General features: G+C 56.2%; 3 protein-coding genes across 6 annotated transcripts; all 3 read left to right on the top strand.

Moving 5' to 3' along the window:
• The first annotated feature begins 17,011 nt into the window (after nucleotides 1-17,011).
• Nucleotides 17,012-83,351, top strand: apoc2 (apolipoprotein C-II). 4 transcript variants are annotated; one of them, XM_086003985.1, is made up of 6 exons: nucleotides 17,097-17,118; nucleotides 22,770-22,863; nucleotides 70,687-70,785; nucleotides 72,550-72,623; nucleotides 75,484-75,628; nucleotides 83,023-83,351. In XM_086003985.1, exons 4-6 carry the CDS (start codon nucleotides 72,569-72,571, stop codon nucleotides 83,099-83,101), a joined length of 279 nt encoding a protein of 92 aa, XP_085860111.1. In that variant the 5' UTR covers nucleotides 17,097-17,118; nucleotides 22,770-22,863; nucleotides 70,687-70,785; nucleotides 72,550-72,568; the 3' UTR covers nucleotides 83,102-83,351. The 4 variants fall into 4 exon arrangements, with proteins under 4 accessions (XP_085860114.1, XP_085860111.1, XP_085860113.1 ...); XM_086003988.1 differs by lacking the exon at nucleotides 22,770-22,863 and having other exon boundaries at nucleotides 17,012-17,118; XM_086003987.1 differs by lacking the exons at nucleotides 17,097-17,118; nucleotides 22,770-22,863 and adding an exon at nucleotides 36,848-36,878.
• Nucleotides 83,352-87,549: 4,198 nt separating this feature from the next.
• On the top strand, nucleotides 87,550-152,334 carry LOC147109995 (serine protease 1-like). Its single transcript, XM_086003989.1, has 5 exons — nucleotides 87,550-87,783; nucleotides 95,873-96,032; nucleotides 113,439-113,698; nucleotides 149,248-149,384; nucleotides 152,088-152,334. The coding sequence occupies exons 1-5, from the start codon at nucleotides 87,729-87,731 to the stop codon at nucleotides 152,235-152,237; spliced, it is 762 nt and encodes a 253-aa protein (XP_085860115.1). The 5' UTR covers nucleotides 87,550-87,728; the 3' UTR covers nucleotides 152,238-152,334.
• A 39,060-nt stretch (nucleotides 152,335-191,394) lies between these two features.
• Nucleotides 191,395-212,608, top strand: LOC147109996 (anionic trypsin-2-like). Its single transcript, XM_086002452.1, has 4 exons — nucleotides 191,395-191,429; nucleotides 191,573-191,832; nucleotides 194,349-194,485; nucleotides 212,411-212,608. The coding sequence occupies exons 1-4, from the start codon at nucleotides 191,395-191,397 to the stop codon at nucleotides 212,558-212,560; spliced, it is 582 nt and encodes a 193-aa protein (XP_085858578.1). The 3' UTR covers nucleotides 212,561-212,608.
• The last annotated feature ends 70,148 nt before the right edge of the window (nucleotides 212,609-282,756 follow it).

Raw genomic sequence — 282,756 nt, forward strand, 5'->3', positions numbered from 1 at the left:
TACAACTCTCCCTATCTCTGTAATCTCCTCCAGCCCCTACAGCCCTCCCTATCTCTGTAGCCTCCTCCAGCCCCTACAACCCTCCCTATCTCTGTAACCTCCTCCAGCCCCTACAACCCTCCCTATCTCTGTAACATCCTCCAGCCTCTACAACCCTCCCTATCTCTGTAACCTCCTCTAGCCCCTACAACCCTCCCTATCTCTGTAACCTCCTCCAGCCCCTACAACCCTCCCTATCTCTGTAATCTCCTCCAGCCCCACAACCCCCACGAGATCCCTGCGCTCCTCCAATTCCGGCCTCTTGAGCATCGCCCGATTTCCATCGCTCCACCATTGGCGGCCGTGCCTTGAGCCGCCTGGGCCCCCGAGCTCTTGAATTTTTTTTTGTTCCTGGGATGTGGGCGTCGCTGGCAAGGCCAGCATTTATTGCTCATCCCTAATTGCCCTTGGGAAGGTGGTGGTGAGCCGCCTTCTTGAACCGCTGCAGTCCGTGTGGTGAAGGTGCTCCCACAGTGCTGTTAGGGAGGGAGTGCCAGGATTTTGACCCAGCGACGATGAAGGAACGGCCGATATATTTCGAAGTCAGGATGGTGTATGACTTGGAGGGGAACTTGGAGGTGATGGTGTTCCCATGCGCCTGCTGCCCTTGTCATTCTAGGTGGAAGAGGTCACGGGTTTGGGAGGTGCTGCCGAAGAAGCCTTGGCGAGTTGCTGCAGTGCAACTTGTAGATGGTACACACTGCAGCCACGGTGCGCCGGTGGTGGAGGGAGTGAATGTTTAAGGTGGTGGATGGGGTGCCCATCAAGCGGGCTGTTTTGTCCTGGATGGTGTCGAGCTTCTTGAGTGTTGTTGGAGCTGCACTCATCCAGGCAAGGGGAGAGTATTCCATCACACTCCTGACTTGTGCCTTGTAGATGGTGGAAAGGCTTTGGGGAGTCAGGAGGTGAGACACTCGCCACAGAATACCCAGCCTCTGACCTGCTCTTGTTGCCACAGTATTTATATGGCTGGTCCAGTTAAGGTCCAGTTAAAATTCCCTCCCTAAACCTCACCCCCTCTCTCTCCTCCTTTAAGGCGCTACTTAAAACTGACCTCTTTGACCCAGCTCATCTGTCCTTATGTGGCTCAGGGACAAACGTTGTCTGATTGACCCTCCAGTGTTGCGCCCTGTGACGGTTTACTACGTTAAAGGCGCTATATGAATGCAAGTTGTTGTTGTTGAACTTAGCAACGTTCTAAGCAAATGGGACATATACAGAGTTTCCCACCCAACTGGAAAACTCCAGGCCTACTTAGGGAAGGAACATCAGAGGTCCGTTCCCTAGCCTGAGGAAAGAGGATGGGCTGGATTTTCATTGAGAAGTCAGCTAGGAGGCGGGACTACAACTTTCGGGGTTGTAGTCCCGCCTCCATCGAGTTCTAGCCAACCCACGTGATTTTAACTTGATTGACCTTGTTGAGCCCGCCCAGCGGGTTCAGCAGGCCAAGTAAGGGCCACCCGGCAACAGGTGACATCACAGATTGATATTTCAACTGTCAAGAGCTTTTGACAGATGAAATATCAGCGTTTCACAGCTGTTTGAAGCTGTCAAGCGCTGACAATCTGTACTCCAAGTTAATTCCTCCCTCTCAGTTCGATAATAGGATACAAGTGATTAGTTCGATGATAGGATACCAGTGAACCTTGTTAGTCCTCAGTGATTCAATTAGTCCCAGTCAGGACACGAGATGAACTTTGTTCCAACCATGCATAAGCGTGGCATGTCTCACTGTGCAGTGATTCAATTAGTCCCAGTCAGCGAATTTGTTGTTTGTGTCTTTTCTAGCAAAATCTTGTCCAGCAATCTTGTCCAGCAAAATTTTATTCTAACACACCACATATGACAATGAAGTCGAAGATTGGACTACATATGTCGAACGAATAGAGGTGTACTGCAAGGCAAATGAGGTGTCAGATGACAAGAAAGCGTCGGTATTGTTGAATTTAATGGGTGCAAAGACGTATGGTTTATTGCGAAATCTAGTAACCCCAACGAAGCCAATGGAAAAGAGTTTTGAAGACATAGTAACGATACTAAAGGAACATTTAAACCCCACACCGCTGCTGATAGCAGAAAGATTCAAGTTTCACAAACGGAACCAGCATAAGGATGAAAGCAATGCTGATTATTTAACAGAACTGCGCAAACTATCGAAACACTGCCAGTTTGGAGCGGGACTGGCAAATACCTTAAGGGACAAGTTTGTGTGTGGGCTTCAAAGTGAAGGAACCCAGAAACGGCATTTATCTGAAAAGGACCTTACGCTGGAAAAGGCTTTCAGCATTGCGGTATCATATGAAGCAGCAGCACGGGGCGCTGCAGAGATACAACAGAGACCGCAAGAATATGGCACAAACGAAATGTCATATGGAACAGAGAAGTGCTAACGCTGCGGCAGAACAACACACGACCAGAATGATTACTGGTGCAAAGACAAAGTGTGCAGACAGTGTGGAAAAGTAGGACACATAGCACGAGTCTGCAGGTCGGGAAAGAAAACCAGCAATAAGAAACCTACCAAAGGAAAGTACCAGAAGGCACACAAGATGACGGAGAATAGTTCAGTCGAACAAAAGAGTGATAACGACTCCGAAAGCAGGGAACTGAGTTGTCTGAAACTACATAATGTGATCACAACGGAGGATCACTGAACCATTTGGATCACTCTCAAGATAGCAGGAGTCCAGGTAAAGATGGAATTGGACACAGGATCAGCCCTAACAGTCATAAACCGATGGGACTACGAGCGGCTATTCTCACACATACCCTTGAGAGACACAAAAATTATTTTGAAGATGTACACGGGGCAAAAAGTCTACCCCAAAGGAAAAATAAGGGTGACCGTTATATATAACGGGAAGGAAATACCAAAACTAGACCTGTACGTATTGCAAGATGGAGGGCCACCATAACTGGGACGTGAATGGATCTGGAAAATACAACTGGATTGGCATTCCATACAGGCACTGACTGTGGCTGACAAAAAGGATGACGACGTCACACCTGGGCGGCTGTCAAAGATCCTAACTAACGCGAAAAAAGTGTTCCAGCAAGGACTCGGAACACTAAAAGGCATGACAGCGATGATTAAAATTGAAGAAAACGCAAGCCCAAAATTTTTTAAGGCCAGACCGGTACCTTATGCGATCCGCCCAGCCGTCGAAGCAGAGCTGGAGAGCCTGGAACCTTCAGGTGTACTGTCCAAGGTAGACTGGAGTGAGTTGGCTACACCCATCGTCCCTGTGATGAAAAAGTCATTAAGCAGCACGCCTGGGGAACCAAGGACGGTTCGCATCTGTGGGGACTTTAAGGTAACAGTGAACCCGATCCATCACACCGTACAATATCCACTTCCGCGGATTGAAGATATTTTCGCCTCGCTATCTGGAGGGAAAAGCTTCACTAAGGTTGCTCTGGCCCAGGCGTATCTGCAAATGGAGGTAGAAGAAGCATCAAAAAAATACCTCACAATCAACACCCATAAAGGTCTCTACCAGTACAACCGGCTGGTATTCGGGGTAGCATCAGCTCCGGCTATTTGGCAGAGGGCAATGGAACAAGTCCTGCAAGGGATCCCAGGGATCCAGTGTTATTTGGACGACATCCTGGTCACGGGCGAAAATGACAGTGATCACCTTGCCAACCTGGAGCAGGTGCTCACTAGATTGCAGGAATATGGGCTCTGAGCTAACCGCCCCAAATGCGAGTTTTTTAGAAAACAAATCTCGTGTTGCGGCCACGTTATCGATAAAGAGGGGTTACATAAGTCCCCAGAGAAGATTGAGGCAGTAGTCAAGGCTCCAGCACTGGAAAATGTGTCACAACTGAGGTCGTTCCTCGGGCTGGTAAACTACTACCATAAGCTCTTGCCAAATTTGTCTATAATACTACACCCACTGAACACCCTGCTGCAAACTGGGGTGACATGGAAGTGGAGTGACGAATGTAGACGAGCTTTCCAGAAGAGCAAAACACTAATCACATCAAAAGAGGTATTGGCCCATTACAACCCAGCATTACCAATTCGGTTGGCATGTGATGCGTCACCCTACGGCATTGGAGCAGTGCTGTCGCACAAATTCTCGGACGGCTCAGAGAGGCCAATAGCTTTTGCGTCACGATCACTAACCTCAGCCGAGCGTAACTACGCCCAGATTGACAGGGAGGCCCTCAGCCTAGTGTGGGGAGTGAAAAAGTTCAATCACTATCTGCACGGGCAGAAATTCACCTTGCTGACTGATCAGCAGCCTCTTGTCTCCATTTTTAATCCGAAGAAGGGCGTTCCGGTGATGACTGCACAACGACTACAAAGATGGTCACTTTTTCTAGGGGCGCACCACTATGAGATTGAATATAAGGGCACGAAACAGCATGGAAATGCTGATGGGCTATCACGCCTGCCACTGCCTACTGCGGAGGAAGCACCAGCAGTGGATCCTGTCGAAATATTCCATTCGACTATAGTTGAATACCTACCAGTAACTAACGCTTGTATTGAAAAGGAAACCCGAAATGACCCGACACTGTCTCGGGTATATGATTTGACGGTGAAGGGATGGCCAGCACATGGCGACTCACTGTTGCCAGCATTCTCGACAAGGAGAGAACAGCTGTCAGTGTGCCGGGGGACCTTGATGTGTGGATCCCGAGTGGTAATTCCACCCAAGTTAAGGGAGAGAGTGCTCAATGAGCTTCATGAGGGTCATCTGGGAGGGATAAAAATGAAAAGCCTAGCCAGGGCTTATGTGTGGTGGCCGGGAATCGATAAACAAATCGAGGACCTGACCAAGAGCTGCTCAGGATGCCAGAAAGCCCAAAATGCACCACCACAGGCCCCTCTACACCCATGGGAGTGGCCCTCATCTCCATGGCAACGGGTGCATATTGATTTTGCTTGTCCATTCATGGACTCAATGTTTTTAATAGCCGTGGATGCGCACTCGAAATGGCCTGAGGTCATCAAAATGTCCTCCACCACCACGGAGAAAACTATTGCAGTCCTACGGACCATTTTTGCCAGGAATGGCTTGCCAGAACAGATTTGCTCCGACAACGGACCACAGTTTGTGTCCGAAGAGTTCCGGAGCTTCTTTAAAAAGAATGGGGTAAGGCATTACACATCCGCCCCGTATCATCCAGCCACAAATGGATTGGCTGAGAGGTTCGTACAAACCTTTAAGAAGGCAATAAAGGATATGTACAATGACAACATTCCGCTGCAGCACAAGGTGGACAATTTCCTGTTCGCCTACCGGAATGCGACACATGCAGTCACCAACCAGGCCCCAGCCATGATGTTCTTTAACCGAAGGTTAAGATCTCGCCTGGATTTGCTCAGACCAAACGTACGAAGAGATGTTGAGAGTAAGCAATTCCAGCACATCCATGAGAAGCCAACAAGGAGCTTCAATGTAGGACAACCAGTCTTGGCCTGCGACTACCGAACAGAAAAATGGCAGCCAGGAACGATATGCACACACGGCAGGGCTCACTAATGTACACAGTGGACGTTGGGGAGAGCATCGTGAGACGCCATGCTGACCAGATCCTAGAGTCACAGGAACAAGTCAACCCCATGCCTCGCCCATACGTACCTGGTGATGAACCCAACGTACAGGTAGCATCTACCCCAGAAACAGTAGCATCGGAAGCTGATGAACCAACCGACGACAGGGGGCCAGAATCGCCTCCGCACCAAGAGCAAGACACTCGGGAAAGGCACTATCCAGAAAGGATTAGGAAGCCTCCCCAAAGACTGAATTTATAAATAGACTATTTTCAGCTAATGTTGCATGTTAAAAGTGTAAATTGTAATTAGTTTGATATTTAATTGTTAAATGAGTGTTATGGTATTGTTAATCTAAAAGGGGAGGAATTGTAATGTCTGTACCTTTAAGGGGGGGAACTACTTTTTAAAGCTCATGTATACTGTAGTACCGGCAGTGACCACACCTGTATATAACGCTGAGTAGTAATCTGTACAGATCAGTTGCAGTCTGAGCCACGTTGAGTAAACACCTGTTGTACCATTCTCCGCAGTCTGTGTCTCATTATACACTGACGTAACAGTGTTGATGGGGTGAGATGAAGAGGGGTGGGAGGAGGCTGGTGTTAATGGGGTGAGATGAAGAGGGTTGGGAGGAGGTTGGTGTTGATGGGGTGAGATGAAGAGGGGTGGGAGGAGGCTGCTGTTGATGGGGTGAGATGAAGAGGGTGGGAGGAGGCTGGTGATGAAGGGGTGAGATGAAGAGGGGTGGGCGGGGGCTGGTGTTGACGGGGTGAGATGAAGAGGGGTGGGAGGAGGCTGGTGTTGATGGGGTGAGATGAAGAGGGGTGGGAAGAGGCTGGTGTTGATGGGGTGAGATGAAGAGGGGTGGGAGGAGGCTGATGTTGACGGGGTGAGATGAAGAGGGGTGGGAGGAGGCTGGTGTTGACGGGGTGAGATGAAGAGGGGTGGGAGGAGGCTGGTGTTGACGGGGTGAGATGAAGAGGGGTGAGAGGAGGCTGGTGTTGATGGGGTGAGATGAAGAGGGGTGGGAGGAGGCTGGTGTTGATGGGGTGAGATGAAGAGGGATGGGAGGAGACTGGTGTTGATGGGGTGAGATGAAGAGGGGTGAGAGGAGGCTGTTGTGGATGGGGTGAGATGAAGAGGGGTGGGAGGAGGCTGGTGTTGATGGGGTGAGATGAACAGGGGTGGGAGGAGGCTGGTGTTGATGGGGTGAGATGAAGAGGGGTGGGAGGAGGCTGGTGTTGATGGGTGAGATGATGAGGGGTGGGAGGAGGCTGGTGTTGATGGGATGAGATGAAGAGGGGTGGGAGGAGGCTGGTGTTGATGGGGTGAGATGAAGAGGGGTGGGAGAATGCTGGTGTTGATGGGGTGAGATGAAGAGTGGTGGGAGGGGGCTGGTGTTGATGGGGTGAGATGAAGAGGGGTGGGAGGAGGCTGGTGTTGATGGGCTGAGATGAAGAGGGGTGGGAGGAGGCTGGTGTTGATGGGGTGAGATGAAGAGGGGTGGGAGGAGGCTGCTGTTGATGGGGTGAGATGAAGAGGGGTGGGAGGAGGCTGGTGTTGATGGGGTGAGATGAAGAGGGGTGGGAGGAGGCTGGTGTTGATAGGTGAGATGAAGAGGGGTGGGAGGAGGCTGGTGTTGATGGGTGAGATGAAGAGGGGTGGGAGGAGGCTGGTGTTGATGGGGTGAGATGAAGAGGGGTGTGAGGAGGCTGGTGTCGATGGGGTGAGATGAAGAGGGGTTCGAGGAGGCTGGTGTTGATGGGATGAGATGAAGAGGGGTGGGAGGAGGCTGGTGTTGATGGGGTGAGATGAAGAGGGGTGGGAGGAGGCTGGTGTTGAGGGGGTGAGTTGAAGAGGGGTGGGAGGAGGCTGGTTTTGATGGGGTGAGATGAAGACGGGTGGGAGGCGGCTGGTGTTGATGGGGTGAGATGAAGAGGGGTGGGAGGAGGCTGGTGTTGATGGGGTGAGATGAAGAGGGGTGGGAGGAGGCTGGTGTTGATGGGGTGAGATGAAGAGGGGTGGGAGGAGGCTGGTGTTGATGGTGTGAGATGAAGAGGGGTGGGAGGAGGCTGGTGTTGATGGGGTGAGATGAAGAGGTGTGGGAGGAGACTCGTGTTGATGGAGTGCGATGAAGTGGGGTGGATGGAGGCTGGTGTTGATGGGGTGAGATGAAGAGGCGTGGGAGGAGGCTGGTGTGGAGCATAAACACCGGGACAGACCAGTTGGATCAATTGGCCTCTTTCTGTATCGTAAATACGTGGTAATGCTGTGTATTTATATCACTGACTGAAGGTTTGTTTTCATGAACTCCACAACCCTTGGGAAATGCAAACAGAGGCAGAGATAGGCAGCTGCTGAAAGCCTTTGCAAAGGAATGTGTTTGACCTGTGAAAACATTCCCTTTCAATAACATTTCTCCGATGACAAGATCCCTGTATCTGTTCGGCTGCACACACTGTGTGATACTGGGGGTGGGTTGCGGGCCATTCATTAACCATGGCGCGATTCCCAGTCCCCTTTGGGAAGGCTTGGAAAGGTTCCAAACTTGGCCTCAGAGAGTTAGCGTGCAGGTACAGCAAGCAATTAGGAAGGCAAATGGCATGTTGGCCTTTATTGCAAAGTGGGTTGGAGCACAAGGATAAGGAAGTCTTGCTACAACTGTACAGGGTGAGTCCACACCTGGAGTACTGTGCACAGTTCTGGTCTCCTTATCTGAGGAAGGATAGACTTGCCTTGGAGGTGGTGCAACGAAGGTTCACGAGATTGATTCCTGGGATGAGAGGACTGTCCTATGAGGAGAGATTGTGTAGAATGGGCCGATACTCTCTGGAGTTTAGAAGAATGAGAGGTGATCTCATTGAAACATACAAGATTCTGAGGGGGATTGACAGGGTCGATGCTGAGAGGATGTCTCCCCCTGGCTGGAGAGTCTAGAACCAGGGGTCACAGTCTCAGGATAAGGGGTCGGCCATTTAAGACTGAGATGAGGAGGTATTTCTTCACTCCGAGGGTGGTGAATCCTTGGAATTCTCTGCCCCAGAGGGCTGTGGAGGCTCAGTCGTTGAGTATATTCAAGGTTGAGGTCGATAGATTTTTGGACTCTAGGGGAATCAAGGGATATGGGGATCGGGCAGGAAAGTGGAGTTGAGGTCGATGATCAACCATGATCCTATTGAATGGCAGAGCAGGCTCGAGGGGCCGTATGGCCTACTCCTGCTATTAGTTCTTATGTTCTTATGTACAAAAGGTTAAAAGATGTCACCCCATGAATGCTGAAAGCACTTGGGCCAAGATTCTCTCTCCATTATCTAATGGTAAATGAGGGGACTTCAGTTACCTTCAGTATATCCTTCCTCAGATAAGGAGACCAAAACTGTGCACAGTACTCCAGGTGTGGTCTTACCAAGGCCCTGTACAATTGTAGCAAGGCTTCCTTACTCTTATACTCCAAACCCTTGCAATAAAGGCCAACATGCCATTTGCCTTCCTTATTGCTTGCTGTACCTGCATGCCAGCTTTCTGTGTTTCTTGCACGAGGACACCCAAATCTCTCTCAACACCAACATTTGAAAGTTTCTCACCATTTGAGAGGCTGGAGTAGCTGGAGTTGTTCTCCTTGGAGCAGGGAAGGTTAAGAGGAAATTTAATAGAGGTGTTCAAAATCATGAACAACAACAACAACTTGTATTTATATGGCGCCTGTAACGTAGTAAAACGTCCCAGGGTGCTAAACAGGAGCGTTATAAAACAAAAACTTGACACCGATCCACATAAGGAGATATTAGGGCAATGACCAAAAACTTGGTCAAAGAGGCTGCTTTTAAGGAACGTCTTAAAGGAGGGGCCGTATGGCCGACTCCTGCTCCTAATTCTTATGTTCTTATGTTCTAGGTCAGGATGGTGTGTGACTTGGAGGGGAACTTGGAGGTGGTGCTGTTCCCATGCGCCTGCTGCCCTTGTCCTTCTAGGTGGAAGAGGTGGCGGGTTTGGGAGGTGCTGCTGAAGAAGCCTTGGTGAGTTGCTGCAGTGCATCTTGTCGATGGTACACACTGCAGCCACGGTGCGCCGGTGGTGGAGGGAGTGAATGTTTAAGGTGGTGGATGGGGTGCTGATCAAGCGGGGCTGCTTTGTCCTGGATGGTGTCGAGCTTCTTGAGTGTTGTTGGAGCTGCACTCACCCAGGCAAGTGGAGAGTATTCCATCACACTCCTGACTCGTGCCTTGATTCCTTATTCTCCACTCTCTAAATTCCAGCCCTCTGTTGACAGAGAAAGTGTGACCAACGTGTGTGACAACAGGTAATAAGGTTTAGCAGACAGGAAGTGTGCAAGGCTTGTCTTTAATGATATATCAATTCACTTCAGTTCTGGTCTCCACTTCCCTTGTTGGGGACAGTTTCCCGAGGAGCGGCTAGCCGCCATTACTTGGCCGCCATAGTCTCGGCGATCCAGGAGGTATAGTTGCAGACCTTGGTGTACACTCGGTCTTGAACGCTCCAATTCACCCCCAGCCTCAACAGCTTTTTGGGGGGAGAGTTCCAGATTTCCACCACCCTTTGTGTGAAGAAGTGCTTCCTGACATCACCCCTGAACGGCCTGGCTCTAATGTTAAGATTCTGCCCCCTTGTTCTGGACTCCCCCCACCAGAGGAAAGAGTTTCTCTCTCTCTATGCTTTACTCTCTGTGTGGATGTTGCGATGTACAATTGTATTCTGTAGCATGATGTCAATTGCCTAACTTGGCTGCAGTTTGTATTCACAGAAGTTAATTGTCATGAATTAAAGTCAATTTTGTGATTGGCAGGAATCCACAACGCTCACAGCCCAGACGACCAAATGCTTTTGTTGAAACAGCATTGAAAGGAAAACTAATTAACACTGAGTAGGAAGAGCGAGAGATCGCTTGCCAAAGTCTGAGCTGTGTCCCATTGTCGCGCCTGTGATAATTAGAACCTAGCGGCCCAATGTTAACCCCTCGCGCCGGAGGAAAACGGGGGCCCAGCGGAGGGTTAAAATCGGAGAAGGGGCGCCGCTCACCACCTTCGCCTCTCGCTCGCGCTCTTGCACCTTTTTAGCTGGCGGTTCCGCACTCACAACCACAACCCCGATCATAAGAAATAGGAGCAGGAGTCGGCCATTCGGCCCCTCGAGCCTGCTCCACCATTCAGTATGACCATGGCTGATCTCGGGCTCAACTCCACTTCGCTGCCCGCTCCCCATAACCCTTGACTCCCTTATCGCTCAAAAATCTGTCTATCTCCACCTTAAATATATTCAATGACCCAGCCTCCGCGGCTCTCTGGGGCAGAGAATTCCATAGATTCACCGCCCTCTGAGCGAAGAAATTCCTCCTCATTTCAGTTCTAAATCAGTTCTAAAAGGGCGACCCTTTAATCTGAAACTGTGCCCCGAGTTCTAGATTCCCCCACGAGGGGAAACATCCTCTCTGCATCGACCCTGTCGAGCCCCCTTAGAATCTTCTTTCAATAAGATCCCCTCTCATTCTTCTAAACTCCAATGAGTATCGGCCCAACCTGCTCAACCTTTCCTCATAAGACAACCCCCTCATCTCCTGGAAGCAACCTCGTGAACCTTCTCTGAACTGCCTCCAATGCAAGTATATCCCTCCTTAAATAAGGAGACTAAAACTGTGCGCAGTACTCCAGGTGTGGTCTCACCAATACCCTGTAAAATCGAGCCTCAGCTCTTCCGCTGCTGAAACCCTCATCCATGCCTTTATTACATCTAGACTTGACGATTCGAACACACTCCTGGCCGGCCTCCTCAGCCAGTGCCATTTACACTTCATCTAGAGCCATCTCTTGTCTCTTAACTTCTCCCATTACCGTCTCCTTTCCCCTCGCACCATCATCCCTTTTGTCATTGAATCTCTCCTGCCTTCCACCCTATCACAGCCCTTCCCTTTTGTTCTTTCCTCCCCTCCCCCCTTTCCCGGCCCCTACACTTGCTTAAAACCTGTTCCATCTCCAGCTTTTTCCAGTTCTGACGAAGGGTCACAGACCTGAAACGTTAACTCTGTTTCTCTCTCCACAGATGCTGCCTGACCTGCTGAGTATTTCCAGCATTTTCTGTTTTTATTTCACATTTTCCGAGCTCATCCAAAACTCTGCTGCCCCGTGTCCTAACTCGTACCGAGTCCCGTTCATCCATCACCTTCCTGTTGCTCGCTGACCTACACGGGTTCCCGGTCCGGCAACGCCTCGATTTAAAAATTCTTATCCTGGTTTTCAAATCCCTCCTCGCCCTCCTCCCTATCTCTGTAACCTCCTCCAGCCCCTACAACCCTCCCTATCTCTGTAACCTCCTCCAGCCCCTACAACCCTCCCTATCTCTGTAACCTCCTCCAGCCCCTACAACCCTCCCTATCTCTGTAACTAGCTTCAGCCCCTACAACCCTCCCTATCTCTGTAACCTCCTCCAGCCCCGACAACCCTCCCTATCTCTGTAATCTCCTCCAGCCCCTACAACACTCCCTATCTCTGTAACCTCCTCCAGCCCCTACACTCCTCCTTATCTCTGTAACCTCCTCCAGCCCCTACAACCCTCCCTATCTCTGTAACCTCCTCCAGCCCCTACAACCCTCCCTATCTCTGTAACCATCTTCAGCCCCTACAACCCTCCCTATCTCTGTAACCTCCTCCAGCCCCTACAACCCTCCCTATCTCTGTAACTATCTTCAGCCCCTACAACCCTCCCTATCTCTGTAACCTCCTCCAGCCCCTACAACCCTCCCTATCTCTGTAATCTCCTCCAGCCCCTACAACACTCCCTATCTCTGTAACCTCCTCCAGCCCCTACACCCCTCCTTATCTCTGTAACCTCCTCCAGCCCCTACAACCCTCCCTGTCTCTGTAACCTCCTCCAGCCCCTACAACCCTCCCTATCTCTGTAACCTCCTCCAGCCCCTACAACCCTCCCTATCTCTGTAACCATCTTCAGCCCCTACAACCCTCCCTATCTCTGTAAACCTCCTCCAGCCCCTACAACCCTCCCTATCTCTGTAACTATCTTCAGCCCCTACAACCCTCCCTATCTCTGTAACCTCCTCCAGCACCTACAACCCTCCCTATCTCTGTAATCTCCTCCAGCCCCTACAACGCTCCCTATCTCTGTAACCTCCTCCAGCCCCTACACCCCTCCTTATCTCTGTAACCTCCTCCAGCCCCTACAACCCTCCCTGTCTCTGTAACCTCCTCCAGCCCCTACAACCCTCCCTATCTCTGTAACCTCCTCCAGCCCCTACAACCCTCCCTATCTCTGTAATCTCCTCCAGCCCCTACACACCTCCCTATCTCTGTAACCTCCTCCAGCCCCTACAACCCTCCCTATCTCTGTAACCTCCTCTAGCCCCCTACAACCCTTCCTATCTCTGTAACCTCCTCCAGCCCCTACAACTCTCCCTATCTCTGTAATCTCCTCCAGCCCCTACAGCCCTCCCTATCTCTGTAACCTCCTCCAGCCTCTACAACCCTCCCTATCTCTGTAACCTCCTCTAGCCCCTACAACCCTCCCTATCTCTGTAACCTCCTCCAGCCCCTACAACCCTCCCTTTCTCTGTAACCTCCTCTAGCCCTTACAACCCTCCCTATCTCTGTAACCTCCTCCAGCCTCTACAACCCTCCCTATCTCTGTAACCTCCTCTAGCCCCTACAACCCTCCCTATCTCTGTAACCTCCTCCAGCCCCTACAACCCTCCCTATCTCTGTAACCTCCTCCAGCCCCTACAACCCTCCCTATCTCTGTAACCTCCTCCAGCCCCCTACAACCCTCCCTATCTCTGTAACCTCCTCCAGCCCCTACAACCCTCCCTATCTCTGTAACCTCCTCCAGCCCCTACAACCCTCCCTATCTCTGTAACCTCCTCTAGCCCCTACAACCCTCCCTATCTCTGTAACCTCCTCCAGCCCCTACAACCCTCCCTATCTCTGTAACCTCCTCCAGCCCCTACAACCCTCCCTATCTCTGTAATCTCCTCCAGCCCCTACAACCCTCCCTATCTCTGTGATCTCCTCCAGCCCCTACAACCCTCCCTATCTCTGTAACCTCCTCTAGCCCCTACAACCCTCCCTATCTCTGTAACCTCCTCCAGCCCCTACAACCCTCCCTATCTCTGTAACCTCCTCCAGCCCCTACAACCCTCCCTATCTCTGTAACCTCCTCCAGCCCCTACAACCCTCCCTATCTCTGTAACCTCCTCCAGCCCCTACAACCCTCCCTATCTCTGTAATCTCCTCCAGCCCCACAACCCCCACGAGATCCCTGCGTTCCTCCAATTCCGGCCTCTTGAGCATCGCCCGATTTCCATCGCTCCACCATTGGCGGCCGTGCCTTGAGCCGCCTGGGCCCCCGAGCTCTGGAATTTTTTTTTGTTCCTGGGATGTGGGCGTCGCTGGCAAGGCCAGCATTTATTGCTCATCCCTAATTGCCCTTGGGAAGGTGGTGGTGAGCCGCCTTCTTGAACCGCTGCAGTCCGTGTGGTGAAGGTGCTCCCACAGTGCTGTTAGGGAGGGAGTGCCAGGATTTTGACCCAGCGACGATGAAGGAACGGCCGATATATTTCGAAGTCAGGATGGTGTATGACTTGGAGGGGAACTTGGAGGTGATGGTGTTCCCATGCACCTGCTGCCCTTGTCATTCTAGGTGGAAGAGGTCACGGGTTTGGGAGGTGCTGCCGAAGAAGCCTTGCCGAGTTGCTGCAGTGCATCTTGTAGATGGTACACACTGCAGCCACGGTGCGCCGGTGGTGGAGGGAGTGAATGTTTAAGGTGGTGGATGGGGTGCCCATCAAGCGGGCTGCTTTGTCCTGGATGGTGTCGAGCTTCTTGAGTGTTGTTGGAGCTGCACTCATCCAGGCAAGTGGAGAGTATTCCATCACACTCCTGACTTGTGCCTTGTAGATGGTGGAAAGGCTTTGGGGAGTCAGGAGGTGAGACACTCGCCACAGAATACCCAGCCTCTGACCTGCTCTTGTTGCCACAATATTTATATGGCTGGTCCAGTTAAGGTCCAGTTAAAATTCCCTCCCTAAACCTCACCCCCTCTCTCTCCTCCTTTAAGGCGCTACTTAAAACTGACCTCTTTGACCCAGCTCATCTGTCCTTATGTGGCTCAGGGACAAACGTTGTCTGATTGACCCTCCAGTGATGCGCCCTGGGACGGTTTACTACGTTAAAGGCGCTATATAAATGCAAGTTGTTGTTGTTGAACTTAGCAACGTTCTAAGCAAATGGGACATATACAGAGTTTCCCACCCAACTGGAAAACTCCGGGCCTACTTAGGGAAGGAACATCAGAGGTCCGTTCCCTAGCCTGAGGAAAGAGGATGGGCTGGATTTTCATTGAGAAGTCAGCTAGGAGGCGGGACTACAACTTTCGGGGTTGTAGTCCCGCCTCCATCGAGTTCTAGCCAACCCACGTGATTTTAACTTGATTGACCTTGTTGAGCCCGCCCAGCGGGTTCAGCAGGCCAAGTAAGGGCCACCCGGCAACAGGTGACATCACAGATTGATATTTCAACTGTCAAGAGCTTTTGACAGATGAAATATCAGCGTTTCACAGCTGTTTGAAGCTGTCAAGCGCTGACAATCTGTACTCCAAGTTAATTCCTCCCTCTCAGGATGATTTAGCGATCTCCCCAGAACAGACAGCTGGCGGCCATTCTGCTTTCTGTGCCGGTGAGATGAGGGACTCCCGAGACCTGAAGGAAGGAAGGCTGTAAAGGTAAGTAAAGGTTAGTAGAACTTCTTCAAACACTTTACACACACCAAACACACTTACCTCTGCACTCATGCACCCATCACTCACCTGAACACCGGACATCTCGACCCCTCCAAGCCCTTCATCCCGACGGCCCGCCTCGCTAACTTGGCGTGGTTTGGAGCTGTCGGGAATCCCACACTTCACCAATAAAAATAGGGATTAGGCTAAAAACTGCCCGTTAACTACCTGTTAACAGGCAGTTAATTGGCACTATTCCCCTTCCCTCCTCGGGGAGGCGGGTCCCAGTGCGGGGCGGGTATCCGCCTCCTGGGAAACTGGCATGGAGGCGGGTTGGGGGCGGGATGGGTTCGGGATCCCCGATTTCGGGATTTTAACCCCCCACACGCCTCTAATCCCGCCTCCACGGCCCAATGAAAATCCTGCCCGAAGACTTCGCCTCTGATGAAATCATTGCTGTTGGTCCCGTCTCTAAACCTTTACGGACAACCAGCCTAAAACTGGGTTAAAGTACTCCAACCGGCCGTGAAGAAAGAAGACTTCATCGGCCCCTATTGAATGGTTTGTACTCAACTGGGTGTTACATACATAAAGGAGAAGGGAGACTTGCTCTAGATTTCTGACTCTGCCTGTCTTTTGAAGCCCTGTTTTTCTAAACCTTTACAGACAGCTAGTCAATACCAGGTTAATATTCATTAAGTAACATCCTGCAACAGATTTAGAGATAGGGCGTGGCATGGAAACATTCGCTCTAAAAGTCCCCTTTATATTCTGGTACTAAAGCTGACTGTCCAAAAGCAGAGGATTTTCTACCTCGTCCGAGCGATGAGGGAAGATTGGATAGGCTGGGGTTGTTTTCTTTGGAACAGAGGAGGCTGAGGGGAGATTTAATTGAGGTGTATAAAATGATGAGGGGCTTAGATAGAGTGGATAGGAAGGACCGATTTCCCCCAGCAGAGAGGTCAATAACCAGGGGGCAGAGATTGAAAGTAATTGGTGGAAGGATTAGAGGGGAGTTGAGGAGAACTTTTTTCACCCAGAGGGTGATGGGGGTCTGGAACTCACTGCCTGAAAGGGTGGGAGAGGCAGAAACCCTCATCACATTTAAAAAGTTCTTGGATATGCCCTTGAAGTGCCGTAACCTACAGGGGCGTGGACCGAGAGCTGGAAAGTGGGATTAGACTGGATCGCTCATTGGGCCAGCACAGACACGGTGGGTCGAATGGCCTCCATCTGTGCTGTAAATTTCTGTGATTCTATGATGTTTAAACCGTAAAGAATTGATGCGATTGGGGAAAAAGGTAGAATATGCCTACTTGTGCTCTGCTTGACAATTCACTCAGGCTTTTATAGAGAGTTAGGCCTTTGTGGGCATTTGTGCTCTGCTTGACAATTCACTCAGGCTTTTTCAGAGAGCTAGGCCTCTGTGGGCATTTGTGCTCTGCTTGACAATTCACTCAGGCTTTTATCGAGAGTTAGGCCTTTGTGGGCATTTGTGCTCTGCTTGACAATTCACTCAGGCTTTTTCAGAGAGCTAGGCCTCTGTGGGCATTTGTGCTCTGCTTGACAATTCACTCAGGCTTTTTCAGAGAGCTAGGCCTCTGTGGGTAGAGAGTGTCCCTGAACCCGGGGTAACCTGTGTAGGGATTGCGCCATGGCAGTATTGTGTTGTCAAGGAGACCTTGGGGCGGCCTGTCACTCAACGGGGCTGGCCAGCCAGGGTCCTGTGTTAAAAGCTGCTCCCCACCTGCAAAGGCTGACTTGCCAAAGGGCAGATTGACGTTGTCATATTTAACGTTTAGCTGCTCAGTTGTACTCGGAGGATTTCGGTGAGTAGATCTCTCTTTTTTTGCTCTTTATGAAGCAGCATCCGCAATGCCCACTTTCCCCTTTCATCCCAAATTCTCCTTCTCGTCCCAACAGCTTCTAACTCTCTGTAAATCCCAGGTCACTCCGACACTTGAATCCAGCCCCCATGTCTGGGCATCTTTTCCACACACCCAGAGTACAGTCTCTCTCTCTGTCTGCCCCTCGCTCTCTGTCTGTCTCTCTCTCTCTCTCTGTCTCTCAGTCTCTCTGTCTTTCTCTCTCTCTGTCTGTCCCTTGCTCTCTGTCTGTCTGTCTCTCTCTCTCCCTCTCTGTCTCTCTGTGTGTCTCTCTCTCTCTGTCTCTCACTCTCTCTGTCACTCACTTTGTCTCTCTCCCTCTCTCTCTGTCTCTCTCTCTCTGTTTGTCTCTCCTTCTCTCTGTCTCTCTCTCTGTCTATCTTTCTCTGTGTCTCTCTCTCTGACTCTCTCTGTCCCTCTCTCTCTGTCTCTCTCTCTCTCTCTTTCTGTCTCTTTGTTTCTCACTGTCTCTCTCTCTCTGTCTCTATCTCTTTCTGTCTCTCTCTCTCTCTCTGTCTCTCTCTCTGTCTCTCTCTGTGTCTCTCTCTCTCTGTCTCTCTCTCTCCCTGTCTCTCTCTCTCTCCCTCTCTTTGTACCTCCTCTGTCTCTCTCTCTCTCTCTCTGTCTCGCTCTCGCTCTGTCTCTCTCTCTCTCTCTCTGTGTCTCCCTCTCCCTGTCTCTCTGTCTCTCTGTGTGTGTGTGTGTCTCTCTCTCTCTCTCTCTCTCTGTCTCTCTCTCTGTCTCTGTTTCTCTGTCTCTCTCTCTCCCTGTCTATCTCTTTCTCTCTCTGTCTCTCTCTCTCTCTAGAAATTGGTCGACACATCCCCTGTTTTTCAGGCATTACTTGGATTAAGGCTCCAGTAAGGGGGGGGGGGGGCTATGATGAGTGCTCAGACGGGGGTGCGCCACCTGCCATATTGGGTAAGGACGGTCCCCCACACCTGACGCCGGCTTTGGCCCTTTACAATTGCAAATAAGAGACCGGACGCCAGTGTAAGCTTTCCACTCCAATATTGGTTTGTCCTGAGGGAAACCGGGTCAAGGGATCAGCTGCAAGGCCCAGCCAAGGTGATGACCAGGAGGAGCAGGGAGGACCACCCATCCCCCGAATACCCACATCCCCGGACTCCCGATCTCCCCCGACCCCCGCTAGCCTGACCCCTGATCTCCCCGACCCCTGAATCACGACCCCTTACTCCCGACCTACCCGATCTCCCTGACACACAATCTCCCCACTCCCTGATCTCCCAACCCCGACCCCTGCTAGCCTGACCCCTGAACTCCTCCGACCCCTGATCTCACCAACCCCTGACACCCGACCTATTCTCCCATTAGTTCACAGGACCTCCCTCCGTCTCCCTTCCAGACTGTGGGGCTCCTCCCGTCCATTCGTCCATCCGTCCATCTATGTATGTCAACTTGGTGTCAAAGAGTGATTATCTATGTACTTAACAGACAGATAGATAGTGAGATATTGAGATAGATAGAGAGCTAGATAGAGAGAAAGGTAGATAGATACAGAGAGAGAGATAGATAGATAGATAGATAGATTCTCCCATTGAAGCCCATCCCTCCATTACACTAACTCTCCCATCGAAGCCCATCCCTACAGTACCATAACTCCCCCATCGAAGCCCATCCCTCCAGTACCCTAACTCCCCCATCGAAGCCCATCCCTCCAGTACCCTAACTCCCCCATCGAAGCCCATCCCACCAGTACACTAACTCTGCCATCAAAGCCCATCCCACCAGTACCCTAACTCTCCCATCGAAGCCCATCCCTCCAGTACCCTAACTCTCCCATCGAAGCCCATCCCTCCAGTACCCTAACTCCCCCATCGAAGCCCATCCCACCAGTACCCTAACTCTGCCATCAAAGCCCATCCCTCCAGTACCCTAACTCTCCCATCGAAGCCCATCCCTACAGTACCCTAACTCCCCCATCGAAGCCCATCCCTCCAGTACCCTAACTCTCCCATCGAAGCCCATTCCTCCAGTACCCTAACTCTCCCATCGAAGCCCATCCCTCCAGTACCCTAACTCTCCCATCGAAGCCCATCCTACCAGCAACCTAACTCTCCCATCGAAGCCCATCCCGCCAGTACCCTAACTCTCCCATCGAAGCCCATCCTCCAGTACCCTAAATCTCACATCGAAGCCCAGCCCTCCAGTACGCTAACTCTCCCACCGAAGCACATCCCTCCAGTACCGTAACTCTCCATCGAAGCCAATCCCTCCAGTGCCCTAACGCTCCCATCGAAGCCCAACCCTCCAGTACCCTAACTCTCCCATCGAAGCCCATCCCTCCAGTACCCTAACTCTCCCATCGAAGCCCATCCCTCCAGTACCCTAACTCTCCCATCGAAGCCCATCCCTCCAGTACCCTAACTCTCCCATCGAAGCCCATCCCTCCAGTACCCTAACTCTCCCATCGAAGCCCATCCCTCCAGTACCCTAACTCTCCCATCGAAGCCCATCCCTCCAGTACCCTAACTCTCCCGTCGAAGCTCATCCCTCCAGTACCCTAACTCTCCCTTCGAAGCACATCCCTCCAGTACCCTAACTCTCCCATCGAAGCCCATCCCTCTAGTACCCTAACTCTCCCTTCGAAGCCCATCCCTCCAGTACCCTAACTCCCCCATCGAAGCCCATCGCTCCAGTACTCTAACTTTCCCATCGAAGCCCATCCCTCCAGTACCCGAACTCACCCATCGAAGCCCATCCCTCCAGTAACCTAACGCTCCCATCGAAGCCCATCCCTCCAGTACCCTAACTCTCCCATCGAAGCCCATCCCTCCAGTAGCCTAACTCTCCCATCGAAGCCCATCCCTCCAGTAGCCTAACTCTCCCATCGAAGCCCATCCCTCTAGTACCCTAACTCTCCCATCGAAGCCCATCCCTCCAGTACCCTAACTCTCCCATTGAAACCCATCTCTCCAGTACCCTAACTCTCCCATCGAAGCCCATCCCTCCAGTACCCTAACTCTCCCATCGAAGCCCATCCCTCCAGTACCCTAACTCTCCCATCGAAGCCCATCCCTCCAGTACCCTAACTCTCCCATCGAAGCCCATCCCTCCAGTACCCTAACTCTCCCATCGAAGCCCATTCCTCCAGTACCCTAACTCTCCGATCGAAGCCCATTCCTCCAGTACATTAACTCTCCCATCGAAGCCCATCCCTCCTGTACCCTAACTCTCCCATCAAAGCCCATCCCTGCAGTACCCTAACTCTCCCATCGAAGCCCATCCCTCCAGTACCCTAACTCTCCCATCGAAGCCCATCCCTGCAGTACCCTAACTCTCTCATCGAAGCCCATCCCTCCAGTACCCTAACTCTCGCATCGAAGTCCATCCCTCCAGTACCCTAACTCTCCCATCGAAGCCCATCCCTCCAGTACCCTAACTCTCCCATCGAAGCCCATCCCTCCAGTAACCTAACTCTCTCATCGAAGCCCATCCCTCCAGTACCCTAACTCTCCCATCGAAGCCCATCCCTCCAGTACCCTAACTCTCCCATCGAAGCCCATTCCTCCAGTACCCTAAACCTCCCATCGAAGCCCATCCCTACAGTACCCTAACTCTCCCATCGAAGCCCATTCTTCCAGTACACTAACTCTCCCATCGAAGCCCATCCTACCAGTAACCTAACTCTCCCATCGAAGCCCATCCCTCCAGTACCCTAACTCTCCCATCGAAGCCCATCCTCCTGTACCCTAAATCTCACATCGAAGCCCAGGCCTCCAGTACGCTAACTCTCCCATCAAAGCACATCCCTCCAGTACCCTAACTCTCCATCGAAGCCCATCCCTCCAGTACCCTAACGCTCCCATCGAAGCCCAACCCTCCAGTACCCTAGCTCTCCCATCGAAGCCCATCCCTCCAGTACCCTAACTCTCCCATCGAAGCCCATCCCTCCAGTATCCTAACTCTCCCATCGAAGCCCATCCCTCCAGTACCCTAGCTCTCCCATCGAAGCCCATCCCTCCAGTACCCTAACACTCCCATCGAAGCCCATCCCTCCAGTAACCTAGCTCTCCCATCGAAACACAACCCCTCCGGTACCCTAAATCTCCCATCGAAGCCCATCCCTCCAGTACCCTAACTCTCCCATCGAAGCCCATCCCTCCAGTACCCTAACTCTCCCATCGAAGCTCATCCCTCCAGTACCCTAATTCTCCCTTCGAAGCCCAGCCCTCCAGTACCCTAACTCTCCCATCGAAGCCCATCCCTCTAGTACCCTAACTCTGCCTTCTAAGCCCATCCCTCCAGTACCCTAACTCGCCCATCGAAGCCCATCGCTCCAGTACTCTAACTTTCCCATCGAAGCCCATCCCTCCAGTACCCTAACTCACCCATCGAAGCCCATCCCTCCAGTACCCTAACTCTCTCATCGAAGCCCATACCTCCAGTACCCTAACTTCCCCATCGAAGCCCATCCCTCCAGTACCCTAACTCTCCCATCGAAGCCCATCCCTCCAGTACCCTAACTCTCTCATCGAAGCCCATCCCTCCAGTACCCTAACTCTCCCATTGAAGCCCATCCCTCCAGTACCCTAAATCTCCCATCGAAGCCCATGCCTACAGTACCCTAACTCTCCCATCGAAGCCCATCCCTCCAATACCCTAACTCTCCCATCGAAGCCCATCCCTCCAATACCCTAACTCTCCCATCGAAGCCCAACCCTCCAGTACCCTAACTCTCCTATCAAAGCCCATCCCTCCAGCACCCTAACTCTCCCATCGAAGCCCATTCCTCCAGTACCCTAACTCTCCTATCAAAGCCCATCCCTCCAGTACCCTAACTCTCCCATCGAAGCCCATCCCTCCAGCACCCTAACTCTCCCATCGAAGCCCATCCCTCCAGTACCCTAACTCTCCCATCGAAGCCCATCCCTCCAGTACCCTAATTCTCCCATCGAAGCCCATCCCTCCAGTACCCTAACTCTCCCATCGAAGCCCATTCCTCCAGTACCCTAACTCTCCTATCAAAGCCCGTCGATGCTGCCACGGTGTTTGCGTTTCTACCTGGCAGATTATTCCAAACAATTCTCACTCTCTAAGTGGAGATGTTCTTCCTGATCCAGCGGAAATGAGTGTACCTTTGCCCAATTTAACCGGCTCTGCTCCCCCTCCTGGTTCAGTTTGAGTACACTGGCTGACGTTCTCAGTAACATTTCAAAGAGTTGGACTTTAAGAACATAAGACCATAAGAAATAGGAGCAGGAGTCGGACCTCTGGCCCCTCGAGCCTGCTCTGCCATTCAATGAGATCATGGCTGATCTTCGACCTCATCTCCACTTTCCTGCACTATCCCCATATCCCTTGACTCCCTTATTGTTCAAAAATTTATCGATCTCCATCTTGAATATACTCAACGACTGAGCCTCCGGAGCCCAAAGATTCACCACCCTCTGAGTGAAGAAATTCCTCCTCATCTCAGTCCTAAATGGCCAACCCCTTATTCTGAGACTGTGGCCCCTGGTTCTAGACTCCCCAGCCCAGGGGGAAACATCCTCCCTGCATCTACCCTTTCAATCCCCTCGAATAATTTTATATGTTTCATTGAGATCACCTCTCACTCTTCTAAACTCTAGGGAATCTAGGCCTAGTCTACTCAATCTCTCCTCATAGGACAATCCCCCCATCCCAGGAACCAGTCTGGTGAACCTTCGTTGCACTCCCTCTAAGGCAAGTATATCCTTCCTTAGGTATGGAGACCAAAACTGTGCACAATGCTCCAGGTAATAACTAGTTTCATATAAAGGATTGAATTTCAGAAGAGGGATTCGAACCTCCGCATTCAGGGGAGACTGCGCACTGAACTGAATGGGAAGAAGGTGGGTAGGTGAGGTTGGAGATATGGGAAGAAGGTGGGGAGGTGGGGTTGAGGCATATTAGGAGAAGGTGGGTAGGTGGGGTTGGGGATATGGGGAGAAGGTGGGTAGGTGGGGTTGAGGGACATGGGGAGAAGGTGGGTAGGTGGGGTTGAGGGATATGGGGAGAAGGTGGGTAGGTGGGGTTGGGGAATATGGGGAGAAGGTGGGCAGGTGGGGTTGGGGATATGGGAGAAGGTGGGTAGGTGGGTAGGAGGGATATGGGGAGAAGGTGGGTAGGTGGGGTTGAGGAGTATGGGGAGAAGGTGGGTAGGTGGGGTTGGGGAATATGGGGAGAAGGTGGGTAGGTGGGGTTGGGGATATGGGAGAAGGTGGGTAGGTGGGTAGGAGGGATATGGGGAGAAGGTGGGTAGGTGGGGTTGAGGGATATGGGGAGAAAGTGGGTAGGTGGGGTTGAGGGATATGGGGAGAAGGTGGGTAGGTGGGTTTGGGGAATATGGGGAGAAGGTGGGTAGGTGGGGTTGACGGATATGAGGAGAAGGTGGGATTGAGGGATATGGGAGAAGGTGGGGGTTGAGGGATGATGGGGAGAAGGTGGGTAGGTGGGATTGAAGGATATGGGATGAAGGTGGGGTTGCGGGATAAGGGGAGAAGGTGGGGTTGAGGGATATGGGGAGAAGGTGGATAGTTGGTGTTGGGGGATATGGGAGAAGGTGGATAGATGGTGCTGAGGGATATGGGGAGAAGGTGGGGTTGGGGGATATGGGGAGAAGGTGGGGTTGGGGGATATGGGGAGAAGGTGGGGTTGGGGGATATGGGGAGAAGTTGGGGTTGGGGGATATGGGGAGAAGGTGGGGTTGGGGGATATGGGGAGAAGGTGGGGTTGGGGGATATGGGGAGAAGGTGGGGTTGGGGGATATGGGGAGAAGGTGGGGTTGGGGGATATGGGGAGAAGGTGGGGTTGGGGATATGGGGAGAAGGTGGGGTTGGGGGATATTGGGAGAAGGTGGGGTTGGGGGATATGGGGAGAAGGTTGGGTTGGGGGATATGGGGAGAAAGTGGGGTTGGGGGATATGGGGAGAAGGTGGGGTTGGGGGATATGGGGAGAAGGTGGGGTTGGGGGATATGGGGAGAAGGTGGGGTTGGGGGATATGGGGAGAAGGTGGTGTTGGGGGATATGGGGAGAAGGTGAGGTTTGGGGATATGGGGAGAAGGTGGGGTTGGGGGATATGGGGAGAAGGTGGGGTTTGGGGATATGGGGAGAAGGTGGGGTTGGGGGATATGGGGAGAAGGTGGGGTTGGGGGATATGGGGAGAAGGTGGGGTTGGGGGATATGGGGAGAAGGTGGGGTTGGGGATATGGGGAGAAGGTGGGGTTGGGGGATATGGGGAGAAGGTGGGGTTGGGGGATATGGGGAGAAGGTGGGGTTGGGGGATATGGGGAGAAGGTGGGGTTGGGGATATGGGGAGAAGGTGGGGTTGGGGGATATGGGGAGAAGGTGGGGTTGGGGGATATGGGGAGAAGGTGGGGTTGGGGGATATGGGGAGAAGGTGGGGTTGGGGATATGGGGAGAAGGTGGGGTTGGGGATATGGGGAGAAGGTGGGGTTGGGGGATATGGGGAGAAGGTGGGGTTGGGGGATATGGGGAGAAGGTGGGGTTGGGGGATATGGGGAGAAAGTGGGGTTGGGGGATATGGGGAGAAGGTGGGGTTGGTGGATATGGGGAGAAGGCGGGGTTGGGGGATATGGGGAGAAGGTGGCGTTGGGGGATATGGGGAGAAGGTGGGGTTGGGGGATATGGGGAGAAGGTGGGGTTGGGGATATGGAGAGAAGGTGGGGTTGGGGGATATGGGGAGAGGGTGGGGTTGGGGGATATGGGGAGAAGGTGGTGTTGGGGGATATGGGGAGAAGGTGAGGTTTGGGGATATGGGGAGAAGGTGGGGTTGAGGGATATGGGGAGAAGGTGGGGTTTGGGGATATGGGGAGAAGGTGGGGTTGGGGGATATGGGGACAAGGTGGGGTTGGGGGATATGGGGAGAAGGTGTGGTTGGGGGATATGGGGAGAAGGTGGGGTTGGGGATATGGGGAGAAGGTGGGGTTGGGGGATATGGGGAGAAGGTGGGGTTGGGGGATAAGGGGAGAAGGTGGGGTTGGGGGATATGGGGAGAAGGTGGGGTTGGGGATATGGGGAGAAGGTGGGTTTGGGGGATATGGGGAGAAGGTGGGGTTGGGGATATGGGGAGAAGGTGGGGTTGGGGGATATGGGGAGAAGGTGGGGTTGGGGGATTTGGGGAGAAGGTGGGGTTGGGGATATGGGGAGAAGGTGGGGTTGGGGGATATGGGGAGAAGGTGGGGTTGGGGGATATGGGGAGTAGGTGGGGTTGGGGGATATGGGGAGAAGGTGAGGTTTGGGGATATGGGGAGAAGGTGTGGTTGAGGGATATGGGGAGAAGGTGGGGTTGGGGGATATGGGGAGAAGGTGGGGTTGGGGGATATGGGGAGAAGGTGAGGTTTGGGGATATGGGGAGAAGGTGGGGTTGGGGGATATGGGGAGAATGTGGGGTTTGGGGATATGGGGAGAAGGTGGGGTTGGGGGATATGGGGAGAAGGTGGGGTTGGGGGATAAGGGGAGAAGGTGGGGTTGGGGGATATGGGGAGAAGGTGGGGTTGGGGGATATGGGGAGAAGGTGGGGTTGGGGATATGGGGAGAAGGTGGGGTTGGGGGATATGGGGAGAAGGTGGGGTTGGGGGATATGGGGAGAAGGTGGGGTTGGGGGATATGGGGAGAAGGTGAGGTTTGGGGATATGGGGAGAAGGTGTGGTTGAGGGATATGGGGAGAAGGTGGATAGTTGATGTTGGGGGATATGGGAGAAGGTGGATAGATGGTGTTGAGGGATATGGGGAGAAGGTGGGGTTGGGGGATATGGGGAGAAGGTGGGGTTGGGGGATATGGGGAGAAGGTGGGGTTGGGGGATATGGGGAGAAGTTGGGGTTGGGGGATATGGGGAGAAGGTGGGGTTGGGGGATATGGGGAGAAGGTGGGGTTGGGGGATATGGGGAGAAGGTGGGGTTGGGGGATATGGGGAGAAGGTTGGGTTGGGGGATATGGGGAGAAAGTGGGGTTGGGGGATATGGGGGGAAGGTGGGGTTGGGGGATATGGGGAGAAGGTGGGGTTGGGGGATATGGGGAGAAGGTGGGGTTGGGGGATATGGGGAGATGGTGGGGTTGGGGATATGGGGAGAAGGTGGGGTTGGGGGATATGGGGAGAAGGTGGGGTTGGGGGATATGGGGAGAAGGTGGGGTTGGGGGATATGGGGAGAAGGTGGGGTTGGGGGATATGGGGAGAAGGTGGGGTTGGGGATATGGGGAGAAGGTGGGGTTGGGGGATATGGGGAGAAGTTGGGGTTGGGGGATATGGGGAGAAGGTGGGGTTGGGGATATGGGGAGAAGGTGGGGTTGGGGGATATGGGGAGAAGGTGGGGTTGGGGGATATGGGGAGAAAGTGGGGTTGGGGGATATGGGGAGAAGGTGGGGTTGGGGGATATGGGGAGAAGGTGAGGTTGGGGGATATGGGGAGAAGGTGGCGTTGGGGGATATGGGGAGAAGGTGGGGTTGGGGGATATGGGGAGAAGGTGGGGTTGGGGATATGGGGAGAAGGTGGGGTTGGGGGATATGGGGAGAGGGTGGGGTTGGGGGATATGGGGAGAAGGTGGTGTTGGGGGATATGGGGAGAAGGTGAGGTTTGGGGATATGGGGAGAAGGTGGGGTTTGGGGATATGGGGAGAAGGTGGGGTTTGGGGATATGGGGAGAAGGTGGGGTTGGGGCATATGGGGAGAAGGTGGGGTTGGGTGATATGGGGAGAAGGTGGGGTTGGGGGATATGGGGAGAAGGTGGGGTTGGGGGATATGGGGAGAAGGTGGGGTTGGGGGATATGGGGAGAAGGTGGGGTTGGGGGATATGGGGAGAAGGTGGGGTTGGGGGATATGGGGAGAAGGTGGGGTTGGGGGATATGGGGAGAAGGTGGGGTTGGGGATATGGGGAGAAGGTGGGGTTGGGGGATATGGGGAGAAGGTGGGGTTGGGGGATATGGGGAGAAGGTGGGGTTGGGGGATATGGGGAGAAGGTGGGGTTGGGGATATGGGGAGATGGTGGGGTTGGGGATATGGGGAGAAGGTGGGGTTGGGGGATATGGGGAGAAGGTGGGGTTGGGGGATATGGGGAGAAGGTGGGGTTGGGGGATATGGGGAGAAAGTGGGGTTGGGGGATATGGGGAGAAGGTGGGGTTGGTGGATATGGGGAGAAGGTGGGGTTGGGGGATATGGGGAGAAGGTGGCGTTGGGGGATATGGGGAGAAGGTGGGGTTGGGGGATATGGGGAGAAGGTGGGGTTGGGGATATGGAGAGAAGGTGGGGTTGGGGGATATGGGGAGAGGGTGGGGTTGGGGGATATGGGGAGAAGGTGGTGTTGGGGGATATGGGGAGAAGGTGAGGTTTGGGGATATGGGGAGAAGGTGGGGTTGAGGGATATGGGGAGAAGGTGGGGTTTGGGGATATGGGGAGAAGGTGGGGTTGGGGGATATGGGGAGAAGGTGGGGTTGGGGGATATGGGGAGAAGGTGGGGTTGGGGGATATGGGGAGAAGGTGGGGTTGGGGATATGGGGAGAAGGTGGGGTTGGGGGATATGGGGAGAAGGTGGGGTTGGGGGATAAGGGGAGAAGGTGGGGTTGGGGGATATGGGGAGAAGGTGGGGTTGGGATATGGGGAGAAGGTGGGTTTGGGGGATAAGGGGAGAAGGTGGGGTTGGGGGATATGGGGAGAAGGTGGGGTTGGGGATATGGGGAGAAGGTGGGTTTGGGTGATATGGGGAGAAGGTGGGGTTGGGGATATGGGGAGAAGGTGGGGTTGGGGGATATAGGGAGAAGGTGGGGTTGGGGGATTTGGGGAGAAGGTGGGGTTGGGGATATGGGGAGAAGGTGGGGTTGGGGGATATGGGGAGAAGGTGGGGTTGGGGGATATGGGGAGAAGGTGGGGTTGGGGGATATGGGGAGAAGGTGAGGTTTGGGGATATGGGGAGAAGGTGTGGTTGAGGGATATGGGGAGAAGGTGGGGTTGGGGGATATGGGGAGAAGGTGGTGTTGGGGGATATGGGGAGAAGGTGAGGTTTGGGGATATGGGGAGAAGGTGGGGTTGGGGGATATGGGGAGAATGTGGGGTTTGGGGATATGGGGAGAAGGTGGGGTTGGGGGATATGGAGAGAAGGTGGGGTTGGGGGATAAGGGGAGAAGGTGGGTTGGGGGATATGGGGAGAAGGTGGGGTTGGGGGATATGGGGAGAAGGTGGGGTTGGGGATATGGGGAGAAGGTGGGGTTGGGGGATATGTGGGAGAAGGTGGGGTTGGGGGATATGGGGAGAAGGTGGGGTTGGGGGATATGGGGAGAAGGTGAGGTTTGGGGATATGGGGAGAAGGTGTGGTTGAGGGATATGGGGAGAAGGTGGATAGTTGGTGTTGGGGGATATGGGAGAAGGTGGATAGATGGTGTTGAGGGATATGGGGAGAAGGTGGGGTTGGGGGATATGGGGAGAAGGTGGGGTTGGGGGATATGGGGAGAAGTTGGGGTTGGGGGATATGGGGAGAAGGTGGGGTTGGGGATATGGGGAGAAGGTGGGGTTGGGGGATATGGGGAGAAGGTGGGGTTGGGGGATATGGGGAGAAAGTGGGGTTGGGGGATATGGGGAGAAGGTGGGGTTGGGGGATATGGGGAGAAGGTGAGGTTGGGGGATATGGGGAGAAGGTGGCGTTGGGGGATATGGGGAGAAGTTGGGGTTGGGGGATATGGGGAGAAGGTGGGGTTGGGGATATGGGGAGAAGGTGGGGTTGGGGGATATGGGGAGAGGGTGGGGTTGGGGGATATGGGGAGAAGGTGGTGTTGGGGGATATGGGGAGAAGGTGAGGTTTGGGGATATGGGAGAAGGTGGGGTTTGGGGATATGGGGAGAAGGTGGGGTTTGGGGATATGGGGAGAAGGTGGGGTTGGGGCATATGGGGAGAAGGTGGGGTTGGGTGATATGGGGAGAAGGTGGGGTTGGGGGATATGGGGAGAAGGTGGGGTTGGGGGATATGGGGAGAAGGTGGGGTTGGGGGATATGGGGAGAAGGTGGGGTTGGGGGATATGGGGAGAAGGTGGGGTTGGGGGATATGGGGAGAAGGTGGGGTTGGGGGATATGGGGAGAAGGTGGGGTTGGGGATATGGGGAGAAGGTGGGGTTGGGGGATATGGGGAGAAGGTGGGGTTGGGGGATATGGGGAGAAGGTGGGTTTGGGGGATATGGGGAGAAGGTGGGGTTGGGGATATGGGGAGATGGTGGGGTTGGGGATATGGGGAGAAGGTGGGGTTGGGGGATATGGGGAGAAGGTGGGGTTGGGGGATATGGGGAGAAGGTGGGGTTGGGGGATATGGGGAGAAAGTGGGGTTGGGGGATATGGGAGAAGGTGGGGTTGGTGGATATGGGGAGAAGGTGGTGTTGGGGGATATGGGGAGAAGGTGGCGTTGGGGGATATGGGGAGAAGGTGGGGTTGGGGGATATGGGGAGAAGGTGGGGTTGGGGATATGGAGAGAAGGTGGGGTTGGGGATATGGGGAGAAGGTGGCGTTGGGGGATATGGGGAGAAGGTGGGGTTGGGGATATGGGGAGAAGGTGGGTTGGGGATATGGAGAGAAGGTGGGGTTGGGGGATATGGGGAGAGGGTGGGGTTGGGGGATATGGGGAGAAGGTGGTGTTGGGGGATATGGGGAGAAGGTGAGGTTTGGGGATATGGGGAGAAGGTGGGGTTGAGGGATATGGGGAGAAGGTGGGGTTGGGGATATGGGGAGAAGGTGGGGTTGGGGGATATGGGGAGAAGGTGGGGTTGGGGGATATGGGGAGAAGGTGGGGTTGGGGGATATGGGGAGAAGGTGGGGTTGGGGATATGGGGAGAAGGTGGGGTTGGGGGATATGGGGAGAAGGTGGGGTTGGGGGATAAGGGGAGAAGGTGGGGTTGGGGGATATGGGGAGAAGGTGGGGTTGGGGATATGGGGAGAAGGTGGGTTTGGGGGATAAGGGGAGAAGGTGGGGTTTGGGGGATATGGGGAGAAGGTGGGTTGGGGATATGGGGAGAAGGTGGGTTTGGGGGATATGGGGAGAAGGTGGGTTGGGGATATGGGGAGAAGGTGGGGTTGGGGGATATGGGGAGAAGGTGGGGTTGGGGGATTTGGGGAGAAGGTGGGTTGGGGATATGGGAGAAGGTTGGGTTGGGGGGATATGGGAGAAGGTGGGTTGGGGATATGGGAGAAGGTGGGGTTGGGGGATATGGGGAGAAGGTGAGGTTTCGGGATATGGGGAGAAGGTGTGGTTGAGGATATGGGGAGAAGGTGGGGTTGGGGGATATGGGGAGAAGGTGGGGTTGGGGGATATGGGGAGAAGGTGAGGTTTGGGGATATGGGGAGAAGGTGGGGTTGGGGGATATGGGGAGAATGTGGGGTTTGGGGATATGGGGAGAAGGTGGGGTTGGGGGATATGGGGAGAAGGTGGGGTTGGGGATAAGGGGAGAAGGTGGGGTTGGGGATATGGGAGAAGGTGGGGTTGGGGGATATGGGGAGAAGGTGGGGTTGGGGATATGGGGAGAAGGGTGGGGTTGGGGGATATGGGAGAGGTGGGGTTGGGGGATATGGGGAGAGGTGGGGTTGGGGGATATGGGGAGAAGGTGAGGTTTGGTGATATGGGGAGAAGGTGTGGATGAGGGATATGGGGAGAAGGTGGATAGTTGGTGTTGGGGGATATGGGAGAAGGTGGATAGATGTGTTGAGGGATATGGGGAGAAGGTGTGGTTGGGGGATATGGGGAGAAGGTGGGGTTGGGGATATGGGGAGAAGGTGGGTTGGGGGTGGGAGAGTTGGGTGGGATATGGGGAGAAGGTGGGGTTGGGGGATATGGGAGAAGGTGGGGTTGGGGGATATGGGGAGAAGGTGGGTTGGGGATATGGGGAGAAGGTTGGTTGGGGGATATGGGGAGAAAGTGGGGTTGGGGGATATGGGGGGAAGGTGGGGTTGGGGATATGGGGAGAAGGTTGGGGTTGGGGGATATGGGGAGAAGGTGGGGTTGGGGGATATGGGGAGAAGGTGGGGTTGGGGATATGGGAGAAGGTGGGGTTGGGGGATATGGGGAGAAGGTGGGGTTGGGGGATATGGGGGGAGAAGGTGGGGGTTGGGGGATATGGGGAGAAGGTGGGGTTGGGGATATGGGAGAAGGTGGGGTTGGGGGATATGGGGAGAAGGTGGGGTTGGGGGATATGGGAGAAAGTGGGGTTGGGGGATATGGGGAGAAGTGGGGTTGGGGGATATGGGGAGAAGGTGAGGTTGGGGGATATGGGAGAAGGTGGCGTTGGGGGTTATGGGGAGAAGGGGGGTTGGGGGATATGGGGAGAAGGTGGGGTTGGGGATATGGGGAGAAGGTGGGGTTGGGGGATATGGGGAGAGGGTGGGGTTGGGGGATATGGGAGAAGGTGGTGTTGGGGGATATGGGGAGAAGGTGAGGTTTGGGGATATGGGAGAAGGTGGGGTTGGGGATATGGGGAGAAGGTGGGGTTTGGGGATATGGGGAGAAGGTGGGGTTGGGGATATGGGGAGAAGGTGGTGTTGGGGGATATGGGAAGAAGGTGGGGTTGGGGGATATGGGGAGAAGGTGGGGTTGGGGATATGGGGAGAAGGTGGGGTTGGGGGATATGGGGAGAAGGTGGGGTTGGGGGATATGGGGAGAAGGTGAGGCTTGGGGATATGGGGAGAAGGTGGGGTTGGGGGATATGGGGAGAATGTGGGGTTTGGGGATATGGGAGAAGGTGGGGTTGGGGGATATGGGGAGAAGGTGGGGTTGGGGGATAAGGGGAGAAGGTGGGGTTGGGGGATATGGGGAGAAGGTGGGGTTGGGGATATGGGGAGAAGGTGGGTTGGGGGATATGGGGAGAAGGTGGGGTTGGGGATATGGGGAGAAGGTGGTGGTTGGGGGATATGGGGAGAAGGTGGGGTTGGGGGATTTGGGGAGAAGGTGGGTTGGGATAGGGGGAGAAGGAGGGGTTGGGGGATCTGGGGAGAAGGTGGGGTTGGGGGATATGGGGAGAAGGTGGGTTTGGGGGAAATGGGAGAAGGTGAGTTTGGGATATGGGGAGAAGTGTGGTTAGGATATGGGGAGAAGGTGGGGTTGGGGGATATGGGGAGAAGGTGGGTAGGGTCTTAGGGGATATGGGGAGAAGGTGAGTTGGGGTATGGGGAGAAGGTGGGGTTGGGGGATATGGGGAGAATGTGGGGTTTGGGGATATGGGGAGCAGGTGGGGTTGGGGGATATGGGGAGAAGGTGGGTTGGGGGATAAGGGGAGAAGGTGGAGTTGGGGGATATGGGGAAGGTGGGTTGGGGATATGGGGAGAAGGTGGGTTGGGGATATGGGAGAAGGTGGGTTGGGGATATGGGGAGAAGGTGGGTTGTGGGATATGTGGAGAAGGTGGGTCGGGATATGGGGAGAAGGTGAAATTTGGGGATATGGGGAGAAGGTGTGGTTGAGGGATATGGGTAGAAGGTGGTTGGGGGATATGGGCAGAAGGTGGGGTTGGGGATATGGGGAGAAGGTGAGGTTTGGGAATATGGGAGAAGGTGAGGGTTGGTGATATGGAGGTGAATGTGGGGTTTGGGGATATGGGGAGAAGGTGGGGTTGGGCGATATGGGGAGAAGGTGGGGTTGGGGGATAAGGGGAGAAGGTGGGGTTGGGGATAATGGGGGAGAAGGTGGGGTTGGGGATATGGGGAGAAGGTGGGGTTGGGGATATGGGGAGAGGTGGGGTTGGGGGATATGGGGAGAAGGTGGGGTTGGGGGATATGGGGAGAGGGTGGGGGTGGGGATATGGGGAGAAAGTGGGGTTGGGGGATATGGGGAGAAGGTGGGGCTGGGGGATATGGGAGAAGGTGGGGTTGGGGATATGGGAGAAGGTGGGTTGGGGGTTGGGATATGGGGAGAAGGTGGGATTGGGGATATGGGGGAGAAGGTGGTGTTGGGGACTATGGGGAGAAGGTGGGGTTGGGGAATATGGGGAGAGGTGGGTTTGGGGGATATGGGGAGAAGGTGGGATTGGGGGTATGGGGAGAAGGTGGGGTTGGGGGATATGGGGAGAAGGTGGGGTTGGGGATATGGGGAGAAGGTGGGGTTGGGGGACATGGGGAGAAGGTGGGGTTGGGATATGGGGAGAAGGTGGGGTTGGGGGATATGGGGAGAGGGTGGGGTTGGGGGATATGGGAGAGAAGGTGGTGTTGGGGGATATGGGGAGAAGGTGAGGTTTGGGGATATGGGGAGAAGGTGGGGTTGGGGGATATGGGAGAAGGTGGGGTTGGGATATGGGGAGAAGGTGGGGTTGGGGGATATGGGGAGAAGGTGGGGTTGGGGGATATGGGGAGAAGGTGGGGTTGGGGGATATGGGGAGAAGGTGGGGTTGGGGATATGGGGAGAAGGTGGGTTTGGGGGATATGGGGAGAAGGTGGGGTTGGGGGATATGGGGAGAAGGTGAGGTTTGGGATATGGGGAGAAGGTGGGGTTGGGGGATATGGGGAGAATGTGGGGTTTGGGGATATGGGGAGAAGGTGGGCTTGGGGGATATGGGGAGAAGGTGGGGTTGGGGGATAAGGGGAGAAGGTGGGGTTGGGGGATATGGGAGAAGGTGGGGTTGGGGATATGGGGAGAAGGTGGGGTTGGGGGATATGGGGAGAAGGTGGGGTTGGGGATATGGGGAGAAGGTGGGGTTGGGGGATATGGGGAGAAGGTGGGGTTGGGGGATTTGGGGAGAAGGTGGGTTGGAATAGGGGGAGAAGGTGGGGTTGGGGATATGGGGAGAAGGTGGGGTTGGGGGATATGGGGAGAAGGTGGAGGTTTGGGGGATATGGGGAGAAGGTGAGGTTTGGGGATATGGGGAGAAGGTGTGGTTGAGGGATATGGGGAGAAGGTGGGGTTGGGGGATATGGGGAGAAGGTGGGGTTGGGGGATATGGAGAGGTGAGGTTTGGGGATATGGGGAGAAGGTGGGGTTGGGGGATATGGGGAGAATGTGGGGTTGGGATATGGGAGAAGGTGGGGTTGGGGGATATGGGAGAAGGTGGGTTGGGGATAAGGGAGAAGGTGGGGTTGGGGGATATGGGGAGAAGGTGGGTTGGGGATATGGGGAGAAGGTGGGTTGGGGATATGGGAGAGGGTGGGTTGGGGATATGGGGAGAAGGTGGGTTGGGGATATGGGAGAAGGTGGTGGTTAGGGGATATGGGGAGAAGGTGAAATTTGGGGATATGGGGAGAGGTGTGGTTGAGGATATGGGGAGAAGGTGGGGTTGGGGATATGGCAGAAGGGGTTGGGGATATGGGAGAAGGTGGTTTGGGGATATGGGGAGAAGGTGGGGTTGGGTGATATGGGGAGAATGTGGGGTTGGGGATATGGGGAGAAGGATGGGGTTGGGGGATATGGGGAGAAGGTGGGGTTGGGGATATGGGGAGAAGGTGGGGTTGGGGGATATGGGAGAAGGTGGGGTTGGGGATATGGGGAGAAGGTGGGGATGGGGGATATGGGGAGAAGGTGGGGTTGGGGATATGGGAGAAGGTGGGGTTGGGGATTTGGGGAGAGGGTGGGGGTGGGGATATGGGGAGAAAGTGGGGCTGGGGGATACGGGAGAAGGTGGGGCTGGGGATATGGGGAGAAGGTGGGGTTGGGGGATATGGGGAGAAGGTGGGGTTGGGGGATATGGGGAGAAGGTGGGATTGGGGGATATGGGGAGAAGGTGTGTTGGGGATATGGGGAGAAGGTGGGGTTGGGGAATATGGGGAGAAGGTGGGTTTGGGGGATCATGGGGAGAAGGTGGGATTGGGGGGTATGGGGAGAAGGTGGGGTTGGGGATAATGGAGAGATGGTGTACACAATACTCCAGGTATGGTCTCACCAAAGCTATATATAATTACAGCAAGACTTCCGCACTCTTGTACCGTGATCAGACTGTGCCAATTCACAGGGGTCGACCTCCCCAGGACGTCTCAATACCCCTCAATCGGCCCCCGTAACACTGGCAGACTGCAGGTTTACACCGATATCTGGAAAAGTCCTGGGGAAATCCACCGCCCAAGAAACTGATCAGACGGTCGATCGGGGCCATCTATTGGCCGATAACTCTATTGTCTGAATATATCTTCCATTTCACATCATGAATTAAGATATTGTGCAGCCGAGGTCACAAAATAGGACAGGATCATTAGGAGCATCAGCAACAAGAGGAGGCCATTCAGCCCCTCGAGCCATTCTATCAGATCATGGCTGATCTGTACCTCAACTCCAGTTACCCGCCTGTGCTCCATCACCCTCGATCCCCTTACCCAATAAGAATCTGCCTTGAGAGCTTCAATTGATCCCAGCATCCACAGCCATTTGGAGAGCTGAGAGTGCCTTAAAACCGACCTCTTTGACCACGCTTTTGGTCAGCTGTCCTAATATCTCCTTGTGGGGCTCGGTTTCATATTATTATCTGAACTCTCCTATCGAAGCCCCTCCAGTACCCTAACTCTCCTATCGAAGCCCCTCCAGTACCCTAACTCTCCCATCGAAGCCCTTCCCTCCAGTACCCTAACTCTCCCATCGAAGCCCATCCCTCCAGTACCCAAACTCTCCCATCGAAGCCCATCGCTCCAGTACCCTAACTCTCCCATCGAAGCCCATCCCTCCAGTACCCTAACTCTCCCATCGAAACCCATCCCTCCAGTACCCTAACTCTCCCATCGAAGCCCATTCCTCCAGTACCCTAACTCTCCCATCGAAGCCCATCCTCCAGTACCCGAAATCTCACATCGAAGCACATCCCTCCAGTACCCTAACTCCCCCATCGAAACGCATCCCTCCAGTCCCCTAACTCTCCCATCGAAGCCCATCCCTCCAGTACCCTAACTCTCCCATCGAAGCCCATCCCTCCAGTACCCTAACTCTCCCATTGAAGCCCATCCCTCCAGTACCCTAACTCTCCCATCGAAGCCCATCCCTCCAGTACCCTAACTCTCCCATTGAAGCCCATCCCTCCAGTACCCTAACTCTCCCATCGAAGCCCATTCCTCCAGTACCCTAACTCTCCTATCAAAGCCCATCGATGCTGCCACGGTGTTTGCGTTTCCACCTGGCAGATTATTCCAAACAATTCTCACTCTCTAAGTGGAGATGTTCTTCCTGATCCAGCGGAAATGAGTGTACCTTTGCCCAATTTAACCGGCTCTGCTCCCTCTCCTGGTTCAGTTTGAGTACACTGGCTGACGTTCTCAGTAACATTTCAAAGAGTTGGACTTTAAGAACATAAGACCATAAGAAATAGGAGCAGGAGTCGGACCTCTGGCCCTCGAGCCTGCTCTGCCATTCAATGAGATCATGGCTGATCTTCGACCTCATCTCCACTTTCCTGCACTATCCCCATATCCCTTGACTCCCTTATTGTTCAAAAATTTATCGATCTCCATCTTGAATATACTCAACAACTGAGCCTCCACAGCCCAAAGATTCACCGCCCTCTGAGTGAAGAAATTCCTCCTCATCTCAGTCCTAAATGGCCAACCCCTTATTCTGAGACTGTGACCCCTGGTTCTAGACTCCCCAGCCCAGGGGGAAACATCCCCCCTGCATCTACCCTATCATTCCCCTCGAATAATTTTATATATTTCATTGAGATCACCTCTCATTCTTCTAAACTCTATGGAATATAGGCCTAGTCTACTCAATCTCTCCTCATAGGGCAATCCCCCCATCCCAGGAACCAGTCTGGTGAACCTTCGTTGCAATCCCTCTAAGGCAAGTATATCCTTCCTTAGGTATGGAGACCAAAACTGTCCACAATACTCCAGGTAATAACTAGTTTCATATAAAGGATTGAATTTCAGAAGTGAGATTCGAACCTCCGCATTCAGGGGAGACTGCGCAGTGAACTGAATGGGAAGAAGGTGGGTAGGTGGGGTTGGGGATATGGGAAGATGGTGGGTAGGTGGGGTTGAGGGATATTAGGAGAAGGTGGGTAGGTGGGGTTGGGGATATGGGGAGAAGGTGGGTAGGTGGGGTTGAGGGACATGGGGAGAAGGTGGGTAGGTGGGGTTGAGGGAAATGGGGAGAAGGTGGGTAGGTGGGGTTGGGGATATGGGAGAAGGTGGGTAGGTGGGTAGGAGGGATCTGGGGAGAAGGTGGGTAGGTGGGGTTGGGGAATATGGGGAGAAGGTGGGTAGGTGGGGTTGGGGAATATGGGGAAAAGGTGGGTAGGTGGGGTTGGGGAATATGGGGAGAAGGTGGGTAGGTGGGGTTGGGGACATGGGAGAAGGTGGGTAGGTGGGTAGGAGGGATATGGGGAGAAGGTGGGTAGGTGGGGTTGAGGGATATGGGGAGAAAGTGGGTAGGTGGGTTTGGGGAATATGGGGAGAAGGTGGGTAGGTGGGGTTGGGGATATGAGGAGAAGGTGCGTAGGTGGGGTTGACGGATATGAGGAGAAGGTGGGATTGAGGGATATGGGAGAAGGTGGGGGTTGAGGGATATGGGGAGAAGGTGGGATGGTGGGATTGAGGGATAATGAGGAGAAGGTGGGTAGGTGGGATTGAAGGATATGGGATGAAGGTGGGGTTGCGGGATATGGGGAGAAGGTGGATAGTTGGTGTTGGGGGATATGGGAGAAGGTGGATGGTTGGTGTTGAGGGATATGGGGAGAAGGTGGGGTTGGGGGATATGGGGAGAAGGTGGATAGTTGGTGTTTCGGGGATATGGGAGGAGGTGGATAGTTGGTGTTGAGGGATATGGGGAGAAGGTGGGGTTGAGGGATATAGGGAGAAGGTGGGGTTGGGGGATATGGGGAGAAGGTGGATAGTTGGTGTTGGGGGATATGGGGAGAAGGTGGGGTTGGGGGATATGGGGAGAAGGTGGGGTTGGGGGATATGGGGAGAAGGTGGGGTTGGGGGATATGGGGAGAACGTGGGGTTGGGGGATATGGGGAGAAGGTGGGGTTGGGGGATATGGGGAGAAGGTGGGGTTGGGGATATGGGGAGAAGGTGCGGTTGGGGGATATGGGGAGAAGGTGGGGTTGGGGGATATGGGGAGAAGGTGGGGTTGGGGGATATGGGGAGAAGGTGGGGTTGGGGATATGGGGAGAAGGTGCGGTTGGGGGATATGGGGAGAAGGTGGGGTTGGGGGATATGGGGAGAAGGTGGGGTTGGGGGATATGGGGAGAAGGTGGGGTTGGGGATATGGGGAGAAGGCGGGGTTGGGGGATATGGGGAGAAGGTGGGGTTGGGGGATATGGTGAGAAGGTGGGGATGGGGGATATGGGGACAAGGTGAGGTTTGGGGATATGGGGAGAAGGTGGGGTTTGGGGATATGGGGAGAAGGTGGGGTTTGGGGATATGGGGAGAAGGTGGGGTTGGGGGATATGGGGAGAAGGTGGGGTGGGGGGATATGGGGAGAAGGTGGGGTTGGGGGATATGGGGAGAAGGTGGGGTTGGGGATATGGGAAGAAGGTGGGGTTGGGGAATATGGGGAGAAGGTGGGGTTGGGGATATGGGGTGAAGGTGGGGTTGGGGGATATGGGGGGAAGGTGGGGTTGGGGGATATGGGGAGAAGGTGGGGTTGGGGGATATGGGGAGAAGGTGGGGTTGGGGATATGGGGAGAAGGTAGGGTTGGGGGATATGGGGAGAAGGTGGGGTTGGGGGATATGGGGAGAAGGTGGGGTTGGGGGATATGGGGAGAAGGTGAGGTTTGGGGATATGGGGAGAAGGTGGGGTTGGGGGATATGGGGAGAAGGTGGGGTTGGGGGATATGGGGAGAAGGTGGGGTTGGGGGATATGGGGAGAAGGTGGGGTTGGGGGATATGGGGAGAAGGTGGGGTTGGGGGATATGGGGAGAAGGTGGGGTTGGGGGATATGGGGAGAAGGTGGGGTTGGGGGATAATGGAGAGATGGTGTACACAATACTCCAGGTATGGTCTCACCAAAGTTATATATAATTACAGCAAGACTTCCGCACTCTTGTACCGTGATCAGACTGTGCCAATTCACAGGGGTCGACCTCCCCAGGACGTCCCAATACCCCTCAATCGGCCCCCGTAACACTGGCAGACTGCAGGTTTACACCGATATCTGGAAAAGTCCTGGGGAAATCCACCGCCCAAGAAACTGATCAGACGGTCGATCGGGGCCATCTATTGGCCGATAACTCTATTGTCTGAATATATCTTCCATTTCACATCATGAATTAAGATATTGTGCAGCCGAGGCCACAAAATAGGATAGGATCATTAGGAACATCAGCAACAAGAGGAGGCCATTCAGCCCCTCGAGCCATTCTATCAGATCATGGCTGACCTGTACCTCAACTCCAGTTACCCTCCTGTGCTCCATAACCCTCGATCCCCTTACCCAATAAGAATCTGCCTTGAGAGCTTCAATTGACCCCAGCATCCACAGCCATTTGGAGAGCTGAGAGTGCCTAAAAACCGACCTCTTTGACCACGCTTTTGGTCAGCTGTCCTAATATCTCCTTGTTGTGCTCGGTTTCATATTATTATCTGAACTCTCCTATCGAAGCCCCTCCAGTACCCTAACTCGCCCATCGAAGTCCATCCCTCCAATAGCCTAACTCTCCCATCGAACCCATCCCTCCAGTACCCTAACTCTCCCATCGAAGCCCATCCCTCCAGTACCCTAACTCTCTCATCGAAGCCCATCCCTCCAGGACCCTAACTCTCCCATCGAAGCCCATCCCTCCAGTACCCTAACTCTCCCATCGAAGCCCATCCCTCCAGTACCCTAACTCTCCCATCGAAGCCCATCCCTCCAGTACCCTAACTCTCCCATCGAAGCCCATCCCTCCAGTACCCTAACTCTCCCATCGAAGCCCATCCCTCCAGTACCCTAACTCTCCCATCGAAGCCCATCCCTCCAGTACCCTAACTCTCCCATCGAAACCCATCCCTCCAGTACCCTAACTCTCTCATCGAAGCCCATTCCTCCAGTACCCTAACTCTCCCATCGAAGCCCATCCCTCCAGTACCCTAACTCTCCCATCGAAGCCCATCCCTCCAGTACCCTAACTCTCCCATCGAAGCCCATCCCTCCAATACCCTAACTCTCCCATCGAAGCCCATCCCTCCAATACCCTAACTCTCCCATCAAAGCCCATCCCTCCAGTACCCTAACTCTCCTATCAAAGCCCATCCCTCCAGCACCCTAACTCTCCCATCGAAGCCCATTCCTCCAGTACCCTAACTCTCCTATCAAAGCCCATTCCTCCAGTACCCTAAATCTCCCATCGAAGCCCATTCCTCCAGTACCCTAACTCTCCCATCGAAGCCCATCCCTCCAGTACCCTAACTCTCCCATCGAAGCCCATCCCTCCAGTACCCTAACTCTCCCATCAAAGCCCATTCCTCCAGTACCCGAACTCTCCGATCAAAGCCCATCGATTCTGCCACGGTGTTTGCGTTTCTACCTGGCAGATTATTCCAAACAATTCTCACTCTCTAAGTGGAGATGTTCTTCCTGATCCACCGGAAATGACTGTACCTTTGCCCAATTTAACCGGCTCTGCTCCCTCTCCTGGTTCAGTTTGAGTACACTGGCTGACGTTCTCAGTAACATTTCAAAGAGTTGGACTTTAAGAACATAAGACCATAAGAAATAAGAGCAGGAGTCGGCCCTCTGGCCCCTCGAGCCTGCTCCGCCATTCAATGAGATCATGGCTGATCTTCGACCTCATCTCCACTTTCCTGCACTATCCCCATATCCCTTGACTCCCTTATTGTTCAAAAATTTATCGACCTCCATCTTGAATATACTCAACGACTGAGCCTCCACAGCCCAAAGATTCACCGCCCTCTGAGTGAAGAAATTCCTCCTCATCTCAGTCCTAAATGGCCGACCCCTTATTCTGAGACTGTGACCCCTGGTTCTAGACTCCCCAGCCCAGGGGGAAACATCCCCCCTGCATCAACCCTATCAATCCCCTCGAATAATTTTATATGTTTCATTGAGATCACCTCTCATTCTTCTAAACTCTATGGAATATAGGCCTAGTCTACTCAATCTCTCCTCATAGCACAATCCCCCCCCATCCCAGGAACCAGTCTGGTGAACCTTCGTTGCACTCCCTCTAAGGCAAATATATCCTTCCTTAGGTATGGAGACCAAAACTGTGCACAATACTCCAGGTAATAACTAGTTTCATATAAAGGATTGAACTTCAGAAGTGAGATTCGAACCCCTGCATTCAGGGGAGACTGCGCACTGAACTGAATGGGAAGAAGGTGGGTAGGTGGGGTTGGGGATATGGGGAGAAGGTGGGTAGGTGGGGTTGAGGGACATGGGGAGAAGGTGGGTAGGTGGGGTTGGGGATATGGGAGAAGGTGGGTAGGTGGGGTTGAGGGATATGTGGAGAAGGTGGGTAGGTGGAGTTGGGGATATGGGAGAAGGTGGGTAGGTTGGTAGGAGGGATTTGGGGAGAAGGTGGGTAGGTGGGGTAGAGGGATATGGGGAGAAGGTGGGTAGGTGGGTAGGAGGGATATGGGGAGAAGGTGGGTAGGTGGGGTTGGGGATATGGGGAGAAGGTGGGTAGGTGGGGTTGGGGATATGGGCGAAGGTGGGTAGGTGGGGTTGGGGATATGGGGAGAAGGTGGGTAGGTGGGGATGGGGATATGGGCGAAGGTGGGTAGGTGGGGTTGGGGAATATGGGGAGAAGGTGGGTAGGTGGGGTTGGGGATATGGGAGAAGGTGGGTAGGTTGGTAGGAGGGATTTGGGGAGAAGGTGGGTAGGTGGGGTTGAGGGATATGGGGAGAAGGTGGGTAGGTGGGGTTGAGGGATATGGGGAGAAGGTGGGTCGGTGGTGTTGAGGGATATGGGGAGAATGTGGGGTTGGGGGATATGGGGAGAAGGTGGGGTTGGGGGATATGGGGAGAAGGTGGAGTTGAGGGATATGGGGAGAACGTGGATAGTTGGTGTTGGAGGATATGGGGAGAAGGTGGGGTTGGGGGATATGGGGAGAAGGTGGGGTTGGGGGATATGGGGAGAAGGTGGGGTTTGGGGTTATGGAGAGATGGTGGGGTTGGGGGATATGGGGAGAAGGTGGGGTTGGGGGATATGGGGAGAAGGTGGGGTTGGGGGATTTGGGGAGAAGGTGGGGTTGAGGGATATGGGGAGAAGGTGGGGTTGGGGGATATGGGGAGAAGGTGGACAGTTGGTGTTGGAGGATATGGGGAGACGGTGGGGTTGGGGGATATGGGGAGAAGGTGGGGTTGGGGGATATGGGGAGAAGGTGGGGTTGGGGGATATGGGGAGAAGGTGGGGTTGGGGGATATGGGGAGAAGGTGGGGTTGGGGGATATGGGGAGAAGGTGGGGTTGGGGGATATGGGGAGAAGGTGGGGTTGGGGATATGGGGAGTTGGTGGGGTTGGGGATATGGGGAGAAGGTGGGGTTGGGGGATATGGGGAGAAGGTGGGGTTGGGGGATATGGGGAGAAGGTGGGGTTGGGGGATATGGGGAGAAGGTGCGGTTGGGCTATGGGGAGAAGGTGGGGTTGGGGGATATGGGGAGAAGGTGGGGTTGGGGTATATGGGGAGAAGGTGGGGTTGGGGGATAATGGAGAGATGGTGCACACAATACTCCAGGTATGGTCTCACCAAAGTTATATATAATTACAGCAAGACTTCCGCACTCTTGTACCGTGATCAGACTGTGCCAATTCACAGGGGTCGACCTCCCCAGGACGTCCCAATACCCCTCAATCGGCCCCCGTAACACTGGCAGACTGCAGGTTTACACCGATATCTGGAAAAGTCCTGGGGAAATCCACCGAACAAGAAACTGATCAGACGGTCGATCGGGGCCATCTATTGGCCGATAACTGTATTGTCTGAATATATCTTCCATTTCACATCATGAATTAAGATATTGTGCAGCCGAGGTCACAAAATAGGACAGGATCATTAGGAACATCAGCAACAAGAGGAGGCCATTCAGCCCCTCGAGCCATTCTATCAGATCATGGCTGATCTGTACCTCAACTCCAGTTACCCGCCTGTGCTCCATAACCCTCGAACCCCTTACCCAATAAGAATCTGCCTTGAGAGCTTCAATTGACCCCAGCATCCACAGCCATTTGGAGAGCTGAGAGTGCCTTAAAACCGACCTCTTTGACCACGCTTTTGGTCAGCTGTCCTAATATCTCCTTGTGGGGCTCGGTTTCATATTGTTATCTGAACTCTCCTATCGAAGCCCCTCCAGTACCCTAACTCGCCCATCGAAGTCCATCCCTCCAATACCCTAACTCTCCCATCGAAGCCCATCACTCCAATACCATAACTCTCCCATCGAAGCCCATCCCTCCAGTACCCTAACTCTCCCATCGAAGCCCATCCCTCCAGTACCCTAACTCTCCCATCGAAGCCCATCCCTCCAGTACCCTAACTCTCCCATCGAAACCCATCCCTCCAGTACCCTAACTCTCTCATCGAAGCCCATTCCTCCAGTACCCTAACTCTCCCATCGAAGCCCATCCCTCCAGTACCCTAACTCTCCCATCGAAGCCCATCCCTCCAGTACCCTAACTCTCCCATCGAAGCCCATCCCTCCAATACCCTAACTCTCCCATCGAAGCCCATCCCTCCAATACCCTAACTCTCCCATCAAAGCCCATCCCTCCAGTACCCTAACTCTCCTATCAAAGCCCATCCCTCCAGCACCCTAACTCTCCCATCGAAGCCCATTCCTCCAGTACCCTAACTCTCCTATCAAAGCCCATTCCTCCAGTACCCTAAATCTCCCATCGAAGCCCATTCCTCCAGTACCCTAACTCTCCCATCGAAGCCCATCCCTCCAGTACCCTAACTCTCCCATCGAAGCCCATCCCTCCAGTACCCTAACTCTCCCATCAAAGCCCATTCCTCCAGTACCCGAACTCTCCGATCAAAGCCCATCGATTCTGCCACGGTGTTTGCGTTTCTACCTGGCAGATTATTCCAAACAATTCTCACTCTCTAAGTGGAGATGTTCTTCCTGATCCACCGGAAATGACTGTACCTTTGCCCAATTTAACCGGCTCTGCTCCCTCTCCTGGTTCAGTTTGAGTACACTGGCTGACGTTCTCAGTAACATTTCAAAGAGTTGGACTTTAAGAACATAAGACCATAAGAAATAGGAGCAGGAGTCGGCCCTCTGGCCCCTCGAGCCTGCTCCGCCATTCAATGAGATCATGGCTGATCTTCGACCTCATCTCCACTTTCCTGCACTATCCCCATATCCCTTGACTCCCTTATTGTTCAAAAATTTATCGACCTCCATCTTGAATATACTCAACGACTGAGCCTCCACAGCCCAAAGATTCACCGCCCTCTGAGTGAAGAAATTCCTCCTCATCTCAGTCCTAAATGGCCGACCCCTTATTCTGAGACTGTGACCCCTGGTTCTAGACTCCCCAGCCCAGGGGGAAACATCCCCCCTGCATCAACCCTATCAATCCCCTCGAATAATTTTATATGTTTCATTGAGATCACCTCTCATTCTTCTAAACTCTATGGAATATAGGCCTAGTCTACTCAATCTCTCCTCATAGCACAATCCCCCCCCATCCCAGGAACCAGTCTGGTGAACCTTCGTTGCACTCCCTCTAAGGCAAATATATCCTTCCTTAGGTATGGAGACCAAAACTGTGCACAATACTCCAGGTAATAACTAGTTTCATATAAAGGATTGAACTTCAGAAGTGAGATTCGAACCCCTGCATTCAGGGGAGACTGCGCACTGAACTGAATGGGAAGAAGGTGGGTAGGTGGGGTTGAGGGACATGGGGAGAAGGTGGGTAGGTGGGGTTGGGGATATGGGAGAAGGTGGGTAGGTGGGGTTGGGGATATGGGCGAAGGTGGGTAGGTGGGGTTGGGGAATATGGGGAGAAGGTGGGTAGGTGGAGTTGGGGATATGGGAGAAGGTGGGTAGGTTGGTAGGAGGGATTTGGGGAGAAGGTGGGTAGGTGGGGTTGAGGGATATGGGGAGAAGGTGGGTAGGTGGGTAGGAGGGATATGGGGAGAAGGTGGGTAGGTGGGGTTGGCGATATGGGGAGAAGGTGGGTAGGTGGGGTTGGGGATATGGGCGAAGGTGGGTAGGTGGGGTTGGGGAATATGGGGAGAAGGTGGGTAGGTGGGGTTGGGGATATGGGGAGAAGGTGGGTAGGTGGGGATGGGGATATGGGGAGAAGGTGGGTAGGTGGGGTTGGGGAATATGGGGAGAAGGTGGGTAGGTGGGGTTGGGGATATGGGAGAAGGTGGGTAGGTTGGTAGGAGGGATTTGGGGAGAAGGTGGGTAGGTGGGGTTGAGGGATATGGGGAGAAGGTGGGTAGGTGGGGTTGAGGGATATGGGGAGAAGGTGGGTCGGTGGTGTTGAGGGATATGGGGAGAATGTGGGGTTGGGGGATATGGGGAGAAGGTGGGGTTGGGGGATATGGGGAGAAGGTGGAGTTGAGGGATATGGGGAGAACGTGGATAGTTGGTGTTGGAGGATATGGGGAGAAGGTGGGGTTGGGGGATATGGGGAGAAGGTGGGGTTGGGGGATATGGGGAGAAGGTGGGGTTTGGGGTTATGGAGAGATGGTGGGGTTGGGGGATATGGGGAGAAGGTGGGGTTGGGGGATATGGGGAGAAGGTGGGGTTGGGGGATTTGGGGAGAAGGTGGGGTTGAGGGATATGGGGAGAAGGTGGGGTTGGGGGATATGGGGAGAAGGTGGACAGTTGGTGTTGGAGGATATGGGGAGACGGTGGGGTTGGGGGATATGGGGAGAAGGTGGGGTTGGGGGATATGGGGAGAAGGTGGGGTTGGGGGATATGGGGAGAAGGTGGGGTTGGGGGATATGGGGAGAAGGTGGGGTTGGGGGATATGGGGAGAAGGTGGGGTTGGGGGATATGGGGAGAAGGTGGGGTTGGGGATATGGGGAGTTGGTGGGGTTGGGGATATGGGGAGAAGGTGGGGTTGGGGGATATGGGGAGAAGGTGGGGTTGGGGGATATGGGGAGAAGGTGGGGTTGGGGGATATGGGGAGAAGGTGCGGTTGGGCTATGGGGAGAAGGTGGGGTTGGGGGATATGGGGAGAAGGTGGGGTTGGGGTATATGGGGAGAAGGTGGGGTTGGGGGATAATGGAGAGATGGTGCACACAATACTCCAGGTATGGTCTCACCAAAGTTATATATAATTACAGCAAGACTTCCGCACTCTTGTACCGTGATCAGACTGTGCCAATTCACAGGGGTCGACCTCCCCAGGACGTCCCAATACCCCTCAATCGGCCCCCGTAACACTGGCAGACTGCAGGTTTACACCGATATCTGGAAAAGTCCTGGGGAAATCCACCGAACAAGAAACTGATCAGACGGTCGATCGGGGCCATCTATTGGCCGATAACTGTATTGTCTGAATATATCTTCCATTTCACATCATGAATTAAGATATTGTGCAGCCGAGGTCACAAAATAGGACAGGATCATTAGGAACATCAGCAACAAGAGGAGGCCATTCAGCCCCTCGAGCCATTCTATCAGATCATGGCTGATCTGTACCTCAACTCCAGTTACCCGCCTGTGCTCCATAACCCTCGAACCCCTTACCCAATAAGAATCTGCCTTGAGAGCTTCAATTGACCCCAGCATCCACAGCCATTTGGAGAGCTGAGAGTGCCTTAAAACCGACCTCTTTGACCACGCTTTTGGTCAGCTGTCCTAATATCTCCTTGTGGGGCTCGGTTTCATATTGTTATCTGAACTCTCCTATCGAAGCCCCTCCAGTACCCTAACTCGCCCATCGAAGTCCATCCCTCCAATACCCTAACTCTCCCATCGAAGCCCATCACTCCAATACCATAACTCTCCCATCGAAGCCCATCCCTCCAGTACCCTAACTCTCCCATCAAAGCCCATCCCTCCAGTACCCTAACTCTCCCATCGAAGCCCATCCCACCAGTACCCTAACTCTCCCATCGAAGCCCATCTCTCCAGTACCCAGCTCTGCCATCGAAGCCCATCCCTCCATTACCCTAACACTCCCATCGAAGCCCATCCCTCCAGTACCCTAACTCTCCCATCGAAGCCCATCCCACCAGTACCCTAACTCTCCCATCGAAGCCCATCCCTCCAGTACCCTAACTCTCCCATCGAAGCCCATCCCACCAGTACCCTAACTCTCCCATCGAAGCCCATCTCTCCAGTACCCAGCTCTGCCATCGAAGCCCATCCCTCCATTACCCTAACTCTCCCATCGAAGCCCATCCCTCCAGTACCCTAACTCTCCCATCGAAGCCCATCCCTCCAGTACCCTAACTCTCCCATCGAAGCCCATCACTCCAGTACACCAACTCTCCCATCGAAGCCCATCCCTCCAGTACCATAACTCTCCCATCGAACCCCATCCCTCCAGTACCCTAACTCTCCCATCGAAGCCCATCCCTCCAGGACCCTAACTCTCCCATCAAACCCATCCCTCCAGTACCCTAACACTCCCATCGATCCCCATCCCTCCAGGACCCTAACTCTCCCATCGAAGCGCCTCCAATACCCTAACTATCCCATCGAAGCCCATGCCTCCAGTACCCTAACACTCCCATCGAACCCCATCCCTCCAGTACCCTAACTCTCTCATCGAAGCCCATCCCTCCAGTTCCCTGACTCTCCCATCGAAACCCATCCTTCCAGTACCCTAACTCCCCCATCGAAGCCGATCCCTCTAGTCCCCTAACTCTCCCATCGAAGCCCATCCCTCCAGTACCGTAACTCTTGCATCGAAGCCCATCCCTCCAGTACCTTAACACTCGCATCGAACCCCATCCCTCCAGTACCCTAACTCTCCCATCGAAACCCATCCTTCCAGTACCCTAACTCTCTCATTGAACCCCATCCCTCCAGCACCCTAACTCTCTCATCGAAGCCCATCCCTCCAGTAACCTAACTCTCTCATCGAAGCCCATCCCTCCGGTACCCTAACTCACCCATCGAAGCCCATTCCTCCAGTACCCTAACTCTTACATCGAAGCCCATCACTCCAGTACCCTAACTCTCCCATCGAAACACCTCCCTCTAATACCCTAACTCTCTCATCGTAGCCCATCCCTCCAGTACCCTAACTCTTCCATCGAAGCCCATCCCTCCAGTACCCTAATTCTCCCATCGAAGCCCATCACTCCAGTACCCTAACTCTCCCATCGACGCCCATCCCTCCAGTACCCTGACACTCCCATCGAAGCCCATCCCTCCAGCACCCTAACGCTCCGATCGAAGCACATCACTCCAGGACCCTAACTCTCCCATCGAAGCCCATCCTTCCAGTACCCTAACTCTCCCATCGAAGCCCATCCCTCCAATACCCTAACTCTCCCATTGACGCCCATCCCTCTAGTCCCCTAACACTCCCACCGAAGTCCATCACTCCAGTACCCTAACTCTCCCATCGAAGCCCATCTCTCCAGTACCATAACTCTCCCATCGATCCCCATCCCTCCAGTACCCTAACTCTCCCATCGAAGCCCATCTCTCCAGTACCCTAACTCTCCCATCGAAGCCCATCCCTCCAGTACCCTAACTCTCCCATCGAAGCCCATCTATCCAGTACCCTAACTCTCCCATCGAACCCCATCTCTCCAGTACCCATACTCTCCCATCGAAGCCCATCTCTCCAGTTCCCTAACTCTCCCATCGAAGCCCATCGCTCCAGTACCCTAACTCTCCCATCGAAGCCCATCCCTCCAGTTCCCTAACTCTCCCATCGAAGCCCAACCCTCCAGTTCCCTAACTCTGCCATCGAAGCCCATCCCTCCAGTACCCTAACTCTCCCATCGAAACCCGTCCCTCCAGTACCCTAACTCTCCCATCGAAGCCCATCCCTCCAGTTCCCAAACTCTCCCATCGAAGCCCATCCCTCCAGTACCCTAACTCTCCCATCGAAGCCGATCCCTCCAGTTCCCTAACCCTCCCATCGAAGCCCATCCCTCCAATAACCTAACTCTCACATCGAAGCCCATCCCTCCAGTACCCTAACACTCCCATCGAACCCCATCCCTCCAGTACCCTAACTCTCTCATCGAAGCCCATCCCTCCAGTTCCCTAACTCTCCCATCGAAACCCATCCTTCCAGTACCCTAACTCTCCCATGGAAGCCCATCACTCCAATACCCTAACTCTCCCATCGAAGCCCATCCCACCAGTACCCTAACTCTCACATCAAAGCCCATCCCCCCAGTACGCTAACACTCCCATCGAAGCCCCTCCCTCCAGCACCATAATGCTCCCATTGAAGCCAATCACTCCAGTACCCTAACTCTCCCATCGAAGCACATCCCTCCAATACCCTAACTCTCATATCATAGCCCATCCCTCCAGTACCCTAACTCTTCCATCGAAGCCCATCCCTCCAGTACCCTAATTCTCCCATCGAAGCCCATCCCTCCAGTACCCTAACACTCCCATTGAAGCCCATCCCTCTAGTACCCTAACACTCCCACCGAAGCCCATCCCTCCAGTACCCTAAATCTCCCATCGAAGCCCATCCCTCTTGTACCCTAACTCTCCCATCGAAGCCCATCCCACTAGCAGCCTAACTCTCCCATCGAAGCCCATCCCTCCAGTACTCTAACTCTCCCATCGAAGCCCATCCCTCCAGCACCCTAACTCTCCCATCGAAGCTCATCCCTCCAATACATTAACTCTCCCATCGAAGCCCATCCCTCCAGTGCCCTAACTGTCCCATTGAAGCCCAGCCCTCCAGTACCCTAACTCTCCCATCGAAGCCCATCCCTGCAGTACCATAACTCTTCCATCGAGGCCCATCCCTCTAGTCCCCTAACTCTTCCATCGAAGCCCATCCCTCCAGTTCCCTAACTCTCCCATCGAAGCCCAACCCTCCAGTTCCCTAACTCTGCCATCGAAGCCCATCCCTCCAGTACCCTAACTCTCCCATCGAAACCCGTCCCTCCAGTACCCTAACTCTCCCATCGAAGCCCATCCCTCCAGTTCCCAAACTCTCCCATCGAAGCCCATCCCTCCAGTACCCTAACTCTCCCATCGAAGCCGATCCCTCCAGTTCCCTAACCCTCCCATCGAAGCCCATCCCTCCAGTACCCTAACTCTCCCATCAAAGCCCATCCCTCCAGTACCCTAACACTCCCACCGATCCCCATCCCTCCAGTACCATAACTCTCCCATCGAAGCACCTCCAATAACCTAACTCTCACATCGAAGCCCATCCCTCCAGTACCCTAACACTCCCATCGAACCCCATCCCTCCAGTACCCTAACTCTCTCATCGAAGCCCATCCCTCCAGTTCCCTAACTCTCCCATCGAAACCCATCCTTCCAGTATCCTAACTCACCCATCGAAGCCCATCCCTCCAGTACCCTAACTCTTACATAGAAGCCCATCGCTCCAGTAGCCTGACGCTCCCATCGAAGCCCCTCCCTCCAGCACCCTAATGCTCCCATTGAAGCCAATCACTCCAGTACCCTAACTCTCCCATCGAAGCACATCCCTCCAATACCCTAACTCTCATATCATAGCCCATCCCTCCAGTACCCTAACTCTTCCATCGAAGCCCATCCCTCCAGTACCCTAATTCTCCCATCGAAGCCCATCCCTCCAGTACCCTAACACTCCCATTGAAGCCGATCCCTCTAGTACCCTAACACTCCCACCGAAGCCCATCCCTCCAGTACCCTAAATCTCCCATCAAAGCCCATCCCTCTTGTACCCTAACTCTCCCATCGAAGCCCATCCCACTAGCAGCCTAACTCTCCCATCGAAGCCCATCCCTCCAGTACTCTAACTCTCCCATCGAAGCCCATCCCTCCAGCACCCTAACTCTCCCATCGAAGCCCATCCCTCCAATACATTAACTCTCCCATCGAAGCCCATCCCTCCAGTGCCCTAACTGTCCCATTGAAGCCCAGCCCTCCAGTACCCTAACTCTCCCATCGAAGCCCATCCCTGCAGTACCATAACTCTTCCATCGAGGCCCATCCCTCTAGTCCCCTAACTCACTCATTGCTGCCGATCCCCCCAGTAGCCTAACTCTCTCATCGAAGCCCATCCCTCCAGGACCGTAACACTCCTTTCGAAGCCAATCCCTCCAGTACACTAAATCTCCCATCGAAGCCCACCCCTCTAGTACCCTAACTCTCCCATCAAAGCCCATCCCTCCAGCACCCTAACTCTCCCATCGAAGCCCATCCCTCCAGTACCCTAACTCTCCCATCGAAAATCATTCCTCCAGTACACTCACTCTCCCATCGAAGCCCATCCCTCCAGTACACTAAATCTCCCATCGAAGCCCATCGCTCCAGTACCCTAACTCTCCCATCGATCCCCATCCCTCCAGTACCCTAACTGTCCCATCGAAGCCCCTCCAATAACTTAACTCTCACATCGAAGCCCATCCCTCCAGTACCCTAACACTCCCATCGAACCCCATCCCTCCAGTACCCTAACTCTCTCATCGAAGCCCATCCCTCCAGTTCCCTAACTCTCCCATCGAAACCCATCCTTCCAGTACCTTAACTCTCCCATCGAAGCCGATCCCTCTAGTCCCCTAAATCTCCCATCGAAGCCCAGCCATCCAGTGCCCTAACTCTCTCATCGAAGCCCATCACTCCAAAACCCTAACACTCCCATCGAAGCCCATCCCTCCAGTACCCTAAATCTCCCATCGAATCACATCCCTCTAATACCCTAACTCTCCCATCGTAGCCCATCCCTGCAGTACCCTAACTCTTCCATCGAAGCCCATCCCTCCAGTACCCTAATTCTCCCATCGAAGCCCATCACTCCAGTACCCTAACTCTCCCATCAACGCCCATCCCTCCAGTACCCTGACACTCCCATCGAAGCCCATCCCTCCAGCACCCTAACGCTCCGATCGAAGCCCATCACTCCAGGTCCCTAACTCTCCCATCGAAGCCCATCCTTCCAGTACCCTAACTCTCCCATCGAAGCCCATCCCTCCAATACCCTAACTCTCCCATTGAAGCCCATCTCTCCAGTACCATAACTCTCGCATCGATCCCCATCCCTCCAGTACCCTAACTCTCCCATCGAAGCCCATCTCTCCAGTACCCTAACACTCCCATCGAAGCCCATCCCTCCAGCACCATAACTCTCCCATCGAAGCCCATCTCTCCAGTACCCTAACTCTCCCATCGAACCCCATCTCTCCAGTACCCATACTCTCCCATCGAAGCCCATCTCTCCAGTTCCCTAACTCTCCCATCGAAGCCCATCGCTCCAGTACCCTAACTCTCCCATCGAAGCCCATCCCTCCAGTTCCCTAACTCTCCCATCGAAGCCCAACCCTCCAGTTCCCTAACTCTGCCATCGAAGCCCATTCCTCCAGGACCCTAACTCTCCCATCGAAACCCGTCCCTCCAGTACCCTAACTCTCCCATCGAAGCCCATCCCTCCAGTTCCCAAACTCTCCCATCGAAGCCCATCCCTCCAGTACTCTAACTCTCCCATCGAAGCCGATCCCTCCAGTTCCCTAACCCTCCCATCGAAGCCCATCCCTCCAGTACCCTAACTCTCCCATCAAAGCCCATCCCTCCAGTACCCTAACACTCCCATCGATCCCCATCCCTCCAGTACCCTAACTCTCCCATCGAAGCACCTCCAATAACCTAACTCTCACATCGATGCCCATCCCTCCAGTACCCTAACACTCCCATCGAACCCCATCCCTCCAGCACCCTAACTCTCTCATCGAAGCCCATCCCTCCAGTTCCCTAACTCTCCCATCGAAACCCATCCTTCCAGTACCCTAACTCTCCCATGGAAGCCCATCACTCCAATACCCTGACTCTCCCATCGAAGCCCATCCCACCAGTACCCTAACTCTCACATCAAAGCCCATCCCCCCAGTACCCTAACTCTCCCATCGAAGCACATCCCTCCAATACCCTAACTCTCATATCATAGCCCATCCCTCCAGTCCCCTAACTCTTCCATCGAAGCCCATCCCTCCAGTACCCTAATTCTCCCATCGAAGCCCATCCATCCAGTACCCTAACACTCCCATTGAAGCCCATCCCTCTAGTACCCTAACACTCCCACCGAAGCCCATCCCTCCAGTACCCTAACACTCCCATTGAAGCCCATCCCTCCAGTACACTCACTCTCCCATCGAAGCCCATCCCTCCAGTACACTAAATCTCCCATCGAAGCCCATCGCTCCAGTACCCTAACTTTCCCATCGATCCCCATCCCTCCAGTACCCTAACTGTCCCATCGAAGCCCCTCCAATAACTTAACTCTCACATCGAAGCCCATCCCTCCAGTACCCTAACACTCCCATCGAACCCCATCCCTCCAGTACCCTAACTCTCTCATCGAAGCCCATCCCTCCAGTTCCCTAACTCTCCCATCGAAACCCATCCTTCCAGTACTTTAACTCTCCCATCGAAGCCGATCCCTCTAGTCCCCTAAATCTCCCATCGAAGCCCAGCCATCCAGTGCCCTAACTCTCTCATCGAAGCCCATCACTCCAATACCCTAACTCTCCAATCGAAGCCCATCCCTCCAGTACCCTAAATCTCCCATCGAAGCCCATCCCCCCAGTACGCTAACACTCCCATCGAACCCCATCCCTCCAGTACCCTAACTCTCCCATCGAAACACATCCTTCCAGTACCCTAACTCTCTCATTGAATCCCATCCCTCCAGCACCCTAACTCACTCATTGAAGCCCATCCCTCCAGTATCCTAACTCACCCATCGAAGCCCATCCCTCCAGTATCCTAACTCTTACATAGAAGCCCATCCCTCCAGTACCCTAACTCTCCCATCGAAGCCCATCACGCCAGTACCTTAACTCTCCCATCGAAGCCCATCACTCCAGTATCCTAACCCCCCTTCGAAGCCCATCCAGCCAGTACACTAACTCTTCCATCCAAGCCCATCCCTCCAGTACCCTAATTCTCCCATCGAAGCCCATCACTCCAGTACTCTAACTCTCCCATCGAAGCCCATCCCTCCAATACCCTAACTCTCCCATCGAATCCCATCCCTCCAGTACCCTAACTCTCCCATCGAAGCCCATCCCTCTAGCACCCTAACTCTCCCATCGAAGCCCATCCCTCCAGTACCCTAACTCTCCCATCGAAGCCCATCCCTCTAGCACCCTAACTCTCCCATCGAAGCCCATCCCACCAGTACTCTAACTCTCCCATCGAAGCCCATCCCTCCAGCACCCTAACTCTCCCATCGAAGCCCATCCTTCCAATACCCTAACTCTCCCATCGAAGTCCATCCCTCCAGTACCCTAACTGTCCCATTGAAGCCCAGCCCTCCAGTACCCTAACTCTCCCATCGAAGCCCATCCCTGCAGTACCCTAAATCTTCCATCGCAGCCCATCCCTCTAGTCCCCTAACTCACCCATTGCTGCCGATCCCTCCAGTACTCGAACTCTCTCATCGAAGCCCATCCCTCCAGTACCCTAACTCTCCCATCGAAGCCCATCCCTCCAGTACCCGAACTCTCCCATCGAAGCCCAACCCTCTAGTACCGTGACTCTCCAATCGAAGCTCATCCCTCCATCACCCTAACTCTCCCATAGAAGCCCATCCCTGCAGTACCTTAACTCTACCATGGAAACCCATTCCTCCAGTACCCTAACTCTCCCATCGAAGCCCATCCCTCCAGTACCCTAACTGTCCCATCGAAGCCCATCCCTCCAGTACCCTAACTCTCCCATCGAAGCCCATCACTCCAGTACCCTAACTCTCCCATCGAAGCCCATCCCTCCAGTACCCTAACTCTCCCATCGAAGCCCATCCCTCCAGTACCCTAACTCTCCCATCGAAGCCCATCCCTCCAGTACCCTAACTCTCCCATCGAAGCCCATCCCTCCAGTACCCTAACTCTCCCATCAAAGCCCATCACTCCAGTATCCTCACTCTCTCATTGAAGCCCATTCCTCCAGTACCCTAACTCTCTCATCGAAGTGCATCCCTCCAGTATCCTAACACACCCATCGAAGCCCATCCCTCCAGTATCCTAACTCTCCCCTCGAAGCCCATCGCTCCAGTACCCTAACTCTCCCATCGAAGCCCATCCCTCCAGTACCCTAACTCTCCCATCGAAGCCCATCCCTCCAGTACCCTTACTCTCCCATCGAAACTCATCCCTCCAGTACCCTAACTCTCCCATCGAAGCCCATCCCTCCAGTACCCTAACTCTCCCTTCGAAACCCATCCCTCCAGTACCCTAACTCTCCCATCGAAGCCCATCCCTCCAGTACCCTAACTCTCCCATCGAAGCCCATCCCTCCAGTACCCTAACTCTCCCATCGAAGCCCATCACTCCAGTACCCTAACTCTCTCATCGAAGCCCATTCCTCTAGTACCCTAACACTCCCATCGAAGCCCTAATTCCACTACCCTAACACTCCCATCGAAGCCCATGCCTCCAGTACCCTAACTCTCCCATCGAAGCCCATCCCTCCAGTACCCTAACTCTCCCATCAAAGCCCATCACTCCAGCACCCTAACTCTCCCATCGAAGCCCATCCCTCCAGTACGCCAACTCACCCATCGATGCCCATCCCTCCAGTACCCTAACTCACCCATCGAAGCCCATCCCTCCAGTACCCGAACTCTTACATAGAAGCCCATCGCTCCATTAGCCTGACACTCCCATCGAAGCCCCTCCCTCCAGCACCCTAATGCTCCCATTGAAGCCCATCACTCCAGTACCCTAACACTCCCATCGAAGCACATCCCTCCAATACCCTAACTCTCATATCGTAGCCCATCCCTCCAGTAACCTAACTCTTCCATCGAAGCCCATCCCTCCAGTACCCTAATTCTCGCATCGAAGCCCATCCCTCCAGTACCCTAACACTCCCATTGAAGCCCATCCCTCTAGTACCCTAACACTCCCACCGAAGCCCATCCCTCCAGTACCCTAACTCTCCCATCGAAGCCCATCCCTCTAGTACCCTAACACTCCCATCGAAGCCCATCCATCCAGTACCCTAACTCACCCATCGAAGCCCATCCCTCCAGCACCCTAACTCTCCCATCGAAGCCCATCCCTCCAATAAACTAACTCTCCCATCGGAGCCCATCCCTCCAGTGCCCTAACTGTCCCATTGAAGCCCAGCCCTCCAGTACCCTAACTCTCCCATTGAAGCCCATTCCTCCAGTACCCTAACTCTCCCATCGAAGCCCATCCCTGCAGTACCATAACTCTTCCATCGAAGCACATCCCTCTAGTCCCCTAACTCACTCATTGCTGCCGATCCACCCAGTACCCTAACTCTCTCAGCGAAGCCCATTCCTCCAGTACCCTAACACTCCTATCGAATCCCATCCCTCCAGTACCCTAACTCACCCATCGAAGCCCACACCTCTAGTACCCGAACTCTCCCATCAAAGCCCATCCCTCCAGCACCCTAACTCTCCCATCGAAGCCAATCCCTCCAGTACCCTAACTCTCCCATCGAAGCTCATTCCTCCAGTACACTCACTCTCCCATCGAAGCCCATCCCTCCAGTACACTAAATCTCCCATCGAAGCCCATCGCTCCAGTGCCCTAACTCTCCCATCGAAGCCCATCCCTCCAGTACCCTAACACTCCCATCTAAGCCCATCCCTCCAGTACCCTAAATCTCCATCGAAGCCCATCGCTCCAGTAGCCTAACTCTCCTATCGAAGCCCATCGTCCAGTACCTTAACACTCCCATCAAAGCCCATCCCTCCATTATCCTAACTCTCCAATCGAAGCCCATCCCTCCAGTACCCTAACTCTCCCATCGAAGCCCATCCCTCCAGTGCCCTAACTCTACCATCAAGCCCATCCCTCCAGTATCCTAGCTATCTCTTTGAAGCCCATCCCTCCAGTACCCTAGCTCTTCCATCGAAGCCCATCCCTCCAGTACCCTAACTCTCCCATCGAAGCCCATCCCTCTAGCACCCTAGCTCTCTCATCGAAGCACATCTCTCCAGCACCCTAAATCTCCCGTCGAAGCCCATCCCTCCAGTACCCTAACTCTCCCATCGAAGCCCATCTCTCCTGTACCATAACTCTCCCATCGAAGCCGATCGCTCCAGTACCCATCTCTCCCATTGAAGCCCATCTCTCCAGCAACCTAAATCTCCCGTCGAAGCCCATCCCTCCAGTACCCTAACTCTCCCATCGAACCCCATCTCTCCAGTACCCTAACTCTCCCATCGAACCGCATCCCTCCAGTACCCTAACTCTCCCATCGAAGCCCATCCCTCCAGTACCTAACTCTCCCATCGAAGCCCATCCCTCCAGTACCCTAACTCTCCCAGCGAAGCCCATCCCTCCAGTACCCTAACTCTCCCATTGAAGCCCATCCCTCCAGCTCACTAACAATCCCATCGAAGCCCATCCCTCCAGTACCCTAACACTCGCATCGAAGCCCATCCCTCGAGTACCCTAACTCTCCCATCGAAGCCCATCCCTCCAGCACCCTTACTCTCCCATCGAAGCCCATCTCTCCAGTACACGAACTCTCCCATCGAAGCCCATCCCTCCAGCACCCTCACTCTCCCATCGAAGCCCATCCCTCCAGTACCCTTACTCTCCCATCGAAGCCCATCCCGCCAGTACCCTAACTCTCCCATCGAAGCCCATCTCTCCAATACCCTAACTCTCCCATCGAAGCCCATCCCTCCAGTACCCTAACTCTCCCATCGAAACCCATCCCTCCAGTACCCTAACTCTCCCATCGAAGCCCATCACTCCAGTACCCTAACTCTCCCATCGAAGCCCATCCCTCCAGTACCCTAACTCTCCCATCGAAGCCCATCCCTCCAGTACCCTAACTCTCCCATCGAAGCCCATCCCTCCAATACCCTAACTCTCCCATCGAAGCCCATCCCTCCAGTACCCTAACTCTCCCATCAAAGCCCAACCCTCCAGTATCCTCACACTCTCATTGAAGCCCATTCCTCCAGTACCCTAACTCTCTCATCGAAGCCCATCCCTCCAGTATCCTAACACACCCATCGAAGCCCATCCCTCCAGTATCCTAACTCTCCCCTCGAAGTCCATCGCTCCAGTACCCTAACTCTCCCATCGAAACCCATCCCTCAAGTACCCTAACTCTCCCATCGAAGCCCATCCCTCCAGTACCCTAACTCTCCCATCGAAGCCCATCCCTCCAGTACCCTAACTCTCCCATCGAAGCCCATCACTCCAGTACACTAACTCTCTCATCGAAGCCCATTCCTCTAGTACCCTAACACTCCCATCGAAGCCCTAATTCCAATATCCTAACTCTCCCATCGAAGCCCATCCCTTCAGTACCCTAACTCTCCCATCGAAGCCATTCCCTCCAGTATCCTAACTCTCCCATCAAAGCCCATCACTCCAGCACACTAACTCTCCCATCGAAGCCAATTCCTCCAGTACGCTAACTCACCCATCGATGCCCATCCCTCCAGTACCCTAACACACCCATCGAAGCCCATCCCTCCAGTACCCTAACTCTTACATAGAAGCCCATCGCTCCAGTAGCCTGACACTCCCATCGAAGCCCCTCCCTACAGCACCCTAATGCTCCCATGAAGCCCATCACTCCAGTGCCCTAACTCTCCCATCGAAGCACATCCCTCCAATACCCTAACTCTCATATCGTAGCCCATCCCTCCAGTACTCTAACTCTTCCATCGAAACCCATCCCTCCAGTACCCTAATTCTCCCATCGAAGCCCATCCCTCTAGTACCCTAACACTCCCATCGAATCCCATCCATCCAGTACCCTAACTCACCCATCGAAGCCCATCCCTCCAGTACTCTGACTCTCCCATCGAAGCCCATCCATCCAGTACACTAAATCTCCCATCGAAGCCCATCGCTCCAGTACCGTAACTCACCCATCGAAGCCCATCCCTCCAGTACCCTAACACTCCCATCTAAGCCCATCCCTCCAGTACCCTAAATCTCCATCGAAGCCCATCGCTCCAGTAACCTAACTCTCCTATCGAAACCCATCGTCCAGTACCCTAACACTCCCATCAAACCCATCCCTCCATGATCCTAACTCTCCAATCGAAGCCCATCCCTCCAGTTCCCTAACTCTCCCATCGAAGCCCATCCCTCCAGTGCCCTAACTCTCCCATCAAGCCCATCCCTCCAGTATCCTAGCTATCCCATTGAAGCCCATCCCTCCAGTACCCTCGCTCTTCCATCGAAGCCCATTCCTTCAGGACCCTAACTCTCCCATCGAAGCCCATCCCTCCAGCACCCTAGCTCTCTCATCGAAGCCCATCTCTCCAGCACCCTAAATCTCCCGTCGAAGCCCATCCCTCCCCTACCCTAACTCTCCCATCGAAGCCCTTCTCTCCTGTACCCTAACTCTCCCATCGAAGCCCATCGCTCCAGTACCCGAACTCTCCCATCGAAGCCCATCTCTCCAGCAACCTAAATCTCCCGTCGAAGCCCAACCCTCCAGTACCCTAACTCTCCCATCGAAGCCCATCTCTCCAGTACCCTAACTCTCCCATCGAAGCCCATACCTCCAGTACCCTAACTCTCCCATCGAAGCCCATCCCTCCAGTACCCTAACTCTCCCATCGAAGCCCATCCCTCCAGTACCCTAACTCTCCCAGCGAAGCCCATCCCTCCAGTACCCTAACTCTCCCATTGAAGCCCATCCCTCCAGCACACTAACTCTCCCATCGAAGCCCATCCCCCAGTACCCTAACACTCGCATCGAAGCCCATCCCTCCAGTACCCTAACTCTCCCATCGAAGCCCATCCCTCCAGTACCCTAACTCTCCCATCGAAGCCCATCTCTCCAGTACACTAACTCTCCCATCGATGCCCATCCCTCCAGTACCCTAACTCTCCCATCGAAGTCAATCGCTCCAGTACCCTAACTCTCCCATCGAAGCCCATCCCGCCAGTACCCTAACTCTCCCATCGAAGCCCATCCCTCCAGTACCCTAACTCTCCCATCGAAGCCCATCTCTCCAGTACCCTAACTCTCCCATCGAAGCCCATCCCTCCAGTACCCTAACTCTCCCATCGAAACCCATCCCTCCAGTACCCTAACTCTCCCATGGAAGCCCATCACTCCAGTACCCTAACTCTCCCATCGAAGCCCATCCCTCCTGTACCCTAACTCTCCCATCGAAGCCCATCCCTCCAGTACCCTAACGCTCCCATCAAAGCCCATCCCTCCAGTACCCTAACTCTCCCATCGAAGCCCATCCCTCCAGTACCCTTACTCTCACATCGAAACTCATCCCTCCAGTACCCTAACTCTCCCATCGAAGCCCATCCCTCCAGTACCCTAACTCTCCCTTCGAAACCCATCCCTCCAGTACCCTAACACTCCCATCGAAGCCCATCCCTCCAGTACCCTGACTCTCCCATCGAAGCCCATCCCTCCAGTACCCTAACTCGCCCATCGAAGCCCATCACACCAGTACACTAACTCTCTCATCGAAGCCCATTCCTCTAGTACCCTAACACTCCCATCGAAGCCCTAATTCCAACACCCTAACTCTCCCATCGAAGCCCATCCCTCCAGTACGCTAACTCTCCCATCGAAGCCCATCCCTCCAGTACCCTAACTCTCCCATCGAAACTCATTCCTCCAGTACACTCACTCTCCCATCGAAGCCCATCCCTCCAGTACACTAAATCTCCCATCGAAGCCCATCGCTCCAGTACCGTAACTCACCCATCGAAGCCCATCCCTCCAGTACCCTAACACTCCCACCAAAGCCCATCCATCCAGTACCCTAAATCTCCATCGAAGCCCATCGCTCCAGTAACCTAACTCTCCTATCGAAGCCCATCGTCCAGTACCCTAAGACTCCCATCAAACCCATCCCTCCATTATCCTAACTCTCCAATCGAAGCCCATCCCTCCAGGACCCTAACTCTCCCATCGAAGCCCATCCCTCCAGTGCCCTAACTCTCCCATCAAGCCCATCCCTCCAGTATCCTAGCTATCCCATTGAAGCCCATCCCTCCAGTAGCCTCGCTCTTCCATCGAAGCCCATCCCTCCAGGACCCTAACTCTCCCATCGAAGCCCATCCCTCCAGCACCCTAGCTCTCTCATTGAAGCCCATCTCTCCAGCACCCTAAATCTCCCATCGAAGCCCATCCCTCCCCTACCCTAACTCTCCCATCGAAGCCCATCTCTCCTGTACCCTAACTCTCCCATTGAAGCCCATCGCTCCAGTACCCTAACTCTCCCATCGAAGCCCATCTCTCCAGCAACCTAAATCTCCGAGCGAAGCCCATCCCTCCAGTACCCTAACTCTCCCATCAAAGCCCATCTCTCCAGTACCCTAACTCTCCCATCGAAGCCCATCCCTCCAGTACCCTAACTCTCCCATCGAAGCCCATCCCTCCAGTACCCTAACTCTCCCATCGAAGCCCATCCCTCCAGTACCCTAACTCTCCGAGCGAAGCCCATCCCTCCAGTACCCTAACTCTCCCATTGAAGCTCATCCCTCCAGCACACTAACTCTCCCATCGAAGCCCATCCCCCAGTACCCTAACACTCGCATCGAAGCCCATCCCTCCAGTACCCTAACTCTCCCATCGAAGCCCATCCCTCCAGTTCCCTAACTCTCCCATCGAAGCCCATCCCTCCAGTACCCTAACTCTCCCATCGAAGCCCATCCCTCCAGTACCCTAACTCTCCCATCGAAGCCAATCCCTCCAGTACCCTAACTCTCCCATCGAAGCCCATCCCGCCAGTACCCGAACTCTCCCATCGAAGCCCATCCCTCCAGTACCCTAACTCTCCCATCGAAGCCCATCTCTCCAGTACCCTAACTCTCCCATCGAAGCCCATCCCTCCAGTACCCTAACTCTCCCATCGAAACCCATCCCTCCAGTACCCTAACTCTCCCATCGAAGCCCATCACTCCAGTACCCTAACTCTCCCATCGAAGCCCATCCCTCCAGTACCCTAACTCTCCCATCGAAGCCCATCCCTCCTGTACCCTAACTCTCCCATCGAAGCCCATCACTCCAGTACCCTAACTCTCCCATCGAAGCCCATCCCTCCAGTACCCTAAATCTCCCATCGAAGCCCTTCCCTCCAGTACCCTAACTCTCCCATCGAAGCCCATCCCTCCAGTACCCTAACTCTCCCATCGAAGCCCATCCCTCCAGCACCCTAACTCTCCCATCGAAGCCCATCCCTCCTGTACCCTAACTCTCCCATCGAAGCCCATCCCTCCAGCACCCTAACTCTCCCATCGAAGCCCATCCCTCCAATACCCTAACTCTCCCATCGAAGCCCATCCCTCCAGTACCCTAACGGTCCCATTGAAGCCCAGCCCTCCCGAACCCTAACTCTCCCATGGAAGCCCATTTCTCCAGTACCCTAACTCTCCCATCGAAGCCCATCCCTGCAGTACCCTAAATCTTCCATTGCAGCCCATCCCTCTAGTCCCCTAACTCACCCATTGCTGCCGAACCCTCCAGTACTCTAACTCTCTCATCGAAGCCCATCCCTCCAGTACCCTAACTCTCCCATCGAAGCCCATCCCTCCAGTACCCTAACTCTCCCATCGAAGCCCAACCCTCTAGTACCGTAACTCTCCCATCGAAGTTCATCCCTCCAGCACCCTAACTCTCCCATAGAAGCCCATCCCTCCAGTACCTTAACTCTCCCATCGAAACCCATTCCTCCAGTACCCTAACTCTCCCATCGAAGCCCATCCCTCCAGTACCCTAACTCTCCCATCGAATCCCATCCCTCTAGTACCCTAACTCTCCCATCGAAGCCCATCACCCCAGTACCCTAACTCTCCCATCGAAGCTCATCCCTCCAGTACCCTAACTCTCCCATCGAAGCCCATCCCTCCAGTACCCTAACTCTCCCATCGAAGCCCATCCCTCCAGTACCCTAACTCTCCCATCGAAGCCCATCCTTCCAGTACCCTAACTCTCCCATCAAAGCCCATCCCTCCAGTACCCTAACTCGCCCATCGAAGCCCATTCCTCCGGTACCCTAACTCTCTCATCGAAGCCCATCCCTCCAGTATCCTAACACACCCATCGAAGCCCATCCGTCCAGTATCCTAACTCTCCCCTTGAGGCCCATCGCTCCAGTACCCAAACTCTCCCATCGAAGCCCATCCCTCCAGTACCCTAACTCTCCCATCGAAGCCCATCCCTCCAGGACCCTAACTCTCCCATCGAAGCCCGTCACTCCAGTACCCTAACTCTCTCATCGAAGCCCATTCCTCTAGTACCCTAACACTCCCATCGAATCCCTAATTCGAATACCCTAACTCTCCCATCGAAGCCCATCCCTCCAGTACCCTAACTCTCCCATCGAAGCCCATCCCTCCAGTACCCTAACTCTCCCATCAAAGCCCATCACTCCAGCACCCTAACTCTCCCATCGAAGCCCATCCCTCCAGTACGCTAACTCACCCATCGATGCCCATCCCTCCAGTACCCTAACTCTCCCATCGAAGCCCATCCCTCCAGTACCCTAACTCTCCCATCGAATCCCATACCTCCAGTACCCTAACTCTCCCATCGTAGCCAATCCATCCAGTATCCTAACTCTCCCATCGAAGCCCATCCCTCCTGTACACTAACTCTCCCATTGAATCCCATCCCTCCAGTACCCTAACTCTCCATCGAAGCCCATCCCTCCAGTACCCTAACTCTCCCATCAAAGCCCATCCATCCAGTGCCCTAACTCTCCCATCAAAGCCCTTCGCTCCAGTACCCTAACTCTCCCATCGAAGCCCATCCCTCCAGTACCCTAACTCTCCCATCAAAACCCATCACTCCAGTACCCTAACTCTCCCATCAAAGCCCATCCCTCCAGTACCCTAACTCTCCCATCAAAGCCCATCCCTCCGGTACCCTAACTCTCCCATCGAAGCCCATCCCTCCAGTACCCTAACTCTCCCATCGAAGCCCATCGCTCCAGTACCCTAACTCTCCCATCGAAGCCCATCCCTCCAATACCCGAACTCTCCCATCGAAGCCCATCCCTCCAGTACCCTTACTCTCCCTTCGAAGCCCATCCCTCCAGTGCCCTAACTCTCCCATCGAAGCCCATCCCTCCAGTACCCTAACTCACCCATCGAAGCCCATCGCTCCAGTACCCTAACTCTCCCATTGAAGCCCATCCCTCCAGTACCCTAACTCTCCCATCGAAGCCCATCCCTCCAGTACCCTAACTCTCCCATCGAAGCCCAGCCCTCCAGTACCCTAACTCTCCCATTGAAGCCCATCCCTCCAGTGCCCTAACTCTCCCATCGAAGCCGATCCCTCCAGTACCCTAACTCTCCCATCGAAGACCATCACTCCAGTACCCTAACTCTCCCTTCGAAGCCCATCCCTCCAGTACCCCAACACTCCCATCGAAGCCCATCCCTCCAGTACCCTAACTCTCCCATCGAAGCCCATCTCTCCAGTACCCTAACTCTCCCATCGAAGCCCATCGCTCCAGTACCCTAACTCTCCCATCGAAGCCCATCCCTCCAGTGCCCTAACACTCCCATTGAAGCCCATCCCTCCAGTACCCTAACTCTCCCATCGAAGCTCATCGCTCCAGTACCCTAACTCTCCCATCGAAGCCCATCCCTCCAGTACCCTAACTCTGCCATCGAAGCCCATCGCTCCAGTACCCTAACTCTCCCATCGAAGCCCATCCCTCCAGTACCCTAACTCACCCTGCGAAGCCCATCCCTCCAGTGCCCTAACTCTCCCATCGAAGTCCATCCCTCCAGTACCCTAACTCTCCCATCGAAGCCCATCGCTCCAGTACCCTAGCTCACCCTTCGAAGCCCATCACTCCAGTACCCTAACTCTCCCATCGAAGCCCATCCCTCCAGTACCCTAACACTCCCATCGAAGCCCATCCCTCCAGTACCCTAACTCTCCCATCGAAGCCCATCCCTCCAGTACCCTAACTCTCCCATCGAAGCCCATCCCTGCAGTACCCTAAATCTTCCATCGCAGCCCATCCCTCTAGTCCCCTAACTCACCCATTGCTGCCGAACCCTCCAGTACTCTAACTCTCTCATCGAAGCCCATCCCTCCAGTACCCTAACTCTCCCATCGAAGCCCATCCCTCCAGTACCCTAACTCTCCCATCGAAGCCCAACCCTCTAGTACCGTAACTCTCCCATCGAAGTTCATCCCTCCAGCACCCTAACTCTCCCATAGAAGCCCATCCCTCCAGTACCTTAACTCTCCCATCGAAACCCATTCCTCCAGTACCCTAACTCTCCCATCGAAGCCCATCCCTCCAGTACCCTAACTCTCCCATCGAATCCCATCCCTCTAGTACCCTAACTCTCCCATCGAAGCCCATCACCCCAGTACCCTAACTCTCCCATCGAAGCCCATCCCTCCAGTACCCTAACTCTCCCATCGAAGCCCATCCCTCCAGTACCCTAACTCTCCCATCGAAGCCCATCCCTCCAGTACCCTAACTCTCCCATCGAAGCCCATCCTTCCAGTACCCTAACTCTCCCATCAAAGCCCATCCCTCCAGTACCCTAACTCGCCCATCGAAGCCCATTCCTCCGGTACCCTAACTCTCTCATCGAAGCCCATCCCTCCAGTATCCTAACACACCCATCGAAGCCCATCCCTCCAGTATCCTAACTCTCCCCTTGAGGCCCATCGCTCCAGTACCCAAACTCTCCCATCGAAGCCCATCCCTCCAGTACCCTAACTCTCCCATCGAAGCCCATCCCTCCAGGACCCTAACTCTCCCATCGAAGCCCATCACTCCAGTACCCTAACTCTCTCATCGAAGCCCATTCCTCTAGTACCCTAACACTCCCATCGAAGCCCTAATTCGAATACCCTAACTCTCCCATCGAAGCCCATCCCTCCAGTACCCTAACTCTCCCATCGAAGCCCATCCCTCCAGTACCCTAACACTCCCATCAAAGCCCATCACTCCAGCACCCTAACTCTCCCATCGAAGCCCATCCCTCCAGTACGCTAACTCACCCATCGATGCCCATCCCTCCAGTACCCTAACTCTCCCATCGAAGCCCATCCCTCCAGTACCCTAACTCTCCCATCGAATCCCATCCCTCCAGTACCCTAACTCTCCCATCGTAGCCAATCCATCCAGTACCCTAACTCTCCCATCGAAGCCCATCCCTCCTGTACACTAACTCTCCCATTGAATCCCATCCCTCCAGTACCCTAACTCTCCATCGAAGCCCATCCCTCCAGTACCCTAACTCTCCCATCAAAGCCCATCCATCCAGTGCCCTAACTCTCCCTTCAAAGCCCATCCCTCCAGTACCCTAACTCTCCCATCGAAGCCCATCCCTCCAGTACCCTAACTCTCCCATCAAAGCCCATCACTCCAGTACCCTAACTCTCCCATCAAAGCCCATCCCTCCAGTACCCTAACTCTCCCATCAAAGCCCATCCCTCCGGTACCCTAACTCTCCCATCGATGCCCATCCCTCCAGTACCCTAACGCTCCCATCGAAGCCCATCGCTCCAGTACCCTAACTCTCCCATCGAAGCCCATCCCTCCAATACCCGAACTCTCCCATCGAAGCCCATCCCTCCAGTACCCTTACTCTCCCTTCAAAGCCCATCCCTCCAGTGCCCTAACTCTCCCATCGAAGCCCATCCCTCCAGTACCCTAACTCACCCATCGAAGCCCATCGCTCCAGTACCCTAACTCTCCCATTGAAGCCCATCCCTCCAGTACCCTAACTCTCCCATCGAAGCCCAGCCCTCCAGTACCCTAACTCTCCCATTGAAGCCCATCCCTCCAGTACCCTAACTCTCCCATCGAAGCCCATCGCTCCAGTACCCTAACTCTCCCATCGAAGCCCATCGCTCCAGTACCCTAACTCACCCTTCAAAGCCCATCCCTCCAGTGCCCTAACTCTCCCATCGAAGCCGATCCCTCCAGTACCCTAACTCTCCCATCGAAGCCCATCACTCCAGTACCCTAACTCACCCTTCGAAGCCCATCCCTCCAGTACCCCAACACTCCCATCGAAGCCCATCCCTCCAGTACCCTAACTCTCCCATCGAAGCCCATCTCTCCAGTACCCTAACTCTCCCATCGAAGCCCATCGCTCCAGTACCCTAACTCTCCCATCGAAGCCCATCCCTCCAGTGCCCTAACACTCCCATTGAAGCCCATCCCTCCAGTACCCTAACTCTCCCATCGAAGCTCATCGCTCCAGTACCCTAACTCTCCCATCGAAGCCCATCCCTCCAGTACCCTAACTCTGCCATCGAAGCCCATCCCTCCAGTACCCTAACTCTCCCATCGAAGCCCATCCCTCCAGTACCCTAACTCACCCTGCGAAGCCCATCCCTCCAGTGCCCTAACTCTCCCATCGAAGTCCATCCCTCCAGTACCCTAACTCTCCCATCGAAGCCCATCGCTCCAGTACCCTAGCTCACCCTTCAAAGCCCATCACTCCAGTACCCTATCTCTCCCATCGAAGCCCATCCCTCCAGTACCCTAACTCTCCCATCGAAGCCCATCCCTCCAGTACCCTAACTCTCCCATCGAAGCCCATCCCTCCAGTACCCTAACTCTCCCATCGAAGCCCATCCCTCCAGTACCCTAACTCTCCCATCAAAGCCCATCCCTCCAGTACCCTAACTCTCTCATCGAAGCCCATTGCTCCAGTACCCTAACACACCCTTCGAAGCCCATCCCTCCAGTACCCTAACTCTCACATCGAAGCCCATCGCTCCAGTACCCTAACTCACCCTTCGAAGCCCATTACTCCAGTACCCTAACTCTCCCATCGAAGCCCATCCCTCCAGTACCCTAACTCTCTCATCGAAGCCCATTGCTCCAGTACCCTAACTCACCCTTCGAAGCCCATCCCTCCAGTACCCTAACTCTCCCATCGAAGCCCATCGCTCCAGTACCCTAACTCACCCTTCGAAGCCCATCCCTCCAGTACCCTAACTCTCCCATCGAAGCTCATCCCTCCAGTACCCTAACTCTCCCATCGAAGCCCATCCCTCCAGTACCCTAACTCACCCTTCGAAGCCCATCCCTCCAGTGCCCTCACTCTCCCATCGAAGCCCATTGCTCCAGTACCCTAACTCACCCTTCGAAGCCCATCCCTCCAGTACCCTAACTCTCCCATCGAAGCCCATCGCTCCAGTACCCTAACTCACCCTTCGAAGCCCATCCCTCCAGTACCCTAACTCTCCCATCGAAGCTCATCCCTCCAGTAACCTAACTCTCCCATCGAAGCCCATCCCTCCAGTACCCTAACTCACCCTTCGAAGCCCATCCCTCCAGTGCCCTCACTCTCCCATCGAAGCCCATCCCTCCAGTACCCTAACTCACCCATCGAAGCCCATCGCTCCAGTACCCTAACTCTCCCATCGAAGCCCATCCCTCCAGTACCCTAACTCTCTCATCGAAGCCCATTGCTCCAGTACCCTAACTCTCCCATCGAAGCCCATCCCTCCAGTACCCTAACTCTCCCATCGAAGCCCATCCCTCCAGTTCCCTAACTCTCCCATCGAAGCCCATCCCTCCAGTACCCTAACTCCCCCATCGAAGCCCATCCCTCCAATAACCTAACTCTCCCATCGATACCCATCCCTCCTGTACCCTAACTCCCCCATCGAAGCCCATCCCTCCAGTTCCCTAACTCTCCCATCGAAGCCCATCCCTCCAGTACCCTAACTCCCCCATCGAAGCCCATCCCTCCAGTACCCTAACTCTCCCATCGAAGCCCATCCCTCCAGTACCCTAACTCTCCCATCGAAGCCCATCCCTCCAGTACCCTAACTCTCCCTTCGAAGCCCATCCCTCCAGTACCCTAACTCCCCCATCGAAGCCCATCCCTCCAGTTCCCTAACTCTCCCATCGAAGCCCATCCCTCCAGTACCCTAACTCTCCCATCGAAGCCCATCCCTCCAGTACCCTAACTCTCTCAGCGAAGCCCATCCCTCCAGTACCCTAACTCTCCCATCGAAGCCCATCCCTCCAGTACCCTAACTCTCCCATCAAAGCCCATCCCTCCAGTACCCTAACTCTCTCATCGAAGCCCATTGTTCCAGTACCCTAACTCACCCTTCAAAGCCCATCCCTCCAGTACCCTAACTCTCACATCGAAGCCCATCGCTCCAGTACCCTAACTCACCCTTCGAAGCCCATCACTCCAGTACCCTAACTCTCCCATCGAAGCCCATCCCTCCAGTACCCTAACTCTCTCATCGAAGCCCATTGCTCCAGTACCCTAACTCACCCTTCGAAGCCCATCCCTCCAGTACCCTAACTCTCCTATCGAAGCCCATCGCTCCAGTACCCTAACTCACCCTTCGAAGCCCATCCCTCCAGTACCCTAACTCTCCCATTGAAGCTCATCCCTCCAGTACCCTAACTCTCCCATCGAAGCCCATCCCTCCAGTACCCTAACTCACCCTTCGAAGCCCATCCCTCCAGTGCCCTCACTCTCCCATCGAAGCCCATCCCTCCAGTACCCTAACTCACCCATCGAAGCCCATCGCTCCAGTACCCTAACTCACCCTTCGAAGCCCATCCCTCCAGCACCCTAACTCTCCCATCGAAGCCCATCCCTCCAGTACCCTAACTCTCCCATCGAAGCCCATCTCTCCAGTTCCCTAACTCTCCAATCGAAGCCCATCCCTCCAGTACCCTAACTCTCCCATCGAAGCCCATCCCTCCTGTACCCTAACTCTCCCATCGAAGCCCATCCCTCCAGTTCCCTAACTCTCCCATCGAAGCCCATCCCTCCAGTACCCTAACTCCCCCATCGAAGCCCATCCCTCCAGTACCCTAACTCTCCCATCGAAACCCATCCCTCCTGTACCCTAACTCCCCCATCGAAGCCCATCCCTCCAGTTCCCTAACTCTCCCATCGAAGCCCATCCCTCCAGTACCCTAACTCCCCCATCGAAGCCCATCCCTCCAGTACCCTAACTCTCCCATCGAAGCCCATCCCTCCAGTACCCTAACTCTCCCATCGAAGCCCATCCCTCCAGTACCCTAACTCTCCCTTTGAAGCCCATCCCTCCAGTACCCTAACTCCCCCATCGAAGCCCATCCCTCCAGTTCCCTAACTCTCCCATCGAAGCCCATCCCTCCAGTACCCTAACTCTCCCATCGAAGCCCATCCCTCCAGTACCCTAACTCTCTCAGCGAAGCCCATCCCTCCAGTACCCTAACTCTCCCATCGAAGCCCATCCCTCCAGTACCCTAACTCTCCCATCGAAGTCCATCCCTCCAGTACCCTAACTCTCCCATCGAAGCCCATCCCTCCAGTACCCTAACTCTCTCAGCGAAGCCCATCCCTCCAGTACCCTAACTCACCCATCGAAGCCCATTGATCCACTATTTGGAAGAAGAGCAGGGGGGAGTTCTCCCCGGTGTCCTGGGTCAAGGTTTATCCCTCAACCAACATCACTAAAACAGATGATCTGATCATTATCACATTGCTGTTTGTGGGAGCTTGCTGTGCTCAAATTGGCTGCTGCGTTTCCCACATTACAACAGTGACCACACTTCACAAGTACTTCATTGGTAGGAAAGTGTTTTGGGACATCCTGAGGTCATGAAAGTAGGTATAGAAATTGAAATTTTTCTTTTAATTGTTTAGCCCATCTATTAAACAACCTCTCTCTGACGGAAGACATCAAGCGTTCTGGTGGACATCCTACGATCTCTCTCCACCATCAACCAGCCACGTGCAAGAGAGGTAAGCGATCGGATGGACCCTTCCCATGCATCCTTGATGGCAGCTATACCCAGGCCCAAAAAGAAGTCCCACTTGGAGGTCCTCTGATCTGCTGGTTACTTCCCCTGTACGCACCTGGTGACAAGAAAAAACAACTTATATATCCCGCGCCTTTAACGTAGTAAAACGTCCCAGGGCACTTCACTGGAGCGTAAATCAGACAAAATCTGACACCGAGCCACATCGGGAGATATTAAGACGGGAGATCAAAAGCTTGGTCAAAGAGGTCAATTTTAAGGAGCGCCTTAAAGGAGGAGAGAGAGAGGCAGAGAGGTTTAGGGAGGGAATTCCAGAGCTCGGGGCCCAGGCGGCTGAAGGCCCCGATGGTGGAGCGATGGAAATCGGGGGATGTGCAAGAGGCCGGAATTGGAGGAGCGCAGAGATCTGGGAGGGTTGTAGGGGCTGGAGGAGGTTACAGAGATAGGGAGGGTTGTAGGGGCTGGAGGAGGTTAGAGAGATAGGGAGGGTTGTAGGGGCTGGAGGAGGTTACAGAGATAGGGAGGGTTGTAGGGGCTGGAGGAGGTTACAGAGAATGAGAGGGTTGTAGGGGCTGGAGGAGGTTACAGAGATAGGGAGAGTTGTAGGGGCTGGAGGAGGTTACAGAGATAGGGAGAGTTGTAGGGGCTGGAGGAGGTTACAGAGATAGGGAGAGTTGTAGGGGCTGGAGGAGGTTACAGAGATAGGGAGGGTTGTAGGGGCTGGAGGAGGTTACAGAGATAGAGAGGGTTGTAGGGGCTGGAGGAGGTTACAGAGATAGAGAGGGTTGTAGGGGCTGGAGGAGGTTACAGAGATAGGGAGGGTTGTAGGGGCTGGAGGAGGTTACAGAGATAGGGAGGGTTGTAGGGGCTGGAGGAGGTTACAGAGATAGAGAGGGTTGTAGGGGCTGGAGGAGGTTACAGAGATAGGGAGGGTTGTAGGGCCTGGAGGAGGTTACAGAGTTAGGGAGTGTTGTAGGGGCTGGAGGAGGTTACAGAGATAGGGAGGGTTGTAGGGGCTGGAGGAGGTTACAGAGATAGGGAGGGTTGTAGGGGCTGGAGGAGGTTACAAAGATAGGGAGGGTTGTAGGGGCTGGAGGAGGTTACAGAGATAGGGAGGGTTGTAGGGGCTGGAGGAGGTTACAGAGATAGGGAGGGTTGTAGGGGCTGGAGGAGGTTACAGAGATAGGGAAGGTTGTAGGGGCTGGAGGAATTACAGTGATAGGGAGAGTTGTAGGGGGCTGGAGGAGATTACAGAGATAGGGAGGGTTGTAGGGGCTGGAGGAGGTTACAGAGATAGGGTGGGTTGTAGGGGGCTGGAGGAGGTTACAGTGATAGGGAGGGTTGTAGGGGCTGGAGGAGGTTACAGAGATAGGGAGGGTTGTAGGGGGCTGGAGGAGGTTACAGAGATAGGGAGGGTTGTAGGGGGCTGGAGGAGGTTACAGAGATAGGGAGGGTTGCAGGGGGCTGGAGGAGGTTACAGAGATAGGGAGGAGCAAGGGCCATGGAGGGGTTTGTAGACGAGGATGAGAATTTTAAAATCGAGGCGTTGCCGGACCGGGAGCCAGTGTAGGTCGGCTAGCCAGAGGGGGTGCTGGGTGATCAAGACTCGGTGCGAGTTAGGACTCGGGGGCAGCAGTCTCGAACCAGAAACTGAACGCATGTCAGTAAATAGAGAAGGGGGTTTCTTTACTGCCTTGGTCATGGAGAGGGGCGGGAGCCCGCGTGACACAGTTGCTTGTTGTTGCAGGTCGGTGGCGGGTGCCAGAATGAAGCCGGCGGTGGTCGCCTTGGCTGTGATCGTGCTCGCGGTGTGCTGCTGTGGTAAGATGACCCTTCTCCTGGTGCTCGCTCCATCCTCGGTGCTCGAGAGGGCCAGGGTCGCCGGTCGCACTTGTGGGGGCGGGAGCGGGGGCACGGGGAGAGATTAGAAGATTGGGAGCCTCCGCCTACCGAAGGAGAATCGGGTGGTCCCCATTCCTGGCCCCGCCCCCTCATCATCACTCCCGGCCCCGCCCCCTCATCATCACTCCCGGCCCCGCCCCCTTATCATCACTCCTGGCCCCGCCCCCTCATCATCACTCCCAGCCCCTCCCCCTCATCATCACTCGTGACCCCTCCCCCTCATCATCACTCCTGGCCCTGCCCACCTGATCACCATTCCTGGCCCCGCCCCCTCATCACCATTCCCAGACCCGCCCCCTCATCATCACTCGCGGCCCCTCCCCCTTATCATCACTCCTGGCCCCGCCCCCTCATCATCACTCCTGGCCCCGCCCCCTCATCCTCACTCCCAGCCCCTCCCCCTCATCATCACTCGCGGCCCCGCCCCCTCATCATCACTCCTGGCCCCACCCACCTAATCACCATTCCTGGCCCCGCCCCCTCATCACCATTCCCAGACCCGCCCCCTCATCATCATTCCCGGCCCCGCTCCCTCGTCACCATTCCTGGCCCCGCCCCCTCATCACCATTCCTGGCCCCGCCCCCTCATCACCATTCCCAGCCCTGCCGCTCATCATCATTCCCAGCCCCGCCCCCGTCATCACCATTCCCAACCCCACCCCCTCATCATCATTCCTGGCCCCGGCCCCTCATCATTCCTAGCCCCGCCCCCTCATCATTCCCAGCCCCGCCCCCTCATCACCATTCCAGGCCCCGCCCCCTCAGCATCACTCCCGGCCCCGCCCCCTCATCACCATTCCCGGCCCCGCACCCGCATCACTCCCGATTTCGCCCCCTCATCACCATTCCTGGCCCCGCCCCCTCATCACCATTCCTGGCCCCGCCCACTCATCACCATTCCTGGCCACGCCCCCTCATCACCATTCCCAGCCCCGCCCCCTCTGCACCATTCCTGGACCCACCCCCTCATCACCATTCCTGGCCCCACCCCCACATCACCATTCCTGGACCCGCCCCCGAATCACCATTCCCAGCCCCGCCCCCTCATCACCGTTCCTGGCCCCGCCCCTCATCACCATTCCTGGCCCCGCCCCCTCATCACCATTCTTGGCACCGCCCCCTCATCACCATTGTTGGCCCCCGCCCTCATCACCATTGCTGGCCCCGCCCCCTCATCACCATTCCCAGATCCGCCCCCTCATCCCCATTGCTGGCCCCGCCCCCTCATCGCCGTTCCTGGCCCCGCCCACTCATCACCATTCCCAGCCCCGCCCCCTCGTCACCGTTCCTGGCCCCGGCCCTCATCACCATTCCCAGCCCCGCCCCCTCATCACCATTCCAAGCCCCACCCCCTCATCACCATTCCTGGCCCCGCCCCCTCATCACCATTCCTGGCCCCGCCCCCGCATCACCATTGCCGGCCCCGCCTCCTCATCACCATTCCTGGTCCCGCCTCCTCATCACCATTCCTGGTCCCGCCCCCTCATCAACATTCCTGGCCCCGCCCCCTCATCACCATTGCCGGCCCCGCCCCCTCATCACCATTCCCGGCCCCGCCTCCTCATCACCATTCCTGGCCCCGCCCCCTCATCAACATCCCTGGCCCCGCCCCCTCATCACCATTGCTGGACCCGCACCCATCACCATTCCTGGCCCCGCCCCCTCATCACCATTCCTGGCCCCGCCCCATCACCATTCCTGGCCCCGCCCCATCACCATTCCTGGCCCCGCCCCCATCACCATTGCTGGCCACGCCCACTGATCACCATTCCCGGCCCCGCCCACTCATCACCATTCCCAGCCCTGCCCCCATCACCATTCCTGGCCCTGCCCCCTCATCGCCATTCCTGGCCCCGCCACCTCATCACCATTGCTGGCCCCGCCCCCTCATCACCATTCCCAGTCCCGCCCCCTCATCACCATTGCTGGCCCCGCCCCCTCATTACCATTGCTGGCCCCACCCTCTCATCACCATTCCCAGTCCCTCCCCCTCATCACCATTCCCATCCCCGCCCCCTCATCACCATTCCCAGCCCCGCCCCCTCATCATCATTCCTGGCCCCGCCCCCTCATCACCATTCCTGGCCCCGCCCCCGCATCTTCATTCCTGGTCCCGCCCCCTCATCACCATTCCTGGCCCCGCCCCCTCATCACCATTCCTGGCCCCGCCCCTCATCACCATTCCTGGCCCCGCCTCCTCATCACCATTCCTGGCCCCGCCCCCTCATCACCATCCCTGGTCCCGCCCCTTCATCACCATTCCCAGCCCCGCCCCCTCATCACCATTCCTGGCCCCGCCCCTCATCACCATTCCTGGCCCCGCCCCCATCACCATTCCTGGCCCCGCCCCCTCATCACCATTGCTGGCCCCGCCCCCTCATCACCATTGCTGCCCCGCCCCCTCATCACCATTCCCGGCCCCACCCCCTCATCACCATTGCTGGCCCCGCCCCCTCCTCACCATTCCTGGCCCCGCCCCCTCCTCACCATTCCTGGCCCCGCCCCCTCCTCACCATTCCCGGACCCGCCCCCCTCATCACCTTTAATTGAGGCTCCGCGACTTCATTCTTATCTTCTGTTTCCTTCTTTCTTTCATTCTCTCTTTCTCTCTCTCATTCCTTCTTTCTTTCTTACTTTCTCTCTTTCATTCTCTCTTCCCTTCGTTCTCTCTTTTTTCCTTTCTTTCTATCTCTCTCTCTTTCTTTCTTCCCTTCTTGCTCCCTCCACCCTCACCCCCTTCCTTGCCTCCAATGATAGCACCTTGCTTTGTGTTCTGCAGAAACCTCAGCTTTAAGTGAGTTGACGGTCCAGACTGAGGAAGGCGGTGTTGCGGAGACACTACAGAATTACTGGGACAACGCGTCCACCCAAGTGACACAATGGATCGACGCGGTATCTTTGTCATCAGCAAGCCAAATTGTCAAGTAAGTGCTGAGTGAGGGGGTGAAGCAGCGACACCGAAAACACGTTCCAAATAACTGCCCCATTTCTGCAGAATCCCGGAGGCAGATTCCTCAGCGCCAGTACTGAGGAAAGCTGCACTGTCGGAGGGGCAGTACTGAGGGAGCACCGCACTGTCAGAGGGGCCGTACTGAGGGAACGCCACACTGTCAGAGGGGCAGTACAGATGGAGCGCCACACTGTCAGAGGGGCCGAGCTGAGGGAACGCCACACTGTCAAAGGGGCAGTACAGATGGAGCGCCGCATTGTCAGAGGGGCCGTACTGAGGGAACGCCACACTGTCAGAGGGGCAGTACAGATGGAGCGCCGCTCTGTCGGAGGGGCGGTACTGAGGGAGCACCGCACTGTCGGCGGGGCGGTACTGAGGGAGCGCCGCACTGTCGGAGGGGCAGTACTGAGGGAACGCCACACTGTCAGAGGGGCAGTACAGATGGAGCGCCGATCTGTCGGAGGGGCGGTACTGAGGGAGCACCGCACTGTTGGAGGGGCGGTACTGAGGGAGCGCCGCACTGTCGGAGGGGCGGTACTGAGGGAGCGCTGCACTGTCGGAGGGGCAGTACTAAGGGAGCACTGCACTGTTGGAGGGGCAGTACTGAGGGAGCGCCGCACTGTTGGAGGGGCAGCACTGAGCGAGCGCTGCGCTGTCAGAGGTTCAGTACTGAGGGAGTGCCGCTCTGTCAGTGGGCGGAACTGAGGGAGCGCCGCACTGTCGGAGGGGCAGTACTGAGGGGGCGCCGCACTGTTGGAGGGACAGTACTGAAGGAGCACCACACAGTCGGAGGGGCAGTACTGAGGGAGCGCTGCACTGTCGGAGGGGCAGTACTGAGGGAGCGCAGCACTGTCGGAGGGGCACTACTGAGGGAGTGCCGCTCTGTCGGAGGTGCAGTACTGAGGGAGCGCCGCACAGTCGGAGGGTCAGTACTGAGGGAGCGCCGCACTGTCGGAGGGGCAGTGCTGAGTGAGCGCAACACTGTCGGAGGGGCAGCAATGAGGGAGCACCGTGCTGTCGGAGGGGCAGTACTGAAGGAGCGTCGCACTGTCGGAGGGGCAGCACTGAGGGAGCACTGCACTGTCGGAGGGGCAGCACTGAGGGAGCACTGCACTGTCGGAGGGGCAATACAGAGGGAGCGCCACACCGTCGGAGGGGCAGTACCGAGGGAGCGCCGCACTGTCGGAGGGGCAGTACTGAGGGAGCACCACACTGTCGGAGGGGCAGTACTGAGGGAGCGCCGCACTGTCGGAGGGGCAGCACTGAGGGAGCGCCGCAGTGTCGGAGGGGCAATATTGAGGGAGCGCTGCACTGTTGGAGGGGCAGTACTAAGGGAGCACTGCACTTTTGGGGGGTCAGTACTGAGGGAGCGCCGCACTGTTGGAGGGGCAGTACTGAGGGAGCGCTGCCCTGTCAGAGGCTCAGTCCTGAGGGAGTGCCGCTCTGTCTGTGGGCGGCATTGAGGTAGCTCCGCACTGTCGAAGCGGCAGTACTGAGGGAGCGCCGCACTGTCGGAGGGGCGGTACTGAGGGAGCGCCGCACTGTCGGAGGGGCGGTACTTACGGAGCGGCGCACTGTCGGTGGGTCAGTACTGAGTGAGCGTCACACTGTCGGAGGGGCGGTACTGAGGGAGCGCCGCACTGTCGGAGGGGCGGTACTGAGGGAGCGCCGCACTGTCGGTGGGGCGGTACTGAGGGAGCGCCGCGCTGTCGGAGGGGCGGTACTGAGGGAGCGCCGCACTGTCGTAGGGGCAGTACTGAGGGAGCGCAGCACTGTCGGAGGGGCACTACTGAGGGAGTGCTGCACTGTCGGAGGGGCAAAATTGAGGGAGCGCTGCACTGTTGGAGGGGCAGTACTAATGGAGCACTGCACTGTCGGAGGGACAGTACTGAGGGAGCACCGCACTGCTGGTGGGGCAGTGCTGAGGGAGCGCTGCACTGTCGGAGGGTCACTACTGATGGAGCGGCGCACTGTCGGAGGGGCAGTACTGAGTGAGCGTCACACTGTCAGAGGGGCAGTACAGATGGAGCGCCGCACTGTCGGAGGGGCAGTACTGAGGGAGCGCCGCACTTTTGGAGGGGCGGTATTGAGGGAGCGCCGCACTGTCGGAGGGGTGGTACTGAGGGAGCGCCGCACTGTCGGAGGGGCGATACTGAGGGAGCGCCGCACTGTTGGAGGGGCAGTACTAATGGAGCGCTGCACTGTCGGAGGGGCAGTACTGAGGGAGCGCCGCACTGCTGGTGGGGCAGTGCTGAGGGAGCGCCGCACTGTCGGAGGGGCGGTACTGAGGGAGCGCCGCACTGTCGGAGGGGCGGTACTGAGGGAGCGCCGCACTGTCGGAGGGGCGGTACTGATGGAGCGCCGCATTGTTGGAGGGGCAGTACTGAGGGAGCACCGCACTGTCAGAGGGTCAGTACTGAGGGAGTGCCGCTCTGTCGGAGGTGCAGTACTGAGGGAGCGCCGCACTGTCGGAGGGTCAGTACTGAGGGAGCGCCGCTCTTTCGGAGGGGCAGTGCTGAGTGAGCGCAACACTGTCGGAGGGGCAGCACTGAGGGAGCGCCGTGCTGTCGGAGGGGCAGTACTGAGGGAGCGTCGCACTGTCGGAGGGGCAGCACTGAGGGTGCACTGCACTGTCGGAGGGGCAATACAGAGGGAGCGCCACACCGTCGGAGGGGCAGTACCGAGGGAGCGCCGCACTGTCGGAGGGGCAGTACTGAGGGAGCACCACACTGTCGGAGGGGCAGTACTGAGGGAACGCTGCACTGTCGGAGGGGCAGCACTGAGGGAGCGCCGCAGTGTCGGAGGGGCAATATTGAGGGAGCGCTGCACTGTTGGAGGGGCAGTACTAAGGGAGCACTGCACTTTTGGAGGGGCAGTACTGAGGGAGTGCCGCACTGTTGGATGGGCAGTATAGAGGGAGCGCTGCCCTGTCAGAGGCTCAGTACTGAAGGAGCGCCGCACTGTCGGAGCGGCAGTACTGAGGGAGCACCACACAGTCGGAGAGGCAGTACTGAGGGAGCGCCGCACTTTCGGAGGGGCAGTACTGAGGGAGCGCAGCACTGTCGGAGGGGCAGTACCGAGGGAGCGCCGCACTGTCGGAGGGGCAGTACTGAGGGAGCACCACACTGTCGGAGGGGCAGTACTGAGGGAGCGCCGCACTGTCGAAGGGGCAGTACTGAGGGAGCGCAGCACTGTCGGAGGGGCAGTACTGAGGGAGTGCCGCACTGTCGGACGTGCAATATTGAGGGAGCGCTGCACTGTTGGAGAGGCAGTACTAAGGGAGCACTGCACTGTCGGAGGGGCAGTACTGAGGGAGCGCCGCACTGTTGGTGGGGCAGTGCTGAGGGAGCGCCGCACTGTCAGAGTGTCAGTACTGATGGAGCGCCACAGTGTTGGAGGGGCAGTACTGAGGGAGCTCTGCCCTGTCACAGTCTCAGTACTGATGGAGTGATGCTTTGTCGGAGGGGCAGTACTGAGGGAGCGCCACACTGTCGGAGGGGCGGTACTGAGGGAGCGCCGCACTGTCGGAGGGGCGGTACTGAGGGAGCGCCACACTGTCGGAGGGGCGGTACTGAGGGAGCGCCGCACTGTCGGAGGTGCGGTACTGAGGGAGCGCCGCACTGTCGGAGGGGCGGTGCTTACGGAGCGCCGCACTGTTGGTGGGGCAGTGCTGAGGGAGCGCCGCACTGTCAGAGTGTCAGTACTGATGGAGCGCCACAGTGTTGGAGGGGCAGTACTGAGGGAGCTCTGCCCTGTCACAGTCTCAGTACTGATGGAGTGATGCTTTGTCGGAGGGGCAGTACTGAGGGAGCGCCACACTGTCGGAGGGGCGGTACTGAGGGAGCGCCGCACTGTCGGAGGGGCGGTACTGAGGGAGCGCCGCACTGTCGGAGGGGCGGTACTTACGGAGCGGCGCACTGTTGGTGGGTCAGTACTGAGGGAGCGGCGCACTGTCGGAGGGGCAGTACTGAGTGAGCGTCACACTGTCGGAGGGGCAGTACTGAGGGAGCGCCGCACTGTTGGTGGGGCAGTGCTGAGGGAATGCCGCACTGTCGGAGGGGCGGTACTGAGGGAGCGCCGCACTGTCGGAGGGGCGGTACTGAGGGAGCGCCGCACTGTCGGAGGGGTTGTACTGATGGGGCGCCGCACTGTTGGAGGGGCAGTACTGAGGGAGCACCACACTGTCGGAGGGGCAGTGCTGAGGGAGCGCCGCACTGTCGAAGGGGCAGTACTGAGGGAGTGCAGCACTGTCGGAGGGGCAGTACTGAGGGAGTGCCGCACTGTCGGAGGGGCAATATTGAGGGAGTGCTGCGCTGTTGGAGGGGCAGTACTAAGGGAGCACTGCACTGTCGGAGGGGCAGTACTGAAGGAGCGCCGCACTTTTGGTGGGGCAGAGCTGAGGGAGCGCTGCACTGTCGGAGGGTCAGCACTGATGGAGCGCCGCACTGTTGGAGGGGCAGTACTGAGGGAGCGCTGCCCTGTCACAGTCTCAGTACTGAGGGAGTGCCGCTCTGTCGGAGGGGTGGTACTGAGGGAGCGCCGCACTGTCAGAGGTGCGGTACTTACTGAGTGGCGCACTGTCGGTGGGTTAGTACTGAGGGAGCGGCGCACTGTCGGAGGGGCAGTACTGAGGGAGCGCCACACTGTCGGAGGGGCAGTACTGAGGGAGCGCCGCACTGTTGGTGGGGCAGTGCTGAGGGAACGCCGCACTGTCAGAGTGGTAGTACAGATGGAGAGGGGCAGTACTGAGGGAGCGGCGCACTGTCGGAGGGGCAGTACTGAGGGAGCGCCACACTGTCGGAGGGGCAGTACTGAGGGAGCGCCGCACTGTCGGAGGGGCGATACTGAGGGAGCACCGCACTGTCGGAGGGGCGGTACTGAGGGAGCGCCGCACTGTCGGAGGGGCGGTACTGAGGGAGCGTCGCATTGTCGGAGGGGCGGTACTGATGGAGCGCCGCACTGTTGGAGGTGCAGTACCGCGGGAGCGCCGCACTGTCGGAGGGTCAGTACTGAGGGAGCGCCGCACTGTCGGAGGGGCAGTACTAAGGGAGCGCAACACTGTCGGAGGGGCAGCACTGAGGGAGCGCCGCGCTGTCGGAGGGGCAGTACTGAGGGAGCGCCGCACTGTCGGAGGGGCAGCACTGAGGGAGCACTGCACTGTCGGAGGGGCAGCACTGAGGGAGCGCTGCACAGTCGGAGGGGCAATATTGAGGGAGCGCTGCACTGTCGGAGGGGCAGTAGTGAGGGAGCGCCGCACTGTTGGAGGGGCAGTACTGAGGAAGCGGTGCCCTGTCAGAGGCTCAGTACTGAGGGAGCGCCGCTCTGTCGGTGGGCGGTACTGAGGTAGCGCCACACTGTCGGAGGGGCAGTACTGAGGGAGCGCCACACTGTTGGAGGGGCAGCACTGAGGGAGCGCCGCACTGTCGGAGTGGCAGTACTGAGGGAGCACCACACAGTCGGAGCGGCAGTACTGAGGGACCACCGCACTTTCGATAGGGCAGTACTGAGGGAGCGCAGCACTGTCGGAGGGGCAGTACTGAGGGAGTGCCGCACTGTCGGAGGGGCAATATTGAGGGAGCGCTGCACTGTTGGAGGGGCAGTACTACGGGAGCACTGCACTGTCGGAGGGGCAGTACTGAGGGAGCGCCGCACTGTTGGTGGGGCAGTGCTGAGGGAGCGCCGAACTGTCGGAGGGTCAGTACAGAGGGAGCGCTGCGCTGTTGGAGGGGCAGTACTGAGGGAGCGCCGCACTGTCGGAGGGGCAGTACTGAGGGAGCGTCGCACTGTCGGAGGGGCTGCACTGAGGGAGTGCCACCCTGTTCGAGGGGATATTGTAGAGGGAGCTTTACTCAGTATCCAACCCATGCTGTACCTGCCCTGGGAGTGCTTGTTGGGACACTGTAAAGGGAGCTTTACTTTGCATCTAACCCGTGCTGTAACTGCCCTGGGAGTGTTTGATGGGGACAGTGTAGAGGGAGCTTTATTCTGTATCTAACCCGTGCGGTACCTGCCCTGGGAGTGTTTGACGGGACAGTGTAGAGGGAGCTTTAATCTGTATCTAAACCGTGCTGTACCTGCCCTGGAAGTGTTTGATGGGACAGTGTAGAGGGAGCTTTATTCTGTATCTAACCCGTGCTGTACCTGCCCTGGGAGTGTTTGATGGGACAGTGTAGAGGGAGCTTTACTCTGTAACTAACCCCGTGCTGGAGCTGCCCAGGGAGTGTTTGATGGGACAGTGTAGAGGGAGCTTTACTCTGTATCTAACCCCGTGCTGTACCTGCCCTGGGAGTGTGTGAAGGGACAGTGTAGAGGGAGCTTTACTCTGTAACTAGCCCATGATGCACGTGCCCTGGGAATGTTTGATGGGACATTGTAGAGGGAGCTTTACTCTGTATCTAACCTGTGCTGTACCTGCCCTGGGAGTGTTTGATGTGACAGTGTAGAGGGAGCTTTACTCTGTATCTAACCCGTGCTGTACCTGCCCTGGGAGTGTTTGATGGGACAGTGTAGAGGGAGCTTTGCTCTGTATCTAACCCGTGCTGTGCCTGCCCTGGGCGTGTTTGATAGGGACATTGTAGTGGGTGCTTTACTCTGTATCTAACCCGTGTTGAACCTGCCCTGGGAGTGTTTGATGTGCCAGTGTAGATGGAGCTTTACTCTGTATCTAACCCGTGCTGTACCTGCCCTGGGAGTGTTTGATGGGACAGTGTAGAGGGAGCTTTACTCTGTATCTAACCTGTGCTGTACTTGCCCTGGGGGTGTTTAATGGGACAGTGTAGAGGGAGCTTTACTCTGTATCTAACCCATGCTGTACTTGCCCTGGGAGTGTTTGATGGGACGGTGTAGAGGGAGCTTTACTCTGTATCTAACCCCGTGCTGTACCTGCCCTGGGAGTGTTTGATGGGACAGTGTAGAGGGAGCTTTACTCTGTATCTAACCTGTGCTGTACTTGCCCTGGGGGTGTTTGATGGGACAGTGTAGAGGGAGCTTTACTCTGTATCTAACCCCGTGCTGTACCTGCCCTGGGAGTGTTTTACGGGACAGTGTAGAGGGAGCTTTGCTCTGTATCTAACCCGTGCTGTACCTGCCCTGGGAGTGTTTGATGGGACAGTGTAGAGGGAGCTTTACTCTGCATCTAACCCCGTGCTGTACCTGCCCTGGGAGTGTTTGACGGGACAGTGTAGAGGAAGCTTCACTCTGTATCTAACCCGTGCTGTACTTGCCCTGGGAGTGTTTGATGGGACAGTGTAGAGGGAGCTTTACTCTGTATCTAACCCGTGCTGTACCTACCCTGGGAGTGTTTGACGGGACAGTGTAGAGGGAGCTTTACTCTGTAACTAACCGTCTGTTTGAATTTCCTTTTGCTAGGGCTGCATTTAACGGAAGTACAACAGCCTTATCCACTTACTTTGGCATCCTGGTGGATCAAGTGATGCACATGATTTGAATTTCAGTCTCCGATTGGCGGAATGGGATTGTGATCCAGCCCGTCCAAGAGATCCTGGGGTTAAGCCTTGGATCGGGGTGGCACCTGACTGCCATCCGTAACCGCTCATGCCTGCAGTGACACCAGCCACCGCTTCCTAGAAGACTCCTCAGCGATAAGGTCATTCCCGCGTGGTCTTGCGACCTCTTAAATAATTAAACATAATGCTTGTAAGAATTCTCCACTGCTTGCAATAAAGGAGGAACGCCGATCTGCCTCTCTCTGCTTTCTGTCTCGTAGAACATCTAAACTAGAGACGGGAGTAGACGGGCCTTGGTGAGACCACACCTGGAGTACTGTGTGCAGTTTTGTTCTCCTTACCTAAGAAAGGATATACTTGCCATAGAGGGAGTGCAGCAAAGGTTCACCAGACTGATTCCTGGGATGGCAGGACTGTCGTATGAGGAGGGATTGGGTCGACTAGGCCTGTATTCACTAGAGTTTAGAAGAATGAGAGGGGATCTGATTGAAACGTATAAAATTCTGACCGGGCTAGACAGACTGGATGCAGGGAGGATGTTTCCCCTGGCTGGGGGGGTCTAGAACGAGCGGTCACAGTCTCAGGATAAGGTGTCGGACATTTAGGACTGAGATGAGGAGAAATTTCTTCACTCAGAAAGGGAATTGGGCAAATACTTGAAGAGGAAAAACATTTCCAGGGCTGTGGGGAAAGAGCGAGGGAGAGAGTGGGACTAATTGGAGAACTCTGTTAAAGAGCCGGCACAGGCACGATGGGCCGAATGGCCTCCTTCTGTGCTGTGTGATTCTCCGATTCTGTGGTTCCTCCAGCACTGGTAATTCCGGCCTGAGCCCAGCAGAGGAAGATCTTGCACTGGGATGGCAGTGTCGGCCCGGCTCTTTCTCGCTCTGCCTCCAGCCCCACCTCTATTCTCTTTCGCTTTCTCTGTCCTGACTTAGATGCAGTATAACGTGGATAAATGTGAAGTTATCCACTTCGGTGGGAAAAAGAAGGCAGAGTATTATTTAAATGATGATAGATTGGGGAATGTTGATGTACAGAGGGACCTGGGTGTCCTTGTACACCAGTCACTCAAAGCAAGCATGCAGGTACAGCAAGCAGTTAGGAAGGCAAATGGTGTGTTGGCCTTCATTGCAAGAGGATTTGAGTACAGGAGCAAGGATGTCTTACTACAGTTATACAGGGCCTTGGTGAGACCACACCTGGAGTACTGTGTGCAGTTTTGGTCTCCTTACCTAAGAAAGGATATACTTGCCATAGAGGGAGTGCAGCGAAGGTTCACCAGACTGATTCCTGGGATGGCAGGACTGCCGTATGAGGAGAGATTGGGTCGACTAGGCCTGTATTCACTAGAGTTTAGAAGAATGAGAGGGGATCTCATTGTAACGTATAAAATTCTGACCGGGCTAGACAGACTGGATGCAGGGAGGGTGTTTCCCCTGGCTGGGGGGTCTAGAACGAGGGGTCACAGTCTCAGGATACGGGGTAGGACATTTAGGACTGAGATGAGGAGAAATGTCTTCACTCAGAGGGTGGTGAACCTGTGGAATTCTCGACCACAGAAGGCTGTGGAGGCCAAGTCACTGAATATATTTAAGAAGGAGATCGATAGATTTCTAGACACAAAAGGCATCAAGGGGTATGGGGAGAGAGCGGGAATATGGTATTGAGATAGAGGATCAGACATGATCATATTGAATGGCAGAGCAGGCTCGAGGTGCCGAATGGCCGACTCCTGCTCCTAGAATCGTCGAAGCTTAAAGTACAGGAGGAGGCCATTCGGCCCATTGTGCCGGTGGCGCCCCTTTGAAAGAGCTCTCCTATTAGACACGCTGGCGTCAGCCGTGGCTCAGTGGGCAGCACCTTCGCCCCTGAGTCAGAAGGTCATGTGTTCAAGTCCCACTGCAGAGGCTCGAGCACAAAAATCTAGGCTGACACTCCAGTGCAGTGCTGAGGGAGCGCCGCACTGTCGGAGGGGCAGTACTGAGGGAGCGCAGCACTGTCGGAGGTACAGTACTGAGGGAGCGCCGCACTGTCGGAGGGGCAGTACTGAGGGAGCGCCGCACTGTCGGAGGGGCAGTACTGAGGGAGCGCCGCACTGTCGGAGGGGCAGTACTGAGGGAGCGCCGCACTGTCGGAGGGTCAGTACTGAGGGAGCGCCGCACTGTCGGAGGGGCAGTACTATGGGAGCGCCACACTGTCAGAGGGACAGTACTGAGGGAGCGCCGCACTGTCGGAGGGTCAGTACTAAGGGAGCGCCGCACTGTCGGAGGGGCAGTACTGAGGGAGCGCCGCACTGTCAGAGGGGCAGTACTGAGGGAGCGCCGCACTGTTGAAGGGGCAGTACTGAGGGAGCGCCGCACTGTCGGAGGGGTAGTACAGAGGGAGTGCCACACTGTTGGAGGGGCAGTACTGAGGGAGCGCCGCACTGTCGGAGGGTCAGTACTAAGGGAGCGCCGCACTGTCGGAGGGGCAGTACTGAGGGAGCGCCGCACTGTCAGAGGGGCAGTACTGAGGGAGCGCCGCACTGTTGAAGGGGCAGTACTGAGGGAGCGCCGCACTGTCGGAGGGGTAGTACAGAGGGAGTGCCACACTGTTGGAGGGGCAGTACTGAGGGAGCGCCGCACTGTCGGAGGGGCAGTACTGAGAGAGTGCCGCACTGTTGGAGGGGCAGTACTGAGGGAGCGCCACACTGTCGGAGGTGCACTACTGAGAGGGCGCCGCACTGTCAGAGGGGCAGTGCTGAGGGAGTGCCGCACTGTCGGAGGGGCAGTACTGAGGGAGCGCCGCACTGTCAGAGGGGCCGTACTGAGGGAGCGCTGCACTGTCGGAGGGGCAGTGATGAGGGAGCGCCGCACTGTCGGAGGGGCAGTACTGAGGGAGTGCTGCACTGTTGGAGGGGCAGTACTGAGGGAGCGCCGCACTGTCGGAGGGGCAGTACAGAGGGAGCGCCGCACTGTCAGAGGGGCAGTACTGAGAGAGTGCCGCACTGTTGGAGGGGCAGTACTGAGGGAGCGCCGCACTGTCGGAGGGGAAGTACTGAGGGAGCGCTGCTCTGTCGGAGGCTCAGTACTGAGGGAGCACAGCACTGTCGGAGGGGCAGTACTGAGGGAGCGCAGCAGTGTCGGAGGGGCAGTACTGAGGGAGCGCTGCACTGTCGGAGGGGCAGTACTGAGGGAGCGCCGCACTGTCGGAGGGGCAGTACTGAGGGAGCGCCGCACTGTCGGAGGGGCAGTAATGAGAGAGCGCCGCAGTGTCGGAGGGGCCGTCTTTCAGATGAGATGTTAAACCGAGGCCCCGTCTGCTCTCTCAGGTGGACGTAAAAGATCCCACAGCCACTATTTCGAAGAACAGGGGAGTTCTGCCCTGGTGTGCATGAACAGAGAGGCCTGGGGGTATGTGTGCACAAATCGTTGAAGGTGGCAGGGCAGGTTGAGAAAGCGGTTAAAAAAGCACACGGGATCCTGAGCTTCATAAACAGAGGCATAGAGTACAAATACAAGGAAGTTATGATGAACCTTTATACAACACTGGTTCGGCCTCAACTGGAGTATTGTGTCCAATTCTGGGCCCCGCACTTTAGCAAGGATGTGAATGTCTTAGAGAGGGTGCAGAAAAGATTTACGAGAATGGTTCCAGGGATGAGGGACTTCCGTGATGTGGAGAGACTGGAGAAGCTGGGGTTGTTCTCCTTGGAGCAGAGAAGGTCGAGAGGAGATTTGATCGAGGTGTTCAAAATCATGAGGGGTCTGGACAGAGTAGATAGAGAGAAACTGTTCCCATTGGCGGAAGGGTCGAGAACCAGAGGACACAGATTTAAGGTGATTGGCAGAAGAACCAAAGGCAACATGAGGGAAAACCTTTTCACACAGCGAGTGGTCAGGATCTGGAATGCACTGCAAGAAGGGGTGGTGGAGGCAGATTTAACCATGGCTTTCAAAAGGGAGTTGGATAAGTACCTGAAGGAAAAAAATTGCAGGGCTACGGGGAAAGGGCGGGGGAGTGGGACTAGCTGAAGTGGTCTTGCAGAGAGCCGGCACGGGCTCGATGGGCCAAATGGCCTCCTTCTGTGTTGTAACCATTCTCTGATTCTATGGTGTCCTGGCCCAATCCCTCAATCATCCCTAAAACATTGCTGTTCAGTGACTGCACTTTCTTTCTCTCGTTCTCTCATTCTTTCTTTCTCTCTTTTTCTCTTTCTCTCTCTCTCTCTTTCTCTCTCTCTCTCTTTCTCTCTTTCTTTCTTTCTCTCCTTTCTTTCTCTCTCTCTTTCTCTCTCTCTCTCTCTCTCTCTTTCTTTCTTTCATTCCCATCATGCCTCACCAGATCCCCACCAACACCCGCTGACGTCCTACAATAGAGAAGCCCTGTGATTTCCCACTTGCTGTGAGTCATGTTTATGACCCGCGATGTGCGCACAGTGTCAGCCCCGGATAAGACTGACTGACTGAAGCGAGACGCCGCTGTTTTCTTGTTTCTCACGTGTCCCTCCTGGGTCCGGAAGGTACAAGGTGTAATCGAGCAGGGTCAGCACGGCGGCCAGGCGAGCTGTCCCAGGAACAGCCCGCCACGCGCTCTCTATCCCTGGCGGTGCAGTTTTAGTTGAAGATGTTTACGGCGGGGATGAAGACTATCTTGTTATCTGCGCTGATTGCTGCAGGAGGTAATTATGTTGACGGGGTGAGATGACGAGGTGCTGAGAGGAGGCTGGTGTGGAGCATAAACACCGGCACGGACCAGATGGGCTGTGCACTCGATACAACTCTCCGTAACTAAGTATTACGCTGTTTGCAAGCCTTGTTTTGACTGAACATTATCTTTGACACTAAGGTTCTTTGGGGTAAAGATTGGGTGGTGCCCCCTAACTTCTGCCAGAGTAGCGCCCCGAAAACGTTAGCGCCCCCGCGCCCGAAATTGAATGGTAGCGGCCCAAGCAGGAGGCGGGGGGCTACTGGAAGCGTCCACCTCCCTCTCGGGGCGCTCCCATTGAATGTCGCGGCGCTATGCGCAACAGCGCCACGCGGGTCGGCACGTAGCGCGGCGGTACTGCAGGCCTCCCTCCCCTGATTAAAGGCCCAAACAAAAATGGCCGCCCCGCACCTGCCCCTTAATTCACTCTGCCCCGAACACGGCACCCTGAGCCTGTCGGACATGGCGTCCGGCTGTAGGTCAAGGGGCGCGAGCAGGGGCGCTGCGCACGGCGACGACATCATCGCCGGAGGCCCAGCGCCGCGGGGCGCCACCGGCAGCCCCCGCCATTATCCTCCCGTGGAGTTTCGTGCGAGGCGTCAGCGGTGCCGCGCCTGGGCGCTAAGCAACCGGATGTTTCCCTTTGAGTTTACACACAGTCGGGAGCCTGAACCGCCGGCGCACCGTGGCTGCAGTGTGTACCATCTACAAGATGCACTGCAGCAACTCGCCAAGGCTTCTTCGGCAGCACCTCCCAAACCCGCGACCTCTTCCACCTAGAAGGACAAGGGCAGCAGGCGCATGGGAACACCACCACCTCCAAGTTCCCCTCCAAGTCACACACACCACCCTGACTTGGAAATATATCGGCCGTTCCTTCATCGTCGCTGGGTCAAAATCCTGGAACTCCCCAACAGCACTGTGGGAGCACCTTCACCACACGGACTGCAGCGGTTCGAGAAGGCAGCCCACCACCTTCTCAAGGGGCAATTAGGGATGGGCAATAAATACTGGGATTGCCAGTGACGCCCACACCCCATAAACAAATTTTTAAACATCATAGATGTCAATCAGGCCCCTCCTAATTCTGGTTTTCATTTTTAAGGCCCCGGTTTAGGTTGTGGCTACGCTGCATATCGAACCTCGCTATCCACAGAGTGTGAGGTGCGGGTGGCAACCCGAGTTATACTGCAGGCTGCGAACCGCACCCTGCCCACCAGGAGCTGGTGCTGCGCTTGCTGTGCTTGCAGAATGAGTGGAGGTTTTCCCCACTCTCCGATAGCATTGGAGGGACTCTGAAGTGAGCTGAGAGAGGGCCAAGGGACTGGAGTTATACCCCACACTGTGCCAGGCCCAAGCAGTGTGAGGCAGCCTCATTTCTCCAGCGCCTTTCCCAACCTCAGGACGTCCCAAAGCGCTTCACAGCCAATGAAGCACTTTTTGAAGTGTAGTCACTGTTGTAATGTGGGAAACGCGGCAGCCAATTTGCGCACAGCAAGCTCCCACAAACAGCAATGTGATAATGGTTTTTTTGTGATGTTGTTTGAGAGATAAATATTGCCCCAGGACACCGGGGAGAACTCCCCCTGCTCTTCTTCGAAAGAGTGCCATGGGATCCTTTACGTCCAACTGAGAGAGCAGACAGGGCCTCGGTTGAGGGGTGATCTAAAATGATAAAGGGGTAGAAAAGAACATAAGAACTTAAGAAATAGGAGCAGGAATAGACCACTTGGCCCCTCGAGCCTGCTCCGCCATTCAATAAGATCATGGCTGATCTTGGGCTCAAAGCCACTTCCCCGCCCACTCCCCATAACCCTTCACTCCCTTATCTTGCAAAAATCTGTCTATCTCCACCTTAAATGTATTTAATGACCCAGCCTCCAGAGCTCTCTGGGGCAGAGAATTCCACAGATTTACGGCCCTCTGAGAGAAGAAATTCCTCCTCACCTCAGTTCTAAAAGGGCGACCCTTTATTCTGAAACTATGCCCCCGAGTTCTAGATTCCCCCACGAGGGGAAACATCCTCTCTGCATCTACCCTGTCGAGCCCCCTCAGTATCTTATGTTTCAATAAGATCCCCTCTCATTCTTCTAAACTCCAATGAGTATCGGCCCAACCTGCTCAACCTTTCCTCATAAGTCAAACCCCCTCATCTCAGGAATCAACCTCGTGAATCATCTCTGAACTGTCTACAGAGAAACGATTCCCTCTGATCATGGAAATAAAGTATATGGGGGGCGTAATCTTAAAATTAGAGCCAGGCCGTTCAGTAGTGAAATCAGGAAGCACTTCTTCACACAAAGGCTAGTGAAAATCTTCTGACTCAGGGGTACATAAACCATGAGTTCAATATTTTGCAATACAATTCCGAGCTACCATATTAGTTTACAACCCAAAGGTAATTATGGGTGTGTTGACCAAAGGCTTGCTGCATGAATTAGCACGAATGCGATACTGCGTAAAGATTACATTCTAAGAGATCTTAATTGTTTTATTATTGCGCTCCTCCAGTTAAAATTCTCATCCTTGTTTTCAAATCCCTCCATGGTCTCCTCATCCACCTCCCTATCTCTGTAACCTCCTCCAACCCCACAACACTCCCTATCTCTGTAACCTCCTCCAACCCCACAACACTCCCTATCACTGTAACCTCCTCCAACCCCACAACCCTCCCTATCTCTGTAACCTCCTCCAGCCCCCTACAACCCTCCCAATCTCTGTAACCTCCTCCAGCCCCCTACAACCCTCCCTATCTCTGTAACCTCCTCCAGCCCTACAACCCTCCCTATCTCTGTAACCTCCTCCAGCCCCCTACAACCCTCCCTATCTCTGTAACCTCCTCCAGCCCCCTACAACCCTCCCTATCTCTGTAACCTCCTCCAGCCCTACAACCCTCCCTATCTCTGTAACCTCCTCCAGCCCCCTACAACCCTCCCTATCTCTGTAACCTCCTCCAGCCCCCTACAACCCTCCCTATGTCTGTAACCTCCTCCAGCCCCGACAACCCTCCTTATCTCTGTAACCTCCTCCAGCCCCCTACAACCCTCCCTATCTCTGTAACCCCCTCCAGCCCTACAACCCTCCCTATCTCTGTAACCTCCTCCAGCCCCCTACAACCCTCCCTATCTCTGTAACCTCCTCCAGCCCCCTACAACCCTCCCTATGTCTGTAACCTCCTCCAGCCCCCTACAACCCTCCCTATCTCTGTAACCCCCTCCAGCCCTACAACCCTCCCTATCTCGGTAACCTCCTCCAGCCCCTACAACCCTCCCTATCTCTGTAACCTCCTCCAGCCCTACAACCCTCCCTATCTCTGTAACCTCCTACAACCCTCCCTATCTCTGTAACCTCCTCCAGCCCCTACAACCCTCCCTATCTCTGTAGCCTCCTCCAGCCCCTACAACCCTCCCTATCTCTGTAACCTCCTCCAGCCCCGACAAACCTCCCTATCTCTGTAACCTCCTCCAGCCCCTACAACCCTCCCTATCTCTGTCACCTCCTCCAGCCCCTACAACCCTCCCTATCTCTGTAGCCTCCTCCAGCCCCTACAACCCTCCCTATCTCTGTAACCTCCTCCAGCCCCTACAACCCTCCCTATCTCTGTAACCTCCTCCAGCCCCCTACAACCCTCCCTACCTCTGTAAACACCTCCAGCCCCTACAACCCTCCCTATCTCGGTAACCTCCTCCAGCCCCTACAATCCTCCCTATCTCTGTAACCTCCTCCAGCCCCTACAACCCTCCCTATCTCTGTAGCCTCCTCCAGCCCCTACAACCCTCCCTATCTCTGTAACCTCCTCCAGCCCCTACAAACCTCCCTATCTCTGTAACCTCCTCCAACCCCTACAACCCTATCTCTGTAACCTCCTCCAGCCCCCTACAACCCTCCCTATGTCTGTAACCTCCTCCAGCCCCGACAACCCTCCTTATCTCTGTAACCACCTCCAGCCCCCTACAACCCTCCCTATCTCTGTAACCCCCTCCAGCCCTACAACCCTCCCTATCTCTGTAACCTCCTCCAGCCCCCTACAACCCTCCCTATCTCTGTAACCTCCTCCAGCCCCCTACAACCCTCCCTATGTCTGTAACCTCCTCCAGCCCCGACAACCCTCCTTATCTCTGTAACCTCCTCCAGCCCCCTACAACCCTCCCTATCTCTGTAACCTCCTCCAGCCCACTACAACCCTCCCTATCTCGGTAACCTCCTCCAGCCCCTACAACCCTCCCTATCTCTGTAACCTCCTCCAGCCCTACAACCCTCCCTATCTCTGTAACCTCCTACAACCCTCCCTATCTCTGTAACCTCCTCCAGCCCCTACAACCCTCCCTATCTCTGTAGCCTCCTCCAGCCCCTACAACCCTCCCTATCTCTGTAACCTCCTCCAGCCCCTACAAACCTCCCTATCTCTGTAACCTCCTCCAGCCCCTACAACCCTCCCTATCTCTGTCACCTCCTCCAGCCCCTACAACCCTCCCTATCTCTGTAGCCTCCTCCAGCCCCTACAACCCTCCCTATCTCTGTAACCTCCTCCAGCCCCTACAACCCTCCCTATCTCTGTAACCTCCTCCAGCCCCCTACAACCCTCCCTACCTCTGTAAACACCTCCAGCCCCTACAACCCTCCCTATCTCGGTAACCTCCTCCAGCCCCTACAATCCTCCCTATCTCTGTAACCTCCTCCAGCCCCTACAACCCTCCCTATCTCTGTAGCCTCCTCCAGCCCCTACAACCCTCCCTATCTCTGTAACCTCCTCCAGCCCCTACAAACCTCCCTATCTCTGTAACCTCCTCCAACCCCTACAACCCTATCTCTGTAACCTCCTCCAGCCCCCTACAACCCTCCCTATCTCTGTAACCTCCTCCAGCCCCTACAACTCTCCCTATCTCTGTAACCTCCTCCAGCCCCTACAACCCTCCCTATCTCTGTAACCCCCTCCAGCCCCTACAACCCTCCCTATCTCTGTAACCTCCTCCAGCCCCTACAACCCTCCCTATCTCTGTAACCCCCTCCAGCCCCTACAACCCTCCCTATCTCTGTAACCTCCTCCAGCCCCTACAACCCTCCCTATCTCTGTAACCCCCTCCAGCCCCTACAACCCTCCCAGATCTCTGCGCTCCTCCAATTCTGGCCTCTTGCGCATCCCCCGATTTCCATCGCTCCACCATTGCCGGCCGTGCCTTCAGCCGCCTGGGCCCCGAGCTCTGGAATTCCCTCCCTAAACCTCTCCGCCTCTCTCTCCTCCTTTAAGATGCTCCTTAAAACCGACCTCTCTGACCAAGCTTTTGGTCGCCCATCCTAATATCTCCTAATGTGGCTCAGGGTCAAATTGTTGTTTGATAATCGCTCCTGTGAAGTCCCTTGGGACGTTTCACTGCGTTAAAGGTGCTATATAAATACCAGTTGTTGTTGTTGTAAAGTTCCTGGTCTCCAGTCAATCAAATCACAGTCACGCTTTAAGAAAATCTCGAGAACTAGGGAGGGTACAGAGCAGATTTACGAGGAAGTTGCCAGGACTGGGGAATTTTAGCTATGAGGAAAGATTGGAGAGGCTGGGGTTGTTTTCTTTGGAACAGAGGAGGCTGAGGGGAGACTTGATTTAATTTTTTTAAATTTGTTTATGGGATGTGGGCGTCGCTGGCAAGGCCAGCATTTATTGCCCATCCCTAGTTGCCCCTTGAGAAGGTGGTGGTGAGCCGCCTTCTTGAACCGCTGCAGTCCGTGTGGTGAAGGTGCTCCCACAGTGCTGTTAGGGAGGGAGTTCCAGGATTTTGACCCAGCGACGATGAAGGAACGGCCGATATATTTCCAAGTCAGGATGGTGTGTGACTTGGAGGGGAACTTGGAGGTGGTGGTGTTCCCATGCGCCTGCTGCCCTTGTCCTTCTAGGTGGAAGAGGTGGCGGGTTTGGGAGGTGCTGCCGAAGAAGCCTTGGCGAGTTGCTGCAGTGCATCTTGTAGATGGTACACACTGCAGCCACGGTGCGCCGGTGGTGGAGGGAGTGAATGTTTAAGGTGGTGGATGGGGTGCCGATCAAGCGGGGCTGCTTTGTCCTGGATGGTGTCGAGCTTCTCGAGTGTTGTTGGAGCTGCACTCATCCAGGCAAGTGGAGAGTATTCCATCACACTCCTGACTTGTGCCTTGTAGATGGTGGAAAGGCTTTGGGGTGTCTAAATTTATGAGGGGCTTAGATAGAGTGGATAGGAAGGACCTATTTCCCCGAGCAGAGAGGTCAATAACCAGGGGGCAGAGATTGAAAGTAATTGGTGGAAGGATTAGAGGGGAGTTGAGGAGAACTTTTTTCACCCAGAGGGTGGTGGGGGTCTGGAACTCACTGCCTGAAAGGGTGGGAGAGGCAGAAACCCTCATCACATTTAAAAAGTTCTTGGATATGCCCTTGAAGTGCCGTAACCTGCAGGGCCATGGACCGAGAGCTGGAAAGTGGGATTAGACTGGAGAGCTCATTGGGCCGGCACGGACACGGTGGGTCGAATGGCCTCCTCCCGTGCTGTAACTTTCTATGATTCCTTGAACGTTTTGGTGGGGCTAGACTGGCTCCTGTGGCGATGCGCATGTTGAATAAAAGCTACCTGTAGCCTTCAGGTGAGCTGAGGTTAGCGGGCAGGCTGGATCACGGCACCCAGTCGCACTTCAGTCCTTGTGTTAAAGTCATCCTTTTTCTATCAGGCAGGATATCGTGGCCTTGGAGAGAGTGTAGTGCAGATTGCCCAGAATGAAATCCGGGGCTAAAAGGGTTAAATCACAAGGACAGGTTGGCCCAGACTAGGATTGTCCTCCCTCGAGTTTAGAAGATTAAGGGGCGATCTAATCGAGGTGTTGGAGATGATTAAAGGATTCGACAGGGTAGAGAGAGAGAAACTATTTCCTCTGGTGGGGGGAGTCCAGAACAAGGGGGGCAGAACCTTAAAATTAGAGCCAGGCCGTTCAGGGGTGATGTCAGGAAGCACTTCTTCACACAAAGGGTGGTGGAAATCTGGAACTCTCTCCCCCCAAAAAGCTTTTGCGGCTGGAGGTCAATTGAAAATGTCAAGGCTGGGATTAATCTTTAGGTAAGGTAAGATATGGGGCTGAGGCGGTTAAATGGAGTTAAGATACAGATCAGACATGATATGAACATAGGAAGAGGAGGAGGCCCGTCCAGCCCCTCGAGCCTGTTACCATAGGAACAGGAGGAGGCCCATTCAGCCCCTCGAGCCTGTTACACAGAAACAGGAGGAGGCCCATTCAGCCCCTCGAGCCTGTCACACAGGAACAGGGGGAGGCCCATTCAGCCCCTCGAGCCTGTTACATAGGAACAGGAGGAGGCCCATTCAGCCCCTCGAGCCTGTTACACAGGAACAGGAGGAGGCCCATTCAGCCCCTCGAGCCTGTCACACAGGAACAGGGGGAGGCCCATTCAGCCCCTCGAGCCTGTTACATAGGAACAGGAGGAGGCCCATTCAGCCCCTCGAGCCTGTTACACAGGAACAGGAGGAGGCCCATTCAGCCCCTCGAGCCTGTCACACAGGAACAGGAGGAGGCCAATTCAGCCCCTCGAGCCTGTTACACAGGAACAGGAGGTGGCCCATTCAGCCCCTCGAGCCTGTTCCGCTATTCAATGAGATCATGGTTGATCTGTGACCTAACTCCATCTACCCGCCTTTGCCCCATATCCCTTAATACCTTTGGTTAACAGAAATCTATCGATCTCAGATTTAAAATTAACAATTGACCCCAGCATCAATTGCCATTTGCGGAAGAGAGTTCCAAACTTCTACCACCCTTTGTGTGTAGAAGTGTTTCCGAACTTCACTCCTGAAAGGTCTGGCTCTAATTTTTAGACTCTGCCCCCTAGTCCTAGAATCCCCAACCAGCGGAAATAGTTTCTCTCTATCTACCCTATCAGTTCCCCCTTAATATCTTGAAAACTTTGCGGTATTAAGGGGAACTGATAGGGTAGATAGAGAGAAAGCATCTCATTGAATGACGGAACAGGCTTGAGGGGCTGAATGGCCTCCCCCTGTTCCAATGTTCCTAAATTCTTCTCCCCATATTTCTGCTTTCAGTTGCCTCCTGTTCCGGCGGCGACAAAGTAGTCGCTGGCTACGAGTGTGTCCCTCACAGTCTTCCGTACCAGGTCTACATAACGGGGTTCCGGAGACCACGGTGTGGAGCATCTCTCCTCAACACAGAGTGGATCCTCTCGGCAGCTCACTGCTACTTACGGTAAGCTGCTGGAACGCAACCCTCCTCCACGGCTTCACACGCTGACGGTACCCAGCTCTCGCCCCGTCCAACACAGACCACACCTTGAGTATTGTGTGCAGTTTTGGTCGCCTTATCTGAGGAAGGATGTTCTTGTCATGGAGGGAGTGCAGCAAAGATTCACCAGACTGATACCTGGGATGGCAGGAATGACGTATGAGGAGAGATTGGGTCGATTGGGCTTATACTTATTATGTCCGTGAATGATTGAGACACGGACAGCAGGAGTTGAACAAAACAAGTCTTTACTGATTGAAGTCAATCGGGAAAACTGAAACTACATAGGCTCACTAGCACCTTTTATACAGTGGTGGTCACTGCCGGTACTGCAGTCTGAGACCAGTTATTCTCTTAAAGGTACATACACAACAATTCCTCCCCTTTTAGATAAACAGTACATAACATTCATTTAACAACTAAATGATAACGAATTACAATCACAATTACGGTTGCTAGATACATTGGTTAAGTTTAAGCAATTATAAGTTCAGTCTTTGAGGAGGCTTCCTGATTCTGTCTGGATAACGCCTCTTTGGGGTATCAGGTTCTTCTGGCAAGGTTGAGTCGGGATCAATGTCGTTGTTTGGTTCATCTGCTTCCAATATCACCGATTCTGCGGTAGCTGCAATTGGAACGTCGATTCCATTGTCAGGTGTATCAGATCGTGGTGTGGAGTTGACGTTTTCCAGTGACTCTAGAATCTGGTCAGCATGGCGTCTTACAATGCTCTCTCCAACGTCCACGGTATACATGAGAGGTCCTTGCCGTGTACAAATCGCTCCTGGCTGCCATTTCTCAGTGCGGTAGTCCCGGGCCAAAACTGGTTGACCTATCTTAAAACTCCTGGTCAGCCTTTCATTCATATTCTGAAACTGCCTGTTCTCCACATCTCTTCGGACGTTTGGCTTAACCAAATCCAAGCGGCATCGTAGTCTTCGATTGAAGAACATCATGGCTGGAGTTTGGTTGGTAACCGCATGTGTCACATTCTGGTAGGCAAACAAGAAGTTGTCCACCTTGTGTTGTAGGGGTATATCTTCATTACACATTGCCTTGATAGCCTTCTTGAATGTTTGAACAAATCTCTCGGCCAATCCATTAGTGGCTGGATGATATGGGGCAGATGTGTAATGTGTAGTTCTTTAAGAACCTCCGAAACTCTTCAGACAGAAACTGTGGTCCATTGTCAGAGCAAATCTGTTGAGGCAGCCCATTCCTGGCGAATATGGTTCGTAAAACTGTGATAGTTTTTTCCGTGGTGGTTGAGGACATTTTTATTACCTCTGGCCACTTTGAATGTGCATCCACTGCAATTAAAAACATCGAGTCCATGAAGGGACCAGCAAAATCAATGTGCACCCTTTGCCATGGAGATGAGGGCCACTCCCATGGATGCAGAGGAGCTTGTGGTGGGGCGTTTTGGACCTTCTGGCATCCTGCACAGGTCTTGGTCATCTCCTCGATTTCTCTATCGATTCCCGGCCACCACACAAACGCTCTGGCTAAGTTCTTCATTTTTACCCCACCCAAATGACCCTCATGAAGCTCATTGAGCACGCTATCCGTCAACTTAGGTGGAATTACTACTCTGGATCCACACATCAAGGTTCCTCTGCACACTGACAGCTGTTCTCTTCTCGGCGAGAATGCTGGCAGCAGTGGTTCGCCATGTGCTGGCCATCCCTTCACCATTAAATCATAGACCCGTGATAGTGTCGGGTCATTCCGTGTTTCCTTTTCTATGTTTGCATTCGTCACAGGGAGACATTCGACTATGGTCAAGTGGAATAACTCCATTGGATCCACTGCAAGGTCTTCTTCTTCCACCATCGGCAATGGTAGGCGTGACAATCCATCAGCATTCCCATGCTATTTAGTTCCTTTGTACTCGATGTCATATTGGTGTGCCCCTAGGAAAAGGGACAACCTCTGCAGCCGTTGTACTGTCATTATCGGTACGCCCTTCTGAGGGTTGAAAATGGAGACAAGAGGTTGATGATCGGTTAGTAGAGTAAATTTTTGACCGTGCAGGTAGTGATTGAACTTCTTCACCCCCACACTAGGCTGAGGGCCTCTCTGTCAATCTGGGCGTAGTTACGCTCGACAGAAGTTAACGAGCGTGACGCAAAAGCTATCGGCCTCTCTAAACCATCAAGGAATTTATGTGACAGTACCGCCCCAATGCCGTAGGGAGACGCATCACACGCCAGTCTGATCGGCAGTGCTGGGTTGTAGTGAGCCAATACTTCTCTTGAAGTGATTAAGTCCTTACTCTTCTGAAAGGCCCGCTTACAGTCATTGCTCCATTTGCATGCTACTCCTGTTCGTAGCAGGGCGTTCAGTGGGTGCAGAATTGTCGACAAATTCGGCAAAAACTTATGGTAGTAATTCACCAATCCGAGGAATGACCTTAGTTGCGACACATTTTCAGGCGCTGGGGCCTTAGCAACCGCTTCAATTTTGTCAGGGGACTTATGTAACCCCTCTTCATCAATCACGTGGCCACAATACGATATCTGTTTCTTAAAAAACTCGTACTTGGGGCGGTTGGCTCGTAGCCCATGTTCCCGTAGTCTAGTGAGCACCTGTTCTAGGTTGTTAAGGTGTTCACTGTCATCTTCACCTGTCACAGGGATGTCGTCCAAGTAACACTGAGTCCCCGGAATCCCTTGCAGCACTTGTTCCATCGCTCTTTGCCATATCGCCGGAGCCGATGCTACTCCGAATACCAATCGATGATACTGGTAAAGACCTTTGTGAGTGTTTATCGTGAGATACTTCCTAGAGGATTCTTCAACCTCCATCTGCAAATATGCTTCTGCTAGGTCAATTTTTGTAAAACGCTTCCCTCCAGACAGTGAGGCGAAGATGTCTTCTATCCTTGGAAGAGGATATTGTACTGTGTGAAGGACAGGGTTCACCGTCACCTTGAAATCCTCACAGATGCGAACCTTCCTTGGCTCCTCAGACTTATTGCTTAACGTTTTCTTCATGACAGGAACGATGGGTGTCGCCCACTCGCTCCAGTCGATCTTAGACAACACGTCTGCCTTCTCCAGATTCTCCAGCTCTGCCTCGACGGCTGGGCAAATTGCATATGGCACCGGTCTTGCTTTGAAAAACTTGGGAATTGCATTCTGTTCTATTTTTATCGAGGCGGTTACGCCTTTAAGCGTGCCCAGTTCTTGTTGAAATACCTCTTTGGCGTTAGCTAAGATTGTTGACAATCGTCCAGGAGTGACGTCGTCATCTTTTTTACCGTCCACCGTCATTGCATGAATGGAGTGCCAATCTAAGCTTATCTTCCTGATCCATTCACGTCCCAATAACGGTGGTCCACCATTTTGCAGAATGTAGAGGTACAATTTCCGTATTTTCTTGCCGTTGTATTCGACAGGCACCCTTATTTTTCCGCTGGGGTATACTTTTTGCCCCGTATACGTCGTCAAGACGATGGATGTCTCTCTCAAGGGTATGTGTGAGAATAGCCGCTCATAGTCTCGTCGATTCATGACGGTTAGCACTGATCCTGTATCCAATTCCATTTTAACTTGGGACCCTGCTATCGTGAGGGTGACCCAAATGGTTCGGTGATCCTCTTTTGCGATTACATTGTGAAGTTTGAGACAGCTCAGTCTCCTGTTCCCGGATTCACTATCGCTCATCTGGTCTTCGGAACTACTGTCCGTCATCTTTTGTACTTTCTTGTACGGTTCCTTAGTAGCCTTTTTGTTGTCGCTGGTCTTCTTCCCAGACCTGCAAACTCGTGCAATGTGTCCCATCTTTCCGCATTGCCTGCATATTTTGTCTTTGGACCAGCAGTCCTTCTGGTCATGGTTAGTTCTGCCGCAGCGATAACATTTTGCAAATCCCCGTGTCATTTCGTGGGTGCCGTATTCCTGTGGCTTTTGTTGAATTTCCGCAGCTCCCCTGGCTGCTGCTTCGTACGATACTGCCACGCTGAAAGCCTTATCTAGCGTCAGCTCTTTCTCTGAGAGTAACTTCTTCTGTGTTCCTTCACTCAGGAGTCCACAGACAAATTTGTCCCATAGGATATCTGCCAGTCCTGCTCCGAACTGGCAGTGCTTTGATAGCTTGCGTAGTACCGTAAGGTACTCGGCATTGCTCTCATCTTTATGCTGAGTTCTCCTGTGGAATTTAAATCTTTCTGCTATCAACAGCGGTGCAGGGTTTAGGTGTTCCTGTAGGACAGCAACAATTTCATTAAAACTCTTCGCCTTCGGTTTGGCTGGAGTAATCAGGTCCCGCAATAGGCCGTACGTTCTAGCGCCCATTAAGTTTAGCAATACCGATGCCTTTTTCTCATCGGCTATTTCGTTTGCCTCGCAATATACCTCGACTCTTTCCACATACGTGGTCCAGTCCTCTATTGTATTATCAAAGGCAGTGATACAGTCAGTCTTCGGCATCTTGAAAATCTAAAATGGCGCCTCCCGCGCTTTGCCTTCTTCCCCGATTTAACAAAATGGCACCTCCCGCGCTTTGCCTTCTTCCCCGCTGATTAAGATGGCGCCTCCCGCGCTTTGCCTTCTTCCCCGCTATTGCTAGCGCTGCTTTCTGCGGTTCCCATTGCAACCTGCAGCTCCTCGCGGTTTCTTGCGCGTTTAATATTTCTTTTTTTATTATTTTCCCGTCGTGGAACAACCCTTTGGGACTCTTGCCTCCCTCTTCTCGGGTCTATCTGCAGCCCGGCTTCGTAGCACCGGCCGCGCCCTGTGTGCTCCACCCTCTCTCTCTCCTCTTCCCGACAACGCTGCTTGGCCCCGTTGCAAGCCACCCGCTCGAGTTCGCGAACGCCGCAGCCCAGGAAGGATCAGTGTACTACCTGCCACCAGCCCGATTAGCTGAAGCACCGTCGACAGGAACCAGGCCCCGCTTTCGACAGCTTCTCCAGCAATCTTCAACTCCGCTAACACAGGGGCGGATGCCCACGGTCAACGCCCGTTTCTACTGCCTCTTTCTTCCTTCTGGCCTCGACCTCTGCTCACTTCGCTGCAGGAATGGATCCCAGGAGGTGGTGCAGACTGTAGGTAAGTTCGTATCTGCTCGTCGCCAGTATTATGTCCGTGAATGATTGAGACACGGACAGCAGGAGTTGAACAAAACAAGTCTTTACTGATTGAAGTCAATCGGGAAAACTGAAACTACAGAAGCTCAGTAGTGCCTTTTATACAGGGGTGGTCACTGCCGGTACTGCAGTCTGAGACCAGTTATTCTCTTAAAGGTACATACACAACAATACTCGCTGGAGTGTAGAAGAATGAGAGGGGATCTCATCGAAACCTATAAAATTCAAACAGGACTAGACAGACTAGATGCAGGAAGGATGTTCCCGATGGCCGGGGAGTCCAGAACCAGGGGTTACAGTCTAAGGATAAGGGGTAAGCCATTTAGGACTGAGATGAGGAGGAATTTCTTCACCCAGAGAGTGGTGAACCTGTGGAATTCTCTACCACACAAGGCAGTAGAGGCCAATTCATTAAATATATTCAAGAAGGAGTTAGATATATTTCTTAAGGCTAAAGGGATCAAGGGATATGGGGAGAAAGCAGGGACAGGGTACTGAATTTGGATGATCAGCCATGATCTCATTAAATGGCGGAGCAGGCTCGAAGGGCTGAATGACCTCCTCCTGTTCCTGTGTAACAGGCTCGAGGGGCTGAATGGGCCTCTTCCTGTTCCTGTGTAACAGGCCAGAGTGGGGCTGAATGGGCCTCTTCCTGTTCCTGTGTAACAGGCTCGAGGGGCTGAATGGGCCTCCTCCTGTTCCTATGTAACAGGCCAGAGTGGGGCTGAATGGGCCTCCTCCTGTTCCTGTGTAACAGGCTCGAGGGGCTGAATGGGCCTCCTCCTCTTCCTGTGTAACAGGCCAGAGGGGGGCTGAATGGGCCTCCTCCTGTTCCTATGTAACAGGCTCGAGGGGCTGAATGGGCCTCCTCCTGTTCCTGTGTAACAGGCTCGAGGGGCTGAATGGGCCTCCTCCTGTTCCTGTGTAACAGGCTCGAGGAGCTGAATGGGCCTCCTCCTGCTCCTATCTTGTTAGAGAAATTGACGGGATTGAAGGCCGATAAATCCCCAGGGCCTGATAATCTACATCCTAGGGTACTTAAGGAAGTGGCCCTAGAAATAGTAGATGCATTGCTGGTCATCTTCCAAAATTCGATAGACTCTGGAACAGTACCCATGGATTGGCGGGCAGCTAATGTTACCCCACTATTCAAAAAAGGTGGTAGAGAGAAAACGGGGAATTACAGACCAGTAGTGGGGAAAATGCTAGAGTCCATTATAAAAGATGTAATAGCAGAGCACTTGGAAAGCAGTGACCGGATCGGACAAAGTCAACATGGATTTACAAAAAGTAAATCGTGCTTGACTAATCTACTGGAATTTTTTGAGGATGTAACTGATAAAATAGATAAGGGAGAACCAGTGGATGTGGTGTATTTGGACTTTCAAAAGGCTTTCGATAAGGTCCCACATAAGAGATTAGCGTGTAAAGTTAAGGCACATGGGATTGGGGGCAAGGTATTGCCTTGGATAGAGAACTGGTTGGCAGACAGAAAGCAAAGAGTTGGAATAAACGGCTCTTTTTCCGAGTGGCAGGCAGTGACTAGTGGGGTACCGCAGGGATCGGTCCTTGGACCCCAGCTATTCACAATATATATTAATGATCTGGATGAGGGAACTAGATGTAATATCTCCAAGTTTGCAGACGACACAAAGCTGGGTGGGCGTGTGTGCTGTGAGGAGGATGCCGAGAAACTCTAGTATGATTTGGACAGGTTGGGTGATTGGGCAGAAGCATGGCAGATGCAATATAACGTGGATAAATGCGAAGTTATCCACTTTGGTGTCAAAAACAAGAAGGCAGATTATTATCTGAATGGCAATAGATTGGGAGAAGGGGAACGAGACCTGGGCGTCCTTGTGCACCAGTCGCTGAAGGTAAGCATGCAGGTGCAGCAGGCGGTTAAGAAGGCAAATGGTATGTTGGCCTTCGTAGCGAGAGGGTTCGAGTACAGGAACAAGGATGTCTTGCTGCAGTTGTACAGGGCCTTGGTGAGACCACATCTTGAGTATTGTGTGCAGTTTTGGTTGCCTTATCTGAGGAAGTATGTTCTTGCCATGGAAGGAGTGCAGCGAAGATTCACCAGGCTGATACCTGAGTTGGCAGGAATGACGTATGAGGAGAGAGTGGGTCGATTGAGCTTGTACTCGCTGGAGTTTAGAAGAAAGAGAGGGGATCTCATTGAAACTTATAAAATTCTAACAGGACTAGACAGACTAGATGCAGGAAGGATGTTCCCGATGGTCGGGGAGTCCAGAACCAGGGGTCACAGTCTAAGGATAAGGGATAAGCCATTTAGGACAGAGATGAGGAGGAATTTCTTCACCCAGAGAGTGGTGAACCTGTGGAATTCTCTGCCACAGAAGGCAGTAGAGGCCAATTCATTGAATATATTCAAAAAGGATTTGGATATATTTCTTAAGGCTAAAGGGATCAAGCGGTATGGGGAGAAGGCAGGGACAGGGTGTGATAAAAATGATAACTTCCGGGAAGTTATGTCATCACTTCCTGTGAACTATGAACTATGAACTGTGTACATACCTCACTTCCTGTCATATGTCACTTCCTGTTGGACTGGTATAAATACTGGTCTGTTCAGTATTGTAAGAGGCTTCTACCAGAGGCATGGTAAAGACCTCTCTTGTGTATATAGTGTGTTTATAAGTTACTTAAAGCTTACTTTAAAGTTACTTGATGGTAAGTCTCCTTTTTCTTACATCAATTTAAGTAACTTAGTATATACACTGACAAATACTAGACCTTCAGACAAACTCGGAAGTTAAGGATCCAGGGAACCACCCATCATGGAGAAAATCCTTAGACCTATTCGTCTGGACTTGGACCCGAATACACCAGCAGCTGGCAGGGTATGGAAGCATTGGTATCGTACTTTTGAGAATTTTCTGGATGAATGTAAAGCGGATGCTCCTGCTAAATTGAAGATACTTGTCAATTATGTGACCCCAAAAGTGTTCGAATATGTTGATGAATGGGATAATTACGAAGAGGTGATTCGGGCACTTAAGAAACTGTATGCGAAGACCCCAAATGAGGTCTATGCTAGACATCTACTGGCCACAGCCCGACAAGGGCCAGGGGAATCAATTGACGAATTCCTGCAAGAACTTCGCAGGCTCAGCGTAGATTGTAACTTTCAGGCAGCCTCAGCTGAGCTGTACCGCCAAGAAATGATTCGTGATGCTTTCATCTGCGGGATTGCCTCTCCATTTATACGCCAGCGTCTACTAGAAAGTAAAACACTTGAGCTACAAAAAGCTTTTGACCTAGCTTGTTCACTGGATTTGGCAAAGAGAAATGCAGACCTCTATCAGCTGCCCAGATCTCGATCTGCTGCTGTAGCTGCAACCAGACAATTCAAGCGGTCTCAGGTGAACCCTATCATGGGGGAATATAATTCTGATGAAGAAGAGGAGGACGACCCCACTTTAGCAGCCTCTTGGCAATCTAGGAAGGAATGCTTCTTTTGTGGAGATGCTTTTCACCCTAGGAAAACCTGCCCTGCTCGCAATGCAATCTGCAGTTATTGCGGGAAAAAAGGACACTTTGCTAAAGTTTGCCTATCAAGGGCCTCTACGAGGGCCAATCCAGCTAAGGCCTACCGAACTGCCCCAATTAGGGCCTATCAAGATGCTCCAGCTAGGACCTATCAAGCTTCCTCTCGAGCTCTCTCCCGAAGAAGCACACCGAGAGTTTTAGCCACTCTCTGTGCAACGACACCAATTACAGCTGCTTGCCCACAGAACCTGTCTCATGCAGCCACAAAAATTTCAATTAAAGGGCATACCTTAGATGCCTTAATTGACTCAGGAAGTACTGATAGTTTCATTAAGGAACAGATTGTTGCGAAATTGAAACTACATGTCTTCCCATCGGACCAGGCAATTGCGATGGCCCAGTCATCACTTAATACCAGAATCTCCGGCTTTTGTGTTGTTGATATGACACTTCATGGTCGTATGTATCCCTCCACTCGACTTTCGGTGCTCAAAGACTTATGTAGTGATCTCCTCTTAGGGCTGGACTTCCAAAAACAGCATAAGAAACTCACCATTGAGTTTGGTGGATCCAAACCCGGACTTACTATTTCTAATATACCGTCTAAATTACCATTTTGTGCATTATCAGCAGCTTCACTTGATGAACCCTCATTATTTGCCAGTATTCCGCCTCAATGCCAACCGATAATAACGAAATCGCGGCGCTTTAATCAGGAAGACCAATCTTTTATTGCGGCTGAAATCTCTCGACTTCTAGCAGAGGATATCATTGAACCATGTTCGTCGCCCTGGCGGGCTCAAGTCGTCATTGTCAAGAACCCTCTAAAACCTCACAAACAGCGACTATGCATCGATTATTCGCAAACCATCAATCAATATACCGACTTGGACGCCTACCCATTGCCACGCATTGATGATATGGTTAATAAACTGGCCGAATACAAAGTGTTCTCAACTTACGATTTAAAAAGTGCCTATCATCAGTTACCCTTGAAGGTCTCAGATAAGCAGTACACAGCCTTTGAGGCTAATGGACGGCTGTACCAATTTCGTCGCCTCCCATTCGGGGTTACTAATGGAGTGGCTGTCTTTCAACGGGCAATGGATGGCCTGGTTAAGCAGGAAAACCTAAGGGACACTTTTCCCTATCTTGATAACATTACCATTGCAGGTCACGATCAACAGGAACACGACTCCAACCTCCAAAAATTTCGGGATGCCCTCCATCGCCGTAATTTGACCCTGAATGAATCCAAATCTGTTGAGTCGCAACCGACCATCAACATCCTTGGCTACTGCGTAGGCAATGGTATCATTAAGCCAGACCCAGAAAGACTTCGCCCGCTCCAAGAGCTCCCGTCACCTAAGAATCCGGCTTCTTTACGTCGGGCTCTCGGTCTGTTTGCATACTACGCTAAATGGATTCCTCATTTTTCGGACAAAATCCAACCCTTGCTGCATGCTAGATCATTTCCACTGGGAACAGCAGCTGTTGCAGCCTTTAACCTTCTCAAAAAACAGTTGGAGAAAGCGGCTCTTCACTCCATTGATGAGAATCTCCCTTTCGTGGTTGAATGTGATGCCTCGGAGGTGGCGATCTCGGCTACTCTGAATCAGGAAGGTCGTCCTGTAGCATTTATGTCCAGGACCTTACAAGGTGCCGAGCTACATTATCCTCCGGTTGAGAAAGAAGCCACAGCCATCATAGAGGCAGTACGGAAGTGGAACCATTTTCTAGCTCGCCAGCACTTTACATTGATCACGGACCAACGATCAGTCGCCTTCATGCTCGATAATCGAAAACGAACCAAAATTAAGAATAATAAAATACAACTTTGGAGGATGGAACTGGCCTCTTTTGGTTATACCATTCTCTATCGGCCTGGCAAGGAGAATGTGGCCCCGGACACCCTCACACGGGCATTCTGCTCCACTATGTCATCCTCCACTCTCATGGATGTCCACAATGGTTTGTGTCATCCTGGCGTTACGCGCATGCTACATTTCGTACGATCACGGAATCTCCCTTTTTCCACTGGAGATGTAAAGAAAATATGCTCAGAATGCCGGCTTTGTGCGGAATTAAAACCTCAGTTCTTCCGCCCCTCAGATGGTATACTCATACATGCAACCCAACCGATGCAACGACTTAGCATCGATTTTAAGGGCCCAGTGCCCTCTTCAACTCGGAACACATATTTGCTCACTATGATCGACGAATATTCACGTTTTCCGTTTGCCTTCCCCTGCTCCAATATGCTGGCGTCCACAGTAATCTGCTGCCTTGAGCAGGTATTTTCTCTCTGTGGCATGCCGGCTTATATTCACTCAGATCGGGGTCCATCCTTTATGTCAAGGGAACTCAAGGACTACCTCTCAGAACGGGGAATTGCTACAAGCAAAACAACACCATACCATCCCATCGGAAATGGGCAGGTAGAGAGGTATAACGGTATCATCTGGAATTCCGTACGTCTCGCTTTAAGATCTCAGGGCCTACCAGACCAGCAATGGGAAACAGTGCTTCCGGATGCATTGCACTCTATACGGTCCCTGCTTTCTACAGCCACAAATACTACACCTCATGAGCGGTTCTTTGGATTCCAGCGTCGCTCATCTCATGGGACATCACTCCCGTCATGGCTAACTACTCCTGGACCTGTATTACTCCGAAGATACGTTCGGACGTCTAAAAATGACCCTCTTGTAGACGAGGTCGAACTAACCGATGCCAACCCCACCTATGCAAACATACGATATTCCGACGGCCGAGAATCTACCGTATCATTACGGGATCTGGCTCCCTGCCCACCAGGACCTAGTGGGACATCGGGTGATGGCATTTCACCAGGAAACTCTTGGGACCTATCGGGTACCCCTCTCCAGGATCCTAATCGGACACCAACTAGCTTGGTGCCGGTAGAACCCCGTGCTCAAGGTTGCGACCCTCCCCGTACCGCGCATGAAAGTACTGATCCACCACAGACCAGCTCTGCACCTCCCTCTGAACAGAGGCAGTCCGACTTTGAACCTATTGGGGCTCGTACTCGAAGCCATGATCTCCCCGACCCTTCACAGGGCAATCCAGGCCACACAGACTCTGACCAATGGCCAACCGCATGTAAGCGGACCAGCGGCCCTCTACGACGGGAATCCAAACGGGTGCGACTCTTCCTTGTTCGGCGGCTGCGGACCAAAAGGTAGACCACAGCCTCCTAATCCTGCAGGAGGGAAGAATGTGATAAAAATGATAACTTCCGGGAAGTTATGTCATCACTTCCTGTGAACTATGAACTATGAACTATGAACTGTGTACATACCTCACTTCCTGTCATATGTCACTTCCTGCTGGACTGGTATAAATACTGGTCTGTTCAGTATTGTAAGAGGCTTCTACCAGAGGCATGGTAAAGACCTCTCTTGTGTATATAGTGTGTTTATAAGTTACTTAAAGCTTACTTTAAAGTTACTTGATGGTAAGTCTCCTTTTTCTTACATCACAGGGTACTGAATTTGGATGATCAGCCATGATCTCATTGAATGGTGGAGCAGGCTCGAGGGGCCGAATGGCCGACTCCTGCTCCTATCTTCTATGTTTCTATGTTTATAGAGTTCGGACTTGAGACTTATGAGAAATTAACACCAGACACATGGGTTCTGCCGTTAACTTTTCATTGTTCCTAAGACAGATTCAGAACCCCAGCCACTATTCGAGCCGTACACCAAAAATATTACAAGAATTCGTACGTACAACACCCGCGGATGATCAGTCCGGCGCTGATTGTAGGTCACTTCCTTCCGACTTCAGCTCTCTGCCTTCCGACTGCAGTGCTGATATTTTTAGTCTTTGTCTTTTATACAGTTTCCCTCACCTTTCTCAGTCAATCAATCATTCAGAGAGTGCGAGAGGTGTTCCTTTAATGTTCGGCCTGAATTGTTTGTGCTGTCAAACTTTCACACTCGCACATTCTGTGCGGCTATCCGTTGGCTGCCTTTATCAAAGCCCCAAATCATTCATTCACTCATAAAAGTTTACAAAAATGGCAGAAAACCACTCGGTCACATTTGACGTGTTACGCCGTGTCCTGCATTTCAAAACTTCAAAGGTCTGACTCCTCCCCTTTAGCCACCAAAAATCGCTCTACAATTCTGTAGCCTGTTTTGTTGTAGACACAAAGCTGATTTTCATTGAGGAGGCGGGTCTGCAACTTTCGGGGTTGTAGTCCCGCCTCCATCGAGATGCGGCCAATCCATGCAATTTTAACTTGATTGACCTTGTTGAGCCCGCCCAGCGGGTTCAGCAGGCCAGTTAAGGGCCACCCGGCAACAGGTGACGTCACAGACTGAAATTTCATCTGTCAAGAGATTTTGACAGATGAAATATCAGCGTTTGAAAGCTGTTTGAAGCTGTCAAACACTGACAGTCTTACTTCTAACCTGAGTCCTTCTCCATAGACTTAGTTAGAAATCTCTCCTGCACAGAAAGCTGCTGGCTGTCACTTTTGACAGTTCACAGCCATTCTGCTTTCTGTGCCGGTGAGATGACGGACTCCCGGGACCTAAAGGAAGGAAGGCTGAAAAGGTAAGAAAAGGTAATTTACACTTCTTTAATCACTTTAGACACACCAAACACACTTACCTTTGCACTCATGCACCCATCACTCACCTGAACACCGACATCTCGACCCCTCCAAATCCTTCAACCCGACGGCCCGACTCCTCTAACTTGGCGTGGTTTGGAGCCGTCGGGAATCCCACACTTCAAGCTTCAAAATAGGGATTACGCTAAAAACTGCCTGTTAACTACCTGTTAACAGGCAGTTAAGTGGCACTAATCACTTCCCGCCTCGGGTACGCAATTCCCAGTGCGGGGCGGGTACCCGCCTCCTTTGAAACTGGCATGGAGGCGGGTTGGGGGCGGGATGGTGTCGGGACCCCTGCACGCCTCCAATCCCGACTCCATGGCACAATGAAAATCCTGCCCACAGTCCGCAAATCTAAGGGGGTTTGTTTATCTCTGTCGTCTATGACTACCCCCTGCAGTCACAACCGTTTGTTCTGTCCAGTATCTGCTTATCCGAAACCCAGCTCTTGAAATACCTCCATCACAAAGCAGCCTCCAAATCTAACAGTTCCTTTTGAAAGCACATTTGCTGCCTTTTAGTAAAGCACATTCCATGTCCGCTTATCAGTGAAAGACCGTCTGTTACAACTTTATTTCACTTCGAAAGAACACTTCGGCCAGGCAAAGTATTTTAACTCTCCACGGATGTTGCCTGACTTGCTGAGTTTTTCCAGCATTTTCCAGCATTTTCTGTTGTTATTTCGGATTTCCAACATCTGCAGTATTTTGCTATCGTAAAAGTATTTTAATATGTACCAAAATTAAAAATTAAGACCCTGTGTATGCCTACACTGGGTCCCTCAGATGTTCAGCCTGCGAGACCAGCACCCGATGAGTTAAAAGTTAAAACGGCACGGGTTGTAAATTGGGTAAGGGGATTTTCACGCAGGGATATCTTCACAGGAAAGTAAAACAGTACAATGTGCAAGAGTGATTCAGCCGGATCCATAATGATCTGGAATATGTCAGCTTGGTCACTTGTGTTTAGACTATGACGGCAATATAACCATGGTGTGGAAATGGTTAGAAGCGTTAAGTGCCTGTTGGTTTAGGTCTGTTGTCATTTGTTTCTTTCTTTGATGCTCTATGATTTATTGGTGGTATGCATAGAATGTAGTGAACAAAGGTGAAATTTGGTATAATTGACAGGGTAGATGCTGAGGGGCTGTTTCCCCCTGGCTGGGGAGTCTAGAACCAGGGGTCACAGTCTCAGGATAAGGGGTCAGTCATTTAGGACTGAGATGAGGAGGAATTTCTTCACTCGGAGGGCGGTGAATCTTTGGAATTCTCTGCCCCAGAGGGCTGTGAATGCTGAGTCGTTGAGTAAATTCAAGACTGAGATCGATAGATTTTTAGATACTCAGGGAATCAAGGGATGGGGGGATAGTGCAGGAAAGTGGAGTTGAGGTCGAAGATCAGCCATGGTCTTATTGAATGGTGGAGCAGGCTCGAGGGGCCGAATGGCCGACTCCTGCACCTAATTCTTATGTTCTTAAAAGATTGTGAGTGAATGGCTGTTTAGTAGCTCATATTGGAACCATGAAGTGTGTGTCTCAGCAGCTCGCTCACGTACTGGTATTGTGTAGTATGAGAAGACTTGTGCACTCATACTGGTTGTGGACAGTGACATGAATCTTGCCATTCATGCGGGAATGACTTATGAAATGATACTGGGCGGCCTGCGGGTGGCGCTGTCCAGGGAGAGTATAAATACTCGGGCATGGGCCCAGCTTGCTCAGGACATTCTTTAACAGGAACTAGTGAAGGACACAACTAGACCTCCATGTTGTAAAACAGTTGATTAAAGCCTTGTTTAATACTCAGAGCAAGTGCCGAGTATTTTCTTACATCAGAGAGTATCAGGGTTGAATAAAGACCTGACCCTGCATCACTGCAACTGAGTGTGTGTGTAACCTGGCGTTTCGAGCAACAGGACGAGAAAGCAGTCCAACACTCACCACCACCTCCCTCAACCCCTCCACTGCCTCTGATTTGTCAGGCTGCTTGTCCGACATCCAGTACTGGCTGAGCAGGAATTTCCTCCAGTGAAATATCGGGAAGACCCAAGCCATTGTCTCCGGTCACCGCCACAAACTCCGTTCCCTAGCCGCCGCCTCCAACCCTCTCCCTGGTCACAGGCTGAGGCTGAACCAGATGATTCGGTTCCTTGGTCTTGTATTTGACCGAGATGAGCTTCCACCCACATATCCGCTCCATCACCGAGACCGCACACTTCATATCCGCTCCATCACCGAGACCACCCACTTCATATCCGCTCCATCACTGAGACCACCCACTTCATATCCGCTCCATCACCGAGACCACCCACTTCATATCCGCTCCATCACCGAGACCGCACACTTCATATCCGCTCCATCACCGAGACCACCCACTTCATATCCGCTCCATCACCGAGACCACCCACTTCATATCCGCTCCATCACCGAGACCACCCACTTCATATCCGCTCCATCACCGAGACCGCACACTTCATATCCGCTCCATCACCGAGACCACCCACTTCATATCCGCTCCATCACCGAGACCACCCACTTCATATCCGCTCCATCACTGAGACCACCCACTTCATATCCGCTCCATCACCGAGACCGCACACTTCATATCCGCTCCATCACTGAGACCACCCACTTCATATCCGCTCCATCACCGAGACCGCACACTTCATATCCGCTCCATCACCGAGACCACCCACTTCATATCCGCTCCATCACCGAGACCGCACACTTCATATCCGCTCCATCACCGAGACCGCACACTTCCACCACCGTAACATCGCCCGTCTCCGTCCCTTCCCTCAGCTCATCCGCTGCTGAAACCCTCACCCATGTCTCTGTCACCTCCAGACTTGGCTATTCCAGCGCACTCCTGGCTGACCACCTACCGCCCACCCTACGTAACTTGAGGTCATCCAAATCTCTGCTGCCTCGTGTCCTAACTCGCACCGAGTCCCGTTCACCCATCACCCCACCTGTCGCTCGCTAACCTACATTGGCTCCCGGTCCGGCAATGCCTCGATTTTAAAATTCTCATCCTAGTGTTCAAATCCCTCCGTGGCTTCCTCGACCCCCTTCCTATCTCTGTATCCTACTCCAGCCCCCTACAACCCTCCCTATCTCTGTAACCTCCTCCAGCCCCTACAACCCTCCCTATCTCTGTAACCTCCTCCAGCCACTACAACCCTCCCTATCTCTGTAACCTCCTCCAGCCCCTACAATCCTCCCTATCTCTGTAACCTCCTCCAGCCTCTACAACCCTCCCTATCTCTGTAACCTCCTCCAGCCCCTACAACCCTCCCTATCGTTGTAACATCCTCCAGCCCCTACAACCCTCCCTATCGTTGCAACATCCTCCAGCCCCTACAACCCTCCCTATCTCTGTAACCTCCTCCAGCCACTACAACCCTCCCTATCTCTGTAACCTCCTCCAGCCCCTACAACCCTCCCTATCTCTGTAACCTCCTCCAGTCTCTACAACTCTCCCTATCTCTGTAACATCCTCCAGCCCCTACAACCCTCCCTATCTCTGTAACCTCCTCCAGCCCCTACAACCCTCCCTATCTCTGTAACCTCCTCCAGCCCCTACAACCCTCCCTATCTCTGTAACCTCCTCCAGTCTCTACAACTCTCCCTATCTCTGTAACCTCCTCCAGCCCCTACAACTCTCCCTATCTCTGTAACATCCTCCAGCCCCTACAACCCGAGTGGCCGACTCCTGCTCCGAATTCGTATGTTCGTATGTACATATGTAAGATAGTCACCAAGAAATCCAATAGGGAATTCAGGAGAAACTTCTTTACCCAGAGAGTGGTGAGAATGTGGAACTTGCTACCACAGGGAGTGGTTGAAGCGAATAGTATCGATACATTTAAGGGGAGGCTGGACAAGCACAGGAGCGAGAAGGGAATGGAGGGTTACGCTGATAGATTGAGATGAGGAAAGACGGGAGGAGGCTCGAGTGGAGCATAAACACCGGCATGGACTGGTTGGGCCGAATGGCCTGTTTCTGTGCCGTATATCCGATGTAATGTTATGTAATGGTGGAACAGGCTGGAGGGGCCGAATGGCCTCCTCCTGTTCCCATGTTCTTCACAGTGTCGATCTGTGTTCACATTGCAGGCCCAGGCTATTGAGCGTGTGGATCGGTGCACACGACCTGTCTGTGAACGAGGGCACCAGACAGCGTCCACGGGTGATCAAATCCATCCGCCACCCCGGCTACAGCTACAGAACCACCGACAACGACATCATGCTGCTGAAAGTGGCCCCGCCTGTCCGGCTCAACCAGCAGGTCCAGCCTGTCCGCCTGCCCACCTCCTGTGCCACCAATGGCACCCAATGCCTCGTCGCGGGCTGGGGCAATACTGTGCTTGACGGGGGTAAGTGTGGGCCCCACTCAAGGCGGAAAAAGGACAACTCGGATCACAAGGAAGCTCAGTCGGATTTCATTGTCAGTGCTAGGGGAGCTGTAACTTGTGTGAGTGTGAGTGTGTGTGAGTGTGAGTGTGTGTGAGTGTGAGTGTGTGAGTGTGATTGTGAGTGTGTGTGTGAGTGTGTGTGAGTGTGATTGTGAGTGTGAGTGTGATTGTGAGTGTGATTGTGAGTGTGAGTGTGAGTGTGAGTGTGAGTGTGATTGTGAGTGTGAGTGTGATTGTGAGTGTGATTGTGAGTGTGAGTGTGATTGTGAGTGTGATTGTGAGTGTGATTGTGAGTGTGATTGTGAGTGTGAGTGTGAGTGTGATTGTGAGTGTGTGTGTGTGAGTGTGTGAGTGAGTGTGTGTGAGTGTGTGGGTATGTGTGTGAGTGTGTGTGAGTGGGTGTGTGTGTGAGTGAGTGTGTGTGAGTGTGATTGTGAGTGTGTGGGTATGTGAGTGAGTGGGTGTGTGTGTGAGTGAGTGTGTGTGGGTGTGAGTGTGATTGTGAGTGTGTGTGATTGTGAGTGTGATTGTGTGTGAGTGTGAGTGTGATTGTGAGTGTGATTGTGAGTGTGATTGTGAGTGTGATTGTGAGTGTGAGTGCGAGTGTGAGTGTGATTGTGAGTGAGTGTGTGAGTGAGTGTGTGTGAGTGTGATTGTGAGTGTGTGGGTATGTGTGTGAGTGTGTGTGAGTGTGTGGGTGTGTGTGTGAGTGAGTGTGTGTGGGTGTGAGTGTGATTGTGAGTGTGTGGGTATGTGTGTGAGTGAGTGTGTGTGAGTGGGTGTGTGTGTGAGTGAGTGTGTGTGATTGTGAGTGTGATTGTGTGAGTGTGATTGTGAGTGTGATTGTGAGTGTGATTGTGAGTGTGAGTGTGAGTGTGAGTGTGTGTGAGTGTGAGTGTGTGTGAGTGTGAGTGTGTGTGAGTGTGAGTGTGAGTGTGTGTGAGTGTGAGTGTGTGTGTGAGTGTGTGGGTATGTGTGTGAGTGTGTGTGAGTGTGTGGGTGTGGGTGGGTGTGAGTGTGATTGTGAGTGTGTGTGATTGTGAGTGTGTGTGTGCGTGTGCGTGTGAGTGTGAGTGAGTGTGTATGTGTGTGTGTGAGTGTGAGTGAGTGTGTGTGAGTGAGTGTGTGTGAGTGTGAGTGTAGGTGTGACTGAGTGTGTGAGTGAGAGTGTGAGTGTATGTGTGTGTGTGTGTGTGTGTGAATGAGTGTGAGTGAGTGTGTGTGTGAGTGTGTGTGTGTGAGTGTGTGTGTGAGAGTGCGAGTGTAGGTGCGACTAAGTGAGTGTGTGAGTGAGAGTGTGCGTGTGTGTGTGAGTGTGTGTGTGTGTGAGTGTGTGTGTGAGTGAGTGTGTGTGAGTGTGAGTGTGTGTTAGTGTGCGAGTGAGTGTGAGTGTGTGTGTGAGTGAATGTGTGTGAGTGAGTGTTTGTGAGTGAGTGTGTGTGTGAGTGTGAGGGTGCGTGTGAGTGTGTGTGTCTGTGTGTGTGTGAGAGTGTGTGTGTGAGAGTGTTTGTGTGAGAGAGTGTGTGTGAGTGTGAGTGTGTGAGTGTGTGTGAGAGTGTGTGTGTGAGAGAGTGTGTGAGTGTGAGTGTGTGTGTGTGTGTGAGTGAGTGTGTGTGTGTGAGTGAGTGTGTGTGAGTGAGTGTGTGTGTGTATGTGAGTGTGAGGGTGTGTGTGAGGGTGTGTGTGAGTGTGAGTGTGTGTGTGAGTGTGCGAGTGAGTGAGTGTGTGTGAGTGTGAGGGTGCGTGTGAGTGTGTGTGAGAGTGTGTGTGAGAGTTTGTGTGTGTGAAAGTGTGTGTGTGAGAGTGTGTGAGTGTGTGTGAGTGTGTGTGAGAGTGTGTGTATGAGCGTGAGTGTGTGAGTGTGAGTGTAGGTGTGAGTGAGAGTGTGAGTGTGTGTAGGTGTGCATGTGTGTGTGAGTGTGAGTGTGTGTAGGTGTGAGTGTGTAGGTGTGATTGTGTGTGCTTGTGTGAGTGTCAGAATGTGTGTGAGTGTGAGTGTGTGTGTGTGGGTGTGTGAGTGTGAATGTGTGTGTGAGAGTGTGAGTGTGAGTGTGTGAGTGCGAGTGAGTATGTGTGTGTGTCTGTAATTGTGACTGTGTGTGTGATGGTGTATGTGTGTAGGTGTGACTTTGTGTGAGGGTGTATGTGTGTAGATGTGAGTATGTGTGTGTGTGTGAGTGTGTGTGTAGGTGTGAGTGTGTGTGATTGTGTGTGTGTGTGAGAGAGTGTGAGTCTGTATGTGAGAGAGTGTGAGTGTGTGTGTGAGTGTGTGTGTGAGAGTTTGTGTGTAAGTGACTGTGTCTGAGTGTGTGTGATTGTGTATGTGTACATGTATGAGTGTGTGTGAGTGAGTGTGTGTGTGAGTGTGAGTGTGTGTGAGAGAATGTGTGTGAGTGAGTGAGAGTGTGTAGGTGTGTATGTGTGAGTGTGAGTGTGTGTAGGTGTGTGTGTGTGAGTGTGTGTGAGTGTGTGTTTGTGAGTGTGAGTGTATGTGTGTGTGTGTGAGTGACAGAGTGTGTGTGAGTGTATGTGAGTGTGAGTCTGTGTAGGTGTGAGTGTGTAGGTATGAGTGTGTGTGCTTGTGAGGGTGTGAGAGTGTGTGTGTGTGTGTGAGAGTGTGACAGTGTTTAGGTGTGTGTGTGTGTATGAGTGTGTGTAGGTGTGAGTGTGTAGGTGTGAGTGTGTGTGCATGTGTGAGTGTGCATGTGTGTGAGAGCGTGAGTGTGAGTGTGTGTGTGTGAGTGAGTGGGAGTGTGAGTTTCTGAGAGTGTGAGTGTGTGTGTGTGAGTGAGTGTGTGTGTGTGAGTGTGATTGTGTGTGAGCATGTGTGACTGTGTGTGAGTGTGTGTGTGAGTGTAAGTGTGTGTGTAGGTGTGTATGTGTGTGAGTGTGAGTGTGTGTGTGAGAATGTGACAGTGTGTAGGTGTGGGTGTGTGTGTGAGAGTGTGTGTGTAGGTGTGACTGTGTGTGTGAGGGTGTATGTGTGTAGATGTGAGTGTGTGTGTGAGTGTGAGTGAGTGTGTGTGTGTGTGAGAGAGAGTGTGTGTGAGTGTGTGTGTGAGAGTGTGTGAATCTGTGTGTGAGAGAGTGTGAGTGTGTGTGTGAAAGTGTGAGTCTGTGTGTGTGTGAGAGTGAGTGTGTGTACGTGACTGTGTCTGAGTGTGTGTGATTGTGTATGTGTATATGTATGAGTGTGAGAGTGTGAGTGTGAGAGTGTGAGTGTGAGTGTGTGTGTGTGAGTGTGAGGGTGTGTGTGAGGGTGTGTATGAGTGTGTGTGTGCGAGTGAGTGAGGTGTGTGAGTGAATGTGTGTGTGAGTGTGAGTGTGTGAGTGTGTGTGTGTAGGTGTGCAAGTGTGTGAGTGTGTGTGTGTGAGAGAGTGTGTGTGTGTGAGTGTGTGTGTGACAGAGTGTGTGTGAGTGTGAGTGTGTGTAGGTGTGAGTGTGTAGGTGTGAGTGTGTGTGCTTGTGAGAGTGTGTGTGAGTGTGTGTGTGTGTGTGTGTGTGAATGTGTGTGTGAGAGTGTGACAGTGTTTAGGTGTGTGTGTAGGTGTGAGTGTGTGTAGGTGAGAGTGTGTGATTGTGAGTGTGAGTGTAGGTGTGAGTGAGTGAGAGTGTGAGTGTATGTAAGTGTGTGAGTGTGAGTGTAGGTGTGAGTGTGTGAGTGTGTATGAATGTGTGTGAGTGAGAGAGTGTGTGTGTGACAGGATGTGGGTGAGTGTGAGTGTGTGTAGGTGTGAGTGTGTGTGCTTGTGAGACTGTGAGTGTGTGTGTGTGTGGGTGTGTGAGTGTGAATGTGTGTGAGAGAGTGTGTTGAGTGTGTGTGTGAGAGTGTGTGAATCTGTGTGTGAGAGAGTGTGAGTGTGTGTGTGAGAGTGTGAGTCTGTGTGTGTGTGAGAGTGAGTGTGTGTACGTGACTGTGTCTGAGTGTGTGTGATTGTGTATGTGTACATGTATTAGTGAGTGTGAGTGTGAGTGTGTGTGTGTGAGTGTGTGTGTGCGAGTGAGTGAGTGTGTGTGTGAGTGAATGTGTGTGAGTGAGTGAGTGTGAGTGTGTGTGTGTGCGTAGGTGTGCAAGTGTGTGAGTGTGTGTGAGTGTGTGTGTGTGTGAGAGAGTGTGTGTGTGTGAGTGTGTGTGTGTGACAGAGTGTGTGTGAGTGTGAGTGTGTGTAGGTGTGAGTGTGTGTGCTTGTGAGAGTGTGAGAGTGTGTGTGAGTGTGAGTGTGGGTGTGAGTGTGAATGTGTGTGTGAGAGAGTGTGACAGTGTTTAGGTGTGTGTGTATGTGAGTGTGTGTAGGTGTGAGTGTGTAGGTGTGTGTGTGAGTGTGTGATTGTGAGTGTGAGTGTAGGTGTGAGTGTGAGTGAGAGTGTGAGTGTATGTAAGTGTGTGTGTGTGAGTGTGTGTGTGAGTGTGTGAGTGTGTGTGAGTGTGTGTGAGTGAGAGAGTGTGTGTGTGTGACAGGATGTGGGTGAGTGTGAGTGTGTGTAGGTGTGAGTGTGTGCGTGAGTGTGTGTGTGGGTGTGTGAGTGTGAATGTGTGTGTGAGAGTGTGACAGAGTTTAGGTGTGTGTGTGTGCATGTGAGTGTGTGTAGGTGTGAGTGTGTGTAGGTGTGAGTGTGTGAGTGTGTGTGCATGTGTGAGTGTGCAAGTGTGTGAAAGCGTGAGTATGAGTGTGTGTGAGTGAGTGAGTGTGAGTGTCAGTTTGTGAGTGTGAGTGAATGTGTGTGTGTGTGAGCATGTGTGTGGGAGTGTGTGTGTGAGTGTGAGTGTGAGTGAATGAGTGTGTATGTGAGTGTGAGGGTGTGTGTGAGTGTGTGTGTAGTGTGTGTGTGAGTGTGAGTGAGTGTGTGTGAGTGTGTATATGTGTGTGTTAGTGTAGGTGTGTGTGAGAATGTGTGTGTGAGAGAGTGTGTGTGAGTGTGAGTTTAGGTGTGTGTGAGTGAGAGTGTGTGTGTGAGTGTGAGTGTGTGTAGTTGTGAGTGTGAGTGAATGTGTGAGTGAGAATGTGAGTGTGTGTAGGTGTGCATGTGTGTGTGTGAGTGTGTGTAGGTGTGAGTGTGTAGGTGTGAGTGTGTGTGCTTGTGTGAGTGTCAGAGTGTGTGTGAGTGAGTGTGTGTGTGTGGGTGTGTGAGTGTGAATGTGTGTGTGAGAGTGTGTGTGAGTGTGAGTGTGTGTAGGTGTGCATGTGTGTGTGTGAGTGTGTGTAGGTGTGAGTGTGTGTGCTTGTGTGAGTGTCAGAGTGTGTGTGAGTGAGTGTGTGTGTGTGAGAGTGTGAGTGTGAGTGTGTGTGTGTGAGTGTGAGGGTGTGTATGAGTGTGTGTGTGTGCGAGTGAGTGAGTGTGTGTGTGAGTGTGTGAGTGTGAGTGTGAGTGTGTGTGTGAGTGTAGGTGTGAGTGTGAGTGTGTGTGTGTAGGTGTGTGAGTGTGTGTGTGTGAGAGAGTGTGTGTGTGTGAGTGTGTGTGTGACAGAGTGTCTGTGAGTGTGTGTGAGTGTGAGTGTGTGTAGGTGTGAGTGTGTGTGCTTGTGAGAGTGTGTGTGGGTGTGTGAGTGTGAATGTGTGTGTGAGAGTGTGACAGTGTTTAGGTGTGTGTGTGTGTGAGTGTGTGTAGGTGTGAGTGTGTAGGTGTGTGTGTGAGTGTGTGATTGTGAGTGTGAGTGTAGGTGTGAGTGTGAGTGAGAGTGTGAGTGTATGTAAGTGTGTGAGTGTGTGTGTGTGTGAGTGTGTGTGTAGGTGTGAGTGTGTGAGTGTGTATGAGTGTGTGTGAGTGAGAGAGTGTGTGTGTGACAGGATGTGGGTGAGTGTAAGTGTGTGTAGGTGTGAGTGTGTGTGCTTGTGAGACTGTGAGTGTGTGTGTGTGTGGGTGTGTGAGTGTGAATGTGTGTGAGAGAGTGTGTTGAGTGTGTGTGTGAGAGTGTGAATCTGTGTGTGAGAGAGTGTGAGTGTGTGTGTGAGAGTGTGAGTCTGTGTGTGTGTGTACGTGACTGTGTCTGAGTGTGTGTGATTGTGTATGTGTACATGTGTGAGTGTGAGAGTGTGAGTGTGTGTGTGTGAGTGTGAGGGTGTGTATGAGTGTGTGTGTGTGCGAGTGAGTGAGTGTGTGTGTGAGTGAATGTGTGTGAGTGAGTGAGTGTGTGTGTGAGTGTGTGTGTGTGCGTAGGTGTGTGAGTGTGTGTGTGTGTGAGAGAGTGTGTGTGTGTGAGTGTGTGTGTGTGACAGAGTGTGTGTGAGTGTGTGTGAGTGAGTGTGTGTAGGTGTGAGTGTGTGTGCTTGTGAGAGTGTGACTGTGAGTGTGTGTGTGTGTGGGTGTGTGAGTGTGAATGTGTGTGAGAGAGTGTGTTGAGTGTGTGTGTGAGAGTGTGAATCTGTGTGTGAGAGAGTGTGAGTGTGTGTGTGAGAGTGTGAGTCTGTGTGTGTGTGTACGTGACTGTGTCTGAGTGTGTGTGATTGTGTATGTGTACATGTGTGAGTGTGAGAGTGTGAGTGTGTGTGTGAGAGTGTGAGTCTGTGTGTGTGTGTACGTGACTGTGTCTGAGTGTGTGTGATTGTGTATGTGTACATGTGTGTGTGTGCGAGTGAGTGAGTGTGTGTGTGAGTGAATGTGTGTGAGTGAGTGAGTGTGTGTGTGAGTGTGTGTGTGTGCGTAGGTGTGTGAGTGTGTGTGTGTGTGAGAGAGTGTGTGTGTGTGAGTGTGTGTGTGTGACAGAGTGTGTGTGAGTGTGTGTGAGTGTGAGTGTGTGTAGGTGTGAGTGTGTGTGCTTGTGAGAGTGTGAGTGTGAGTGTGTGTGTGTGTGGGTGTGTGAGTGTGAATGTGTGTGAGTGTGACAGTGTTTAGGTGTGTGTGTATGTGAGTGTGTGTAGGTGTGAGTGTGTAGGTGTGTGTGTGAGTGTGTGATTGTGAGTGTGAGTGTAGGTGTGAGTGTGAGTGAGAGTGTGAGTGTATGTAAGTGTGTGAGTGTGTGTGTGTGTGAGTGTGAGTGTAGGTGTGAGTGTGTGTGAGTGAGTGTGTGTGAGTGAGAGTGTGTGTGTGTGACAGGATGTGGGTGAGTGTGAGTGTGTGTGCTTGTGAGAGTGTGTGAGTGTGTGTGTGGGTGTGTGAGTGTGAATGTGTGTGTGAGAGTGTGACAGAGTTTAGGTGTGTGTGTGTGCATGTGAGTGTGTGTAGGTGTGAGTGTGTGTAGGTGTGAGTGTGTGTGCATGTGTGAGTGTGCAAGTGTGTGAAAGCGTGAGTATGAGTGTGTGTGAGTGAGTGAGTGTGAGTGTCAGTTTGTGAGAGTGTGAGTGAATGTGTGTGTGTGTGAGTGTGATTGTGTGTGAGCATGTGTGAGTGTGTGTGTGGGTGTGTGAGTGTGAATGTGTGTGTGAGAGTGTGACAGAGTTTAGGTGTGTGTGTGTGTAGGTGTGAGTGTGTGTAGGTGTGAGTGTGTGTGCATGTGTGAGTGTGCAAGTGTGTGAAAGCATGAGTATGAGTGTGTGTGAGTGAGTGAGTGTGAGTGTCAGTTTGTGAGAGTGTGAGTGAATGTGTGTGTGTGTGAGTGTGATTGTGTGTGAGCATGTGTGAGTGTGTGTGGGAGTGTGTGTGAGTGTGAGTGTGAGTGTGAGTGTGAGAGTGAGTGTGAGTGTGAGAGTGAGTGTGAGAGTGAGTGTGAGAGTGAGTGTGAGAGTGAGTGTGTGTGTGAGTGTGCGTGTGAGTGTGCGTGTGAGTGTGCGTGTGAGTGAATGTGTGTGAGTGAGTGTGTGTGAGTGTGTATGTGAGTGTGAGTGTGTGTGTGTAGTGTGTGTGTGAGAGTGTGAGTGAGTGTGTGTGAGTGTGTATATGTGTGTGAGTGTGCGTGTGTTAGTGTAGGTGTGTGTGAGAATGTGTGTGTGAGAGAGTGTGTGTAAGTGAGTTTAGGTGTGTGTGAGAGTGTGTGTGTGAGTGAGAGTGTGTTTATGAGTGTAAGTGTGTGTGAGTGTGTGTGTAGTTGTGAGTGTGAGTGTGAGTGAATGTGTGAGTGAGAGTGTGAGTGTGTGTAGGTGTGCATGTGTGTGTGTGAGTGTGTGTAGGTGTGAGTGTGTGTGCTTGTGTGAGTGTCAGAGAGTGTGTGAGTGAGTGTGTGTGTGGGTGTGTGAGTGTGAATGTGTGTGTGAGAGTGTGAGTGTGAGTGAGAGTGAGTGTGTGTGAGTATGTGTGTGCGTGAGTGTATGTGCGTAATTGTCACTGTGCGTGAGGGTGTATGTGTGTAGATGTGAGTGAGTGAGTGTGAGTGCATGTGTGTGTGTGTATGAGAGAGCGAGTCTGTGTGTGTGAGAGAGTGTGAGTGTGACTGAGTGTGTGTGTGAGAGTGTGTGTGTAAGTGACTGTGTCAGAGTGTGTGTGATTGTGTATGTGTACTTGTATGAGTGTGTGTGAGTGTGTGTGTGTGTGTGTGAGAGAGTGTGTGTGAGTGAGTAGGAGTGTGTAGGTGTGTGTGTGTGTGAGTGTGTGTGTGTGTAGGTGTGACTGAGTGAGTGTGTGAGTGTGTGTGTGTGAGTGTGTGTGTAGGTGTGTGTGTGTGTGTGAGTGTGAGTGTAGGTGTGTGAGTGTGTGTGAGTGTGTGTAGGTGTGCATGTGTGTGAGTGAGTGTGCGTGTGTGAGAGAGTGTGTGTGTGAGACAGAGTGTGTGTGAGTGTGTGTGAATGTGTGAGTGAGAGTGTGACAGTGCTAGGTGTGTGTGTGTGAGTGTGTGTAGGTGTGAGTGTGTAGGTGTGAGTGTGTGTGAGTGTGTGATTGTGAGTGTGAGTGTAGGTGTGAGTGAGAGTGTGAGTGTGAGTGAGTGTGTGAGTGTGAGTGTGAGTGTAGGTGTGAGTGTGTGAGTGTGTGCAGGTGTGAGTGTGTGTAGGTGTGAGTGTGTAGGTGTGAGTGTGTGTGAGTGTGTGATTGTGAGTGTAGGTGTGAGTGTGAGTGTGAGTGTGTGTGAGTGAGTGTGTGTGGTTGAGTGTGAGTGTAGGTGTGAGTGTGTGTGTGAGGGAGTGTGTGAGTGTGAATGTGTGTGTGAGAGTGTGAGTGTGAGTGAGTATGTGTGTGTGTGAGTGTGTGTCTGTAATTATGACTGTGTGTGTGATGGTGTATGTGTGTAGGTGTGACTTTGTGTGAGGGTGTATGTGTGTAGATGTGAGTATGTGTGTGTGTGAGTGTGTGTGTAGGTGTGAGTGTGTGTGATTGTGCGTGTGTGAGTGAGTGTGTGAGTGTGTGTGTGTGTGAGTGTGTGTGTGTATGAGAGAGTGTGAGTCTGTTTGTGAGAGAGTGTGAGTGTGTGTGTGAGTGTGTGTGTGAGAGTTTGTGTGTAAGTGACTGTGTCTGAGTGTGTGTGATTGTGTATGTGTACATGTATGAGTGTGTGTGAGTGTGTGTGAGTGTGTGTGAGTGAGTGTGTGTGTGAGTGTGAGTGTAGGTGTGAGTGTGTGTGAGAGAATGTGTGTGAGTGAGTGAGAGTGTGTCGGTGTGTATGTGTGAGTGTGAGTGTGTGTGTGTGAGTGTGTGTGTAGGTGTGTGTTTGTGAGTGAGAGTGTAGGTGTGAGTGTGAGTGAGTGTGTGTGAGTGTGTGTGTGTGTGAGTGTAGGTGTGAGTGTGTGTGAGTGTGTGTGAGTATGTGTGTGAGTGAGAGAGAGTGTGTGTGTGTGTGAGTGTGTGTGTGACAGAGTGTGTGTGAGTGTATGTGAGTGTGAGTCTGTGTAGGTGTGAGTGTGTAGGTATGAGTGTGTGTGCTTGTGAGGGTGTGAGAGTGTGTGTGTGTGTGAGAGTGTGACAGTGTTTAGGTGTGTGTGTGTGTGTGAGTGTGTGTAGGTGTGAGTGTGTAGGTGTGAGTGTGTGTGCATGTGTGAGTGTGCATGAGTGAGTGTGAGTGTGTGTGTGAGTGAGTGTGAGTGTGAGTTTGTGAGAGTGTGAGTGTGTGTGTGTGAGTGTGATTGTGTGTGAGCATGTGTGACTGTGTGTGAGTGTGTGTGTGAGTGTAAGTGTGTGTGTAGGTGTGTATGTGTGTGAGTGTGTGTGTGAGAATGTGACAGTGTGTAGGTGTGGGTGTGTGTGTGAGAGTGTGTGTGTAGGTGTGACTGTGTGTGTGAGGGTGTATGTGTGTAGATCTGAGTGTGTGTGTGAGTGTGAGTGAGTGAGTGTGTGTGTGTGTGTGAGAGAGTGTGTTGAGTGTGTGTGTGAGAGTGTGTGAATCTGTGTGTGAGAGAGTGTGAGTGTGTGTGTGAGAGTGTGAGTCTGTGTGTGTGTGAGAGTGAGTGTGTACGTGACTGTGTCTGAGTGTGTGTGATTGTGTATGTGTACATGTATGAGTGTGTGTGAGTGTGTGTGTGTGAGTGTGAGGGTGTGTATGAGTGTGTGTGTGTGTGAGTGAGTGAGTGTGTGTGTGAGTGAATGTGTGTGAGTGAGTGAGCATGTGTGTAGGTGTGAGTGTAGGTGTGAGTGTGTGTGTGTGCGTAGGTGTGCAAGTGTGTGAGTGTGTGTGAGTGTGTGTGTGTGTGAGAGTGTGTGTGTGAGTGTGTGTGTGTGACAGAGTGTGTGAGTGTGTGTGAGTGTGTGTAGGTGTGAGTGTGTAGGTGTGAGTGTGTGTGCTTGTGAGAGTGTGTGTGAGTGTGTGTGTGTGTGGGTGTGTGAGTGTGAATGTGTGTGTGAGAGTGTGATAGTGTTTAGGTGTGTGTGTATGTGAGTGTGTGTAGGTGTGAGTGTGTAGGTGTGTGTGTGAGTGTGTGATTGTGAGTGAGAGTGTGAGTGTATGTAAGTGTGTGAGTGTGTGTGAGTGTGAGTGTAGGTGTGAGTGTGTGTGAGTGTGTGTGAGTGAGAGAGTGTGTGTGTGTGACAGGATGTGGGTGAGTGTGAGTGTGTGTAGGTGTGAGTGTGTGTGCTTGTGAGAGTGTGTGAGTGTGTGTGTGTGTGGGTGTGTGAGTGTGAATGTGTGTGTGAGAGTGTGACAGAGTTTAGGTGTGTGTGTGTGTATGTGAGTGTGTGTAGGTGTGAGTGTGTGTAGGTGTGAGTGTGTGCATGTGTGAGTGTGCAAGTGTGTGAAAGTGTGAGTATGAGTGTGTGTGAGTGAGTGAGTGTGAGTGTGAGTTTGTGAGAGTGTGAGTGAATGTGTGTGTGAGATGTGATTGTGTGTGAGCATGTGTGACTGTGAGTGAGTGTGAGTGTGAGAGTGTGTGTGTGAGTGTGTGTGTGAGTGTGAGTGTGAGTGTGAGTGAGTGTGTGTGTGAGTGAATGTGTGTGAGTGTGTATGTGAGTGTGAGTGTGTGAGTGTGTGTGAGTGTGTATATGTGTGTGAGTGTGCGTGTGTTAGTGTAGGTGTGTGTGAGAATGTGTGTGTGAGAGAGTGTGTGAGTGTGAGTTTAGGTGTGTGTGAGAGTGTGTGTGTGAGAGAGTGTGTGTGAGTGAGAGTGTGTGTATGTGTGTGAGTGTGTGTGTAGTTGTGAGTGTGAGTGAATGTGTGAGTGAGAGTGTGAGTGTGTGTAGGTGTGCATGTGTGTGTGTGTGAGTGTGTGTAGGTGTGAGTGTGTAGGTGTGAGTGTGTGTGCTTGTGTGAGTGTCAGAGTGTGTGTGGGTGTGTGAGTGTGAATGTGTGTGTGAGAGTGTGAGTGAGAGTGAGTGTGTGTGAGTATGTGTGTGTGTAGGTGTGACTGTGTGTGTGAGGGTGTATGTGTGTAGATGTGAGTGTGTGTGTGTGTGTGTGTAGGTGTGAGTGTGGGTGATTGTTTGTGAGTGAGTGTGTGAGTGTGTGAGTGTGAGTGTGTAGGTGTGAGTGTGTGTGAGAGAGTGTGTGTGAGTGAGTGAGAGTGTGTAGGTGTGTGTGTGTGAGTGTGAGTGTGTGTAGGTGTGACTGTGAGTGAGTGTGAGTGAGAGTGTGAGTGTGTGTGTGTGAGTGTGTGTGTAGGTGTGTGTGTGTGTGTGTGTGTGAGTGTGAGTGTAGGTGTGTGAGTGTGTGAGTGTGTGTAGGTGTGCATGTGTGTGAGTGAGTGTGCGTGTGTGAGAGAGTGTGTGTGTGTGAGACAGAGTGTGTGTGAGTGTGTGTGAATGTGTGAGTGAGAGTGTGACAGTGCTAGGTGTGTGTGTAGGTGTGAGTGTGTAGGTGTGAGTGTGATTGTGAGTGTGAGTGTAGGTGTGAGTGTGAGTGTGAGTGAGTGAGTGTGTGTGAGTGTAGGTGTGAGTGTGTGAGTGTGTGCAGGTGTGAGTGTGTGTAGGTGTGAGTGTAGGTGTGAGTGTGTGTGAGTGTGTGATTGTGAGTGTAGGTGTGAGTGTGAGTGTGTGTGAGTGTGTGAGTGAGTGTGTGTGGTTGAGTGTGAGTGTAGGTGTGAGTGTGTGTGTGAGTGTGAATGTGTGTGTGAGTGTGAGTGAGTATGTGTGTGTGTGAGTGTGTGTCTGTAATTGTGACTGTGTGTGTGATGGTGTATGTGTGTAGGTGTGACTTTGTGTGAGGGTGTATGTGTGTAGATGTGAGTATGTGTGTGTGTGAGTGTGTGTGTAGGTGTGAGTGTGTGTGATTGTGTGTGTGTGAGTGAGTGTGTGTGTGTGTGTGAGTGTGTGTGTGTATGAGAGAGTGTGAGTCTGTTTGTGAGAGAGTGTGAGTGTGTGTGTGAGTGTGTGTGTGAGAGTTTGTGTGTAAGTGACTGTGTCTGAGTGTATGTGATTGTGTATGTGTACATGTATGAGTGTGTGTGAGTGAGTGTGTGTGTGAGTGTGAGTGTAGGTGTGAGTGTGTGTGAGAGAATGTGTGTGAGTGAGTGAGAGTGTGTAGGTGTGTATGTGTGAGTGTGAGTGTGTGTAGGTGTGACTGTGAGTGAGTGTGAGTGTGTGTGTGTGAGTGTGTGTTTGTGAGTGTGAGTGTAGGTGTGAGTGTGAGTGAGTGTGTGAGTGTGTGTGTGTGTGTGTGAGTGTAGGTGTGAGTGTGTATGTGTGTGAGTGAGAGAGAGTGTGTGTGTGTGAGTGTGTGTGTGACAGAGTGTGTGTGAGTGTATGTGAGTGTGAGTCTGTGAAGGTGTGAGTGTGTAGGTATGAGTGTGTGTGCTTGTGAGGGTGTGAGAGTGTGTGTGTGTGTGTGAGTGTGACAGTGTTTAGGTGTGTGTGTGTGTATGAGTGTGTGTAGGTGTGAGTGTGTGTGCATGTGTGAGTGTGCATGTGTGAGAGTGTGAGTGTGTGAGTGAGTGAGTGTGAGTGTGAGTTTGTGAGTGAGAGTGTGTGTATGTGTGAGTGAGTGTGTGTGTGTGAGTGTGATTGTGTGTGAGCATGTGTGACTGTGTGAGTGTGTGTGTGAGTGTAAGTGTGTGTGTAGGTGTGTGAGTGTGAGTGTGTGTGAGAATGTGACAGTGTGTAGGTGTGGGTGTGTGTGTGAGAGTGTGTGTGTAGGTGTGACTGTGTGTGTGAGGGTGTATGTGTGTAGATGTGAGTGTGTGTGTGAGTGGGAGTGAGTGTGTGTGTGTGTGTGAGAGAGTGTGTTGAGTGTGTGTGTGAGAGTGTGTGAATCTGTGTGTGAGAGTGTGAGTGTGTGTGTGAGAGTGTGAGTCTGTGTGTGTGAGAGTGAGTGTGTGTACGTGACTGTGTCTGAGTGTGTGTGATTGTGTATGTGTACATGTATGAGTGTGTGTGAGAGTGTGAGTGTGAGTGTGTGTGTGTGAGTGTGAGGGTGTGTATGAGTGTGTGTGTGCGAGTGAGTGAGTGTGTGTGTGAGTGAATGTGTGTGAGTGAGTGTGTGTGTGAGTGTGAGTGTAGGTGTGAGTGTGTGAGTGTGTGTGAGTGTGTGTGTGTGAGAGAGTGTGTGTGTGAGTGTGTGTGTGTGACAGTGTGTGTGAGTGTGTGTGAGTGTGAGTGTGTGTAGGTGTGAGTGTGTGTGCTTGTGAGAGTGTGAGAGTGTGTGTGAGTGTGAGTGTGTGTGTGTGTGTGGGTGTGTGAGTGTGAATGTGTGTGTGAGAGTGTGACAGTGTTTAGGTGTGTGTGTATGTGAGTGTGTGTAGGTGTGAGTGTGTAGGTGTGTGTGAGTGTGTGAGTGTGAGTGTAGGTGTGAGTGTGAGTGAGAGTGTGAGTGTATGTAAGTGTGTGAGTGAGTGTGAGTGTAGGTGTGAGTGTGTGTGAGTGTGTGTGAGTGTGTGTGAGTGAGAGAGTGTGTGTGTGACAGGATGTGGGTGAGTGTGAGTGTGTGTAGGTGTGAGTGTGTGTGCTTGTGAGAGTGTGTGGGTGTGTGAGTGTGAATGTGTGTGTGAGTGTGCAAGTGTGTGAAAGCGTGAGTATGAGTGTGTGTGAGTGAGTGAGTGTGAGTGTGAGTTTGTGAGAGTGTGAGTGGATGTGTGTGTGTGTGAGTGTGACTGTGTGTGGGAGTGTGTGTGAGTGTGTATGTGAGTGTGAGGGTGTGTGTGTGTGTAGTGTGTGTGTGAGTGAGTGTGAGTGAGTGTGTGTGAGTGTGTATATGTGTGTGAGTGTGCGTGTGTTAGTGTAGGTGTGTGTGAGAATGTGTGTGTGAGAGAGTGTGTGTGAGTGTGAGTTTAGGTGTGTGTGTGAGAGTGTGTGTGTGAGAGAGTGTGTGTAGTTGTGAGTGTGAGTGTGAGTGAATGTGTGAGTGAGAGTGTGAGTGTGTGTAGGTGTGCATGTGTGTGTGTGTAGGTGTGAGTGTGTAGGTGTGTGTGAATGTGTGAGTGTGAGTGTGTGTGGGTGTATGTGCGTAATTGTGACTGTGCGTGAGGGTGTATGTGTGTAGGTGTGAGTGTGGGTGATTGTTTGTGAGTGAGTGAGTGTGTGAGTGCGTGTGTGTGTGTGTATGAGAGAGCGAGTCTGTGTGTGTGAGTGTGACTGTGAGTGTGTGTGTGAGAGTGTGTGTGTAAGTGACTGTGTCAGAGTGTGTGTGATTGTGTATGTGTACTTGTATGAGTGTGTGTGAGTGTGTGTGTGTGTAGGTGTGAGTGTGGGTGATTGTTTGTGAGTGAGTGAGTGTGTGAGTGCGTGTGTGTGTGTGTATGAGAGAGCGAGTCTGTGTGTGTGAGTGTGACTGTGAGTGTGTGTGTGAGAGTGTGTGTGTAAGTGACTGTGTCAGAGTGTGTGTGATTGTGTATGTGTACTTGTATGAGTGTGTGTGAGTGTGTGTGTAGGTGTGTGTGTGTGTGTGAGTGTGAGTGTAGGTGTGTGTGAGTGTGTGAGTCTGTGTGAGTGTGTGTAGGTGTGCATGTGTGTAAGTGAGTGTGCGTGTGTGAGAGAGTGTGTGTGTGTGAGACAGAGTGTGTGTGAGTGTGTGTGAATGTGTGAGTGAGAGTGTGACAGTGCTAGGTGTGTGTGTGAGTGTGTGTAGGTGTGAGTGTGTAGGTGTGAGTGTGTGTGAGTGTAGGTGTGAGTGTGAGTGAGTGAGTGTGTGTGTGTGAGTGTGTGAGTGTGTGCAGGTGTGAGTGTGTGTAGGTGTGAGTGTGTAGGTGTGAGTGTGTGTGAGTGTGTGATTGTGAGTGTGAGTGTGTGATTGTGAGTATAGGTGTGAGTGTGTGTGAGTGTGTGAGTGAGTGTGTGTGGTTGAGTGTGAGTGTAGGTGTGAGTGTGTGTGTGAGGGAGTGTGTGTGTGTGACAGTGTGTGTAAGTGTGTGTGAGTGTGAGTGTGTGTAGGTGTGAGTGTGTAGGTGTGAGTGTGTGTGCTTGTGAGAGTGTGAGTGTGAGTGTGGGTGTGTGAGTGTGAATGTGTGTGTGAGAGTGTGACAGTGTTTTGGTGTGTGTGTGTATGTGAGTGTGTGTAGGTGTGAGTGTGTGTGCATGTGTGAGTGTGCATGTGTGTGAGAGCGTGAGTGTGAGTGTGAGTGTGAGTTTGTGAGAGTGTGAGTGAGTGTGTGTGTGAGAGTGTGATAGTGTGTGAGCATGTGTGACTGTGTATGAAAGTGTGCGTGAGTGTAAGTGTGTATGTGTAGGTGTGTATGTGTGTGATTGTGAGTGTGTGTGTGAAAATGTGACAGTGTGTAGGTGTGGGTGTGTGTGTGTGTGAGTGTGTGTGTGTGTATGTGAGAGTGTGAGTGTGTAGATGAGTGTGTGTAGGTGTGAGTGTGTGTGCATTTGTGAGTGAGTGTGTAGGTGTGAGTGTGTGTGTGAGAGTGTGTGTGTAGGTGTGACTGTGTGTGAGGGTGTATGTGTGTAGTTGTGAGTGTGTGTGTGAGTGTGAGTGAGTGTGTGTGTGTGAGAGTGTGTGTGTAGATGTGACTGTGTGTGTGAGGGTGTATGTGTGTAGATGTGAGTGAGTGTGTGTGTGAGTGTGAGTGTGTGTGAGTGTGTGTGAGTGTGTTTGTGAGTGTGTGTGTGAGTGTGTGTGAGAGAGTGTGAGTGTGTTTATGAGTGTGTGTGTGTGTGTGTGTGTAGGTGTGAGTGTGTAGGTGTGAGTGTGTGTGCGTGCTTGTGTGAGTGTGAATGTGTGTGTGAGTGTGCCAGTGTGTAGGTGTGAGTGTGTAGGTGTGAGTGTGCATGTGAGTGTGATTGTGTGTGAGCGTGTGTGACTGTGTGTGAGAGTGTAAGTGTGTGTAAGTGTGTGTGTGTGAGTGTGTGTGAGAATGTGACAGTGTGTAGGTGTGAGTGTGTGTGTGTGAATGTCTGTGACTGGTGAGTGAGTGAGTGAGGTGAGTGTGTGTGTGTGTGTGTGTGAGAGTGTTTGTGTGAGTGTGAGTGTGTGTGAGAGTGTGTGTGAGTGTGAGTGAGTGTGTGTGAGTGAGTGTGTGCGAGTGTGAGTGTAGGTGTGACTGTGAGTGAGTGTGTGAGTGAGAGTGTGAGTGTGTTGGTGTGTGTGTGTGTGTGAGTGTGTGTGTGAGTGTGTTTGTGAGTGTGTGTGAGTGTGAGTGCGTGTGTGTGAGTGTGAGTGTGTGTGAGTGAGTGTGAGTGTGCGTGTAAGTGAGTGTGTGTGAGTGTGTGTGTGTGTGAGTGTGAGGGTGTTTGTGTGTGTGAGAGTTTGTGCGTGTGAGAGTGTGTGTGTGAGAGTGTGTGTGTGAGTGTGTGTGAGTGTGTGTGAGAGTGTGTGTATGAGCGTGAGTGTGTGAGTGTGAGTGAATGTGTGAGTGAGAGTGTGAGTGTGTGTAGGTGTGCATGTGTGTGAGTGTGTGTAGGTGTGAGTGTGTAGGTGTGATTGTGTGTGCTTGTGAGTGTCAGAATGTGTGTGAGTGTGAGTGTGTGTGTGTGTGTGTGTGTGTGTGTGTGAATGTGTGTGTGAGAGTGTGAGAGTGTGAGTGTGTGAGTGTGAGTGAGTATATGTGTGTGTGAGTGTGTGTCTGTAATTGTGACTGTGTGTGATGGTGTATGTGTGTATGTGTGTAGATGTGAGTATGTGTGTGTGTGAGTGTGTGTGTGAGTGTGTGTGTGAGTGAGTGTGAGTGTGTGTGAGTGTGTGAGAGTTTGTGTGTAAGTGACTGTGTCTGAGTGTGTGTGATTGTGTATGTGTACATGTATGAGTGTGTGTGAGTGAGTGTGTGTGTGAGTGTGAGTGTAGGTGTGAGTGTGTGTGAGAGAATGTGTGTGAGTGAGTGAGAGTGTGTAGGTGTGTATGTCTGAGTGTGAGTGTGTGTAGGTGTGACTGAGTGAGTGAGTGTGAGTGTGTGTGTGTGAGTGTGTGTTTGTGAGTGTGAGTGAGTGTGTGTGAGTGTAGGTGTGAGTGTGTGTGAGTGTGTATGTGTGTGAGTGAGAGAGAGTGTGTGTGTGTGAGTGTGTGTGTGACAGAGTGTGTGTGAGTGTATGTGAGTGTGAGTCTGTGTAGGTGTGAGTGTGTAGGTATGAGTGTGTGTGCTTGTGAGGGTATGAGAGTGTGTGTGTGTGTGTGAGAGTGTGACAGTGTTTAGGTGTGTGTGTGTAGGTGTGAGTGTGTAGGTGTGAGTGTGTGCATGTGTGAGTGTGTGTGTGTGTGAGTGAGTGTGAGTGTGTGAGTGTGTGTGTGAGTGAGTGTGTGTGTGTGTGTGAGTGTGATTGTGTGTGAGCATGTGTGACTGTGTGTGAGTGTGTGTGTGAGTGTAAGTGTGCGTGTAGGTGTGTGTGAGTGTGTGTGTAGGTGTGACTGTGTGTGTGAGGGTGTATGTGTGTAGATGTGTGTGTGAGTGTGAGTGAGTGTGTGTGTGTGGGAGAGTGTGAATCTGTGTGTGAGAGAGTGTGAGTGTGTGTGTGAGAGTGAGTGTGTGTACGTGACTGTGTCTGAGTGTGTGTGATTGTGTATGTGTACATGTATGAGTGTGTGTGAGAGTGTGAGTGTGAGTGTGTGTGTGTGAGTGTGTGTATGAGTGTGTGTGTGCGAGTGAGTGAGTGTGTGTGTGAGTGAATGTGTGAGTGAGTGTGTGTGTGTGAGTGAGTGTGTGTGTGAGTGTGAGTGTAGGTGTGTGTGTGTGAGTGTGTGTGTGTGTGTAGGTGTGTGTGTGTGTGCGTGCTTGTGTGAGTGTGAATGTGTGTGTGAGTGTGCCAGTGTGTAGGTGTGAGTGTGTAGGTGTGAGTGTGCATGTGAGTGTGATTGTGTGTGAGCGTGTGTGACTGTGTGTGAGAGTGTAAGTGTGTGTAAGTGTGTGTGTGTGAGTGTGTGTGAGAATGTGACAGTGTGTAGGTGTGAGTGTGTGTGTGTGAATGTCTGTGACTGGTGAGTGAGTGAGTGAGGTGAGTGTGTGTGTGTGTGTGTGTGAGAGTGTTTGTGTGAGTGTGAGTGTGTGTGAGAGTGTGTGTGAGTGTGAGTGAGTGTGTGTGAGTGAGTGTGTGCGAGTGTGAGTGTAGGTGTGACTGTGAGTGAGTGTGTGAGTGAGAGTGTGAGTGTGTTGGTGTGTGTGTGTGTGTGAGTGTGTGTGTGAGTGTGTTTGTGAGTGTGTGTGAGTGTGAGTGCGTGTGTGTGAGTGTGAGTGTGTGTGAGTGAGTGTGAGTGTGCGTGTAAGTGAGTGTGTGTGAGTGTGTGTGTGTGTGAGTGTGAGGGTGTTTGTGTGTGTGAGAGTTTGTGCGTGTGAGAGTGTGTGTGTGAGAGTGTGTGTGTGAGTGTGTGTGAGTGTGTGTGAGAGTGTGTGTATGAGCGTGAGTGTGTGAGTGTGAGTGAATGTGTGAGTGAGAGTGTGAGTGTGTGTAGGTGTGCATGTGTGTGAGTGTGTGTAGGTGTGAGTGTGTAGGTGTGATTGTGTGTGCTTGTGAGTGTCAGAATGTGTGTGAGTGTGAGTGTGTGTGTGTGTGTGTGTGTGTGTGTGTGAATGTGTGTGTGAGAGTGTGAGAGTGTGAGTGTGTGAGTGTGAGTGAGTATATGTGTGTGTGAGTGTGTGTCTGTAATTGTGACTGTGTGTGATGGTGTATGTGTGTATGTGTGTAGATGTGAGTATGTGTGTGTGTGAGTGTGTGTGTGAGTGTGTGTGTGAGTGAGTGTGAGTGTGTGTGAGTGTGTGAGAGTTTGTGTGTAAGTGACTGTGTCTGAGTGTGTGTGATTGTGTATGTGTACATGTATGAGTGTGTGTGAGTGAGTGTGTGTGTGAGTGTGAGTGTAGGTGTGAGTGTGTGTGAGAGAATGTGTGTGAGTGAGTGAGAGTGTGTAGGTGTGTATGTCTGAGTGTGAGTGTGTGTAGGTGTGACTGAGTGAGTGAGTGTGAGTGTGTGTGTGTGAGTGTGTGTTTGTGAGTGTGAGTGAGTGTGTGTGAGTGTAGGTGTGAGTGTGTGTGAGTGTGTATGTGTGTGAGTGAGAGAGAGTGTGTGTGTGTGAGTGTGTGTGTGACAGAGTGTGTGTGAGTGTATGTGAGTGTGAGTCTGTGTAGGTGTGAGTGTGTAGGTATGAGTGTGTGTGCTTGTGAGGGTATGAGAGTGTGTGTGTGTGTGTGAGAGTGTGACAGTGTTTAGGTGTGTGTGTGTAGGTGTGAGTGTGTAGGTGTGAGTGTGTGCATGTGTGAGTGTGTGTGTGTGTGAGTGAGTGTGAGTGTGTGAGTGTGTGTGTGAGTGAGTGTGTGTGTGTGTGTGAGTGTGATTGTGTGTGAGCATGTGTGACTGTGTGTGAGTGTGTGTGTGAGTGTAAGTGTGCGTGTAGGTGTGTGTGAGTGTGTGTGTAGGTGTGACTGTGTGTGTGAGGGTGTATGTGTGTAGATGTGTGTGTGAGTGTGAGTGAGTGTGTGTGTGTGGGAGAGTGTGAATCTGTGTGTGAGAGAGTGTGAGTGTGTGTGTGAGAGTGAGTGTGTGTACGTGACTGTGTCTGAGTGTGTGTGATTGTGTATGTGTACATGTATGAGTGTGTGTGAGAGTGTGAGTGTGAGTGTGTGTGTGTGAGTGTGTGTATGAGTGTGTGTGTGCGAGTGAGTGAGTGTGTGTGTGAGTGAATGTGTGAGTGAGTGTGTGTGTGTGAGTGAGTGTGTGTGTGAGTGTGAGTGTAGGTGTGTGTGTGTGAGTGTGTGTGTGTGTGTAGGTGTGTGAGTGTGTGTGTGTGTGAGAGAGTGTGCGTGTGTGAGTGTGTGTGAGTGTAAGTGTGTGTAGGTGTGAGTGTGTAGGTGTGCTTGTGAGAGTGTGAGTGAGTGTGTGTGTGGGTGTGTGAGTGTGAGTGTGTGTGTGAGAGTGTGACAGTGTTTAGGTGTGTGTGTACGTGAGTGTGTGTAGGTGTGAGTGTGTGTAGGTGTGAGTGTGTAGGTGTGTGTGTGAGTGTGTTATTGTGAGTGTGAGTGAGAGTGTGAGTGTATGTAACTGTGTGAGTGTGTGTGTGTGAGTGTGAGTGTAGGTGTGAGTGTGTGTGTGTGTGTGTGAGTGAGAGAGTGTGTGTGTGACAGGATGTGGGTGAGTGTGAGTGTGTGTAGGTGTGAGTGTGTGTGCTTGTGAGAGTGTGTGAGTATGTGGGTGTGTGAGTGTGAATGTGTGTGTGAGTGTGACAGAGTTTAGGTGTGTGTGTGTATGTGAGTGTGTGTAGGTGTGAGTGTGTGTGCATGTGTGAGAGTGTGTGAGTGAGTGAGTGTGAGTTTGTGAGAGTGTGAGTGAATGTGTGTGTGTGTGAGTGTGATTGTGTGTGAGCATGTGTGATTGTGTGTGGTAGTGTGTGTGAGTGTGAGAGTGAGTGAGTGTGAGAGTGTGAGTGTGAGTGTGTGAGTGTGTGTGTGAGTGAATGTGTGAGTGAGTGTGTGTGAGTGTGTTTGTGAGTGTGAGTGTGTGTGTGTGTGTGTGAGTGAGTGAGTGTGAGTGAGTGTGTGTGAGTGTGTGAGTGTGCGTGTGTTAGTGTAGGTGTGTGTGTGAGAGTGTGTGTGAGTGTGAGTGTAGGTGTGTGTGAGAGTGTGTGTGTGAGAGTGTGTGTGAGTGAGAGTGTGTATGAGTGTGAGTGTGTGTGAGTGTGTGTAGTTGTGAGTGTGAGTGTGAGTGAATGTGTGAGTGAGAGTGTGAGTGTGTGTAGGTGTGCATGTGTGTGTGAGTGTGTGTAGGTGTGAGTGTGTAGGTGTGAGTGTGTGCTTGTGTGAGTGTCAGAGTGTGTGTGTGTGTGTGTGTGCGTAATTGTGACTGTGCGTGAGGGTGTATGTGTGTAGGTGTGAGTGTGTGTGTGTGTGCAGGTGTGAGTGTGGGTGATTGTTTGTGAGTGAGTGTTTGAGTGAGTGAGTGTGAGTGCATGTGTGTGTGTGTATGAGAGAGCGAGTCTGTGTGTGTGAGGGAGTGTGAGTGTGACTGAGTGTGTGTGTGAGAGTGTGTGTGTAAGTGACTGTGTCTGAGTGTGTGTGATTGTGTATGTGTAATTGTATGAGTGTGTGTGAGTGTGTGTGAGTGTGAGTGTGTAGGTGTGAGTGTGTGTGAGAGAGTGTGTGTGAGTGAGTGAGAGTGTGAAGGTGTGTGTGTGAGTGTGTGTAGGTGTGACTGTGAGTGAGTGTGAGAGTGAGTGTGTGTGTGTGAGTGTGTGTGTAGGTGTGTGTGTGTGTGTGAGTGTAGGTGTGTGTGAGTGTGTGAGTGTGTGTGAGTGTGTGTAGGTGTGCATGTGTGAGTGAGTGTGTGTGTGTGAGAGAGTGTGTGTGTGTGAGACAGAGTGTGTGTGAGTGTATGTGAATGTGAGTGTGTGTAGGAGTGAGTGTGTGTGCTTGTGAGAGTGTGAGTGTGTGTGTGTGTGTGGGTGTATGAGTGTAAATGTGTGAGTGAGAGTGTGACCGTGTTTAGGTGTGTGTGAGTGTGTGTAGGTGTGAGTGTGTGTGAGTGTGTGATTGTGAGTGTGAGTGTGAGTGAGTGTGTGAGTGTGAGTGTAGGTGTGAGTGTGTGCAGGTGTGAGTGTGTGTAGGTGTGAGTGTGTAGGTGTGAGTGTGTGTGAGTGTGTGATTGTGAGAGTGTGTGAGTGAGTGTGTGTGTGTGTGTGAGTGTAGGTGTGAGTGAGTGTGAGTGTGTGTGCCAGAGTGTGTAAGTGTGTGTTAGTGTGAGTGTGTGTAGGTGTGAGTGTGTAGGTGTGAGTGTGTGTGCTTGTGAGAGTGTGTGAGTGTGTGAGTGTGAGTGTGTGTGTGAGAGTGTGACAGTGTTTTGGTGTGTGTGTGTGTATGTGAGTGTGTGTAGGTGTGAGTGTGTTGGTGTGAGTGTGTGTGCATGTGTGAGTGTGCATGTGTGTGAGCGTGTGAGTGAGTGAGTGTGAGTGTGAGTTTGTGAGAGTGTGAGTGTGTGTGTGAGAGTGTGATTGTGTGTGAGCATGTGTGACTGTGTATGAAAGTGTGTGTGAGTGTAAGTGTGTGTGTGTATGTGTGTGAGTGTGAGTGTGTGTGTGAAAATGTGACAGTGTGTAGGTGTGGGTGTGTGTGAGTGTGTGTGTGAGTGTGTGTGTGTGAGTGTGTGTGTGTATGTGAGAGTGTGAGTGTGTAGATGAGTTTGTGTAGGTGTGAGTGTGTGTGCATTTGTGATTGTGAGTGTGTAGGTGTGAGTGTGTGTGTGAGAGAGGGTGTGTGTAGGTGTGACTGTGTGTGAGGGTGTATGTGTGTTGATGTGAGTGTGTGTGTGAGTGTGAGTGAGTGTGTGTGTGTGAGAGTGTGTGTAGATGTGACTGTGTGTGTGAGGGTGTATGTGTGTAGATGTGAGTGTGTGTGTGTGTGAGTGTGAGTGTGAGAGTGAGAGTGTGAGTTTGTGTGAGTGTGTGAGTGTGTTTGTGAGTGTGTGTGTGAGAGTGTGTGAGAGTGTGTGAGAGAGTGTGAGTGTGTGTATGAGTGTGTGTGTGAGTGTGTGTGTGACAGAGTATGTGTGTGTGTGTAGGTGTGAGTGTGTAGGTGTGAGTGTGTGTGCGTGCTTGTGTGAGTGTGAATGTGTGTGTGAGTGTGTAGGTGTGAGTGTGTAGGTGTGAGTGTGTAGGTGTGAGTGTGCATGTGAGTGCGAGTGTGTGTGTGTGTGAGTGTGATTGTGTGTGAGCATGTGTGACTGTGTGTGGGAGTGTGTGTGTGTGTGAGTGTGTGTGTGTGAGTGTGAGTGTGTGAGAATGTGACAGTGTGTAGGTGTCAGTGTGTGTGTGTGAATGTCTGTGACAGTGAGTGAGTGAGGTGAGTGTGTGTGTGTGTGTGTGAGTGTTTGTGTGAGAGAGTGTGTGTGTGTGTGAGTGTGTGTGAGAGTGTGTGTGTGAGAGTGTGTGTGAGTGTGTGAGTGTGAGTGAGTGTGTGTGAGTGAGTGAGTGTGAGCATAGGTGTGACTGTGAGTGAGTGTGTGAGTGAGAGTGTGAGTGTGTTGGTGTGTGTGTGTGTGAGTGTGTGTGTGAGTGTGTGTGTGAGTGTGTGTGTGAGTGTGAGTGCGTGTGTGAGTGCGTGTGTGAGTGTGTGTGTGAGTGTGTGTGTGAGTGTGTGAGTGTGTGAGTGAGTGTGTTTGAGTGTGTGAGTGTGTGTGTGTGTGAGTGTGCGAGTGAGTGAGTGTGCGTGTGAGTGAATGTGTGTGAGTGAGTGTGTGTGTGTGAGTGTGAGTGTGAGGGTGCGTGTGAGTGTGTGTGTGAGAGTGTGTGTGTGAGTTTGTGTGTGTGAGAGTGTGTGTGTGAGAGTGTGTGTGTGTGAGAGTGTGTGTGTGAGAGTGTGTGTGTGTGTGAGTGTGTGTGAGTGTGTGAGTGTGTGAGAGTGTGTGTATGAGCGTGAGTGTGTGAGTGTGACTGTAGGTGTGAGTGTGAGTAAATGTGTGAGTGAGAGTGTGAGTGTGTGTAGGTGTGCATGTGTGTGTGTGAGAGTGTGTGTAAGTGACTGTGTCTGAGTGTGTGTGATTGTGTATGTGTACATGTATGAGTGTGTGTGAGTGTGAGTGTAGGTGTGAGTGTGTGTGAGAGAATGTGTGTGAGTGAGTGAGAGTGTGTAGGTGTGTATGTCTAAGTGTGAGTGTGTGTAGGTGTGACTGAGTGAGTGTGTGTGTGTGAGTGTGTGTGTAGGTGTGTGTGTGTGTGTGTAGGTGTGTGTGTGTGAGTGTGTGTGAGTGTGTGTTTGTGAGTGTGAGTGTAGGTGTGAGTGTGTGTGAGTGTGTGTGAGTGTGTATGTGTGTGAGTGAGAGAGAGTGTGTGTGTGAGTGTATGTGAGTGTGAGTCTGTGTAGGTGTGAGTGTGTAGGTATGAGTGTGTGTGCTTGTGAGGGTGTGAGAGTGTGTGTGTGTGTGTGAGAGTGTGACAGTGTTTAGGTGTGTGTGTGTGTATGAGTGTGTGTAGGTGTGAGTGTGTGTGCATGTGTGAGTGTGCATGTGTGTGAGAGCGTGAGTGTGAGTGTGTGTATGTGAGTGAGTGAGTGTGTGTGTGAGTTTGTGAGAGTGTGTGTGTGTGTGTGTGAGTGTGTGTGTGTGAGTGTGATTGTGTGTGAGCATGTGTGAGTGTGTGTGAGTGTGTGTGTGAGTGTAAGTGTGTGTGTAGGTGTGTGTGTGTGTGAGTGTGAGTGTGTGTGTGAGAATGTGACAGTGTGCAGGTGTGGGTGTGTGTGTGAGAGTGTGTGTGTAGGTGAGAGTGTGTGTGTAGGTGTGACTGTGTGTGTGAGGGTGTATGTGTGTAGATGTGTGTGTGAGTGTGAGTGAGTGAGTGTGTGTGAGAGAGTGTGTGTGGGAGTGTGTGAATCTGTGTGTGAGAGAGTGTGAGTGTGTGTGTGAGAGTGTGACTCTGTGTGTGTGAGAGTGAGTGTGTGTACGTGACTGTGTCTGAGTGTGTGTGATTGTGTATGTGTACATGTATGAGTGTGTGTGAGTGTGAGAGTGTGAGTGTGAGTGTGTGAGTGTGAGGGTGTGTATGAGTGTGTGTGTGCGAGTGAGTGAGTGTGTGTGTGTGTGAGTGAATGTGTGTGAGTGAGTGTGTGTGTGACAGAGTGTGTGTGAGTGTGTGTGAGTGTGAGTGTGTGTAGGTGTGAGTGTGTAGGTGTGAGTGTGTGTGCTTGTGAGAGTGTGAGAGTGTGTGTGAGTGTGAGTGTGTGTGTGTGTGGGTGTGTGAGTGTGAATGTGTGTGTGAGAGTGTGACAGTGTTTAGGTGTGTGTGTATGTGAGTGTGTGTAGGTGTGAGTGTGTGTAGGTGTGAGTGTGTAGGTGTGTGTGTGTGAGTGTGTGATTGTGAGTGTGAGTGTAGGTGTGAGTGTGAGTGAGAGTGAGTGTATGTACGTGTGTGAGTGTGTGTGTGAGTGAGAGAGTGTGTGTGTGTGACAGGGTGTGGGTGAGTGTGAGTGTGTGTAGGTGTGAGTGTGTATGCTTGTGAGAGTGTGAGAGTGTGGGTGTGTGAGTGTGAATGTGTGTGTGAGAGTGTGACAGAGTTTAGGTGTGTATGTGAGTGTGTGTAGGTGTGAGTGTGTGTAGGTGTGAGTGTGTGAGTGTGTGTGCATGTGTGAGTGTGCAAGTGTGTGAAAGCGTGAGTGTGAGTGTGAGTTTGTGAGAGTGTGAGTGAATGTGTGTGTGAGTGTGATTGTGTGTGAGCATGTGTGACTGTGTGTGTGAGTGTGAGAGTGTGAGTGTGCGAGTGATTCTGAGTGTGTGTGTGAGTGAATGTGTGAGTGAGTGTGTGTGAGTGTGTGTGTGAGTGTGAGGGTGTGTGTGTGTGTGTGTGAGTGTGTGTGTGAGTGTGTGAGTGAGTGTGAGTGAGTGTGTGTGAGTGTGTATATGTGTGTGAGTGTGCGTGTGTTAGTGTAGGTGTGTGTGAGTGTGAGTGTACGTGTGTGTGAGAGTGTGTGTGTGAGAGAGTGTGTGTGAGTGAGAGTGTGTGTATGAGTGTGAGTGTGTGTGAGTGTGTGTGTAGTTGTGAGTGTGAGTGTGAGTGAATGTGTGAGAGAGAGTGTGAGTGTGTGTAGGTGTGCATGTGTGTGTGTGAGTGTAAGAGTGTGTGTGTGTGGGTGTGTGAGTGTGAATGTGTGTGTGAGAGTGTGAGTGTGTGAGTGTGTGTGTGAGTATGTGTGTGTGAGGGTGTGTGTGAGTGTGTGTGTGAGTGTGTGAGTGAGTGTGTGTGAGTGTGTATATGTGTGTGAGTGCGTGTGTTAGTGTAGGTGTGTGTGAGAGAGTGTGTGTGAGTGTGTGTGTAGTTGTGAGTGTGAGTGTGAGTGAATGTGTGAGCGAGAGTGTGAGTGTGTGTAGGTGTGCATGTGTGTGTGCTTGTGTGAGTGTCAGAGTGTGTGTGTGTGTGGGTGTGTGAGTGTAGGCGTGACTGTGTGTGTGATTGTTTGTGAGTGAGTGTGTGAGTGACTGAGTGTGTGAGTGCGTGTGTGTGTGTGTGTGTGTGTGTGTATGAGAGAGCGAGTCTGTGTGTGTGAGAGAGTGTGAGTGTGACTGTGAGTGTGTGTGTGAGAGTGTGTGTGTAAGTGACTGTGTCAGAGTGTGTGTGATTGTGTATGTGTACTTGTATGAGTGTGTGTGTGTGTGTGTGTGAGTGTGAGTGTGTAGGTGTGAGTGTGTAGGTGTGAGTGTGTGTGAGAGAGTGTGTGTGAGTGAGTGAGAGTGTGTAGGTGTGTGTGTGTGAGTGTGAGTGTGTGTAGGTGTGACTGTGAGTGAGTGTGTGAGTGTAGGTGTGTGTGAGTGTGTGTGAGTGTGTGTAGGTGTGCATGTGTGTGAGTGAGTGTGCGTGTGTGAGAGAGTGTGTGTGTGTGAGACAGAGTGTGTGTGAGTGTGTGAGTGAGAGTGTGACAGTGCTATGTGTGTGTGTGAGTGTGTGTAGGTGTGAGTGTGTAGGTGTGAGTGTGTGTGAGTGTGTGAGTGTGAGTGAGAGTGTGAGTGTGAGTGAGTGAGTGTGTGTGTGTGAGTGTGAGTGTAGGTGTGTGTGAGAGTGTGTGTGTGAGAGAGTGTGTGTGAGTGAGAGTGTGTATGAGTGTGAGTGTGTGTGAGTGTGTGTGTAGTTGTGAGTGTGAGTGAATGTGTGAGCGAGAGTGTGAGTGTGTGTAGGTGTGCATGTGTGTGTGCTTGTGTGAGTGTCAGAGTGTGTGTGTGTGTGTGGGTGTGTGAGTGTGAATGTGTGTGAGTGAGTGTGAGTGTGTGTGAGTGTGTGTGAGTATGTGTGTGTGTGAGTGTGTGTGCGTAATTGTGACTGTGTGTGTGAGGGTGTATGTGTGTAGATGTGAGTGTGTGTGTGTGTGTGTGTGTAGGTGTGAGTGTGGGTGATTGTTTGTGAGTGAGTGTGTGAGTGTGTGAGTGTGTGTGTGTGTGTGTGTAGGTGTGAGTGTGGGTGATTGTTTGTGAGTGAGTGAGTGTGTGAGTGCGTGTGTGTGTGTATGAGAGAGTGAGTCTGTGTGTGTGAGAGAGTGTGAGTGTGACTGTGAGTGTGTGTGTGAGAGTGTGTGTGTAAGTGACTGTGTCTGAGTGTGTGTGATTGTGTATGTGTACTTGTATGAGTGTGTGTGAGTGTATGTGTGTGTGAGTGTGTAGGTGTGAGTGTGTGTGAGAGTGTGTGTGAGTGAGTGAGAGTGTGTAGGTATGTGAGTGTGAGTGTGTGTAGGTGTGAGTGTGAGTGTGTGTGTGTGAGTGTGTGTGTAGGTGTGTGTGTGTGTGTGTGTGTGAGTGTGAGTGTAGGTGTGTGTGAGTGTGTGTGTAGGTGTGCATGTGTGTGAGTGAGTGTGTGTGTGACAGAGTGTGTGTGAATGTGAGTGTGTGTAGGAGTGAGTGTGTGTGCTTGTGAGTGTGTGAGTGTGAGTGTGTGTGTGTGTGGGTGTGTGAGTGTGAATGTGTGTGTGAGAGTGTGACAGTGTTTAGGTGTGTGTGTGTGAGTGTGTGTAGGTGTGAGTGTGTAGGTGTGAGTGTGTGTGAGTGTGTGATTGTGAGTGTGAGTGTAGGTGTGAGTGTGAGTGAGTGAGTGTGTGTGTGTGAGTGTGAGTGTAGGTGTGAGTGTGTGCAGGTGTGAGTGTGTGTAGGTGTGAGTGTGTGGTTGTGAGTATAGGTGTGAGTGTGAGTGAGTGAGTGTGAGTGTAGGTGTGTGTGAGTGTGAGTGTGTGTGTGTGACAGAGTGTGTAAGTGTGTGTGAGTGTGAGTGTGTGTAGGTGTGAGTGTGTAGGTGTGAGTGTGTGTGCTTGTGAGCGTGTGCGAGTGTGAGTGTGTGTGTGTAGGTGTGTGAGAGTGTGACAGTGCTTTGGTGTGTGTGTATGTGAGTGTGTGTAGGTGTGAGTGTGTAGGTGTGAATGTGTGAGTGTGCATGTGTGTGACAGCGTGAGTGTGTGTGTGAATGAGTGAGTGTGAATGTGAGTTTGTGAGAGTGTGAGAGTGTGTGTGTGAGTGTGATTGTGTGTGAGCATGTGTGACTGTGTATGAAAGTGTGTGTGAGTGTAAGTGTGTGTGTGTAGGTGTGTATGTGTGTGAGTGTGTGTGTGAAAATGTGACAGTGTGTAGGTGTGGGTGTGTGTGAGTGTGTGTGTGAGTGTGTGTGTGTATATGTGAGAGTGTGTAGATGAGTGTGTGTAGGTGTGAGTGTGTGTGCATTTGTGAGTGTGAGTGTGTAGGTGTGAGTGTGTGTGTGAGGGTGTATGTGTGTAGATGTGAGTGTGTGTGTGAGTGTGAGTGAGTGAGTGTGTGTGTGTGAGAGTGTGTGTGTAGATGTGACTGTGTGTGTGAGGGTGTATGTGTGTAGATGTGAGTGTGTGAGTGTGAGTGTGTGAGAGTGAGTGTGTGTGACTGTGTGAGTGTGTGTGAGTGTGTGTGTGTGAGTGTGTGTGAGTGTGTTTGTGAGTGTGTGTGTGAGTATGTGTGAGTGTGTTTGTGAGTGTGTAGGTGTGAGTGTGTGTGCGTGCTTGTGTGAGTGTGAATGTGTGTGTGAGAGTGTGCCAGTGTTTAGGTGTGAGTGTGTCGGTGTGAGTGTGTAGGTGTGAGTGCGAGTGTGTGTGTGTGTGAGTGTGATTGTGTGTGAGCGTGTGTGAGTGTAAGTGTGTGTGAGTGTGTGTGTGTGAGTGTGTGAGTGTGAGTGTGTGTGAGAATGTGACAGTGTGTAGGTGTGAGTGTGTGTGTGTGAATGTCTGTGACTGTGTGTGAGTGAGTGAGTGAGGTGAGTGTGTGTGTGTGTGTGTGTGTGTGTGTGTGTGTGTGTGTGTGTGTGAGAGTGAGTGAGTGTGTGAGTGTGAGAGTGTGAGTCAGTGTGTGTGAGAGAGTGTGAGTCTGTGTGTGTGTGTGAGAGTGAGTGTGTGTAAGTGACTGTGTCTGAGTGTGTGTGATTGTGTATGTGTACATGTATGAGTGTGTGTGAGAGTGAGTGTTTGTAGGTGTGAGAGTGTGTGTAAGTGTGTGAGTGTGTGTGTGTGTGTGTGTGTAGGTGTGACTGTGTGTGTAGATGTGTGTGAGTGTGAGTGTGTGTTGCGATCAACCACCCCCTAGGCCGAAGGGTGTGTTGATGCGGGAACAGGAGAACACAAGCATAGTCACAAGATTGGTCGATGAAAAACAGCAATTAGCTGTGTTTTATTTTAGCAAACGGGGAAAAAGCTTCACATCTGGCAAAATCCAAAACATAAGCCAGGGTTACTTTACCACTAGTTCTTTCTCCTCAGGCTCTGGCCCTGTCCTCAGGCACTGGCCCGCTCCTCAGGCACCGGCCCGCTCCTCAGGCACCGGCCCGCTCCTCAGGCACCGGCCCGCTCCTCAGGCACCGGCCCTCTCCTCAGGCACCGGCCCGCTCCTCAGGCACCGGCCCGCTCCTCAGGCACCGGCCCGCTCCTCAGGCACAGGCCCGCTCCTCAGGCACCGGCCCGCTCCTCAGGCACCGGCCCGCTCCTCAGGCACCGGCCCGCTCCTCAGGCACAGGCCCGCTCCTCAGGCACAGGCCCGCTCCTCAGGCACAGGCCCGCTCCTCAGGCACAGGCCCGCTCCTCAGGCACTGGCCCGCTCCTCAGGCACAGGCCCGCTCCTCAGGCACCGGCCCGCTCCTCAGGCACAGGCCCGCTCCTCAGGCACAGGCCCGCTCCTCAGGCACCGGCCCGCTCCTCAGGCACCGGCCCGCTCCTCAGGCTCTGGCCTGGCACTGGCCCTCTCCTCAGGCACTGGCCTGCTCCTCAGGCACTGGCCCGCTCCTCAGGCACTGGCCCTCTCCTCAGGCTCTGGCCTGGCACTGGCCCTCTCCTCAGGCACTGGCCCGCTCCTCAGGCACTGGCCCGCTCCTCAGGCACCGGCCCGCTCCTCAGGCTCTGGCCTGGCACTGGCCCTCTCCTCAGGCACTGGCCCGCTCCTCAGGCACTGGCCCGCTCCTCAGGCACTGGCCCTCTCCTCAGGCACTGGCCCGCTCCTCAGGCTCTGGCCTGGCACTGGCCCTCTCCTCAGGCACTGGCCCTCTCCTCAGGCACTGGCCCGCTCCTCAGGCTCTGGCCTGGCACTGGCCCGCTCCTCAGGCACTGGCCCGCTCCTCAGGCACTGGCACTGGCACTGGCCCTCTCCTCAGGCACTGGCCCGCTCCTCAGGCACTGGCCCGCTCCTCAGGCTCTGGCCTGGCACTGGCACTGGCACTGGCACTGGCCCTCTCCTCAGGCACTGGCCCGCTCCTCAGGCTCTGGCCTGGCACTGGCACTGGCACTGGCCCTCTCCTCAGGCACTGGCCCGCTCCTCAGGCACTGGCCCGCACCTCACTCAGGACCCCTGGTGCTGGCCCTGAAGGGATGCACTACCCTGCCCTTTAAACTAGTGAGTTAATGGGTAGATTTGCCTCAGGTGTGTTGGAGGTGGGTGTGGCCTTCCTGAATTGGAGTGAGAGGGGGACTTTGTCTCCATCTGGTGGCCACACTCCGTCCATCCACCAGTAAACCGCCCCCATAGCTTCAGTGGCGCACCCCTCCTTTCTGCCTGGCGCTGTGGGGCTGGGGGGGCGCTATTTAAAGGGGGCTCTTCCTGGCTTCTTTGTGGTAGCCATTTTTGGACCACTCCTTCTGTGAGAGAGAGAGAGATTTGCAGAGAGACAAGGGGAGAGAGCTTTCTGCGTTGAGTCAGCGCTCGCACAGGTTCTTCTGGCTTCGGCCCAGAACTTTGTAGTTGGTTTGCTTTTTCACTGGCATAACCTTGAGTGGTCACATACTATGGGGACTGCAATGGGTGGAAACGTTGGGCTTCTCCATTACATTGAGAGGGCTCAGAGACGCCGAGAGAGAGTGCCAATCATGGCCAGATGGAGGAGGGCCAACAGGCGTCGGCACACAAGACCTTACCCTCCCAGGGTATTCCGCCAACAGTTCTCATACCTCAACATGTCTGAGGAGCAGTGTTTTCGGAGGCTTCGATTCAGCAGGGAGTTGGTCACTGAGCTCTGCCACCTGCTTCAGACAGATCTGCAGCCTCAACTGAGGAGCAGGACGTTTCTGTCGGTGGCAGTGAAGGTGACGGTGGCTCTCAACTTCTATGCCACCGGCTCCTTCCAATCTGCTACTGGGGACATTGCCAATATCTCCCAGTTTGCGGTGCATTGCTGCATCCGCCAAGTCACGAATGCCCTCTTTAAAAGGAGACGTCAGTAGATCTCCTTCCCCATGACCCTGGACAAGCAGCAAGAGCGCGCAATGGGATTTGCAAGAATAGCGGGCTTCCCCATGGTCCAGGGCACCATTGACTGCACGCATGTGACTTTGCGGGCGCCGCAAGAGAATGCCGAGGGTTACTGCAACCGGAAGGGGTTCCATTCGTTGAACGTGCAGTTGGTGTGTGACTACAGACAGCTGATACTCGCTGTCAATGCCCGCTTTCCAGGCAGCAGCCACGACGCCTTCATCCTGCGCCAGACTTCTGTGGCAGATCTTTTCGAAGCCCCAGCTCACCCAGGAGGCTGGCTTCTCGGGGACAAGGGCTATCCTCTGTGCACCTGGCTGATGACCCCGCTCCGTGCGCCCAGCACCCCTGCTGAAGAACGATACAATGAGAGCCATCAAGCGACCAGGAACATCATTGAGCACACAATCGGCATGCTCAAGCAATGGTTCCGCTGTCTGGACCATTCCGGGGGAGCCCTTCAGTACTCACCTGAGCGAGTCTCCCATTTCGTTGTAGTGTGCTGCATGCTGCATAACCTGGCAATCCTCAGGACTCAGCCACTGCCACCAGACATTGGAGCACCAGCAGAGGAGGAGGAGGAGGAGGAGGAGCACCAGGACGGGAGGGAGGCACAAAGTATAAGGGCCGTCCGTCAGCGGCTTATTGCAAGTCGGTTCTAGGCCCCCTCTGAGGGAATGGCTTGTGACATTGAAAGAACATGAATGGAACTGTTCCGCAACCCCTGAGCCGGTCAAGGCAACAAATAGTTCAAAGAGCAAACATGCACAATCTGAATAAAGACACTTCTTTATTTATCAAACTGTGTGCCCTTCCCGCATGACAAAGTAACAGAGAGAAACCCCCAAAAAAGCAGTCAGACACATAACTGGCTCTCACAACCTGGAGACAATGAACAAAAGAGTAACCAAAAAAAGACCACGATCCTCGGCCTTCAGTAAAAAAATTAACAGCATTTTACCAACCTCCTACTTTTTGCCCTTCGAGGGTGATCTGCTTCGCTTGCGAGATTGGCCCCTTCCCGCCCTGCAGCTCCTCCGCAATGGGACCCCAGTGGCTGCAGCAAGGCTGGGGGAAGGCTGCTGAGTGTCAGAAACTGAGTCAGCAGATGCCCTTGAGGTACGGCCTGGAGCAGCTCTGGGCCTGGAGGGCCCGGCTGCTGACTGCTCCAACTCTGCATGGGCGGCAGCCGTCTGTCCTACAGGTGGTAGCAGCTGCAGTGGAGAAGTGACAGTGTTGGCAGCAGGAATGCTGCCATCCTGACAGAGGACAGCCACTCCCTGGTCGGACGACACACTGGCACTCCCACGGGGCAGCACCGCAGCATGCGGAACAATCTGCTGAAGCACAGACTGCTGGCCTGCTGCGGCGCGGCGAGGGCCCCGGCGAATCCTGCCCGATCCAGCGAAGGTGGCAGCAGTCAATGCTCGTGTGGCCTCAATCTGCGTCTGCATCAGACCAGCCACTGACTGCATTGCACAACTAAGCACTTGCGTGGAAGCCGCCTGTACTGCCTGTGCTGCGCCGAAGTCCTGCAGACTCCTGGCCTGTGCTGCCCCAAATTCCTGCAGACTCCTTGCCTGTGCTGCCCCGAAGTCCTGGACACTCCTTGCCAGTGACTCTATGGAGTCGGGCATCCTTGCCACTGCAGCCATGAGGTCAGTGTGCCTGTGCTCCGCCTGGGCGCCCATTTCAGCGAGGAGCCGCACCTCTTCTGTGCTCACTGTAGCAGGACTCGAGGCCAGACTCTCCCTCCGGGGAGAAGGCCGCCAAGCTTCCCGAACCCCCACCGCGTTGCTGCAGCCCGCTGGGCCCCGGAGCTTCACCCTCCTCAGACCCTTCCCCCCTGCTCCCCTCCAGGGAAGACGTGTCCCCATTATGGCCATGGGCTGCCTCGGCTGAGAGTGGCACTGATGGTCCGGCTTCCTCTTCCTCCTCGCCTTCAGAGTCACTCACAGTGGCAGCTTGAGGGCCCGCCTCCTCACCTGGCGAATCAGTATCTGAAAGCAGGGAGGTACCAGAGTTGCTTTAGCGTGAGGTCAGGGCGGCAGCGAGGGAGGCATGAGTGCTGCAATGCACTGTATTGGTTCGATAGTGGCAAAGGATGCTGGTGTGAGGCACAAGTGGAAGGAGAGAGGTCAAAAAGGTGATGACCTTACCACTGCTGTCCTGAATGGGGTCGGCATCTCCAGTGGCGACGGGGCCAATCATCCGGCCTGCCATAATCCGCTGGACTTGCTGCTCCAGATCGCTGAGGTCTTGAAGGTGAGGTCGCTGCTGCCTCCTGTTATGGGCCAGCTTGCCCTGCAAGAGAAAGGACGGGCTCTGAGTACAGTGTGAAGCCCTGATCTTGGCTGCACTGCCTCCCATGGTCGAATAGCCCTTACAGTGTGAAGCCCTGATCTTGGCTGCACTGCCTCCCTAGGTCGAATAGCCCTTACAGTGTGAAGCCCTGATCTTGGCTGCACTGCCTCCCATGGTCGATTAGCCCTTACGGTGTGTAAAGTGCTGAATGTGCATGTGAGTTTCATGAAAGGCCCATAGGTGTTGGATGAGGGCTGGGCATTGGGGCTTTCAGGACCCTTTGGCCATAAAGTGAGGATACTGAAAAGGGTACTCACCCCGACGACCCGAGTGAGGTCGTTGAACTTCTTCCTTCATTGCACAGGGGTCCTAGGCACCATGCTGCTGGAGGTCACTCTGTGAGCCACCTCCCTCCAAGCTTTGCAATAGTCATTGGGCAGCGGCCTCCTGCCACTGTCCGGAAACAGGATAGATCACCTGCGCTCCACCGCGCCAAACAGAACCTGCAAGGCCCCCTCACTGAACCACTACGCTCGCTCCCTGGCCCTCTCCATGGTCCTAGGCGTTAGAATGTGGCAGCAGGTCTGTCCAGGCCGAGAATCAGGGCTCTGATGCGCAGGGTGTGGTGTGGCTGCAATCCAAGATCGAATCTCCCCTTTAAGAGCTGACCGGCGCCAGCGTGTCTGCATGCAATCGCTAACTGGCCGCACCTGCGCTGCGCCCGCCCTTGGTGGTAGCACCTCGCTTCTCTGGCTTAGCACCTTAAGACAGTCGTGCAGCACCTGTTTTAGCGCTCCAAACACCTCCTGGGGCGAAGCAGGTCAATTTAGCAGTGGTGGTGATAATTTGCGCCGGGCGCTAAATTTCGCGCCCGCTCGAGTATTACGCCCCAAACGGGGCGATACTGAATTTCTCCCCCTGTGTGTGTTTGTGTGAGTGAGAGTGTGAGTGTGTGTGTGTTTGTGTGAGTGAGTGTGAGAGTGTAACTGTGTGTGTGAGTGAATGTGAGAGTCTGAGCGTGTGTGTGAGTGTGAGTGTGTGTGTGTGCGTGTCATTCAAAGGAGCGTGTTAAGTAAATTACTCCGAGGGAGTTTAAGTGGGTCTTTTTCACTCAGCTTACTGCGCTTTCTGAAATATTGGTTTAAAACTGTTACTTCCAATCAAGTTGCAATGTTGTTTCAGACAAAAAAAACTGATGCAGCGAATTTGATTAATGGGGCTCGACTCACCCGGTGAACTCGCCCGGTGACAACCGGTTTTTGTTCCAATGATATTGATTGGTTGCAAGTCGCCTGGTTCTATAACGAGCAGTGATCGGTTCCGCCTGATTCAACCCCCAGGCAGTGCAGACAACGATTCACCAAGAGGGTTGTTGACACAGTTTTGTGTGTGGAATTTGACTAATGAAGCCCGATCTTTGACCTGACAGAACAGTTCCCCGATCATCTGCAGTGTCTAGACGTCCCGATTCTCTCAGAGGCTGAGTGTGAGAACAGCTACGGGGAGGAAATCACCCAGAACATGTTCTGCGCCGGGTTCCTGGAAGGAGGCAAGGAAGTGTGTCAGGTAGGGTGGGGCAATCAGCTCCTCCATAATGTCACCAGCGAGGGGGGAGAGAGGGAGAGGAGAGAGAGAGGGAGTGGGGGGAGAGCGAGGGAGTGGGGGGGAGGGGAGGAGAGAGAAAGAGAACGAGAGAGGGAGGAGAGTCTACAGCTAAGGAGGGTCTACAGCAGAACCTGGATCTGCTGGAGTCGTTCTGCCAGACCTGGGCCCTGACAATAAATCCCCAAAAAACCAAAGTCCTTGTGTTCCAGCAAAGATCCAGACATCAGGGACCCAAAATAAATTTCACACTAGGAACAACCAAAATTGAACAAACCACTAACTACACATACTTGGGCTTAAAAATCAGTTCTACGGGAAATTTTCATCTGGCTGTGAATGAACTGAAAGAGAAAGCAAGAAGGGCTTTCTATGCCATTAAAAAATCAATCCAAATAGAAATCCCAATTAGCATTTGGCTCAAAATTTTCAAATCAGCAATTGAACCAATTGCACTCTATGGCAGTGAGGTGTGGGGACCGCTAACACAACAAGAATTTGCAAAATGGGACAAACACCCAATTGAGATCCTACATGCAGAATTCTGTAAAAGTATCCTCCGGACTCAAAGGAAAACCATAAACAATGCATGCAGGGCAGAACTAGGCCAATATCCATTAATAATCACTATCCAAAAAAGAGCCACCAAATTTTGGAAACACCTAGAAATGAGCAACCCCCAATGCTATCATTACGAAGCCCTGAAATGCCAAGAGAGGACCATAAAGAAGAATACCCTCAGTCAACTAGTCCTGGGACTCAGTGAAGTAACTACTAACACTACTAACAATAACCAGCCCCAGGACAGTGACAGCGTAACACAAAGAATTCGACCCAACACAATCGTCGCTAAGCAAAAGGAAAAATATCTGTCATATTGGGCAGAAACAACAAAAACCCAAAGCAAACTCAATTGCTACTTGGCCCTAAACAGACAATATAACATGGCTGATTACCTGACCAGGGTAAAGGATAGCAAACTGAGAAAAACCTTGACAATGTACAGACTTAGTGAACATAGCCTGGCGATCGAAAAAGGTAGACACAGGCAGACCCGGCTACCAAGAGAGGACAGGATATGCTCTCACTGCAGTCAGGGTGTGGTGGAGACAGAGATGCACTTCCTCACAGCTTGTAGAAAATATCAGGGCATAAGGGAGAATTTCTACCCAAAATTCACAAAAATATGCCCGGAATTCAGAAATTTGAATGACGACCAAAAACTCCCATACCTACTAGGGGAAGAGAGAAATTGTGTAACCTTAGCGGCACACTATGTTACAGCTTGCCATAAACAGAGGGACAACCACTAAATATAAGAAAAGAGTATATACAAATTATATGAATGTATATTTATACACTCAGGGATATATCTGTTTATACACGGTATGGATAGATCTGTATTTTTGTGTACAACCATGAATGTTTTTCGATGCTTTGGCAACATAAGATGTACCTTGTCATGCCAATAAAGCGATTTGAATTGAATTGAATTGAATTGACAGGCGGGGAGGGGGAGAGAGACGGGGAGGGGCAGAGAGAAAGAGGGAGAGGGGAGAGAGGGAGGGGGGAGAGAGGGGGGAGAGAGAGAGAGGGGGGAGAGAGGGGGAGAGAGGGAGGGGGAGAGAGGGATGCAGAGAGAGAGAGGGGGAGAGAGGGAAGAGAGAGGAGAGTGGGAGAGGGGAGAGAGAGGGGGGAGTGAGAGGGGGAGATAGTGGAGAGTGGGAAAGCGATAGAGAGAGAGAGGGGGGAATGGGAGAGGACTCTCAGGCTACTGGTTTCCGAGTGTCGCCTGAAGGGCCCCACAAAGCCTTTGGCCTGAAGCAGAGGCCTGGGTTCCCAACGCCCTGCTCACAGGCACTAGGCCCTGAGCAAGGGACCGGCCTACACCAAGGCTGAACCAGGACTGACCGGGGTGGAGGGGGTCACATCAGGTCAGGTGGGATACACTTGGGGTGTGTGAGAGAAGTCATAGGGGTAATTATATATAACTTTCTCTCTTTCTCTCTTTCTGTCTCTCTTTCTCTCCTCTCTCTTTTTCTTTCTTTTTTCTTTCTTTCTCTCTTTCTCTCTTTCATTCTCTCTTTTTTTCTCTTTCTTTTTTCTCTCTTTCTCTCTCTTTCTTTCTCTCTTTCTCTCTTTTTCTCATTCTCTCTCTGTGATGAAATATGCCATTCATCACTCATCTGTATTCTCTGTGTGTGATTGTGCCTGTGACTGTGGTTCAGTTTCAGTTTCATTTCCCTTACCTCAGTTCCGTTTCCTCACCTTGTATTGTATTGTGTGTAGGGCTCCGCCCATACCTGGCCCCTATGTAAGCAGGCCCAGCGTGTCTCGCATCCAGTACAGCAGACCTCTGGATGGGAGACACCTCTCCACTGTGTGTTACTTTCTAAGTTAATAAAAGCCTTGTTTTGTTTCGCTAACATTGAGTCTCGGATTTATTGAGGCACATCACTCTCTCTCTCTCTTTCTCTCTCTCTTTCTCTCTCTCTGTCTCTCTCCCTCCTCTCTCTTTCTCTCTCTCTCTCTCTCTCTCTCTCTTTCTTTCTTTCTCTCTCTCTCTCTCTCTCTCTCTGTCTCTCCTTTTTCTCTCTCTCTCTCTTTCTCTCTCTCTCTCTTTCTCTTTTCTTTCTCGATGACTAAGGACCTGTATAATTCCTGCAGGTTGACTCTGGTGGCCCGCTGGTCTGTAACGGGGAGCAACAAGGTATCGTCTCCTGGGGACTCGACTGTGGCCGACCGGGATACCCCAGCGTTTACACCAAGGTCTGCAACTATACCTCCTGGCTCGCCGAGACTATGGCGGCCAATTAATGGCGACGAGCCGCTCCTCGGGAACCTGTCCCCAACAAGAGAAGTGGAGACCAGAACTGAAGTGAATTGATATATCATTAAAGACAAACCTTGCACACTTCCTGTCTGCTAAACCTTATTACCTGTTGTCACACACGTTGGTCACACTTTCTCCGTCAACAGAGGGCTGGAATTTAGAGAGCGGAGAATAGGGAATCAAGGCACGAGTCAGGAGTGTGATGGAATACTCTCCACTTGCCTGGGTGAGTGCAGCTCCAACAACACTCAAGAAGCTCGACACCATCCAGGACAAAGCAGCCCCGCTTGATTGGCACCTCATCCGCCACCTTAAACATTCACTCCCTCCACCACCGGCGCACCGTGGCTGCAGTGTGTACCATCTACGAGATGCCCTGCAGCAACTCGCCAAGGCTTCTTCGGCAGCACCTCCCAAACCCACGACCTCTACCAAGGGCAACATTAACATGGGAACACCACCACCTCCAAGTTCCCCTCTAAGTCACACACCATCCTGACTTAGAACATAAGAACATAAGAATTAGGAGCAGGAGTCGGTCATAAGGAGGCCAGAACTGTGCACAGTACTCCGGGTGTGGTCTCACCAAGGCCCTGTACAATTGTAGCAAGGCTTCCTTACTCTTAAACTCCAACCCCCTTGCAATAAAGACCAACATGCCATTTGCCTTCCTTATTGCTTGCTGTACCTGAGGACACCCAAATCTCTCTGAACACCAACATTTGAAAGTTTCTCACCATTTAAAAAATATTCTGTTTTTCTATTTAGAAGTACATCGGCAGTTCATTCATCATCGCTGGGACAAAATCCTGGAACTCCTCCCTAACAGCGCTGTGGGAACACCTTCACCACACGGACTGCAGCGGTTCAAGAAGGCGGCTCACCACCACCTTCTCAACGGGCAACTAGGGATGGGCAATAAATGCTGGGCCTCGCCAGCGACGCCCACATCCCAGGAACGAATTTAAAAAAAGCAAAATACAGAAAGTGTAAAGGAGAACGGAAAAAGAATTTAAGAGGGAGTATGAGAAAAGATTAGCGGCTAACACAATAGGGAACCCAAAAGTCTACTATAAGCACTTAAAGAGTAAAAGGGTAGTCAAAGGAAGAGTGGGGCCGATTAGAGGCCAAAGAGGAGATCTTCCTGGGGAGGCAGGGGGCAGGACTGAGGTACTAAATGGGCACTCTGCATCTCTCTTCACTAGAGAAAGGAATGCTGCCAATGTCTTAGTTAAGTCCGAGGCAGTAGAGAAATTGGACAGGAATTACCCGAATGGTCCCAGGGATGAGGAACCTCAGTGATATGGAGAGACTGGAGAAGCTGGGGTTGTTCTCCTTGGAGCAGAGAAGGTTAAGGGGAGATTGACCAGAATGGTTCCAGGGATGAGGGACTTCAGTGATGTGGAGAGACTGGAGAAGCTGGGGTTGTTCTCCTTAGAGCAGAGAAGGTTAAGGGGAGATTGACCAGAATGGTTCCAGGGATGAGGGACTTCAGTGATGTGGAGAGACTGGAGAAGCTGGGGTTGTTCTCCTTGGAGCAGAGAAGGTTAAGGGGAGATTGACCAGAATGGTTCCAGGGCTGAGGAACCTCAGTGATGTGAAGAGACTGGAGAAGCTGGGGTTGTTCTCCTTAGAGCAGAGAAGGTTAAGGGGAGATTTAATAGAGGCGTTCAAAATCATGAGGGGTTTTGATGGAGTAAATAAGGAGAAACTGTTTCCAGTGGCAGGAGGGTCGGTAACCAGAGGACACAGATTTAAGGTGATTGGCAAAAGAACCAGAGGGGGAGATGAGGAGAATTGCTTTTCCGCAGCGAGTTGTTGTGATCTGGAACGCGCTGCCTGAAAGGGCGGTGGGAGCAGATTCAATAGTAACTTTGAAAAGGGAAAGCAAATTGTGTGGAGGACGCGAAGAATCTCTAAAGGGATTTAGACAGGCTAAGTGAGTGGGCAAAAATCTGGCAGATTGAGTATAATGTGGGAAAATGCGAGGTTATCCACTTTGGTAGGAAAAATAAAAAGGCAAATTACAATTTAAATGGGGAGAGATTACAACATGCTGCGGTACAGAGGGACCTGGGGGTCCTTGTACATGAATCACAAAAAGTTAGCATGTAGGTACAGCAAGTAATTAGGAAGGCAAATGGAGTGTTGGCCTTTATTGCAAAGGGGATGGAGTATAAAAGTAGGGAAGTCCTGCTACAACTGTACAGGGTATTGGTGAGACCACACCTGGAGTACTGCGTACAGTTTTGGTCTCCTTATTTAAGGAAGGATATACTTGCATTGGAGGCGGTTCAGAGAAGGTTCACGAGGTTGATTCCTGAGATGAGGGGGTTGACTTAGGAGGAAAGGTTGAGCAGGCTGGGCCTATACTCATTGGAGTTCAGAAGAATGAGAGGTGATCTTATTGAAACATATAAGATTCTGAGGGGGCTGGACAGGGTCGATGCAGAGAGGGTGTTTCCCCTCATAGGGAAATCTAGAACTCGGGGGCACAGTCTCAGAAAAAGGGGCAAACCATGTAAAACAGAAATGAGGAGGAATTTCTTCGCTCAGAGGGTGGTGAACCTGTGGAATTCTCTGCCCCAGAGAGCGGTGGAGGCTGGGTCATTGAACATAGTCAAGGTGGAGATAGACAGATATTTGAGCGATAATGGGGTCTAAGGTTATGGGGATCAGACAGGGAAGTGGAGTTGAGGCCAAAATCAGATCAGCCATGATCTTATTGAATGGCGGAGCAGGCTCGAGGGGCCGAATGGCCGACTCCTGATCCTATTTCTTATGTTTTTACAAATACTTGAAGGAGAAAATTTTGCAGGGCTCTGGGGAAAGAGTGGGGCTAATTGGAGCCGGCACAGGAAAATGTCGTTCGAATGCGTTGCGCCTTTTCCCGTTCAAACCAAACGACCAATTTCTAGACTTTCCATTATTCAGCGTCTTCCTCCTTCATTGACACCCTCGTTTTCAAATCCCTCCATTACCTCGCCCCCTCCTTATCTCTGTAACCTCCTCCAGCAGGTACAACCCTCCCTATCTCTGTAACATCCTCCAGCCCCTACAACCCTACCTATCTCTGTAACCTCCCCCAGCCCCTACAACCGTCCCTATCTCTGTAAACTCCTCCAGCCCGTACAACCATCCCTATCACTGTAACCTCCTACAGCCCCTACAACCCTCCCTATCTCTGTAACCTCCTCCAGCCCCTACAACCCTCCCTATCTCTGTAACCTCCTCCAGCCCCTACAACCCTCCCTATCTCTGTAACCTCATCCAGCCCCTACAAAACTCCCTATCTCTGTAACCTCCTTCAGCCCCTACAACCCTCCCTATCTCTGTAACCTCCGACAGCCCCCTATAACCCTCCCTATCTCGGTAACTTCCTCCAGCCCCTACAACCCTCCCTATCTCTGTAACCTCCTCCAGACCCTACAACACTCCCTATCTCTGTAACCACATCCAGCCTCTACAACCCTCCCTATCTCTGTAACCTCCTCCAGCCCCTACAACCCTCCCTATCTCTGTAACCTCCTCCAGCCCCCTATAACCCTCGCTATCTGTAACCTCCTCCAGCCCTGTACAACCCTCCCTATCTCTGTAAACTCCTCCAGTCCTAAAACCTCCCTATCTATGTAACCTACACCAGCCCCTACAACCATCCCTACCTCTGTAACCACCTCCAGCCCATAATACACTCCCTACCTCTGTAACTTCCTCCAGCCCCCTACAACCCTCCCTATCTCTGTAACCTCCTCCAGCCCCTACAACCCTCCCTATCTCTGTAAACTCCTCCAGCCCCGACAACACTCCCTATCTCTGCAACCTCCTCCAGTCCCTACAACCCTCCCTATCTCTGTAACCTCCTTCAGCCCCTACAACCCTCCCTATCTCTGTAACCTCCGACAGCCCCCTATAACCCTCCCTATCTCGGTAACTTCCTCCAGCCCCTACAACCCTCCCTATCTCTGTAACCTCCTCCAGACCCTACAACACTCCCTATCTCTGTAACCACATCCAGCCTCTACAACCCTCCCTATCTCTGTAACCTCCTCCAGCCCCTACAACCCTCCCTATCTCTGTAACCTCCTCCAGCCCCCTATAACCCTCGCTATCTGTAACCTCCTCCAGCCCTGTACAACCCTCCCTATCTCTGTAAACTCCTCCAGTCCTAAAACCTCCCTATCTATGTAACCTACACCAGCCCCTACAACCATCCCTACCTCTGTAACCACCTCCAGCCCATAATACACTCCCTACCTCTGTAACTTCCTCCAGCCCCCTACAACCCTCCCTATCTCTGTAACCTCCTCCAGCCCCTACAACCCTCCCTATCTCTGTAAACTCCTCCAGCCCCGACAACACTCCCTATCTCTGCAACCTCCTCCAGTCCCTACAACCCTCCCTATCTCTGTAACCTCATCCAGCCCCTACAACACTCCCTATCACTGTAACCTCCTACAGCCCCGACAACCCTCCCTATCTCTGTAACCTCCTCCAGCCCCTACAACACTCCGTATCTCTGTAACCTCCTCCAGCCCGTACAACCCTCCCTATCTCTGTTACCTCATCCAGCCCCTACAATCCTCCCTATCTCTGTAACCTCCTTCACCCTCTACAACACTCCCTAATTCTGTAACCTCCTCCAGCCCCATATAACCCTCCCTATCTCGGTAACTTCCTCCAGCCCCTACAGCCCTCCCTATCTCTGTAACCTCATCCAGCCCCTACAACCCTCCCTATCTCTGTAACCTCCTCCAGCCCCTACAACCCTCCCTATCTCTGTAACCTCCTCCAGCCCCCTATAACCCTCCCTATCTCGGTAACCTCCTCCAGCCACTACAACTCTCCCTATCTCTGTAACCTCCTCCAGCCACTACAACACTCCCTATCTGCAACCTCATCCAGCCCCTACAACCCTCCCTATCATTGTAACCTCCTCCAGTCCCGTACAACCCTCCCTATCTCTGTAAACTCCTCCAGCCCTACAATCCTCCCTAGCTATGTAACTTCCACCAGCCCCTACAACCCTCCCTATCACTGTAACCTCCTCCAGCCCTACTATCCTCCCTATCTATGTAACCTCCTCCAGCCCCTACAACCATCCCTTCCTCTGTAACCACCTCCAGCCTCTAAAACACTCCCTATATCTGTAACTTCCTCCAGCCCCTACAAACCTCCCTATCTCTGTAACCTCCTCCAGCCCCCTACAACCCTCTCTATCTCTGGAACCTCCCCCAGCCCCTACAACCCTCCCTACCTCTGTAACATCCTCCAGCCCCTACAACTCTCCCTATCTCTGTAACCTCCTCCAGCCCTACAACCCTCCCTATGTCTGTAACATCCTCCAGCCCCTACAACCCTCCCTATCTCTGTAACCCCCTCCAGCCCCTACAACTCTCCCTATCTCTGTAACCTCCTCCAGCCCCAACAATGCTCCCTATCTCTGTAACCTCCTCCTGCCCATACAACCCTCCCTATCTCTGTAAACTCATCCAGCCCCTACAACCCTCCCTATCACTGTAACCTCCTACAGCCCCTACAACCCTCCCTATCTCTGTAAGCTCATCCAGCCCCTACAACCCTCGCTATCTCTGTAACCTCCTCCAGCCCCTGCAACACTCCCTATCTCTGTAACCTCATCCAGCCTCTAAAACCCTCCATATCTCTGTAATCTCCTCCAGCCCCTACAACACCTCCTATCTCTGTAACCTTCTCCAGCCCCTACAACCCTCCCGATCTCTGTAACCTCCTCCAGCCCCTACAAAGCTCCCTAACTCTGTAACCGCCTCCAGCCCCTACAAACCTCCCTATCTCTGTAACCTCCTCCAGCCCCTACAACCTGCCCTATCTCTGTAACCTCCTCCAGCCCCTACAACCCTGCCTATCTCTGTAACCTCATCCAGCCCTTACAACCCTCCCTATCTCTGTAACCTCATCCAGCCCCTACAACCCTACCTATCTCTGTAACCTCCTCCATCCCTACAACCCTCCCAATCTCTGTAACCTTCTCCAGCCCCTACAATACTCCCTATCTCTGTAACCTCCTCCAACCCCCTACAACCCTCCCTGTCTCTGTAACCTCCTCCAGCCCCTACAACCCTCCCTATCTCTGTAAACTCCTCCAGCCCTACAATCCTCGCTGTCTATGTAACCTCCATCAGCCCCTACAAACCTCCCTGTCTCTGTAACCTCCTCCAGCCCTACAATACTCCCTATCTATGTAACATCCTCCAGCCCCTACAATCATCCCTACCTCTGTAACCTCCTCCAGCCCCGACAACCCTCCCTATCTCTGTAACCTCCTCCAGCCCCTACAACCCTCCCTATCTCTGTAACCTCCTGCAGCCACCTACGACCCTCCCTATCTCTGTAACCCCCTCCTGCCCTCCCTATCTCTGTAATCTCCTCCAGTCCCTACAACTCTCCCTATCTCTGTAACCTCCTCCAACCCCCAACAACCCTTCATATCTCTTTAACCTCCTCCAGCCCCTACAACCCTCCATATCTCTGTAAACTCCTCCAGCCCTACAATCCTCGCTGTCTCTGTAACCTCCTCCAGCCCCCTACAAACCTCCCTGTCTCTTTAACCTCCTCCAGCCCTACAATCCTCCCTATCTATGTAGCATCCTCCAGCCCCTACAATCATCCCTACCTCTGCAACCTCCTCCAGCCCCGACAACCCTCCCTATCTCTGTAACCTCCTCCAGCCCCTACAACCCTCCCTGTCTCTGTAACCTCCTCCAGCCCCCTACAATCCTCCCTACCTCTGTAACCTCCTCCAGCCACTACAACACTCCCTATCTCTGCAACCTCCTACAACCCTCCCTACCTCTGCAACCTCCCCCAGCCCCTACAAACCTCCCTATCTCTTTAACCTTCTCCAGCCCCGACAACCCTCCCTATCTCTGTAAACTCCTCCAGCCCACTAAAACCCTCCCTATCTCTGTAACCTCCTCCAGCCCCCTACAACCCTCCCTATCTCTGTAACCTCCCCCAGCCCCTACAGCACTCCCTATCTCTGTAACGTGCTCCAGCCCCTGACAACACTCGCTATCTCTGTAAACTCCTCCAGCCCCCTACAACCCTCCCTATCTCTGTAACCTCCTCCAGCCCCGACAACCCTCCCTATCTCTGTAACCTCCTCCAGCCCGCTGAAACCCTCCCTATCTCTGTAACCTCATCCAGCCCCCTACAACCCTCCCTATCTCTGTAACGTCCTCCAGCACCTACAACCCTCCCTATCACTGTAACCTCCTCCAGCCCTACAAGCCTCCCTATCTCTGTAACCTCCACCAGCCCCTACAACCCTACCTATCTCTGTAACCTCCTCCATCCCTACAACCCTCCCTATCTCTGTAACCTTCTCCAGCCCCTACAATACTCCCTATCTCTGTAACCTCCTCCAACCCCCTACAACCCTCCCTATCTCTGTAACCTCCTCCAGCCCCTACAATCCTCCCTATCTCTGTAAACTCCTCCAGCCCTACAATCCTCGCTGTCTATGTAACCTCCATCAGCCCCTACAAATCTCCCTGTCTCTGTAACCTCCTCCAGACCTACAATCCTCCCAATCTATGTAACATCCTCCAGCTCCTACAATCATCCCTACCTCTGTAACCTCCTCCAGTCCCAACAACACTCCCTATCTCTGTAACCTCCTCCAGCCACTACAACCCTCCCTATCTCTGTAACCTCTTCCAGCCACCGACGACCCTCCCTATCTCTGTAACCTCCTCCAGCCCCTACAACCGCCCCTATCTCTGTAACCTCCCCCAGCCACTACAACACACCCTATCTCTGTAACCTCCTCCAGCCCCAACAACCCTCCCTATCTCTGTAACCACCTCCAGCCACCTATGACCCTCCCTATCTCTGTAACCCCCTCCAGCCCTCCCTATCTCTGTAATCTCCTCCAGTCCCTACAACTCTCCCTATCTCTGTAATCTCCTCCAGCCTCTACAACCCTCCCTGTCTCTGTAACCTCCTCCAGCCCCCTACAACCCTCCCTATCTCTGTAACCTCCTCCAGCCCCGACAACCCTCCCTATCCCTGTAACCTCCTCCAGCCCCTACAACACTCCCTATCTCTGTAACATCCTCCAGCTACTACAACCCTCACTATCTCTGTAAGCTCCTCCAGCCCCTACCAACTTCCCTATCACTGTAACCTCCTCCAGCCCTACAATCCTTCCTATCTATGTAACCTCCACCAGCCCCTACATCCCTCCCTATCTCTGTAACCTCCTACAACCCTCCCTATCTATGTAACCTCCTCCAGCCCCTACAACCAACCCTACCTCTGTAACCTCCCCCAGCCACTACAACCCTCCCTATCTCTGTATCCTCCTCCAGCCCCTACAAACCTCCCTATCTCTTTAACCTCCTCCAGCCCCGACAACCCTCCCTATCTCTGTAACCTCCTCCAGCCCACTAAAACCCTCCCTATCTCTGTAACCTCCTCCAGCCCCCTACAACCCTCCCTATCTCTGTAACCTCCCCCAGCCCCGACAGCACTCCCCATCTCTGTAACCTCCTCCAGCCCCTGACAACACTCCCTATCTCTGTAAACTCCTCCAGCCCCCTACAACCATCCCTATCACTGTAACCTCCTCCAGCCCTACAATCCTCCCTATCTATGTAACCTCCACCAGCCCATACAACACTCCTTATCTCTGTAAACTCCTCCAGCCCCCTACAATCCTCCCTATCTCTGTAACCTCCTCCAGCCCCTACAACCCTCCCTATCTCTATAACCTCCTCCAGCCCTACAATCCTCCCTATCTCTGTAACCTCCGCCAGCCCGCTGAAACCCTCCCTATCTCTGTAACCTCATCCAGCCCCCTACAGCCCTCCCTATCTCTGTAACCTCCCACAGCCCCTGCAGCACTCCCTATCTCTGTAACCTCCTACAGCCCCCGACAACACTCCCTATCTCTGTAAACTTCTCCAGCACCCTACAACCATCCCTATCACTGTAACCTCCTCCAGCCCTACAATCCTCCCTATCTATGTAACCTCCACCAGCCCCTACAACCCGACCTATCTCTGTAACCTCCTCCATCCCTACAACCCTCCCTATCTCTGTAACCTTCTCCAGCCCCTACAATACTCCCTATCTCTGTAAACTCCTCCAGCACTACAATCCTCGCTGTCTATGTAACCTCCATCAGCCCTTACAAACCTCCCTGTCTCTGTAACCTCCTCCAGCCCCCTACAACCCTCCCTATCTCTGTAACCTCCTCCAGCCCCTACATCCGCCCCTATCTCTGTAACCTCCCCCAGCCACTACAACACTCCCTATCTCTGTAACCTCCTCCAGCCCCAACAACCCTCCCTATCTCTGTAACCTCCTCCAGCCACCTACGACACTCCCTATCTCTGTAACCCCCTCCAGCCCTCCCTATCTCTGTAATCTCCTCCAGTCCCTACAACTCTCCCTATCTCTGTAATCTCCTCCAGCCTCTACAACCCTCCCTGTCTCTGTAACCTCCTCCAGCCCCCTACAACCCTCCATATCTCTGTAACCTCCTCCAGCCCCGACAACCCTCCCTATCTCTGTAACCTCCTCCAGCCCCTACAACACTCCCTATCTCTGTAACATCCTCCAGCTACTACAACCCTCACTATCTCTGTAAGCTCCTCCAGCCCCTACAACCCTCCCTATCTCTGTAACCTCCTCCAGCCCCCTACAACCCTCCCTATCTCTGTAACCTCCTCCAGCCACCTACAACCCTCCCTATCTCTGTAACATCCTCCAGCCCTCCAATCCACCCTATCTATGTAACCTCCACCAGCCCCATCATCCCTCCCTATCTCTGCAACCTCCACTAGCCCCTACAACACTCCCTATCTCTGTAACCTCCTCCAGCCCCCTACAACCCTCCCTATCTCTGTAACCTCCTCCAGCCCCCCACAAACTTTCCAATCACTGTAACCTCCTCCAGCCCTACAATCCTCCCTATCTATGTAACCTCCACCAGCCCCTACATCCCTCCCTATCTCGGTAACCTCCTACAACCCTCCCTATCTATGTAACCTCCTCCAGCCCCTACAACCAACCCTACCTCTGTAACCTCCCCCAGCCACTACAACCCTCCCTATCTCTGTATCCTCCTCCAGCCCCTACAAACCTCCCTATCTCTTTAACCTCCTCCAGCCCCGACAACCCTCCCTATCTCTGTAACCTCCTCCAGCCCACTAAAACCCTCCCTATCTCTGTAAACTCCTCCAGCCCCCTACAACCCTCCCTATCTCTGTAACCTCCTCCAGCCCCTACAACCCTCCCTATCTCTGTAAACTCCTCCAGCCCTACAATCCTCCCTATCTATGTAACCTCCACCAGCCCCTACATCCCTCCCTATCTCTGTAACCTCCTCCAGCCCTACAATCCTCCCTATCCATGTAACATCCTCCAGCCCCTACAATCATCCCTACCTCTGTAACCTCCTCCAGCCCGTACAACCCTCCCTATCTCTGTAACCTCCTCCAGACCCTACAACCCTCCCTATCTCTGTAACCTCCTCCAGCCCCTACAGCCCTCCCTATCTCTGTAAACTCCTCCAGCCCCTACAGCCCTCCCTACCTCTGTAACCTCCTCCAGCCCCTACAACTCTCCCTATCTCTGTAACCTCCTCCAGCCCCTACAGCCCTCCCTATCTCTGTAACCTCATCCAGCCCCCTACAACCCTCCCTATATCTGTAACCTCCACCAGCCCACTACAAACCTCCCTAACTCTGTAACCTCATCCAGCCCCGACAACTATCCCTACCTCTGTAACCTCCTCCAGCCCCTACAACCCTCCCTATCTCTGTAACCTCCTCCAGCCCCTACAAACCTCCCTATCTCTGTAACCTCCTCCAGCCCCTACAACCCTCTCTATCTCTGTAACCTCCTCCAGCCCCTACAACCCTCCCTATCTCTGTAACCTCCTCCAGCCCCTGCAACCTGCCCTATCTCTGTAACCTCCTCCAGCCCATACAACCCTCCCTATCTCTGTAACCTCCCCCAGCCCCTACAACACTCGCTATCTCTGTAACCTCCTCCAGCCCCCTACAACCCTCCCTATCTCTGTAAGCTCCTCCAGACCCCTAAAATCCTCCCTATCTATGTAACCTCCACCAGCCCCTACAACCCTCCCTAGCTCTGTAACCTCCTCCAGCCCTACAACCCTCCCTATCTCTGTAACCTCCTCCAGCCCCTACAACAATCCCTATCTCTGTAACCTCCTCCAGCCCTACAATCCTCCCTATCTATGTAATCTCCACCAGCCCCCACAACCAACCCTACCTCTGTAACCTCCTCCAGCCCTACAACCCTCCCTTTTTCTGTAAACTCCTCCAGCCCCTACAACAATACCTATCTCTGTAACCTCCTCCAGCCCGACAATCCTCCCTATCTATGTAACCTCCTCCAGCCGCTACAACCAACCCTACCTCTGTAAACTCCCCCAGCCACTAAAACCCTCCCTATCTCTGTATCCTCCTCCAGCCCCTACAAACCTCCCTATTTCTTTAACCTCCTCCAGCCCCTACAACCCTCCCCATCTCTGTAACCTCTTCCAGCCCGCTAAAACCCTCCCTATCTCTGTAACCTCCTCCAGCCACCTACAACCCTCCCTATCTCTGTAACCTCCCCCAGCCCCTACAGCATTCCCTATCTCTGTAATCTCCTCCAGCCCCCGACAACACTCCCTATCTCTGTAAACTCCTCCAGCCCCCTACAACCATCCCTATCACTGTAACATCCTCCAGCCCTACAATCCTCCCTCCTATGTAACCTCCACCAGCCCCTACAACCCTACCTATCTCTGTCACCTCCTCCATCCCTACAACCCTCCCTATCTCTGCAACCTTCTCCAGCCCCTACAACCCTCCCTGTCTCTGTAACCTCCTCCAGTCCCCTACAACCCTCCCTATCTCTGTAACCTCCTCCAGCCCCTACAACCCTCCCTATCTCTGTAACCTCCCCCAGCCACTACAACACTCCCTATCTCTGTAACCTCCTCCAGCCCCTACAACCCTCACTATCTCTGCAACCTCCTCCAGCCCCCTACAACCCTCACTATCTCTGTAACCTCCTCCAGCCCCCTACATCCCTCCCTATCTCTGTAACATCCTCCAGCCCCACAATCCACCCTATCTATGTAACCTCCACCAGCCCCATCAACCCTCCCTATCTCTGTAACCTCCACTAGCCCCGACAACACTCCCTATCTCTGTAACCTCCTCTAGCCCCCTACACCCCTCCCTGTCTCTGTAACCTCCTCCAGCCCCCCACAACCTTCCCTATCACTGTAACCTCCTCCAGCCCTACAATCCTCCCTATCTATGTAACCTCCACCAGCCCCTACATTCCTCCCTATCTCTGTAACCTCCTCCAGCCCTACGATCCTCCCTATCTATGTAACCTCCTCCAGCCCCTACAACCAACCCTACCTCTGTAACCTCCCCCAGACACTACAACCCTCCTTATCTCTGTATCCTCCTCCAGCCCCTACAAACCTCCCTATCTCTTTAACCTCCTCCAGCCCCTACAACCCTCCCTATCTCTGTAACATCCTCCAGCCCCCGAAAACCCTCCCTATCTCTGTAACCTCCTCCAGCCCCCTACAAGCCTCCCCATCTCTTTAACCTCCCCCAGCCTCTACAGCACTCCCTATCTCTGTAACCTCCTCCAGCCCCCGACAACACTCCCGAACTCTGTAAACTCCTCCAGCCCCCTACAACCATCCCTATCACTGTAACCTCCTCCAGCCCTACAATCCTCCCTATCTATGTAACCTCCACCAGCCCATACATCACTCCCTATCTCTGTAACCTCCTCCAGCCCCCTACAACCCTCCCTATCTCTGTAACCTCCTCCAGCCCCTACAACCTTCCCTATCTCTGCAACCTCCTCCAGCCCTACAATCCTCCCTATCGATGTAACCTCCACCAGCCCCTACATCCCTCCCTATCTCTGTAACCTCCTCCAGCTCTACAATCCTCCTTATCTATGTAACATCCTCCAGCCCCTACAATCATCCCTACCTCTGTAACCTCCTCCAGCCCCTACAAACCTCCCTATCTCTGTAACCTCCTCCAGCCCCTACAACCCTCCCTATCTCTGTAACCTCCTCCAGCCCCAATGACCCTCCCTATTTCTGTAACCCCCTCCAGCCCCGACAGCCCTCCCTATCTCTGTAATCTCCTCCAGCCCCTGCAACTCTCCCTATCTCTGTAATCTCCTCCAGCCCCTACAACCCTCCCTGTCTCTGTAACCTCCTCCAGCCCCCTACAACCCTCCCTATCTCTGTAACTTCCTCCAGCCCCTACAACCGTCCCTATCTCTGTAACCTCCCCCAGCCTTACAACACTCCCTATCTCTGTAACCTCCTCCAGCCCCAACAACCCTCCCTGTCTCTGTAACCTCCTCCAGCCCCCTACAACCCTCCCTATCTCTGTAACCTCCTCCAGCCCCTACAACCCTCCCTATCTCTGTAACCTCCTCCAGCCCCTACAACCCTCCCTATCTCTGTAACCTCCTCCAGCCCCCACGACCCTCCCTATTTCTGTAACCCCCTCCAGCCCCTACAGCCCTCCCTATCTCTGTAATCTCCTCCAGCCCCTGCAACTCTCCCTATCTCTGTAATCTCCTCCAGCCCCTACAACCCTCCCTGTCTCTGTAACCTCCTCCAGCCCCCTACAACCCACCCTATCTCTGTAACTTCCTCCAGCCCCTACAACCGTCCCTATCTCTGTAACCTCCCCCAGCCCTACAACACTCCCTATCTCTGTAACCTCCTCCAGCCCCAACAACCCTCCCTGTCTCTGTAACCTCCTCCAGCCCCCTACAACCCTCCCTATCTCTGTAACCTCCTCCAGCCCCTACAACCCTCCCTATCTCTGTAACCTCCCCTAGCCACTATAAAACTCCCTATCTCTGTAAACTCCTCCAGCCCCTACAACCCTCACTATCTCTGTAACCTCCTCCAGCCCGTACAACCCTCCCTATCTCTGTAACCTCCTCCAGCCCCCTACAACCCTCCCTATCTCTGTAACCTCCTCCAGCCCCCTACAACCGTCCCTATCTCTGTTTCATCCTCCAGCCCTACAATCCGCCCTATCTATGTAACCTCCACCAGCCCCATCAACCCTCCCTATCTCTGTATCCTCCTCTAGCCCCTACAACACTCCATATCTCTGTAACCTCCTCCAGCCCTTTACAACCCTCCCTATCTCTGTAACCTCCTCCAGCCCCCACAAACTTTGCTATCACTGTAACCTCCTCCAGCCCTACAATCCTCCCTATCTATGTAACCTCCACCAGCCCCTACACCCCTCCCTATCTCTGTAACCTCCTCCAGCCCTACAATCCTCCCTATCTATGTAACCTCCTCCAGCCCCTACAACCATCCCTACTTCTGTAAACTCCTCCAGCCCCTACAACCCCCCCATCTCTGTAACCTCCTCCAGCCCCTACAACCCTCCCTATCTCTGGAACCTCCTCCAGCCCCTACAGCCCTCCCTATCTCTGTAACCTCCTCCAGCCCCTACAACCCTCCCTATCTCTGTAACCTCCTCCAGCCCCTACAACCCTCCTTATCTCTGTAACCTCCTCCAGCCGCTACAACCGTCCCTATCTCTGTAACCTCCTCCAGCCCCTACAACCCTCCGTATCTCTGTAACCTCTTCCAGCTCTTACAACCCTCCCTATCTCTGTAATCTCCTCCAGCCCCTGCAACTCTCCCTATCTCTGTAATCTCCTCCAGCCCCTACAACCCTCCCTGTCTCTGTAACCTCCTCCAGCCCCCTACCACCCTCCCTATCTCTGTAACTTCCTCCAGCCCCTACAACCGTCCCTATCTCTGTAACCTCCCCCAGCCCTACAACACTCCCTATCTCTGTAACCTCCTCCAGCCCCTACAACCCTCCCTATCTCTGTAACCTCCTCCAGCCCCCACGACCCTCCCTATTTCTGTAACCCCCTCCAGCCCCTACAGCCCTTCCTATCTCTGTAATCTCCTCCAGCCCCTGCAACTCTCCCTATCTCTGTAATCTCCTCCAGCCCCTACAACCCTCCCTGTCTCTGTAACCTCCTCCAGCCCCCTACAACCCTCCCTATCTCTGTAACTTCCTCCAGCCCCTACTACCGTCCCTATCTCTGTAACCTCCCCCAGCCCGACAACACTCCCTATCTCTGTAACCTCCTCCAGCCCCAACAACCCTCCCTGTCTCTGTAACCTCCTCCAGCCCCCTACAACCCTCCCTATCTCTGTAACCTCCCCCAGCCACTATAAAACTCCCTATCTCTGTAAACTCCTCCAGCCCCTACAACCCTCACTATCTCTGTAACCTCCTCCAGCCCGTACAACCCTCCCTATCTCTGTAACCTCCTCCAGCCCCCTACAACCCTCCCTATCTCTGTAACCTCCTCCAGCCCCCTACAACCCTCCCTATCTCTGTTACATCCTCCAGCCCTACAATCCGCCCTATCTATGTAACCTCCACCAGCCCCATCAAGCCTCCCTATCTCTGTATCCTCCTCTAGCCCCTACAACACTCCATATCTCTGTAACCTCCTCCAGCCCTCTACAACCCTCCCTATCTCTGTAACCTCCTCCAGCCCCCCACAAAGTTCCCTATCACTGTAACCTCCACCAGCCCTACAATCCTCCCTATCTATGTAACCTCCACCAGCCCCTACACCCCTCCCTATCTCTGTAAACTCCTCCAGCCCTACAATCCTCCCTATCTATGTAACCTCCTCCAGCCCCTGCAACCATCCCTACTTCTGTAAACTCCACCAGCCCCTACAACCCCCCCATCTCTGTAACCTCCTCCAGCCCCTACAACCCTCCCTATCTCTGGAACCTCCTCCAGCCCCTACAGCCCTCCCTATCTCTATAACCTCCTCCAGCCCCTACAACCCTCCCTATCTATGTAACCTCCAACAGCCCCTACACCCCTCCCTATCTCTGTAACCTCCTCCAGCCCTACAATCCTCCCTATCTATGTAACCTCCTCCAGCCCCTACAACCATCCCTACTTCTGTAAACTCCTCCAGCCCCTACAACCCCCCCATCTCTGTAACCTCCTCCAGCCCCTACAACCCTCCCTATCTCTGGAACCTCCTCCAGCCCCTACAGCCCTCCCTATCTCTGTAACCTCCTCCAGCCCCTACAACCCTCCCTATCTCTGTAACCTCCTCCAGCCCCTACAACCCTCCTTATCTCTGTAACCTCCTCCAGCCGCTACAACCGTCCCTATCTCTGTAACCTCCTCCAGCCCCTACAACCCTCCGTATCTCTGTAACCTCTTCCAGCCCTTACAACCCTCCCTATCTCTGTAATCTCCTCCAGCCCCTGCAACTCTCCCTATCTCTGTAATCTCCTCCAGCCCCTACAACCCTCCCTGTCTCTGTAACCTCCTCCAGCCCCCTACCACCCTCCCTATCTCTGTAACTTCCTCCAGCCCCTACAACCGTCCCTATCTCTGTAACCTCCCCCAGCCCTACAACACTCCCTATCTCTGTAACCTCCTCCAGCCCCTACAACCCTCCCTATCTCTGTAACCTCCTCCAGCCCCTACAACCCTCCCTATCTCTGTAACCTCCTCCAGCCCCCACGACCCTCCCTATTTCTGTAACCCCCTCCAGCCCCTACAGCCCTCCCTATCTCTGTAATCTCCTCCAGCCCCTGCAACTCTCCCTATCTCTGTAATCTCCTCCAGCCCCTACAACCCTCCCTGTCTCTGTAACCTCCTCCAGCCCCCTACAACCCTCCCTATCTCTGTAACTTCCTCCAGCCCCTACTACCGTCCCTATCTCTGTAACCTCCCCCAGCCCGACAACACTCCCTATCTCTGTAACCTCCTCCAGCCCCAACAACCCTCCCTGTCTCTGTAACCTCCTCCAGCCCCCTACAACCCTCCCTATCTCTGTAACCTCCCCCAGCCACTATAAAACTCCCTATCTCTGTAAACTCCTCCAGCCCCTACAACCCTCACTATCTCTGTAACCTCCTACAGCCCGTACAACCCTCCCTATCTCTGTAACCTCCTCCAGCCCCCTACAACCCTCCCTATCTCTGTTACATCCTCCAGCCCTACAATCCGCCCTATCTATGTAACCTCCACCAGCCCCATCAAGCCTCCCTATCTCTGTATCCTCCTCTAGCCCCTACAACACTCCATATCTCTGTAACCTCCTCCAGCCCTCTACAACCCTCCCTATCTCTGTAACCTCCTCCAGCCCCCCACAAAGTTCCCTATCACTGTAACCTCCACCAGCCCTACAATCCTCCCTATCTATGTAACCTCCACCAGCCCCTACACCCCTCCCTATCTCTGTAACCTCCTCCAGCCCTACAATCCTCCCTATCTATGTAACCTCCTCCAGCCCCTGCAACCATCCCTACTTCTGTAAACTCCACCAGCCCCTACAACCCCCCCATCTCTGTAACCTCCTCCAGCCCCTACAACCCTCCCTATCTCTGGAACCTCCTCCAGCCACTACAGCCCTCCCTATCTCTATAACCTCCTCCAGCCCCTACAACCCTCCCTATCTCTGTAACCTCCTCCAACCCCTACAACCCCCCTTATCTCTGTAACCTCCTCCAGCCCCTACAACCGTCTCTATCTCTGTAACCTCCTCCAGCCCCTACAACCCTCCGTATCTCTGTAACCTCTTCCAGCCCTTACAACCCTCCCATCTCTGTAACCTCCTCCAGCCCCCTACAATCCTTCCTATCTCTGTAACCTCCTCCAGCCTTACAGACCTCCCCCCACTCTTTAACCTCCTCCAGCCCCTACAACCCTCACTATCTCTGTAACCTCCTCCAGCCCCTACAACCCTCCCTATCTCTGTAACCTCCTCCAGCCCCTACAACCCTCCCTATCACTGTAATCTCCTCCAGCCCCTACAACCCTCCCTATCTCTGTAACCTCCCCCAGCCCCTACAACCCTCCCTATCTCTGTAACCTCCTCCAGCCCCTACAACCCTCCCTATCTCTGTAACCTCCTCCAGCCCCTACAACCCTCCCTATCTCTGTAACCTCCTCCAGCCCCTACAACCCTCCCTATCTCTGTAACCTCCTCCAGCTCTTACAACCCTCCCTATCTCTGTAACCTCCTCCAGCCCCTACAACCCTCCCTATCTCTGTAACCTCCTCCAGCCCCTACAACCCTCCCTATCTCTGTAACCTCCTCCAGCCCCTACAACCTCTTGAGATCTCTGCGTTCCTCCAATTCTGGCCTCTTGCGCATCCCCCGATTTCCATCGTTCCACCATTGGCAGCCGTGCCTTCAGCCTTCTGGACCCCGAACTCTGGAATTCCCTCCCTATACTTCTCCGCCTTTCTCTCCTCCTTTAAGACGCTCCTTGAAACTGACCTCTTTGACCAAGTTTTGGTCATCTGTCCTAATATCTCCTCATGTGGCTCGGTGTCAAAGTTTTGTCCGTTTGGGAGTGTGGCAAACAGTGAGGATGATACCAATCGACTGCAACAGGACATAGAAAGGCTAGCAGAATGGGCAGACAAGTGGCAGATGGAGTATAATACAGAGAAGTGTGAGGTGATGCATTTTGGCAGAAGGAACAGGGAGAGGCAATATCTCTTCTTAGGCAGTCCCTCGGAACCGAGGATGACTTGCTTCCACATTAAACATGAGTTCTCAGGTGACTGATGAGTCCAATGCGGGACCTACAGTCTCTGTCACAGGTGGGGTACACGGTGGTTGAAGGGGTGGGTGGGTGGGGTGCTTCGGTTGACGTGCGCTCCTTCCGCTACCTGCGCTTGGCTTCCGCTTGCTCCCGGCGAAGAGACTCGAGGTGTTTGGTGCCTTCCCGGATGCTTCTCCTCCACTTTGTGCGGTCTTGGGCCAGGGATTCCCAGGTGTCGGTGGGGGTGTTACACTTTTTCAAGGAGGCTTTGAGGGTGTCCTTGAAGTGTTTCCTCTGCCCACCTGGGGCTCTCTTGCCGTGCCGGAGCTCCGAGTAGAGCGCTTGTTTTGGGAGTCTACTCTCGGGCATGCGGACGATGTGACCCGTCCATCGAAGCTGATTAAGCATGGTCAAAACTTCAATGCTGGGGATGTTGGCCTGAGCGAGAACACTGACGTTGGTGCGCCTATCTTGCTAATGGATTTGCAGGATCTTGCGGAGGCAGCGTTGGTGGTACCTCTCCAGTGCTTTGAGGTGCCTGCTGTACATGGTCCATGTCTCTGAGGCATACAGCAGGGCGGGTATCACTGCTGCTCTGTAGACCATGAGCTTAGTGCTGGGTTTGAGGTCCTGGTCTTCAAACACTCTCTTCCTCAGGTGACCGAAGGCTGCACTGACACACTGAAGGCGGTGTTGGACTTCGTCATCGACGTCTGCCCTTGTTGACAGTAGGCTCCCGAGGTATGGAAAGTGGTCCACGTTGTCCAAGGCCTTGTCGTGGATTTTGATAATCGGGGGGGGCAGCACTGTGTGGCGGGGGCAGGTTGGTAGAGGACCATTGTCTTACGGATGTTTAGTGTAAGGCCCATGCTCTCGTACGCTTCGGTAAAGGTGTTGACGATGGTTTGGAGTTCGACCTCCGAGTGAGCGCAGACGCAAGCGTCATCTGCATACTGTAATTTGACGACAGAGGATGGGACGACCTTGGATCTGAACTGGAGGCGACGGAGTTTGAACAGTTTCCCGTTTGTTCTGTAAATTAGCTCCACTCCAACGAGGAGCTTATTGAGGGTGAGATGGAGCATTGCAGCAATGAAGATCGAGAAGAGCGTTGGTGCGATGACACAGCCTTGCTTGACCCCGGTCCGTACGTGAATTGGGTCTGTGGTGGAACCGTTGGTCAGGATCACGGCTTGCATGTCGTCGTGAAGCAGGCGAAGGATGGTGACAAACTTTTGAGGGCAGCCGAATTTGAGGAGAACACTCCATAATCCCTCACGGTTGACAGTGTTGAAGTCCTTTGTGAAAACAAAGAAGGCCATGTACAGCAGTTGGTGCTGTTCCCTGCATTTCTCTTGTATTTGATGCGCGGTTAAGTTCATGTCCATTGTGTCCCTTAGTGGGTGAAATCCGCATTGCAACTTTAGGAGGGGCTCTTCAGCCAGTGGGAGAAGGCGATTGAGGAGGATTCTTGCGATGACTTTCCCTGTGGCAGACAGCAGGGAAACTCCTCTGTAATTACCGCAATCGGACTTGTCACCTTTCTTGTGGATGGTCACAATTACGGCGTCTCTGAGATCTCCTGGCTTGCTCTGCTCGTTCCAGATAAGAGAAATTAATTCATTAATTCGCGGCAGTAGTGCTTCTCCGCCATGCTTTAGTGCCTCGGCAGGGATTCCATCTGCTCCTGAGGCCTTGTTATTCTTCAGTTGGCAGAAGGAACAGGGAGAGGCAATATACACTTAATGGCACAGTTCTAAAGAGTGTGCAGGGACAGAGGGACCTGAGAGTTAATGTGCATAGGTCCCTGAGGGTGGCGGGACATATTGAGAGATTGGTTAGCAAAGCATATGGGATCTTGGGCTTCATAAATAGAGGTAATGAGTACAAAAGTAGAGAAGTTATGCTGAACCTTTATAAAGCGCTGGTTAGGCCACAACTGGAGTATTGCGTCCAGTTCTGGTCACCACACTTTAGGATGGATGTGAAAGCCCTTGTGTAAGATTTGCAAAATTTCTGCATTTCCCCGAAGGCTGTTATTAATAAACGGGACCCTGCGTGGAGTGTTTAAAATCAAAAAGGGTACCCAAGATGGCGTCCGTGCCTCGTGGCAGCAAGCCTGTGAGATTTTAAAATGGACTCTGCAACGCAGACAACTTGGAGAAATCGAAACCAAGCTGCAGGCTTCTGTGAAGAGAGACTTTGGGCTGAAAATTCAGTAGGGTTAGCGCCCATTTTGCGGCGCTAGAGGGCCTAGCGCCGCAATGATAGCCGTTTCTGAAATTCACTTCGGGGCTGCCATCAGCATTAGCCGGTTGCGCTGCGCCGGCACCGATGACGTCATCGGTGTGCGCAGCGTCCCGGTTGCCGTGGCAACGCGCCCGAACGCCGAAATTCAGTTGCGGCCGCCTCGCCCGTGGCAGCCGCAACTAAGACTCTGGCAACCGAGTCTTACACAAGTTAGCGCCGGCGCATTAAGGTCGCGCGGCGGCCGGCCGCTTTCCCGCCGGCCGTCTGCCCGCACCCCCCTCCCCGGACTCCTCCACCCCCCCCCCCCGCGGAACAGATGCGTCTGGCCTGCAAGCCCGGCACTTGTCCGAGGTGCCGGGCTCATTTTTGAGAAAATCAAACGGCCAGCGATCGGGTGAAGGCAGCGCCTCCTTAATGGGAGGAGGAGGCCTGCACTTCCCCAGCCTGCCGCACCGCATCGGGTGCCGCAGCACCGGATTAGCGCCGCAATGCGGCACTCAGCGCCCATTGGGAGGCATTCACGCCCGCCAGTAGCGCCGGCAGCCGTCTGGGCGCGGCGCTACTGAATTTTTGGCGCGCGCAAGGGAATTAGCGCCGGCGCTAAATTTCCGGCGCTAAAGCCCTGGCGCGGCATCAACTCAATTTCTAGGCCTTTGTATTTTGGAACCAGACAGGACTCTGAATTATGCATTTGACTGAATTGGAGGCAAATCTAAATTCAGTTTAGGTCTATAGTTAAGGCCATCTAGCAGTCTGCATATATTATCGGAAACAGATTAACCGAACCATCGAGTCTGGACAGGCCCATCAAGGAACTTTCAGGACAATACAAGTCAATTATCTGGCTGGTAGATGCGATTACCGGCCATCTGAAAACAGTTAGTATGGATTGCTACCATTATTTAAAATAGCCCGCCAAGATTAAAACAAAGAACTAACCTGATTTGGCGCGCAGATAAGGATTTTCGACGAAGGTATAATTGAAGGCCCCCTCGGGTAGCAAGGAAGGTTGAGTCAGGTGTTCGTGTTCGGTGTTCTTGTTGGTTGGTGTGCTGGTGCTGCTCTTCGGCCCCTCGCCCTCGTGGCTGCCGCTCTTCCCCCGTCCCGCGCTTACCCCCTGGCCTTTGCCCGTGCCCTTTTCCCACTCCATCTGGAACTAGCCCAGGCACCGGGTCGGGCGGACATGGACAATTCAGGCCAGGCGAGGCGGGACGCGAGGAGGGGAGGAGGGAACACTACCGGAGGGAGGGCCACCTGAAGAAGACCAACTGAGGAAGACCAACTGAGGAGACGAACTGAGGGGAGGCTTCGAATTATCGGGCCTTCAGCCTCGGCCGACCTTCGAATATCTGTACACCAACTCAATCTGGTGGCTGTCGACGAAGAATCATCCCTGCAAGGTAAAGTACCCGAACAGAGACTTTAACTTTGGGGTACTCGAACCTGGACAACGCCCTTGCAGCGCCCGGAGACCACGTGACGACAGCAGGCTCCAGAGAGCACCAAGAGCGAACCCCGAACCCAACCGCTGCTTTGAGTCTAACAAACCTTTTGATTGGTGAGCATGAAGTTCTGACCCCTCATAGCTTAATCTAGTTAGGTATAGGGGGTGGGATAAGGATAAGGGGATTGTTAAGATAATTGTTTTCCCTCGATGTGCCGTGTGTTCCCCATTCCCTGTATAAGTATAAAAGTTATTATTCTTTTGCATTTGTAATTTTGCCTGTAGAAGTGTACGCTAGTGATTTTTCCCATAAGATTGTATCAAGCTTTTCCTCTTCAATAAAATCTTGGTTTTTGTTTACATCCAACCACCTGTCTACTTGAGTCTTCTCTGTACCGTCGCCTTGTACCTAAGTCCGGTGTCTAGAACCCAGGGGCGTGGGAGCGATTTTAACCGCTCACAAAACAGTCAGGGGCATAACTGACTGGGCGTACGTACGCGCCAAACACCACCACACGCCACCCCCTACACTTGAGAGGGTGCAGAGGAGATTTACCAGAATGGTTCCGGGGATGGGGGGATCTTAGCTACAAGGACAGGTTGGAGAAGCTGAATTTGTTTCTATTAGAGCAAAGGAGGTTGAGGGGTGATTTGATAGAGGTGTACAAGATTATGACGGGTTTGGGATAGGCTAGACGGGGAAAGGCTGTTCCCACTAGTTGATGGTGCAAGGACTAGGGGACACAGATTTAAGGTTTTGGGCAAGAGATACAGGGGGGGATGTGAGAAAAAACTTTCTTACACAGCGAGTGGTGAGGACCTGGAACTCGCTGCTGACGGAAGTGGTGGAAGCGGAGACACTCAGTGTTTTCAAGGGGAGGCTGGATGGGCACTGGAGGGAAATAAACTTGCAGGGCTACGGGGATAGAGCGGGAGGATGGGACTGACTGGATTGCTCTACAGAGAGCCGGCACGGACTCGATGGGCCGAACGGCCTCCTTCTGTGCCGTTCTGACTCTATGACTATGAAGTGCCGGGACGGTTTACTACATTAAAGGCACTGTATAAATACAAGTCGTAACTTTCTCACATTCCAGCTATGGGACCTCGAGCACCTGTGCGTAGAATTAAAGTGCTCAGTAAATAGTGACCGGTGATATACTCGCATCAGGAGTGAGAATGGCAGCTGTTACAACTCCATGAGATTCGTTTCTCCAATGAGCTTTTAAAACCAATTTATTATCAGCCAGATTCGATCGCTGTGGCTCGATGTTGTAAGCTATATAAAGGAGAGGGGGGTAATATTGGAGACACTACAAGGGCCGGAATAACACAGCGAGATGGAAGCGGTCCTCTTCGTTCTGCTCCTAGGGGCTGCAGGTACAGCCAGAGATATAGTTAACGCCGTGAGAGATTAGTAATGTTTCCGAGGGCCTGTGTGTGTGTGTGAATGTGTAAGAGAGTGAGCGTGTATGTGTGTGTGTCTGTGTGTCAGTGAGTGTCAGTGAATGTGTGAGTGTGTGTGTGTGTGTTAGTGTGTGTGTGAGTGAGTGTGCGTGTGCGTGTGTGTGTGTGTGAGTGTGTGAGTGTGAGTGTGTGTGTGAGTGAGTGTGAGTGTGAGTGTGTGTGTGAGTGAGTGAGTGTGTATGTGTGTGTGTCTGTGTGTCAGTGAATGTGTGAGTGTGTGTGTGTGTGTTAGTGTGTGTGTGAGTGAGTGTGCGTGTGCGTGTGTGTGTGTGTGAGTGTGTGAGTGTGAGTGTGTGTGTGAGTGAGTGTGAGTGTGAGTGTGTGTGTGAGTGAGTGAGTGTGTATGTGTGTGTGTCTGTGTGTCAGTGAATGTGTGAGTGTGTGTGTCAGTGAGTGTGTGTGTGTTAGTGTGTGTGAGTGAGTGTGCGTGTGTGTGTGTGTGTGTGAGTGTGAGTGTGAGTGTGTGTGTGTGTGTGAGTGTGTGTGAGTGTGTGTGTGTGAGTGTGTGTGTGTGAGTGAGTGAGTGTGTGAGTGTGTTTGTGAGTGTGTTTGTGAGTGTGTGTGTGTGAGTGTGTGTGTGTGAGTGTGTGTGAGTGTGTGTGTGTGTTTGTGAGTGAGTGTGAGTGTGTTTGTGAGTGAGTGTGTGTGTGAGTGTGAGTGTGTGTGAGTGTGAGTGTGAGTGTGTGTGTGAGTGTGAGTGTGAGTGAGTGTGTGAGTGTGTGTGAGCGTGAGTGTGTGTGTGAGTGTGTGAGAGTGAGTGTGTGTGAGAGTGTGTGAGAGTGAGTGTGTGTGAGTGAGTGTGAGTGTGAGTGTGAGTGAGTGTGTGAGTGTGAGTGTGAGTGAGTGTGTGAGTGAGTGTGTGAGTGTGAGTGTGAGTGTGTGTGTGAGTGTGAGTGTGAGTGAGTGTGAGTGTGTCTACAGTTGACATGAGCTGTGTACACCAATACCCAGCGCTCACTGTGATTGGATGTTGACCCTCAGTGTCCTGGCACTTTCTTTGTACAGCTGCTGCTCGATTGGATGAGAAGATCATCAATGGCCATGATTGTTGGCCTCACTCTCAGCCCTGGCAGGTATTCTTTACCTTCAGTGGCCAGCGATGGTGCGGAGGATCCCTGATAAACCAGCAGTGGATCGTGTCGGCCGCTCATTGTTACCAGCCGTGAGTCCATGTGATTAACACCCGGACATACAAACATATAAAAATAAGAGCATACATAGTCATATGAACATAGGAACATACGAACAATGACAGACAGGTAAAGTCCCTCTGGTCCATCCAGCCCACCCCGCCCGGAGCCATGGGATCTCCTGGGAGAGGCAACAAACCAGATTAAAAACCCAGGCCAGTTTGCGGGCCATTCCACACTGGCTTTGATTCACAATTCTTTACCAATTGTCGATTAAAGCAGGACAAAAAATAAGAGAAGGCGTGAGCCAAACAGCAGTGGCAGGCCCCAGGGAAACGGATTCTTGAGCAATGAGAATACGAACACAAGAGTGGACAAGCACCCGCTCGCCCGCATCCCCTAACCTAATGCTCCAACCCTCCTAACTCTAACACTAACCCTAACCCTAACCCTAATCCTAACCCTAACCCTAATCCTAACCCTAACCCTAACCCTAACACTAACACTAACCCTAACCCTAACCCTAACCCGAACCCCAACACTAACCCAAACCCTAACCCTAACCCTAACCCTAACCCTAACCCTAACCTGATGTTCCAACCCTCCTAACCCTAACACTAACCCTAACCCTAACCCTAACCCTAACCTGATGTTCCAACCCTCCTAACCCTAACACTAACCCAAACCCTAACCCTAACCCTAACCCTAATCCTAACCCTAACCCTAACCCTAACCCTAACCTGATGTTCCAACCCTCCTAACTCTAACACTAACCCTAACCCTAACCCTAATCCTAACCCTAACCCTAATCCTAACCCTAACCCTAACCCTAACACTAACACTAACCCTAACCCTAACCCTAACCCTAACACTAACACTAACCCTAACCCTAACCCTAACACTAACACTAACCCTAACCCTAACCCTAACCCGAACCCCAACACTAACCCTAACCCTAACCCTAATCCTAACCCTAACCCTAACCCTAACACTAACCCTAACCCTAACCCGAACGCCAACACGAACCCTAACCCTAAACCGAACCCCAACCCGATCCCCAACCCTAACCCTAACCCAAACCCTAACCCTAACGCTAACACTAAACCTAACACTAACGCTAACACTAACCCTAACCCTAACGCTAACACTAAACCTAACACTAACGCTAACACTAACCCTAACCCTAACGCTAACACTAAACCTAACACTAACGCTAACACTAACCCTAACCCTAACGCTAACACTAAACCTAACACTAACGCTAACACTAACCCTAACCCTAACGCTAACACTAAACCTAACACTAACGCTAACACTAACCCTAACCCTAACGCTAACACTAAACCTAACACTAAACCTAACACTAACGCTAACGCTAACCCTAACACTAACCCTAAACCTAAACCTAAACCCAACCCCAACCGAACCCCAACCCTAACCCTAACCCTAACGCTAACCCTAACCCTAACCCTAACCCTAACGCTAACCCTAACCCTAACCCTAACCCTAACGCTAACCCTAACGCTAACCCTAACCCTAACCCTAACCCTAACGCTAACCCTAACCCTAACCCTAACCCTAACCCTAACGCTAACCCTAACGCTAACGCTAACCCTAACCCTAACCCTAACCCTAACCCTAACGCTAACGCTAACCCTAACCCTAACCCTAACGCTAACCCTAACGCTAACGCTAACCCTAACCCTAACCCTAACCCTAACCCTAACGCTAACACTAACCCTAACGCTAACGCTAACCCTAACCCGAGCCGTCAGCTGTGATTAGTTAGTCGCACTCTTGCCTCTGAGTGAGAGGTTGTGGGTTCAAGTCTCACACCCGGAGACTTGAACACAAAAAACTAGGTGCAATTTCAGTGTAGGACTGAGGGAGCGCCGCACTGTCAGAGGGGCAGTACTGAGGGAGCACCGCACTGTCAGAGGGGCAGTACTGAGGGAGCACCGCACTGTCAGAGGGGCAGTACTGAGGGAGCACCGCACTGTCAGAGGGGCAGTACTGAGGGAGCGCCGCACTGTCGGAGGGGCAGTACTGAGGGAGCACCGCACTGTCAGAGGGGCAGTACTGAGGGAGTGCTGCACTGTCGGAGGGGCAGTACTGAGGGAGCACCGCACTGTCAGAGGGGCAGTACTGAGGGAGCGCCGCACTGTCGGAGGGGATGTACTGAGGGAGTGCCGCACTGTCGGAGGGGCAGTACTGAGGGAGCACCGCACTGTCAGAGGGGCAGTACTGAGGGAGCACCGCACTGTCAGAGGGGCAGTACTGAGGGAGCACCGCACTGTCAGAGGGGCAGTACTGAGGGAGCGCCGCACTGTCGGAGGGCCAGTACTGAGGGAGCGCCGCACTGTCGGAGGGGCAATACTGAGGGAGCGCCGCACTGTCGGAGGGGCAGTACTGAGGGAGTGCCGCACTGTCAGAGGGGCAGTACTGAGGGAGCACCGCACTGTCAGAGGGGCAGTACTGAGGGAGCACCGCACTGTCAGAGGGGCAGTACTGAGGGAGCACCGCACTGTCAGAGGGGCAGTACTGAGGGAGCACCGCACTGTCAGAGGGGCAGTACTGAGGGAGCACCGCACTGTCAGAGGGGCAGTACTGAGGGAGTGCTGCACTGTCGGAGGGGCAGTACTGAGGGAGCACCGCACTGTCAGAGGGGCAGTACTGAGGGAGCGCCGCACTGTCGGAGGGGATGTACTGAGGGAGTGCCGCACTGTCGGAGGGGCAGTACTGAGGGAGCACCGCACTGTCAGAGGGGCAGTACTGAGGGAGCACCGCACTGTCAGAGGGGCAGTACTGAGGGAGCACCGCACTGTCAGAGGGGCAGTACTGAGGGAGCACCGCACTGTCAGAGGGGCAGTACTGAGGGAGCGCCGCACTGTCGGAGGGCCAGTACTGAGGGAGCGCCGCACTGTCGGAGGGGCAATACTGAGGGAGCGCCGCACTGTCGGAGGGGCAGTACTGAGGGAGTGCCGCACTGTCAGAGGGGCAGTACTGAGGGAGCACCGCACTGTCAGAGGGGCAGTACTGAGGGAGCGCCGCACTGTCAGAGGGGCAGTACTGAGGGAGCGCCGCACTGTCGGAGGGCCAGTACTGAGGGAGCGCCGCACTGTCGGAGGGGCAATACTGAGGGAGCGCCGCACTGTCGGAGGGGCAGTACTGAGGGAGCGCCGCACTGTCGGAGGGGCAGTACTGAGGGAGCGCCGCACTGTCGGAGGGGCAGTACTGAGGGAGCTCCGCACTGTCGGAGGGGCAATACTGAGGGAGCGCCGCATTGTCGGAGGGGCAGTACTGAGGGAGCACCGCACTGTCAGAGGGGCAGTACTGAGGGAGCGCCGCACTGTCAGAGGGGCAGTACTGAGGGAGCGCCGCACTGTCAGAGGGGCAGTACTGAGGGAGCACCGCACTGTCAGAGGGGCAGTACTGAGGGAGCACCGCACTGTCAGAGGGGCAGTACTGAGGGAGCACCGCACTGTCAGAGGGGCAGTACTGAGGGAGCACCGCACTGTCAGAGGGGCAGTACTGAGGGAGCACCGCACTGTCAGAGGGGCAGTACTGAGGGAGCACCGCACTGTCAGAGGGGCAGTACTGAGGGAGCACCGCACTGTCAGAGGGGCAGTACTGAGGGAGCACCGCACTGTCAGAGGGGCAGTACTGAGGGAGCGCCGCACTGTCGGAGGGGCAGTACTGAGGGAGCACCGCACTGTCAGAGGGGCAGTACTGAGGGAGCACCGCACTGTCAGAGGGGCAGTACTGAGGGAGCGCCGCACTGTCGGAGGGGCAGTACTGAGGGAGCACCGCACTGTCAGAGGGGCAGTACTGAGGGAGTGCTGCACTGTCGGAGGGGCAGTACTGAGGGAGCACCGCACTGTCAGAGGGGCAGTACTGAGGGAGCGCCGCACTGTCGGAGGGGATGTACTGAGGGAGTGCCGCACTTTCGGAGGGGCAGTACTGAGGGAGCACCGCACTGTCAGAGGGGCAGTACTGAGGGAGCACCGCACTGTCAGAGGGGCAGTACTGAGGGAGCACCGCACTGTCAGAGGGGCAGTACTGAGGGAGCACCGCACTGTCAGAGGGGCAGTACTGAGGGAGCGCCGCACTGTCGGAGGGCCAGTACTGAGGGAGCGCCGCACTGTCGGAGGGGCAATACTGAGGGAGCGCCGCACTGTCGGAGGGGCAGTACTGAGGGAGTGCCGCACTGTCAGAGGGGCAGTACTGAGGGAGCACCGCACTGTCAGAGGGGCAGTACTGAGGGAGCACCGCACTGTCAGAGGGGCAGTACTGAGGGAGCACCGCACTGTCAGAGGGGCAGTACTGAGGGAGCACCGCACTGTCAGAGGGGCAGTACTGAGGGAGCACCGCACTGTCAGAGGGGCAGTACTGAGGGAGCGCCGCACTGTCGGAGGGGCAGTACTGAGGGAGCACCGCACTGTCAGAGGGGCAGTACTGAGGGAGCACCGCACTGTCAGAGGGGCAGTACTGAGGGAGCGCCGCACTGTCGGAGGGGCAGTACTGAGGGAGCACCGCACTGTCAGAGGGGCAGTACTGAGGGAGTGCTGCACTGTCGGAGGGGCAGTACTGAGGGAGCACCGCACTGTCAGAGGGGCAGTACTGAGGGAGCGCCGCACTGTCGGAGGGGATGTACTGAGGGAGTGCCGCACTGTCGGAGGGGCAGTACTGAGGGAGCACCGCACTGTCAGAGGGGCAGTACTGAGGGAGCACCGCACTGTCAGAGGGGCAGTACTGAGGGAGCACCGCACTGTCAGAGGGGCAGTACTGAGGGAGCACCGCACTGTCAGAGGGGCAGTACTGAGGGAGCGCCGCACTGTCAGAGGGCCAGTACTGAGGGAGCGCCGCACTGTCGGAGGGGCAATACTGAGGGAGCGCCGCACTGTCGGAGGGGCAGTACTGAGGGAGTGCCGCACTGTCAGAGGGGCAGTACTGAGGGAGCACCGCACTGTCAGAGGGGCGGTACTGAGGGAGCGCCGCACTGTCAGAGGGGCAGTACTGAGGGAGCACCGCACTGTCAGAGGGGCAGTACTGAGGGAGCACCGCACTGTCAGAGGGGCAGTACTGAGGGAGCACCGCACTGTCAGAGGGGCAGTACTGAGGGAGCGCCGCACTGTCGGAGGGGCAGTACTGAGGGAGCACCGCACTGTCAGAGGGGCAGTACTGAGGGAGTGCTGCACTGTCGGAGGGGCAGTACTGAGGGAGCACCGCACTGTCAGAGGGGCAGTACTGAGGGAGCGCCGCACTGTCGGAGGGGATGTACTGAGGGAGTGCCGCACTGTCGGAGGGGCAGTACTGAGGGAGCACCGCACTGTCAGAGGGGCAGTACTGAGGGAGCACCGCACTGTCAGAGGGGCAGTACTGAGGGAGCACCGCACTGTCAGAGGGGCAGTACTGAGGGAGCACCGCACTGTCAGAGGGGCAGTACTGAGGGAGCGCCGCACTGTCGGAGGGCCAGTACTGAGGGAGCGCCGCACTGTCGGAGGGGCAATACTGAGGGAGCGCCGCACTGTCGGAGGGGCAGTACTGAGGGAGTGCCGCACTGTCAGAGGGGCAGTACTGAGGGAGCACCGCACTGTCAGAGGGGCAGTACTGAGGGAGCACCGCACTGTCAGAGGGGCAGTACTGAGGGAGCACCGCACTGTCAGAGGGGCAGTACTGAGGGAGCACCGCACTGTCAGAGGGGCAGTACTGAGGGAGCACCGCACTGTCAGAGGGGCAGTACTGAGGGAGTGCTGCACTGTCGGAGGGGCAGTACTGAGGGAGCACCGCACTGTCAGAGGGGCAGTACTGAGGGAGCGCCGCACTGTCGGAGGGGATGTACTGAGGGAGTGCCGCACTGTCGGAGGGGCAGTACTGAGGGAGCACCGCACTGTCAGAGGGGCAGTACTGAGGGAGCACCGCACTGTCAGAGGGGCAGTACTGAGGGAGCACCGCACTGTCAGAGGGGCAGTACTGAGGGAGCACCGCACTGTCAGAGGGGCAGTACTGAGGGAGCGCCGCACTGTCGGAGGGCCAGTACTGAGGGAGCGCCGCACTGTCGGAGGGGCAATACTGAGGGAGCGCCGCACTGTCGGAGGGGCAGTACTGAGGGAGTGCCGCACTGTCAGAGGGGCAGTACTGAGGGAGCACCGCACTGTCAGAGGGGCAGTACTGAGGGAGCGCCGCACTGTCAGAGGGGCAGTACTGAGGGAGCGCCGCACTGTCGGAGGGCCAGTACTGAGGGAGCGCCGCACTGTCGGAGGGGCAATACTGAGGGAGCGCCGCACTGTCGGAGGGGCAGTACTGAGGGAGCGCCGCACTGTCGGAGGGGCAGTACTGAGGGAGCGCCGCACTGTCGGAGGGGCAGTACTGAGGGAGCTCCGCACTGTCGGAGGGGCAATACTGAGGGAGCGCCGCATTGTCGGAGGGGCAGTACTGAGGGAGCACCGCACTGTCAGAGGGGCAGTACTGAGGGAGCGCCGCACTGTCAGAGGGGCAGTACTGAGGGAGCGCCGCACTGTCAGAGGGGCAGTACTGAGGGAGCACCGCACTGTCAGAGGGGCAGTACTGAGGGAGCACCGCACTGTCAGAGGGGCAGTACTGAGGGAGCACCGCACTGTCAGAGGGGCAGTACTGAGGGAGCACCGCACTGTCAGAGGGGCAGTACTGAGGGAGCACCGCACTGTCAGAGGGGCAGTACTGAGGGAGCACCGCACTGTCAGAGGGGCAGTACTGAGGGAGCACCGCACTGTCAGAGGGGCAGTACTGAGGGAGCACCGCACTGTCAGAGGGGCAGTACTGAGGGAGCGCCGCACTGTCGGAGGGGCAGTACTGAGGGAGCACCGCACTGTCAGAGGGGCAGTACTGAGGGAGTGCTGCACTGTCGGAGGGGCAGTACTGAGGGAGCACCGCACTGTCAGAGGGGCAGTACTGAGGGAGCGCCGCACTGTCGGAGGGGATGTACTGAGGGAGTGCCGCACTTTCGGAGGGGCAGTACTGAGGGAGCACCGCACTGTCAGAGGGGCAGTACTGAGGGAGCACCGCACTGTCAGAGGGGCAGTACTGAGGGAGCACCGCACTGTCAGAGGGGCAGTACTGAGGGAGCACCGCACTGTCAGAGGGGCAGTACTGAGGGAGCGCCGCACTGTCGGAGGGCCAGTACTGAGGGAGCGCCGCACTGTCGGAGGGGCAATACTGAGGGAGCGCCGCACTGTCGGAGGGGCAGTACTGAGGGAGTGTCGCACTGTCAGAGGGGCAGTACTGAGGGAGCACCGCACTGTCAGAGGGGCAGTACTGAGGGAGCACCGCACTGTCAGAGGGGCAGTACTGAGGGAGCACCGCACTGTCAGAGGGGCAGTACTGAGGGAGCACCGCACTGTCAGAGGGGCAGTACTGAGGGAGCACCGCACTGTCAGAGGGGCAGTACTGAGGGAGCGCCGCACTGTCGGAGGGGCAGTACTGAGGGAGCACCGCACTGTCAGAGGGGCAGTACTGAGGGAGCACCGCACTGTCAGAGGGGCAGTACTGAGGGAGCGCCGCACTGTCGGAGGGGCAGTACTGAGGGAGCACCGCACTGTCAGAGGGGCAGTACTGAGGGAGTGCTGCACTGTCGGAGGGGCAGTACTGAGGGAGCACCGCACTGTCAGAGGGGCAGTACTGAGGGAGCGCCGCACTGTCGGAGGGGATGTACTGAGGGAGTGCCGCACTGTCGGAGGGGCAGTACTGAGGGAGCACCGCACTGTCAGAGGGGCAGTACTGAGGGAGCACCGCACTGTCAGAGGGGCAGTACTGAGGGAGCACCGCACTGTCAGAGGGGCAGTACTGAGGGAGCACCGCACTGTCAGAGGGGCAGTACTGAGGGAGCGCCGCACTGTCGGAGGGCCAGTACTGAGGGAGCGCCGCACTGTCGGAGGGGCAATACTGAGGGAGCGCCGCACTGTCGGAGGGGCAGTACTGAGGGAGTGCCGCACTGTCAGAGGGGCAGTACTGAGGGAGCACCGCACTGTCAGAGGGGCAGTACTGAGGGAGCGCCGCACTGTCAGAGGGGCAGTACTGAGGGAGCGCCGCACTGTCGGAGGGCCAGTACTGAGGGAGCGCCGCACTGTCGGAGGGGCAATACTGAGGGAGCGCCGCACTGTCGGAGGGGCAGTACTGAGGGAGCGCCGCACTGTCGGAGGGGCAGTACTGAGGGAGCGCCGCACTGTCGGAGGGGCAGTACTGAGGGAGCTCCGCACTGTCGGAGGGGCAATACTGAGGGAGCGCCGCATTGTCGGAGGGGCAGTACTGAGGGAGCACCGCACTGTCAGAGGGGCAGTACTGAGGGAGCACCGCACTGTCAGAGGGGCAGTACTGAGGGAGCACCGCACTGTCAGAGGGGCAGTACTGAGGGAGCACCGCACTGTCAGAGGGGCAGTACTGAGGGAGCACCGCACTGTCAGAGGGGCAGTACTGAGGGAGCGCCGCACTGTCGGAGGGGCAGTACTGAGGGAGCACCGCACTGTCAGAGGGGCAGTACTGAGGGAGCACCGCACTGTCAGAGGGGCAGTACTGAGGGAGCGCCGCACTGTCGGAGGGGCAGTACTGAGGGAGCACCGCACTGTCAGAGGGGCAGTACTGAGGGAGCACCGCACTGTCAGAGGGGCAGTACTGAGGGAGCACCGCACTGTCAGAGGGGCAGTACTGAGGGAGCGCCGCACTGTCGGAGGGGATGTACTGAGGGAGTGCCGCACTGTCGGAGGGGCAGTACTGAGGGAGCACCGCACTGTCAGAGGGGCAGTACTGAGGGAGCACCGCACTGTCAGAGGGGCAGTACTGAGGGAGCACCGCACTGTCAGAGGGGCAGTACTGAGGGAGCACCGCACTGTCAGAGGGGCAGTACTGAGGGAGCGCCGCACTGTCGGAGGGCCAGTACTGAGGGAGCGCCGCACTGTCGGAGGGGCAATACTGAGGGAGCGCCGCACTGTCGGAGGGGCAGTACTGAGGGAGTGCCGCACTGTCAGAGGGGCAGTACTGAGGGAGCACCGCACTGTCAGAGGGGCAGTACTGAGGGAGCGCCGCACTGTCAGAGGGGCAGTACTGAGGGAGCGCCGCACTGTCGGAGGGCCAGTACTGAGGGAGCGCCGCACTGTCGGAGGGGCAATACTGAGGGAGCGCCGCACTGTCGGAGGGGCAGTACTGAGGGAGCGCCGCACTGTCGGAGGGGCAGTACTGAGGGAGCGCCGCACTGTCGGAGGGGCAGTACTGAGGGAGCTCCGCACTGTCGGAGGGGCAATACTGAGGGAGCGCCGCATTGTCGGAGGGGCAGTACTGAGGGAGCACCGCACTGTCAGAGGGGCAGTACTGAGGGAGCACCGCACTGTCAGAGGGGCAGTACTGAGGGAGCACCGCACTGTCAGAGGGGCAGTACTGAGGGAGCACCGCACTGTCAGAGGGGCAGTACTGAGGGAGCACCGCACTGTCAGAGGGGCAGTACTGAGGGAGCGCCGCACTGTCGGAGGGGCAGTACTGAGGGAGCACCGCACTGTCAGAGGGGCAGTACTGAGGGAGCACCGCACTGTCAGAGGGGCAGTACTGAGGGAGCGCCGCACTGTCGGAGGGGCAGTACTGAGGGAGCACCGCACTGTCAGAGGGGCAGTACTGAGGGAGCACCGCACTGTCAGAGGGGCAGTACTGAGGGAGCACCGCACTGTCAGAGGGGCAGTACTGAGGGAGCACCGCACTGTCAGAGGGGCAGTACTGAGGGAGCGCCGCACTGTCGGAGGGGCAGTACTGAGGGAGCACCGCACTGTCAGAGGGGCAGTACTGAGGGAGCACCGCACTGTCAGAGGGGCAGTACTGAGGGAGCGCCGCACTGTCGGAGGGGCAGTACTGAGGGAGCACCGCACTGTCAGAGGGGCAGTACTGAGGGAGCACCGCACTGTCAGAGGGGCAGTACTGAGGGAGCACCGCACTGTCAGAGGGGCAGTACTGAGGGAGCGCCGCACTGTCGGAGGGGATGTACTGAGGGAGTGCCGCACTGTCGGAGGGGCAGTACTGAGGGAGCACCGCACTGTCAGAGGGGCAGTACTGAGGGAGCACCGCACTGTCAGAGGGGCAGTACTGAGGGAGCACCGCACTGTCAGAGGGGCAGTACGGAGGGAGCACCGCACTGTCAGAGGGGCAGTACTGAGGGAGCGCCGCACTGTCGGAGGGCCAGTACTGAGGGAGCGCCGCACTGTCGGAGGGGCAATACTGAGGGAGCGCCGCACTGTCGGAGGGGCAGTACTGAGGGAGTGCCGCACTGTCAGAGGGGCAGTACTGAGGGAGCACCGCACTGTCAGAGGGGCAGTACTGAGGGAGCGCCGCACTGTCAGAGGGGCAGTACTGAGGGAGCGCCGCACTGTCGGAGGGCCAGTACTGAGGGAGCGCCGCACTGTCGGAGGGGCAATACTGAGGGAGCGCCGCACTGTCGGAGGGGCAGTACTGAGGGAGCGCCGCACTGTCGGAGGGGCAGTACTGAGGGAGCGCCGCACTGTCGGAGGGGCAGTACTGAGGGAGCTCCGCACTGTCGGAGGGGCAATACTGAGGGAGCGCCGCATTGTCGGAGGGGCAGTACTGAGGGAGCGCCGCACTGTCGGAGGGGCAGTACTGAGGGAGCGCCGCACTGTCAGAGGGGCAGTACTGAGGGAGCGCCGCACTGTCGGAGGGGCAATACTGAGGGAACGCCGCACTGTCGGAGGGGCAGTACTGAGGGAGCGCCGCACTGTCGGAGGGGCAGTACTGAGGGAGCGCAGCACTGTCGGAGGGGCAGTACTGAGGTAGCGCCGCACTGTCGGAGGGGCAGTACTGAGGGAGCTCCATACTGTCGGAGGGGAAGTACTGAGGAAGCGCCACACTGTCGGAGGGGCAGTACTGAGGGAGCTCCGCACTGTCGGAGGGGCAGTTCTGAGGGAGCGCCACACTGTCGGAGGGGCAGTACTGAGGGAGCGCCGCACTGTCGGAGGGCCAGTACTGAGGGAGCGCCGCACTGTCGGAGGGGCAGTACTGAGGGAGCTCTGCACTGTCGGAGGGCCAGTACTGAGGGAGCACCGCACTGTCGGAGGGGCAGTACTGAGGGAGCTCTGCACTGTCGGAGGGGCAGTACTGAAGTAGCGCTGCACTGTCGGAGGGTCAGTACTGAGGGAGCTCCGCACTGTGGGGGGGCATTACTGAGGGTGCGCCGCACTTTCAGAGGGCCAGTACTGAGGGAGCGTCGCACTGTCGGAGAGGCAGTACTGAGGGAGCTCTGCACTGTCGGAGGGGCAGTACTGAGGTAGTGCCGCACTGTCAGAGGGGCAGTACTGAGGGAGCTCTGCACTGTCGGAGGGCCAGTACTGAGGGAGCGCCGCACTGTCGGAGGGGCAGTACTGAAGTAGCACTGCACTGTCGGAGGGTCAGTACTGAGGGAGCTCCGCACTGTCGGAGGAGCAGTATTGAGGGAGCGCCGAAATGTCAGAGGGGCAATACAGAGGGAGCGCCAAACGGTCGGAAGGGCAGTACTGAAGGAGCGCTGGACTGTCGGAGGGGCAGTACTGAGGGAACGCCGCACTGTCGGAGGGGCAGTACTGAGAGCGTGCCGAACTGTCGGAGGGGCAGTACTGAGGGAGCACCGCACTGTCGGAGGGGCAGTACTGAGGGAGTGCCGCACTGTCGGAGGGGCAGTACTGAGGGAGCTCCGCAATGTCGGAGGGGCAATATGGAGGGAGCGCCGCACTGTGGGAGGGGCAGTACTGAGGGAGTGCCGCACTGTCGCAGGGCCAGTACTGAGGGAGCGCCGCACTGTTGGAGGGACAGTACTGAGGGAGCTCCGCACTGTCGGAGGAGCAGTACTGAGGGAGCGCCGAAATGTCAGAGGGACAAGACAGAGGGAGCGCCAAACGGTCGGAAGGGCAGTACTGAAGGAGCGCTGCACTGTCGGAGGGGCAGTACTGAGGGAGCACCGCACTGTCGGAGGGGCAGTACTGAGGGAGTGCCGCACTGTCGGAGGGGCAGTACTGAGGGAGCTCTGCACTGCCGGAGGGGCAATACTGTGGTAACGCCGCATTGTCGGAGGTTCAGTACTGAGGGAGCGTCGCCCTCTCAGAGGGGCAGTATTGAGGGAGCGCCGCACTGTCGGAGGGGCCGTGCTGAGGGAGCACCGCACTGTCGGCGGGGCAGTACTGAGGAAGTGCCGTACTGTCGGAGGGGCAGTACTGAAGGAGCGTTGCATTGTCGGAGGAGCAGTACTGAGGGAGCGCCGCACTGTCGGAGGGGCAGTACTGAGGGAGCACCACACTGTCGGTGTGGCAGTACTGAGGGAGCGCTGCACTGTCGGAAGGGCAGTACTGAGTGAGCACCGCACTGTCGGAGGGGCAGTACTGATGGAGTGCCGCACTGTCGGAGGGGCAGTACTGAGGGAGCGCCGCACTGTCGGAAGGGCAGTACTGAGTGAGCACCGCACTGTCGGAGGGGCAGTACTGATGGAGTGCCGCACTGTCGGAGGGGCAGTACTGAGGGAGCTCTGCACTGTCAGAGGGGCAGTACTGAGGTCGCGCCGCACGATCGGAGGTTCAGTACTGAGGGAGCGTCGCACTGTCGGAGGGGCAGTACTGAGGGAGCGCCGCACTGTCGGTGGGGCCGTACTGAGGGAGCACCGCACTGTCGGAGGGGCAGTACTGAGGGAGCGCCGCACTGTCGGTGGTTCAGTACTGAGGGAGCGTTGCCCTGTCGGATGTGCAGTACTGAGGGAGCGCTGCACTGTCGGAGGGGCAATACTGAGAGAGCACCGCACTGTCGGAGGGGCAGTACTGAGGGAGCGCCGCACTGTCGGAGGGGCAGTACTGAGGGAGCGCCGCACTGTCGGAGGGGCAGTACTGAGGGAGTGCTGCACTGTCGGAGGGGCAGTACTGAGGGAGCACCACACTGTCGGAGGGGCAGTACTGAGGGAGCGCCGCTCTGTCGGTGGGGCTGTACTGAGGGAGCACCGCACTGTCGGAGCGGTAGTACTGAGGGAGTGCCGCACTGTCGGAGGGGCAGTACTGAGGGAGCTCTGCACTGTCAGAGGGGCAGTACTGAGGGAGCGCCGCACTGTCAGTGGTTCAGTACTGAGGGAGCGTTGCCCTGTCGGATGTGCAGTACTGAGGGAGCGCTGCACTGTCAGAGGGGCAATACTGAGGGAGCACCTCACTGTCGGAGGGGCAGTACTGAGGGAGCGCCGCACTGTCGGAGGGGCAGTACTGAGGGAGCGCCGCACTGTCGGAGGGGCAGTACTGAGGGAGTGCTGCTCTGTCGGAGGGGCAGTACTGAGGGAGTGCCGAACTTTCAGAGGGGCAGTACTGAGAGAGCGCCGCACTGTCGGCGGGGCAGTACTGAGGGTGCGTTGTGTTGTCGCAGGGTCAGTACTGAGGGAGCGCCGCACTGTCGGAGGTTCAGTACTTAGTGAGCGTCGCACTGTCGGAGGGGCAGTACTGAGGGAGCGCCGCACTGTCGGAGGGGCAGTACTGAGGGAGCTCCGCACTGTCAGAGAGGCCGTACTGAGGGAGCACCGCACTGTCGGAGGGGCAGTACTGAGGGAGCGCCGCACTGTCAGAGGGGCAGTACTGAGGGAGCTCCGCACTGTCAGAGAGGCCGTACTTAGGGAGCGCCGCACTTTCGGAGGGGCAGTACTGAGGGAGCGCCGCACTGTCATTTTATGGGATGTGGGCGTCGCTGGCAAGGCCAGCATTTATTGCCCATCCCTAGTCGCCCCTTGAGAAGGTGGCGGTGAGCCGCCTTCTTGAACCGCTGCAGTCCGTGTGGTGAAGGTGCTCCCACAGTGCTGTTAGGGAGGGAGTTCCAGGATTTTGACCCAGCGACGATGAAGGAACGGCCGATATATTTCCAACTCATGATGGTGTGTGACTTGGAGGGGAACTTGGAGGTGGTGGTGCTCCCATGCGCCTGCTGCCCTTGTCCTTCTAGGTGGAAGAGGTCGCGTGTTTGGGAGGTGCAGCCGAAGAAGCCTTGGCGAGTTGCTGCAGTGCATCTTGTAGATGGTACACACTGCAGCCACGGTGCGCCGGTGGTGGAGGGAGTGAATGTTTAAGGTGGTGGATGGGGTGCCGATCAATCGGGCTGCTTTGTCCTGGATGGTGTCGAGCTTCTCGAGTGTTGTTGGAGCTGCACTCATCCAGGCAAGTGGAGAGTATTCCATCACACTCCTGACTTGTGCCTTGTAGATGGTTGAAAGGCTTGTGAAGGACACGATACGAATGCAAGTCTTCCTTCAGTCTTTCGCTTGCGCTGGTGGGGGCCTAATTCCTTCACCTAGATCCTTAATTGAGAGAGATTGGACGAGTTCATGGCTAGGAATTGCAGCAGTGAGGCCGCCTCCTAAACTACCTCTTGTTGCTTCAGCCCCAGCATCCTGGTCGCGCACCTCGGCGAGCACGACCTGCGCTACTCGGAAGGCACTGAGCAGCGTATCCAAGTGGCCAAAGCCATCGCCCACCCCGACTACAACCGCGTGAACCTCAACAACGACATCATGCTGCTCAAGCTCGCCTCACCCGCAAGATTCGACCAGTACGTCAGCCCGATCCCTCTGCCCAGCCGCTGTCCCACAGCCGGCACCCAGTGCATCACCTCCGGCTGGGGCAACCTGTTAACTAACGGAGGTAAGAAGGAATGTGATGGGTTAGATCCGAACGAACCTTAAGTTGGCAGGGGTGAGGTGGAATTGAAACAGATAACATTCTGGTGGGGTTTGACAGGGTAGATGCAGGGAGGATGTTTCTCCTGGCTGGGGAGTCTAGAACCAGGGGTCACAGTCTCAGAATAAGGGGTCGGCCATTTCGGACTGAGAGGAGGAGGAATTTCTTCACTCCGAGGGTGGTGAATCTTTGGAATTCTCTACCCCAGAGGGCTGTGGAGGCTCAGTCGTTGAGTCTATTCAATACAGAGATCGATAGACTTTTGAGCACTAAGGGAATCAAGAGATAGGTTGGGAAGGTGGAGTTGAGGCTGAAGATCAGCCATGATCTTACTGAATGCAGAGCAGGCTCGAGGGGCCGAATGGCCGACTCCTGCTCCTATTTCTTATTATAGAATCATAGAATCATAGAAATTTACAGCACAGAAGGAGGCCATTCGGCCCACCGTGTCCGTGCCGGCCCAATGAGCTCTCCAGTCTAATCCCACTTTCCAGCTCTCGGTCCATGGCCCTGTAGGTTACGGCACTTCAAGGGCATATCCAAGAACTTTTTAAATGTGATGAGGGTTTCTGCCTCTCCCACCCTTTCAGGCAGTGAGTTCCAGACCCCCACCACCCTCTGGGTGAAAAAAGTTCTCCTCAACTCCCCTCTAATCCTTCCACCAATTACTTTCAATCTCTGCCCCCTGGTTATTGACCCCTCTGCTCGGGGAAATAGGTCCTTCCTATCCACTCTGTCTAAGCCCCTCATCATTTTATACACCTCAATTAAATCTCCCCTCAGCCTCCTCTGTTCCAGAGAAAACAACCCCAGCCTCTCCAATCTGTCCTCATAGCTAAAATTCTCCAGTCCTGGCAACTTCCTCGTAAATCTCCTCTGTACCCTCTCCAGTGCAATCACATCTTTCCTGTAATGTGGTGACCAGAACTGTACACAGTCCTCGAGCTGTGGCCTAACTAGTGTTTTATACAATTCAAGCATAACCTCCCTGCTCTTATATTCTATGCCTCGGCTAATAAAGGCAAGTATCCCGTATAACTTATGTTCAAAGTACCCACCACCAGCTTTGCCTGAAATGCAACTATCACGGCTTCTTGGGGACCTGTCCAGTCCTCGGAGAGGGTGGAGAGGAGATTTACTGGAATGCTACCAATGTGCCTGTGCCGGCTCTTTGAGAGATTAGTCCCACTCCCCCCTCCTCTTTCCCCACAGCCCTGCAAATTTTTCCTTTTCAAGTATTTCTCCAATTCCCCTTTTGAAAGTTACTATTGAATCTGCTTCCACCGCCCTTTCAGGCAGCGCGTTCCAGATCACAACAACTCGCTGCGTAAAAACAATTCTCCTCATCTCCCCCTCTGGTTCTTTTGCCGATTATCTTCAATCTGTGCCCTCTGGTTACCGACCCTCCTGCCACTGGAAACAGTTTCTCCTTGTTTACTCCATCAAAAACCCTTTATAATTTTGAGCACCTCCATTAAATCTCCCCTTAGCCTTCTCTGCTCCAAGGAGAACAACCCCAGCTTCTCCAGTCTCTCCACATCACTGAAGTCCCTCATCCCTGGTACCATTCTGGTCAATCTCCCCTTAACCTTCTATGCTCCAAGGAGAACAACCCCAGCTTCTCCAGTCTCTCCACGTCACTGAAGTCCCTCATCCCTGGTACCATTCTGGTCAATCTCCCCTTAACCTTCTCTGCGCTAAGGAGAACAATCCCAGCTTCTCCAGTCTCTCCACATCACTGAAGTCCCTCATCCCTGGTACCATTCTGGTCAATCTCCCCTTAACCTTCTCTGCTCTAAGGAGAACAATCCCAGCTTCTCCAGTCTCTCCACATCACTGAAGTCCCTCATCCCTGGTACCATTCTGGTCAATCTCCCCTTAACCTTCTCTGCTCTGAGAACCCCAGCTTCTCCAGTCGCTCCACATCACTGAAGTCACTCATCCCTGGTACCAAAGCGGACGTGACCCGCATTTAAAGTGGGAATGTATTGGCGATATTAGTAGACCATCTAGAGTGAGCAATGCACAATGAATTATTCTGCTGCTAAGCTGGTAGTTAAGCAGGCCTGTCCCTTTATCACTGTAACGTCTCATTGCTATAACTTCTGCGGTCAGTCAGAGTTCAATTGCTGATTGGCAAATGCTGGTAAATTTAACTCCTTCTATCTCGAGTGCTGATCCTCTGCCAATCCCACATTGCCCTGTCCTTAGTCTGTCACCAGTCTTTCCTGGTGTCTCTGCCCCTCTGTCTCTGAGGGTCTTCCCTGCGCTGCCTATTGCAGTTGAATATCTATCTTGTATCTTGGCAACCAGACAGGGTCCAATACTTAGGGTATGGTCTAACCAGAGCCCTGTACATAACACAAAATTGATTAAATTAGAACTCTGGTTAACCCACTTTCATGAGATGGAGAGCCAGATGGAGAGGGAGAGGTCTGCTTTTGGACCGGACTGTGCTGACTTGTTTCTTTTCCCTGCAGTGCAGTATCCTGATGTCCTACAGTGCCTGACACAGCCCATCCTGCCAGAGGCTGACTGTCGCAGGGCTTATCCGCCCTACTTCACGGACAACATGTTCTGCGCGGGATTCTGGGAAGGTGGTCAGAGCACGTGCCAGGTAAAGTATCTCAGCAGGATGGGCGGAGAGCATCAAACCACAAGGGACAGAGAGTGTCGCAACCTGAGTGATAGAAAGTGTCTCAATCTTAGAAATTGTCTCAATCTGAGCGATAGAGAGTGTCCCAATCTAAGCGATAGAAAGTGACTCAAGCTGAGGGACAGAGACTGTCTCAATCTGAACGATAGCGAGTGTCTCAATCTGAGCGTTAGAAAGTGACTCAAGCTGAGGGACAGAGAGTGACTCAATCTGAGCGATAGAGAGTGTCTCAATCTGAGCGATAGAAAGTGTCTCAATCTGAGCGATAGAGAGTGTCTCAATCTGAGCGATAGAGAGTGTCTCAATCTGAGCGATAGAGAGTGTCTCAATCTGAGCGATAGAGAGTGTCTCAATCTGAGCGATAGAGAGTGTCTCAATCTGAGCGACAGAGAGTGTCTCAATCTGAGCGATAGAGAGTGAATCAAACTGAGCGATAGAGAGTGTCTGAATCTGAGTGATAGAGTGTCTCAATCTGAGTGATAGAGAGTGTCTCAATCTGAGTGATAGAGAGTGTCTCAATCTGAGCGATAGAGAGTGTCTCAATCTGAGCGATAGAAAGTGACTCAAGCTGAGGGAAAGAGAGTGTCTCAATCTGAGCGATAGAGAGCGTCTCAATCTGAGCGACAGAGAGCGTCTCAATCTGAGCGATAGAGAGCGTCTCAATCTGAGCGATAGAGAGCGTCTCAATCTGAGCGATAGAGAGCGTCTCAATCTGAGCGATAGAGAGCGTCTCAATCTGAGCGATAGAGAGCGTCTCAATCTGAGCGATAGAGAGCGTCTCAATCTGAGCGATAGAGAGCGTCTCAATCTGAGCGATAGAGAGCGTCTCAATCTGAGCGATAGAGAGCGTCTCAATCTGAGCGATAGAGAGCGTCTCAATCTGAGCGATAGAGAGCGTCTCAATCTGAGCGATAGAGAGCGTCTCAATCTGAGCGATAGAGAGTGTCTCAATCTGAGCGATAGAGAGCGTCTCAATCTGAGCGATAGAGAGCGTCTCAATCTGAGCGATAGAGAGTGTCTCAATCTGAGCGATAGAGTGTGTCTCAATCTGAGCGATAGAGAGTGACTCAATCTGAGCGATAGAGAGTGTCTCAATCTGAGCGATAGAGAGTGTCTCAATCTGAGCGATAGAGAGTGTCTCAATCTGAGCGATAGAGAGTGTCTCAATCTGAGCGACAGAAAGTGTCTCAATCTGAGCGACAGAGAGCGTCTCAATCTGAGCGATAGAGAGCGTCTCAATCTGAGCGACAGAGAGTGTCTCAATCTGAGCGACAGAGAGTGTCTCAATCTGAGTGATAGTGACTCAAACTGAGCGACAGAGAGTGTCTCAATCTGAGCGATAGAGAGTGTCTCAATCTGAGACGATAGAGAGTGTCTCAATCTGAGCGATAGAGAGTGTCTCAATCTGAGCGATAGAGAGCGTCTCAATCTGAGCGATAGAGAGTGTCTCAATCTGAGCGATGGAGAGTGTCTCAATCTGAGCGATAGAGAGTGTCTCAATCTGAGCGATAGAGAGTGTCTCAATCTGAGCGATAGAGAGTGTCTCAATCTGAGCGATAGAGAGTGTCTCAATCTGAGCGATAGAGAGTGTCTCAATCTGAGCGATAGAGAGTGTCTCAATCTGAGCGATAGAGAGTGTCTCAATCTGAGCGATAGAGAGTGTCTCAATCTGAGCGATAGAGAGTGTCTCAATCTGAGCGATAGAGAGTGTCTCAATCTGAGCGACAGAGAGTGTCTCAATCTGAGCGACAGAGAGTGTCTTAATCTGAGCGATAGAGAGTGTCTCAATCTGAGCGACAGAGAGAGTCTCAATCTGAGCGACAGAGAGCGTCTCAATCTGAGCGATAGAGAGCGTCTCAATCTGAGCGACAGAGAGCGTCTCAATCTGAGCGACAGAGAGCGTCTCAATCTGAGCGATAGAGAGCGTCTCAATCTGAGCGATAGAGAGCGTCTCAATCTGAGCGATAGAGAGCGTCTCAATCTGAGCGATAGAGAGCGTCTCAATCTGAGCGATAGAGAGCGTCTCAATCTGAGGGATAGAGAGAGTCTCAATCTGAGCGATAGAGAGCGTCTCAATCTGAGCGATAGAGAGCGTCTCAATCTGAGCGATAGAGAGTGTCTCAATCTGAGCGATAGAGAGAGTCTCAATCTGAGCGATAGAGAGCGTCTCAATCTGAGCGATGGAGAGCGTCTCAATCTGAGCGATGGAGAGCGTCTCAATCTGAGCGATAGAGAGCGTCTCAATCTGAGCGATAGAGAGCGTCTCAATCTGAGCGATAGAGAGCGTCTCAATCTGAGCGATAGAGAGCGTCTCAATCTGAGCGATAGAGAGCGTCTCAATCTGAGCGATAGAGAGCGTCTCAATCTGAGCGATAGAGAGCGTCTCAATCTGAGCGATAGAGAGCGTCTCAATCTGAGCGATAGAGAGCGTCTCAATCTGAGCGATAGAGAGTGCCTCAATCTGAGCGATAGAGAGTGTCTCAATCTGAGCGATAGGGAGTGTCTCAATCTGAGCGATAGAGTGTGTCTCAATCTGAGCGATAGAGAGTGTCTCAATCTGAGCGATAGCGAGCGTCTCAATCTGAGCGATAGAGAGAGTCTCAATCTGAGCGATAGAGAGCGTCTCAATCTGAGCGATAGAGAGCGTCTCAATCTGAGCGATAGAGAGCGTCTCAATCTGAGCGATAGAGAGTGTCTCAATCTGAGCGATAGAGAGAGTCTCAATCTGAGCGATAGAGAGCGTCTCAATCTGAGCGATAGAGAGCGTCTCAATCTGAGCGATAGAGCGCGTCTCAATCTGAGCGATAGAGAGCGTCTCAATCTGAGCGATAGAGAGCGTCTCAATCTGAGCGATAGAGAGCGTCTCAATCTGAGCGATAGAGAGCGTCTCAATCTGAGCGATAGAGAGCGTCTCAATCTGAGCGATAGAGTGCGTCTCAAACTGAGCGATAGAGAGCGTCTCAATCTGAGCGATAGAGAGCGTCTCAATCTGAGCGATAGAGAGTGTCTCAATCTGAGCGATAGAGAGTGTCTCAATCTGAGCGATAGAGTGAGTCTCACTCTGAGCGATAGAGAGCGTCTCAATCTGAGCGATAGAGAGCGTCTCAATCTGAGCGATAGAGAGCGTCTCAATCTGAGCGATAGAGAGCGTCTCAATCTGAGCGACAGAGAGCGTCTCAATCTGAGCGATAGAGAGCGTCTCAATCTGAGCGATAGAGACCGTCTCAATCTGAGCGATAGAGAGCGTCTCAATCTGAGCGATAGAGAGCGTCTCAATCTGAGCGATAGAGAGCGTCTCAATCTGAGCGATAGAGAACGTCTCAATCTGAGCGATAGAGAGCGTCTCAATCTGAGCGATAGAGAGCGTCTCAATCTGAGCGATAGAGAGCGTCTCAATCTGAGCGATAGAGAGCGTCTCAATCTGAGCGATAGAGAGCTTCTCAATCTGAGCGATAGAGAGCGTCTCAATCTGAGCGATAGAGAGTGTCTCAATCTGAGCGATAGAGAGTGTCTCAATCTGAGCGATAGAGTGTGTCTCAATCTGAGCGATAGAGAGTGTCTCAATCTGAGCGACAGAGAGTGTCTCAATCTGAGCGATAGAGAGTGAATCAAACTGAGCGATAGAGAGTGTCTGAATCTGAGTGATAGAGTGTCTCAATCTGAGTGATAGAGAGTGTCTCAATCTGAGTGATAGAGAGTGTCTCAATCTGAGCGATAGAGAGTGTCTCAATCTGAGCGATAGAAAGTGACTCAAGCTGAGGGAAAGAGAGTGTCTCAATCTGAGCGATAGAGAGCGTCTCAATCTGAGCGACAGAGAGCGTCTCAATCTGAGCGATAGAGAGCGTCTCAATCTGAGCGATAGAGAGCGTCTCAATCTGAGCGATAGAGAGCGTCTCAATCTGAGCGATAGAGAGCGTCTCAATCTGAGCGATAGAGAGCGTCTCAATCTGAGCGATAGAGAGCGTCTCAATCTGAGCGATAGAGAGCGTCTCAATCTGAGCGATAGAGAGCGTCTCAATCTGAGCGATAGAGAGCGTCTCAATCTGAGCGATAGAGAGCGTCTCAATCTGAGCGATAGAGAGCGTCTCAATCTGAGCGATAGAGAGTGTCTCAATCTGAGCGATAGAGAGCGTCTCAATCTGAGCGATAGAGAGCGTCTCAATCTGAGCGATAGAGAGTGCCTCAATCTGAGCGATAGAGAGTGTCTCAATCTGAGCGATAGGGAGTGTCTCAATCTGAGCGATAGAGTGTGTCTCAATCTGAGCGATAGAGAGTGTCTCAATCTGAGCGATAGCGAGCGTCTCAATCTGAGCGATAGAGAGAGTCTCAATCTGAGCGATAGAGAGCGTCTCAATCTGAGCGATAGAGAGCGTCTCAATCTGAGCGATAGAGAGCGTCTCAATCTGAGCGATAGAGAGTGTCTCAATCTGAGCGATAGAGAGAGTCTCAATCTGAGCGATAGAGAGCGTCTCAATCTGAGCGATAGAGAGCGTCTCAATCTGAGCGATAGAGCGCGTCTCAATCTGAGCGATAGAGAGCGTCTCAATCTGAGCGATAGAGAGCGTCTCAATCTGAGCGATAGAGAGCGTCTCAATCTGAGCGATAGAGAGCGTCTCAATCTGAGCGATAGAGAGCGTCTCAATCTGAGCGATAGAGTGCGTCTCAAACTGAGCGATAGAGAGCGTCTCAATCTGAGCGATAGAGAGCGTCTCAATCTGAGCGATAGAGAGTGTCTCAATCTGAGCGATAGAGAGTGTCTCAATCTGAGCGATAGAGTGAGTCTCACTCTGAGCGATAGAGAGCGTCTCAATCTGAGCGATAGAGAGCGTCTCAATCTGAGCGATAGAGAGCGTCTCAATCTGAGCGATAGAGAGCGTCTCAATCTGAGCGACAGAGAGCGTCTCAATCTGAGCGATAGAGAGCGTCTCAATCTGAGCGATAGAGACCGTCTCAATCTGAGCGATAGAGAGCGTCTCAATCTGAGCGATAGAGAGCGTCTCAATCTGAGCGATAGAGAGCGTCTCAATCTGAGCGATAGAGAACGTCTCAATCTGAGCGATAGAGAGCGTCTCAATCTGAGCGATAGAGAGCGTCTCAATCTGAGCGATAGAGAGCGTCTCAATCTGAGCGATAGAGAGCGTCTCAATCTGAGCGATAGAGAGCTTCTCAATCTGAGCGATAGAGAGCGTCTCAATCTGAGCGATAGAGAGTGTCTCAATCTGAGCGATAGAGAGTGTCTCAATCTGAGCGATAGAGTGTGTCTCAATCTGAGCGATAGAGAGTGTCTCAATCTGAGCGACAGAGAGTGTCTCAATCTGAGCGATAGAGAGTGAATCAAACTGAGCGATAGAGAGTGTCTGAATCTGAGTGATAGAGTGTCTCAATCTGAGTGATAGAGAGTGTCTCAATCTGAGTGATAGAGAGTGTCTCAATCTGAGCGATAGAGAGTGTCTCAATCTGAGCGATAGAAAGTGACTCAAGCTGAGGGAAAGAGAGTGTCTCAATCTGAGCGATAGAGAGCGTCTCAATCTGAGCGACAGAGAGCGTCTCAATCTGAGCGATAGAGAGCGTCTCAATCTGAGCGATAGAGAGCGTCTCAATCTGAGCGATAGAGAGCGTCTCAATCTGAGCGATAGAGAGCGTCTCAATCTGAGCGATAGAGAGCGTCTCAATCTGAGCGATAGAGAGCGTCTCAATCTGAGCGATAGAGAGCGTCTCAATCTGAGCGATAGAGAGCGTCTCAATCTGAGCGATAGAGAGCGTCTCAATCTGAGCGATAGAGAGCGTCTCAATCTGAGCGATAGAGAGCGTCTCAATCTGAGCGATAGAGAGCGTCTCAATCTGAGCGATAGAGAGAGTCTCAATCTGAGCGATAGAGAGCGTCTCAATCTGAGCGATAGAGAGCGTCTCAATCTGAGCGATAGAGAGTGTCTCAATCTGAGCGATAGAGTGTGTCTCAATCTGAGCGATAGAGAGTGACTCAATCTGAGCGATAGAGAGTGTCTCAATCTGAGCGATAGAGAGTGTCTCAATCTGAGCGATAGAGAGTGTCTCAATCTGAGCGATAGAGAGTGTCTCAATCTGAGCGACAGAAAGCGTCTCAATCTGAGCGACAGAGAGCGTCTCAATCTGAGCGACAGAGAGCGTCTCAATCTGAGCGACAGAGAGTGTCTCAATCTGAGCGACAGAGAGTGTCTCAATCTGAGTGATAGTGACTCAAACTGAGCGACAGAGAGTGTCTCAATCTGAGCGATAGAGAGTGTCTCAATCTGAGACGATAGAGAGTGTCTCAATCTGAGCGATAGAGAGTGTCTCAATCTGAGCGATAGAGAGCGTCTCAATCTGAGCGATAGAGAGTGTCTCAATCTGAGCGATGGAGAGTGTCTCAATCTGAGCGATAGAGAGTGTCTCAATCTGAGCGATAGAGAGTGTCTCAATCTGAGCGATAGAGAGTGTCTCAATCTGAGCGACAGAGAGTGTCTCAATCTGAGCGACAGAGAGTGTCTCAATCTGAGCGATGGAGAGCGTCTCAATCTGAGCGATAGAGAGCGTCTCAATCTGAGCGATAGAGAGCGTCTCAATCTGAGCGATAGAGAGTGTCTCAATCTGAGCGATAGAGAGTGTCTCAAACTGAGCGATACAGAGAGTCTCAATCTGAGCGATAGAGAGCGTCTCAATCTGAGCGATAGGGAGCGTCTCAATCTGAGCGATAGAGAGCGTCTCAATCTGAGCGATAGAGAGCGTCTCAATCTGAGCGATAGAGAGCGTCTCAATCTGAGCGATAGAGAGCGTCTCAATCTCAGCGATAGAGAGCGTCTCAATCTGAGCGATAGAGAGCGTCTCAATCTGAGCGATAGAGAGCGTCTCAATCTCAGCGATAGAGAGCGTCTCAATCTGAGCGATAGAGAGCGTCTCAATCTGAGCGATAGAGAGCGTCTCAATCTGAGCGATAGAGAGCGTCTCAATCTGAGCGATAGAGAGCGTCTCAATCTGAGCGATAGAGAGCGTCTCAATCTGAGCGATAGAGAGCGTCTCAATCTGAGCGATAGAGAGCGTCTCAATCTGAGCGATAGAGTGTGTCTCAATCTGAGCGATAGAGAGCGTCTCAATCTGAGCGATAGAGAGTGTCTCAATCTGAGCGAGAGAGTGTGTCTCAATCTGAGCGACAGGGAGTGTCTCAATCTGAGCGACAGAGAGTGTCTCAATCTGAGCGATAGAGAGTGTCTCAATCTGAGCGATAGAGAGTGTCTCAATCTGAGCGATAGAGAGTGTCTCAATCTGAGCGATAGAGAGTGTCTCAATCTGAGCGATAGCGTCTCAATCTGAGCGATAGAGAGCGTCTCAATCTGAGCGATGGAGAGCGTCTCAATCTGAGCGATAGAGAGCGTCTCAATCTGAGCGATGGAGAGCGTCTCAATCTGAGCGATGGAGAGCGTCTCAATCTGAGCGATGGAGAGCGTCTCAATCTGAGCGATGGAGAGCGTCTCAATCTGAGCGATAGAGAGAGTCTCAATCTGAGCGATGGAGAGCGTCTCAATCTGAGCGATAGAGAGCGTCTCAATCTGAGCGATGGAGAGCGTCTCAATCTGAGCGATGGAGAGCGTCTCAATCTGAGCGATGGAGAGCGTCTCAATCTGAGCGATAGAGAGCGTCTCAATCTGAGCGATAGAGAGAGTCTCAATCTGAGCGATAGAGAGCGTCTCAATCTGAGCGATAGAGAGCGTCTCAATCTGAGCGATAGAGAGCGTCTCAATCTGAGCGATAGAGAGCGTCTCAATCTGAGCGATAGAGAGCGTCTCAATCTGAGCGATAGAGAGCGTCTCAATCTGAGCGATAGAGAGCGTCTCAATCTGAGCGATAGAGAGCGTCTCAATCTGAGCGATAGAGAGCGTCTCAATCTGAGCGATAGAGAGCGTCTCAATCTGAGCGATAGAGAGCGTCCCAATCTGAGCGATAGAGAGCGTCTCAATCTGAGCGATAGAGAGTGTCTCAATCTGAGCGATAGAGAGAGTCTCAATCTGAGCGATAGAGAGCGTCTCAATCTGAGCGATAGAGAGCGTCTCAATCTGAGCGATAGAGAGAGTCTCAATCTGAGCGATAGAAAGCGTCTCAATCTGAGCAATAGAGAGCGTCTCAATCCGAGCGATAGAGAGTGTCTCAATCCGAGCGATAGAGAGTGTCTCAATCCGAGCGAAAGAGAGTGTCTCAATCCGAGCGACAGAGAGAGTCTCAATCCGAGCGACAGAGAGCGTCTCAATCTGAGCGATAGAGAGCGTCTCAATCTGAGCGATAGAGAGCGTCTCAATCTGAGCGATAGAGAGCGTCTCAATCTGAGCGATAGAGAGCGTCTCAATCTGAGCGATAGAGAGCGTCTCAATCTGAGCGATAGAGAGCGTCTCAATCTGAGCGATAGAGTGTGTCTCAATCTGAGCGATAGAGAGTGTCTCAATCTGAGCGATAGAGAGTGTCTCAATCTGAGCGAGAGAGAGTGTCTCAATCTGAGCGATAGAGAGTGTCTCAATCTGAGCGACAGAGAGTGTCTCAATCTGAGCGATAGAGAGTGTCTCAATCTGAGCGATAGAGAGTGTCTCAATCTGACCGATAGAGAGTGTCTCAATCTGAGCGATAGAGAGTGTCTCAATCTGAGCGATAGTGTCTCAATCTGAGCGATAGAGAGCGTCTCAATCTGAGCGATAGAGATAGTCTCAATCTGAGCGATAGAGAGCGTCTCAATCTGAGCGATAGAGAGCGTCTCAATCTGAGCGATAGAGAGCGTCTCAATCTGAGCGATAGAGAGCGTCTCAATCTGAGCGATAGAGAGCGTCTCAATCTGAGCGATAGAGAGCGTCTCAATCTGAGCGATAGAGAGCGTCTCAATCTGAGCGATAGAGAGCGTCTCAATCTGAGCGATAGAGAGCGTCCCAATCTGAGCGATAGAGAGTGTCTCAATCTGAGCGATAGAGAGTGTCTCAATCTGAGCGATAGAGAGAGTCTCAATCTGAGCGATAGAGAGCGTCTCAATCTGAGCGATAGAGAGCGTCTCAATCTGAGCGATAGAGAGAGTCTCAATCTGAGCGATAGAAAGCGTCTCAATCTGAGCGATAGAGAGCGTCTCAATCCGAGCGATAGAGAGTGTCTCAATCCGAGCGATAGAGAGTGTCTCAATCCGAGCGAAAGAGAGTGTCTCAATCCGAGCGACAGAGAGAGTCTCAATCCGAGCGACAGAGAGCGTCTCAATCTGAGCGATAGAGAGCGTCTCAATCTGAGCGATAGAGAGCGTCTCAATCTGAGCGATAGAGAGCGTCTCAATCTGAGCGATAGAGAGCGTCTCAATCTGAGCGATAGAGAGCGTCTCAATCTGAGCGATAGAGAGCGTCTCAATCTGAGCGATAGAGAGCGTCTCAATCTGAGCGATAGAGAGCGTCTCAATCTGAGCGATAGAGAGCGTCTCAATCTGAGCGATAGAGAGCGTCTCAATCTGAGCGATAGAGAGCGTCTCAATCTGAGCGATAGAGAGCGTCTCAATCTGAGCGATAGAGAGCGTCTCAATCTGAGCGATAGAGAGTGTCTCAATCTGAGCGATAGAGTGTGTCTCAATCTGAGCGATAGAGAGTGTCTCAATCTGAGCGATAGAGAGTGTCTCAATCTGAGCGAGAGAGAGTGTCTCAATCTGAGCGATAGAGAGTGTCTCAATCTGAGCGACAGAGAGTGTCTCAATCTGAGCGATAGAGAGTGTCTCAATCTGAGCGATAGAGAGTGTCTCAATCTGACCGATAGAGAGTGTCTCAATCTGAGCGATAGAGAGTGTCTCAATCTGAGCGATAGTGTCTCAATCTGAGCGATAGAGAGCGTCTCAATCTGAGCGATAGAGATAGTCTCAATCTGAGCGATAGAGAGCGTCTCAATCTGAGCGATAGAGAGCGTCTCAATCTGAGCGATAGAGAGCGTCTCAATCTGAGCGATAGAGAGCGTCTCAATCTGAGCGATAGAGAGCGTCTCAATCAGAGCGATAGAGAGCGTCTCAATCTGAGCGATAGAGAGCGTCTCAATCTGAGCGATAGAGAGAGTCTCAATCTGAGCGATAGAGAGCGTCTCAATCTGAGCGATAGAGAGCGTCTCAATCTGAGCGATAGAGAGCGTCTCAATCTGAGCGATAGAGAGCGTCTCAATCTGAGCGATAGAGGACGTCTCAATCTGAGCGATAGAGAGTGTCTCAATCTGAGCGATAGAGAGAGTCTCAATCTGAGCGATAGAGAGCGTCTCAATCTGAGCGATAGAGAGCGTCTCAATCTGAGCGATAGAGAGCGTCTCAATCTGAGCGATAGAGAGAGTCTCAATCTGAGCGATAGAGAGCGTCTCAATCTGAGCGATAGAGAGCGTCTCAATCTGAGCGATAGAGAGCGTCTCAATCTGAGCGATAGAGAGCGTCTCAATCTGAGCGATAGAGAGCGTCTCAAACTGAGCGATAGAGAGCGTCTCAATCTGAGCGATAGAGAGTGTCTCAATCTGAGCGATAGGGAGAGTCTCAATCTGAGCGATAGAGAGCGTCTCAATCTGAGCGATAGAGAGCGTCTCAATCTGAGCGATAGAGACCGTCTCAATCTGAGCGATAGAGAGCGTCTCAATCTGAGCGATAGAGAGCGTCTCAATCTGAGCGATAGAGAGCGTCTCAAACTGAGCGATAGGGAGAGTCTCAATCTGAGCGATAGAGAGCGTCTCAATCTGAGCGATAGAGAGCGTCTCAATCTGAGCGATAGAGACCGTCTCAATCTGAGCGATAGAGAGCGTCTCAATCTGAGCGATAGAGAGCGTCTCAATCTGAGCGATAGAGAGCGTCTCAATCTGAGCGATAGAGAGCGTCTCAATCTGAGCGATAGAGAGCGTCTCAATCTGAGCGATAGAGAGCGTCTCAATCTGAGCGATGGAGAGCGTCTCAATCTGAGCGATGGAGAGCGTCTCAATCTGAGCGATAGAGAGCGTCTCAATCTGAGCGATGGAGAGCGTCTCAATCTGAGCGATAGAGAGCGTCTCAATCTGAGCGATAGAGAGCGTCTCAATCTGAGCGATAGAGAGCGTCTCAATCTGAGCGATAGAAAGTGTCTCAATCTGAGCGATAGAGAGAGTCTCAATCTGAGCGATAGAGAGCGTCTCAATCTGAGCGGTAGAGAGAGTCTCAATCTGAGCGATAGAGAGCGTCTCAATCTGAGCGATAGAGAGCGTCTCAATCTGAGCGATAGAGAGCGTCTCAATCTGAGCGATAGAGAGCGTCTCAATCTGAGCGATAGAGAGCGTCTCAATCAGAGCGATATAGAGCGTCTCAATCTGAGCGATAGAGAGCGTCTCAATCTGAGCGATAGAGAGAGTCTCAATCTGAGCGATAGAGAGCGTCTCAATCTGAGCGATAGAGAGCGTCTCAATCTGAGCGATAGAGAGCGTCTCCATCTGAGCGATAGAGAGCGTCTCAATCTGAGCGATAGAGAGCGTCTCAATCTGAGCGATAGAGAGCGTCTCAATCTGAGCGATAGAGAGCGTCTCAATCTGAGCGATAGAGAGCGTCTCAATCTGAGCGATAGAGTCTCAATCTGAGCGATAGAGAGAGTCTCAATCTGAGCGATAGAGAGCGTCTCAATCTGAGCGATAGAGAGCGTCCCAATCTGAGCGATAGAGAGTGTCTCAATCTGAGCGATAGAGAGTGTCTCAATCTGAGCGATAGAGAGAGTCTCAATCTGAGCGATAGAGAGCGTCTCAATCTGAGCGATAGAGAGCGTCTCAATCTGAGCGATAGAGAGAGTCTCAATCTGAGCGCTAGAAAGTGTCTCAATCTGAGCGATAGAGAGCGTCTCAATCTGAACGATAGAGAGCGTCTCAATCTGAGCGATAGAGAGAGTCTCAATCTGAGCGATAGAGAGTGACTCAATCTGAGCGACAGAGAGTGTCTCAATCTGAGCGATAGAGAGTGTCTCAATCTGAGCGATAGAGAGAGTCTCAATCTGAGCGATAGAGAGCGTCTCAATCTGAGCGATAGAGAGCGTCTCAATCTGAGCGATAGAGAGTGTCTCAATCTGAGCGATAGAGAGTGTCTCAATCTGAGCGATAGAGAGTGTCTCAATCTGAGCGATAGAGAGTGACTCAATCTGAGCGATAGAGAGTGTCTCAATCTGAGCGATAGAGAGCGTCTCAATCTGAGCGATAGAGAGCGTCTCAATCTGAGCGATAGAGAATGTCTCAATCTGAGCGATAGAGAGTTTCTCAATCTGAGCGATAGAGAGCGTCTCAATCTGAGCGATAGAGAGCGTCTCAATCTGAGCGATAGAGAGCGTCTCAATCTGAGCGATAGAGAGCGTCTCAATCTGAGCGATAGAGAGCGTCTCAATCTGAGCGATAGAGTGTCTCAATCTGAGCGATAGAGAGTGTCTCAATCTGAGCGATAGAAAGTGTCTCAATCTGAGCGATAGAGAGCGTCTCAATCTGAGCGATAGAGAGCGGCTCAATCTGAGCGATAGAGAGCGTCTCAATCTGAGTGACAGAGAGTGTCTCAATCTGAGCGATAGAGAGAGTCTCAATCTGAGCGATAGAGAGCGTCTCAATCTGAGCGACAGAGAGTGTCTCAATCTGAGCGAGAGAGATCGTCTCAATCTGAGCGACAGAGAGCGTCTCAATCTGAGCGATAGAGAGTGTCTCAATCTGAGCGATAGAGAGTGTCTCAATCTGAGCGATAGAGAGTGTCTCAATCTGAGCGATAGAGAGTGTCTCAATCTGAGCGAGAGAGAGTGTCTCAATCTGAGCGACAGAGAGTGTCTCAATCTGAACGATAGTGACTGTCTCAATCTGAGCGACAGAGAGTGTCTCAATCTGAGCGATAGAGAGTGTCTCAATCTGAGCGACAGAGACTGTCTCAATCTGAGCGATAGAGAGTGTCTCAAACTGAGCGATAGAAAGTGTCTCAATCTGAAGAATAGAAAGTTTGTCAGCTGAGAGATAGAAAATTTCACAATCTGGGGGTAATCAAGAGTGTCTCAATCTGAGCGATAGAGAGTGACTCAATCTGAGGGACAGAGTGTCTCAAACCGAGATTACTTAGGAACAGGAGGAGACTATCTATCCCCTCAACACTGTTCCACCATTCAATGAGATCATGGTTTATCTGCGACCTTAACTTTCTAAATTCCAGGGAATTCCGCCCTAGTTTGTGTAATCACAGAGGAGGACATTATCTCCGACAACAGGAAGGGGAGTTTCTGATGCAGAGGGAGAGTTAGGGTTCTGAATCTCAGTCACCATGTCCACAATGGGTGGTCATGTGAAGGCCTTGAATGCCCGACCACAGATATCACCATCTCTAGGGCTAGATTTTCAGTTGCTTGCGCCAGCAGTTAGCGCCTTAAGAGAAGTGATTTTCGGGCGCTATGCGTGTAGCGCCTGGGCGCAGCGCAGTTTGCGCCCCGCCCCAAATTAAGTTGCCCGTTAGCGCCGGCGCAAAGTTTAGCGGCCGCCCGGATGCGCGCGCAGAAAATGACGTCACATCCTCGTGCAACGCCCTTTGGCCGCCCCGAATCCAAACTTCAGTCGGACCGCCCCATTGTGCGCCTGGCGTCCAGAGCGTTTGTAAAATGGAACGCAACACACCCTGGGGAGCGCAAATTAAAGGGCACTCGTACAAAAGGCACTCTGCATGTGTTGTGTGGAAGTAAGCTGTGTGTTGTTCTGAACGGTCTATTTATGTTTCCGGCCACCAATCATTCCTCCTCTTCCTCCTCCTCCTCCTCCTCCTCCTCCTCCTCCTCCTCCTCCTCCTCCTCCTCCTCCTCCTCCTCCTCCTCCTCCTCCCGTTTCACCCCAGACTTTGCATTTGAAAAAAATACATGCACCCTTCCCCTTTAAGAGCTCACTGGCACCAGAGTGTCTGCCGTGCGCTGCGCCCGAGCTCGGGTGTTGCGCTCTCCACCGCCGGCTTAGCGCCTAAAGATACTAGTGGAACGCCTCTTTTAGCGCTCCACCAACCTCTTAGGGCGAAGCCACTGAATTTCCGGCAACGGGGCGCTACTTTGGGGCGGGCGATAACTTCGGGCGGGCGCTAAGCTTAGCGCCCCAAAACTGTCTATACTGAAAATCTAGCCCCTAGACTTTATCGTAAATCTGTTGGGCTCTGTCCAATTTTGGAGCAAATTGTTACCAATGCATTGATGATGCTGCTAACACACGGAGACATGAGGAGCACAGCTCCCGGATTCTGATTGCAGAGACAGGAGACCATCGCGATCGTCCGGACCTCACACCCCTGTAACACTACGAAAAAGGCTGAAGGATGTGCATTTCTGCAGCGCCTTTCACAACCTCAGGGCATCCCGACGCGCTTTACAGCCAAGGAAGTAGCCAATGTAGGAAACGCGGCGGCCAATTTGGGCACAGCAAGCTCCCACAAGCAGCAATGTGATAAAGGATCGGGGCCTAGAAATTCAGTCGCGTTTGCGCCCACTTATTGGCTATAAAGTGGTTTGCGCCTGAAGTTTTTTATCGCCCGAAATTCAGATGGACCCTAACATCGGCGTTAGCCGGTAGCGCAGCGCCGGCACCGATGACGTCATCGGTGTGCGCAGCGCCCCGGTTGCAATGCTATTCCGGCCCGATGGCCAAATTCAGTTGCGGCCGCCTCGCCCGTGGCAGCCGCAAACAGCGTTTGTGAAACGGGGCCTTGCAGCTCCGAAAGGCCGGCGCATAAAGGTGGAGCGGCGGCCGGCCGCTTTCCCGGCGGCCGCCTGCCCGCACCTCCCTCCCCGGACTCCTGCACCACCCCACCGCGGCATTGATGTCTGAGTCCCGCGAGCCCGGCACTTCTCCGTGGTGCCGGGCTCATTTGCCGGGGGAATCCACCGGTGATCTGACGGCTGCAGGCAGCTCCTCCTTAAGAGAAGGAGGAGGCCTGCAGTACCCCAGCCTGCCGCACTGCATCGGGTGCCGCAGCGGGAGCTGGACGCCTGAAAGTGACATTCATCGCCGCTAGCGAGGCGGCCAAACCCTGCAAAAGCGCCCGCCGCCGTCTTGGCCCGTCGCAACTGAATTTTAGGCGGGCGCTACGGGAATCCTGGCGGGCGCAAAATTTCGGGTGCAAAAGACCTGGCGGGGCCATACCGAATTTCTAGGCCCGGGTTCTGTGTTTTAGTGATGTTGATTGAGGGATAGATATTGGCCAGGGCACCAGGGAGAACTCTCCTGCTCTTCTTCCAACAGTAGCCGTGGGATCTTTTACGTGCACCTGAGAGGCCTTTGTTTAACGTTTCCTCTGAAATATGGCACTGCTGACAGTGCTGCATTCCCTCGGTACTGCCCCTCCGACAGTGCGGCGCTCCCTCAGTACTGCCCCTCCGAAAGTGCAGCGCTCCCTCAGTACTGCCCCTCCGACAGTGCAGCGCTCCCTCAGTACTGAACCTCCGACAGTGCGGCGCTCCCTCAGTACTGCCCCTCCGAAAGTGCGGTGCTCCCTCAGTACTGCCCCTCCGACAGTGCGGCGCTCACTCAGTACTGCCCCTCTGACAGTGCGGCGCTCCCTCAGTACTGCCCCTCCGACAGTGTCACGCTCCCTCAGTACTGCCCCTCTGACAGTGCGGCGCTCCCTCAGTACCACACCTCTGGCAGTATGGCGCTCCCTCAGTACTGCCCCTCTGGCTGTGGCGCTCCCTCAGTACCACACCTCTGACAGTGCGGCGCTCCCTCAGTACTGCCCTCCGACAGTGCGGCGCTCCCTCAGTACTGACCCTCCGACAGCGTGGCACTCCCTCAGTACTGCCCCTCCGACAGTGCGGCGCTCCCTCAGTACTGCCCCTCTGACAGTGCGGCGCTCCCTCAGTCCTGCCCCTCCAACAGTGCGGCACTCCCTCAGTAATGACCCCCCACAGTGCGGCACTCCCTCAGTACTGCCCCTCCGACAGTGCGGCGATCCCTCAGTACTGCCCCTCAGACAGTGCGGCACTACCTCAGTACTGCCCCTCCGACAGTGCGGCGCTCCCTCAGTACTGCCCCTCCGACAGTGCAGTGATCCCTCAGTACTGCCCCTCCGACAGTGTGGCGCTCCCTCAGTGCTGCCCCTCCAACAGTGTGGCGTTCCCTCAGTACTGCCCCTCCCACAGTGTGGCACTCCCTCAGTACTGCCCCTCCAACAGTGTGGCGTTCCCTCAGTACTGCCCCTCAGACAGTGCGGCACTCCCTCAGTAATGACCCCCCACAGTGCGGCACTCCCTCAGTACTGCCCCTCCGACAGTGCGGCGATCCCTCAGTACTGCCCCTCAGACAGTGCGGCACTACCTCAGTACTGCCCCTCCGACAGTGCGGCGATCCCTCAGTACTGCCCCTCAGACAGTGCGGCACTACCTCAGTACTGCCCCTCCGACAGTGCGGCGCTCCCTCAGTACTGCCCCTCCGACAGTGCAGTGATCCCTCAGTACTGCCCCTCCGACAGTGTGGCGCTCCCTCAGTGCTGCCCCTCCAACAGTGTGGCGTTCCCTCAGTACTGCCCCTCCCACAGTGTGGCACTCCCTCAGTACTGCCCCTCCAACAGTGTGGCGTTCCCTCAGTACTGCCCCTCCCACAGTGTGGCACTCCCTCAGTACTGTCCCTCTGACAGTGCGGCGCTCCCTCAGTACTGTCCCTCTGACAGTGTGGCACTCCCTCAGTACTGCCCCTCCCACAGTGTGGCGCTCCCTCAGTACTGTCCCTCTGACAGTGTGGCGCTCCCTCAGTACTGCCCCTCCCACAGTGCGGCGCTCCCTCAGTACTGCCCCTCCCACAGTGTGGCGCTCCCTCAGTACTGCCCCTCCGACAGTTTGGCACTCCCTCAGTACTGCCCCTCCCACAGTGTGGCGCTCCCTCAGTACTGCCCCTCCCACAGTGTGGCGCTCCCTCAGTACTGCCCCTCCGACAGTGTGGTGCTCCCTCAGTACTGTCCCCCCTACAGTGCGGCACTCCCTCAGTACTGCCCCTCCCACAGTGTGGCACTCCCTCAGTACTGCCCCTCTGACAGTGTGGCGCTCCCTCAGCACTGCCCCTCAGACAGTGTGGCACTCCCTCAGTACTGCCCCTCCCACAGTGTGGCGCTCCCTCAGTACTGTCCCTCTGACAGTGTGGCGCTCCCTCTGTACTGTCCCTCTGACAGTGTGGCACTCCCTCAGTACTGCCCCTCCGACAGTGCGGCGCTCCCTCAGTACTGCCCCTCCCACAGTGTGGCACTCCCTCAGTACTGCCCCTCCCACAGTGCGGCGCTCCCTCAGCACTGCCCCTCCGACAGTGTGGCACTCCCTCAGTACTGCCCCCCTGACAGTGCGGCACTCCCTCAGTACTGCCCCTCCGACAGTGTGGCGCTCTCTCAGTACTGCCCCTCCCACAGTGCAGCGCTCCCTCAGCACTGCCCCTCCGACAGTGTGGCACTCCCTCAGTACTGTCCCTCTGACAGTGTGGCGCTCCCTCAGTACTGCCCCTCCCACAGTGCAGCCCTCCCTCAGTGCTGTCCCTCTGACAGTGCGGCGCTCCCTCAGTACTGCCCCTCCCACAGTGTGGCACTCCCTCAGTACTGCCCCTCCCACAGTGTGGCGCTCCCTCAGTACTGCCCCTCCCACAGTGTGGCGCTCCCTCAGTACTGCCCCTCTGACAGTGTGGCGCTCCCTCAGTACTGCCCCTCAGACAGTGCGGCGCTCCCTCAGTACTGTCCCTCCCACAGTGTGGCACTCCCTCAGTACTGCTCCTCCCACAGTGTGGCACTCCCTCAGCACTGTCCCTCTGACAGTGTGGCACTCCCTCAGTACTGCCCCTCCGACAGCGGGCGAGGTGTGAAGGCTCATCCGGCGGTCACTTTGTCTTGCCCGCTCCGACCTATGCTCAATGACCTTTCCCTTGCAGGGAGACTCCGGGGGTCCGGTGGTCTGTAACGGCGAGCTGCAGGGGATCACGTCCTGGGGCTACGACTGCGCCATGAAGGACCACCCCAGTGTCTTTGTCAAGGTCTACAACTACAATGGGTGGATCCAGGAGATCATGGCTGCGAACTGACGGGAGAAACCTCACTCAGCAACCAAACTCCAGCGGGGGGGATCGCAAAACCCGGCACATTCCCAATAAAGATTGATTCCAATACAGCTTGTCTTCTCATTTATTGCTATGCCTCTGCTGGAGATTTCCCAGTCCATCTGCTGCTGAAACCCTCATCCATGTCTTTGTTACCTCTAGACGCGGATGACGTGATTCGCGTGTGGGCGTGTGTGCAGTGAGGAGGATGCCGAGAAACTCCAGGATGATTTGGACAGGTTGGATGATTGGGCAGAAACATGGCAGATGCAATATAGCGTGGAAAAATGCGAGGCTATCCACTTTGGTGTCAAAAACAGGAAGGCAGATTATTATCTGAACGGCAATAGATTGGGAGAAGGGGAAGTGCAACGAGACCTGGGTGTCCTTGTGCACCAGTCGCTGAAGGTAAGCATGCAGGTGCAGCAGGCGGTTAAGAAGGCAAATGGTATGTTGTCCTTCGTAGCGAGAGGGTTCGAGTACAGGAACAAGGATGTCTTGCTGCAGTTGTATCGGGCCTTGGTGAGACCACACCTTGAGTACTGTGTGCAGTTTTGGTCGCCTTATCTGAGAAAGGATGTTCTTGCCATGGAGGGAGTTCAGCGAAGGCTCACCAGGCTGATACCTGGGATGGCAGGAATGATGTATGAGGAGAGATTGGGTCGATTGGGCTTGTACTCGCTGGAGTTTAGAAGAATGAGAGGGGATGTCATTGAAACTTATAAAATTCTAACAGGACTAGACAGACTAGATGCAGGAAGGATGTTCCCGATGGCCGGGGAGTCCAGAACCAGGAGTCACAGTCTAAGGATAAGGGGTAAGCCATTTAGGACAGTGATGAGGAGGAATTTCTTCACCCAGAGAGTGGTGAACCTGTGGAATTCTCTACCACAGAAGACAGTAGAGGCCAATTCATTAAATATATTCAAGAAGGAGTTGAATATATTTCTTAAGGCTAAAGGGATCAAGGGATTTGGGGAGAAAGCAGGGGCAGGGTACTGAATTTGGATGATCAGCCATGATCGCATTGAATGGCGGAGCAGGCTCGAGGGGCCGAATGGCCTACTCCTGCTCCTATCTACTATGTACCTATGTATCTATGTAATCAGTCATTCATGAAAGAAAGACTTATTAAATAATACTGAGCGGCCTGCGGGTGGCGCTGTTGAGGAAGTGTATAAATACTCGGGCATGGGCCCAGCTTGCGCAGGACATTCTTAACAGGAACTAGTGAAGGACACAACTAGACCTCCATGTTGTAAAACAGTTGATTAAAGCTTTGTTTAATGCTTAGACCAAGTGCCTAGTGGTTTTCTTACGTCAGCGGCTATTCCAACGCACTCCTGGCCGGCCTCCATAAGAACATGAGAATTCGAAACAGGAGTCGGCCACACGACCCCTCGGGCCCGCTCCGCCATTCAATAAGATCATGGCTGATCATCTACCTCAATTCCATCTTCCTGCCCTATTCCCCATATTCCTTGATTCGCTTAGTATCCAAAAATCTATTGATCTCAGTCTTGAATATCCACAGCCCTCTCGGGTAGAGAATTCCAGAGATTTTGCCCTCTGTCAACTTGAGCTCATCCAAAACTCTGCTGCCCCATGTCCTAATTCGCACCAAGACCCGCTCACAATCAACACCTGTCGCTCGCTGACCAACATTGGCCCCCGGTTTGGTAACGCCTCAATCTTAAAACTCTCAGCCTCGTGTTCAAATCCCTCCAAGGCCCTCACTCATCCCGATCTCTGTAACCTCCTCCAGCCCCTACAACCCTCCCTATCTTTGTAACCTCCTCCAGCCCCTACAACCCTCCCTATCTCTGTAACCTCCTCCAGCCCCTACAACCCTCCCTATCTCTGTAACCTCCTCCAGCCCCTACAACCCTCCCTATCTCTGTAACCTCCTCCAACCCCTACAACCGTCCCTATCTCTGTAACCTCTTCCAGCCCCCTACAACCCTCCCTATCTCTGTAACCTCCTCCAGCCCCTACAACCCTCTCTATCTCTGTAACCTCCTCCAGCCCCTACAACCCTCCCTATCTCTGTAACCTCCTCCAGCCCCTACAACCCTCCCTATCTCTGTAACCTCCTCCAGCCCCCTACAACCCTCCCTATCTCTGTAACCCCCTCCAGCCCCCTACAACCCTCCCTATCTCTGTAACCTCCTCCAGCCCCTACAACCCTCCCTATCTCTGTAACCTCCTCCAGCACCTACAACCCTCCCTATCTCTGTAACCTCCTCCAGCCCCTACAAACCTCCCTATCTCTGTAACCTCCTCCAGCCCCCCACAACCCTCCCTATCTCTGTAACCTCCTCCAGCCCCTACAACCCTCCCTATCTCTGTAACCTCCTCCAGCCCCTACAACCCTCCCTATCTCTGTAACCTCCTCCAGCCCCTACAACCCTCCCTATCTCTGTAACCTCCTCCAGCCCTTACAACCCTCCCAATCTCTGTAACCTCCTCCAGCCCCTACAACCCTCCCTATCTCTGTAACCTCCTCCAGCCCCTACAACCCTCCCTATCTCTATATCCTCCACCAGCCCCTACAAACCTCCCTATCTCTGTAACCTCCTCCAGCCCCCCACAACCCTCCCTATCTCTGTAACCTCCTCCAGCCCCTACAACCCTCCCTATCTCTGTAACCTCCTCCAGCCCCTACAACCCTCCCAATCTCTGTAACCTCCTCCAGCCCCTACAACCCTCTTTATCTCTGTAACCTCCTCCAGCCCCTACAACCCTCCCAATCTCTGTAACCTCCTCCAGCCCCTACAACCCTCCCTATCTCTGTAACCTCCTCCAGCCCCTACAACCCTCACTATCTCTGTAACCTCCTCCAGCCCCTACAACCCTCCCTATCTCTGTAACCCCCTCCAGCCCCTACAACCCACCCTATCTCTGTAACCTCCTCCAGCCCCACAACCCTCCCTATCTCTGTAACCTCCTCCAGCCCCTACAATCCTCCCTATCTCTGTAACCTCCTCCAGCCCCACAACCCTCCCAGATCTCTGCGCTCCTCCAATTCCGGCCTCTTGAACATCCCCCGAATCCCATCGCTCCACCACTGGCGGCCGTGCCTTCAGCTGCCTGGGCCCCGAGCTCTGGAATTCCCTCCCTAAACCTCTCCACCTCTCGCTCTCCTCCTTTAAGACGCTCCTTAAAACCCAACTCTTTGACCCAGCTTTTGGTCGCCTGTCCTAATATCTCCTGATGTGGCTCGGTGTCAACTTTTTACATAGGTTTACATCGGATATACGGCACAGAAACAGGCCATTCGGCCCAACCAGTCCATGCCGGCATTTATGCTCCACTCGAGCCTCCTCCCGTCTTTCCTCATCTAAATCTATCAACGTAACCCTCTATTCCCTTCTCCCTCCTGTGCTTGTCCAGCCTCCCCTTAAATGCATCGATACTATTCGCCTCGACCTCTCCCTGTGGTAGCGAGTTCCACATTCTCACCACTCTCTGGGTAAAGAAGTTTCTCCTGAATTCCCTATTGGATTTCTTGGTGACTACCTTCTATTGATGGCCTCCAGTTATGCTCTTCCCTACAAGTGGAAACATTCTCTCTGTATCCACTCTATCAAAACCTTTCATCATTTTAAAGACCTCTATTAGGTCACCCCTTAGCCTTCTCTTTTCAAGAGGAAAGAGACCCAGCCTGTTCATCCTTTCCTGATAGGTGTACCCTCGCATTTCTGGGATCATCCTTGTAAATCTTCTCTGCACCCTCTCCAGTGCCTCTATATCCTTTTTATAATATGGCGACCAGAACTGTACGCAGTGCTCCAAGTGTGGTCTAACCAAGGTTCGATACAGGTTTAGCATAACTTCCCTACTTTTCAATTCTATCTCTCTAGTGTAGGGAGTTTGCAAAATTCCCCCACCTCGCCTGCTTTCCGAATCAAACAAAGTTGGACAATTTTTAAACGTACAAAATGGAGTTCTGGGACACGTGACCAGAAAGCTGCTGGAAGTGAGTCATTTTTCTCCCCAGCAACAAGACTGGAGACAGGGCCTGGAATTCCACAGTCCCTATGTGGATTCCAGGCCAGACATGGAATTGAATATGTAATAGCAAGTCGCCAGTAGGCCGGTAAGAACAATGAACCTGGTTGCACTGCAATCAGGGTTAAGCTAGTTAAAACCATCATCGGGCCCATCCTAACAGATCCAATCATATCAGAAACCGTTTTAGAGGACTAGGCACCAGAGACACCATTGTGTGACTGAAACCAAAAACAATGAGAGCCGGTGATAAGGCCGTTAGTGGGAAATCGGCCGTTTTGCAGCCATTTACAGTTAACGAAGTAACCTGGGACACCTCTCGATCTGGGGGAGGCAAGGCAGATCGAGAGAGTATAACTGTTTTTAGTAAGCAGACAGAAAGGGCAGTTCGAGACACTTCGACTTGGAACACACTTCGGGAGAAACAGCTTCTACACTTCACTTCGATTTCATCCTGGGACTTCGCTGCAAAAGGGAAACTTCGAGGACTCTACTGGGAGAAGCAGCCTCCAAGACGGGGAAGGCTATGCGCAGCAGGCCCATGCTTTGGTAAGCAGGCGAAGCTCCCGGTCCGTACTGCCTCCCGATTTAAACCTGACTGTTCCCCCCGCCCCCCCCCCGCCGTGCCCACCACCTCAGGCAGGGATTCAGAGTGGAACCAGGAAGACACGGGACGGAGTGCACCATCCCGGTACGGACCCGAGCCCAGAGCGGGCCTCGCTAAACGGCGCAGCCCGACCCAGGAGGGAAGCCTTTTCGCCCAGCCAAGGAGGAAGATCCACTACCTGACTGACGGGAGAGAGTGTGGCCAGTGCACACTGAACTTTACCAGGCCAGACCAACTAAAGCTGCAGTCCCAGGACAACCTAAAGGCCTTTGTTCCAATGCGTTGGGTGAGCATGAGAGTCTGACCCCCCTTTAGTTCGACCTAGGTTAGGGATAGTGTAGGAGGTGGGGATAAGGCTAAGGGGAGTGTTAATGTGTGATACCCCTCGATGTGTCGTACTCCTTCCCGCACTCGCGTGCCCTCTGTTTTGAATATATAGTATTCCTTTTTTTTTCTCTTTTTAAAGTGTATAGAGCTGTAGCCTTGGTTTAGTATCGTTGAACCAATTATTTTCTCTGCTTGCTTGTTTTGTTTTATTTTTCTCTCAATAAAACCGTTATTATATTAACCTTTCACCTGCTTGTCTGTCTCGAGCTTGTTATTCTGTGCATCAGCTGCCTGGTAGGATCCCAGTGTCAGAACTAAGTGGGAGTGTGGGGACGCCTCGAAAACGTCCACTGGGTCAGGCCCGGGCCAAACTGACCACCCAACCAACAACCCCTACACTAGAAATAAACCCTAGTGCTTGGTTTGCTTTTTTATGGTCTTGTTAACCTGTGTTGCAACTTTAGTGTTTTGTGTATTTGTACTCCGAGATCCCCTTGTTCCTCTACCCCACCGAGACTCGCACCCTCCAAGTGATAAGTGACCTCTCTATTCTTCACACCAAAATGTAATACCTCATATTTATCTGTGTTGAACTTCATTTGCCAATTATATGCCCATTCTGCAAGTTTATTCATTTCCTCCTGTAATTTTGTCTGATTTACGCTCCAGTGACTCATCTTGGGGTGTTAAAGGTGATATATAAATGCAAGTTGTTGTTGAGATTGACCACCTATCCCTTCGACTGCCATGAACTAACCCTAGGAATTATTGACTGAGTGTAATGATTCGCCCAGTTTGATTTAACCATTGCCAAGAACTCGAGGTGCAGGCACTGAGGGGGAAATATTCCGGCGTGGATTATGTCGCTTTTTATTTTATACAGTGATCAATCACGGAATTCTCGGAATTGCTCCTCCCGTATCCGTACGTTATCCACATTGGGTCACAGCCCTTACCAGAGCAGAGGCGTAGGGGCAGAGCTTCCTGCTCCTATACCTGGGGCTTTTGCATTCACTGCCTACAGAATATAGAACAATTGGACGTGGAGAAGACGCTCAAACAGTGCGGCGCTCCCTCAGTACTGCCCCTCCGACAGTGCGGCGCTCCCTCAGTACTGCCCCACCGACAGTGCGACGCTCCCTCAGTACTGCCGCTCCGACAGTGCGGCGCTCCCTCAGTACTGTCCCATCCACAGTGCGACGCTCCCTCAGTACTGCCCCTCCGACAGTGCGGCGCTCCCTCAGTACTGCCCCTCCGACAGTGCGGCGCTCCCTCAGTACTGCCCCTCCGACAGTGCAGCGCTCTCTCAGTACTGCCCCTCCGACAGTGCAGCGCTCCCTCAGTACTGCCACTCCGACAGTGCGGCGCTCTCTCAGTACTGCCCCTCTGACAGTGCGGCGCTCCCTCAGTACTGACCCCCCGACAGTGCAGCGCTCCCGCAGTACTGCCCCTCCGACAGTGCAGCGCTCCCTCGCTACTGCCCCTCCGACAGTGCGGTGCTCCCTCAGTACCGCCCCTCTGACAGTGCAGCGCTCCCTCAGTACTGCCGCTCCGACAGTGCAGCGCTCCCTCAGTACTGCCCCTCCGACAGTGCGGCGCTCCCTCAGTACTGCCCCATCCACAGTGCGACGCTCCCTCAGTACTGTCCCAACCACAGTGCGACGCTCCCTCAGTACCGCCCCTCCGACAGTGCAGCGCTCCCTCAGTACTGCCCCTCCGACAGTGCGGCGCTCCCTCAGTACTGCCCCTCCGACAGTGCGGCGCTCCCTCAGTACTGCCCCTCCGACAGTGCGGCGCTCCCTCAGTACTGACCATCCGACAGTGCAGCGCTCCCTCAGTACTGGCCCTCCGACAGTGCAGCGCTCCCTCAGTACTGCCCCTCCGACAGTGCGGTGCTCCCTCAGTACCGCCCCTCTGACAGTGCAGCGCTCCCTCAGTACCGCCCCTCCGACAGTGCAGCGCTCCCTCAGTACTGCACCTCCGACAGTGCGACGCTCCCTCAGTACTGCCTCATCCACAGTGCGGCCGTGAACTCGAGGTGCAGGCACTGAGGGGGAAATATTCCGGCGTGGATTATGTCGCTTTTTATTTTATACAGTGATCAATCACGGAATTCTCGGAATTGCTCCTCCCGTATCCGTACGTTATCCACATTGGGTCACAGCCCTTACCAGAGCAGAGGCGTAGGGGCAGAGCTTCCTGCTCCTATACCTGGGGCTTTTGCATTCACTGCCTACAGAATATAGAACAATTGGACGTGGAGAAGACGCTCAAACAGTGCGGCGCTCCCTCAGTACTGCCCCTCCGACAGTGCGGCGCTCCCTCAGTACTGCCCCACCGACAGTGCGACGCTCCCTCAGTACTGCCGCTCCGACAGTGCGGCGCTCCCTCAGTACTGTCCCATCCACAGTGCGACGCTCCCTCAGTACTGCCCCTCCGACAGTGCGGCGCTCCCTCAGTACTGCCCCTCCGACAGTGCGGCGCTCCCTCAGTACTGCCCCTCCGACAGTGCAGCGCTCTCTCAGTACTGCCCCTCCGACAGTGCAGCGCTCCCTCAGTACTGCCACTCCGACAGTGCGGCGCTCTCTCAGTACTGCCCCTCTGACAGTGCGGCGCTCCCTCAGTACTGACCCCCCGACAGTGCAGCGCTCCCGCAGTACTGCCCCTCCGACAGTGCAGCGCTCCCTCGCTACTGCCCCTCCGACAGTGCGGTGCTCCCTCAGTACCGCCCCTCTGACAGTGCAGCGCTCCCTCAGTACTGCCGCTCCGACAGTGCAGCGCTCCCTCAGTACTGCCCCTCCGACAGTGCGGCGCTCCCTCAGTACTGCCCCATCCACAGTGCGACGCTCCCTCAGTACTGTCCCAACCACAGTGCGACGCTCCCTCAGTACCGCCCCTCCGACAGTGCAGCGCTCCCTCAGTACTGCCCCTCCGACAGTGCGGCGCTCCCTCAGTACTGCCCCTCCGACAGTGCGGCGCTCCCTCAGTACTGCCCCTCCGACAGTGCGGCGCTCCCTCAGTACTGACCATCCGACAGTGCAGCGCTCCCTCAGTACTGGCCCTCCGACAGTGCAGCGCTCCCTCAGTACTGCCCCTCCGACAGTGCGGTGCTCCCTCAGTACCGCCCCTCTGACAGTGCAGCGCTCCCTCAGTACCGCCCCTCCGACAGTGCAGCGCTCCCTCAGTACTGCACCTCCGACAGTGCGACGCTCCCTCAGTACTGCCTCATCCACAGTGCGGCGCTCCCTCAGTACTGCCCCTCCGGCAGTGCGGCGCTACCTCAGTACTGCCCCTCCGACAGTGTGGCGCTCCATCAGTACTGCCCCATCCACAGTGTGGCACTCACTCAGTACTGCCCCTCCGACAGTGCAGCGCTCCCTCAGTACTGCCCCTCTGACAATGCGGCACTCCCTCAGTACTGCCCCTCCGACAGTGCGGCGCTCCCTCAGTACTGCCCTTCCGACAGTGAGGCGCTCCCTCAGTACTGCCCCTGCGACAGTGCAGCGCTCCCTCAGCACTGCCCCTCCGACAGTGCAGCGCTCCCTCAGTACCGCCCCTCTGACAGTGCGGCGCTCCTTCAGTACCGCCCCTCTGACAGTGCGGCGCTCCCTCAGTACAGCCCCTCCGATAGTGCGACGCTCCCTCAGTACTACCCCTCTGACAGTGCGGCGCTCCCTCAGTACCGCCCCTCCGACAGTGCGACGCTCCCTCAGTACCGCCCCTCCGACAGTGCAGCGCTCCCTCAGTACCGCCCCTCCGACAGTGCGACGCTCCCTCAGTACTGCCCCTTTAACATTGCGGCGCTCCCTCAGTACTGCCCCTCCGACAGTGCTGTGCTCCCTCAGTACTGACCCTCCGACAGAGCAGCGCTCCCTCAGTACTGCCCCTCCGACAGTGCAGCGCTCCCTCAGTACTGCCCCTCCGACAGTGCGACGCTCCCTCAGTACTGCCCCATCCACAGTGCGGCGCTCCCTCAGTTCCACACCTGCGACAGTGCGGCGCTCCCTCAGTACTGCCCCTCCGACAGTGCGGCGCTCCCTCAGCACCGACCCGCCGACAGTGTGGCGCTCCCTCAGTACTGCCCCTCCGACAGTGCGACGCTCCCTCAGTACTGCCCCTCCGACAGTGCGGCACTCCCTCAGTACTGCCCCTCCGACAGTGTGGCACTCCCTCAGGACTGCCCCTCTGACAGTGCGGCGCTCCCTCAGTACCTCCCCTCCGACAGTGTGGCGCTCCCTCAGTACTGACCCTCCGACAGTGCGGCGCTCCCTCGGTACTGCCCCTCCGACAGTGCGACACTCCCTCAGTACTGCCCCTCCGATAGTGTGGCACTCCCTTAGTACTGCCCCTCCGACAGTGCGGCGCTCCCTCAGTAATGCCCCTCTGACAGTGCGACACTCCCTCAGTACTGCCCCTCCGACAGTGCGGCACTCCCTCAGTACTGCCCCTCTGACAGTGCGGCGCTCCCTCAGTACTGCCCCTCCGACAGTGCGGCGCTCCCTCAGTACTGCCCCTCTGACACTGCGACACTCCCTCAGTACTGCCCCTCCGACAGTGCGGCGCTCCCTCAGTACTGCCCCTCCGACAGTGTGACGCTCCCTCAGTACTACCCATCCGACAGTGTGGCGCTCCCTCAATACTGACCCTCCGACAGTGCGACGCTCCCTCAGTACTGCCCCTCCGACACTGCGGCGCTCCCTCAGTACCGCCCCTCCGACAGTGCGGCCCTCCCTCAGTACTGAACCTCCGACAGTGCGATGCTCCCTCAGTACTGCCCCTCCGACAGTGCGACGCTCCCTCAGTACTGCCCCTCTGTCAGAGCGATGCTCCCTCAGTACCGCCCCTCTGACAGTGCGGCACTCCCTCAGTACCGCCCCTCCGACAGTGCAGCGCTCCCTCAGTACTGCCCTCTGACAGTGCTGCGCTTCCTCAGTACTGCCCCTCCGAATGTGCGGCGCTCCCTCAGTACTGCCTCTATGACAGTGCGACACTCCCTCAGTACTGCCCCTCCGATAGTGCGGCACTCCCTCAGTACTGCCCCTCCGACAGTGCGACACTCCCTCAGTACTGCCCCTCCGACAGTGCGGCGCTCCCTCAGTACTGCCCCTCCGACTGAGCGGCGCTCCCTCAGTACTGCCCCTCTGACAGTGCGGCGCTCCCTCAGTACTGCCCCTCAGACAGTGCGGCGCTCCCTCAGTCCTGCCCCTCTGACACTGCGGCACTCCCTCAGTACTTCCCCTCCGACAGTGCGCCCCTCCGACAGTGCGACGCTCCCTCAGTACTGCCCCATCCACAGTGCGGCGCTCCGTCAGTACCGCCCCTCCGACAGTGCGGCGCTCCCTCAGTACTGCCCCTCCGACAGTGAGGTGCTCCCTCAGGACTGCCCCTCCGACAGTGCGGCGGTCCCTCAGTAACAAACCTCCGACAGTGCGGCGCTCCCTCAGTACCACCCCTCTGACAGTGCGGCGCTCCCTCAGTACTGCCCCTCCGACAGTGCGACGCGCCCTCAGTACTACCCCTCCGACAGTGTGGCGCTCCCTCAATACTGACCCTCCGACAGTGCGACGCTCCCTCAGTACTGCCCCTCCGACAGTGCAACACTCCCTCAGTACTGCCCCTCTGACAGTGCGATGCTTCCTCAGTACCTCCCCTCCGACAGTGTGGCACTCCCTCAGCACTGCCCCTCCGACAGTGCGACGCTCCCTCAGTAGCACCACTCTGACAGTGCGGCACTCCCTCAGTACCGCCCCTCCGACAGTGCGGCGCTCCCTCAGTACCGAACCTCCGACAGTGTGGCGCTTCCTCAGTACTGCCCCACCGACCGTGCGACGCTCCCTCAGTACTGCCCCTCCGAAAGTGCGGCGCTCCCTCAGTACTGCCCCTCTGAGAGTGCGGCGCTCCCTGAGTACTGCCCCTCCGACATTGCAACGCTCCCTCAGTACTACCCCTCCGACAGTGCGGCGCTCCCTCAGTACCGAACCTCCGACAGTGCGGCGCTCCCTCAGTAATGACCCTCCGATAGTGCGGCGCTCACTCAGCACTGCCCCTCCGACACTACGGCGCTCCCTCAGTACCGCCCCTCCGACAGTGCGGCCCTCCCTCAGTACTGACCCTCCGACAGTGCGATGCTCCCTCAGTACTGCCCCTCTGACAGTGCGACGCTCCCTCAGTACTGCCCCTCCGACAGTGCGACGCTCCCTCAGTACTGCCCCTCTGACAGTGCGACGCTCCCTCAGTACCGCCCCTCTGACAGTGCGGCACTCCCTCAGTACCGCCCCTCCGACAGTGCAGCGCTCCCTCAGTACTGCACCTCCGACAGTGCAGCGCCCACTCAGTACCGCCCCTCCGACAGTGCGACGCCCCCTCAGTACCGCCCCTCTGACAGAGCGACGCTCCCTCAGTACTGCCCCTCCGACAGTGCGGCGCTCGCTCAGTACTGCCCCTCCTATAGTGCGGCGCTCCCTCAGTACTGCCTTCCGACAGTGCTGTGCTCCCTCAGTACTGCCCCTCCGAATGAGCGGCGCTCCCTCAGTACCGCCCCTCCGACAGTGCGGAGCTCCCTCAGTACTGCCCCTCCGACAGTGCGACGCTCCCTCAGTACTGCCCCTCCGACAGTGCGACGCTCCCTCATTACTGCCCCTCCGACAGTGCGACACTCCCTCAGTACTGCCCCTCCGACAGTGCGGCCCTCCCTCAGTACTGAACCTCCGACAGTGCGGAGCTCCCTCAGTACTGCCCCTCCGACAGTGCGGAGCTCCCTCAGTACTGCCCCTCTGACAGTGCGGCACTCCCTCAGTAATTTCCCTCCGATAGTGCGGCGCTCCCTCAGCACTGCCCCTCCGACACTGCGGCGCTCCCTCAGTACCGCCCCTCCGACAGTGCGGCCCTCCCTCAGTACTGAACCTCCGACAGTGCGATGCTCCCTCAGTACTGCCCCTCCGACAGTGCGACGCTCCCTCAGTACTGCCCCTCTGTCAGTGCGACGCTCCCTCAATACCGCCCCTCTGACAGTGCGGCACTCCCTCAGTACCGCCCCTCCGACAGTGCAGCGCTCCCTCAGTACTGCCCCTCCGACAGTGCAGCGCCCCCTCAGTACCGTCCCTCCGACAGTGCAACGCCCCCTCAGTACCGCCCCTCTGACAGTGCGACGCTCCCTCAGTACTGCCCCTCCGACAGTGTGGCGCTCCCTCAGTACTGCCCTCTGACAGTGCTACGCTTCCTCAGTACTGCCCCTCCGAATGTGCGGCGCTCCCTCAGTACTGCCTCTATGACAGTGCGACACTCCCTCAGTACTGCCCCTCCGATAGTGCGGCACTCCCTCAGTACTGCCCCTCCGACAGTGCGACACTCCCTCAGTCCTGCCCCTCCGACAGTGCGGCGCTCCCTCAGTACTGCCCCTCCGACAGTGCGGCGCTCCCTCAGTACTGCCCCTCTGACAGAGCGGCGCTCCCTCAGTCCTGCCCCTCTGACACTGCGGCACTCCCTCAGTACTTCCCCTCCGACAGTGCGGCGCTCCCTCAGTACCGCCCCTCCGACAGTGCGACGCTCCCTCAGTACTGCCCCATCCACAGTGCGGCGCTCCCTCAGTACCGCCCCTCCGAAAGTGCGGCGCTCCCTCATTACTGCCCATCCGACAGTGCGGCGCTCCCGCAGTACCGACCCTACGACAGTGCGGCGCTCCCTCAGTACTACCCCTCCGACAGTGCAGCGCTCCCTCAGTACTGCCCCTCCGACAGTGCGGTGCTCCCTCAATACTGCCCCTCCGACAGTGCGGCGCTCCCTCAGTACCGACCCTCCGACAGTGCGGTGCTCCCTCAGTACTGCCCCTCCGACAGTGCGATGCTCCCCCTGTACTGCCCCTCCGACAGTGCGGCGCTCCCTCAGTACTGCCCCTCCGACAGTGCGGCGCTCCTTCAGTACAGCCCCTCTGACAGTGCGGCGCTCCCTGAGTACTGCCCCTCCGACATTGCAACGCTCCCTCAGTACTACCCCTCCGACAGTGTGGCGCTCCCTCAATACTGACCCTCCGACTGTGCGACGCTCCCTCAGTACTGCCCCTCCGACAGTGCAACACTCCCTCAGTACTGCCCCTCTGACAGTGCGATGCTCCCTCAGTACCTCCCCTCCGACAGTGTGGCGCTCCCTCAGTACTGCCCCTCCGACAGTGTGACGCTCCCTCAGTAGCACCCCTCTGACAGTGCGGCACTCCCTCAGTACCGCCCCTCCGACAGTGCGGCGCTCCCTCAGTACCGAACCTCCGACAGTGTGGCGCTCCCTCAGTACTGCCCCTCCGACAGTGCGGCGCTCCCTGAGTACTGCCCCTCCGACATTGCAACGCTCCCTCAGTACTACCCCTCCGACAGTGTGGCGCTCCCTCAATACTGACCCTCCGACAGTGCGACGCTCCCTCAGTACTGCCCCTCCGACAGTGCGACACTCCCTCAGTACTGCCCCTCTGACAGTGCGACGCTCCCTCAGTACCTCCCCTCCGACAGTGTGGCGCTCCCTCAGCACTGCCCCTCCGACAGTGCAGCGCCCCCTCAGTACCCGCCCCTCCGACAGTGCGACGCCCCCTCAGTACCGCCCCTCTGACAGTGCGACGCTCCCTCAGTACTGCCCCTCGAACAGTGTGGCGCTCCCTCAGTACTGACCTCTGACAGTGCTGCGCTTCCTCAGTACTGCCCCTCCGAATGTGCTGCGCTCCCTCAGTACTGCCTCTATGACACTGCGACACTCCCTCAGTACTGCCCCTCCGATAGTGCGGCACTCCCTCAGTACTGCCCCTCCGACAGTGCGACACTCCCTCAGTACTGCCCCTCCGACAGTGCGGCGCTCCCTCAGCACTGCCCCTCCGACAGTGCGGCGCTCCCTCAGTACTGCCCCTTTGACAGTGCGGCGCTCCCTCAGTCCTGCCCCTCTGACATTGCGGCACTCCCTCAGTACTTCCCCTCCGACAGTGCGACGCTCCCTCAGTACTGCCCCATCCACAGTGCGGCGCTCCCTCAGTACCGCCCCTCCGAAAGTGCGGCGCTCCCTCAGTACTGCCCATCCGACAGTGCGGCGCTCCCGCAGTACCGACCCTCCGACAGTGCGGCGCTCTCTCAGTACTACCCCTCCGACAGTGCAGCGCTCCCTCAGTACTGCCCCTCCAACAGTGCGGTGCTCCCTCAATACTGCCCCTCCGACAGTGCGGCGCTCCCTCAGTACCGACCCTCCGACAGTGCGGTGCTCCCTCAGTACAGCCCCTCCGACAGTGCGGCGCTCCCTCAGTACCGACCCTCCGACAGTGCGGCGCTCCCTCAGTACTACCCCTCCGACAGTGTGGCGCTCCCTCAATACTGACCCTCCGACAGTGCGACGCTCCCTCAGTGCTGCCCCTCCGACAGTGCAACACTCCCTCAGTACTGCCCCTCTGACAGTGCGATGCTCCCTCAGTACCTCCCCTCCGACAGTGTGGCGCTCCCTCAGTACTGCAACTCCGACAGTGTGACGCTCCCTCAGTAGCACCCCTCTGACAGTGCGGCACTCCCTCAGTACCGCCCCTCCGACAGTGCGGCGCTCCCTCAGTACCGAACCTCCGACAGTGTGGCGCTCCCTCAGTACTGCCCCTCCGACAGTGCGACGCTCCCACTGTACTGCCCCTCCGACAGTGCGACGCTCCCACTGTACTGCCCCTCCGACAGTGCGGCGCTCCCTCAGTACTGCCCCTCCGACAGTGCGGCGCTCCCTCAGTGGCGACCCTCCGACAGTGCGGCGCTCCCTCAGTACTACCCCTCCGACAGTGTGGCGCTCCCTCAATACTGAACCTCCGACAGTGCAACGCTCCCTCAGTACTGCCCCTCCGACAGTGTGACGCTCCCTCAGTACCGACCCTCCGACAGTGCGGCGCTCCCTCAGTACTACCCCTCCGACAGTGTGGCGCTCCCTCAATACTGACCCTCCGACAGTGCGGCGCTCCCTCAGTACTGCCCCTCCGACAGTGCGGCGCTCCCTCAGTACTGCCCCTCTGACAGTGCGGCGCTCCCTGAGTACTGCCCCTCCGACATTGCAACGCTCCCTCAGTACTACCCCTCCGACAGTGTGGCGCTCCCTCAATACTGACCCTCCGACAGTGCGACGCTCCCTCAGTACTGCCCCTCCGACAGTGCGACACTCCCTCAGTACTGCCCCTCTGACAGTGCGACGCTCCCTCAGTACCTCCCCTCCGACAGTGTGGCGCTCCCTCAGTACTGCCCCTCCGACAGTGCAGCGCCCCCTCAGTACCGCCCCTCCGACAGTGCGACGCCCCCTCAGTACCGCCCATCTGACAGTGCGACGCTCCCTCAGTATTGCCCCTCGGACAGTGTGGCGCTCCCTCAGTACTGACCTCTGACAGTGCTGCGCTTCCTCAGTACTGCCCCTCCGAATGTGCGGCGCTCCCTCAGTACTGCCTCTTTGACACTGCGACACTCCCTCAGTACTGCCCCTCCAATAGTGCGGCACTCCCTCAGTACTGCCCCTCCGACAGTGCGACACTCCCTCAGTACTGCCCCTCCGACAGTGCGGCGCTCCCTCAGTACTGCCCCTCCGACAGTGCGGCGCTCCCTCAGTACTGCCCCTCTGACAGTGCGGCGCTCCCTCAGTCCTGCCCCTCTGACACTGCGGCACTCCCTCAGTACTTCCCCTCCGACAGTGCGGCGCTCCCTCAGTACTGCCCCTCCGACAGTGCGACGCTCCCTCAGTACTGCCCCATCCACAGTGCGGCGCTCCCTCAGTACCGCCCCTCCGAAAGTGCGGCGCTCCCTCAGTACTGCCCATCCGACAGTGCGGCGCTCCCGCAGTACCGACCCTCCGACAGTGCGGCGCTCCCTCAGTACTACCCCTCCGACAGTGCAGCGCTCCCTCAGTACTGCCCCTCCGACAGTGCGGTGCTCCCTCAATACTGCCCCTCCGACAGTGCGGGGCTCCCTCAGTACCGACCCTCCGACAGTGCGGTGCTCCCTCAGTACTGCCCCTCCGACAGTGCGGCGCTCCCTCAGTACCGACCCTCCGACAGTGTGGCGCTCCCTCAATACTGACCCTCCGACAGTGCGACGCTCCCTCAGTACTGCCCCTCCGACAGTGCGACACTCCCTCAGTACTGCCCCTCTGACAGTGCGACGCTCCCTCAGTACCTCCCCTCCGACAGTGTGGCGCTCCCTCAGCACTGCCCCTCCGACAGTGCAGCGCCCCTTCAGTACCGCCCCTCCGACAGTGCGACGCCCCCTCAGTACCGCCCCTCTGACAGTGCGACGCTCCCTCAGTACTGCCCCTCGGACAGTGTGGCGCTCCCTCAGTACTGACCTCTGACAGTGCTGCGCTTCCTCAGTACTGCCCCTTCGAATGTGCGGCGCTCCCTCAGTACTGCCTCTATGACACTGCGACACTCCCTCAGTACTTCCCCTCCGATAGTGCGTCGCTCCCTCAGTACTGCCCCTCCGACAGTGCGACACTCCCTCAGTACTGCCCCTCCGACAGTGCGTCGCTCCCTCAGTACTGCCCCTTTGACAATGCGGCGCTCCCTCAGTCCTGCCCCTCTGAAACTGCGGCACTCCCTCAGTACTTTCCCTCCGACAGTGCGGCGCTCCCTCAGTACTGCCCCTCCGACAGTGCGACGCTCCCTCAGTACTGCCCCATCCACAGTGCGGCGCTCCCTCAGTCCCGCCCCTCCGAATGTGAGGCGCTCCCTCAGTCCTGCCCATCCGTCAGTGCGGCGCTCCCGCAGTACCGACCCTCCGACAGTGCGGCGCTCCCTCAGTACTACCCCTCCGACAGTGCAGCGCTCCCTCAGTACTGCCCCTCCGACAGTGCGGTGCTCCCTCAATACTGCCCCTCCGACAGTGCGGCGCTCCCTCAGTACCGACCCTCCGACAGTGCGGTGCTCCCTCAGTACTGCCCCTCCGACAGTGCGGCGCTCCCTCAGTACCGACCCTCCGACAGTGCGGCGCTCCCTCAGTACTACCCCTCCGACAGTGTGGCGCTCCCTCAATACTGACCCTCCGACAGTGCGACGCTCCCTCAGTACTGCCCCTCCAACAGTGCAACACTCCCTCAGTACAGCCCCTCTGACAGTGCGATGCTCCCTCAGTACCTCCCCTCCGACAGTGTGGCGCTCCCTCAGTACTGCAACTGCGACAGTGCGACGCTCCCTCAGTACCGCCCCTCCGACAGTGCGACGCTCCCTCAGTACTGCCCCATCCACAGTGCGGCGCTCCCTCAGTACTACCCCTCCGACAGTGCGGCGCTCCCTCAGTACCGCCCCTCCGACAGTGCGACGCTCCCTCAGTACTGCCCCATCCACAGTGCGGCGCTCCCTCAGTACCGCCCCTCCGAAAGTGCGGCGCTCCCTCAGTACTGCCCATCCGACAGTGCGGCGCTCCCGCAGTACCGACCCTCCGACAGTGCGGCGCTCCCTCAGTACTACCCCTCCGACAGTGCAGCGCTCCCTCAGTACTGCCCCTCCGACAGTGCGGTGCTCCCTCAATACTGCCCCTCCGACAGTGCGGCGCTCCCTCAGTACCGACCCTCCGACAGTGCGGTGCTCCCTCAGTACTGCCCCTCCGACAGTGCGATGCTCCCCCTGTACTGCCCCTCCGACAGTGCGGCGCTCCCTCAGTACTGCCCCTCCGACAGTGCGGCGCTCCTTCAGTACTGCCCCTCTGACAGTGCGGCGCTCCTTGAGTACTGCCCCTCCGACATTGCAACGCTCCCTCAGTACTACCCCTCCGACAGTGTGGCGCTCCCTCAATACTGACCCTCCGACTGTGCGACGCTCCCTCAGTACTGCCCCTCCGACAGTGCAACACTCCCTCAGTACTGCCCCTCTGACAGTGCGATGCTCCCTCAGTACCTCCCCTCCGACAGTGTGGCGCTCCCTCAGTACTGCCCCTCCGACAGTGTGACGCTCCCTCAGTAGCACCCCTCTGACTGTGCGGCACTCCCTCAGTACCGCCCCTCCGACAGTGCGGCGCTCCCTCAGTACCGAACCTCCGACAGTGTGGCGCTCCCTCAGTACTGCCCCTCCGACAGTGCGGCGCTCCCTGAGTACTGCCCCTCCGACATTGCAACGCTCCCTCAGTACTACCCCTCCGACAGTGTGGCGCTCCCTCAATACTGACCCTCCGACAGTGCGACGCTCCCTCAGTACTGCCCCTCCGACAGTGCGACACTCCCTCAGTACTGCCCCTCTGACAGTGCGACGCTCCCTCAGTACCTCCCCTCCGACAGTGTGGCGCTCCCTCAGCACTGCCCCTCCGACAGTGCAGCGCCCCCTCAGTACCGCCCCTCCGACAGTGCGACGCCCCCTCAGTACCGCCCCTCTGACAGTGCGACGCTCCCTCAGTACTGCCCCTCGGACAGTGTGGCGCTCCCTCAGTACTGACCTCTGACAGTGCTGCGCTTCCTCAGTACTGCCCCTCCGAATGTGCTGCGCTCCCTCAGTACTGCCTCTATGACACTGCGACACTCCCTCAGTACTGCCCCTCCGATAGTGCGGCACTCCCTCAGTACTGCCCCTCCGACAGTGCGACACTCCCTCAGTACTGCCCCTCCGACAGTGCGGCGCTCCCTCAGTACTGCCCCTCCGACAGTGCGGCGCTCCCTCAGTACTGCCCCTTTGACAGTGCGGCGCTCCCTCAGTCCTGCCCCTCTGACATTGCGGCACTCCCTCAGTACTTCCCCTCCGACAGTGCGACGCTCCCTCAGTACTGCCCCATCCACAGTGCGGCGCTCCCTCAGTACCGCCCCTCCGAAAGTGCGGCGCTCCCTCAGTCCTGCCCATCCGACAGTGCGGCGCTCCCGCAGTACCGACCCTCCGACAGTGCGGCGCTCTCTCAGTACTACCCCTCCGACAGTGCAGCGCTCCCTCAGTACTGCCCCTCCGACAGTGCGGTGCTCCCTCAATACTGCCCCTCCGACAGTGCGGCGCTCCCTCAGTACCGACCCTCCGACAGTGCGGTGCTCCCTCAGTACAGCCCCTCCGACAGTGCGGCGCTCCCTCAGTACCGACCCTCCGACAGTGCGGCGCTCCCTCAGTACTACCCCTCCGACAGAGTGGCGCTCCCTCAATACTGACCCTCCGACAGTGCGACGCTCCCTCAGTGCTGCCCCTCCGACAGTGCAACACTCCCTCAGTACTGCCCCTCTGACAGTGCGATGCTCCCTCAGTACCTCCCCTCCGACAGTGTGGCGCTCCCTCAGTACTGCAACTCCGACAGTGTGACGCTCCCTCAGTAGCACCCCTCTGACAGTGCGGCACTCCCTCAGTACCGCCCCTCCGACAGTGCGGCGCTCCCTCAGTACCGAACCTCCGACAGTGTGGCGCTCCCTCAGTACTGCCCCTCCGACAGTGCGACGCTCCCACTGTACTGCCCCTCCGACAGTGCGACGCTCCCACTGTACTGCCCCTCCGACAGTGCGGCGCTCCCTCAGTACTGCCCCTCCGACAGTGCGGCGCTCCCTCAGTGGCGACCCTCCGACAGTGCGGCGCTCCCTCTGTACTACCCCTCCGACAGTGTGGCGCTCCCTCAATACCGAACCTCCGACAGTGCAACGCTCCCTCAGTACTGCCCCTCCGACAGTGTGACGCTCCCTCAGTAGCACCCCTCTGACAGTGCGGCACTCCCTCAGTACCGCCCCTCCGACAGTGCGGCGCTCCCTCAGTACCGAACCTCCGACAGTGTGGCGCTCCCTCAGTACTGCCCCTCCGACAGTGCGATGCTCCCCCTGTACTGCCCCTCCAACAGTGCGGCGCTCCCTCAGTACTGCCCCTCCGACAGTGCGGCGCTCCCTCAGTACTGCCCCTCTGACAGTGCGGCGCTCCCTGAGTACTGCCCCTCCGACATTGCAACGCTCCCTCAGTACTACCCCTCCGACAGTGAGGCGCTCCCTCAATACTGCCCCTCCGACAGTGCGGCGCTCCCTCAGTACCGACCCTCCGACAGTGCGGTGCTCCCTCAGTACTGCCCCTCCGACAGTGCGGCGCTCCCTCAGTACCGACCCTCCGACAGTGCGGCGCTCCCTCAGTAGCACCCCTCTGACAGTGCGGCACTCCCTCAGTACCGCCCCTCCGACAGTGCGGCGCTCCCTCAGTACCGAACCTCCGACAGTGTGGCGCTCCCTCAGTACTGCCCCTCCGACAGTGCGATGCTCCCCCTGTACTGCCCCTCCGACAGTGCGGCGCTCCCTCAGTACTGCCCCTCCGACAGTGCGGCGCTCCCTCAGTACTGCCCCTCTGACAGTGCGGCGCTCCCTGAGTACTGCCCCTCCGACATTGCAACGCTCCCTCAGTACTACCCCTCCGACAGTGTGGCGCTCCCTCAATACTGACCCTCCGACAGTGCGACGCTCCCTCAGTACTGCCCCTCCGACAGTGCGACACTCCCTCAGTACTGCCCCTCTGACAGTGCGACGCTCCCTCAGTACCTCCCCTCCGACAGTGTGGCGCTCCCTCAGTACTGCCCCTCCGACAGTGCAGCGCCCCCTCAGTACCGCCCCTCCGACAGTGCGACGCCCCCTCAGTACCGCCCATCTGACAGTGCGACGCTCCCTCAGTATTGCCCCTCGGACAGTGTGGCGCTCCCTCAGTACTGACCTCTGACAGTGCTGCGCTTCCTCAGTACTGCCCCTCCGAATGTGCGGCGCTCCCTCAGTACTGCCTCTTTGACACTGCGACACTCCCTCAGTACTGCCCCTCCAATAGTGCGGCACTCCCTCAGTACTGCCCCTCCGACAGTGCGACACTCCCTCAGTACTGCCCCTCCGACAGTGCGGCGCTCCCTCAGTACTGCCCCTCCGACAGTGCGGCGCTCCCTCAGTACTGCCCCTCTGACAGTGCGGCGCTCCCTCAGTCCTGCCCCTCTGACACTGCGGCACTCCCTCAGTACTTCCCCTCCGACAGTGCGGCGCTCCCTCAGTACTGCCCCTCCGACAGTGCGACGCTCCCTCAGTACTGCCCCATCCACAGTGCGGCGCGCCCTCAGTACCGCCCCTCCGAAAGTGCGGCGCTCCCTCAGTACTGCCCATCCGACAGTGCGGCGCTCCCGCAGCACCGACCCTCCGACCGTGCGGCGCTCCCTCAGTACTACCCCTCCGACAGTGCAGCGCTCCCTCAGTACTGCCCCTCCGACAGTGCGGTGCTCCCTCAATACTGCCCCTCCGACAGTGCGGGGCTCCCTCAGTACCGACCCTCCGACAGTGCGGTGCTCCCTCAGTACTGCCCCTCCGACAGTGCGGCGCTCCCTCAGTACCGACCCTCCGACAGTGCGGCGTTCCCTCAGTACTACCCCTCCGACAGTGTGGCGCTCCCTCAATACTGACCCTCCGACAGTGCGACGCTCCCTCAGTACTGCCCCTCCGACAGTGCGACACTCCCTCAGTACTGCCCCTCTGACAGTGCGACGCTCCCTCAGTACCTCCCCTCCGACAGTGTGGCGCTCCCTCAGCACTGCGCCTCCGACAGTGCAGCGCCCCTTCAGTACCGCCCCTCCGACAGTGCGACGCCCCCTCAGTACCGACCCTCCGACAGTGCGGCGCTCCCTCAGTACTACCCCTCCGACAGTGTGGCGCTCCCTCAATACTGACCCTCCGACAGTGTGGCGCTCCCTCAGTACTGCCCCTCCGACAGTGTGACGCTCCCTCAGTAGCACCCCTCTGACAGTGCGGCACTCCCTCAGTACCGCCCCTCCGACAGTGCGGCGCTCCCTCAGTACCGAACCTCCGACAGTGTGGCGCTCCCTCAGTACTGCCCCTCCTACAGTGCGATGCTCCCCCTGTACTGCCCCTCCGACAGTGCGGCGCTCCCTCAGTACTGCCCCGCCGACAGTGCGGCGCTCCCTCAGTACTGCCCCTCTGACAGTGTGGCGCTCCCTGAGTACTGCCCCTCCGACATTGCAACGCTCCCTCAGTACTACCCCTCCGACAGTGTGGCGCTCCCTCAATACTGACCCTCCGACAGTGCGACGCTCCCTCAGTACTGCCCCTCCGACAGTGCGACACTCCCTCAGTACTGCCCCTCCGACATTGTGGCGTTCCCTCAGCACCGCCCCTCCGACAGTGCAGCGCCCCCTCAGTACCGCCCCTCCGACAGTGCGACGCCCCCTCAGTACCGCCTCTCTGACAGTGCGACGCTCCCTCAGTACTGCCCCTCCGACAGTGTGGCGCTCCCTCAGTACTGACCTCTGACAGTGCTGCGCTTCCTCAGTACTGCCTCTCCGAATGTGCGGCGCTCCCTCAGTACTGCCTCTATGACAGTGCGACACTCCCTCAGTACCGCCCTGCCGACAGTGCGTCGCTCCCTCAGTACTGCCCCTCCGACAGTGCGACACTCCCTCAGTACTGCCCCTCCGACAGTGCGGCGCTCCCTCAGTACTGCCCCTCTGACAGTGCGACGCTCCCTCAGTACCTCCCCTCCGACAGTGTGGCGCTCCCTCAGCACTGCCCCTCCGACAGTGCAGCGCCCCCTCAGTACCGCCCCTCCGACAGTGCGACGCCCCCTCAGTACCGCCCCTCTGACAGTGCGACGCTCCCTCAGTACTGCCCCTCGGACAGTGTGGCGCTCCCTCAGTACTGACCTCTGACAGTGCTGCGCTTCCTCAGTACTGCCCCTTCGAATGTGCGGCGCTCCCTCAGTACTGCCTCTATGACACTGCGACACTCCCTCAGTACTTCCCCTCCGATAGTGCGGCACACCCTCAGTACTGCCCCTCCGACAGTGCGACACTCCCTCAGTACTGCCCCTCCGACAGTGCGTCGCTCCCTCAGTACTGCCCCTTTGACAATGCGGCGCTCCCTCAGTCCTGCCCCTCTGAAACTGCGGCACTCCCTCAGTACTTCCCCTCCGACAGTGCGGCGCTCCCTCAGTACTGCCCCTCCGACAGTGCGACGCTCCCTCAGTCCTGCCCATCCGTCAGTGCGGCGCTCCCGCAGTACCGACCCTCCGACAGTGCGGCGCTCCCTCAGTACTGCCCCTCCGACAGTGCGGTGCTCCCTCAATACTGCCCCTCCGACAGTGCGGCGCTCCCTCAGTACCGACCCTCCGACAGTGCCGCGCTCCCTCAGTACTACCCCTCCGACAGTGTGGCGCTCCCTCAATACTGACCCTCCGACAGTGCGACGCTCCCTCAGTACTGCCCCTCCAACAGTGCAACACTCCCTCAGTACTGCCCCTCTGACAGTGCGATGCTCCCTCAGTACCTCCCCTCCGACAGTGTGGCGCTCCCTCAGTACTGCAACTGCGACAGTGCGACGCTCTCTCAGTAGCATCCCTCTGACAGTGCGGCACTCCCTCAGTACCGCCCCTCCGACAGTGCGGCGCTCCCTCAGTACCGAACCTCCGACAGTGTGGCGCTCCCTCAGTACTGCCCCTCCGACAGTGCGACGCTCCCACTGTACTGCCCCTCCGACAGTGCGGCGCTCCCTCAGTACTGCCCCTCCGACAGTGCGGCGCTCCCTCAGTACCGACCCTCCGACAGTGCGGCGCTCCCTCAGTACTACCACTCCGACAGTGTGGCGCTCCCTCAATACTGACCCTCCGACAGTGCGACGCTGCCTCAGTACTGCCCCTCCGACAGTGCAACACTCCCTCAGTACTGCCCCTCTGACAGTGCGATGCTCCCTCAGTACCTCCCCTCCGACAGTGTGGCGCTCCCTCAGTACTGACCCTCCGACAGTGTGACGCTCCCTCAGTAGCACCCCTCTGACAGTGCGGCACTCCCTCAGTACCGCACCTCCGACAGTGCGGCGCTCCCTCAGTACCGAACCTCCAACACTGTGGCGCTCCCTCAGTACTGCCCCTCCGACAGTGCGATTCTCCCCCTGTACTGCCCCTCCGACAGTGCGGCGCTCCCTCAGTACTGCCCCTCCGACAGTGCGGCGCTCCCTCAGTACTGCCCCTCTGACAGTGCGGCGCTCCCTGAGTACTGCCCCTCCGACATTGCAACGCTCCCTCAGTACTACCCCTCCGACAGTGCGGCGCTCCCTCAGTACTGCCCCTCTGACAGTGTGGCGCTCCCTGAGTACTGCCCCTCCGACATTGCAACGCTCCCTCAGCACTACCCCTCCGACAGTGTGGCGCTCCCTCAATACTGACCCTCCGACAGTGCGACGCTCCCTCAGTACTGCCCCTCCGACAGTGCGACACTCCCTCAGTACTGCCCCTCCGACAGTGTGGCGTTCCCTCAGTACTGCCCCTCCGACAGTGCAGCGCCCCCTCAGTACCGCCCCTCCGACAGTGCGACGCCCCCTCAGTACCGCCTCTCTGACAGTGCGACGCTCCCTCAGTACTGCCCCTCCGACAGTGTGGCGCACCCTCAGTACTGACCTCTGACAGTGCTGCGCTTCCTCAGTACTGCCTCTCCGAATGTGCGGCGCTCCCTCAGTACTGCCTCTATGACAGTGCGACACTCCCTCAGTACCGCCCCGCCGACAGTGCGTCGCTCCCTCAGTACTGCCCCTCCGACAGTGCGACACTCCCTCAGTACTGCCCCTCCGACAGTGCGGCGCTCCCTCAGTACTGCCCCTCCGACAGTGCGGCGCTCCCTCAGTACTGCCCCTCTGACAGTGCGGCGCTCCCTCAGTCCTGCCCCTCTGACACTGCGGCACTCCCTCAGTACTTCCCCTCCGACAGTGCGGCGCTCCCTCAGTACCGCCCCTCCGACAGTGCGACGCTCCCTCAGTACTGCCCCATCCACAGTGCGGTGCTCCCTCAGTACCGCCCCTCCGAAATTGCGGCGCTCCCTCAGTACTGCCCATCCGACAGTGCGGCGCTCCCTCAGTACCGACCCTCCGACAGTGCGGCGCTCCCTCAGTACTACCCCTCCGACAGTGTGGCGCTCCCTCAATACTGACCCTCCGACAGTGCGACGCTCCCTCAGTATAGCCCCTCCGACAGTGCAACACTCCCTCAGTACTGCCCCTCCGACAGTGCGACGCTCCCTCAGTACCACCCCTCTGACAGTGCGGCACTCCCTCAGTACCGCACCTCCGACAGTGCGGCGCTCCCTCAGTACTGACATTCGGTAGTGCGGCGCTCCCTCAGCACTGCCCCTCCGACACTGCGGCGCTCCCTCAGTACCGCCCCTCCGACAGTGCGGCCCTCCCTCAGTACTGATCCTCCGACAGTGCGATGCTCCCTCAGTACTGCCCCTCCGACAGTGCGACGCTCCCTCAGTACTGCCCCTCTGTCAGTGCGACGCTTCCTCAATACCGCCCCTCTGACAGTGCGGCACTCCCTCAGTACCGCCCCTCCGACAGAGCAGCGCTCCCTCAGTACTGCCCCTCCGACAGTGCAGCGCCCCCTCAGTACCGTCCCTCCGACAGTGCGACGCCCCCTCAGTACAGCCCCTCTGAAAGTGCGATGCTCCCTCAGTACTGCCTCTCCGACAGTGTGGCGCTCACTCAGTACTGCCCTCTGACAGTGCTACGCTTCCTCAGTACTGCCCCTCCGACAGTGCCGCGCTCCCTCAGTACTGCCCCTCCGATAGTGCGGCGCTCCCTCAGTACTGCCCCTCCGACAGTGCAGCGCTCCCTCAGTGCTGCCCCTCTGACAGAGCGGCGCTCCCTCAGTACTGTCCCTCCGACAGTGCAGCGCTCCCTCAGTGCTGCCCCTCTGACAGAGCGGCGCTCCCTCAGTACTGCCCCTCCGACACTGCGGCACTCCCTCAGTACTTCCCCTCCGACAGTGCGGCGCTCCCTCAGTACCGCCCCTCCGAAAGTGCGGCGCTCCCTCAGTACTGCCCATCCGACAGTGCGGCGCTCCCGCAGTACCGACCCTCCGACAGTGCGGTGCTCCCTCAATACTGCCCCTCCGACAGTGCGGCGCTCCCTCAGTACCGACCCTCCGACAGTGCGGTGCTCCCTCAGTACTGCCCCTCCGACAGTGTGGCGCTCCCTCAATACTGACCCTCCAACAGTGCGACGCTCCCTCAGTACTGACCCTCCGACAGTGCAACACTCCCTCAGTACTGCCCCTCTGACAGTGCGATGCTCCCTCAGTACCTCCCCTCCGACAGTGTGGCGCTCCCTCAGTACTGCAACTCCGACAGTGTGACGCTCCCTCAGTACTTCCCCTCCGACAGTGCGGCACTCCCTCAGTACTGCAACTCCGACAGTGCGATGCTCCCTCAGTACTTCCCCTCCGACAGTGCGGCACTCCCTCAGTACCGCCCCTCCGACAGTGCGGCGCTCCCTCAGTACCGAACCTCTGACAGTGTGGCGCTCCCTCAGTACTGCCCCTCCGACAGTGCGCTGCTCCCCCTGTACTGCCCCTCCGACAGTGCGGCGCTCCCTCAGTACTGCCCCTCCGACAGTGCGGCGCTCCCTCAGTACTGCCCCTCCGACAGTGCGGCGCTCCCTCAGTACTGCCCCTCCGACAGTGTGGCGCTCCCTCAATACTGACCCTCCGAAAGTGCGACGCTCCCTCAGTACTGCCCCTCCGACAGTGCGACACTCCCTCAGTACTGCCCCTCTGACAGTGCGACGCTCCCTCAGTACCTCCCCTCCGACAGTGTGGCGCTCCCTCAGTACTGCCCCTCCGACAGTGCAGCGCCCCCTCAGTACCGCTCCTCCGACAGTGCGACGCCCCCTCAGTACCGCCCCTCTGACAGTGCGACGCTCCCTCAGTACTGCCCCTCCGACAGTGTGGCGCTCCCTCAGTACTGACCTCTGACAGTGCTGCGCTTCCTCAGTACTGCCCCTCCGAATGTGCGGCGCTCCCTCAGTACTGCCTCTATGACACTGCGACACTCCCTCAGTACTGCCCCTCCGATAGTGCGGCACTCCCTCAGTACTGCCCCTCCGACAGTGCGACACTCCCTCAGTACTGCCCCTCCGACAGTGCGGCGCTCCCTCAGTACTGCCCCTCCGACAGTGCGGCGCTCCCTCAGTACTGCCCCTCTGACAGTGCGGCGCTCCCTCAGTCCTGCCCGTCTGACACTGCGGCACTCCCTCAGTACTTCCCCTCCGACAGTGCGGCGCTCCCTCAGTACTGCCCCATCCACAGTGCGGCGCTCCCTCAGTACTGCCCCTCCGAAAGTGCGGCGCTCCCTCAGTACTGCCCATCCGACAGTGCGGCGCTCCCTCAGTACTGCCCCTCCGAAAGTGCGGCGCTCCCTCAGTACCGCCCCTCCGAAAGTGCGGCGCTCCCTCAGTACTGCCCATCCGACAGTGCGGCGCTCCCGCAGTACTGACCCTCCGACAGTGCGGCGCTCCCTCTGTACTACACCTCCGACAGTGCAGCGCTCCCTCAGTACTGCCCCTCCGACAGTGCGGTGCTCCCTCAATACTGCCCCTCCGACAGTGCGGCGCTCCCTTAGTACCGACCCTCCGACAGTGCGGTGCTCCCTCAGTACTGCCCCTCCGACAGTGCGGCGCTCCCTCAGTACCGACCCTCCGACAGTGCGGCGCTCCCTCAGTACAACCCCTCCGACAGTGTGGCGCTCCCTCAATACTGACCCTCCGACAGTGCGACGCTCCCTCAGTACTGCCCCTCCGACAGTGCAACACTCCCTCAGTACTGCGCCTCTGACAGTGCGATGCTCCCTCAGTACCTCCCCTCCGACAGTGTGGCCCTCCCTCAGTACTGCCCCTCCAACAGTGCGACGCTCCCTCAGTAGCACCCCTCTGACAGTGCGGCACTCCCTCAGTACCGCCCCTCCGACAGTGCGGCGCTCCCTCAGTACCGAACCTCCGACAGTGTGGCGCTCCCTCAGTACTGCCCCTCCGACAGTGCGACGCTCCCACTGTACTGCCCCTCCGACAGTGCGGCACTCCCTCAGTACTGCCCCTCCGACAGTGCGGCGCTCCCTCAGTACCGACCCTCCGACAGTGCGGCGCTCCCTCAGTACCGACCCTCCGACAGTGTGGCGCTCCCTCAATACTGACCCTCCGACAGTGCGACGCTCCCTCAGTACTGCCCCTCCGACAGTGCGACACTCCCTCAGTACTGCCCCTCCGACAGTGTGGCGCTCCCTCAGTACTGCCCCTCCGACAGTGCAGCGCCCCCTCAGTACCGCCCCTCCTACAGTGCGACGCCCCCTCAGTCCTGCCCCTCCGACAGTGTGGCGCTCCCTCAGTACTGCCCCTCCGACAGTGTGGCGCTCCCTCAGTACTGACCTCTGACAGTGCTGCGCTTCCTCAGTACTGCCCCTCCGAATGTGCGGCGCTCCCTCAGTACTGCCTCTATGACAGTGCGACACTCCCTCAGTACTGCCCCTCCGATAGTGCGGCACTCCCTCAGTACCGACCCTCCGACAGTGCGGCGCTCCCTCAGTACTACCCCTCCGACAGTGTGGCGCTCCCTCAATACTGACCCTCCGACAGTGCGACGCTCCCTCAGTACTGCCCCTCCGACAGTGCAACACTCCCTCAGTACTGCCCCTCCGACAGTGCGGCGCTCCCTCAGTACTGCCCCTCCGACAGTGCGGCGCTCCCTCAGTACCGACCCTCCGACAGTGCGGCGCTCCCTCAGTACTACCCCTCCGACAGTGTGGCGCTCCCTCAATACTGACCTTCCGACAGTGCGACGCTCCCTCAGTACTGCCCCTCCGACAGTGCGACACTCCCTCAGTACTGCCCCTCCGACAGTGTGGCGCTCCCTCAGTACTGCCCCTCCGACAGTGCAGCGCCCCCTCAGTACTGCCCCTCCGACAGTGCGACGCCCCCTCAGTACTGCCCCTCCGACAGTGTGGTGCTCCCTCAGTACTGCCCCTCCGACAGTGCAGCCCCCCCTCAGTACCGCACCTCCGACAGTGCGACGCCCCCTCAGTACCGCCCCTCTGACAGTGCGACGCTCCCTCAGTACTGCCCCTCCGACAGTGTGGCGCTCCCTCAGTACTGACCACTGACATTGCTGCGCTTCCTCAGTACTGCCCCTCCGAATGTGCGGCGCTCCCTCAGTACAGCCTCTATGACAGTGCGACACTCCCTCAGTACTGCCCCTCCGAAAGAGCGACACTCCCTCAGTACTGCCCCTCCGACAGTGCGACACTCCCTCAGTACTGCCCCTCCGAAAGAGCGACACTCCCTCAGTACTGCCCCTCCGACAGTGTGGCGCTCCATCAGTACTGCCCCTCCGACAGTGCGGCGCTCCCTCAGTACTGCCCCTCTGACAGTGCGATGCACCCTCAGTCCTGCCCCTCTGACACTGCGGCACTCCCTCAGTACTTCCCCTCCGACAGTGCGGCGCTCCCTCAGTACCGCCCCTCCGACAGTGCGACGCTCCCTCAGTACTGCCCCATCCACAGTGCGGCGCTCACTCAGTACCGCCCCTCCGAAAGTGCGGCGCTCCCTCAGTACTGCCCATCCGACAGTGCGGTGCTCCCGCAGTACCGACCCTCCGACAGTGCGGCGCTCCCTCAGTACTACCCCTCCGACAGTGCAGCGCTCCCTCAGTACTGCCCCTCCGACAGTGCGGTGCTTCCTCAATACTGCCCCTCCGACAGTGCGGCGCTCCCTCAGTACCGACCCTCCGACAGTGTGGCACTCCCTCAGTACTGCCCCTCCGACAGTGCGACGCTCCCTCAGTAGCACCCCTCTGACAGTGCGGCACTCCCTCAGTACCGCCCCTCCGACAGTGCGGCGCTCCCTCAGTACTGACTCTCCGACAGTGTGGCACTCCCTCAGTACTGCCCCTCCGACAGTGCGACGCTCCCTCAGTAGCACCCCTCTGACAGTGCGGCACTCCCTCAGTACCGCCCCTCCGACAGTGTGGCACTCCCTCAGTACTGCCCCTCCGACAGTGCGACGCTCCCTCAGTAGCACCCCTCTGACAGTGCGGCACTCCCTCAGTACCGCCCCTCCGACACTGCGGCGCTCCTTCAGTACCGCCCCTCCGACAGTGCGGCCCTCCCTCAGTACTGACCCTCCGACAGTGCGACGCTCCCTCAGTACTGCCCCTCCGACAGTGCGATGCTCCCTCAGTACTGCCCCTCCGACAGTGCGACGCTCCCTCAGTACTGCCCCTCCGACAGTGCGACGCTCCCTCAGTACTGGCCCTCTGACAGTGCAACGCTCCCTCAGTACCGCCTCTCTGACAGTGCGGCACTCCCTCTGTACCGCACCTCCGACAGTGCAGCGCTCCCTCAGTACCGCCCCTCCATCAGTGCGATGCCCCCTCAGTACCGCCCCTCTGACAGTGCGACGCTCCCACAGTACTGCCCCTCCGACAGTGCGGCGCTCCCTCAGTACTGCCCCTCCGACAGTGCGGCGCTCCCTCAGTACCGACCCTCCGACAGTGCGGCGCTCCCTCAATACTGACCCTCCGACAGTGCGACGCTCCCTCAGTACTGCCCCTCCATCAGTGCGATGCCCCCTCAGTACCGCCCCTCTGACAGTGCGGCGCACCCACAGTACCGCCCCTCCGACAGTGCGACGCTCCCTCAGTACTGCCCCTCCGACAGTGCGACGCTCCCTCAGTACTGCCCCTCCGACAGTGCGGCGCTCCCTCAGTACTGCCCCTCCGACAGTGCGGCGCTCCCTCAGTACCGCCCCTCCGACAGTGCGGCGCTCCCTCAGTACTGCCCCTCCGACAGTGCGACGCTCCCTCAGTACTGCCCCTCCGACAGTGCGACGCTCCCTCAGTACTGCCCCTCCGACAGTGCGGCGCTCCCTCAGTACCGCCCCTCCGACAGTGCGACGCTCCCTCAGTACTGCCCCTCCGACAGTGCGACGCTCCCTCAGTACTGCCCCTCCGACAGTGCGGCGCTCCCTCAGTACCGACCCTCCGACAGTGCGGCGCTCCCTCAATACTGACCCTCCGACAGTGCGACGCTCCCTCAGTACTGCTCCTCCGACAGTGCGGCGCTCCCTCAGTACTGCCCCTCCGACAGTGCAGCGCCCCCTCAGTACCGCCCCTCCGACAGTGCGACGCCCCCTCAGTCCTGCCCCTCCGACAGTGTGGCGCTCCCTCAGTACTGACCTCTGACAGTGCTGCGCTTCCTCAGTACTGCCCCTCCGACAGTGCGGTGCTCCCTCAGTACTGCCCCTCCGATAGTGCGGCACTCCCTCAGTACCGACCCTCCGACAGTGCGGCGCTCCCTCAGTACTACCCCTCCGACAGTGTGGCGCTCCCTCAATACTGACCCTCCGACAGTGCGACGCTCCCTCAGTACTGCCCCTCCGACAGTGCAACACTCCCTCAGTTCTGCCCCTCTGACAGTGCGATGCTCCCTCAGTACCTCCCCTCCGACAGTGTGGCGCTCCCTCAGTACTGCCCCTCCAACAGTGCGACGCTCCCTCAGTAGCACCCCTCTGACAGTGCGGCACTCCCTCAGTACCGCCCCTCCGACAGTGCGGCGCTCCCTCAGTACCGAACCTCCGACAGTGCGGCGCTCCCTCAGTACTACCCCTCCGACAGTGTGGCGCTCCCTCAATACTGACCTTCCGACAGTGCGACGCTCCCTCAGTACTGCCCCTCCGACAGTGTGGCGCTACCTCAGTACTGCCCCTCCGACAGTGCAGCGCCCCCTCAGTACTGCCCCTCCGACAGTGCGACGCCCCCTCAGTACTGCCCCTCCGACAGTGTGGTGCTCCCTCAGTACTGCCCCTCCGACAGTGCAGCCCCCCCTCAGTACCGCACCTCCGACAGTGCGGCGCTCCCTCAGTACCGAACCTCCGACAGTGTGGCGCTCCCTCAGTACTGAACACTGACATTGCTGCGCTTCCTCAGTACTGCCCCTCCGAATGTGCGGCGCTCCCTCAGTACAGCCTCTATGACAGTGCGACACTCCCTCAGTACTGCCCCTCCGATAGTGCGGCACTCCCTCAGTACTGCCCCTCCGACAGAGCGACACTCCCTCAGTACTGCCCCTCCGACAGTGCGGCGCTCCATCAGTACTGCCCCTCCGACAGTGCGGCGCTCCCTCAGTACTGCCCCTCTGACAGTGCGGCGCACCCTCAGTCCTGCCCCTCTGACACTGCGGCACTCCCTCAGTACTTCCCCTCCGACAGTGCGGCGCTCCCTCAGTACCGCCCCTCCGACAGTGCGACGCTCCCTCAGTACTGCCCCATCCACAGTGCGGCGCTCACTCAGTACCGCCCCTCCGAAAGTGCGGCGCTCCCTCAGAACTGCCCATCCGACAGTGCGGCGCTCCCGCAGTACCGACCCTCCGACAGTGCGGCGCTCCCTCAGTACTACCCCTCCGACAGTGCAGCGCTCCCTCAGTACTGCCCCTCCGACAGTGCGGTGCTCCCTCAATACTGCCCCTCCGACAGTGCGGCGCTCCCTCAGTACCGACCCTCCGACAGTGTGGCACTCCCTCAGTACTGCCCCTCCGACAGTGCGGCGCTCCCTCAGTACTGACTCTCCGATCGTGCGGCGCTCCCTCAGCATTGCCCCTCCGACACTGCGGCGCTCCTTCAGTACCGCCCCTCCGACAGTGCGGCCCTCCCTCAGTACTGACCCTCCGACAGTGCGATGCTCCCTCAGTACTGCCCCTCCGACAGTGCGACGCCCCCTCAGTACTGCCCCTCCGACAGTGCGGCGCTCCCTCAGTACTGCCCCTCCGACAGTGCGGCGCTCCCTCAGTACTGCCCCTCCGACAGTGCGACGCTCCCTCAGTACTGCCCCTCCGACAGTGCGACGCTCCCTCAGTACTGCCCCTCCGACAGTGCGGCGCTCCCGCAGTACCGACCCTCCGATCGTGCGGCGCTCCCTCAGCATTGCCCCTCCGACACTGCGGCGCTCCCTCAGTACTGCCCCTCCGACAGTGCGGCCCTCCCTCAGTACTGACCCTCCGACAGTGCGATGCTCCCTCAGTACTGCCCCTCCGACAGTGCGACGCTCCCTCAGTACTGCCCCTCAGACCGTGCGGCGCTCCCTCAGTACTGCCCCTCCGACAGTGCGGCGCTCCCTCAGTACTGCCCCTCCGACAGTGCGATGCTCCCTCAGTACTGCCCCTCCGACAGTGCGACGCTCCCTCAGTACTGCCCCTCCGACAGTGCGACGCTCCCTCAGTACCGCCCCTCCGACAGTGCGGCCCTCCCTCAGTACTGACCCTCCGACAGTGCGATGCTCCCTCAGTACTGCCCCTCCGACAGTGCGACGCTCCCTCAGTACTGCCCCTCTGACAGTGCAACGCTCCCTCAGTACCGCCTCTCTGACAGTGCGGCACTCCCTCTGTACCGCACCTCCGACAGTGCAGCGCTCCCTCAGTACCGCCCCTCCATCAGTGCGACGCCCCCTCAGTACCGCCCCTCTGACAGTGCGACGCTCCCACAGTACTGCCCCTCCGACAGTGCGGCGCTCCCTCAGTACTGCCCTCTTTGAGTGCTGCGCTCCCTCAGTGCCGCCCCTCCGACAGTGCGGCGCTCCCTCAGTACCGAACCTCCGTCAGTGTGGCGCTCCCTCAGTACTGCCCCTCCGACAGTGCGACGCTCCCCCAGTACTGCCCCTCCGACAGTGCGGCGCTCCCTCAGTACTGCCCCTCCGACAGTGCGGCGCTCCCTCAGCACTGCCCCTCTGACAGTGCGGCGCTCCCTGAGTACTGCCCCTCCGACATTGCAACGCTTCCTCAGTACTACTCTTCCGACAGTGTGGCGCTCCCTCAATACTGACCCTCCGACAGTGCGACGCTCCCTCAGTACTGCCCCTCGGACAGTGCGACACTCCCTCAGTACTGCCCCTCTGACAGTGCGACGCTCCCTCAGTACCTCCCCTCCGACAGTGTGGTGCTCGCTCAGTACTGCCCCTCCGACAGTGCGACGCTCCCTCAGTAGCACCCCTCTGACAGTGCGGCACTCCCTCAGTACCGCCCCTCCGACAATGCGGCGCTAAGTCGGTACTGACCGTCCGATATTACGGCGCTCCCTCAGCACTGCCCCTCCGACACTGCGGCGCTCCCTCCGTACTGCCCCTCCGACAGTGCGACACTCCCTCAGTACTGCCCCTCCGATAGTGCGGCACTCCCTCAGTACTGCCCCTCCGACAGTGCGGAGCACCCTCAGTACTGCCCCTCCGACAGTGCGACACTCCCTCAGTACTGCCCCTCTGACAGTGCGGCACTCCCTCAGTACCGCCCCTCCGACAGTGCGACACCCCTCAGTACCGCCCCTCTGACAGTGCGATGCTGCCTCAGTACTGCCCCTCCGACAGTGCGGCGCTCCCTCAGTACTGCCCTCCGACAGTGCTGCGCTCCCTCAGTACTGCCCCTCTGAAAGTGCGGCGCTCCCTCAGTACTGCCCCTCCGACAGTGCGGCGCTCCCTCATTACTGCCCCTCCGACAGTGCGACGCTCCCTCAGTACTGCCCCTCCGACAGAGCGACGCTCCCTCAGTACTGCCCCTCCGATAGTGCGACATTCCCTCAGTACTGCCCCTCTGACAGTGTGACGCTCCCTCAGTACCTCCCCTCCGATAGTGTGGCACTCCCTCAGTACTGCCCCTCTTACAGTGCGGCACACCCTCAGTCCTGCCCCTCTGACACTGCGGCACTCCCTCAGTAATTCCCCTCCGACAGTGCGGCGCTCCCTCAGTACTACCCCTCCGACAGTGCAGCGCTCCCTCAGTACTGCCCCTCCGACAGTGCGGTGCTCCCTCAATACTGCCCCTCCGACAGTGCGGCGCTCCCTCAGTACCGACCCTCCGACAGTGCGGTGCTCCCTCAGTACTGCCCCTCCGACAGTGCGGCGCTCCCTCAGTACCGACCCTCCGACAGTGCGGTGCTCCCTCAGTACTACCCCTCCGACAGTGTGGCGCTCCCTCAATACTGACCCTCCGACAGTGCGACGCTCCCTCAGTACTGCCCCTCCGACAGTGCAACACTCCCTCAGTACTGCCCCTCTGATAGTGCGATGCTCCCTCAGTACCTCCCCTCCGACAGTGTGGCGCTCCCTCAGTACTGCCCCTCTGACAGTGCAACGCTCCCTCAGTACCCGCCTCTCTGACAGTGCGGCACTCCCTCTGTACCGCACCTCCGACAGTGCAGCGCTCCCTCAGTACCGCCCCTCCATCAGTGCGACGCCCCATCAGTACCGCCCCTCTGACAGTGCGACGCTCCCACAGTACTGCCCCTCCGACAGTGCGGCGCTCCCTCAGTACTGCCCTCTTTGAGTGCTGCGCTCCCTCAGTGCCGCCCCTCCGACAGTGCGGCGCTCCCTCAGTACCGAACCTCCGTCAGTGTGGCGCTCCCTCAGTACTGCCCCTCCGACAGTGCGACGCTCCCCCAGTACTGCCCCTCCGACAGTGCGGCGCTCCCTCAGTACTGCCCCTCCGACAGTGCGGCGCTCCCTCAGCACTGCCCCTCTGACAGTGCGGCGCTCCCTGAGTACTGCCCCTCCGACATTGCAACGCTTCCTCAGTACTACTCTTCCGACAGTGTGGCGCTCCCTCAATACTGACCCTCCGACAGTGCGACGCTCCCTCAGTACTGCCCCTCGGACAGTGCGACACTCCCTCAGTACTGCCCCTCTGACAGTGCGACGCTCCCTCAGTACCTCCCCTCCGACAGTGTGGTGCTCGCTCAGTACTGCCCCTCCGACAGTGCGACGCTCCCTCAGTAGCACCCCTCTGACAGTGCGGCACTCCCTCAGTACCGCCCCTCCGACAATGCGGCGCTAAGTCGGTACTGACCGTCCGATATTACGGCGCTCCCTCAGCACTGCCCCTCCGACACTGCGGCGCTCCCTCCGTACTGCCCCTCCGACAGTGCGACACTCCCTCAGTACTGCCCCTCCGATAGTGCGGCACTCCCTCAGTACTGCCCCTCCGACAGTGCGGCGCACCCTCAGTACTGCCCCTCCGACAGTGCGACACTCCCTCAGTACTGCCCCTCTGACAGTGCGGCACTCCCTCAGTACCGCCCCTCCGACAGTGCGACGCCCCTCAGTACCGCCCCTCTGACAGTGCGATGCTGCCTCAGTACTGCCCCTCCGACAGTGCGGCGCTCCCTCAGTACTGCCCTCCGACAGTGCTGCGCTCCCTCAGTACTGCCCCTCTGAAAGTGCGGCGCTCCCTCAGTACTGCCCCTCCGACAGTGCGGCGCTCCCTCATTACTGCCCCTCCGACAGTGCGACGCTCCCTCAGTACTGCCCCTCCGACAGAGCGACGCTCCCTCAGTACTGCCCCTCCGATAGTGCGACATTCCCTCAGTACTGCCCCTCTGACAGTGTGACGCTCCCTCAGTACCTCCCCTCCGATAGTGTGGCACTCCCTCAGTACTGCCCCTCTTACAGTGCGGCACACCCTCAGTCCTGCCCCTCTGACACTGCGGCACTCCCTCAGTACTTCCCCTCCGACAGTGCGGCGCTCCCTCAGTACTGCCCCTCTGACAGAGCGGCGCTCCCTCAGTACTGCCCCTCCGACACTGCGGCACTCCCTCAGTACTTCCCCTCCGACAGTGCGGCGCTCCCTCAGTACCGCCCCTCCGACAGTGCGACGCTCCCTCAGTACTGCCCCATCCACAGTGCGGCGCTCCCTCAGTACCGCCCCTCCGAAAGTGCGGCGCTCCCTTAGTACTGCCCATCCGACAGTGCGGCGCTCCCGCAGTACCGACCCTCCGACAGTGCGGTGCTCCCTCAATACTGCCCCTCCGACAGTGCGGCGCTCCCTCAGTACCGACCCTCCGACAGTGCGGTGCTCCCTCAGTACTGCCCCTCCGACAGTGCGGCGCTCCCTCAGTACCGACCCTCCGACAGTGCGGCGCTCCCTCAGTACTACCCCTCCGACAGTGTGGCGCTCCCTCAATACTGACCCTCCAACAGTGCGACGCTCCCTCAGTACTGACCCTCCGACAGTGCAACACTCCCTCAGTACTGCCCCTCCGACAGTGTGGCGCTCCCTCAGTACTGCCCCTCCGACAGTGTGACGCTCCCTCAGTAGCACCCCTCTGACAGTGCAGCACTCCCTCAGTACCGCCCCTCCGACAGTGCGGTGCTCCCTCAGTACCTCCCCTCCGACAGTGTGGCGCTCCCTCAGTACTGCCCCTCCGACAGTGTGACGCTCCCTCAGTAGCACCCCTCTGACAGTGCAGCACTCCCTCAGTACCGCCCCTCCGACAGTGCGGTGCTCCCTCAGTACCGAACCTCCGACAGTGTGGCGCTCCCTCAGTACTGCCCCTCCGACAGTGCGATGCTCCCCCTGTACTGCCCCTCCGACAGTGCGGCGCTCCCTCAGTACTGCCCCTCCGACAGTGCGGCGCTCCCTCAGTACTGCCCCTCTGACAGAGCGGCGCTCCCTGAGTACTGCCCCTCCGACATTGCAACGCTCCCTCAGTACTACCCCTCCGACAGTGTGGCGCTCCCTCAATACTGACCCTCCGACAGTGCGACGCTCCCTCAGTACTGCCCCTCTGACAGTGCGACGCTCCCTCAGTACCTCCCCTCCGACAGTGTGGCGCTCCCTCAGGACTGCCCCTCCGACAGTGCAGCGCCCCCTCAGTACCGCCCCTCTGACAGTGCGACGCTCCCTCAGTACTGCCCCTCCGACAGTGTGGCGCTCCCTCAGTACTGACCTCTGACAGTGCTGCGCTTCCTCAGTACTGCCCCTCCGAATGTGCGGCGCTCCCTCAGTACTGCCTCTATGACACTGCGACACTCCCTCAGTACTGCCCCTCCGATAGTGCGGCACTCCCTCAGTACTGCCCCTCCGACAGTGCGACACTCCCTCAGTACTGCCCCTCCGACACTGCGGCACTCCCTCAGTACTTCCCCTCCGACAGTGCGGCGCTCCCTCAGTACCGCCCCTCCGACAGTGCGACGCTCCCTCAGTACTGCCCCATCCACAGTGCGGCGCTCCCTCAGTACCGCCCCTCCGAAAGTGCGGCGCTCCCTCAGTACTGCCCATCCGACAGTGCGGCGCTCCCGCAGTACCGAACCTCCGACAGTGCGGCGCTCCCTCAGTACGACCCCTCCGACAGTGCAGCGCTCCCTCAGTACTGCCCCTCCGACAGTGCGGTGCTCCCTCAATACTGCCCCTCCGACAGTGCGGCGCTCCCTCAGTCCCGACCCTCCGACAGTGCGGTGTTCCCTCAGTACTGCCCCTCCGACAGTGCGGCGCTCCCTCAGTACCGACCCTCCGACAGTGCGGCGCTCCCTCAGTACTGCCCCTCCGACAGTGCGGCGCTCCCTCAATACTGCCCCTCCGACAGTGCGGCGCTCCCTCAGTACTACCCCTCCGACAGTGCGGCGCTCCCTCAATACTGACCCTCCGACAGTGCGACGCTCCCTCAGTACTGCCCCTCCGACAGTGCAACACTCCCTCAGTGCTGCCCCTCTGACAGTGCGATGCTCCCTCAGTACCTCCCCTCCGACAGTGTGGCGCTCCCTCAGTACTGCCCCTCCAACAGTGCGACGCTCCCTCAGTAGCACACCTCTGAAAGTGCGGCACTCCCTCAGTACCGCCCCTCCGACAGTGCGGCGCTCCCTCAGTACCGAACCTCCGACAGTGTGGCGCTCCCTCAGTACTGCCCCTCCGACAGTGCGACGCTCCCACTGTAGTGCCCCTCCGACAGTGCGGCGCTCCCTCAGTACTGCCCCTCCGACAGTGCGGCGCTCCCTCAGTACCGACCCTCCGACAGTGCGGCGCTCCCTCAGTACTACCCCTCCGACAGTGTGGCGCTCCCTCAATACTGACCGTCCGACAGTGCGACGCTCCCTCAGTACTGCCCCTCCGACAGTGCGACACTCCCTCAGTACTGCCCCTCCGACAGTGTGGCGCTCCCTCAGTACTGCCCCTCCGACAGTGCAGCGCCCCCTCAGTACCGCCTCTCCGACAGTGCGACGCCCCCTCAGTCCTGCCCCTCCGACAGTGTGGCGCTCCCTCAGTACTGCCCCTCCGACAGTGCAGCGCCCACTCAGTACCGCACCTCCGACAGTGCGACGCCCCCTCAGTACCGCCCCTCTGACAGTGCGACGCTCCCTCAGGACTGCCCCTCTGACAGTGTGGCGCTCCCTCAGTACTGACCTCTGACAGTGCTGCGCTTCCTCAGTACTGCCCCTCTGAATGTGCGGCGCTCCCTCAGTACTGCCTCTATGACAGTGCGACACTCCCTCAGTACTGCCCCTCCGATAGTGCGGCACTCCCTCAGTACCGACCCTCCGACAGTGCGGCGCTCCCTCAGTACTTCCCCTCCGACAGTGTGGCGCTCCCTCAGTACTGCCCCTCCGACAGTGCAACACTCCCTCAGTACTGCCCCTCTGACAGTGCGATGCTCCCTCAGTACCTCCCCTCCGACAGTGTGGCGCTCCCTCAGTACTGCCCCTCCAACAGTGCGACGCTCCCTCAGTAGCACCCCTCTGACAGTGCGGCACTCCCTCAGTACCGCCCCTCCGACAGTGCGGCGCTCCCTCAGTACCGAACCTCCGACAGTGTGGTGCTCCCTCAGTACTGCCCCTCCGACAGTGCGACGCTCCCACTGTACTGCCCCTCCGACAGTGCGGCGCTCCCTCAGTACTGCCCCTCCGACAGTGCGGCGCTCCCTCAGTACCGACCCTCCGACAGTGCGGCGCTCCCTCAGTACTACCCCTCCGACAGTGTGGCGCTCCCTCAATACTGACCCTCCGACAGTGCAGCGCCCCCTCAGTACCGCCCCTCCGACAGTGCGACGCCCCCTCAGTACTGCCCCTCCGACAGTGTGGCGCTCCCTCAGTACTGCCCCTCCGACAGTGCAGCGCCCCCTCAGTACCGCACCTCCGACAGTGCGACGCTCCCTCAGTACTGCCCCTCCGACAGTGTGGCGCTCCCTCAGTACTGCCCCTCTGAAAGTGCGGTGCTCCCTCAGTACTGCCCCTCCGACAGTGCGACGCTCCCTCAGTACCTCCCCTCCGACAGTGTGGCACTCCCACAGTATTGCCCCTCCAACAGTGCGACGCTCCCTCAGTACAGCCCCTCTGACAGTGCGGCACTCCCTCAGTACCGCCCCTCCGACAGTGCGGCGCTCCCTCAGTACTGACCCTCCGATAGTGCGGCGCTCCCTCAGCACTGCCCCTCCGACACTGCGGCGCTCCCTCAGTACTGCCCCTCCGACAGTGCGGCGCTCCCTCCGTACTGCCCCTCCGACAGTGCGACACACCCTCAGTACTGCCCCTCCGATAGTGCGGCACTCCCTCAGTACTGCCCCTCCGAAAGTGCGGCGCTCCCTCAGTACTGCCCCTCCGACAGTGTGACATTCCCTCAGTACTGCCCCTCTGACAGTGCGGCGCTCCCTCAGTACTGCCCCTCCGACAGTGTGACATTCCCTCAGTACTGCCCCTCTGACAGTGCGACGCTCCCTCAGCAGCACCCCTCCGACAGTGCGGCACTCCCTCAGTACCTCCCCTCCGAAAGTGCGGCGCTCCCTCAGTACTGACCCTCCGATAGTGCGGCGCTCCCTCAGCACTCCCCCTCCGACACTGCGGCGCTCCTTCAGTACCGCCCCTCCGACAGTGCGGCCCTCCCTCAGTACTGACCCTCCGACAGTGCGACGCTCCCTCAGTACTGCCCCTCCGACAATGCGACGCCCCCTCAGTACCGCCCCTCTGACAGTGCGACGCTCCCTCAGTACTGCCCCTCCGACAGTGCGACGCTCCCTCAGTAGCAACCCTCTGACAGTGCGGCACTCCCTCAGTACCGCCCCTCTGACAATGCGGCGCTCCCTCGGTACTGACCCTCCGATACTGCGGCGCTCCCTCAGCACTGCCCCTCCGACACTGCGGCGCTCCCTCAGTACCGCCCCTCCGACAGTGCGGCCCTCCCTCAGTACTGCCCCACCGAAAGTGCGGCGCTCCCTCAGTACTGCCCCTCCGACAGTGCGGCGCGCCCTCCGTACTGCCCCTCCGACAGTGCGACACTCCCTCAGTACTGCCCCTCCGATAGTGCGGCACTCCCTCAGTACTGCCCCTCCGACAGTGCGGCGCACCCTCAGTACTGCCCCTCCGACAGTGCGACACTCCCTCAGTACTGCCCCTCTGACAGTGCGGCACTCCCTCAGTACTGCCCTCCGACAATGCTGCGCTCCCTCAGTACTGCCCCTCTGAAACTGCGGCGCTCCCTCAGTCCTGCCCCTCCGACAGTGCGGCGCTCCCTCAGTACTGCCCCTCCGACAGTGCGACGCTCCCTCAGTACTGCCCCTCCGACAGTGCGACATTCCCTCAGTAATGCCACTCTGACAGTGCGGCATTCCCTCAGTCCTGCCCCTCCGACAGTGCGGCGCTCCCTCAGTACTGCCCCTCCGACAGTGCGGCGCTCCCTCAGTACCTCCCCTCCGACATTGTGGCACTCCCTCAGTACTGCCCTTCCGACAGTGCGACGCTCCCTCAGTACTGACCCTCCGACAGTGCGATGCTCCCTCAGTACTGACCCTCCGACAGTGCGATGCTCCCTCAGTACTGCCCCTCCGACAGTGCGTCACTCCCTCAGTACCGCCCCTCTGACAGTGCAACATTCCCTCAGTACTGCCCCTCTGACAGTGCAACATTCCCTCAGTACTGCCCCTCTGACAGTGCGACGCTCCCTCAGTACCTCCCCTCCGACAGTGTGGCACTCCCTCAGTACTGCCCCTCAGACAGTGCGACGCTCCCTCAGTAGCACCCCTCTGACAGTGCGGCACTCCCTCAGTACCGCCCCTCCGACAGTGCGGCACTCCCTCAGTACTGACCCTCCGATAGTGCGGCGCTCCCTCAGCACTGCCCCACCGACACTGCGGCGCTCCCTCAGCACTGCCCCTCTGACAGTGCGGCACTCCCTCAGTACCGCCCCTCCGACAGTGCGGCACTCCCTCAGTACCGCCCCTCCGACAGTGCGGCGCTCCCTCAGTACTGCCCCTCCGACAGTGCGGCGCTCCCTCAGCACTGCCCCTCTGACAGTGCGGTGCTCCCTCAGTACTACCCCTCCGACAGTGCGGCGCTCCCTCAATACTGACCCTCCGACAGTGCGACGCTCCCTCAGTACTGCCCCTCCGACAGTGCGACGCTCCCTCAGTACTGCCCCTCTGACAGTGCGACGCTCCCTCAGTACCTCCCCTCCGACAGTGTGGTGCTCGCTCAGTACTGCCCCTCCGACAGTGCGACGCTCCCTCAGTAGCACCCCTCTGACAGTGCGGCACTCCCTCAGTACCGCCCCTCCGCTAAGTCGGTACTGACCGTCCGATATTACGGCGCTCCCTCAGCACTGCCCCTCTGACACTGCGGCGCTCCCTCCGTACTGCCCCTCCGACAGTGCGACACTCCCTCAGTACTGCCCCTCCGATAGTGCGGCACTCCCTCAGTACTGCCCCTCCGACAGTGCGGCGCACCCTCAGTACTGCCCCTCCGACAGTGCGACACTCCCTCAGTACTGCCCCTCTGACAGTGCGGCACTCCCTCAGTACCGCCCCTCCGACAGTGCGACGCCCCTCAGTACCGCCCCTCTGACAGTGCGATGCTGCCTCAGTACTGCCCCTCCGACAGTGCGGCGCTCCCTCAGTACTGCCCTCCGACAGTGCTGCGCTCCCTCAGTACTGCCCCTCTGAAAGTGTGGCGCTCCCTCAGTACTGCCCCTCCGACAGTGCGGCGCTCCCTCATTACTGCCCCTCCGACAGTGCGACGCTCCCTCAGTACTGCCCCTCCGACAGAGCGACGCTCCCTCAGTACTGCCCCTCCGATAGTGCGACATTCCCTCAGTACTGCCCCTCTGACAGTGTGACGCTCCCTCAGTACCTCCCCTCCGATAGTGTGGCACTCCCTCAGTACTGCCCCTCTTACAGTGCGGCACACCCTCAGTCCTGCCCCTCTGACACTGCGGCACTCCCTCAGTACTTCCCCTCCGACAGTGCGGCGCTCCCTCAGTACTACCCCTCCGACAGTGCAGCGCTCCCTCAGTACTGCCCCTCCGACAGTGCGGTGCTCCCTCAATACTGCCCCTCCGACAGTGCGGCGCTCCCTCAGTACCGACCCTCCGACAGTGCGGTGCTCCCTCAGTACTGCCCCTCCGACAGTGCGGCGCTCCCTCAGTACCGACCCTCCGACAGTGCGGTGCTCCCTCAGTACTACCCCTCCGACAGTGTGGCGCTCCCTCAATACTGACCCTCCGACAGTGCGACGCTCCCTCAGTACTGCCCCTCCGACAGTGCAACACTCCCTCAGTACTGCCCCTCTGATAGTGCGATGCTCCCTCAGTACCTCCCCTCCGACAGTGTGGCGCTCCCTCAGTACTGCCCCTCCGACAGTGCGACGCTCCCTCAGTAGCACCCCTCTGACAGTGCGGCACTCCCTCAGTACCGCCCCTCCGACAGTGCGGCGCTCCCTCAGTATCGAACCTCCGACAGTGTGGCGCTCCCTCAGTACTGCCCCTCCGACAGTGCGACGCTCCCACTGTACTGCCCCTCCGACAGTGCGGCGCTCCCTCAGTACTGCCCCTCCGACAGTGCGGCGCTCCCTCAGTACTGCCCCTCTGACAGTGCGGCGCTCCCTGAGTACTGCCCCTCCGACATTGCAACGCTCCCTCAGTACTACCCCTCCGACAGTGTGGCGCTCCCTCGATACTGACCCTCTGACAGTGCGACGCTCCCTCAGTACTGCCCCTCCGACAGTGCGACACTCCCTCAGTACTGCCCCTCTGACAGTGCGACGCGCCCCTCTGACAGTGCGACGCTCCCTCAGTACCTCCCCTCCGACAGTGTGGCGCTCCCTCAGTACTGCCCCTCCGACAGTGCGACACTCCCTCAGTACTGCCCCTCTGACAGTGCGACGCTCCCTCAGTACCTCCCCTCCGATAGTGTGGCGCTCCCTCAGTACTGCCCCTCCGACAGTGCGACACTCCCTCAGTACTGCCCCTCTGACAGTGCGACGCTCCCTCAGTACCGCCCTCCGACAATGCGGCGCTCCCTCAGTACTGACCCTCCGATATTGCGACGCTCCCTCTGCACTGCCCCTCCGACACTGCGGCACTCCCTCAGTACCGCCCCTGCGACAGTGCGGCCCTCCCTCAGTACAGCCCCTCCGAAGCTGCGGCGCTCCCTCAGTACTGCCCCTCCGACAGTGCGGCACTCCCTCAGTACTGCCCCTCCGACAGTGCGGCGCTCCCTCAGTACTGCCCCTCCGACAGTGCGGCACTCCCTCGGTACCGCCCCTCCGACAGTGCAACGCTCTCTCAGTAATGTCCCTCCGACAGCGCAGCGCCCCCTCGGTACTGCCCCTCCGAAAGTGCGGCGCTCCCTCAGTACTGCCCTCCGACAGTGCGGCGCTCCCTCAGTACTGCCCCTCCGACAGTGCGACGCTCCCTCAGTACTGCCCCTCCGACAGTGCGACGCTCCCTCATTACTGCCCCTCCGACAGTGCGACACTCCTCAGTACTGCCCCTCTGACAGAGCGACGCTCCCTCAGTACCTCCCCTCCGACAGCGTGGCGCTCCCTCATTACTGCCCCTCCGACAGTGCGACGCTCCCTCAGTACCACCCCTCTGACAGTGCGGCACTCCCTCAGTACCGCCCCTCCGACAGTGCGGCGCTCCCTCAGTACTGACCCTCCGATAGTGCGGCGCTCCCTCAGCACTGCCCCTCCGACACTGCGGCGCTCCCTCAGTACCGCCCCTCCGACAGTGCGGCCCTCCCTCAGTACTGATCCTCCGACAGTGCGATGCTCCCTCAGTACTGCCCCTCCGACAGTGCGACGCTCCCTCAGTACTGCCCTCTGTCAGCGCGACGCTTCCTCAATACCGCCCCTCTGACAGTGCGGCACTCCCTCAGTACCGCCCCTCCGACAGTGCAGCGCTCCCTCAGTACTGCCCTCCGACAGTGCAGCGCCCCCTCAGTTACCGTCCCCCCGACAGTGCGATGCCCCCTCAGTACAGCCCCTCTGAAAGTGCGATGCTCCCTCAGTACTGCCTCTCCGACAGTGTGGCGCTCCCTCAGTACTGCCTCTGACAGTGCTACGCTTCCTCAGTACTGCCCCTCCGAATGTGCGGCGCTCCCTCAGTACTGCCTCTATGACAGTGCGACACTCCCTCAGTCCCTCAGTACTGCCCCTCCGACAGTGCGGCGCTCCCTCAGTACTGCCCCTCCGACAGTGCGGCGCTCCCTCAGTACTGCCCCTCTGACAGAGCGGCGCTCCCTCAGTACTGCCCCTCCGACACTGCGGCACTCCCTCAGTACTTCCCCTCCGACAGTGCGGCGCTCCCTCAGTACCGCCCCTCCGACAGTGCGGCGCTCCCTCAGTACCGCCCCTCCGACAGTGCGACGCTCCCTCAGTACTGCCCCATCCACAGTGCGGCGCTCCCTCAGTACCCCGCCCCTCCGAAAGTGCGGCGCTCCCTTAGTACTGCCCATCCGACAGTGCGGCGCTCCCGCAGTACCGACCCTCCGACAGTGCGGTGCTCCCTCAATACTGCCCCTCCGACAGTGCGGCGCTCCCTCAGTACCGACCCTCCGACAGTGCGGTGCTCCCTCAGTACTGCCCCTCCGACAGTGCGGCGCTCCCTCAGTACCGGACCCCTCCGACAGTGCGGCGCTCCCTCAGTACTACCCCTCCGACAGTGTGGCGCTCCCTCAATACTGACCCTCCAACAGTGCGACGCTCCCTCAGTACTGACCCTCCGACAGTGCAACACTCCCTCAGTACTGCCCCTCTGACAGTGCGATGCTCCCTCAGTACCTCCCCTCCGACAGTGTGGCGCTCCTCAGTACTGCCCCTCCGACAGTGTGACGCTCCCTCAGTAGCACCCCTCTGACAGTGCAGTACTCCCTCAGTACCGCCCCTCCGACAGTGCGGTGCTCCCTCAGTACCGAACCTCCGACAGTGTGGCGCTCCCTCAGTACTGCCCCTCCGACAGTGCGATGCTCCCCCTGTACTGCCCCTCCGACAGTGCGGCGCTCCCTCAGTACTGCCCCTCCGACAGTGCGGCGCTCCCTCAGTACTGCCCCTCTGACAGAGCGGCGCTCCCTGAGTACTGCCCCTCCGACATTGCAACGCTCCCTCAGTACTGCCCCTCCGACAGTGCGACGCTCCCTCAGTACTGACCCTCCGACAGTGCGACGCTCCCTCAGTACTGCCCCTCCGACAGTGCAACACTCCCTCAGTGCTGCCCCTCTGACAGTGCGATGCTCCCTCAGTACCTCCCCTCCGACAGTGTGGCGCTCCCGTCAGTACTGCCCCTCCAACAGTGCGACGCTCCCTCAGTAGCACCCCTCTGACAGTGCGGCACTCCCTCAGTACCGCCCTCCGACAGTGTGGCGCTCCCTCAGTACTGACCCTCCGATAGTGCGGCGCTCCCTCAGCACGGCCCCTCCGACAGTGCGGCGCTCCTTCAGTACCGCCCCTCCGACAGTGCGGCCCTCCCTCAGTACTGCCCCTCCGACAGTGCGATGCTCCCTCAGTACTGCCCCTCCGACAGTGCGACATTCCCTCAGTACTGCCCCTCTGACAGTGCAACATTCCCTCAGTACTGCCCCTCTGACAGTGCGACGCTCCCTCAGTACCTCCCCTCCGACAGTGTGGCACTCCCTCAGTACTGCCCCTCAGACAGTGCGACGCTCCCTCAGTAGCACCCCTCTGACAGTGCGGCACTCCCTCAGTACCGCCCCTCCGACAGTGCGGCACTCCCTCAGTACTGACCCTCCGATAGTGCGGCGCTCCCTCAGCACTGCGCCCCACCGACACTGCGGCGGCGCTCCTTCAGTACCGCCCCTCTGACAGTGCGGCGCTCCCTCAGTACTGCCCCTCCGACAGTGCGGCGCTCCCTCAGCACTGCCCCTCTGACAGTGCGGCGCTCCCTGAGTACTGCCCCTCCGACATTGCAAACGCTTCCTCAGTACTACTCTTCCGACAGTGTGGCGCTCCCTCAATACTGACCCTCCGACAGTGCGACGCTCCCTCAGTACTGCCCCTCCGACAGTGCGACACTCCCTCAGTACCGCCCCTCTGACAGTGCGACGCTCCCTCAGTACCTCCCCTCCGACAGTGTGGTGCTCGCTCAGTACTGCCCCTCCGACAGTGCGACGCTCCCTCAGTAGCACCCCTCTGACAGTGCGGCACTCCTCAGTACCGCCCCTCCGCTAAGTCGGTACTGACCGTCCGATATTACGGCGCTCCCTCAGCACTGCCCCTCTGACACTGCGGCGCTCCCTCCGTACTGCCCCTCCGACAGTGCGACACTCCCTCAGTACTGCCCCTCCGATAGTGCGGCACTCCCTCAGTACTGCCCCTCCGACAGTGCGGCGCACCCTCAGTACTGCCCCTCCGACAGTGCGACACTCCCTCAGTACTGCCCCTCTGACAGTGCGGCACTCCCTCAGTACCGCCCCTCCGACAGTGCGACGCCCCTCAGTACCGCCCCTCTGACAGTGCGATGCTGCCTCAGTACTGCCCCTCCGACAGTGCGGCGCTCCCTCAGTACTGCCCTCCGACAGTGCTGCGCTCCCTCAGTACTGCCCCTCTGAAAGTGTGGCGCTCCCTCAGTACTGCCCCTCCGACAGTGCGGCGCTCCCTCATTACTGCCCCTCCGACAGTGCGACGCTCCCTCAGTACTGCCCCTCCGACAGAGCGACGCTCCCTCAGTACTGCCCCTCCGATAGTGCGACATTCCCTCAGTACTGCCCCTCTGACAGTGTGACGCTCCCTCAGTACCTCCCCTCCGATAGTGTGGCACTCCCTCAGTACTGCCCCTCTTACAGTGCGGCACACCCTCAGTCCTGCCCCTCTGACACTGCGGCACTCCCTCAGTACTTCCCCTCCGACAGTGCGGCGCTCCCTCAGTACTACCCCTCCGACAGTGCAGCGCTCCCTCAGTACTGCCCCTCCGACAGTGCGGTGCTCCCTCAATACTGCCCCTCCGACAGTGCGGCGCTCCCTCAGTACCGACCCTCCGACAGTGCGGTGCTCCCTCAGTACTGCCCCTCCGACAGTGCGGCGCTCCCTCAGTACCGACCCTCCGACAGTGCGGTGCTCCCTCAGTACTACCCCTCCGACAGTGTGGCGCTCCCTCAATACTGACCCTCCGACAGTGCGACGCTCCCTCAGTACTGCCCCTCCGACAGTGCAACACTCCCTCAGTACTGCCCCTCTGATAGTGCGATGCTCCCTCAGTACCTCCCCTCCGACAGTGTGGCGCTCCCTCAGTACTGCCCCTCCGACAGTGCGACGCTCCCTCAGTAGCACCCCTCTGACAGTGCGGCACCCCCTCAGTACCGCCCCTCCGACAGTGCGGCGCTCCCTCAGTATCGAACCTCCGACAGTGTGGCGCTCCCTCAGTACTGCCCCTCCGACAGTGCGACGCTCCCACTGTACTGCCCCTCCGACAGTGCGGCGCTCCCTCAGTACTGCCCCTCCGACAGTGTGGCGCTCCCTCAGTACTGCCCCTCTGACAGTGCGGCGCTCCCTGAGTACTGCCCCTCCGACATTGCAACGCTCCCTCAGTACTACCCCTCCGACAGTGTGGCGCTCCCTCGATACTGACCCTCTGACAGTGCGACGCTCCCTCAGTACTGCCCCTCCGACAGTGCGACACTCCCTCAGTACTGCCCCTCTGACAGTGCGACGCTCCCTCAGTACCTCCCCTCCGACAGTGTGGCGCTCCCTCAGTACTGCCCCTCCGACAGTGCGACACTCCCTCAGTACTGCCCCTCTGACAGTGCGACGCTCCCTCAGTACCTCCCCTCCGATAGTGTGGCGCTCCCTCAGTACTGCCCCTCCGACAGTGCGACACTCCCTCAGTACTGCCCCTCTGACAGTGCGACGCTCCCTCAGTACCGCCCCTCCGACAATGCGGCGCTCCCTCAGTACTGACCCTCCGATATTGCGACGCTCCCTCTGCACTGCCCCTCCGACACTGCGGCACTCCCTCAGTACCGCCCCTGCGACAGTGCGGCCCTCCCTCAGTACAGCCCCTCCGAAGCTGCGGCGCTCCCTCAGTACTGCCCCTCCGACAGTGCGGCACTCCCTCAGTACTGCCCCTCCGACAGTGCGGCGCTCCCTCAGTACTGCCCCTCCGACAGTGCGGCACTCCCTCGGTACCAGCCCCTCCGACAGTGCAACGCTCTCTCAGTAATGTCCCTCCGACAGCGCAGCGCCCCCTCGGTACTGCCCCTCCGAAAGTGCGGCGCTCCCTCAGTACTGCCCCTCCGACAGTGCGGCGCTCCCTCAGTACTGCCCCTCCGACAGTGCGACGCTCCCTCAGTACTGCCCCTCCGACAGTGCGACGCTCCCTCATTACTGCCCCTCCGACAGTGCGACACTCCCTCAGTACTGCCCCTCTGACAGAGCGACGCTCCCTCAGTACCTCCCCTCCGACAGCGTGGCGCTCCCTCATTACTGCCCCTCCGACAGTGCGACGCTCCCTCAGTACCACCCCTCTGACAGTGCGGCACTCCCTCAGTACCGCCCCTCCGACAGTGCGGCGCTCCCTCAGTACTGACCCTCCGATAGTGCGGCGCTCCCTCAGCACTGCCCCTCCGACACTGCGGCGCTCCCTCAGTACCAGCCCCTCCGACAGTGCGGCCCTCCCTCAGTACTGATCCTCCGACAGTGCGATGCTCCCTCAGTACTGCCCCTCCGACAGTGCGACGCTCCCTCAGTACTGCCCCTCTGTCAGCGCGACGCTTCCTCAATACCGCCCCTCTGACAGTGCGGCACTCCCTCAGTACCGCCCCTCCGACAGTGCAGCGCTCCCTCAGTACTGCCCCTCCGACAGTGCAGCGCCCCCTCAGTACCGTCCCCCCGACAGTGCGATGCCCCCTCAGTACAGCCCCTCTGAAAGTGCGATGCTCCCTCAGTACTGCCTCTCCGACAGTGTGGCGCTCCCTCAGTACTGCCCTCTGACAGTGCTACGCTTCCTCAGTACTGCCCCTCCGAATGTGCGGCGCTCCCTCAGTACTGCCTCTATGACAGTGCGACACTCCCTCAGTACTGCCCCTCCGATAGTGCGACACTCCCTCAGTACTGCCCCTCCGACAGTGCGGCGCTCCCTCAGTACTGCCCCTCCGACAGTGCGGCGCTCCCTCAGTACTGCCCCTCTGACAGAGCGGCGCTCCCTCAGTACTGCCCCTCCGACACTGCGGCACTCCCTCAGTACTTCCCCTCCGACAGTGCGGCGCTCCCTCAGTACCGCCCCTCCGACAGTGCGGCGCTCCCTCAGTACCGCCCCTCCGACAGTGCGACGCTCCCTCAGTACTGCCCCATCCACAGTGCGGCGCTCCCTCAGTACCGCCCCTCCGAAAGTGCGGCGCTCCCTTAGTACTGCCCATCCGACAGTGCGGCGCTCCCGCAGTACCGACCCTCCGACAGTGCGGTGCTCCCTCAATACTGCCCCTCCGACAGTGCGGCGCTCCCTCAGTACCGACCCTCCGACAGTGCGGTGCTCCCTCAGTACTGCCCCTCCGACAGTGCGGCGCTCCCTCAGTACCGACCCTCCGACAGTGCGGCGCTCCCTCAGTACTACCCCTCCGACAGTGTGGCGCTCCCTCAATACTGACCCTCCAACAGTGCGACGCTCCCTCAGTACTGACCCTCCGACAGTGCAACACTCCCTCAGTACTGCCCCTCTGACAGTGCGATGCTCCCTCAGTACCTCCCCTCCGACAGTGTGGCGCTCCCTCAGTACTGCCCCTCCGACAGTGTGACGCTCCCTCAGTAGCACCCCTCTGACAGTGCAGTACTCCCTCAGTACCGCCCCTCCGACAGTGCGGTGCTCCCTCAGTACCGAACCTCCGACAGTGTGGCGCTCCCTCAGTACTGCCCCTCCGACAGTGCGATGCTCCCCCTGTACTGCCCCTCCGACAGTGCGGCGCTCCCTCAGTACTGCCCCTCCGACAGTGCGGCGCTCCCTCAGTACTGCCCCTCTGACAGAGCGGCGCTCCCTGAGTACTGCCCCTCCGACATTGCAACGCTCCCTCAGTACTACCCCTCCGACAGTGTGGCGCTCCCTCAATACTGACCCTCCGACAGTGCGACGCTCCCTCAGTACTGCCCCTCTGACAGTGCGACGCTCCCTCAGTACCTCCCCTCCGACAGTGTGGCGCTCCCTCAGGACTGCCCCTCCGACAGTGCAGCGCCCCCTCAGTACCCGCCCCTCTGACAGTGCGACGCTCCCTCAGTACTGCCCCTCCGACAGTGTGGCGCTCCCTCAGTACTGACCTCTGACAGTGCTGCGCTTCCTCAGTACTGCCCCTCCGAATGTGCGGCGCTCCCTCAGTACTGCCTCTATGACACTGCGACGCTCCCTCAGTACCTCCCCTCCGACAGTGTGGCGCTCCCTCAGGACTGCCCCTCCGACAGTGCAGCGCTCCCTCAGTACCGCCCCTCTGACAGTGCGACGCTCCCTCAGTACTGCCCCTCCGACAGTGTGGCGCTCCCTCAGTACTGACCTCTGACAGTGCTGCGCTTCCTCAGTACTGCCCCTCCGAATGTGCGGCGCTCCCTCAGTACTGCCTCTATGACACTGCGACACTCCCTCAGTACTGACCCTCCGATAGTGCGGCGCTCCCTCAGCACTGCCCCTCCGACACTGCGGCGCTCCCTCAGTACCGCCCCTCCGACAGTGCGGCCCTCCCTCAGTACTGATCCTCCGACAGTGCGATGCTCCCTCAGTACTGCCCCTCCGACAGTGCGACGCTCCCTCAGTACTGCCCCTCTGTCAGCGCGACGCTTCCTCAATACCGCCCCTCTGACAGTGCGGCACTCCCTCAGTACCGCCCCTCCGACAGTGCAGCGCTCCCTCAGTACTGCCCCTCCGACAGTGCAGCGCCCCCTCAGTACCGTCCCCCCGACAGTGCGATGCCCCCTCAGTACAGCCCCTCTGAAAGTGCGATGCTCCCTCAGTACTGCCTCTCCGACAGTGTGGCGCTCCCTCAGTACTGCCCTCTGACAGTGCTACGCTTCCTCAGTACTGCCCCTCCGAATGTGCGGCGCTCCCTCAGTACTGCCTCTATGACAGTGCGACACTCCCTCAGTACTGCCCCTCCGATAGTGCGACACTCCCTCAGTACTGCCCCTCCGACAGTGCGGCGCTCCCTCAGTACTGCCCCTCCGACAGTGCGGCGCTCCCTCAGTACTGCCCCTCTGACAGAGCGGCGCTCCCTCAGTACTGCCCCTCCGACACTGCGGCACTCCCTCAGTACTTCCCCTCCGACAGTGCGGCGCTCCCTCAGTACCCGCCCCTCCGACAGTGCGGCGCTCCCTCAGTACCGCCCCTCCGACAGTGCGACGCTCCCTCAGTACTGCCCCATCCACAGTGCGGCGCTCCCTCAGTACCGCCCCTCCGAAAGTGCGGCGCTCCCTTAGTACTGCCCATCCGACAGTGCGGCGCTCCCGCAGTACCGACCCTCCGACAGTGCGGTGCTCCCTCAATACTGCCCCTCCGACAGTGCGGCGCTCCCTCAGTACCGACCCTCCGACAGTGCGGTGCTCCCTCAGTACTGCCCCTCCGACAGTGCGGCGCTCCCTCAGTACCGACCCTCCGACAGTGCGGCGCTCCCTCAGTACTACCCCTCCGACAGTGTGGCGCTCCCTCAATACTGACCCTCCAACAGTGCGACGCTCCCTCAGTACTGACCCTCCGACAGTGCAACACTCCCTCAGTACTGCCCCTCTGACAGTGCGATGCTCCCTCAGTACCTCCCCTCCGACAGTGTGGCGCTCCCTCAGTACTGCCCCTCCGACAGTGTGACGCTCCCTCAGTAGCACCCCTCTGACAGTGCAGTACTCCCTCAGTACCGCCCCTCCGACAGTGCGGTGCTCCCTCAGTACCGAACCTCCGACAGTGTGGCGCTCCCTCAGTACTGCCCCTCCGACAGTGCGATGCTCCCCCTGTACTGCCCCTCCGACAGTGCGGCGCTCCCTCAGTACTGCCCCTCCGACAGTGCGGCGCTCCCTCAGTACTGCCCCTCTGACAGAGCGGCGCTCCCTGAGTACTGCCCCTCCGACATTGCAACGCTCCCTCAGTACTACCCCTCCGACAGTGTGGCGCTCCCTCAATACTGACCCTCCGACAGTGCGACGCTCCCTCAGTACTGCCCCTCTGACAGTGCGACGCTCCCTCAGTACCTCCCCTCCGACAGTGTGGCGCTCCCTCAGGACTGCCCCTCCGACAGTGCAGCGCCCCCTCAGTACCGCCCCTCTGACAGTGCGACGCTCCCTCAGTACTGCCCCTCCGACAGTGTGGCGCTCCCTCAGTACTGACCTCTGACAGTGCTGCGCTTCCTCAGTACTGCCCCTCCGAATGTGCGGCGCTCCCTCAGTACTGCCTCTATGACACTGCGACACTCCCTCAGTACTGCCCCTCCGATAGTGCGGCACTCCCTCAGTACTGCCCCTCCGACAGTGCGACACTCCCTCAGTACTGCCCCTCCGACACTGCGGCACTCCCTCAGTACTTCCCCTCCGACAGTGCGGCGCTCCCTCAGTACCGCCCCTCCGACAGTGCGACGCTCCCTCAGTACTGCCCCATCCACAGTGCAACGCTCCCTCAGTACTGCCCCTCCGAAAGTGCGGCGCTCCCTCAGTACTGCCCATCCGACAGTGCGGCGCTCCCGCAGTACCGACCCTCCGACAGTGCGGCGCTCCCTCAGTACTACCCCTCCGACAGTGCAGCGCTCCCTCAGTACTGCCCCTCCGACAGTGCGGTGCTCCCTCAGTACTGCCCCTCCGACAGTGCGGCGCTCCCTCAGTACCGACCCTCCGACAGTGCGGCGCTCCCTCAGTACTACCCCTCCGACAGTGCGGCGCTCCCTCAATACTGACCCTCCGACAGTGCGACGCTCCCTCAGTACTGCCCCTCCGACAGTGCAACACTCCCTCAGTGCTGCCCCTCTGACAGTGCGATGCTCCCTCAGTACCTCCCCTCCGACAGTGTGGCGCTCCCTCAGTACTGCCCCTCCAACAGTGCGACGCTCCCTCAGTAGCACACCTCTGAAAGTGCGGCACTCCCTCAGTACCGCCCCTCCGACAGTGCGGCGCTCCCTCAGTACCGAACCTCCGACAGTGTGGCGCTCCCTCAGTACTGCCCCTCCGACAGTGCGACGCTCCCACTGTACTGCCCCTCCGACAGTGCGGCGCTCCCTCAGTACTGCCCCTCCGACAGTGCGGCGCTCCCTCAGTACCGACCCTCCGACAGTGCGGCGCTCCCTCAGTACTACCCCTCCGACAGTGTGGCGCTCCCTCAATACTGACCGTCCGACAGTGCGACGCTCCCTCAGTACTGCCCCTCCGACAGTGCGACACTCCCTCAGTACTGCCCCTCCGACAGTGTGGCGCTCCCTCAGTACTGCCCCTCCGACAGTGCAGCGCCCACTCAGTACCGCCCCTCCGACAGTGTGGTGCTCCCTCAGTACTGCCCCTCCGACAGTGCGACGCCCCCTCAGTACCGCCCCTCTGACAGTGCGACGCTCCCTCAGGACTGCCCCTCTGACAGTGTGGCGCTTCCTCAGTACTGCCCCTCTGAATGTGCGGCGCTCCCTCAGTACTGCCTCTATGACAGTGCGACACTCCCTCAGTACTGCCCCTCCGATAGTGCGGCACTCCCTCAGTACCGACCCTCCGACAGTGCGGCGCTCCCTCAGTACTTCCCCTCCGACAGTGTGGCGCTCCCTCAATACTGACCCTCCGACAGTGCGACGCTCCCTCAGTACTGCCCCTCCGACAGTGCAACACTCCCTCAGTACTGCCCCTCTGACAGTGCGATGCTCCCTCAGTACCTCCCCTCCGACAGTGCGGCGCTCCCTCAGTACCGCCCCTCCGACAGTGCGGCGCTCCCTCAGTACCGAACCTCCGACAGTGTGGTGCTCCCTCAGTACTGCCCCTCCGACAGTGCGACGCTCCCACTGTACTGCCCCTCCGACAGTGCGGCGCTCCCTCAGTACTGCCCCTCCGACAGTGCGGCGCTCCCTCAGTACCGACCCTCCGACAGTGCGGCGCTCCCTCAGTACTACCCCTCCGACAGTGTGGCGCTCCCTCAATACTGACCCTCCGACAGTGCAGCGCCCCCTCAGTACCGCCCCTCCGACAGTGCGACGCCCCCTCAGTACTGCCCCTCCGACAGTGTGGCGCTCCCTCAGTACTGCCCCTCCGACAGTGCAGCGCCCCCTCAGTACCGCACCTCCGACAGTGCGACGCTCCCTCAGTACTGCCCCTCCGACAGTGTGGCGCTCCCTCAGTACTGACCACTGACAGTGCTGCGCTTCCTCAGTACTGCCACTCCGAATATGCGGCGCTCCCTCAGTACTGCCTCTATGACAGTGCGACACTCCCTCAGTACTGCCCCTCCGATAGTGCGGCACTCCCTCAATACTGCCCCTCCGACAGAGCGACACTCCCTCAGTACTGCCCCTCCGACAGTGCGGCGCTCCATCAGTACTGCCCCTCCGACAGTGCGGCGCTCCCTCAGTACTGCCCCTCTGACAGTGCGGCGCACCCTCAGTCCTGCCCCTCTGACACTGCGGCACTCCCTCAGTACTGCCCCATCCACAGTGCGGCGCTCACTGAGTACCGCCCCTCCGTAAGTGCGGCGCTCCCTCTGTACTGCCCCTCCGACAGTGCGGCCCTCCCTCAGTACTGACCCTCCGACAGTGCGACATTCCCTCAGTGCTGCCCCTCTGACAGTGCGACGCTCCCTCAGTACCTCCCCTCCGACAGTGTGGCACTCCCTCAGTACTGCCCCTCCGACAGTGCGACGCTCCCTCAGTAGCACCCCTCTGACAGTGCGGCACTCCCTCAGTACCGACCCTCCGACAGTGCGGCGCTCCCTCAGTACTGACTCTCCGATAGTGCGGCGCTCCCTCAGCACTGCCCCTCCGACACTGCTAGCGCTCCTTCAGTACCGCCCCTCCGACAGTGCGGCCCTCCCTCAGTACTGTTCCTCTGACAGTGCGGCACTCCCTCAGTGCCGAACCTCCGACAGTGTGGCGCTCCCTCAGTACTGCCCCTCCGACAGTGCGGCGCTCACTCAGTGCCGAACCTCCGACAGTGTGGCGCTCCCTCAGTACTGCCCCTCCGACAGTGCGGCGCTCCCTCAGTACTGCCCCTCCGACATTGCGGCGCTCCCTCAGTACTGCCCCTCTGACAGTGCGGCGCTCCCTCAGTACTGCCCCTCCGACATTGCGGCGCTCCCTCAGTACTGCCCCTCTGACAGTGCGGCGCTCCCTCAGTACTGCCCCTCTGACAGTGCGGCGCTCCCTCAGTACTGCCCCTCCGACAGTGCGGCGCTCCCTCAGTACTGCCCTTCCGACAGTGTGGCGCTCCCTCAATACTGACCCTCCGACAGTGCGACGCTCCCTCAGTACTGCCCCTCCGACAGTGCGACACTCCCTCAGTACTGCCCCTCTGACAGTGCGACGGTCACTCGGTACCTCCCCTCCGACAGTGTGGCGCTCCCTCAGTACTGCCCCTCCGACACTGCGACGCTCCCTCAGTAGCACCCCTCTGACAGTGCGGCACTCCCTCAGTACCGCCCCTCCGACAATGCGGCGCTCCCTCGGTACTGACCCTCCGATATTGCAGCGCTCCCTCAGCACTGCCCCTCCGACACAGCGGCGCTCCCTCAGTACCGCCCCTCCGGCAGTGCGGCGCTCACTCAGTACTGCCCCTCCGACAGCGCGGCGCTCCCTCAGTACTGCCCTCCGACAGTGCTGCGCTCCCTCAGTGCTGCCCCTCTGAAAGTGCGGTGCTCCCTCAGTACTGCCCCTCCGACAGTGCGACGCTCCCTCAGTACTGCCCCTCCGACATTGCGACATTCCCTCATTACTGCCCTTCTGACAGTGCGACGCTCCCTCAGTACCTCCCCTCCGACAGTGTGGCACTCCCTCAGTACTGCCCCTCCAACAGTGCGACGCTCCCTCAGTACAGCCCCTCTGACAGTGCGGCACTCCCTCAGTACCGCCCCTCCGACAGTGCGGCGCTCCCTCAGTACTGACCCTCCGATAGTGCGGCGCTCCCTCAGCACTGCCCCTCCGACACTGCGGCGCTCCCTCAGTACTGCCCCTCCGACAGTGCGGCGCTCCCTCCGTACTGCCCCTCCGACAGTGCGACACACCCTCAGTACTGCCCCTCCGATAGTGCGGCACTCCCTCAGTACTGCCCCTCCGAAAGTGCGGCGCACCCTCAGTACTGCCCCTCCGACAGTGCGACACTCCCTCAGTACTGCCCCTCTGACAGTGCGGCGCTCCCTCAGTACTGCCCCTCCGACAGTGTGACATTCCCTCAGTACTGCCCCTCTGACAGTGCGACGCTCCCTCAGCAGCACCCCTCCGACAGTGCGGCACTCCCTCAGTACCTCCCCTCCGAAAGTGCGGCGCTCCCTCAGTACTGACCCTCCGATAGTGCGGCGCTCCCTCAGCACTGCCCCTCCGACACTGCGGCGCTCCTTCAGTACCCGCCCCTCCGACAGTGCGGCCCTCCCTCAGTACTGCCCCTCCGACAGTGCGACGCTCCCTCAGTACTGCCCCTCCGACAGTGCGATGCTCCCTCAGTACTGCCCCTCCGACAATGCGACGCCCCCTCAGTACCGCCCCTCTGACAGTGCGACGCTCCCTCAGTACTGCCCCTCCGACAGTGCGACGCTCCCTCAGCACTGCCCCTCCGACACTGCGGCGCTCCCTCAGTACCGCCCCTCCGACAGTGCGGCCCTCCCTCAGTACTGCCCCACCGAAAGTGCGGCGCTCCCTCAGTACTGCCCCTCCGACAGTGCGGCGCGCCCTCCGTACTGCCCCTCCGACAGTGCGACACTCCCTCAGTACTGCCCCTCCGATAGTGCGGCACTCCCTCAGTACTGCCCCTCCGACAGTGCGGCGCACCCTCAGTACTGCCCCTCCGACAGTGCGACACTCCCTCAGTACTGCCCCTCTGACAGTGCGGCACTCCCTCAGTACTGCCCTCCGACAATGCTGCGCTCCCTCAGTACTGCCCCTCTGAAACTGCGGCGCTCCCTCAGTCCTGCCCCTCCGACAGTGCGACATTCCCTCAGTAATGCCACTCTGACAGTGCGACGCTCCCTCAGTACCTCCCCTCCGACAGTGTGGCACTCCCTCAGTACTGCCCTTCCGACAGTGCGACGCTCCCTCAGTACTGACCCTCCGATAGTGCGGCGCTCATTCAGTACCGCCCCTCCGACAGTGCGGCCCTCCCTCAGTACTGACCCTCCGACAGTGCGATGCTCCCTCAGTACTGCCCCTCCGACAGTGCGACGCTCCCTCAGTAGCACCCCTCTGACAGTGCGGCACTCCCTCAGTACCGCCCCTCCGACAGTGCGACGCTCCCTCAGTACTGCCCCTCCGACAGTGCGGCCCTCCCTCAGTACTGCCCCTCCGACAGTGCGACGCTCCCTCAGTACTGCCCCTCCGACAGTGCGACGCTCCCTCAGTACTGCCCCTCCGACAGTGCGACGCTCCCTCAGTACTGCCCCTCTGACAGTGCGGCGCTCCCTCAGTACTGCCCCTCCGACAGTGCGACGCTCCCTCAGTACTGCCCCTCCGACAGTGCGACGCTCCCGCAGTACCGCCCCTCTGACAGTGCGGCGCTCCCTCAGTACTGCCCCTCTGACAGTGCGACGCTCCCTCAGTACCGCCCCTCTGACAGTGCGACGCTGCCCCTCCGACAGTGCGACGCTCCCTCAGTACCGCCCCTCTGACAGTGCGGCACTCCCTCAGTACCGCCCCTCCGACAGTGCAGCGCTCCCTCAGTACTGCCCCTCCGACAGTGCGACGCTCCCTCAGTACAGCCCCTCCGACAGTGCGGCGCTCCCTCATTACTGCCCCTCCGACAGTGCGACGCTCCCTCAGTACAGCCCCTCCGACAGTGCGGCGCTCCCTCAGTACTGCCCCTCCGACAGTGCGACGCTCCCTCAGTACTGCCTCTCCGGCAGTGCGGCATTCCCTCAGTACTGCCCCTCTGACAGTGCGACGCTCCCTCAGTACCTCCCCTCTGACAGTGTGGCACTCCCTCAGTACTGCCCCTCCGACAGTGCGACGCTCCCTCAGTAGCACCCCTCTGACAGTGCGGCACTCCCTCAGTACCGCCCCTCCGACAGTGCGGCGCTCCCTCAGTACTGACTCTCCGATAGTGCGGCGCTCCCTCAGCTTTGCCCCTCCGACACTGCAGCGCTCCTTCAGTACCGCCCCTCCGACAGTGCGGCCCTCCCTCAGTAATGACCCTCCGACAGTGCGGCGCTCCCTCAGTACTGCCCCTCTGACACTGCAGCGCTCCTTCAGTACCGCCCCTCCGACAGTGCGGCGCTCCCTCAGCTTTGCCCCTCCGACACTGCAGCGCTCCTTCAGTACCGCCCCTCCGACAGTGCGGCACTCCCTCAGTACTGCCCCTCCGACAGTGCGACGCTCACTCAGTACTGCCCCTCCGACAGTGCGGAGCTCCCTCAGTACTGCCCCTCCGACAGTGCGGCGCTCACTCAGTACTGCCCCTCCGACAGTGCGACGCTCACTCAGTACTGCCCCTCCGACAGTGCGACGCTCCCTCAGTACTGCCCCTCCGACACTGCAGCGCTCCCTCAGTACCGCCCCTCCGACAGTGCGGCGCTCACTCAGTACTGCCGCTCCGACAGTGCGACGCTCCTTCAGTACTGCCCCTCCGACAGTGCGACGCTCCCTCAGTACTGCCCCTCCGACAGTGCGGCGCTCCCTCAATACTGGCCCTCTGACAGTGCGACGCTCCCTCAGTACCGCCCCTCTGACAGTGCGGCACTCCCTCTGTACCGCCCCTCCGACAGTGCAGCGCTCCCTCAGTACCGCCCCTCCGACAGTGCGACGCCCCCTCAGTACCGCCCTCTGACAGTGCGACGCTCCCTCAGCACTGCCCCTCTGACAGTGTGGCACTCCCTCAGTACTGCCCCTCCGACAGTGCGACGCTCCCTCAGTAGCACCCCTCTGACAGTACGGTGCTCCCTCAGTACTGCCCCTCCGACAGTGCGGCGCTCCCTCAGTACCGAAACTCCGACAGTGTGGCGCTCCCTCAGTACTGCCCCTCCGAAAGTGCGACGCTCCCCCAGTACTGCCCCTCCGACAGTGCGGCGCTCCCTCAGTACTGCCCCTCCGACAGTGCGGCGCTCCCTCAGCACTGCCCCTCCGACACTGCGGCGCTCCTTCAGTACCGCCCCTTCGACAGTGCGGCCCTCCGTCAGTACTGACCCTCCGACAGTGCGATGCTCCCTCAGTACTGCCCCTGCGACAGTGCGGCGCTCCCTCAGTACTGCCCTTCCGACAGTGAGGTTCTCCCTCAGTACTGCCCCTGCGACAGTGCAGCGCTCCCTCAGTACTGCCCCTCTGACAGTGCAGCGCTCCCTCAGTACCGCCCCTCTGACAGTGCGGAACTGCTTCAGTACCGCCCCTCTGACAGTGCGGCGCTCCCTCAGTACCGCCCCACCGACAGTGCGACGCTCCCTCAGTCCTGCCCCTCTGACAGTGCGACACCCCCTCAGTACCGCCCCTCTGACAGTGCGACGCTGCCTCAGTACTGCCCCTCCGACAGTGCGGCGCTCCCTCAGTACTGCCCTCCGACAGTGCGGCGCTCCCTCAGTACTGCCCTCCGACAGTGCTGCGCTCCCTCAGTACTGCCCATCTGAAAGTGCGGCGCTCCCTCAGTACAGCCCCTCCGACAGTGCGGCGCTCCCTCATTACTGCCCCTCCGACAGTGCGACGCTCCCTCAGTACTGCCCTCCGACAGTGCTGCGCTCCCTCAGTACTGCCCATCTGAAAGTGCGGCGCTCCCTCATTACTGCCCCTCCGACAGTGCGACGCTCCCTCAGTACAGCCCCTCCGACAGTGCGACGCTCCCTCAGTACAGCCCCTCCGACAGTGCGGCGCTCCCTCATTACTGCCCCTCCGACAGTGCGACGCTCCCTCAGTAGCACCCCTCTGACAGTGCGGCACTCCCTCAGTACTGCCCCTCCGACAGTGCGACGCTCCCTCAGTAGCACCCCTCTGACAGTGCGGCACTCCCTCAGTACTGCCCCTCCGACAGTGCGACGCTCCCTCAGTACTGCCCCTCCGACAGTGCGACGCTCCCTCAGTACTGCCCCTCCGACAGTGCGACGCTCCCTCAGTACTGCCCCTCCGACAGTGCGGCGCTCCCTCAATACTGGCCCTCTGACAGTGCGACGCTCCCTCAGTACTGCCCCTCCGACAGTGCGGCACTCCCTCAGCACTGCCCCTCCGACAGTGCGACGCTCCCTCAGTACTGCCCCTCCGACAGTGCAGCGCTCCCTCAGTACTGACCCTCTGACAGTGCGACGCTCCCTCAGTACCGCCCCTCTGACAGTGCAGCGCTCCCTCAGTACTGCCCCTCCGACAGTGCGGCGCTCCCTCAATACTGGCCCTCTGACAGTGCGACGCTCCCTCAGTACCGCCCCTCTGACAGTGCAGCGCTCCCTCAGTACCGCCCCTCTGACAGTGCGACGCTCCCTCAGCACTGCCCCTCTGACAGTGTGGCACTCCCTCAGTACTGCCCCTCCGACAGTGCGGCGCTCCCTCAGTACCGAAACTCCGACAGTGTGGCGCTCCCTCAGTACTGCCCCTCCGAAAGTGCGACGCTCCCCCAGTACTGCCCCTCCGACAGTGCGGCGCTCCCTCAGTACTGCCCCTCCGACAGTGCGGCGCTCCCTCAGCACTGCCCCTCTGACAGTGCGGCGCTCCCTGAGTACTGCCCCTCCGACATTGCAACGCTTCCTCAGTACTGCCCCTCCGACAGTGTGGCGCTCCCTCAGTACCGCCCCTCCGACAGTGCGACGCTCCCTCAGTACTGCCCCTCCGACAGTGCGACACTCCCTCAGTACTGCCCCTCTGACTGTGCGACGCTCCCTCAGTACTGCCCCTCCGACAGTGCGGCGCTCCCTCAGTACTACCCTTCCGACAGTGTGGCGCTCCCTCAATACTGACCCTCCGACAGTTTGGCGCTCCGTTTGGCGCTCCCTCAGTACTGCCCCTCCGACAGTGCGACGCTCCCTCAGTAGCACCCCTCTGACAGTACGGCACTCCCTCAGTACCGCCCCTCCGAAAATGCGGCGCTAACTCGGTACTGACCGTCCAATATTACAGCGCTCCCTCAGTACTGCCCCTCCGACACTGCGGCGCTCCCTCAGTACTGCCCCTCCGATAGTGCGGCACTCCCTCAGTACTGCCCCTCCAAAAGTGCGGCGCACCCTCAGTACTGCCCCTCTGACAGTGCGGCACTCCCTCAGTACCCGCCCCTCCGACAGTGCGATGCTGCCTCAGTACTGCCCCTCCGACAGTGCGGCGCTCCCTCAGTACTGCCCTCCGACAGTGCTGCGCTCCCTCAGTACTGCCCCTCTGAAAGTGCGGTGCTCCCTCAGTACTGCCCCTCCAACAGTGCGGCGCTCCCTCAGTACTGCCCCTCCGACAGTGCGACGCTCCCTCAGTACTGCCCCTCCGACAGTGCGACGCTCCCTCAGTACTGCCCCTCCGACAGTGCGACATTCCCTCAGTACTGCCCCTCTGACAGTGCGACGCTCCCTCAGTACCTCCCCTCCGACAGTGTGGCACTCCCTCAGTACTGCCCCTCCGACAGTGCGACGCTCCCTCAGTAGCACCCCTCTGACAGTGTGGCACTCCCTCAGTACCGCCCCTCCGACAGTGCGGCGCTCCCTCAGTAGCACCCCTCTGAGAGTGTGGCACTCCCTCAGTACCGCCCCTCCGACAGTGCGGCCCTCCGTCAGTACCGCCCCTCCGACAGTGCGGCGCTCCCTCAGTAGCACCCCTCTGAGAGTGTGGCACTCCCTCAGTACCGCCCCTCCGACAGTGCGGCCCTCCCTCAGTACTGCCCCTCCGACAGTGCGACGCTCCTTCAGTCCTGCCCCTCCGACAGTGCGACGCTCCCTCAGTACTGCCCCTCTGACAGTGCGACGCTCCCTCAGTACCGCCCCTCTGACAGTGCGGCACTCCCTCAGTACTGCCCTCCGACAGTGCTGCGCTCCCTCAGTACTGCCCCTCTGACAGTGCGGTGCTCCCTCAGTACTGCCCCTCCGACAGTGCGAAGCTCCCTCAGTACTGCCCCTCCGACAGTGCGACATTCCCTCAGTACTGCCCCTCTGACAGTGCGACGTTCCCTCAGTACCGCCCCTCTGACAGTGTGGTACTCCCTCAGTACTGCCCCTCCGACAGTGCGACGCTCCCTCAGTAGCACCCTTCTGACAGTGCGGCACTCCCTCAGTACCGCCCCTCCGACAGTGCGGCGCTCCCTCAGTACTGACCCTCCGATAGAGCGGCGCTCCCTCAGTACTGCCCCTCCGACACTGCGGCGCTCCTTCAGTACCGCCCCTCCGACAGTGCGGCCCTCCCTCAGTACTGACCCTCCGACAGTGCGACATTCCCTCAGTACCCGCCCCTCCGACAGTGCGGCGCTCCCTCAGTACTGACCCTCCGATAGAGCGGCGCTCCCTCAGCACTGCCCCTCCGACACTGCGGCGCTCCTTCAGTACCGCCCCTCCGACAGTGCGGCCCTCCCTCAGCACTGCCCCTCCGACACTGCGGCGCTCCTTCAGTACCGCCCCTTCAACAGTGCGGCCTCCGTCAGTACTGACCCTCCGACAGTGCGACATTCCCTCAGTACTGCCCCTCTGACAGTGCGACGCTCCCTCAGTACCTCCCCTCCGACAGTGTGGCACTCCCTCAGTACTGCCCTTCCGACAGTGCGACACTCCTTCAGTAGCACCCCTCCGACAGTGCGTCGCCCCCTCAGTACCGCCCCTCTGACAGTGCGACGCTCCCTCAGTACTGCCCCTCCGACAGTGCGACGCTCCCTCAGTAGCACCCCTCTGACAGTGCGACACTCCCTCAGTACCGCCCCTCCGACAGTGCGGCACTCCCTCAGTACCGCCCCTCCGACAATGCGGCGCTCCCTCGGTACTGACCCTCCGATATTGCGGCGCTCCCTCAGCACTGCCCCTCCGACACTGCGGCCCTCCCTCAGTACTGCCCCAACGCAAGTGCGGCGCTCCCTCAGTACTGCCCCTCCGACAGTGCGGCGCTCCCTCCGTACTTCCCCTCCGACAGTGCGACACTCCCTCAGTACTGCCCTCCGATAGTGCGGCACTCCCTCAGTACTGCCCCTCCGACAGTGCGGCGCACCCTCAGTACTGCCCCTCCGACAGTGCGACACTCCCTCAGTACTGCCCCTCTGACAGTGCGGCACTCCCTCAGTACTGCCCTCCGACAGTGCTGCGCTCCCTCCGTACTGCCCCTCTGAAAGTGCGGCGCTCCCTCAGTACTGCCCCTCCGACAGTGCGGTGCTCCCTCAGTACTGCCCCTCCGACAGTGCGACGCTCCCTCAGTACTGCCCCTCCGACAGTGCGATGCTCCCTCAGTACTGCCCCTCCGACAGTGCGACGCTCCCTCAGTACTGCCCCTCCGACAGTGCGACGCTCCCTCAGTACTGCCCCTCTGACAGTGCGACGCTCCCTCAGTACTGCCCCTCTGACAGTGCGGCACTCCCTCAGTACTGCCCTCCGACAGTGCTGCGCTCCCTCAGTACTGCCCCTCCGACAGTGCGGTGCTCCCTCAGTACTGCCCCTCCGACAGTGCGAAGCTCCCTCAGTACTGCCCCTCCGACAGTGCGACATTCCCTCAGTACTGCCCCTCTGACAGTGCGACGTTCCCTCAGTACCGCCCCTCTGACAGTGTGGTACTCCCTCAGTACTGCCCCTCCGACAGTGCGACGCTCCCTCAGTAGCACCCTTCTGACAGTGCGGCACTCCCTCAGTACCGCCCCTCCGACAGTGCGGCCCTCCCTCAGTACTGACCCTCCGACAGTGCGATGCTCCCTCAGTACTGCCCCTCCGACAGTGCGACGCTGCCTCAGTACTGCCCCTCCAACAGTGCGGCGCTCCCTCAGCACTGCCCCTCCGACACTGCGGCGCTCCTTCAGTACCGCCCCTTCAACAGTGCGGCCCTCCCTCAGTACTGACCCTCTGACAGTGCGGCACTCCCTCAGTACCTCCCCTCCGACAGTGTGGCACTCCCTCAGTACTGCCCTTCCGACAGTGCGACGCTCCTTCAGTAGCACCCCTCCGACAGTGCGTCGCCCCCTCAGTACCGCCCCTCTGACAGTGCGACGCTCCCTCAGTACTGCCCCTCTGACAGTGCGACGCTCCCTCAGTACTGCCCCTCCGACAGTGCGGCACTCCCTCAGTACCGCCCCTCCGACAATGCGGCGCTCCCTCGGTACTGACCCTCCGATATTGCGGCGCTCCCTCAGCACTGCCCCTCCGACACTGCGGCCCTCCCTCAGTACTGCCCCAACGCAAGTGCGGCGCTCCCTCAGTACTGCCCCTCCGACAGTGCGGCGCTCCCTCCGTACTTCCCCTCCGACAGTGCGACACTCCCTCAGTACTGCCCCTCCGATAGTGCGGCACTCCCTCAGTACTGCCCCTCCGACAGTGCGGCGCACCCTCAGTACTGCCCCTCCGACAGTGTGACACTCCCTCAGTACTGCCCCTCTGACAGTGCGGCACTCCCTCAGTACTGCCCTCCGACAGTGCTGCGCTCCCTCCGTGCTGCCCCTCTGAAAGTGCGGCGCTCCCTCAGTACTGCCCCTCCGACAGTGCGGTGCTCCCTCAGTACTGCCCCTCCGACAGTGCGACGCTCCCTCAGTACTGCCCCTCCGACAGTGCGACGCTCCCTCAGTACTGCCCCTCCGACAGTGCGACATTCCCTCAGTACTGCCCCTCCGACACTGCGGCGCTCCTTCAGTACCGCCCCTCCGACAGTGCGGCCCTCCCTCAGTACTGACCCTCCGACAGTGCGACGCTCCCTCAGTACTGCCCCTCCGACAGTGCGACATTCCCTCAGTGCTGCCCCTCTGACAGTGCGACGCTCCCTCAGTACCTCCCCTCCGACAGTGTGGCACTCCCTCAGTACTGCCCCTCCGACAGTGCGACGCTCCCTCAGTAGCACCCCTCTGACAGTGCGGCACTCCCTCAGTACCGCCCCTCCGACAGTGCGGCGCTCCCTCAGTACTGACTCTCCGATAGTGCGGCGCTCCCTCAGCACTGCCCCTCCGACACTGCTAGCGCTCCTTCAGTACCGCCCCTCCGACAGTGCGGCCCTCCCTCAGTACTGACCCTCTGACAGTGCGGCACTCCCTCAGTACCGCCCCTCCGACAGTGCGGCGCTCACTCAGTGCCGAACCTCCGAAAATGTGGCGCTCCCTCAGTACTGCCCCTCCGACAGTGCGGCGCTCCCTCAGTACTGCCCCTCCGACATTGCGGCGCTCCCTCAGTACTGCCCCTCTGACAGTGCGGCGCTCCCTGAGTACTGCCCCTCCGACATTGCAACGCTCCCTCAGTACTGCCCTTCCGACAGTGTGGCGCTCCCTCAATACTGACCCTCCGACAGTGCGACACTCCCTCAGTACTGCCCCTCTGACAGTGCGACGGTCACTCAGTACCTCCCCTCCGACAGTGTGGCGCTCCCTCAGTACTGCCCCTCCGACACTGCGACGCTCCCTCAGTAGCACCCCTCTGACAGTGCGGCACTCCCTCAGTACTGCCCTCCGACAGTGCTGCGCTCCCTCCGTGCTGCCCCTCTGAAAGTGCGGCGCTCCCTCAGTACTGCCCCTCCGACAGTGCGGTGCTCCCTCAGTACTGCCCCTCCGACAGTGCGACGCTCCCTCAGTACTGCCCCTCCGACAGTGCGACGCTCCCTCAGTACTGCCCCTCCGACAGTGCGACATTCCCTCAGTACTGCCCCTCCGACACTGCGGCGCTCCTTCAGTACCGCCCCTCCGACAGTGCGGCGCTCCCTCAGTACTACCCCTCCGACAGTGTGGCGCTCCCTCAGTACTGACCCTCCGACAGTGCGACGCTCCCTCAGTACTGCCCCTCCGACAGTGCGACATTCCCTCAGTGCTGCCCCTCTGACAGTGCGACGCTCCCTCAGTACCTCCCCTCCGACAGTGTGGCACTCCCTCAGTACTGCCCCTCCGACAGTGCGACGCTCCCTCAGTAGCACCCCTCTGACAGTGCGGCACTCCCTCAGTACCGCCCCTCCGACAGTGCGGCGCTCCCTCAGTACTGACTCTCCGATAGTGCGGCGCTCCCTCAGCACTGCCCCTCCGACACTGCTAGCGCTCCTTCAGTACCGCCCCTCCGACAGTGCGGCCCTCCCTCAGTACTGACCCTCTGACAGTGCGGCACTCCCTCAGTACCGCCCCTCCGACAGTGCGGCGCTCACTCAGTGCCGAACCTCCGAAAATGTGGCGCTCCCTCAGTACTGCCCCTCCGACAGTGCGGCGCTCCCTCAGTACTGCCCCTCCGACATTGCGGCGCTCCCTCAGTACTGCCCCTCTGACAGTGCGGCGCTCCCTGAGTACTGCCCCTCCGACATTGCAACGCTCCCTCAGTACTGCCCTTCCGACAGTGTGGCGCTCCCTCAATACTGACCCTCCGACAGTGCGACACTCCCTCAGTACTGCCCCTCTGACAGTGCGACGGTCACTCAGTACCTCCCCTCCGACAGTGTGGCGCTCCCTCAGTACTGCCCCTCCGACACTGCGACGCTCCCTCAGTAGCACCCCTCTGACAGTGCGGCACTCCCTCAGTACCGCCCCTCCGACACAGCGGCGCTCCCTCAGTACCGCCCCTCCGACAGTGCGACGCCCCCTCAGTACCGCCCCTCTGACAGTGCGGTGCTCCCTCAGTAGTGCCCCTCCGACAGTGCGGCGCTCCCTCAGTACTGCCCTTCCGACAGTGCGACGCTCCCTCAGTACTGCCCTTCCGACAGTGCGGCGCTCCCTCAGTAGTGCCCCTCCGACAGTGCAGCACTCCCTCAGTACTGCCCCTCCGACAGTGCGACGCTCCCTCAGTACTGCCCCTCCGACATTGCGACATTCCCTCATTACTGCCCTTCTGACAGTGCGACGCTCCCTCAGTACCTCACCTCCGACAGTGTGGCACTCCCTCAGTACTGCCGCTCCAACAGTGCGACGCTCCCTCAGTACTGCCCCTCCGACAGTGCGACGCTCCCTCAGTACTGCCTCTCTGACAGTGCGGCAATCCCTCTGTACCGCCCCTCCGACAGTGCGACGCCCCCTCAGTACTGCCCCTCCGACAGTGCGACGCTCCCTCAGTACTGCCCCTCCGACAGTGCGACGCTCCCTCAGTACTGCCCCTCCGACAGTGCGACGCCCCCTCAGTACCGCCCCTCCGACAGTGCGACGCCCCCTCAGTACTGCCCCTCCGACAGTGCAGCGCCCCCTCAGTACTGCCCCTCCGACAGTGCGGCGCTCCCTCAGTACTACCCCTCTGACAGTGCTGCGCTCCCTCAGTACTGCCCCTCCGACAGTGCGGCGCTCCCTCAGTACTGCCCCTCCGACAGTGCGGCGCTCCCTCAGTACTGCCCCTCCGACAGTGCGGCGCTCCCTCAGTACTGCCCCTCCGACAGTGCGACGCTCCCTCAGTACCGCCCCTCCGACAGTGCGGCGCTCCCTCAGTACTGCCCCTCCGACAGTGCGGCACTCCCTCAGTACTGCCCCTCCGACAGTGCGGCGCTCCCTCAGTACTGCCCCTCCGACAGTGCGGCACACCCTCAGTACTGCCCCTCCGATAGTGCGGCACTCCCTCAGTACTGCCCCTCCGAAAGTGCGGCGCACCCTCAGTACTGCCCCTCCGACGGTGCGACACTCCCTCAGTACTGCCCCTCTGACAGTGTGGTGCTCCCTCAGTACTGCCCCTCCGACAGTGCGAAGCTCCCTCAGTACTGCCCCTCCGACAGTGCGACATTCCCTCAGTACTGCCCCTCTGACAGTGCGAAGCTCCCTCAGTACTGCCCCTCCGACAGTGTGGCACTCCCTCAGTACTGCCCCTCCGACAGTGCGAAGCTCCCTCAGTACTGCCCCTCCGACAGTGTGGCACTCCCTCAGTACTGCCCCTCCGACAGTGCGACATTCCCTCAGTACTGCCCCTCTGACAGTGCGACGCTCCCTCAGTACTGCCCCTCCGACAGTGCGACGCTCCCTCAGTAGCACCCTTCTGACAGTGCGGCACTCCCTCAGTACCGCCCCTCCGACAGTGCGGCGCTCCCTCAGTACTGACCCTCCGATAGAGCGGCGCTCCCTCAGTACTGCCCCTCCGACACTGCGGCGCTCCCTCAGTACTGCCCCTCCGACAGTGCGGCCCTCCCTCAGTCCTGACCCTCCGACAGTGCGACGCTGCCTCAGTACCGCCCCTCCGACAGTGCGATGCTCCCTCAGTACTGCCCCTCCGACAGTGCGACGCTCCCTCAGTACTGCCCCTCCAACAGTGCGGCGCTCCCTCAGCACTGCCCCTTCAACAGTGCGGCCCTCCGTCAGTACTGACCCTCCGACAGTGCGATGCTCCCTCAGTACTGCCCCTCCGACAGTGCGACATTCCCTCAGTACTGCCCCTCTGACAGTGCGACGCTCCCTCAGTACCTCCCCTCCGACAGTGCGACGCTCCCTCAGTACTGCCCCTCCGACAGTGCGACGCTCCCTCAGTACTGCCCTTCCGACAGTGCGACGCTCCTTCAGTACCGCCCCTCTGACAGTGCGACGCTCCCTCAGTACCGCCCCTCTGACAGTGCGACACTCCCTCAGTACTGCCCCTCCGACAGTGCGACGCTCCCTCAGTAGCACCCCTCTGACAGTGCGGCACTCCCTCAGTACCGCCCCTCCGACAATGCGGCGCTCCCTCGGTACTGACCCTCCGATATTGCGGCGCTCCCTCAGCACTGCCCCTCCGACACTGCGGCCCTCCCTCAGTACTGCCCCAACGCAAGTGCGGCGCTCCCTCAGTACTGCCCCTCCGACAGTGCGGCGCTCCCTCCGTACTTCCCCTCCGACAGTGCGACACTCCCTCAGTACTGCCCCTCCGATAGTGCGGCACTCCCTCAGTACTGCCCCTCCGACAGTGCGGCGCACCCTCAGTACTGCCCCTCCGACAGTGCGACACTCCCTCAGTACTGCCCCTCTGACAGTGCGGCACTCCCTCAGTACTGCCCTCCGACAGTGCTGCGCTCCCTCCGTACTGCCCCTCTGAAAGTGCGGCGCTCCCTCAGTACTGCCCCTCCGACAGTGCGGTGCTCCCTCAGTACTGCCCCTCCGACAGTGCGACGCTCCCTCAGTACTGCCCCTCCGACAGTGCGACGCTCCCTCAGTACTGCCCCTCCGACAGTGCGACATTCCCTCAGCAATGCCCCTCCGACACTGCGGCGCTCCTTCAGTACCGCCCCTCCGACAGTGCGGCCCTCCCTCAGTACTGACCCTCCGACAGTGCGACGCTCCCTCAGTACTGCCCCTCCGACAGTGCGACATTCCCTCAGTGCTGCCCCTCTGACAGTGCGGCACTCCCTCAGTACCGCCCCTCCGACAGTGCGGCGC

Source organism: Somniosus microcephalus, chromosome 12 (assembly GCF_052327205.1).
Source record: "Somniosus microcephalus isolate GS21.2 chromosome 12, FLI_Smic_1.0, whole genome shotgun sequence".
Lineage (NCBI taxonomy): Eukaryota > Metazoa > Chordata > Chondrichthyes > Squaliformes > Somniosidae > Somniosus > Somniosus microcephalus.

Coding starts and splice junctions, on each gene's coding strand:
- apoc2 (XM_086003988.1), top strand. CDS start 72,569: ATGAAGCCGGCGGTGGTCGCCTTGGCTGTGATCGTGCTCGCGGTGTGC. Junction 72,624..75,483: donor GCTCGCGGTGTGCTGCTGTG/GTAAGATGACCC, acceptor TGTGTTCTGCAG/AAACCTCAGCTTTAAGTGAG. Junction 75,629..83,022: donor TCAGCAAGCCAAATTGTCAA/GTAAGTGCTGAG, acceptor TCCTTTTGCTAG/GGCTGCATTTAACGGAAGTA.
- LOC147109996 (XM_086002452.1), top strand. CDS start 191,395: ATGGTTGAAAGGCTTGTGAAGGACACGATACGAAT. Junction 191,430..191,572: donor GTGAAGGACACGATACGAAT/GCAAGTCTTCCT, acceptor TTGTTGCTTCAG/CCCCAGCATCCTGGTCGCGC. Junction 194,486..212,410: donor GTGGTCAGAGCACGTGCCAG/GTAAAGTATCTC, acceptor TTTCCCTTGCAG/GGAGACTCCGGGGGTCCGGT.
- LOC147109995 (XM_086003989.1), top strand. CDS start 87,729: ATGTTTACGGCGGGGATGAAGACTATCTTGTTATCTGCGCTGATTGCT. Junction 96,033..113,438: donor GCAGCTCACTGCTACTTACG/GTAAGCTGCTGG, acceptor TTCACATTGCAG/GCCCAGGCTATTGAGCGTGT. Junction 149,385..152,087: donor GAGGCAAGGAAGTGTGTCAG/GTAGGGTGGGGC, acceptor TAATTCCTGCAG/GTTGACTCTGGTGGCCCGCT.